Source organism: Lemur catta, chromosome 16, assembly GCF_020740605.2.
Source record: "Lemur catta isolate mLemCat1 chromosome 16, mLemCat1.pri, whole genome shotgun sequence".
In the NCBI taxonomy this organism is placed as follows: domain Eukaryota; kingdom Metazoa; phylum Chordata; class Mammalia; order Primates; family Lemuridae; genus Lemur; species Lemur catta.
The window spans coordinates 24,337,041-24,580,833 of NC_059143.1; the positions used below are offsets into that span (position 1 = coordinate 24,337,041).

Sequence of the window (243,793 nt, forward strand, 5' to 3'; positions counted from 1 at the left end):
TCCCTCCACACACACACACACACAATTCTTCAATCTCACTATGCTTCAACTATGTCATAACCTATAGGGACTTAATTCCTATATGAAGGCTGCTCTCCTTGCCTGCAGACATTCTGCTTACTCTGGCCCACTTGACTTGCAAATTCCAATTTGCCCTTCAGATTCAAAACTCAAATTCACCTTTTCATATTTCCTAAGAGAAAATCAGTAATTTCCTCTCCTCTATTCTTAACTTCATGATAGCACTTACTACATAATTTGGTGATTTATGCTTATATGTGTGCCCCAATATATCGAATACAGAATCTCTGGTAAGTATACTGGTATTAATTCAGCATGATCCACAGTTTTGCTTTACTCTTTAGTTGAACACCATCAAAATATGCTTACACAAATACTTACCAGACCCTTTAAATTCATTTTTAACTGCACAGCTAACACATGATTCTAATTTCCTTTTATATTTTTCAAAAATGTTAGATTTAAATCTAAAATAGCCTTAAGACTCCATCCTCAATCCTAGTATTCACTTCCATTCCCCTGAGGTAATTACTATTACGTCTTTTGTTCATTTTTCCAAATAATTTAACCTTTGATTAGTGGGTATGTGTGCTGGTTATAAATTATTTTATGTGAGTGTTTTTTAGGTTGGTGGTATCTTATTCTATGTAGTCTACACTATGTGATTTTTAGAATTATTTGTATTAATGCCTGTGGATTGTGTATTTTAATTCACAGACAGTATTCCATAAAATGTACATTCCATGATTGATTTAAACTTCTCTTTGAAAGACATTAACTTGGTTTTCAGTGTTTTGATAATCCAAATAATGCTGCAGTGAACATTCTCTGCCCTCAGGCACAGATACCTAGAAGTAGACTTGCAACCTCACAGGCTCTGAAAATTTATTTTCATTTGTACTTTCAAATTTCTGCCTAACATGAATAAATCAATATACATATTCATACCCTAAAAATAGCTTAGGAAAGAGCCTGTTTTCCACATTTTTACTGAAAATTTTTATTGCCAGATTTTTTTTTTTTACTTTTGCAGAGTGGAGAAAAAAAAATCTCAGTTTTGTTTTATATACCTTTTCTTGATTAGACTAATTTGAAAAGGACTGAACATTTTCATAATATTGAATATTTTGATCTTTGAATGTAGCATAGTTTTCTGTTTATTTAGATCTGTTTATATCATTGAATAAAGTTTTATCAGCTTCTTCATAAACATCTTCAATTTTTTTGGTCTGTTGCTTTCTTAACCAGGAATTTTATATTTTTGTAACTATTGTAAACGGGTTCTTATATTCTATTTTAATTTTTTTTTTTTTTACTGATGAAGAATAGGAAAAGTTGATTTTTGCATGGGGAATTTTATCCAGCCAATTTGCTAAGTTCTTCTATTAGTTCCATTGCTTTTTAGTTGATTCTCTGAAATGTTCTAGGAAGACCATCAGATAATCTCTTTTCAATCTCTGAGCTATTTTTTTTCTTTTCCTACTTTAGCTCAAACCACTAGTTTATTATTCAATAATAGTAGTTATTATAGATACTATGTACTTATTTCTGACGTCACTGGGCATGTTTCTAATATTTCATTATTAAATATGATATTTGCATCAGTTTTACCAGATGATTTTTAATTGATTAAGAAATTATTTTCTATCCTGATTGAGTTGTTATAATGAATGGATGTCAGATTTTATATATTTTTTATAAGTATCCATTAAAATAATCAAATAATTTTTCTTCTTTATTGTATTTAACAAAGATTATATATCAAATTACCTTGATATAATTTCTCATGTTGCTCCACCTTTACAATACATGAATAAACCTTCTTGGTCAGTGTTTCAGTTAGGAATTGCATTCAGCTACTAGTAAGAGAGACCTAGCTATAGTGGATTAAACACACAAAAGCTTATATTTCTGAAATAATCAGAAATCTAGACTAAAGGTGTTGCTGGCATTGGTCCAGTAACCTGAAGGTATAAAAGAGGTCTCTGTTTTCTCTTGGTTTTTCCCCACAGTCCCAAGATTACCGTTAGAGATGCAGCCATAATATCTTTGTCAGAGGCAGAAAAATGAAAAAAAGTATAGTAGGGAAAAATAATTTTCTCAGAAGTTACAACTCTCAAGTTCTTCTTGCTTTGCATTAGCCACCCAACCTCCAAGAGACTGAGAAGAATATAATTTCTAAGCTGGTCATATTAGTGACTAGATTAAAATCAGGGTCTTGTTACTAGAAAAGAGAAATGAATATTTAGTAGGTAACTGGTGGTCCTCACTGCAGTCATAATACACTGTCCTTTTAACACATTGCTTGATGTGGATATTTTATTTGTAATTTTTCATCACTGTCATTGGTACAATTAATACAACTTATTCCAATATCACCAGTTATATATACACTTAGTTTTGTGGGGTGGGGGTAGGGGGGTCGAGAGGAGTATAGCTTTATGAAATTCTATCACATGCACAGCTTTAGGTAACCACCAACACAATCAAGATACTTAATTGTGCCATCACCACAAGACTACTTCATTCTACTTCTTTTTAACCGCTCTGATTTTGGCCTCCCTATCCTAACAGCAATCACTAATCTGTTTTCCATCTCTGTAATTATGTTATTTCACAAATGTTATATGACTGGAATCATGCTGTAGATATTCTTTTGAGATTAGCTTTCTCGTTCAGCATAATCTACTTCAGGTTCATGCAAGTCATTGAATGTTTCCACAGTTTGCTCCTTTTTGTTCCTGAGTAGTATTCCATGGCACGGGTAGAACCATTCACCAGTTGAAGAACATTTGAATATTTTCTAGATTTTGGCTACTATAATAAAGCTGTTATGAATATTCATGTACAAATTTCTGTGCAAGAATAAATTTCCATTTTTTGGCATATTTGCACAAGAGTACAATTGGTGGGTCATATGGTAAGTCCAGTTTTGACTTTAAAGAGAACTATCAGACTATTTTTCGAGAGTGTCTATAACATTTTATATTCCCACCAGCAATGTATAAGAAATCTGGTTTTCCACATCATTGCTGACATTTGGTAGCATCACTAGTTTTTATTTGGATAGTCTGATAGCTGTGTGGTAATATCCAACTGTGGTTTTAATTTTCATTTATCTAGTGGCTAGTGATGTTGAACATATGTTCATGTGTGTATTTTTCACTTGCATATCCTCTTTGGCAAAATATCAGTTGAAGTTTGTTGTCCACTTTCTAATTTGATTGCTTATTTTTTAATGTTGAAATTTCAGAGGTCTTCATTTATATTCAATATACAGGCCCTTTTACAGTTATGTGATATGTAAATATTTTCCCCACTATTTGACCAGTTTTGTTATTTTCTTAATAGAGTCTTCTGCAGAGAAAGGATTTAATTTTGATGAGGTACAATTTATCCATTTTTAATTTTATTGATCATCCTTTTTGGTGTCCAGTATAAGAGCTCTGCTGTATGTCAGCAGGAATGGCTCAGTAAGGACCTTCAACAATCCTTCCTCCATAAAATCAGTGATAGTACTGGAAAAAATTTTTAAAATCTACTTTTCAGAACTCTGAAAATTAACCCGAAATAGTCAACAACCTGGAGAGAGTCTATTCAAGAATATCAGAATTTTGGTTAGAACAATGAGGTTTGTACAATTTTGAATTTTCTACTCCCATGATGCTTACATCAGCTCCATGGTAGTCTTGAAAAGCAATAGCTCTACAGTCATGGTGCAAACCAATAGCCTAGCAGCCTGCAGAGGGTAAAGAATAGGATTGGATGTCCTCAAAAGGCTAATTCCCAGATAACTGTCATTATTTCACCAATCTGGCAGTTTTCTGAGCAATCCCACTAGCAAGGCTTATCTTTATTTGACCTGACACTGAGCTAGAATTTTCCCAGAAGGTGTTGTCAAAAACAGTCAGCCACAATTGTTTAATATCCCAGCTGCCTGAGGTGGCAATAACAATTAAGATAAACAACAAGCAGATCCAAAAAAAAAGGAAAAAGCTTGGAAATGAAATGAACATAGATGATTGAAAAGCTCTGACTTATTCCTAGGAATCTGGAAGATGATGTGCACATATAGGGATGTAACCATGGCTATGAAAGACCTAAGATCACCCCAAGCTCTAACCTCTGTGTGAAACTGAAGGTCTGCACAAATATGAACTAAAGGCTAAGGTTGACTTGTAAGCTGCCTGCCTGGACATTAAAGTAATGCCCCCTTCATCACATCTCACAGAGACATTTGGCAGAATCTAGGAGACTTGTTGCTTCAGGTATTTAAAGAAAATCCTGTCACTCATTTTCTAACCATTAACTGAGCAGATTTGACTGGCTGTACCTTAAAAAAATGCAGATTTAAATGAATCTAACAAGAAACAGCAACAACAAAAACACTAATGACAAATAGCAACAATGACAAATTTATTTTAAATATCCAGTTTTCAAAAGAAATCACGAGATACATAGAAAAACAAGGAAGTATGGCCCATACTCAGAGACAAAAAGCAATTGATAGAAACTTTCCCTGAGGATACCCTGACACTAGACTTACTAGACAGAGATTTTAAATGGGCTGTTTTAAGTATTTTTAAAGAACAAAAGGAAACCATATCTGTTTTATTTCAACCATTGTGTATTCAAGGACAATAGATATTGAAGTGACAGATTTTACACAATTTTTTTCCTTCAGAGATTGCAAGTTTTTTTCTCGGTGACAAGACCATTTATTTAGCTTCCTCTTAGAGTCAAATTAAACTGATGCTATTCCTTTCTTGTAATTAGATTGATTTCTCCAGTTATGTTTCCAACATCCAATTTTTCACACACCTGCCTAGTCACTATTGGAAATGGGACAGAATAGCTGATTTTGGGGTCATTTAGTTCACCTTTGAATTCAACTCATTCAGAGCCTTAGAAGTCAATCACCACATGAGTTCATAGGACTAAGCAATTTTCCTCTGCTTTTGCCTTTTCCACTCCTGTTTTTCTTGTATAATTATGGGGGAATGGGGAGCATGTGGTGTGAAATAATTGTTGGATTGATCAATTTATTTGGGGATTTAGCACTTTCCCAGATCTTGCTATGGTTCCCCCAAACCAGTTGACTTCTCATTCCTATAGTCTCTCCATCTAAGGCATATTGATTCTCCACCTGCCTGAACTCAGACCAGGTGTTCACCTCCAGCTGTAGAACCTGCATATGAGCTCTATGCTCATCTATGAAGGGTTTGTTTTCCACCTATAAATGGCTATTGCTGTTGATTTTATTATGGGAACAAAATTGTATCACAACCATTCTACACGCTAACCAGAAAAAATTCTCAGCTTATTTATTATTTTTTGTTTTCTAATAAATATATTTGAGGTCTGTGCTTTTCTTTGAACTGTAATATCCCACAATTGTTGATATATAAGTATGTAGTTGTCATTTAGTTCTAAATATTAACAATTTGTATTTTGATGTTCTCTTTGACTCATGACTTTTTTTCTAGGTTCATTGAAAAGCATTGTTATTGGATAAGATGTTTGGCTTTCATTTTGACATTGATTTTTATATTTCATACATTTTGGCCAGGACATATAATGCATAGGTTGTTTCTTTTTTGGAAATTTGTTCACACTCATTATGACTCTGATACACACTTTTGTATTTTAAGATTCTTAAATGTTTAAAAAACAATAGCATCTATTTTCTGTGTAAATAATTCTACACTATATGTCAATTTTATCAAGTTTATTATTCATTATTAACAACATTTAGAGTTTTACTTACCTAATATCCATTAATCTACAGATTTTTAAATCTCTCAATATGACTGGATTTGTCATTTTTTTCATTGAATTTCATTAGTTTAGTTATTTTGTAAGGATCATGGCCATTATTTGAAGAGAGTTCATTTTCTCAAAAAGAAATACCTCTCCTCGATCCTTTTAATGGTTTATGCCTTAAATTCTGACTGTTGTTAATAGAATTTAACTATTTTTTTTGTTAGCATTTGCTAGAATCTTTTTTTTTCTATTTCTTTATTTTCCATAATCCTGTGTCACTTTGTTTAAGGCATTCATCTAGTAAATAAAATATAGCTAGATTTTTAAATACAAGGATCTAAGATACTTTAACCAAACTCAATTAATAGTTATTGTTAATTTATTTGAGTTTATTCTTACCACCTTATTTGGCGTTTTATATTTATAATATTCTTTTTTTTCCTTACAAAATTTCTTCCTATTTGCCTGATTACATTTTCTTTGTTCCATTTACTTTTCTACACATATAAAATTTTAAATTCTATTTCTAGAATAGTGATTTGCTTTAAACTTTAAATTTTAATATACATGCAGGGTCACATATTTTAATGGCATCTAGATTTAATCTGTTCTCAGTCTCCCTCATATACTTAGCCTGCCATCTTGAAGCCAGATGTCTTTCCCAGATATGTAAAGTTATACTTCACTGAACTTTTTGGGGAGATAGATTTTATTCACATGTCTGCAATCATTTATGCCTTTAAAATTTCTCTCCTCTGACTCTGCATTTGTTTCCAATGCTTTGCTGAGTTCATACTTCAGTTCCTGACCTAGTGAAAATGACAGTGAGATAAGAGGGAAATTTTCCACCAGCCTAGGGGGATAGGGACTCAGAGCTAAAATTATGACAATTTGAAAGAAGGAAAGAAAGTGAATTGGTGGTTTGTTTTGCACATAAGTTTTCAGGTTAAGCTAATACCTGTTATATACTTAAAATTCAGCAGGAAAATATTTCAAGAAAAATATATTTTGCCTGTGGCTAGTGTAGAGGGATGACAGTGAAATGATCTGGAAATTCTAACTCAAAACTGAGAGATTCAAGACAGTTACTAAGTACTATCATACTATGGTCCAAAAACAGGTATGGCTGGTTGCACAAAGATAAACAAAGCATATATGATATGAAGACTTTAAACAAATAATCCCACTAATAAATACATTTGTATCAGGATGCCCCACAAGAGATGAAATGTTTAAGGATTTTTTATTCTTTTCCATAGAGAGAGATACTAAAAACCATAACACAATCACTGAACAAAGCCCTTCCCTCCTTCCCTTCCCTAAAGAATGTTTAGGGATCCCAGAAGCAATGAACTGCTCAATTCAGTTGCCTGGAGAAAGTTAAAGTAATTAGACCTTTTTTGCTCTAAGGATTGAAAACAAAAAATTAACTTCTAAGGAGTGGATTCCCCAGGGAAAATGTTAAATATGTATATATAGTTGTTGTTTACTTACTTTGTAAGGATCATGATCATTATTTTGAGGAGGGTTCATTTTATCAAAAAGAAATACTTCTCTTGATCCTTTTAATGTTTTGTGTATATGTGTGTGTGTGTGTGTGTATACATATTTCTACATTCTCTACCCCTACTCCCATAACAAATGTTTGTTCATCTGCATTACTGAAGTTGTCTTTTTTCACAAGTGAAGATGATATTTGTGTATACCCTCAATAAAACTTACTAGGTATGAGGCCTTTAGAAACGTAGAGGCTTGAAAAATGGCCACATGAAAGGCTGAAAACAGAATTGAATATAGTACTATTTACAGAGTATCAAATTAGCAAATCAGTGCAATATGAAATGGTGACAGGTGGGCCATCCCTGGCATTGATAAAAGATCTGCTTTCCGGATGGGATTTATGAAAAGCTGTGAAAACAGAAATTATATATTTGTTGACATGAACAATTAATTAAACTAGTGTCATTAACAAATAATTAAACCAAGAAAACTAAAGTCAAGTTCATTAATCATTTTAAATTAATTATGACAATGATGTTAATAACAATTTTTGCATTTGCATTTGAATGAACATTTTAGAAAAGAAATGTATGTATATCAGAGACTTCAGAGTAGTGGCTCTCAAATTGTAACATGAATCAACATCTTCTTGGAAAGAGAGGCTTGTTGAAAACGTAAATTATTGAGTCTTAGCCCCCCAAATTTAAATTTATTAGTTGTGAAAAGGGCCCAGGAACCTTGATTTAACAACTCTCCCGAAATATACACATACATAGTCATTCTCTTGCTGTTTATTGGATAAATAGCACTTCAGGAACATGGCGCAGGAACTAAAACATTGACAGAATTAAAAGTCGTTGTATTGTCTATTGTGAGTTAGCATTTATTTTACTTTATATATATTTTTTATTTTAAAATAGTGATTTCATTGCCAGATAACGAGATTTAATTATACATAGATAGTAATATGAGTAAATATATAAAATGATACAAATCATTACAAAAAATAAATTAACATAATTAAGAGGAGTTCTAGATTGGAGTTCTAAATTTCTAATGAGATGCTAAAATGGCATGATAGTTTTGGTTTTTTTTTCCAAGAACAAACAGACTAACAGATAACATGATAGTTGTTCCCTCCTCTAAGAGCAACCACAGAGAAATTAGATGAGAAAAACACCAAAAAAAAGAAGAAAAGTGTAAAAGTCCCTTGAGGAGGGTGGGGGAGGTTGTTTGAAATATGTATCTGGGAGGAAGGTCAATTCCAGGACTTAGCCAGGACAGGAGGCAGCGTGGTGTTATTGTGGGAGGAGAAGTGGGGAAAGAGTAGCTAGCTGAAGTTCTACTTTTGCTTCTTCCCCACTATTGCCCTGGTATGCCACAGAGGTGATACTGAATTCTGGTGTGTCTCCAGCAGACAATTCCTGCCAGAGAAATAGTAGAGCTTTAAATCATCAAATTAGCTAACGTGCCAAAAATGGAGCCTAGTGGAGCCTCAACACATGGCACATTTGCTGAATTTTGAAGCTCTGTAAAGTGAGAAACAGATGAGCTAAAGTGAAACCCAGAGCTGAATTGTGTGTAATATCGGGAAACAAAGACATTTCAGGAGAAGAGGCTGTAGTAAATATACCAAGACCACTGAACTGATGATCTGAGGCCAATTTTACTACGGGAGCATTTTACTGATTTGGGGATGTTGGTGCTATTGCCTGAGAATCCTGGCTTAGCAGGACAGAGGATATCTGCAGAGAAAGGTGAGCTTTCAGCCAACACATGAGATTGGAGAGACAAAAGTAGAAAATTGTGGGGTCTCAAAGAAATGGCTTCCTTTAAAACATTTACATAATTCTAAATCTCTTCAGTTTCAGAAAACTGAAAAGTTAAGCCAAAAATCTCCAAAAGGAGCAAAGATTTTTATGTCATCTTGCAGTGCTGAGAGGACAAAGAGTAACTGGAGGGGCCCCAGTGAATACAAGCATATACTCATTAAAAAGTCCTAGACAGCTGGGCTCTAGTAACAAGACAAAGTAGAGGTAAACTGAGCCATATTAGAATGTGAACCTGCATTCAACCCTGTTCACCTAGCATACAAAAGTGGAAATACTCTCAGGGGGGTGATAACATCATCAGAAAGAGTCAATTAAAATTACTAGGTATGTTAAGAAACAATATGACCAAAGCTAAAAGGAAACAAATAGACAATATAAAATAATGAACTGTAATTCAGATATTGGAGTTAGTAGACAAAGACTTTAATTATAATTAATATGTTGAGGAGAATAGAGAAAAAGGTATAGAAAATACATAAAAATATTGAGAGTTTCACAGAGAATTGGAATATACAAGGAAAGACATAAACAATTGAGGTTCTAGAACTTAAAATATAATACCTGAAACTAGAAAGTTAACAGATAGGTTTAACAGTAAATCAGAAATAGCAGAAGACAGAATTAGCAAGCTAAGGCACAGCTTAATGGAAATTCAAAGTAATGAACAAAGAAAGGCCTATCAAATATGTAATTAGAGTCGATGCCAGAAGAAAAAAAACAGAGAAAATGGACCAGAGGCAATATTTGAAAAAGTCATAGCTGAGCTTCTTCAAAAATTTCTAGGAACCCCTAGAAAGATAAATAAAGTAAGGCCATCCTAGGCTTGTCACAGTAGAACCACTGGACAGCAATGACAAAGAGAAAATCTTAAAAGCAGCAGGGATCAGAGGGTGAGGGTGAAGACACATTATTTTCAATGAAGGAATAATAAGATTGAAGATGGAACACAATGGAATGACACAATTAAAGAACTGAAAAGAAAAGCTGCCAACTTAGAATTTTTTATCTAGTAAAAGTATCTTTTAGTATACTTCTGTAGATGTAATATAAAAATATTTTTTGAACAGAAATTATAAGAATGTGTTGCCCATAATCTTGCACTAAAAATATAAAGCAATTAAAATTCTAGAGCTCTGCTACATAAAGACTTGGAAGTCAGCAATCCTGTGCTTAGAGCAAGACAACATCTGAACATACTGAAAATCAATGACTTTCTTAGATCTGTCAGAGAATTGGTGTCACAGGGCAAAACCACCCTGAAATCAGGAGAATGAGATGAATATAGAGGCAAAGCTGAGATCTGCTTACCTAGAGCACAAGTCACTGGAGCCATGATCTTGTAGGAACACTTAGATGGCAATTTTGATGAATTGTTGAAGGCTCAGGGCAAACTAGTTTAAGAGTGAGAAATTCCTAAGAGGCCCACAAATGCATGAGTTTTACCTCCAGAACTCTGCCAGGTTCTCACAGAAAAGATCTTTTTAAAAAAATCCCCTCTTGTTTCCACCAGCGGAGAGGGGGGAAGTATCCATTTTAAAATACACCTAGTGCATTCTTTGTTAAAAAAAAAAAAAAGACTACCCTCCAAGGGAAAATACTTTATCAAAGTCTTATCTGACCTGGGAAAAGGGCAACTAGCTGACTGCAGCCCACTCTAGCCTTCCTGTCTCATGCAAAAGAGGAAAAACGAAAGTGAGCGATATTTGAAAGGCCACAGTTCTGGGATTCAAGCCCACTCACAGACAGATTTTAATCAAAAGATTATAGAAGTCTTTCTCTCCCCCTCACCTTACCACCACATCGACAGGGCTACAGTATAAGAATATTATATTGCAACTGAAAGAGCTGCAAGACACAGAGTTTGTTTCAAAAAGAATTCTTGGCCAGGCGCAGTGGCTCACGCCTTTAATCCTAGCCCTCTGGGAGGCCGAGGCAGGTGGATCGCTCGAGGTCAGGAGTTCGAGACCAGCCTGAGCGAGACCCTGTCTCTACTAAAAATAGAAATAAATTATCTGGACAACTAAAAACATATATAGAAAAAATTAGCCGGGCATGGTGGCGCATGCCTGTAGTCCCAGCTACTCGGGAGGCTGAGGCAGTAGGATTGCTTAAGCCCAGGAGTTTGAGGTTGCTGTGAGCTAGGCTGATGCCACGGCACTCACTCTAGCCCAGGCAACAAAGTGAGACTCTGTCTCAAAAAAAAAAAAATAAAAAAATAAAAGAGAATTCTTAGAAAATACAAAGACAACAGGAGGGCAAAAAAACAAGGCCGCCATAGAGAAATTGAAGCCGCTGGTGCCTACACCTATCACAAACATTAAACATGTCTCATTGATATGCTAAGAGAGGATTAAAATATAGAATCATATAAAATGCTTAATTAAAAACAGATAAGGAAGAAAAGAGAAGATAAACAAAGAACAATTTCAATTAACAGAAAATATTTACAAACATGGTACATATTAATCCAACTAAACCAATGATAAATTTAGATGTGAGTGGCCTAAATATTTTAAGTTAAAGACAGAAACTGTTAGAATAGGGAAGGAAGGACAAGAGCCAAGTATATGTTGCCTACAAAAGCCTGCTTTAAAGTAAAGTTGCAGATAGGCTAAAAGTAAAGGGATGGAGAGAGATATACCATGGTAACATGAATCAAAAGAAAGCTGGAACAGCTATATTAATTTCAACCAAAGCAGATTCAGCACAAAGAAAATTATTAGGAAAAATGAGAAGCATTATTTAATAACAAAAGGGGTCAATTCTTCAAGCAGACATAACAATCTTTAATGTGTATGCACCTAAAAATAGAGTATAAAAATACATGAAGCAAAAATGGATAGAATTGCAAGGAGAAATAAACAGATTCACTTTTATAGTTGAAGACTTCAACACTCCTCTATCAACAATTCCAACAGCGGAAAAATCAGCAAGGCTATAGCTGAACTGAACAGCACCATCAATCAATTGGATCTAATTGACATTTGTAGAATACTCTATGCAACAACAGTAGAATACATATTCTTCTCAAGCTCTCATGGAATATTTACTAAGATAAACTATTAATACAGTCTGGGCCACAAAACACAGCTTAGAAAGTTTTATAGAGTAGAAATTATACACAGTGTATTCTAGGACCACAATGGAATTAAACTAGAAATGAATAACAGAAAAATAGCTAGAAAATAGAAAATATATATATTGGAGATTAAATAAAACTCTTCTAAATAATACACGTGTCAAATAAATCTCAAGAGAAATTTTAAAATATTTTGAATTTGAACTAAATGACAATGAAAATAAAACTTATCAAAATTTGTGGGATGCAGCAAAAGCAATGCTTATGGAGAAATTTGTAGTATTGAATGCATATATTAGAAAAGAAAAATGTCTAAATAATCTAAGCTTTCACCTTAGAAAATTAGAGAAACTCAAGCAATTAAAGTCAAGGAAAGCACTTTAAACCAAAAGCAAGGCAAAAAGAAAAATTATAGCAAAAAATCAATGAAATTGAAAGTAGGAAATCAATAGAAATCAGTGAAACCAAAGCTGGTTCTTTGAAAATGTATATATAAACCTCTAACCAGAGTATCCAAAAATAAAAAAAAAAAAGAGAGAGAAAGAGAGAGAAAACTCACAGATAATATTTCTAAAGAAAGTTCTTCTGACAAAATGAAAATGATCCCAAAGAGCTACCTGGAAATGAGGAAAACAATGAAGATCTATGAGATGAATAAATAGGTAAATATTTATAAAAGTGTGTTATCTATACAAAATAATAATTGTAATGTGTTGTGGAATTTAAAATACATACAGAATTAACATGCATGATAATAGTAAAGCAAATGATGATAGGTAGGTAAATAGAGTTCAAGTGTTCTAGGCATCTGGCACATCAGGGAATTGGCAAAGTCAATAATTTTATGAGATGCATTAAATTACACATCTACTGTTTAGAGCTCTTTAAAATAAACACTAAATGAATAGTAAAAGAATGTATAACTAATTAAAGATGGAAAATAAAATATCTTAAGATTATTAATTCAAAGACAGACAAGAGATAGAATGAACATAAAGACATCAGTCACATGTAAAGCAAATTGCAAGATGGCAGCTATTGACCTGAGCATATTAATAATTAATTTTAAATTGAACAGATATTTGAATAAAAGAATAAGAATGTCAGAGTCAATTTTTTAATGATATGGTAATTAGAAGGGATACATTATAAATTCTATGACACAGAATGTTTAAAAGTAAAAGGATGAGAAACATTACCAGAGTCACTGGGTACATTTGATGATAAAAGAGACAATCTATCAGATAGACATAAGAATCTTAAGTCTATGTGAACACAATTACATATTTCAAAATACATCAAACAAAAACTGACATACTAAATGGTGACACAGATAAATCTACAATTATGTTATGAGATTTTAATGAACCCCCATCAATAGCTAATAGAACATAAGAAGTCATCCTTCTTAATTTGGCTTCTACCAAAAGGTAAAACTTGAAACTCTAATGAGAAGAATTTTTCCAAATGAAGGGTGATTATTTGTGATTTTCTGTAATCTGGACCTTTCTAGATTATGTGCATTCTATTCCCTTGGAAAACACAGGGTTCTATAAATTGTGATCTGATCTCCTATTCTCATTGTTTGACAGGCTATCTGATATGTCCAGGATGAAGTGTCCTCAGAGAATGAAATAATAAGGTATTTGAAGAGAACAACCATTTGTAAAGAAAAGAACATATTGCAAAGCAGTCTTTCTGAAACTGAAGCATTAAAACAAAAAGATCTAACATTTTAAGTAAATCCAAAAAAATCATATTAAAAGATAGACAAGATATTTTCAATGTGAACTAGAACAAGAACACATTAAAACAATGAACAGAAAAACTGATTTAAAAAATAAGATAATTTGCCCAATGGTTAAAGTTAAATTGATATAACTGAGAGATGAATGGAATTGGAAGACTCACTTGGTTAACTTCCCAAAGGAAGGAGTAAAATATGAAGGGAAAAATATTTTAAATTTATGAGATATAGAAAATAGAATAAAAGTAGAATAAAAATAAATTTTAAAATTTATACAGATAATAGAACCCCAAGAAGAACAGTAATAGAAATTGAGAGAAGGAAATATTTAAAAAAATAATGAAGAATCATTTTCTTGACTCAAAAACAGAAATAAGTTAGTACTTTCAGGTTGCTATAACAACAATACTGGTTTGCTTATAAACAACAAGCATTTATTTCTCACAGTTCTGGAAACTGGGACGCTTAAGATCAAGGTGCTGGCAGATTCAGTATCTGGTGAGAGCCCATTCCTCATACATGGCATCTTCTTGCTGCAACCTCTCATAGTAAAAAAAAGGGCAAACAAGCTCCCTCTGTCCTGCTTTATAAGGGCACTAATCTCATTCATGAGGGTTCCACCCTCATGACCTCATCACCTCGTAAAGTCTTCACCTCTTAATACTATAGCATTGGGGATTAGATTTCAACATATTAATTTTTGGGGACACAAATAGACCATCACAAAATAATTCCTATTACAAGGGTTTATAGATTATTAAAGGAGAAAGATTATTAGAACATACCTGGTAATTAAAGAATATATCAGAGACAATAGAAACTTCTAAAAGCTTCAGAAAGAAGGAGAAGATCAAGGAAAATGATCAGATCAATATATTTTTCAACAACATCACTGGAATCAATATGAATATGGAACAGTATTTTGAAGGTATTGAAAGAAAAAATTTGAACATAAATGCTTATGTCTAGCCAAACTAATTCAAATATTACAGCATGATAAAAAAAATTCCCATGAATTCAGAAGCTTAGTTTTTCCCCAAAAAATAGTTTTGGATAACATTTTTTCATGGCATTTTGATTTATAACATTTTTATCTTTTAATAAATCTACAGAAGATATGATGAACAGATAAAATATATCAGCAAAGCTTGTTTTCCTTAAAAACATAGTGAGATTAGAGAAAAAAAAATCTATATTACCCCAGAATTAAATTACAGATAACATCAAACTAATAAAAAAGTATGAAAAGTGTGGCAGAGGGATAAGAAAATGTAGTGAATATATCATCTTGTTAGAGATGAAATATATAGATAACAATTGAAGAGAATAAGTAAAATAAGATTTAAAACAGACAGAAAACATGGAATGACATAATATACTGAAATATTAGAATTGAATACAAATATATTAAGAAATACAATAAATGTAAATTTTCTAAACTCAAGACACATTTTCAGATTGGATTTTATAAAGAACAATCTCAAGATATGTGTTATTTTACAAGAGAAAGATTTAAAGAATAAAGGCATGAAAAGATTGAAACTTTTAGAAAAGTGAAAGCATTCTATTAGGTAAATAGTAACCAACAGAATCTGGTTTAGGTAAACTACTATCAGAAAATTGGCGTGAATGCGGAGAGATAGGAACACTCATACACTGCTGGTGAAACTGCAAACTAGTACAACCTCTGTGGAAAGGAATATGGAGATACCTCAAAGAGCTACAAGTAGAACTACCATTTGATCCAGCAATCCCATTACTGGGCATCTATGCAAAAAAAAAAAAAGACATTCTATGAAAAAGACATCTGCACTAGAATGTTTGTAGCAGCACAGTTCACAATTGCAAAGATGTGGAAACAACCCAAGTGCCCATCAATCTGTGAGTGGCTTAATAAAATGTGGTATTTATTTGTATACCATGGAGTTCTACTCAGCCACAAAAATAATGGTGATCTAGAACCTCTTGTATTATCTTGGATAGAGCTGGAGCCCATTCTACTAAGTGAAGTATCACAAGAATGGAAAAACAAGCACCACATGTACTCACCATCAAATTGATATTAACTGATCAACACTTATGTGCACATATAGTAGTAACATTCATCAGGTGTCGGACAGGTGGGAGGGGGCAGGAAGAGATGGGTATATTCACACCTAATAGGTGAGGTGCACACCATCTGGGGAATGGACATGCTTGAAGCTCTGACTTGAGTCGGGCAAAGGCAATATATGTAACCTAAACATTTGTACCTCTGTAATATGCTGAAATAAAAAATAAAAATAAATAAATAAAATAAAACAAAACAAATAAAAAGAAAAAAAAAGAAAATTGTACTAAAAGCATACTAATATATGCCAAACAAGGTATATCCTACTATCTCTCCAGATTTTTGCTTGGAGATATTTTGCATCTGTGACACAGGGAAGGGGAACCAAAGTAGGGCCTCACTAAGTGGAGAACACAGAGATGAGAATTCTGGGAAGCAGAGAAACTCGGAAATTTGCAATACTTAGTAAATGAAGTCAAGAGGACCACACAGAAAAAGCACTGCAGAAGTCCTCAAGTCTGTTCAAAGAATGATCAAGACAGTGTAAGCTGAATATTCTACAGAGCTCACGCAGAAATGGACACCTGTGCATTTCCATCAGCCATAATAAAGAATGTGTGGAGAACACCTGAAGACTTCAGAAGAGGCCCCTCAAGGGCCGTGCATTAGTAGAGGGCTAAATTATCTCCAGAGGAAAAGCTACTAGGACTGCACCATAAAAGTCTTAAAAACAACAACAAAAAAGGCAAGCTCCCATTGGAAAGATAGAAAATTTGAATAGCCCTATGTCTTCTTAAAAAACTGAATTTATAAGTAAAGCACCTGTCACAAGAAGACTCCATTCCAAGTGGCTTCAGTGGTGAATTCTATGCAGCATTTCTTAAGCAATAATACCATTTCTACACAAAATCTTTCGGAAAAGAGACCAAGGGGGAACATGTGCCAACTCACTTAATGACAAAGCATTACTCTGATACTAAAACCAGAAAACCATGTTATATAAAAAGGACAGGACACATCAATTGCCTTGATTAATAGTTAAAGAACATTTACCATAAACAATATTTTATATGGTCCTTTTATTATCAAGGGCAATGCACCATAGTATGATTCTAGATAGGTGGAGGATTTCTGTGAAATTGGGTGGTGAGGAAGGAGAATCAACATGATTTTAGGAAATTGTATACATGGAAGTTTGTGGTCAGGAAATTGATACCCTAATCCCTGATGTACTAATTTTGTAATCCTAACCTGAATTGCTAATAATATTGCACAAGTATTTGCACTGTTGACTGAATAAGGCTTACAGATTCTTCAGAAAGGAGATCTATGACTCTGTTCTGCTCTGCCTTTAACTTAGTTTACAATTGTGTTTTATTTACCTTTTATTTGAACTAGATTGTTTTTACCTACAAACATAAGCACAGAGATAATTTCTTAAAGAAATCATTATAATTTTATCTTGAAATATTTATTACAGTAGTTATTGTTAGTTCATTTAAGCATGAGGATTTTGTCTTCCATATGACTAGCCATTTATCTGATCATGTTGTTAGAATATTGTAGCATCTGCCTCCAATAAAAGTTTCATGCAAAGTACTTTTATCATAATTCCTTAAGGACAGAGGAGTGGGACTTCACCATGTCTAAAAGAATAGGTTGTTTAGTATTTTTATGCTTGCCTGCTAATAAATATTTAAATGAGGCAGTATTTGCCTGAAAATTGCTTTTATTATAAATAAAATCTAGCAGAAAGTTTGTGAGGGGAAGTCCCTAAAGCTCTCCCTTGCCTCAGATTGTTGAAGAATGCCACAATTATAGATGGCCAGACTAGCTTGGGTCAGCTCAGTTGACAGCAATACATCCTAAAAATCAGGAGTAAGAAATCTTAGTCTTTCTTTCTTCTCCCTTGTCTTCCTTCTCTTTTCTTCTCATAACAGATACAGTATTCCTATGTATTTGTGTAGATATTCCAATGTATTTAACCCCCACTATATAGGGTCTTGATGATTTTTCCAGCTCTAAACAACCTCCTAAAAATAAATATAGCATTTTAAAGATGCATGGCTGGAGCACTTCTTGGAATGCTACACTGGCTTAAAGATGTCTCAATATTTTTAAATAATTTAAATTTTAAATTTTTAGGTATTAGTAGATTCAATTTAAAGTTGTTGATTAATTACATTGACTTTTTTCCTAGTACCTCATGCATAGCGTTTCTGCTCCTTTAAAATAGAAATCAAGAAAGTTCTTTCTAGGTAAAAACACATACCACATCTTGTTCTTCTTTGAAACTGCAACTTTAGCTGCCAGCAGCAGTTCCTTGGGGGTTTTAAAAACATCAATCAGTTTCACAGCTGGAAAGAGTATTTTCTTAGAGAACAATTTTAGCTAAAAGAATAGGCTCTGTCATTTTTGAAAGCACACAATGAGTTAAATTTAAGAAATTGCAAGAAACAACTTTTCACTCACAACTGACTTTATTTGAAGAGCAAAAAGATAGAGTAGGTGAAGTAACTAAATACTTACCTAAGTTCTTTACATCCAGTTACATCTCAGGACTGCAAGTAAGTGAACAGTGGTGATGGCCACAGGCAGGCTTGGCCTGGGATATTGTCTGTCCAATCCTGCAAAAAAAAGCATTGATGTAACAGTGCTAAGACAAAAGCACTTTGTTATTTATACTTCTCCGAGTTGAAAGATTTGAGCCTCAAGTTTGAAACTTCACAAAAAAAGAAAATTTAAACTCTTAAGTGAAAGCATTACCCTTGACTTAGTTTACAAATTGTGTTTTATTTACCTTTCCCTTCAACTAGATTGTTTTTATTCACAAACATAATAAACACACAGAAATAATGTCATAAAGAGATTTCCATTATAATTTTACCTTGAAATATTTATTTTAGTTATCATTATTAGTTCATTTAGGCAGAACCATGGTAGTTTATTAATTGCATCCTTTTTCCTTTTTAAGTTATAATAAACATAATTTTTTAAAAAGGATGATTTTTTGACATATCTAATAAAGCTTGGTTTATTATAACTTTGTTTTTATCAGTATTTTAAATGGAATAATGTCCTTCTCTATGTCATTGTCACAATATTTTGATGAATGTGCAAAAGAATTAAGGGGATACCTAAGTCAATTAAGATAAATGTAAAAATGCACTATTGAATAAAGCTCATTCATTTTTTATTGATTCAGACATATAAAAGTACTGTGCTATATAACAATAACTATATAACAAGAGCTATTGCTCTTTCAAAAGTTTCTAAATCTGTGTGCAAAAATGCATTCATCTCTGACAAAAACATGAAATTATAATTTGGCAATTAACATTTAATTTCCCCCAAAGAATTATTTTAAATAAGCCACAGAGACTTCCCTCAGAAAAATCTATCAAACTTAGAAGCAAAGAAGAATGCTTTCTTTTGTAATTTTTAACTAGCTTCTATGTCTGAAAATGGCGGAAAAAAATCACCAATTATGAAAATGGATTAACGTTAATATCATTATTTGAAACCCTCATTTTGATATTTATTGTGTACATATAAATGTATAACTAATAAGAACTCAAGTATACTTTGAAAGAAAAATTTGAGGCTTTCAGTTCTTTGTTGCAGATGTTCATTCATATTATTTTGTCTTGTGCTATTTTTTCTAACTGGTTCTAGTCTTTGAAAGTGCCCATTTTGCCCAGAATTAATTTGCCAGAATTCTCTTTAAAATTCAAATGTGCTATTTTTGATATCATTTATTGAAATAGTATACTTTTTTCATTAACAACAACAACAACAAAAAAAATCAACTGAATTGGAAATAAAATATGCTGATGACAAGTAGAGAAGTCAGTGGGAAAAGGAAGGAAAAAGTGAGTCTCTTAAAGAAGGAAGGTCTCAGCTGAGGACCTGTGTAAAATGATTCTGGGCACTTCAGTTTTATCCCTCACAGATACATAATTATTATGCTTCAGGTTTTACAAATAAGGGAACTGGGGATTAAGAAGGTTAGGTGACTTGCCCCTGAGTAGTTAATAAATGCAGAGCCATGGCATGCAAATCCAGGTCCCACTGATTCCAAGGCCTCTGAAAATGGCTAAATAAACTGTTGTGATCTTTCTGCATGGTCAAGTAGAGGTTAGCCAGGACTTTCTCCAATAACAACGGTGAAGTGGCTAAAATTTTGATTTAGTGTCTCGAGGCTTTTTAATGGTTCCTCTCCTATACCATGCCCCAAATGCACGCTACCCACTCTCACTCACCCCAACAGCTGTCAAGGAATGCTTTCTCAGTCTCTCCCATTTTTCCTGCCGTGTTCTTTGTTATTCATTCATCTAACTTTTCCTTCATTCATGCATACATTCATTTGCCAAATATTTACTGTATGGTAGACACCATTTTGGTAGACACCGAGGCTATAAATGTGAACCAGAGAAACCCCATCCTTCCCTTTATGGAATTACCAGCTAATGGGATCTGAGAACAACCTTACGGAGATTCTCAAATTACACACATAATAAATATTTAAATTATAGTAACTCCTTGTTCTCCTCATCTCCATCATCAATTCCAATCAAAGTTATATATAAGAAAATAATATGAAAACTCAAAGTAAAATGTAGATCTGAGGGTTTCCTGCTACATCTTCACAAGAGTCCAGTTACCCACTAAAGCGGGGGACACATAGGAAGAGGAGCCTCTACAGTGGGACAAGAAAGGCAGTACTAATCAAAGGAGCAGAAACAGATGGTACCTGCAGAGATTATTGGTCAGAACTGAAAGATAAAGCGGACATGAGATAGCTTAGAGAGATGGACTGAGGCGAGTCCTGACTAGCAAAACTGAGCTGTGTCCCATCTATCTCTCTGTAAGACTCTAAGCCCCAGGAAAGAGGAACTGGGCCTTGGTTATTATTTATGTGTGCATCATTGCCACACCACATAGCATTCTGTCTTGCACATAGTATGCATAATATAATGCATGTTGAATGATAGAAGGAAGGAGGTGAGAAACCCATGGTATTGGCCTAATCTAATTTTAATATTAATTGCTAGTGATAATTGATAGGCAAGTTGCTAAGTACCTATAAGGACTTCTAGCTCCCACAGTAAAGGTGACTGGAGGGATCTGCTTGTGGCTTTCAAGTCTTTGGCTTACTTTCTGTGATAATCACAAAATCCATTATAATGATCTGTTTCTCCCCACAGAATCTTCTGACAACAGATTTTTTTTTCTCATACCAACAACCAGTTCTCCAACTTTCTAGACACCAGCTGGATGTTCTACAATTTAATTTACTTCTAACACTAACTACCTATAGTTAGTATCAGATCCCACAAGTCAAAGGTTCAGTCCCACAAGATTTACCCCCACTTCAGACACCAGTTATAAGTCCTAGACCACCAGCACCTCTAACCTTCTGGTTATAAATTCAGGGGCCTCCCACAACCCCCTCCTCAGGTTCAATTTTTTGCCAAAATGGCTCACAGTACTCAGGGAAATACATTTACCAATTTATTATAAAGGATATTACATAGGGTACAGGAGAACAGCCAGATAAAGAGGTACATAGGAGAAGGTTCCAGAAGGGTCCTGAGCAAAGGAGCTTCTGTCTCATGGGGTTAGGGTGCACCACTCTCCCAACATGTGAACCTCATCATCTAGCAGCTTTTATAAAGGTTTCAATATGTAGGCATGATTGATTATTAACTCAATTTCCAGCCCCTCTCTCCTCCTCTGTGGTTGGGGGGAGTAGGTCTAAATGTTCTAGACTTTGAATCAAAGCTTGTTCTTTTTAGTGACCAGCCCCCATCCTGACACTCTCTAGGGTCCCACTAGGAGTTGCCTCATTAGAACAAAAAAGGCTCCTGTCACCCAAGAAATTTAGGAGCTCTGTGTCAGGAATAAAAAATACTCCCATTGGCTCCAACACTGAGGAAATTTACAAGAGTTTCAGGAGCTCTGTGTTAGGAACTAGGGTCAAAGATCAAATATATATTCATTATGCCACATCCATGTATTAGCCAGTGCTAATATTTTTTAGGTCTGGACTAAGCACTGGAACATGAATGTCCATAATATGCAAATTTCCTGAAGCCCGTGACTGACACAGACACTCCCCTGGTTCTTTACACTGATCTCAAATGTCCCATATGCCTAGCTGGATGAATCAGCCTGATTACCCAAGGGCACACTAGCCCTGTTAGAAGTAATCCCTTAGGTATGCTCCCCTTTCCAATAGCCTTTACTACCTGGTGCCAATCCAGTGCATACCTGATTTCTGACCTTTTGATTTGGTCTCTAGTATCTATCCCCATGCATATACATTGGCCAAGATAGAATTCAGTTCTCAACATTGGGCCTCGGTACTTTCTAGGTCATGGCTTAAGCTCACCCTCTAGCTCTTCTTGCTCTTGGTTTGGAAAACCATAATGTGTAACTCAACCCCTACTGCTGGAGCCACATTTCAGCCAGTGTGGCCTGATACCCTACTCTGGCCTACTCTAACTCCTCAGGAAAAGGAAATAAATTCTCACATGACTAGGCCTTTTTTAATTCCCTGCCTATGTGGATGAACATCTTGAATCTTGAATGGACCTTGGATTCGACTTTTTTTCTCACTATGGATTAAGCTCATCCCTGCCTTTGGACTCAAATTCTCACTTGTCCATCTTGTTTCCTTTATTTCTTCAAGTTTGGCTTGAACAGTTAGATCAGTTTGAAAAACAGACATAAGACTTTGCTCAGGATTTTTTACCTTCTGATTCTTAGACTCTATGCCTTAACAGCCTATAGAGATTTCTGGAAACTAATTGATTCTCAAATTGTATAGGTTACCAAGTCAGAGTATAGTTGGCCAATAGGATTTCCTATACTTGAGAGTTGCAGACTTTTCTGATCTACCTAGAATTATTCAAGAAGACTCCAAAATCATCCAGAAAAGCATCATCTTTGTAATATCCCCCAGATCTTGAGGATTCAATCCAATTCTCCAAAGGAAATCCTAGCAAAAGATGTGGGTTGGGTTCTACTGTTTTAGAATAATATAAATATAAGGTTTTGCTCTAGAAAAGTGACTAATGAAAGGAAATAACAGAATACCTGTCCTGTCTCTTTCCTCAGATGGTACCTGTGCTTCTCAGATTTATAAAGACATATAAGAAATACCAGCAGTTATTATATCTCCTTCATGACTCTATTATTGAGTCGAATGTTGACATGAACATCTCTACACATCTTTGTTATCACTAGTCTCACTCCTGGGGTGAGGAAATGGAAAAGAATTGACTCAGTGCAGCTGCTATTTATTTCTGTGAGGCAAGTACAAATTTATCAAGGTGAAGAAAGATCTTCTAGTTACAATTGGCACCAGAACTAAGGTATCTGAATACCCACTTACTTGAAGTATTTCATCAATTAAAACATATTTTTCTAAAAGATAAAAAAAAAAACAGATGCAACTAAATTTATCTAAGGGAATCTTTTATTTTGAATTTCAGAGTATCATTGTGCCAGTGCACAAATTTACCATTTCTTCAATATATACCCATATATATGTACCTTTATTTATTTATTGCCTAAGGGGAATGTTATGTATCTTTCTCCACTGAATAAATGCATGTTTAGTTGTGTTTGTAGAAGAATAGAAGAACATTTGGGCAGAAAAAAGCAGGGTATTCAAGGGCAAGTGTGACTTTCTGACCTGAGATTTACAGCCTCCCCTTGATGCGGAGACAGTTATGCACGTAAATCTTTGTGCACTGAGAAGTGAATCTATTTCCTATGCTCTGTGTTAGGTGGGGGGAAAGTCAGCTCAGCAAGAACAGATGTGGCCATTTGCTCAGTTACCCAATGAAAACAAGTAATTACCATGGCAACTAAAAAATATCATGTGGGACATGCAGTGACCTCTAAGTCTCAGAGTGCTTTATGCTATAGGAATTGTATAATGTATACTTGCTTGTGATATAGATTTCCTTCCTATGTGAGAGTACTACAGTGTTAAAACAGTTATTTTTTTTTTCGTTCTCCCTCTAGCTTTACTTCTATCCAAAACTGAACAAACTGGAAGGAATGCACAGTCCTTGATGTTAGAACTAGAAAACATACTATTAAAAGATGTAAATAAATGGTGAACTGCCATAAAAAGATGAAAGGACTCCTACTTTCAAACAGCTCAGGGAATAAAAAGCTCAGATTTGACAGCATTTCAGCTACCCTTCAAAATAGTTGCACACTGACCTGTAGCTGTACTCTTGGTCATGTTTGTTTAATCTCTGTACCAACCACAAGTGCTTTCTGCAGGAAAAGTAACAACAAAACCGAATGAATGAATTGATTGCTGTACCTAATGGATGTGCATGTATAAGGTAGATACACTGAAGATAAAAGTAAGTAATTAAGCATTTTCAGTGTTTAGTACTTTTCTAGCTACAGGAATTTTTTGAAAGTATATGATTCAAACAAAATAATTATAGTATAATTACTCTGTTGTTTACATTCTCCATAATATGAACAGTATCAAAAACTTAACTTTCGCATGTAGGAACCTGGTATTAGTTCAGTCTTTACTAATGAATTTCTATGAACATAAGAACAGTCTTCTGGGAGTTGAAATTGGTTAACATCCATGAGTTAGATTCATTTCCGTTTGGTTTCCCTGCCACCTGCAGAGTGGAGTCCATAGGGAAAACAGCATATGTGGTTAATGTGCACACTTGCCCTTCTAACTCACTGGTTTCAAGAGACTAATTTAATTGTTGTGTTTTTACCTTCCCCTATCTTGAAGAAACTTGGTGTTATGTAAAACCTGAGGACTAACTATACAATGTCCCTCATTTCTGGAAGGAAAGGAAACATTCCAGTTATAAATACCATTAACTTTAATTCTAGAAAGTGAGACACTTCTATTTGTTCTTAGAGATGTTTACATTGCAGTTCAATGGAAACTTCCCTGAACTAGGATTAAATAGACACTGATTCTATTATAGCTGCATAAATCCATGGATACTGAGGCTTTGGTTACAACATTCTCTGGACTTTAGTTCTATTGTGTGTGAAGTAAGGAAATGACTACCTCTAAGGGCCTTTCAGCCCTAAAAATGTAACAACTTTGTAAATCTAATCTCTAATCAGTAACATGTAGTTCCAAATCCTTCAAGAACTCAAAGCTTACTAATGTTATTTATCAGAAAAGTAGGATAATTATAACATTCTCAATAAGGTTATTGTTTCAAACAAATATTTCCTAAAAGTTAAAATATTACTTCCCAACATGAATGTCAGTTGGAATTATATGTCAAGAAGGATTTGAACAAGAATTATTGATATTGTACTAATGGTCAATTAGAAACAACATTTTAATCTATACTTTTTAATAATTAAAGACAAGTTATATATATAAAACACCATAATCAATGTTAAAAGATAAGCAACATACTAAAAGATATTTGCAGCATGGTAAAGAAACATATTTTATCAAGAATATAAAAGGAATTCCTGCAGATAAGTAAGAGAAAGATAAAAGATGCAATCAAACTTGCACAAAGGATATGAGTAGGAAATCCACAAAAGAAAAAGACTGAGTATCAGAAAAAGTGTAAAATGAAGTCCATCACTATTATGTTGACAAATCTTAACTGTCTGGAATCATTATGTATTGGCTAGTAAGTAAGGAAACTGAAACTTTATTCACAGTTTGGGTGGGAGTGTACACTGGTATAATAATTTAGTTCGACACTTTAATGGGATCTAGCAAAATTGAAAAAATATATATCCTATGATCTAAAACTTTTCAAGATATTTACCCTAGTGGAAAAATAACCTCCACATGGTCATAAAATACATACATATGAAGTTTTTCTATGAAAAATTATTTATAATAGCAAAAAACCTAGTTATCAATAGAGAAATAGATTTAAAAATATAGATTAGGAGAATGGAACAGTATACAGTAAAAATTAAATAAACTAGTCCTATACATTGGGAAGGATACATTTTTTAAAAAGCCAGTTACAGAATGACTGAATAGTATGATACCATTTAAGTGCAAGTTTTAAAACACTCATAAATTGTATTTTATTTATAAATGTACACATACATATATGAAAATATAAAATAAGAACTGATAGAACCTAGATCAATTTTGTAATAATGAAGAGTAGAAGTGATGGGGATAGTGGACAATGGAATTTTTTTTTCTTTTCTTTTGGTTTTTCTGCAATAGAAATTGTAACTATACATGTAATTTTTATTTAATTATAATTTATGAAGCAAATAAGATAAATATCAGTGTTTATTAATTCCAGTATGTGCATATAGTTCTTTTTGAAATTTCTGTGCATTTTTCATTTTTAATTTTTTAAAAAACAATATTTAGAAAATATATGATAAATACACTCAAGTACTTATATATTTCAAAGTAGGTATAAGCATTTAGGAATCTAAAAATGTATTTAATCAAGGCAGTCATATTATCTATAACTAGATTCTTACGTATTTGTTGAAACTATTATTTTCTGGTCATACAAGTGACGAGAAACTAAACATACTAGCTGTTAATTTCATGTAGAACAACTTCATGTATAATCTGGGAACATAAAATCTAAAAAGTGCCAAGAAAGTATCTTAGAATTCTCAACTCCACTGACATGGGAGATGACCTATAGGATAATCTTCCATATATTTGTACATTAGATGGACATCTACAAACTGAAGAACCAAAGAATTGGTGAGCTGACAAATATTTCATATTTTTATAGCATTTCAAACTTAAAGAACTGATAGATTAGGGCACTGGCTTGTTTAACATAACTGGAGGACTCTAAGTTAACATTTAAAAGCATAATATATCACAAGTGAGTGAGACTGAAGATTTTACTGTCAGTGTGATGTATATCAGCCCAGTCCTTTATTGTAATTACTCAACCAAAGAAAGAGTGAAGTTGAATTCTGTGAACTTAAAGTAGGGCAAAAAGAATTTCCAAGGATATGTGATATTGCCACTGTCTAAGAAAAGATAGAAATATTGTGATCCAATGCAGGGTATTGAGGTATTCAAACAGCACTGCAAATTACTGTATTTCCTGGATGCTAAATTCTTCAAAATAATCTGAACAACGTCTCTTAAAGAAGCAAGGAAAAAAATACCTGTACTTTGTTAAGAATGATAAGGAGTGGATAGAAGCTCATTAGAGGATAGTTTTAAATCTTCTGGCTTTGAGAGCTTACCCTCAAACAGTAATAAACCATTGTGTAAACAAGCAAGGGGCAGGAGGAAGCCTAGCAGATTAAGTTTTCAATAGGGAAAGATTTCTATTTTCCTGTTTACCGGAAACCAGAACAAAAAATCTCATTATTTTTAATGTCAGTGTTTCTCTGAACAGGATTAGTCCATTTATAATAACTATACCTATCTAGGACAGAGCCTGTTTTCGAGTCTGGATCTTAAAAGAGTTTGCAGTTCTATCAGTTTTTGAAAAAAGAAAAAAAAAAGAGCAAATATAAGGGTTCCTTAATTGGAACCAGCCAGTGCATGAAAAAGGAACCAGGATAAAATTAGGAGAGGGATAATTGGTAGGGTTAAAACAAAAGGGGAAGTGAGAAATAAAAATCAAGTTGGGATACCGTAGAGAGAGGTAGTTTGGGAAAGAGTCCAAGCAAGAAAAAAGCAAAAGTGCAGTACCCGGGGAGAGAGAAAAGGCTGAGTAAACCTGGATTTTGCTTGACTTTATAATTAATTAGGAAAACTGGCTTCTTGTAAATGCATGCAGCGAATATTTGGGAGGAGCCCAATTCAGGCAATCACACGGTTCTTCCAAATTAATCCCAAATTCTTGGGGACTAGCAAGCTATACCACATTCTGAGGAATGGGAATGAAAGGATTTCACTGTTCATTTGAGTACCTAAAATTTAGCTTAAAAAGACCATTCACATAAAAGTGTTAAACCAGGGACTCAAACAGAAATTTCTGGAAGGGTCCGGCTCAGGTTTTATTAGCTGTGAAATAAACACCTCTCTAACACCCTTGGGATTCATATCTAGTTGTGCTGCGTTTAAAGTGGGAATTAAATGTAAGTGAAGTGATCTGAAAGCCTTAGCAAATTCGGGTAACTTTTTTCTCAATAGAATGATTTTATTCCAGAAATATTTGATCAGAGAAGTTAACAGTTGAAAGGTAGATAGCATGTAAGATTTTGATGAATATGGAGGAAAATCAGAAGGAAATTCTTTCAGATAAGGAAAGAACATCGAGAAAAATGTTGCCTATATTTCTTTCTGAAGTTTGACTCAATAAACTAATTGGGGGAAAGTAACACAAGACAAAGAAAAAACTTGCACTTTAATGATTATTGTGCTAAGACAGTACTTTTCAAACTTAAACCTGCATCAGTCTCACCTGGAGAGCTTAGGCAACCACAGATCCCTGGGTCTCCCTGCTGGAGTTTCGAATTCGGTAAGCATGGAATGGGATCAGAGAATGTGTCCCCATGTGTGGCTGCTTCTGCTCCAGGACCTCACTTTGAAATCCATTCATCTATGAAATGCACACTGTTAAACACTGCCAATTTTGTAATGAAAATTCTAAAAATTTTACCTAGATATTTTAACAGAATTTTGGTTTTTCTCTATTTGCAGTATTGCATTTTTTGGCAGTGGTGATTCCAGGAATCAGGAGGATATCTAGGCAGAAAGGGCTACAGTATCAGAAGAGAATAGTTTTCCTCCTTGAATGATATATCCCAGTATTTCCATACAAAACAGCCATCAGAGGTTGAGGGCATACTTTTTGAGAGCAGATTTATTCACCAGACCCTACAGGAAGATCATCACCAGAAAACTCTAAGGAATTGCCGTGAATTATCATCACACATGACCATCCAGGCACAGCAGGATGGAGCGATTTAAGGAGGATTCGTGAGTTTAACGAGAATAGTTCCAGTTCACACAGTTCAAGTCATAATTTTAGAAATAATGTGCCAGACTGCGCCACTGTTAGTTTTAGTAACACATGTTGAAAATATCAACTCCTGAGAGAAATCTAAATTAATCTCTATTCCAACCACTGCAATTTATTGATCTGTGTGAAAAGGAAGGGCAAGAAACATGAGACTTCAAAAATCGATGTCAAATGGCCAAGCGGTTAGAGATTTATTACATCAAAGCTATACTAAAAATGCATGTCTTAGACATGTATTATTGTTACTTGTGTATGAGTTCTTCCAACTAGTTTCTTGGTCCCTGAAGAACAGACAGAACATCTAACTTGTCTTTAATATTTTACTATGACCAGAACTAAGCTCTGATTTTGAGAGAGAATCCTATTTCTGGTATACAAGGACGATCTCTCTTACTTATACAAACTCAGAAAATCTAGATTATCTCAGAGCACTGTAGACAATCATATTTTATGTAGCACAATGTTGAAAATTCTTAGCTGACTAGATAAGCTCAGAGCTCTATTTCTGAAAGTTTTTGGGTAAAATGAGGGTGTGGCTGGAAAGTTCATCTCTGTATTTTTACATTCCTTTAGTATTAAACTGGTTATGAATTAGGTAAAAATATTATGGAACCCTGGCAAAATATAAAAGATAATCTAAATCCAAAAGTATATGCTCAATTATACCTTCTCCAAATGCTACTTTCAGACCCTTGCAGATTAATGACAACTTCCGGCAAGTGATGTTCTGGGACTGACTCACACTGGCCCGTGAGAGTCCACTGTGCACATGTCTTCCCAACTCTGCATTCACTGACAACCATATTGGAAGTTTGAAATTGGCCATGGTGAGAATGTTTACAGAGCAGAATAGGCAAATCCTGCAAATTAGGGCTTCTGGTTTTCTGGAAAGCTAATTGTCAAATATTTGCCAGCAGGATAACTGCTTTTAACTCATCACAGTTGCACAGCATGTGTTTATGGCAAGTCAGTGAATTTCTGGACTGATTGTCTAGAGTTCTCTGATTCTTACCTGTGTCCAAAAGAGTTTGTAGTATTTGATGAAAGTACATATGTACTCCAATTAATGCATTGTCGAGACCTACTCAAGCAGAGAATTTAGAAGAAATATTTTTTTAAAAAAAACTTTCCTCTGAAGCATTTATGGATTCTGCAAAGGGATGGTGAACTATCTCACTTAGTCAGGCCAATGTCAGATGTTTATTTTATGAGAGTAGCAACAATTTATCCCCAGACCACTCAATGACTAAATGTATATATAGAAAAGACTTCTTAGCAATACAAGGAAATATGATCTTATTTTATGTCTTCTAATCTCTGCCAGATCTTTTGTTTTCTAATCTTCGAAACAGAGAAAATTCTTTATCATAAAAGTTTGTTGTGAGAAATCAAGAGATTAATGTATATGAAAGTGCTGTCACCTTTAAATCACCTTTAAATCAATGTATATATGTTTACTGTGAAAAGCATCTGTTAAAAGTAGGAAAGATAACCATGTGATTCCTCTTATCTGTAAATTGCATTTTGAAAATAACACTTATAATCCTATCCTATAGGTAATATAAGTTAACCATACAGCTTTTTCTACTTTAGGATACCATTATTAAGTTTAAATAGCAAGATTATATACTATTTACATGTGGCTTAAAGAAATTAGTGAAATCATCCTGGATCAAAATAATGATAGATAAAATAAATTTACCAATATAATATTCAGGAAGATAAGACATAGAAGAAAGTGATTAATGACAGCAGCTTACATTTCACTTGAAGGATTTCAAAATACCTTGTAAACAATAAAATTATCTACACTTTGCAGTATTTATTGTGTTTATTTTCTTCCAACTTGTCTCATTTAATGAAATAAGCCACTTACTTAACTTCCTAGTGCACTTCATTAAATTAACTCTAAAATGTCTTGTTAGAGGTAATTTAGCCAAGAAAAAAAGTTCAATATTGTATTCATTAACATCCATTTACTCAAAGAGACTGTGGTGGATTACTCATAGACTTATCCAGAACACATGGTAGAACTGCAAAGGCAAAGCAATAAATTGATTAAGAGATGAGGCAAAGAAATTTGCTTTTAAAACCTGAATTATCTGGCTAATTAATATAAAATCAAGTTGTGGATATGACTTTTGCAGTCAAATGATTTTCAGTTCAATTTGCCGAAAGGACAATTTTGTGTAAGACTTGGTATTCTGAATTTATAGTTACAGTCAAATGTAATTCAAATAATGGAAGTATATGTTTTCTTTAAAACTGCCACATGGATGATTCTATATGAAAGACATGATTATGTCAAGGAAGTTTCTGAGATAAGGTTAATAATTACTTCAATATTTTAAGCTCAAGATGGCTACTATGAAGCCATCTATAGCTCTTTATATATTAGGGATACTAGCCCTTTAGCAGTGCTATAAATTGTAAATTTTTTTCCAATTTGTCATTTGTCTTCAGATGTGCATTATAGTGTTTTTGCCAAGCAAAAGTGTTGCTTTTTAAAAATATGGTAGGATTTCCAGATTGTTAAATATTACATCTATCTGGATTTTGAGTTATATTTAAAAGGCCTTTTCTACACCCAGGTTATTGAGAAACTTACACGTTTCCTTTTATTATTTGTATGCACTTTTTATATTTAGGTTTCTGATTCATTTAGAGTTTTTTTTTCATATGTATAGTGTAAGACACGAATCTTCATCTTTTTTTAAATGACTAGCCAGTTATCTCAGCACCATTTATTAAAAAGCCTATCTTTGCCTGAGTGATTTTAGTATATTTAATTTCCATCTTTATAATATATTTAATTTCCATGTTTACCTTGGTCTGTTTCTGAAAATTTGATTCTCTACTGGTCTGCTAATACTGTACTGCATTTGCTCATTTGTTTTAATATTCTGTGAGGCTATGTTACTGAGCAAGCAATGGGCTCGCTGCCCAGGATGCATAGAAGCAAGTACAATGGCATCAGCTTTTAGGGGGAAAAAGTGTTATTGGGAGTCCACTAGCAAAGACACAGGAGGGAAAACCTGTATCTGTCTTCCCAAGCTAGGGTCTTGGGGAAGGTTTTATAGGCAAAGGGTAACAAGGACTGATCTGATTGGATCAGGATATGAGATGACGCCAAGTCTAGCTTTTTAATTCAATCTCTCTTCCTTGATCTGAGCACTTAGGTGTCTTCACCAATGGGACACACATGGTTCATCTGGACATGCCCAGGTTACATGAAAAACAACTCTACATTTTATTACACAAAATTGAACCAGATTGAGTTAGTTCTGCAGTTACAGCTAGTTCCTTGTACTTTCTTGTTTTTATTGTTTTTCTAGTTATTCTTGCATGATTATTTTTCCACATTAAATTTAACATCAAGTTTTCTGGCTGCGTATAACTAATTTTTGGTGCTTTATTGAATTGTGTAAAATTTACAAATTGTTTGCAGGAGGACTGACATCTTTATGATATTGACTTAAAGAATAAGAAATGTGTTTCCTTTGTACAAAAACACATTCATGACTTTTAGGAATATTTAAAACTTTTTTTCCTATAGGTGTTGCTCATTTCCTGTTAAATTTGTTTCTAAGTATTTTATCTTAGCAAATTAAAATAGAATTTTCTCTACCATTTTAACTTTTAAGTGGTTATTTATATATATGAAGCTTACTGATTTTTGTATATCACTACTTTATTGGAGTTTTATTGAATTGTGTAAAATTCACAAATTACTTGCAGGAGGATTGACATCTTTATAATATTTGTATATCCTGCTACCTTACTCATTTTTTTAATGGTTTGACAATATCGTTGGTTATCTTAGGTTTTCTAGGTGTACTATTGTATCTTCTAATAGAGACTTTTTTTTTACTTCCTTTTTCTAATTCATTTCCTTCTAATTTATTTCTTTTATTTCAGTGCCTTGGGCAATACACCCAGTACATTGGCAAATAATAGAGAGGGAATTAGTAATATTTGCCAGAGAGAGAGAGAGAATCAATTTTGCATTCTCGAAATAAATATCACTTAAATGTGGCTCTACAGTTTATCTTCACTAATATTTTATTTACTGATTTTCAACTTTGTTTTTTTTGTTATATATTTAGTTGGTTTAATTTTTTAAAATTTATAAGTATTAAGGGGGTACAAATATTTTTGCTACATGAATACCTCATATATTGTTTAAGTCGGAGCTTTTAGTGTGCCCATCACCAAAATAGTGTTCATTGTACCTGATAAGCAAGGTTTTACTCCTCATCCCCTCATGCTTCCCCTCTTGGATTCCAATAACCTTTACATCTCTTTGTGCCTGTGTGTGCCCATCGTTTAGCTCCCAATTATTAGATAATACATGTGGTGTTTATTTTTCCATCCCTGATATACTTTGCTCAGGATAACAGCCTCCAGTTCCATCCAAGTACCTGCAAAAGACATTATTTCATTCCTTTTTATGGCTGGGTAGTACCCCATCATATATATATGTAAAACATTTTCTTAATCCACTCATGAATTGATGGGCACTTAGGTTGATTCCACATTGTTGCAAATTAGAATTGTGCTACAGAAAATATTCCAGTGCAAGCATCATTTTGATAAAATGACTTATTTTCCTTTGGGTAGATACCTAGTAGTGGATTGCGAGGGTGAATGGTAAGTCAACATTTATTACTTTGAGTAATCTTCATACTGTTTTACATAGAGATTATACTAATTTAGAGTCCCACCAACAGTGCAGGAGCAATCTTTTCTGCATTCATGCCAGCATCTATTGTTTATTGGCTTTTTAATAATGGCCTTTCTGACAGGGGTAAGGTGCTATCTTATTGTGTTTTTAATTTGCATTTCTCTGATGATTAGTGATGTTGAGCATATTTTCATGTCTGTTGGCCGTTTGTCTATCTTGTTTTGAAAATCTTCTGTTCATGTCTTTTGCCAACTATTTAATGGGCTTGTTTGTTTTTTTCTTACTAATTTGTTTGAGTTCTTTGTAGATTCTGGATATTAGTGCTTTATTGGATGTATATAGTTCATGAATATTTTCTCCCATTCTGTAGGTTGTCCATTTACCCTGTTGATTATTTTCTTTACTGTGCAAAAGCTTATTAATTTAACTAAGTTCCATTTATTTATTTTTGATGTTGCTGTATTTGCCTTTGGGTTATAAATTCTTTGCATAGGACAATGTCTAGAAGAGTTTCTTTCTATGTTTTCTTCTAGAATTTTGATGGTTTCATGTCTTACATTTAAGTCTTTTATCTATCTTGAATTGATTTTTGTATATGGTGAGAGATAGCAGTCTCATGTGGCTATCCAGTTTTCCCAGCACCATTTATTGAATAGGTCTTCCTTTACCCGGTGTATGTTGCTGTCTGCTTTGTTGAAGATTGGTTGGTTGTAGGTAGGTGGTTTTATTTCTGGGTTCTCTATTCTGTTCTATTGATCTATGTCTCTATTCTTATACCAGTACCATGCTGTTTTGTTTACTATAGGCTTGTAGTATATTTGTTCTTTTTGCTTAAGATTGCTGTGGCTATTCAAGCTCTTTTTTAGCTCCAAATAAAGCATAGAATTTTTTTTTTTTAGATCTGTGAAATATGACATTGGCATTTTGATGGGGATTGCTTTGAATCTGTGAATCAGTTGGGCAGGATGGACATTTTAATGACATTGATTCAACCAATCCATGAGTATGGGATGTTCTCCTATTTGTGTCATCTATAATTTCTTTCATCAGTGTTTTGTAGGTCTCCTTGTAGATATCTTTCATCTCCTTGGTTAAGTATATTCCTAGGTGTTTTTTTTCATAGCTATTGTAAATGATAGAGTCACTGATTTGACTCTCAGCTTGACTGTTACTAGTATATACAAATGTTATTTATTTGTGTACATTGATTTTGTAACCTGAGACTTTGCTGAATTTATTTATCAATTTTAGGAGTCTTTCAGTGGAGTCTTTAGGGTTTTCTAGATACAATATAACATCATTGGCAAACAGGGAAATTTTACTGTCTCTTTCTCAATTGGGGTATCCTTTGTTTCTTTCTCTTGTCTGATTGCTCTAACTAGGACTTCCAGTACTATGTTGAATGGAAGTGGTGACAGTGACACCCTTGTCTTGTTCCAGTTGTTAAGGGGAATGCTCTCAACTTTTCCCCATTCAGTGTGATGTTGGCTCTGGGTTTGTCATATACAGCCTTTATTATTTTGAGGAATGTTTCTTCTATACTTAGTTTGTTGAGGGTTTTTAACACAAAAGAGTGCTTGATTTTATTGAATGCTTTTTCCACATTTTTGAGATGATTGTATGGTTTTTGTTTTTAATGTTCTTTGGGTGGGCAAATCACGTTTATTGATTTGCATATGTTAAATTATCCTTGCATCCCTGGGATGAAACTCACTTAATCATGGTGAATTATCTTTTTGATGTGCTGTTGAATTCAGTTTACTAATATGTTGTGGAGAATTTTGCATCTATATTCATATGGGATATTGGTCTGTAGGTTTTTTTTTTTTTTTTTTTTTTTGATGTGTCCTTCCTGGCTTCGGTATCAAGGTGATACTGTTTCATAGAATGAATTAGGGAAAATTTCCTCCTTGATATTATGGAATAATTGCTGTAGCATAGGTGCCAGTTCTTTTTTGCAGTTCTGGTAGAATTTGGTTGTTAATCCATCTGGTCTGGGGCTTTTTGTTGTTGGGAGATTTTTTTTATTGCAGTTTCAAGCTTGCTATTCATTATTGATCTGTTTAGGATTTCTATGTCTTCCTGATTCAGGCTTAGAAGGTTGTGTGCTTCTAGAAAACTATCCATTTCCTCTGTTTTCCAGTTTGTGTGTGGAGGTTTTTGTAGTATTTGTGGAAGGTATTTTGTATTTCTACGGTATTGGTTGAAATATCTTTTTTTAAATTTCTGAATGAGTTTATTTGAGTTCCTTCTCTTCTATTTCTGGTTAATCTGGCTGGTGGTCCATCGATTTTGTTTATCTTTTCAAAGGACCAATTTTTTTGTTGTTCTTGATCCTTTGTATTGTTTCTTTTGTTTCCATTTCATTTAGTTCTGCTCTGAGCTTTGTTATTTCTTTTCTTCTGCTGGCTTTGGGTTTGGTTTGCTCTTCCTTTTCTAGTTCCTTGAGATGTGACATTAGATTATTAATTTGTGATCTTTCTGTGTTTTTGATGTAGACATTTAAGACTATGAACTTTCCCCTTAGGATCTCTTTTTATCTATCCCATTGATTTTGACAGCTTGTGGCCCCTTTGTCATTCACTTTGAGGAATCTTTTGACGTCCATCTTAATTTCATCATTGACCCAAGTATTGTTCAACAGCATGCTGTTTAATTTCCATGACTTTGTGTAGATTTGAGTGTTTCCCTTGGAATTATTTCTAGTTTTATTCCACTGTGGTCTGAGAAGATACATGCTATGATTTTGACTTTTTTTAATTTATTGAGACTTGTTTAGTGGTGTAAGATATAATCAATGTTGGAGAATGTCCCATGTGCTGGTGAGAAGAATGTGCATTTAGTAGTAAATTGGTAGAATGTTCTGTAAATGTCTGTTAGGCCCATTTTTTCTTGAGTCCATTTAAGTTCAGTGCTTATTCATTTATGTTTTGCTTTAGTGATCTGTCTGGCTCTGTCAGTAGGATCTTTAAGTCCTTGGCAATTGCTATGCTACTATTTATTTCTTTGCTTAGATCTAGTAGAATTTGCTTTATAAATCTGGGAACTCATATCTGCTAGCTTTTGGTTTCTGTTTGTGTGAATTTTTTTTTCATTACTTTGAGTTGGTATTAGTATTTGCAAGTTAGTTGTATTTCTTAGAGACAGCATATATTTGGAGTGTGTTTTTTCATACACTCAGCCATTCTATGTCTTTTAAGTTGGGCATTATTAACGTTGACATTCAGTGTTAGTATTGGTGTGTGGCATACTGTTCTGTTCATCATGTTGGATGATACCTTGTTGCTTGGCTACCAGTCACGGTGTGACAGTGTCCACTCTCCTTGCTCCCTCCTTTGCTGGCCAGGGCAATGTGGAGGTGACTACAGCAAAGCTGAGCCCTGTGTAGACCTGGTGCTCTGAACCTGAGAGCTCAGAATGTTTTCAGTTGCAGCAACCCAGGAGTGGGTGCTACCAGGTCTTTACTGTGTCCACTCTCCAGTGCAATGTCACTGAACAGACTTTAAGCAGCACCCAGATCAGTCCAGAGGTCTGTGGTTGTGGTAGGGCCCCCTTCACAGCTTGAGCTGCAGTGCCCATGGTGGGAAGTGTGGAGACCCAAGGCTCTCTCCTCCTGTCCTTCCCTATGTGTGGATACCTACCCCAGGTACCTTCCAATATTGTCAAGTGGATCTCCTCATCTCCTTCTGCACTCTTAATGTCCCCTGTAGCTTCTATGATGATTCATAATGTTCTTTCCATAAAGGCCCATCCGCAGGTAGGAATCCACCTGCAAATTTTGATCCTTTTCTTGACAGCAGCATGTGTGGGCTACTTCTAGTCTGCCATGTTAGAGAACCAATCTTGGTATAAAAATAGAAGTCTTCCTCATCTGCTGTAGACCATGAGTCATCAATACCCAATTTGCCAGAAAGCCATTTTCCAGCTTCCAGCTGTCCTGAGATCCTCCCTATGGATCTCAGTACCTGCAGGTCACAGTACAACAAGGGATGAGCCAGAGCTATCTAGAATCTTTAGAGGCAGGTGAGACACAATTGCACCAGTGGCCAGAGCAATGGTGACCTCCACCTGGTTTAATTATTAATGTTAAACTAGCTTCAAAGAAAATTTAGGGCATTTTTCTTCATTTGCCCCATATGAAACATTATGTAGCCTTGTACTTATCTGTTCTTTAGAGATTTGGTAAATTTCCTCTGGGAAACTAAATGGGCCTGATGCTTAATTGTAGAGTAGTTACTTAATAATTTTTTCTATTTCTTCTACAGAAATTGGTGTGTTTAAGCTTTCTAACTCTAATGGGCACAATTTTGGCAAAAGTTGTTTTCATATGATTAATTTCAACTAAGTTTTCAAATTTTTTTGCACAGAGATTTTCAAAGTAGCCTTTTCCAATATTTAAAAAAATATTTATTTTGTTTCAATGTTATGACCCTCATGTCATTTCTAAATTTATATATCTGTGTTTTCTCCATTGTCTTTATTAAATGTGCTAGAAGTTTGAATATTTTGTGTTTTTCAAAGAACCAGAATTTTTATTTATTAGAGCTATGAATTTTTTGGCTTTACCTCATTAATTTCTGCTTTTATCTTTATTATTTCCTGCATTGTGCTGTATTTTGAGTTACTTTGTTGTTAATTTTCTAGTTCATTTTTTATTGGAGACAATGCACTTATTTTAACCTTTTTAAAATATGATCTGTGGCTATATTCTCTTCATTTCCCATGAGGTCTGCTATGTATTGTTTGCATTGTTATTTTTCTTTAATTCTACAATATTGTTTTTTATTTCCCCTTTCACCCAGGAGTTGTTTAATAAAGCGTTTTTAAAATTTTAGAGGGAAAGTTTATTTCTCAATTCTGTCACTAACTTGTAGTTTTATTGCATGGTGATCTAAGAGTGTTGTTTTATAATATCTTTTTATTAAATTACTGATATGTATTTTATGATCTATATATAATTAATGTTGGTAAAATTTTATGTCAATTTGAGAAATTTTATTCTCTATTATCTGGCATAAAGTTTAATATATATCCATAAGATATACAAATTCATTGTGTTATGTCTTTTATATCTTGACTTACATTTTATTCTTGCATTAAAAGTGGTATGTTAAAAATCTCCTATTATTATTATTTGCATCTATTTCTTTTTCCATCTTGTGTTTTTTAAAGGTGGATGCTGTGTTATTTGAAGCATATTCATACCAGTAATATTTATGTTGTAAAATATGACGTTTAGAAGTAAAGTGTCTCCTTTTTTGTCTTGTTTTAATGGTTTTTGATTTCAATTCTACTTTAATATCAGACTCACAAACCCTGCTTTCATCTTGTTTTATTTGCTTAATACATCTTTGCTTTATTTTTAGCTTTTCTGCATCATTTTATTTTGAGTTTGTCTTTGTAAATAGTAGAGAGTCAGGTCTTGCTTTGTGAGACATGTAATCTCAGTTACTTATCTATAAATAGATATGTTTGATCTATTGATAGAATTGTTGTATTTGGTCATGAACTTTGTCATATTATTTTATAACTATGTGTACTTATCATTACTATGTGTCTTTTTTATGTGACGTGTTCTCTTTCTTTTTTTATCATTTTAAATTTATTTTAGTATTAAGAAAGGTTTCATTTTGTTCTATTAGTTGCCCTTAGTCATCTATTTTTTATATAATTTTTTTGTATCTGATCTATCAGTTAGTGATGATCTCTTCTGACTCCTACCTATTGTCTATATAAAAATCAATGAGCTCTATATTACCTCTCTCTTTCCCTCTTTCTTCTTTTCCTAGTTTTTAGTTTTCTTATTTCTATGTTGTCAAAACGTATGACCTATATACATTATTCTTCCACTCTTGTCCCACCTTTGTTTCAGTCTTTGATTTGAAACTACCTATGTTAAATGCTCACCATTAGTCTGTTTCTCATTTTCCCATAATTTCTCATAATTTTGTAAAAGGTGTGAGGTTTAAGTCAAGGTTCATTTTTTTGGCCTATGGATATCTGATTGTTCCAGAAGAATTTATTGAAAAGAATATCCTTTCTCCATTAAATTGCTTATGAATATTTGTTAAAAATTAGTTAGGTGTACTTGTTTGGGCTATTTCTTAGTTCTCTATTCTGTTGCATTGATCTGTGTATCTATCCCCCTGCCAATACCATGTAGTCTTAATCATTGTAGTTATATATTGATAATTTGTGAAAAAAAATAGATTGGTTCCTCATAATTTGTTATCTTTAAAAAATTTTGTTAGTAATTCTAGCCTTTTTGCCTTTACATGTAAATTTTAGAATAATCTTGTGTATGCCTATAAAAAATCTTGTCTTTTCTCATGTTTCCTCCCTGGGGCTATGTGAATTTTTCTTGGAGGGATGGAATTTCATTTTGATTTATCTGTAGTAATGCTCTAGGCATTACATTACATATACATTAACTTATTATAGTCTTCTTGTGTTGAAATTTTACCAGTTCAAGTGAAGTATAGAAACCTTATTTCACTTTACATCCTTTTACTCTCCCCCATTTATAACAAATTATTTCAAATAATATCTCTAAATACACTGAGAACCACCTTATACAGTATAATAATTTTTCTTTGAACTGTAAGTAATTTAGAAAACTAAAGACAGTGGAAGTCTATTGTATTTATCTATATTTTTGCTTACCGTGTTTTCTTCCCTCCTAATATTCAAAGATACCTTCTTTTATCATTTCCTTTCTGTTTAAAGAACTTTTTTTAGCCATTAATTTAGCACAGGTCTGTTTGAAACAAATTGTATTAGCTTTCCTTTATCTGAGAAGGTCTTGATTCTTATGGATTTTTGCTGGATGTAGAATTCTGGACTGACTGTTCTTTGGCAGCACTTAAAACTGTGTGTCACTCCCCTCTAGCCTCCGTGGTTCTTGATGAGAAATTTGCTGTTCATTCAAACTGGTGTTCACTTGCAAGTAATGCATCAGTTTATGGCCAATTTCAAGACTTTTTTTTTTTGTCTTTAGTTTTCAGAAGTTTAACTATATGTTTTAACGTGGATTTCTTTGGGCTTGGGGTTGACACAGCTTCTTGAATCAGTAGATTTTGGGGTATTTTGCCAAATTTGGGAGATTTTCAGTCATTATTTCTTTGAGTATTTTTTAACTCCACCCTCTTTCTTCTCTCCTTCTGAAAGTCTAGTACTGAAAGTTATATTTTTTGTTAAAGTCTCACATACCCTGAGTCTCTGTTCATCTCTTTTTTGTCTATTTTCTTTCTGTTGTTCTGATTGTGTGATTTCTGATTGTTTGATTGTGTGATTGTGTGTCCTCAAGTTCACTGTTTCTCTTCTCTGTCCTCTCTCCATTCTGCTATTGAGCCCATCCCTTGATTTTTTTCTTTCAGTTATGGCATATTTAAGTTCTAACATTTTCTTTAGGTTCTCATTTATATCTTCTATTTCTTGATGAGACTTTCTACTTTCTTTATTTATTTTAAGTGTGTTTATAATTGCTTGTGAAGCATTTTGGTGATGACTGTTTTAAAATCTTTGTTAGCTAATTCCAATATCTGTGCCATCTTAGTGTTGGCATCTGTTGATTGCATTTTATTATACAAGTCAAGATGTTTTGGGTATGAGGATTTTTAATGGATACCCACACATTTTGGATATTATGAGACCCTGGTTCTTATTTAAATCTTATGTTTTAGTAAGATTCTTCCAAGCCTCTGGTTCTTATTTAAATCTTGTGTTTTAGCTAGACTCTAACACTGCTCCTATGGGGAAGAGGGAGACTCTGCCTCTTTACTGCCAAATGGGCTGGAAGTCTGGGATTGTTTGCTCAGCTTCCTATAACGCCTAAGTGGAGGAGAGGAGGCCGGTGCTCCTTGTTACTGGACAGGGTGGGAGTTCAGGCTCCCTATGAGGATGTGGTATTACCCCTGAGCCCTGGTGGAAGTCTCAACACTCAGTTAGGCCTACCCGACACCACCCCTGCAGAGAAGGGATGAGATACCTAGTTGCCACCAGTTGGAGGTCAAGGTCCAGGTTTCCCATATGGTCTCCACTGACATTGCAAAGGTAGGGGGAACTTTTTAACACCTGGCATGGATGAAAGTCCCAGATCTCCACTCAGCCTTTTCTGACACAATTCTGGCTTGGGGTTGAGAGGGAGGAAGGGAGAGGGCTTGGGCACCTCATGATAGTCAGGTGAGCATAGAAGTCTAGGCTTCCCACATGGCCTTTGCTGCCATGAGTAGGGGTAGAGCCACATTTTTTGGGGGGTGGGTATTTGGGTGGTGTAGCACAGTAAGTGTTGTATCTTGCTTGGCTGCCCCTTTCCTGGTCCTTTGATTAGAGGGAGCAGGACTTTGGTGGGGCTTTTCTTTTCCTCGTACCCTCTGGCATTTCTCAGTCCTGTGTTTCTCTGATGTTCTGCCTGGGATATATGAGGCAAAAAACAAAATCCAGGGAACTCATTGCTGTGCTCTTCTTTGGGTCCCAAAGTTCCTAGCCAATCTGCCACCTTTTCTCCACCTTTCAAAGTCTTCTTGTTTTTATATAATGCCCAGGGTTTTTAACTGTATTTATCAGGAGGAATAGGGAAAAGTGTATCTAACCCATTTTATCTTCCCTGAATATGCAGTCTCCAGAAATATCCTCTTTACTGTGTGAATAAATTCGGCATAAGCCTAGATATAATAGTTTTTAAAATACAAATATATGAAATTAGATACACTCATTCTTTCATTCATCAAATATTGAGACCTTAAAAATAATAAAAGCTACAAATTATTAAGCACTTAGTGTATGTCAAACGCTGCTAAAAATACTTTTAAAGTAATATATTTAATCTGCAGAGGAAACCCGTAATACAGGGATTATTATTCTCATTTCATGTTTAGGGAAATTGAGGCTCACAATGGTTATACAACCTCCTTAGTTCACATAGACAGTAAATTGTGAAATTTGGTTCCAAATCCAGGAACCATATCTGAAGCACTTTCTTTTCAGTAACCCCCATGACTGGCTGTAGGAAATCATAATCTAGATATAAAGATAAGCATAAAAACTAACTTGACAGTTACACTGAAATATGAAGCTTGACTGAGTTGGTAGCTTTCACCACACTGCCAGGTGTTCACAAAAATTTTGAATAATATCTTACAAAATGTTGGTGCAATTATCTTCCATATTATCATCAATCTCTTTATTTATTTACATTCTGCAGGAATAATCACCTTCAAATTTAGAGTCAATCCTGAGTAGTGAAAGAAGTAGATAGCACAGTCTCTATTATAGCATCCACTGAGTGCTGAAATAATCAAAGTCATACTTGGACTCTGATGGCCCACCATGGATGCTTTGTTCCTTCATTCCCTCCCACTCCTCTCCCATCAGACTTCTCCATTGTAAACTAATGCCTGATTAGGTATGTCGGGCAAGCCCCACATGCACACTTGGTTCCTGATTTTAACATGCTTTAGCTCATTGCTATCATCTTCATTTCCAATTCATGAGCCTCATGGTGCAATACTCTGCTGTGGCATTGATGGCAGTTCCTGTGAATGACTATCCTTGCTCTCTCTTGCCAGACTCCTGTCCCACAGGGCTAGATCTGCTGCATTCCTGCTACTCCCGGGTAGATCTTCTGGAAGGATGCCTTCCTGAGCCCTGATGCAGGGTGAGCCTTCCTGACATAGATGTTCTTCAAGGCATATTGCCTTCTGGTGCTGAAGACGGCCTGAATCACACCCAAGTTTAAAATACGCTTTACATCTGTGGTCTCCACAAAAAGGATGCAGATGTCCCAGGGAACACATAATGTCACATTGCAGAGCTGGAAATAAATATTAAATTGTCCATATTTATAAGTTTTTCTCTTAGAAAAAGGAAAATAGAAAAATGCATATTTTCCTATTATTTAATACATAAAGTGAGGCTGGTACTTATGAATGAAGGCAATACGAAGTATTCTGAAGGAATAAAAGAAAAGAAGCTATACAACATGAAGGCCATGATAGTGATCCTCTAACTCACTGATTCAGTCTCAAGTCTTCAAGTGTGCTGTGAAGTATTGGATTCCTGGAATATACTGTTTTAAGTGGTAGAGTCTTTATAACACTTTGTAAAGAAATCAGGAGTTAAAGATGAAAACCTTTTGTACTATACAGGAGTTTGAAGATTATCCAATAGTGAAGTACTTTGAAAAGCCATCAAGCTTAAAGATGAGTTACATGCTTCTTTTTTTTTTTAATAAAAATACATTTGTTTTGACTTTACAGATTTGTTTAAATGACAATACATGGCTGTCAGCAATATACTGTCTATAGATATTAAAAAATAAAAACACATGCACTTAGTTATTCGTTAGGATGCAGATACCATTTTAACAATTGAGAAAAATAGCTGCTGTTTCAAAAGAATCTCACAATAAGAGAGAATGTTAAAAATGAATGCTTGAAAATGTTACTATTATTATACAATTTTTGTTGCTGAAATGATAAGTATTTCCACCTTAAAGAAAAGATTGTTATGTTTGGTCAATTTTTTTTTTAAAAAAAGACTTGGAAACAATATTTCCTAACCTGTTACCTTCCAAAGGAGAATTTCAGAAATCTCTTTTTTACCAATTTGCTAAAATCATTAAAATCCAGCATCTTTCAATTGGCTTTACAATGCTAATTAGCAACTGATTGACAGTGGAGAAGATGAAAATATATTAGCTGAACTTCAACAAGAACATTTGCATCGTTGGTAAATGTGGTTGAAAATGGTGTAAAATGAAAGATTTACTAGGTGCAATAAGTGCTTCCAATGTCACCTTTATCCCATTAGTTGTATGTACCTTTGTGAAGTAACTTTTCAGCTCTCCAGTCATTAGAAACAGGACTTAAAGTCAATCTAATTTAGAACAAAAGTAGCTTTAGTTCTAATTTAATTCATTAGGTAATTAACTAATTAGTTAATTTAGAATTAAATTAAACTTTCTCAAAAATGAAATATTTTTAATTACAGTGCTCTCACCAAAAACTAATATTGATTATTTGACATTTCAATGAACAAAAATATTTGGTATTGTTAATAAGCTAACTAAAAATAACTTAAATATGTTTTATTTGAGCATCGTTTATAATTGCATCTTATTTATGTTTGATAATATATACATTTGCTACTGTACTGATATAGTATGTAGTAGTAGAGTAGCACCCGTAGTAGGTTTTAATATATCATTTTAACTCTTTGGGAAGTGTGCTTAAAAAAATATTTTGCAAGACCACAGCATTAGACCTACATCTGCCTTCTAACTCCTTTCTGAGCCTAACTATACTCTAGAACTCCACATTAAGGTGAACTGGAAACAAAAAAGCAGCTACTCACCACAAACTTGCAAACTTATAGTTAAAGCTATTTACATATATTAATAAATACATAAACACACACAGAAGAACTAAAATTATATTAACAATAATTATTGAATCTAGGTGGAGAATATATGTGCTCATTGTTTAAGATACAGAGTCTTGCTCTGTCACCCAGGCTGGAGTGCAGTGGCAACATCATAGTTCACTGCAGCCTCAAACTCCTGAGCTAAAGTGATCCTCCCGCCTAGCTAGGACTACAGGTACAGGCCACCAAGACTGGCAATTTTATTTTTAAAAGTTTTTACAGAGACTTGGTCTAGCTGTGTTGCCTGGGCGGGTCTTGAACTCCTGGCCTCTCACCTGGGGCTCCCTAAGTGCTGGGATTACAGGCATACGCCTCCATGCTTGCCTGGCCTGTTTAAATATTTTTAAGGTGAAAAGTTTGAAGAATAAAACTTTTTATTCATATATCTAGTACAAAAATAATTTTACAGTATTAATATAGTTCCTAAATATTACTTATATTCAACAATAATTTTTGGGCTCCTGTTATGTGAAGACATTTATTTGAAAGGACTTTTTTTAATATTTGCCTTAATTTCTCACTTCTATCTGCTCATATATATAGAATCCCTAGTTTCAATTAGTGATAGCATGGAATCTTCACTGAGTAAGAAATGTCAAATATATATATATATGTGTGTGTGTGTATATATATATATTTGCTATAAAACAATTCTAATGCATCAGCTATTCTAGTAGGATTTATTCTTGGCAGATGCATTCCACAGCTGCTATTTATATTCATTCTATTTTAATATTTTCTTTATCAATGTGTAAAGAAGAGGCCAGACACACACAAAAATGAAAAACTCAAGAGTGTTGATGTTGCTTGAAAATAAAAAGGTACTGAATACTCTGTACCATGGGAACCATCCAGAAGACAAAAATGTACACAGATTTCCAATACATCCTTCCAAACCTTCAGTGGCATTAAAGTTGAATTTTATAGGTTTTCCCCCTTTTGCATATGTATAAACTGAGAACAGAAGCTATTCCCAGTAAGGAGGCTTCTATACATATATCAAAGGATTTTGATGACATTATAATAACCAATAGAGTCAAGCTGGGGCAGTTTATGATGATTTTAAAATCTCAAGACATTTACTTTCTGTTATAAAATATTAATAAAACAGCTGACAAGCTAACAAAATTATAAAGGAGCACATTTCAAGGAAGAAAAATTTGGTGGCATTGATTTGGACTCCGAAGTGATTCTTATGAATTCACAGTTATGGATATGCCTGCTATTACCTTTGTGTTAATTGTGTATGTAATGAAGAGATGTGACACTTCGAAAGATAGACATCAACACAATGTCTTTCACTATCCAAGGTATTTTAAAGCTATTGGGCAGGGCAGAGCCTGGGCTTGTACTGTTTTTACTTGCCTATAAATAGAAGCTACTTATTTGGCAAAATGAATCTAGATAGGTTTTTGTTGTTCTGCTATTAGGTGTTTGTCATTTATCCTTCAATCCTGCAGGAATTTCAGAGCATGGTATTTTTTATTAGGAGGAAAAGGATGAATACCTGGTGATGATCAGAAACACTTTCATCCACTGGGGGGTGCAGCAACATAAGTTGCTATAGGTACAGGCCAAGAGGCTGACTTCTTCCTAGTTATTGGGAGCTAGAAAATGCTAGAATAGTAATGCATCCAAGCAGCAGAATATTATTTTTTCTTCAGTTCTTCATGGCACTCTTTGCCCTAGTTCCATGATGAGCTGCATTATCAAAGGTGGCTTGCAATTCACTGTACATTAGGAAAGAACAACCTATTCCCAGTGTATTTAGTACTAATTTAGCTACTAATCCAGCACATATTTACCTATTTCCTGTATGTTTGTTTGCTTGTTTTGTTTTTTAATACCAACAGGGCAATAGAGACTCACAATTTTCACAATATGTCCTTTGGTGCTGAGTTTTACCAGAGTAATCTATTTAGAATATTTACTCTTTATAAGCAAAGAAGTACATCTGCAAATCAACAGGTAGAGAAAGAAGTCTGGAGAACTCCCAGCACACAGAGGTACATATGTCCAAAATATGTTTATATGAGTCCAAAGTGCTTGTCTAAGATTTAACTTCAGTATTGACCTCATTAGCATTGTCTTTTAAAAACTGAGTTAATTATATACATGTGTTAAATAATTGTGCCTCAAATGATCTTTGAAAAGGTTTCAAAGGCATTTTAATGGAAAAGGAATAGTTTTCAACAAATGGCTCTAGAACAACTGGACACTCATATACGAAAAAAAAAAAAAAATGAACCCAGACACAGACCTTACATATTTCACAAAATCTAACTCAAAGTGGATTGTATATAAAAATGTAAAATGCAAAACTAAAAAGCATAAGAAAGAAAACATGGAGAAAACCTATGTCTACGTGATCTTGAGTTGATGAGTTTGTAGCTATAACACAAAGAACACAATATGTGAAAGAAAAATTGGTAAGTGGTATTTAATTAAAATGTAAAACTTCTGCTCTGAGAAAAACCCTAATTAGGAGTCTAATAGGAGAATTGTTCCCACAGACTGGGAAACAATATTTGCAAAACACATTAACTGTTAAAGGACTTGTATTCAAAATATGCAAAGAACTCTAAAACTCAACAATAAAAAGGCAAAAAGATTTGCACAGAGAACTCACCAACTCACCAAAGAAGATATATAGGTAGCAAAATAAACATATAAAAAGGGCTCAACATCATTTGGCATTAGGGGAATGCAAATGTAAACAATAATAAGATATCACTACAGACCTATTATAATGCCTAAAATATAGAAAAACTTACAATGGAGAATAAACAAATTTCTCATGAAGAAGAATCCAAATAATTTATGTAGATACTTCTCCCCTTCTTAAGTATGACTGTATGTAGTGACCTTCTTCCAAAAAGTACAATATGGAAAGGAAGGCAGAAAAAAGAACTTTGCAGCAGAGAAACCTGACAAATACTACCTCAGCCACATGATCAAGGTCAATATCAACTGTAATAAATCAGGCTGATAGCATGTGCTCTTGATATGATATGAAAAAAATGGCACTTAACCTCTGTGGTCTTCCTCCAGAAAAACCTTAACTCCATTGTAATTATGAAAAAAAATCAGACCAATTCCAATAGTGGAACATCCTACAAAATACCTGAATATATACCTGACCAGTATTCCTCAAAACTGTCAAGCTAATCAAAAGCAGGAAAAGTCTGAGAAACTTTGATGGCCAAAATTAGTCCAAGGAGACATGATAACTATTAATATATGAATATACTATGTTTGATGAAATCCTGGAAAAGAAAAAGGACATTAGGTAAAAAACTATGGAAGCACAAATAAAGCATGGACTTGAGTTTATAACAATAATTTATAATTATAAATATTAACTAATCCATTGTGATCAATGTACTATAATAATATAAGATATTAATAATGTGAGAAACTGGATTTAAATATAGAGGAACACTTTGTATATCTTTATAATTTTTCTATAAATCTAAAACTGTTCTAGAATGCAAAATTTATTTAAAAAAACTTGTCTCAAAGTTTCTAAGGAAGTCAAGCACATATGGTGTATGTTTTTCTAAATAAGCATACATACACACAAACAAGAAGAAAACAAGAAATATTTTACAAATACATGGAGACAAAAATATATCATTAATTTAACTGACTCAATTTCTCTCTTTGTGGCATATATATTTCAACAGAGTCCTAGATCTTACAAAAGTATGTATCCTTATTATCACTATTTAACAAAAAGGGAAACTATTTTATAGCAGGAAAATATGTATATTGTTATGCCAAGGTGCAGTTTCTCAGAGTAGGTGAAAGTAAGAAACTCACATTGCCTAAAGTTTCATCTCGGTTCTGTCATTTGCAAGTTGTATCACTTTCCTCAATTCACTTAATAAATCTGCAACCTAGCTTTCTCATATGTGAAAAAGAAATAATAATAGTACACAATTCATAATATCATCGTTAGTAACAAGTAAATCAAGTGCTTATAACTATTCCAGTGGCATAATAAGTGATCAATAAAGGTTAGCTATCGTTATAATTGGCATAACCCAAGAATCATCCATTTCTATATGTGTATTATCCTTAATATGAACAAATATTTTGATACATAAAAATAAGCCAGTAAATTTTCTCCAAGTGTGGCCTTATAAATGTGAAAGCCAGAAAATTTTATATAAATCATAAAAGCATTGAAAGGGAGAGTCCAACTGTATTTTTCCCTCTTCCCCTCTCCCTTCATTTCTTTCTCTCTCACTTTTTCCTTTTCTTTTCCCTGTTCCTTTTAAATGTGGGAGTGATCATAATTACAAAAAAATGCAAGGAGAAACAGAGAGGTCACATTTGTGTGTCCTGAGATGGTTGGACTTTATTGGACAAGACTGAGAAGTATATTAATCCAGACTGGTGGTATATAATCACTTAGTCATTTCTAACTAACTGTAGTCATATTCAGATACACACTGCCTAAGCAAAATAAGTGAGTAAAACAAATGCTCTTTGTTGCTTGGAAATTCATACTTCATTCATATATTGGCTGACAAGTAATATGTACTAAGCCCTGGGTTAATCATGCTGCTACAAAAATATGATATGCATGATTCCCTTCTTTAGAAATTATCCAGTTACTGGGGAGGATGGTGAGGGTTAAATACTAAATGGAAAAGACATTTGAAGAAATAATGACTGAAACATTTCCAAATTTGGTGAAAACTGTAAATTCACAGATGCAAGAAGCTCAATGAACCCCAAGCAAAAGAAACATGAAGCACAGTATGACACAATAACATTATAATATAATAAAATTGCTCAAAACTGCTGATAAATAAAAAATTTTAAAAGCGGCCAGAGAGGAAAAAGACTCATTATGAACAGAAGAACAAAGATGAAAATAACTGTAGATTTCTCATAATAAATAATGCAAGTGAGAGGACGATGGAGGGATTTGATAGGATTATATACCAGCAACTTTACTCTCCTCCTTTTCCTTTTTGGAGATAAATTGACAAGCTGATTTTGACATTTACATGGAAATTTAATGAAACTTGAATAGCTAAAACAACTTCAAAAAGGAAAAAGTTGGAGATCTTACAATATCTGATTTCAAAATTTCTAATAAGGTACCACAGTAATCAAAACAGTATGACATTAGCATAAAGACAGCCACACATGTCAATGTAACCTAATAAAAAGGCCAGGAAAACACTCATATAATTTTGGTTGATTAATTTTTGACAAATGTGTCAAGACACTTCAGTGGAGGAAAAGGTTTTCTTTCAACAAATAATTCTGGGACAATTGGATATTCATATGCTAAAAAACAATAAACTGATACCATACCTCACATCATACACAAAATCCACACCATAATTGAAAATCAATCATATACTAAGTTGAAGAGCTCAAACTAAAACCTCTAGAAGAAAACATAAGAGAAATATGTGACGTTAGGTTAGGCAAAGATTTCTTAGATGTGACACTATAAGCATACTACACACACAAAGCAATCTGTAAATTGGGTTTCATCAAGGATGAAATCTTTGCTTTTCAAAAGATACCATTAAGAAAATTAAAAAATAAGTCATAGATTGGGAGAAAATATCTATAAATCATATATGTGATAAAAAACTTAGATGCAGAATATATGAATAACTCTTAAAAATCAATAATAAGTAGACAAATGACAAAATAAAAATGGGTAAAATTTGAATACCCAAAAATCTGATGTAATTTTTAAAACATATACTTAAAATAAGATGCAATTCAAAAATTTAAACATAGTTATTATAAGATATAGTAATTCCACTTGTAGATACTTACCAAGCAAAGAGGAAAACATATGTCCACACAAAGAATTATACACAAATGTTCATAGCAGTATTATTTATAATAGCCCCAAACTGAAAACATTTTAATTATTCTTCAACTGGTGAATAAATAAACAAAATACTGTGTATCCGTAAAGTGAAACTACAGCTTAGAAATAAAAATAAACTGTTGATGCATTCATGAGAATGGTTAAATATGAAATAGATTATGCTAAGTGAAAGATATCAGACATAAAAGACTACATATTGGATGATTCCATGTCCTAGAAGTAGAAGCTGGATGTGGCTTCAAATTGGCTTGAAGGTCATTTAGAGGGTTGTCAAAAGTTTCTAAAATTAGGTTAAGGTTACAGTTGCACAGCTTTTATATATTTACAAAAATTTAAAAAATCAAGTTATACAGTTACATTGGCTAAATTTGTGGTATGCAAATTGTATCAATTTATAAATCTGAATAAAACTGATAAACATTTTAATACATCTTAATAAATTTAATAAAGTAGAATTCAGAGAAACAGAGAAAATTAATAAACAGCCAATCACATATTACAGAAATTAAATTTGCTGTAAAAATCTTTATTACCTCTCCACACACAATTATAACTCCAGTTCTATGTAGTTTCAACAGTGAATACTACCAAACATTTGAGAAAGAAGTACTACTAATCCAATAAATATTCTTTCAATCTTTTAGCATGCCAAGAAGGAAAAAACTTTCCAACTTATTTTATGAGTTCATCAATACCATGGTATTAAGATACATCAAAGATAAAAAGGAAAGATCAATAATTAAAGATTAATATTCTGTATGAGCATAAAGTCAGAAGTCATTAACAAAATACTACAAAAATGAATACAGCAATATATAAAAGTATTCTTATAAAAAGACCAGAGGGATTCATTGTAGAAATATAAGGTTGGTTTAATATTAGAAAATCAATCAATATAACACACTACACTAAGAGAATAATAGAGAAAAATCTTATAATCATCTCAACGGATAAAAAAAAGCTATTGAAAAAATGTAAAACTTCCTCATCTGTCTTCATCAGAGGAGGAGGGAAGAACTGTGAGCTTTCTAGGAAGAAAACTTTCTCAATCAGGTAAAGGGTATCTGGGAAAATTATACAGCTAATATGATACTTAAGTGGATGCTACACGTATCTCTTTATTCCAAAGTTTGGGATGGGAACAGAGTAAGAATGTTTACTCTCATTACTTGTATTCAGAATTGTTGCAGAAGTCCTAGCCAGAACAATAAAGTAAGAAAAAGAAATAAAATGTATCATCACATCATCAGAAAAAAGATAACTTCTATTACTTGTAGCCAACACAATTGTACATATAAAAACAGTTTGAATCTACAATAACACTAATAAATGAATTTAGCCAGGTCACTGTGTATGAGATCAATAATCAAAAATCAATTTTATTTCTATACATATTAACAAAGAGTTATCCAAAAATCAAATTAAAATACTATTTCAAATAGCATAGAAAATATTAAAACAGCCATATCAAAATGGCTGATTCTTTATATGGAAATGCAAGGACCAAGAAAAACCATAACAATCCTGAGAAATAATAAGAAAGTTTCAGGATTTACATTTGTGATTTCAAGGCCACTATAAACCTACAATAATCATGACAGTTTGCTAATGGTGTAAGTATAACCAAATAGATAAATAGAATAAAATTTAAAGGCCAGAAATAGATCATACATATATGGTCAACTGATATTCAATCACAGTGCAAAGTCAATTCAATGTGTAGAAATAATAATAATGATAATAAATTATATAGACATACCTGGATAGCCTTATGAAAAAAATAACTTGAATCCCTGTCTATACACAAAATTAATTATCATTATATCACAGACGTAAATGTAAACCCTAAACCATATAGCTTCTAGAAGATAGGGGAGAATGTCTTCTTGAAGTTGGGGTTAGGCAAATATTTATTGGGTAATACTCAAAATCCCCAACTACAAAAGAAAAAAATGTGTAAATTGTACTTCATTAAATACACAAGATGCCATTACAAAAATGAATAGATGAGCTACTAGCAAGAAGAAATATTAACGGTTTATTAACAAGCCAACCCATCTGGGGTGAGTCTGAAAGTGGTGTGTCTGTGGGTGTGAGGAATGACTGGAAAGCATATAAAGAAACATTCAGGGGTCATAGGCATGTTCTGTATCTTGTTTTGGATGATAGCTACTGGGATGTATACAATTATCAAAAGTCATCAAAATGAACACTTGAGATTTGTACATTTTATTTTATGTAATTACATCTCAAGTAAAAAACAAAGAATAGAAATTAGAAAAAAAACATATTTTAGAAATTTTACCGAAGCAAAACACTTCTTGCTTGCATAGAGAATTTAGCAATAAGCCCATGAAGAGAAAGGGGATAATAGTTTCATAAAATGGAAATTAAATGATTATGGGTTAAGTAGAAATGTTATGATCTAGACATTTTGGATCACTACAGAGTTAATCACCTTTTGACCTAAAAAAGGGGTAGAGTCTCCAGAGAAAAGAATTTTCTACTAAAAAATGCACATTGATCAAAATTCTTACCAGGAACTCAATCCAGATATTGTTAAAATGCATGATTCATTATTTTGACATCTACATGTCATAACTATCTTTGATCCTTTTCCTTAGGGATACCTTGCCTAAATGTGATAGAGTGGTAGAAAGGGGGGAGTGGGTGAACAAAAATCTCTTTTCTTCTAGATCTCTGTATTCTCACACAAAAGATAAATATGCTTAGCTCCACCCCTCACCCCCAGTCTCACTGGGGCTATGAAAATCCTGGACAGATTTCAGACACTCTGGGGTCATTGTTCCTTTTTTTCTTAAATACAGTCCTGCTGCCTTTCCAAGCTGATAGGTGGGTCTCAGTGGGGGTGGCAATTCGTGTGCCACCTCCCTCCCTTTTCTCTACTCACATAAGCCAATGGACAATTGGATGGCATTTCCTTGGCCACAATGGGCTCCTAAGAGATCTTCCAGTTATTCCTGCTATTTAGCTAATCAATCATGTCACCCCATGGTTACTGGAAGCATGTTGGCTAAGATGATCAGCCGTGTCCCCTGCAATAAAACTCAACAGGAAAGCAATAAGAATTCTTCAGTTACAAAAGGAGCCCTATCTCCCCATTTCTTCAATTCATCCTTGTAAAAGTTGCAGAATAGCCTTATATTTTCCTTTCAGTTTTTGGTGCTATACACAGAATGGAGAAAAAGTTCCAAACTAGAGTCATACCTAAGGGGTATACTTTATCCACCTTACTGTACAACTTAAAATATTAGCTAGGTGCAAAATTATTGGAATAAATTACACATTAGTGATTCTTCTGAAGTTCTTTTCTGGAGATCTCCCTCATAAAAGTTATTCTTTTGGTAAACATGGAAACTGAGGGAAGCAGACTGTCAGTAACATGGCCAAGACTCCATTGAATTATAATATTTGAGACAGTAATTGTAATCAGAATTCTAATCTTCTTTGTGAACTAAGCACATTTTCCACATAAAGATGAATTTAGCAGCATGTAATTTTCCTTCTTATCCACTAAATGTAGGATTGAATTAGAGTTTACCTAGAGAAGTCTAATTTTTAGTTGTGAAAATAAGCAAAAAGCTGTCAGACTGCAATGTTGAAATTCTGATCACATTACATATGCATAAGAATATCAAGCACAGCTTTATTTACATTTCCTAAGTGTTTTGAGCTTTTTTTTTTTTCCTTTTTCATTTTGTATAAACTAATGAGTGGCACTGTTAGGGACTATGTGCATCCCTCTTTGTGTAATGGATTAAGTGTGAGTCCTGTTAAATGCTAGGCCATAAATCAGACTGTGTTCTCTATGCCTAATTAAGGGTTTAAAAGGAGAAAAGGTAAATTCTTGAATGAAGGGCTCTACTCAGAAGCAGAGTTTGTTATTGCACAAAGGAAGGAGAGAGATAAAGCAGAAAAAAAGAGCAATTTAAGAAAGTGGAAAAGAAGAAAACTATGAAAATATTTTAAGCTACTTTATTCTATTTCCCCTCATATTTAAGAACACTTTAGCTACTAAGGGTATGGATACATCATGAAAAATTTTATGTTTCAATTAGTGCTTTGAGATATAATAACAATACAAATTGATCAGAGAACTAAGAAGGAATCTCAAAATAGCTCTAATCAGTTAAAAAAGAAAGTGATATGCATTCGCAATGTAAATAAAATTGACTACAGAAAAATGTTCAAGAAAAAGAACATTTACAAGTTTTTTTTTTTTCTTTTTGGCTACACATATCTTCGTAATTAGAGTACAATGAAATCTTAAAGTGTTAAGCTGTTGTAGATTTCAAGTAAAAACAAAACAATCATGGCTAACTCACTCCTAATGGAAGAATTTTCCCAAATTTAGATAAAATTAATTTCAGATAATATTATTACAGTACCTCTGTATGTTCCTGGAGTGCTGCTAATGTTTATATTTACAGTATAAATTGACTTTAAATGGCTATAACAAGAGCCTTGAAAAGTAAAGGATTTGTAGGATTAGAATAAAAGAGACAAGGTCAAAATCCATTAGCCCTTAGGAGCATCACTTAATAATATCTGACTATACATAATTAGTAATATCAATATTTGGCTTTATTTCATTTTATTTCATATCTTCTGAACTGCTAAATGAAATACAGAAGAGAAAAAAATTGCTACTAAGAATATAATTAAAATATATCTTGATTCACCAGATTTCCATGGTATTCACAATAAAAGGTATCAATTTACTAAATTTCCAATCATTTACTTTTATTCAGTAAATATTTATTGTAGCCTAGATTAAGACAGGTAGGTAATTTGCTTAGTGCTGGAAATTGGGCACTGGACAAAGGAGACAAGGTAATCATTTCCTTGTACTTTCCAGACTAGTTAGATCCTAATTGATCATTAACCAAAGATGTTTAGGAAAAACAAGATTATTAAATGTTTTTATTTGTAGAATTCAGAGATTTCCAGCTTATGCATAATAAGCACACTTCAGAAATAAATACTCATGTTGATGGTCACCAAGACCAACTAAGACCTCTTCCATCTCCCCTGAAACCCTTGCCTCCACTCTCTCCTCTTATTATCCTTCCCCACCCCACCTTCTGCTCTGTGTTGTGCCTGCTGGTGGGCAGATGTGGGGGAGGAATGGAAGAGGTTTCCATTTATTCCTGACTTCCTCATGCCACAGGCATGTAGATGGTAGCTATGTATACAAGGGTTTTGAATGCAGAAGGAATCCCAGCTCCTTATTCCTGCCTGAAACAATTAAACTTTCCTATGTTTGGTGAACTCTTTGATTAGGATGCACGGTGAAACCTTTTATCTCCTGAGGGACAACAGAAATAACAAAGCAACTTCTGTCCTTAAGTTCTTAAGTCTCTCTTCTCTTGGTATTGAAGTCTTATATGAAATGGTCTTACAAGACCATTTTAGAGTACATCATCACTTCTATTTTGTCATATATAAATGGACATTTCTTACTGTTGGAGTTTCATATTTATTGAGTGTTCATCAATTGTTAAATGTGTTGCAACATAAAAATATAATATTACAAGAGATAAGGAAAATATACTGCAATTGATGAGGGGAGACATGCACAAAAGAAAGATTGTTGAATTCAGAACTAAAAACAGGAGTGGAAATGAAGAAAGCAGGGAAATGCAGAGAAAGTGCTATTATGTGCCAAATGAACTCTGGAACAATCCCTATCGCTGTATAATTGGGATGGGACTCAGAAAAGAGAGAATTTATAGGCAGTTCTACCTGGAGCCTGTGCTGAGCTGTCACTCCTCTCTCCTCAATTAAGGAAACGGTTCCTGAAATACATATGATCTGATATAAATTTAATGGAATGTTAGCAGTGCTTGGTAGATGTCATCTATTTGAATATTTTTCTAGTTTTTAATTGTCCTAGCTGACCTTTACTGCATTTGTGTTTGGAAAAGCTTTTCTCCATTCCTACAAATGTTAACGTTCAAATCCTATTCATTCTCCAAATCCCATCTGAAAGGACCTTTCTTTACTAAAGCCTTCTTTAATCTCCCCATCAGAGAGTTATTTCTTTTATTAATTTTCACTTAATTTTACTCATACATATCTTATGAATATCACAAAGCTGGAGCCCATTCTACTAAAGTGAAGTATCACAAGAATGGAAAAACAAGCACCCCATGTACTCACCATCAAATTGGTATTAACCGATCAACACTCAAGTGCACATATAGTAATAACATTCATCTGGTGTTGGGCAGATGGGAGGGGGAGGAGGAGATGGATATACACACACCTAATGGGTGCGGTGTGCACCGTCTGAGTCAGGTGGGGCAAAGGCAATATATGTAACCTAAACATTTGTACCCCCGTAATATGCTGAAATAAAAAAAGAGTAAATTAAAAAAGTGATATTCATATAATTTACCAAAATATAAATGATCTGTAATTAATTCATATATTCCCTCCCCTGGACACAAGCATTTATTGAGAAAATGAATGAGTCATAAGGAAAAGTACGGCTGAATGTACTTGGGTAAATGTAGAAGAAAGTAATATAAAAACAACCTCTCTGGAAAGGTGGCCTATCCTATTCTGGTGCTCTGTGAAATATGTAATGTTGCCATAGACTATTTACCAGGTCTTTAACCAGACTTACTTGCTGTGGACTATTTATATTCAGGCAACCTAATGTTGAGGTAGAATCCAAGCAAGAGTCAGTTCATAATATCGATTATTTATATTCTGCTGACTATTAGAGAATGGGTGCATAAAAATAGCATTTTTTTTTACCATCAATTTACATTTATTTAAGTGAGATGATATATTTTCTCTTCTTTAATAACCAGAAATTGGCCTTTCTGTGAATAACTGAATATGTATGTTTTCCTTTAGCTGGCTCCAAAACTTCTTATTAAGCACTATTTCCCAGAAAATAACAAATTACATGTTACGGTCTGATTGCTTAAAATAAGTATTTCTGAGTAGAAGAAGAAACATTAGAATGAAAATACTTTGAAAATATATCAATTACTTTAGCTATAAAGAGAATTCTTGAAAATAAAAGCAGATGTGAACATGATTCAAATTTAATATATTTGAAATGTAAAGTAAAAATATAATACACCTGGATGGAATTATGCAAATTGCACGAGTAAAATTTTCCCCGAGGGATAACTTCAGCATGTTCTCTAAATCCATTTTAAAAAAGAAAGAAAAAGTGGAGATAATCTTTTGATATTTCCTTAAACTCATGCATAGCTATTTCTTAGTCTAATGAATTAATAAAACAAATATTTTAAAAGAATTAGCATAAGCAGCTCTTTATGATTATGAACTGTCTGTGCTTAATTTTTAGTAATCAAACATTTTTATTACTTCAGTCATTTGACAGGGCTCTCAAAGGAATCACCTTACTATAATTGGTCTCATTCTTAGACATGTGTCTTTTCATTTGACATGTGTTCATTTCTTAGACATGAGAATTTATTTTTAAGCAGGCAGTATGGCATACTATAAACAACACGAGATTAGAGTCAAAAGACTTGGGTTCAGTTCTTAAAACCGATTTAGCAAGATGTCTTGGATACATTGTCGTGTTTTTGAGCTTAATTTCCTCATTTGTGCAGTAGAAGGAAAAATGTATGTTTAACTGCGTTGTTTTGAGGAACAAATGAGATAATGTATACAAAAACAAAAAGGACTATTCACATACCATTATTATATTTAGAAAACAATTTTAGGTAAATAATTCAATACGAGTGACCTTTTTGTTTTAGATACTCGACACACACATAATTAATGTATGGGTCAAAGCGTCATTTCTTCTTTGCTTAACAATAACTTTATTGACCTAAACTATTTACCAGAGATGTAAGAAGTTGGAAAAGTTACAATAAACTTTTAAGTCTTAACACATTTTTTTTTGTAGTTCGCTAATAAGCATAACAATCCAATTCTTCATGCATCCCAAACCTGGAAATTATAAATAATTTAAAAAATATGTAAGCTTTAGCTACGCAGTTGTTTACATATGCATAATGTTTTACTCTATAGAATGAGGAATATACACTATTTTTAAAATAATTAATGCTACAGTATGGCATTGCATTGATTCCTGGTCACAGCTCTTTGGTCTTGCATTGTTTAAGATGATGTAGGTGGCTCAACGTTGTGTTAAGTTGCGTATAGTGTTAGTTCTGCATAAGGAGAGGCTAGTTCTGTACCGTTTCAGCGAGGCTCTAGGAGTCCACCCAGCCGAACTGAAACAGGGTTGAGGTGGTTCAGCAGAGGGGAGCAGTGCGGAGTGTGTGCGAGTGTGTAAGTGTGAGCGCACAGGACGGAGGCGTCGAGTTGCGGGGCAGACTCGTACTCAAGTTCCAAAGGCCACCGTGTCCGCGATTTTCGGCCCTAGCGGGACAGGGGGAAGGGGGTACAAGGGCCTGCGGGGAGCGGGCAGCGCCCCGTGAATCTGGGGGCTGGGGCGGAGGGAGAGGGGTCTCGCGAGGGCTTCAGGGCGTGGCTGGAGTAGGGGGCGCGCGGCGAGTGTGCGCGGGTGTGCGCGCGCGAGAGGGCGAGTGTGAGCGCGGCGAGTGTGCGGCCGCGTCGCCATTCCCCGTGACGTCAGAGTGTATTGTTGTGAGCCGGGCCGAGCGGAGCATCCCCGGAGCTGTCACCGCGGCGGCCGCGGCGGCGGCGCAGCGCAAGCCCCGCACGAGCGAGCCCGTCCGGCGCCGCCCCCGCCCCCTGGCCCGAGCCCCGCCGCCGCCGCCCCCGCTCCGCCCGCCGCGCGCCGCCGCCGCCGCGCGCCCCCACCCGCCCCACCCCACCCCCTCGCTCCGTCCCTCCCACCCGCCGCCGCCGCCGCCGCCCGCGCGCCTCCCCCCGCGGAGCGAGTGCGGGTCACCGGGTCACTGGGTCATTGTCTCCGCGCCCGAACCCAGAGCACCCCGTGGAATCCCCCACGTCATCATCAGAACCATCAATGAGATGCAAACATGAAAGACAAGAGGAAGAAGAAGGACCGCACCTGGGCCGAGGCTGCCCGCCTGGTACGTACCGCCCCCACCCGCCGCCCGCGCGTCCCGCCGCTCGCCCCGCGCCGGCCCGCGGCGGCTGAGACGGCCACTTCCAGCTCGAGCCGCCGCCCGCGAGCCGGGCTCCTGCTCTTTGTTATTCTGCGGGAGTGGGCTCGCCCGGGGGCCCCTGTGTGTGTGCGTGCGCGCGCGGAGGGGCGCAGCGATTATCTCCCGGAGCCCCGCGCCCGGGACCGCCCGGGACACTTCTCCCGGCACTTCGCTCTCGGGGCTCGGCGCCGCCTGCTCCACGGGTGAATTTCCGAGCGCTCGGCGCCGCTCGACTTCCCCCTCTGCCGCTCCGGAGACCTTTGTGTGGCAATTACCACTCCCTCCCGGCCCCTCCACCCCCCGGAATTTCATCAATAACTCTGTGCACAGTCTGTGTGTATGTTCGGCGTTTGTGAGTTCAAACATTTTACACGTGCATGCACGGTGTGTGTCCTAGACGGACTTGTGGGGCGTGTGCATGTGGGCTAAGTGGTTGCGGGTCTGTGTGCCGTGTCGTGTGCATGATGTATGCACACTGATGCGTGCATATGTTTTGTGTGGATCCAGTTCGTTTGTGTTTGTAGGTATTGTGCTCTGTTCGATGTTTGTGTGTACCTTCTGTGCACGTGTGTGCAATTCGTGAGTGTGTGTGTGTCGGTGTGTGTGTGTTTGGTGAAGTTGGGTCAGTGTCATTTGTAGCGGGGGCTTATTAAGAGTGTACAGCTAGGTGTGTTTTACTGCTGGCTTCCTGGGCGGTGTTACTTGGCTGCTTTTCCTTTTATTTAACCTTTCGGAGCTTACGTTTTAATCATCGAAAGAATGTCTCTATAGAAATGCTGGTTGGCAGAGGGGCGTCGGCGTCTTTGGTTTGATGCATGTGTATGTGTGGGTTTTTCTTTTCTTTCTTTTTTCCCCCATCTTCTTCTTTTAAAGGACAGCTGTAAACGGATTTTTTTTTAATGGATATTTCTGTACAGTGTGTCTCGGGAATGCAGGGCATTACATTGGAAGCTGAGCCTTTTCAGGGTTTTGGCTGCAGAAATTAAATATTTATTCACCAACTTACTATCTGTTATAATTGGCCAAAAAAAAAGCAGACTGCATGCAGCCAGGGTCGGGGGTGGGGTGGGGTACCAGGACGTGTTATTGGGTTGACTTTGTAAAGATTGTTTTACTATAACTGTAGTCATTTTTAAAAGCATTTGAGTAAGTACATTATGCTCAAGGAGAACATTTGTCAAAAGTAATTATCTGAGTTTAGTTGAAGGGCCTTGCTCTGGTATGTCTCTGGATTCCAGCAAAGGGTTTTAGATAATTGGCCCTACTGCCCAGCAAAGAAGTGACAAAAGTCCTTTTTAATTGCGATCTAGTTATTGGTAGCTGGAGTGGTCAGGCCCCTTTACTTCATCTCTTAATTTTGTAGTGGTGTATGTTATCATTTCTCCCCTTATCTGTAATTGTGTTAATCGCTCAATCTCTCACTTTCTGTGGATGAATGGGCAGGTGATAGTGATTCTCTAATGAACTGCATCTGGGAGAGGAAAACTTAGTTGTGAGAAATATGTGAGAAGTAAGCAGTAAGTGTTAAGTAGATGCCAGATTGATGTTATCACTGAGTTTTTGCTGGAGCATAGTACATTACTTATTGTTTGCTCGGCCATTAATTCAGAATTGTGTGGGGGTGTGCAAGGCTTCTGAAAATGCATTATTCAGGCTCCTTGGAGTGGCAATCAAGTACTATTATAGAGCTTCAGTGTGTATACTTTAAACAAGTGAACAATGAGTTGATTTATAAATATTTTAAAATAATGATTCATGAATTAGCCATATCTGCCTGCACAGAATTATTTAATAAATAACATTATTGTGATGGAATTTAAAGCTAGCCATTTGTATTCAGTCAGCATATGTTGCTGTTCTCCAAAGTACTGTGCTTTATTTGATCTAAATCATTATATATCTCTATTAATATAATTTAAAATAGATTTCTAAGTCACATTTTTTTGTTAAAAGTTGAATTTTCCTCTTGCAAAGTTCATTGATGGGAAAAGACACACTAGGAGTCATCAACACAAAAGAATTAATGATAGACCAGATGTCTCTATTTTAACCAGACATATTGAACTAGTAGTTATGGTAATTTTTCAATTTGGTTCAAGTTATTTTTCCCCTGGTAGTTGTACAAATGTGTATGTGTTCAAAATGTGACAGATGAAATAAAATACTGAATAAAAAGCAAGCAATTGCACTGGAAATATAATTTTCGGAAACTTGTGATTTGTAAAAGTGACTTTGTGATAATTTTTAACTTATTTTGTGAAGAAAGGAGAAATTGACCCATTTGGGTAATAGTGACATTTTTTCATGTTCTTTTTATGATTACCTGAAAGCATATGGACTTGAACTCTCTTCCAAATTTGCATAATAAGGTATTTTTACTTTTATAATTTATAGTATTAATTTACACTCTGAAAAAAAGTATTTCTTTTTTTAAGCATTTCTGTGATATTAGGTACTATCATTCCAAATTTTACAACGTTCCTACTGATTTTGCTGTTGTTGTTAAGGACTTTTAGCCTTTTCTCCATCAAATGTTAAACCAGTTGCCTCATTTTGAAAGTAAAGATTAAGAATGAATGGAATATATGCAACTCATATATGGTACTTGCAAGATGTGAATTAGAGAGTACTTAACATTAAGAATACTGTTCCAATTCATACAGAGTATAATCATATAAAATAATGTCTCTCCTGCTGGAGGGTGTGTGTGTGTGTGCATGTGTGTGTGTGAGATTTTCTTAAAAGAGAGGACATCAGTGGAGAGGAAATGCAAAATAGATGTTTTGAACTGTGACCAAAAGCTTATGTGTAGATGTAGCTTTGCCTTCATTTAAAGAAAAATATATGTGAAAGAAGAATAAATATAATTCTTTCTAGAGTAACTAAGAATTTCCAGTCGACAATAGAAATTTGTTTTCTTTCTTTGTGAAAAAAGTATATGGTTTCCAAATCTGTAAACTCTGAGTGGCAATTTCAGGGATTTTGTTTTAGATATAGACGTAGCTATCTCACTGTACCATTTTCCTCCCAGAAGTATGTAATGCTTGTATGTGGTGGGCTTGCTTAGTTTACGAGAGAAGGAATGGTGGTATAATTTGCCTGTGTTTTCAGGAATGCAGTGATTATTAACAGGCTGCCATTTTAAAACAGTAATACCACATCTTTTTTTTTCCTTTTTTTTTTTTCTTTCTGCCCTGCCATCAGTTGCAGAAATTTCAGCCTTTAGCCTCGTCCCCTCCCCCACAGCCTTCTGCAGTTGTAGTTGTTACTTTGCGCATTGCCATTTAATATGGAGTCTGCTCCCAAACCAGATGCATTTTCATCTGTTTTATCTGCTCTTCTAAGGTTGTAGAGTCTCAGAGGATCCCACAATCACATGGAAGTATCTTCTGTCTTAATATTTGTAGACCACAATAAGAATAAAAATCAAAACCATAACTCATGTCGAGCTGGGGCTTTGACTTTAATCCTTTTGACTTTTATCTCAAGTCTTCACTCTGTTACTATAAATACAGTTTAAACCACTGTGAAAGGATCTTCATGCTTCTTTGTAAAAAAAAAAAATGGGGATTTGACAAGACTTTGTTTTACAGCACTAAGGGGTTTCTTTGTTACTGGCTTAACATAGAACATACTGTTATTTATATATTTATTCTAGGTTAATTTTTTTAACAGGCAAAAATGTTGCTTTGAGAAGTGCTTTTTGATAGTTTCATCACTTTGTTCTATAAGGAATGCTGCTGTTAAAATAATGGTTCAATGTATTAATTTGTTCTCCGAGTTTACTTCTATTTGTTTTATTCCTTACAATCTTTGTTAAGTCTCAGTGGCACCTGAAAATAAATCTTAACAATTTCAATAGCTTTGTGCTTGGTAACATGGCTGACTTATTTACTTGAAGTTTAGATATATCTGTAGTTAATGAATATCAGTTTGGTTTTTTTTTGGTTTTGGGGCTTTGTTTTGTTTTGGTTTTTGGCTTTTTTGGTAGTTCAAGGTGACCTTTGGATAAATTTTTTTTTTAATGGCAAATTTACTTCATTGTTGGAAAAAAACAGACACATATCCCTTTTTGCCACTGCAGGGTTACTGAAGGTTTTAAGTAAATTGAAATTGGGTATATCATATTGTATTAAAAATTAAGTAGAGAGAGTTTATTACTTAAAGGATATCTGCGTGAATCTTTTGCACAGTGTAGATTCTTTTGCATAATGCATTACATTCTAAATAAACTGTTAGGGTTTCTATAAAATAAAGCTGAATCTGAATGGTATTGGTAGCTGTTAAAATAGAAAACAATTCATAATTGTTAATTTACTGCTTGCCTTGCCTTTTGTCTTTGGATTTTAGAAATAAGTATACTTCCTCAGTAATGATAAGCATGGAGATAGGAGGAGAGTGTTGGTACTGCTTTTGGCATTTTCTCACTGTGTTAGTGACGCTTAGATTTTAGATTATAATCAAATATCCTTAAGAGTTAAAACAATTTTGACTTGTGATTTGAGCACCCTAAAGATGCACATGAGCATAATTGTGACACTGCTTATTGGCTTACCAGCTTGGCTAGTATGTTTTTGCAAATACAGTTTAATTTTTAATCACTAAGATTTCAGTTGGTTTGATTCAAATGATTTCTTTGATCTACACGTAGCGTCAGTTCTTTATGTCTGTATATCATCTGTTCTTTCAAATATGGAACCTAAGTTTCTATTTGGTAATTTGGAAGATAGAAAAGAGTTTAGCAATTTCTATGCCTATTTAGAAAGACGATGAGTTTCAAGTTGGGAAAAAAATGTATTTGAAATGAGTAATGTGAACTTAGACCTAGTGTTTAGGTTGTTCATTTCTTCATTTCTTGCTGACGTACAAGTGAAGTTTAAAAGTTGAGTGTCTCTTAAATCTTTTTCTTTTTTGACAAATTCTTTTGTAGTAGATGATTCCTTACATGTCAGAAATGGGCTATTTGTGCACTGTAGCATTTAGACTTGTAGAGTTGTACCTGTAAAGGCATTTTCACCACAGAAAAGCTAACTGATAAATGAATTAAATTCAACATTTAGTAACGTAAAAGTTTTAAAACTTCAGTGAAATGCATCAGAGAAGCGAAACGTGACCCCTAAACATTTTGCAGGCTTGCACATGTCAGGGATGTCCAGAACGTGCCCAGCCATTATATTGTTAATATAATGAGAATGGTTACATGGCTGGATACATTCTGGTCCTCCGATATATATGGTTCAGAGGCTGGAAAGTGTACGCAACTATGTATCCTCAAGGAGTATAAAGTTCATTAGAGGAGGAAGAAAAAGTGGAGAATGACTTGAGTAGACACCATCCGTAGGGGACACATGAATGAGATCAAGCAGGTGCTAGTTTATAGATTTACAGATGGGAGAAGTTGTGTGGTACACAGTGATTGTGGAATGCTTAGTGTATTAGGTGAGACTTGGTTTGGCCTTGAAATATGAGTAAGTTTACACAGGTGATGAGAGGAGAACATTCTAAGAAGAGAGAACTGCATGGGCAAAGGTGTGGTGTCAGGCAAGAGGATAGGTTCAACGGGTGATGAGCAGGTGAGTCTTGAAATATCAGGAGACTTAGAGTAGGCACCACGATAAGATTGAAAATTAAATTGTGATTAGATTGGAGAGGGATTTGGAAACGATTTCAAGGCAGTGAGTTGTAGCATGGGGCTGGTGAGGGAGGTGGTAGTAGAAGGGAAATTAAAGATACACCATTCTCCACACAAAGAAGCAAAAATCAAAATGAATGTCATTTATGCATTTGTACAGTGATAGAGGGTACACCAGAGGTTGGGGTGTCTCTTCATGCTTCCATTACTTGGTACTAAATAAAGAGTCTCAAAACAAAAATAAATGATACAATTTTATTCTGCCCATGTTCTTTACGAAATGAGGCAATGTTAAAAGCAGTAAATAATGTATATTACATTCGCAGAAGACATATATAGAGCATTCCATTTGTTCCTTGAAATACTCTCATGAGATCAGTAGGTAGCTGGGATTATCTCAGTAACTGTCTCTGAGGGTGGTTTCATGACACACCCAATATCATCACCCTGTCTATAAAAAAAAGCAAGGCTAGGACAAGATATATTTAATTCCCTGCTACCTCTGTGATTTTTAAAAAACAATATGGACATTTTAACTGACGTGAATTTAATTGATATGTTGCATGGAGGCGTAGGGAGAATCCAAGCCTACATCAGACTTACTCCCTGCCTTTCTGGTTGCCTGCATAATCTCTCTCATTCTTTCTCTCCCACTCTTCTCTCTCTCTTCTCTCTTTCTCTTTCTCTCCCCATTTCTGTCTCTCTGTCTCTCTCCGCGCCCCCCTCCTTCCCCAGCATCAAAATTCTGCATGAAGTTATTACTATCTTATTTGACATTTAAAATTTTTCCTTCCAAGCTTGTGAATAGCAAAGCCTGGCTCCTTCCGATAGGGCCGGGAGGAGGGGCGTCTGTCTAGAACCACTTTCAGCTATTTGCCGGCACTGAGTGCCTTGATTGTTCTGCTTTTGTTGCTGCACAGTTGGTAGCTGCTGAAATCTAACCCTGACTGAAACTTTCCCTGAAGAGCCCTTGGGGAACAAATAGAAACATTATATGATTAGCTACATTGTTTTCATTATTAAACAAATCTACATAAAAGGGTAGCAATTAACAGCTTTATCAGCCTGAACTTAGACACCTACCTCTCCTCTTCCTTCAGTATTCCCACTTGAAGTGGTAACAATGAACTGTTGCTGGTTTTAATGTCAGCAACTGACAACACTAAATTGGGAGTAGGCACTTCTCCTGGTAGATTGACATATAGCCCTCTGACACATTCTTATGTAGTTTTAAGGCAAATTCATGCCTTGGGGTTAGAGCCAAAGGGCTTGTCAGAACATTGACTTTAATAGCTAAAATATATAACTTAAATAACATCCAAGACCTTAGCTTTGGTGGAACTTTTAGAACCTGAGGAATTCTGCAAGGCAGTGCAATTTGTATTTAGTGGTCAGGCTTTGCAATTGTTAAAATTTTTCTAAATATACACATATATAATTTAACTTATGATACAATTATTTGCCATGGTTTTTTTTCCATATCTCTAGCATACATCAGTCTAGGAAAAACTAGATAATGGTTTTTAAAAATAATTCCATAATTGGTGTTTTTTGGCAAGTACGTATATTTTTTTTATGGAGAACTGTTATGCAACAGGTGATTTCTGAATAAGTCAGAAAGTCAATAATAAATCATAATTTTCTGTGAGTTATAGAAGGGGATAGGACAGGCCCTCTTCACTTTATTTAGAAGATAAATGGCATTTCTAAGATTTCATTAATTGTAATGTATTAGAACCTATTGTAATACTTCTAAAGAAACAGACTGAATCTTTTCCAGCTCAGTCAGAGAGAATCATGATATAGTGTGGCTGTCGTTTATTATTCTTAGTTTTCATGTCAAAAATAAATGACTGCATATATAATTTGTACATATATTGAAACGTTGTTGACAGCCACAGAACTAGGTCACTGTCTGGACTCAGGACTCTTTATGAGCCTCTATTGCCTGCCACCCACATGCGCATCAATAGAAAAACCCTTATTTTTTAAAAAAAATATTTATAAGAAAATCACCTTCCCTTAAAAAATGTGTTATATCTTCAAAACTTTGCAATCAGATACTGTCTTAATGTTTTCCCTAAATATTTTCTGTTTAATTTCTTGTCTCTTTTCATTCAATCCTAGAAATTCGATTAAATCTTTTTAAATCAAACTTCTTTGATATTCTCCTCATTCTCTTCTCATCACTTTTCTTACTCTTTGCTGCTCATGTGAGTGTCCCTTTCTCTTCTCAATTGCCCCTTTCTTGTTGATGTAGTTCAAGATCCTGCTTGCCCCCTTCCTCCTTATTCTCATTGTCCCCAACCCCTCCCACCCAGCCCAATGGCAGTTCTCACATGATGAGGTTGCCAGCCCTGAACTCTTGCCTGAATTTCAGATTTATATTAACAATTCTCATCATATATCTCTATGTATTGTGGACAGTTCAAATAAAATTTATCGAGTTCATTTAAACATTTATTGGATAGTTCCCACAAATGTGTCATGCATTGGGCTCACAAAGAAGAATGTGACAGCATTCTTGTCTGGGGGAGAGACTTATCTATGTGTAACTAAAGACGCAGTGTTGGTGGGGAGTGGTTCATTCTGTCTTCTAAATATATCTCACATTTAGCTGGTTCCTCCTCTTTTCATTCATTACGTTTTACCTTGTTCTGACCTTCCACATAGTTTTTGTCTCCAGTCTCTTTTCCAAATCTTACTCAAGTTACTGAAGCCGTGTTTATTTTTCTAGAATAGATCTTACTTTCTTAGCTTACTGAAGCTGTATTTATTTTTTTAGAACAGATACGATCTTACTGAATCATTCCTCTGCTTAAAATCTTTTGGGATTACCTTTAAGCTAAAGTTCAGCAGATTATGAGGAGCTCAATTCAAAATTGGCAACACTTTAAAAGTGATTAATTTTTTAAATAATATGCAGAATTTAGTATGTTATTTATTTATTGAGAGATGAGGGTCTCACTATGCTGCCTGGCTGGAGTGCAGTGGCTATTCACAGGTGCAATCATAGTGCACTACAACCTCCAACTCTTGGGCTTAAGCAAGCCTCCTGCCTCAGCCTCCCAAGTAGCTGGGACTACAGGTGCATGCCACCAACGCCCAGCAGGGTTTAGCATGTTGTATCCATTATACACCACACCAGCCTGCCCATCTTGTAGCAATTTCTACAGCTTTAGATTTATCTTCTTTTTAAATATAATGAACTAATTGTTTCAAACATTAATTAATTAGATTTATCAATGTATTTTATCAACTCTGTGCTCAACTTTATTTCTTCTATCACTCTCCCTCTTTTCTAAATTGCCTCCTTTAACAGCTTTTTTTTTAATGTGAAGGTTTCTAGGTAGTAAACGTTTTTAGTCTTTGTATGTTAAAATGTTTTTGCTTTGCCTTCATTTTTTAAAAAAACTTTTTTACTACGTAATTTTGAGATCTAGACTCACATGAAATTATAAGAATTAGAAAATAAAATGATGGTCATATCCTTTCCCTGCCATCCATACCCTCTCCTGAAATCCATCCTATCCTCATGAATCTGAATAGTCAAGATTGTCTATAAAAGTGGTCAAAGCGGCCCTTTTAAAGCATTATCCCCCAAGAGTATGAGTTACAATTCAAAAAGAGATCTCTTCACAAAGCTCAGCACATACTACAAAAAAAACTGAGATCACATATTGCCCTTACCTTTGGATGATAATTTAGCTAGATATAAAAGCCTCAGTTGACAATTATTTTATCCTTAGTACTTTGGAAATGTTTCTTCATTATGCTTATGCATCAGTGATTGTAACACCTGGTCTACTGTGAGTTTAATTGTTATTTTTTAAAAGGTAGTATACTTTTTGTATCTGACGATTGTTACATGTTTCTTTATCCTTGGAATTCTACAGTTTTAATACTCTGTCATTATGTGTATGTGTCTTTATTCTACTTAATATTTAGAGTATACTTAATTGTGGGCTTTTTATGATTTAAAATGTGAATCATGCTGTGATATAAAACTTATTGCATTGTATCCCCACTAGACCATGACTTTTTAAAAGTCTTGTAAGCATCTCCTCAACATCTAGTATCCCTAGGATATCTAGCTTATGGATTATAAGTGATGTAGTGAGAGCCAATAATTATTGAGTACTTAAATGCCTGATGTGGAACTACACTTGTTACATGCATTATATTGTTTAATCCTATGAGCAAACCTAGGAGACATTTTATAGTATTATCTACATTTTTCAAATGAAGAAATTGAGATTTCGATTGTTAGCTGAGTTTCTCCTAGTTGCAAGTGAAACAAATTTAACTCAAACTAGTTTAAGGAAAAAGGCTCACATAACTGAGAAAGCCAAGAATGGTCTTCAGCTGTAGGTGGATATAAAGACCTAGAGAATGTCATCAAGCTATTTGCTTTCTCTCCATCTTCTGTGTTTGTTTTTTCTTGGTTTCATACTGCAGGCAGGATTCTAGCCATGTCTTAGACAAGGTGAGATGGCACCACGGACCTGCATCCTCCATGCTTAGCCACACCAGCCTAAAGAGAATTTCAATCTCTTTTGCTTTCTCTTTCCCTCTTCCTCTCCTCACCCCATCATTTTGTTTTTTAAATGCCAATCCCAGGGAAGACTTTACTTTGTCTTTGCTTGGCTGATATGCCCATTTCTGCATCCACAGCAATGGCCAGGATCAGGTAACATGACTGATTGCCACTTAAGGATCACATGGAGGAGAGGAAAATTACACAAAAGCACCAATAAAAGGCAGATAGAAAGTATGCTGGGAAAACAAATTCAAAATGTCGTTGCCTTTGCTATGTAGAGGGTGAATTAGCTTGCTCAGCTAGTCAGTGGTGGAGGAATGGTTCAAATCTTGTCTGCCTGACTTTGGTGCTCTAGACCTTAAGTGTTCTAATGTAGGTGCTTTCTCATTTATTATTTCTGGTATTCTTTTTATGATATTTGTTTTACACTAAAAACATATTGAAGCCAAGGCAGCCATTGCAAAGATCCTAAATATTTCTTTGCTCTGTTTCTACTAAAACCTACTTTCCTGATTTAGGGGCTAGAAGTTACCATGGATGATTTCTGTTCTATTTTCCCCCACAGACTAGTTTCTTTAGAGTTATATATGAATAGTCTATATATAATATTTATAACATAGTTTAACACAATTCAGGATCTGAGTACTATTTAGGTCTTAACACTAAAATATGTATTTCTGCGTGAAGCTTCCAGGTACTTTCTGGATGCAAGCAACTATTTTTATTCACTGTCTAAAATGCCAAGTTTTCTTCCCTGAGTTAATCATGACCCTTAGAGGATATTAACTTAGCAAAACAAAACAAAATTTTCTTCTCCCTGGAGTGAATCCACAGTCATTTCTCTGGCTATTGAGATAAGGTCAGCATCAGAGAATGCCTCCTTATTTCATGTAGGAATCTATGGACGTCACAGTCCTATTGCTACCATCTCCTATTTATTCCTCTGACAGCATTTCTCCTCTTCCAGAGCCCAAGTGTCAAATATAGTGCTTTAGAAATTTTTTTCCTCTCCTTCTCCCTCTTTAAAAAAATTTTTTTCCTCTCCTTTGTGGAAGCTGAAAGGTGGATGGTGCTGAGAGTTGATGTATTTTCTTGCTCAGCCCTGGGCAGAGTTGCTGTGTGTAAAGAGAAAAACACATTTAGTCCAGATCCACCAGGCTCTTTAATGAGATAATGAGAAAAAGAAATACAGATACTATTCAGTATAAACAAAAATGTTATCTTCTTATTTTTATCCTTTCTCCAATGTTTATGTCTGTCTTGTCACTTTTTGCCAATGCTGTCTCCCAAACCAAGTTCCAGTGGCTAAATGAGAATAGATGGACTTTTCCAGTAGGGAAAAGAAAAATCAATGCATAAATACAGATATTACATTTGCTTTTAATCTTCTAATGACTCAACTTTTTCATTTTCAGAATTCACTATTTACCTACCTCAGCTGCATAGTAGAAAATGCATTCATGAGAGTTAAATATATTTTTTCATTTGTTAAAAGTTTTAGTGGAGAATGAGGCCCTTTCTTAGTCAAGTCTACCCACTTTACATTTTCATAACATTTTATCTCTTATCCTGTAGGTGCTAGGTGCTAGTGGTAGGCAGTTTTAGGGGAAAGAGCAACTCTAGCACATGAAAGGAATCATTCTGAAAATGAATGGTGGACAAACAAATAGGACTTTAATAAAATTTAGCATTTTGTTATAATTTTTTTGATGTGTGTTTATACATCCATCTTTATGTTGGATACAGCCTACAGAGAAAAAAATGTCTTCTAAGTTATTTTTTAAAAAATCTCTCTCTTTAATACATGGGTGACTAGATATTTCCTTGTAATCAGCAGGTTGGTGCATGATTCTTTCACTTTACCTTCTTAGGGACAATGAGGTAGGATGGCACTTTTTTGCTGCCTTGAAGTTAGACATGACCATGTGAATTGTTCTGTTACCTCTGACCTGCAGCTTTTAAGAGCCAGTGTTTGATTCACCTTATGTCTTAACTGGTTGTGTTGATCACAGAAGCTGGTGACAAAGTGGAATTTCAGTTAACCTGGTTCTTGGCTGGACATGTAGATGTGAGTGAGAAATGAGCATTTGTTTCAATCCACTGAGATTTGGGGGTTGATTCTTACTGTTGCCTATCCCTGCCTATCCTGACAGATACAGTCCTTCTAGCAAGACAGGTATTTTCATTCCAGGCCACTCTTTACTTTTGTTTATGAGATGCTAAATGTATAATTACATGCTTCAGAGGTAGGTTAGGCAAACAAGGTTAAGTTCGCCTTTTTTTCCTTCTCTCTTACGTTAAATTGATTCATAAAAATCTTTCTCCCCAGTATTTATGCTTTCATATTTTAAAACAGTGGACAATAAAAGAAGTTTCATGGCAAGGAAAATTCTTTTGTATTCCCTCTTAAGATAATTCTGTTTATATTTTTGCCTTATCAAAATTGCTTCTCCTCCTGTCTACTGAGGAGGAAAGTTTTCTAACCAGAAAGAGTAGAACAATTGTTGTTAACAAGAAATTGAATTACAAGATAGCTGAAGAGATAGAAAAAGGGAACCTGGACATTTTAAATGAGTTCAGGTTCCCAAGCTGAGACAAATTGTGTTTCATTGAAAAGGTATGGCCAGATTTCCACACCACTGAGAAGAGGAAAGCAGACACTGTAATAATACTTCTTTCTTTCTTCCTTTCTTTTCTTTCTTTTCTCCCTCCCCCCTCTTTTTTTTTTTTTTGGCCTAGGGGAATGCTGGTAGAGCAGCCCCCCCCCACTAGCAGATTATATTTCCCCCTCTGTCTGTCTCAGAGATCCTCATCTATGTTTCCCATCCACGGAGGGCTCAGTTACCCTCGGGCTCTTTCCCACCAGTTTCCGCTCTTCTCTAGATATGGTATACAGAAACTCCTGGCAGCTGACAGACTCCCCATTGAGCCCTACCCCTTCATGTCAGAAAAGGGAAAAAAAAAGAAAAGAAAACTGGTCTTGAAAGCCTGCAGACTTTCATACCACAAGGAATGTGTTGACCATATGAATCTTAAACCAGATGAACAGCGTTTGTCCAGCCGTTCAGCTCATCGATATTCAGCCATATCTGCTCCATGCTGTGAACCAAACACTCAAAACCAGGAGGCTTCCTTGTATTTTCTCCCAATCCCTTTCTCTAATATGGGATGAAGTTATAAATGCACACTCCCTTACATTGTAAATTGTAATTTTTATTACGTCATAATTTATCTGCAGGAGACATTGATTTTCACTGTATATTCCTTACCTTCAAAAATGCCAGCCATTGTATGGGAGTGCAGCCACTTAAATATAATTATTAAAGGTGGAAGGCCACTTCTAAATTGCTAAGGTCACAAAACAGAACCTTATCTTCCTATTTTCATTACCTATAATGTGGAGCTGGTATGTTTTACGGATAAGATTTATATCCCCTTGCTCCAGAATACATACAGATTAGCCAGATGTTTGTTTACATGTGTGTTCTCTAAACCTGATGGCAGGCATAGTTGTCTTGTAAACACGAATGCAAGGGTAGTTGAAAGCACTCTTAAAACTTTTTCTGTAGATAGCTTGCATTGGGAGGATTGATTCCTTGTGGGCCTAACATCTATCTGTAGTTGAGTAAATGTAAGAGAACAACATCTGGGCTAATTTATCTTCAGGCATAATTTAATAATGCTGAATGGCAACCTCTGGAAAAAATCTAAGTAAGACTTTATGTGCGTGCTAACTTAGAGTTGGCTAATAGGTATAACTCTTACTTTTTATTCCTTTTTACAAAGGGATAGATATTTTGATCACATCAAATTTAATCATTTTTCTTCATTCTGAGATCAAAATGTAGTATTATAGTATAATGAGCTCCCAGCCTGGTTGCAAGTGGAGCTCATCTTGTAAAATCAGAGCTGAGGAAGCCTAGGAAGCAATAGGGACTATTTGATTTCATAAAGAATCTTCTATTGGCAAAGGTAAGTTTTAATAAGTTTGCTTCCTTAAAGAGACGTGGACCTTATTTCATACCAAAAAATATTGGCTGGTTGACACCATTGATGCCTGCTTTCTGCCCTCATAAACATGGCATTGATTCCTCTAGCACATAGTTTAAGAAGCAGTACTAGAAAGGTAGGATGTAGAGGGTCGGGAAACTTGGCTAACATCAGGGTGATAGTACATCAAGAAACAAGTAAAAATAATTGCCTCAAGAACTTATTTAGCATAAATCGTGATGCAGGTATTTCAATTATTATGCAGATAATTTAACCATAATTACTTGACTACAGTAAATCAGGATGGGGGATCTTTGACCTAGTATAAACAATTATGGTAGATTTTTATGCATGACTCAAACTGGAAATGGGATGCACATATCACATAGCCTGCTGGCCTGTGGAGGACATGGGGGTCATGTCTCTGAAATCTTAGGACACCTGCTTCATATTTTTAAAATGTTAGTCCTTTTTCTGAAGCCTCGGAATCAGGAATTCCTTCAGCTATCTCTCATCAAATTAAGTTCTAGGTAAAGACCTTTTACTACTAGAATTATTTATAGCTTTGCCTTGTGGGCTCCTAATGTTATAAAATTGTTTAATTTTTTTAGATATTACCTCTGGTTGGATCTCAGTGCATATTTAACCCCCAAAGGGGTACACTCTACTTCCTCAAAATTTTAGTTCATTAAGAATTTGGGTTGCCAGTGATGAAGAAGAACAAATTAACATCTGACTTAGAAGCATTTATTATATATCCTGTACCTTTTAAACAAATATCCTGTGAAAGGAACCAATTATGGGCTTAATAATTAGTATAATAAACACATTGGTTATAGACGTTTGGTCATCTAACCAATTTAATGAAAAGGGGAATTTATTGGAAGACTTGTAAGCCATAAGCCATTTATGGGAGAGTAGCAGGTCCTAAGTAATACCTGGAAAGAATGAATGAAAGTATTAAATATCAAGGGCTCTCTTGTGTCTACTTCTCTCTACACAGTAGCCTTATTTTCTGACCTGGTTTACATGACTAGGAATGGGGCTTCCAGCAAATTTCAGGGTCTCGTCACATGGTGTCATTACTGGAAAGCAATCAAGAATGTGACTTTTTTAGTTTTACGCTTATGTATCCTGGAGAACATCAATAATTGGCCTTCCTTGTGTACTCGACCCCAGCCATCCCTCCTTCCCATCCGTCATAGTCAGCTCTTCAGTAGCTATAAAAATAGACAGCTCCCATTCAAACCGATATGGGAGAGAGTATTCTTCAGAAGAGGGTAAGGAATTGTGCACATAAACCAATAAATTGAATATATGAGTACTTCCTAGTCATTTATTCATCTTGTTTTTATTCTTTAGGCAAATACTTTTAAATTAAGCACCTACGTGTGCTAGGCACTGGAAGTACAGCAGCAAACACACAGAAAAAACCAAGATGATAACACTTCCATGAAATCTAAATTATAACACCATCATTAGAAATAGCGTAGATAGGGGTCATTTCTATGTAGACTAGATTGGCTTTTTGAATGAATATGAAAGAAGATATATGGCTTAATCTCCTTCCTTTTAAGTCTGTTTCTAAGTAAATTAGATGCTTGTAAGCCTCCCCCACTATAGTAAACCAGAGAATGAGTGTCTCCAGAGATGATGATGGCATGTTTTATTGTATTTCATTTTGGTATGTGTGTGTGCTTGGTAAATATTTGTTAAATCAATGAATTATTGAAAAGGTGATGCTGTTGTCCAACGATAGTCAGGAGAAAAGAATTACTATTAACTGTGACAAAATAAGCATCATTGACTTTGTCATTCTTCAACATTTAAGTGGGCAGAATCAAATAATTCCATATAACAAAGTCATTTTATATAATTATCTAAAGATATATTTTCCAACTAATTCCTTCTGGCAGATACATCTGGATGCTGTGTCATTTCAGACTAGTTTGTGAAAATAACATTGACGAATTTTTCTGACTCAGATTGAATAATGAGTAATGTTTGCTTTGGAAAAAATTCAGTCTTCCTATATTTTATTTTTCTCCACTGTGCTTTATGGTATAAGGCATATTACTTTTTCTGTTGTTTGAGTGTTCAGTTTTGTTTTGTTTTGGAGCTTATTTTTAAGTTAGCAATCAATTATATAACATATAATATATACATGTCATATAAAATATATAATATATAGAGATTGCATAAATACATAATTTAAAGATGAAAGCAATTTATGCTTCTGAATACAAAAGCATATAAAAGTATGAAGTTTTCTCCTTTAACATTTATTTTTCTACCACTCTCCAGGGTAACCATTAACTCTTTGTCTATTTTTATATGGTCTGGATGTAGATGGGGCTTTAGGGATATGTGTCTGTGTGTATATATATACACACACATAACACACACTTGAAGATATGCTTCCTCTACGTCTATTTTTATTCAACATGCTTATTTTTACTTATCACTTTCTCATGGATATCCTTCCATGTCAGTATATATTTTCTTATCCCTTACCTTATTCTTTGTAATGGCTGTGTATTATTTTATGGTATGTGTGTGCCTTCATTTATTTAACCTCTTAGACTCTGTCTTATTTTTGTTGTTGTAATTTCATATAATGCCTCATTGAACATGCAGGGTGGGCTATGGATTTCTGCAAGAAAAATATCTAAAGGTAGATGAGGTTCAATATTGGGACTGCTTGCCTTTGATATTTTAATAGTACTGCTAAATTACCCTGCATGTAAGTTCGCACCGTTTGATACAAGATAGTATATTGTGATGGTGGGCATGGGTTTGAATCCCAGCTCTGCTTTTTACCTACAAATAGCTTGGTATAAGTGAATTAATATATTGGTGCTTCAGTTTTCTCATCTACAAAAAAATACTATCTACTCAAACAGGTGATTGTGAAATTAAATGTGTTAACATAAGTCAAGTTCTTAGCAAAATGTCTAGCCTATTTCGATTACAAAATGCTTTCTAGCATTATGTATTAGCTGTTGTTATTAACACCAGCACCTTGTAAGGATTCCAAACATATAGAAATTTGGAGTCTTGACTGGTTGCTGCCTCAGAATGTTACCCTGCTGAGAATGCTGGCTTTGACCGTGTATAGCCATGACATCCATTTCCATATGGACATGAGTTAAGTAGTCACATGTAGGCAAATATGCACATTAAACACCTTAATTTTCATAATAGCATATTAACTCTGCCATGTGCAAATCTGGTTTTCAGAGTTATTATATATCTATCAATAGTATTAAAATACAAACAATCTCCAACTTTTAGAATATATGATCTTGATTCAATCATATCACATCTTGAGAAGATTATCTCCTGGGATTATTTTGCCTAATATTCAGAATTATATTTTTTTGTGATGTTTAGATGCTAATGGCAGATTCCACAACAAAATTTATACACGTTCTGTGTTTGCTTTTGTGAAGGGTTGTTGAGGATATTGTCCACTAATTCCCAGTGCCTCCGTATGAATTTCCATACGAGACAGTTCTCTTAGTTTAGAAGTTGGAAAACCTTTATCTTCTCTGACAAACTCATGTTTCTTTTACTCTGCTAATGGAAGTTAACCAGTGTCTGCCTCTACGTTTTAACTGCCAAGAAATTATGACAGTGTTCTAGATCAGAGTCACAGCAACTATATCATTAGGATTGATTTCTCATTTTTGAAACTTTTTGTTGTATTTATCTCTTTTAAACTAGTGAAGGTTTTTCTTAAAGAAAAGTAACAGAGAGCTGTCATATGGACTGTGGATGGGATAAGAAATAATGAAATATGGGCTCAATGACAAGACACTGAAAGAATCTGCAGGTGTGATCAGGACATGCTGCTGATGACCATGGGAATAACCACAGAAAGGAAGAGAGTAATTGTCCAGATGGCCTGGGTTCGAATCTTGGTTTTGTCACTTTCTAGCTGTGTAACCTTGGGAAAATTAAATTAACTTTGTGCCTCAGTTACTTCATCTGTCATCTATAAAATGAGAGCAATAAAAGGCTGCGTGTGATAGGGCTATTTTTTATGAGGATTAAATGTGCTCATATGCATGTTAGAATAATGCTTGATGCAGAATAAGTAGTATGTGTTTGTTGTTATTTGTTATTTTTTGAAATTATTGAGCTTTATCTCAACCTTCAATAAAATTCTAGAATGTATTATTTTGTGACTATGAGCATTTAGAAGTGGAAGTAAAGATTTCTGGAAGGCATGGATTCTCTAAGTTAATTCATGTCAAATTAAATTAATTTATATTTTATGGGAATATTAGACTTACACATCATGAAGATGCACCTATTGGAGCTAAGTTTCAGCCAGTCATTTAACTTAAGTCTATTGTAAAACTCTTTTAGAAGTGATGGGCAATTATGAACTGAGTGATAGTATAATTAAATGAATTTGTATCAGACTGAACATCTATAGGCAAAGTGCATTGATTGAGTAATCAGTATCAATCTGAAAGGAAATCCTAGCGGCAGCCTCAGTGGTTTGTTTTCCATTGCCTTGTTTAGCTCTGTCATGAATAACCTAGAAGAATACATCAGAATCATGCTTGTCAAATATATGAATATCACAAAATAAAAAGGGAAACTGAACTATCAGACAACACAATAGTGATTACAAAACAACTTTATAAGCCTGAGTAAAAACTTACAACTAAAATGATGAAATTTACCTGAGATCAGAGTGTCCTTTTTTCAGTTTTTTTGGGGAGGGGTGCAGGGGGAACGTAGAAACCTGAGGGAGGAGATTTATGGGATGCATTTAGCTGTTACCTAGGATAATGAGATATTTGGGGCTAATAAAATTTCAGAGCCTCAAAAATTAGATTGAACACTAGTACATTAAATAAAGATATATTTATGCTTGGCAAGTTTGGAAAATACATCACAGAAATGTGGTTGTAATTTCAAAAGCAAATGTGGAAAGATCTGGAAGTTTTAATCGAGTGACAGTGTGAGGTAGCTGAAAAAGAGCAAGTATTGTATTAGGTTGTATTGATGTAATTATAGGAGATAGAAAAAGGGATTTAATAGTTTCCTTATTTTTTAATCTAAAAATATTAAGGGGTACAAATGTTTTTGTTACATGAACACACTGTATAATGCTTATTAAGTCGGGGCGTTTTATGTCCATCACCAGGACAGGGTTCAATATACCTGATAGGTAAATTTTTATCCCTAACTTCCTTCCCAAACTTTCCCCTTCTTGGTTTCCGATGTCCTTTAGGTTTCTATGTCCCTGTGTATACCTATCATTTAGCTCCCACTTAGTGAGAACATACTGTGTTTGTTTTTCGATTCCTGAGATATTTCACTTAGGATAATGGTCTCTAGTTCCATCCAAGTTGCTGTAAAATACATTATTTCATTCCTTTTTATGGCCAGGTAATACTTTCTGGTATATATACACCACATTTTCTTTATTCATTCATGACTTGATGAGCACTTAGACTGATTCTGTATCGTTGCGGTTGTGAATTGTGCTACAATAAATGTTCAAGTGCAGGTGTCTTTTTGGTAAAATGATTTCTTTTCCTTTGGGTAGATAACCAGTACTGGGATTGCTGGTTTGAATGATAGGTCTATTTTTAGCTCCTTGAGGAATCTCCATACTGTTTTCCATAGAGGTTGTACTATTTTGCAATCTCACCAACAGTTTATAAACATTCCTTTTCCATTGCGTCCATGCCAGTATCTATTGTCTTTTGACTTTTTAATAATGGCCATTGTGACAGGGGCCAGGTGATATCTCGTTTTGGTTTTAATTTGCATTTCCCTGATGATAAGTGATGTTGAACATTTTTTCAGATGTTCGTTGGCCATTTGTCCATCTCATTTTGGAAAACATCTGTTCATGTCTTTGCCTACTGTTTTATGGGGTGGTTTGGTTTTTATTTATTTTTCTTGCTGAGTTGTTTGAGTTCTTTGTAGATTCTGGATATTAGTTCTGTGTCATATATATAGTTTGTGAATATTTTCTCTCATTCTGTAGGTTGACTGTTGATTATTTCCTTTGTTGTGCAGAAGCTTTTTAATTAAGTTAAGTCCCATTTATTTATTTTTGCTATTGCTGTATATGTCTTTGGGGTCTTAATCATAAATTCTTTGCCTCAGCCTATGTCTGGAAGAGTTTTTCCTATATTTTCTTCTAGAATTTTTCTGATTTCATGCCTTACATTTAAGTCTTTAATCCATCTTGAATTAATTTTTGTATATGGTGAGAGATTGGGATCCTGTTTCATTCTTCTTCATATGGCTGTCCAATTTTTCCCATGCCATTTATTGAATAGGGCTTCCTTTCCCCAGTGTGTGTTGTTGTCTCCTTCATCAAAGATTAGTTGAATGTAGCTTTAAGCTTTTATTTCTGGGTCCTCTATTCTGTTCCATTGGTCTATGTGTCTACTTTTATACCAGTACCATGCTGTTTTGATTACTGTAGCCTTGTAGTATAATTTGAGGTCGGGTTATGTGATGCCTCCAGATTTGTTCTTTTCACATAAGATTGCTTTGGCTATACACTTGGTTCCAAATGAAGCTTAGGATTATTTTTCTAGATCTGTGAAATAAGACATTGATATTTTAATGGAAATTGCATTGAATCTGTAAATCATTCTGGGAAGTATGGACATCATAATGATGTTGATTCTTTTAATCTATGAGCATGGAATGTTTTACCATTTTTTGTGTCATCTATAATTTCTTTCATCGGTGTTTTGTAGTTTTCCTTGCAGAGATCTATCACCTCCTTGTTAAGTATATTCCTAAGTATTTTATTTTTTCCATAGCTATTATAAATGTTATTAAGTTCTTGATTTGACTCTCAGCTTGACTATTATTGGTATATAGAAATGTTACTGATTTGTGTACATTGATTTTGTAATCTGAAAATTTGCTGAATTTATTTATCAATTCTAGGAGTCTTTTGATGGAGTCTGTAGGGTTTTCTAGATACAAGATCATATCATCAGCAAACAGGGATAGTTTTATCTCCTCTTTCCCAATTTGGATGCCCTTTATTTCTTTCTCTTCCCTGATTGCTCTGGCTATGACTTCTAGTACTATGTTGAATAGAATTGGTGACAGTGGGCATCCTTATCTTGTTCCAGTTCTTAGTGGGAGGATGCTTTCAACTTTTCCCCATTTGGTATGATATTGCCTGTGGGTTTATCATATATGGCTTTTATAATTTTCAAGAATGTTCCTTCTATGCTTAGTTTGTTGAGGGTTTTTAACACAAAAGGGTGTTTCATTTAATTGAATGCATTTTCTGCATCTATTGAAATGATCATATGGTCATTGTTTTTGCTTCTGTTTATGTGGTGAATCACATTTATTGATTTGTGTGTATTGAACCATCTTTGCATCTTTGGGATGAAACCCATTTGATCATGGTGAATTATCTTTTTGATGTGCTGTTGAATTTGGTTTGCTAGAATGTGTTTGAGGATTTTTGCATCTATGTTTGTAAGGGATATTGGTCTGTAGTTATTTTTGTGGTGTCCTTCCCTGGCTTTGGTATCAAGGTGGTACTGGCTTCATAGAATGAGTTACGGAGGATTCTCTCCTTCTTGATGTTATAGAATAATTTTTGTAGGTTAGGTGCCAGTTCTTTGTAGGTCTGGTAGAATTCATCTGTGAAGCTGTCTGGTCTGGGGCTTTTTATTTTGTTGGGAGAATTTTTATTGCTGTTTTAATCTCACTGCTCATTATTGGTCTCTTCAGGATTTCCTTTCTTCCTGATTCAGGCTTGGGAGATTGTGTGTTTCTAGGAAATTATCCATTTCCTTTGTTTTTCAGTTTGTGTACCTACATAGAGGTTTTCATAGTGTTCACAGATGATATTTTGTGTTTCTGTGGTATTGCTTGTATTTCTCTTTTTGTATTTCTGGTTGAGGTTATTTGAGTCCTTTCTTTTCTATTTATGGTTAATCTGCCTAGTGGTCTATTAATTTTGTTTATCTTTTCAACAAACCAACTTTTGTTTCGTTGATCCTTTGTGGTTTTTTTTTTTTGTCTGTTTTCATTTCATTTAGTTCTACTCTGAGCTTTTTTATTTCTTCCCTTCTGCTAGCTTTCAGTTTGGTTTGTTCTTCTTTCTCTAGTTTCTTGAGGTGTGACATTAGGTTTTTACCTTGTGATCTTTCTGTCTTTTTAATGTAAGCATTTAAGGCTATGAACTTTCCCCTTAGCACTGCTTTTCTGTATCTTGTATATTAATATTTTGAAAGCTTATGTCCCTTTTGTTATTTTGTTGGAAGAATATTTTGATTTCCATCTTAATTTCATTGTTGGCCCAAGAATTGTTTAGCAGGTTGTTTAATTTCTATGACTTTGTGTGGATTTGAGGGTTTCTCTTGAAATTAATTTCTAGTTTTATTTGAATTTCACTGTGGTCTGAGAAGATACATGGTATGACTTTTTTTTCAGAAAACCTTTATGATTTATTCTTACTTCCCATGGTATGATTTTGATTGTTCTGAATTTGCTGAGACTTGTTTTTTGCCTAAGATATGATCAATCTTGGAAAATGTCCCATATGTTGATGAGACGAATGTATTATATATCTGTAGTTTTTAGGTAGAGTGTTCTGTAAATGTCTAAGTCTATTTGTTCTACAGTCCCTCTTAAGTCCAGTGTTCTCTGTTGATTTTCTACTTCAGCGATCTGTCCAGTTTTGTCAGTGGTACAGTGGGATGTTGAAGTCCCCAGTGATTATTATGCTACTCTCTATTTATTTGCTTAGCTCTAGTAGAATTTATTTTATGAATCTGGGAGATCCAATAATAGGTGCATATATATTTAGGATTGTTATGTCTTCTTGCTGAATTGTTTCTTTATCATTATATAATAACCATCTTTGTCTTTTTTTTTTTTACCATCTTTGATTTAAAGCCAATTTTATATGATGTGAGAATGACCACATAGGTTCAGGCATAATGGTAGCCTGCTGCAGTGGGCAGCTCATGGCTCGTGAGTCCATATCAGAGCATCGTATCGTGGGGACATGGTCCACCAGGTGGCATTCATACCTCTGGGGACTAGACTGCTGAACTCCTGGGGCTCTCTCCCCACACAGTTCCACTAAGGCTATTACCATGGGACATCTTTAGTGGCATTGGCACCTGCTCTATTCAAATTCCCCAGTGGAGGTGGAGGTACTCTGCTCCCAGTCATGGTGTGTGCTAGAGTGTCTATTCTCCCTGTTCCCTCCCTGCTCAGCAGGGGTTAGGTGGAGGCAGTTGCAGCAAACTTTATACCCATATAGCCCAGGTGCTCTGGACCTGAGAGCTCAGAATGGCATCAGTTGCAGTGACCTGGGAATGGAAACCAGAGAGTCCCTGGTGAGCCTGCTCTCTGGTGCAGTGTCACTGCACAGTCTTCAAGCAGTTTCCTGATCAGTGTGGAGGCCTGTAGTGGTGGTGGAGGCCCCCTCACAGTTTGGGTTGCAGTGTCTATGGAGGGAGTGTGGAGGCCCCCTCACAGTTTGGGTTGCAGTGTCTATGGAGGGAGTGTGGAGCCCCAGGTTTGTCCCTTCCCAAGGATGCCTCCATCAGGTACCTTCCAATCTTGGTGAGTGGATCTCATTGTCTCTCTCTCCGTCACTCGGAGTGTCTCATTACTTCTCTGATGACTTACAGTGCTCTTTCCAAGAAGGTCCATCTGTAGGTGGGCAACTACTTGCAACTTTTGATCATCTCCTTCAGAGCAACATGTGTGTCTGCCATCTTAACTCCTCGCCCCCGTATTTTGTTTTGGTGAAACTACAGTTGAAATATTTATCAGTAGTTTTAGCTTCCTTGATTTTGATGAGTATAATTCTTAAAGATATGTTGTGTTTTAAAAGTGATATTGCAAAACTCAATAATATTCGAAGAAGGGTGATTTGTGTGATAGTGTCTACAAACTATCATATATAAGATTGATGGAAAAAACGTGAGGATACATTAGCCTGGAAACAAAGGGAGATTTGGTCCCTAATAGCGTTTAAGAACATGTGGCAACATATCATTTGAATACCTTATTGGATCCTATTTTGTAAATTTATATAACACAATTGCGCTTTGAGCTTACATGTTAGGACAATGCTTGTAATTTAATGTTAAGTGATTGCTATATTCAAAGACAAAGACTAAGATAGAAATGAAAAAATTGATAGAAATGAAAGGAAAAGAGAATTTTTACTTAATGTGCAGAATAGACTTTGTAATAATTAGTAGACTTTGAATAGGATAGATTGCCTACAGATTTTGGTGTTAGGTGGATTTCTTTGTTTTTCATTAAAGAAAAGTTTTACCTTTTAAAACAGTTTTCATATGTCATCATCATTTTAACAATTTTTTTCTTTTACTGTTTTAGAACATTGTATAAATTCTGGCTATCTCTCACTTTGCTTTCTTTCAGTGTAGAAAACGAATGTCAGGTATTTCATCAGATTACAAACTTACTAAGGTACAAAACTGTTGCCAAAATCCCACAGGAAATTAGAATTCACCTCTCAATTGCCTGCAATTTTATCTGCAAATTCATATAATAACCGCTCTGTTTAAAACTGTTTTAGACACCCTAAAACCATTTCTCTCAGCTGTGCTCAGGTTTTATGACCCTGGGCAACTAAAGTAATTTTGCTGTAAAACAGAATTTTCTTCTGATGGATATGCTATGATTCTATATATATCGTAGTTGTTTGAAAGTTTGTCTTTATATATTGTTGGAAGTAAGTTTTTACTGTTGATATTCTGTACTTTTACTTGATTTGTGACAAGTATAACAGGATAATTGCTCCTTTAGCATGCTGTTCTTCCTAGATGTAGAAAGAGTACTTATAAGCATACCATGATGAAACTAGGCACCGTGTGGCACAGGCTTACCTGTGAATCTATAGTGGGATAAGTTTGGAAGTGGTCATGCAACAAGGGCTGGGAATATGTGGGTAACTTGATTTGTAACAAATGGTGTAGTTTACTCAAGGAATCTCAAAAAGTACATTTAATGTCTATTATTTTCTTATAGCTCTCTTTTTCTATTGAAAAGATCTGTGTTTCCAGGCTATGCTTAAAGGCGGTTTATTTTTTTTTTCAGCCAATACTATTAGCTACTGTTTATTGACATTCATTGCTGTAGGCAGTCATTTGGCTTATTATATTGGAATAATAAGTGCTTTACATTCATTATCTCATTTAGTCCTCACATTTTTATGAATGAGAAAGGGAAGACACTAAGACTCAGAGGGGTTAAATATCTTACCTAATATTAGACAGCTAGTGAGCAGGGGTTCCTATTTCATCTAACTCCAAAGCTCATAAACTTCATTGTTATTCTATAGAAAGTTCCAAATACAGAGCAACTCAAGCCATCTCCCCAAATTAACTTGACCTTTATTTATTGAAGCCTATTTAGTAGTGCTACAATCTGAACATATAGACATGAATAAGGATCATGCCCCTTGATCTCATGAGGCTTGCAGTGTAGCAGCAAGAATATCATTAAACAGATAACACTAATTAATGACAATTTGACAGGTGCTACCAAGGGAAGGTACAGCTGAAACCATTATCTGAGAGTTCATGAAAATGTCTGATTGTTCTTAGATGGAAGATTGCTGAAGTGGAGTGTTTGAAATAGACACTGTGTGTTATCTTGACTATAGGCTCTCAGTTTCTATACAATCCCTGACCTCATGAGGAGGAGCAGTTTCACTTAGTAGAAAGAGCAAACTTCAGTGTCAGATGGGCTAGTCCTATCCCTCACGAGCTGCAAGATCTCAGGGGCACATTATCTTCTCAGAGGCTGTTGCTTCTGAGCAAAGTAGGGCTGATTCTCAGGGCTGTTGTGATACTTCCCATGTCTTTTAAGTCATGCTTTCATAAATACTGCTACAGAATATATTGTTGCCATAAAATGCATTCAAATAGAATAGAATATTGTATCATCATTAGCCCTTTAACTAGTAACCACATGTGCTAAGAGAACTACTTAATTGAGCCGTGAATACTGGGCTGTTGTGAACTGCTGCCACTTTTTACATAATTCATCAAAGTCTACAGTGATCTACATTCATGTCTCATTAAAATGAGATGGATTTTTGAGGTTTCTCAAGAATAATGGAAATAAGATATGATAAATATGTGGATTCTAGAGTTTATTGTAATAATGGAAAGTTCTTAAAGGGTTTAGCACATAGGAATTGTCTCATAAATATTAGCTGTTCTTTTTATATTTAGACTGTGTCATGAACGATATCATTATACATACAAATCATGTTCATTTACTTACTGGCTTTATGGCCTTGGGCCAATTAATTTAACTTTGTACATCTCAGAGAATGTTAATAATACCACCTCTATGTATCTCACTGAGTTGTTGCGAGGATCGAATAATATATTTTGTGTGAAAGCAAATGAAATAATGTATGTTGTGTAAAAGCCCTCTGTAATTGTGGGGAGCTGTATAATGGTTTATTGTTGTCATAACCCCATAATTGTTTATCTAAGACACGAGAGGCCCTAAGCATCTAAGCACTTCAGTGAACTGCCAGTATGGATTAAGTGAAGATTACACATTAATGTCAGAAAAAGGGAAAAAGCCTGGTCATTGATACCCATTTAGGATTCCACAAATGTAAACATATATCATTGAAATGATTGTTAAATTGTAAAGATAATTTTTTTATTTTGCAATAAAATAAGCTTTCTCAGAAAGTTTTATTTAGGGCCTGAAGGGTCAAAAGTTTAGCCTTTAAATGAATGCTAGTCTAATGTGTTTATCTTAGAGATACATAAAATGAGTTTTCTGTTTGAGAGGCACCAAGGAATTCTTGAGACAGCCTTGAAATGTTTGCACCAGTGTTCCTGGACCAGAAAAGTACTTAAAGACCAAAACTAAAACATAGAAAAATGCATTCTTGACATGGCCTGTGCCCTAAATGATTTGACAAATCATCTCTCACTTCCCTTTAACTACATTGCTGTCCTTTTTTGCAGTTTTTTTTTTTTTTTTTCCTCATCCTACTGGGGCAAGTAGGAGTCTGGGGGAGGAAATTTCTGGGATGAGATGGTCTCGCCTCAAAGTTGCATGAATCTAGATGTCTTTGCAATAGGCTCTGATGTAGTTAATCCCATAAGTAAAGAAGATGAAATTCAACGGTATATTTGCCAGTTCTGCACATCTGTTCACCTCCTGTGAAAAACAGAAGATCCATCACTAGAAAGGCAGCGGTTGTATGTACGCTTTGTGTCCCTAGCCATGGAGAGTCCTATTTTGGGGGAGCAATGTTGAATTTGAAACCTTTCATGGAGTAGAGCCTTTCAGAAGAAAGAAAGTAGCTGAGAATGGAAAGGACTTCAGTGCATAAGAGATACAGGACAACTCTTACAGAGTGAGAGGGAAGTGAGAACAATTTGTTTTACAAAGAAAGGACATTTTATGTAAAGATTGAGCACTGTGACAGACTCTGATTTGTGTAGAAGAGCCAGTGGTTTGTAATTACAGTCTACTCGTGGCAGTGCTAGCTCTAATAATTTGAGCTTGAGAAATTCTTAGTGAAACTCGACAGTTCTAGGGACCTGGTTTTGAGGAAATGAATTATAATGTAGCTCAAATTTTCAGCAAAAATTTTTTGAAATGGACTAGGAAAGATCGGTTTTTAGCCAAAGTAAATAATGTAGGAAAGAGAAATAAAACATAGAACTATTAAAAAGGAGACCCAATTCACATTATTTATAGAAAATATGATGCTATACTCTGTACTGTTAAGACTATTGAGAATTCAATTAGCTGTTCATATAGGTAATAATTATCCAAATTCAGTAGCTTTCCTATGTATTAGCAATAAAATGTGAGAATATTATATGAAAAATTTTATTTATAGTTGTAACTGAAAATATAAAACAATTAACAAAAAGCTTTTTATAAGTTATAAAACAAGTGGAATAATGTGTGTAAGTTCCTTCAAAATTTAATTAGATGTTTCATTGAATTCCAATCTCAATTTCCTCTGGAATAATAAAGAAGTGAATAATTAGAAACTTAAGAAGGAACAATGAGAGCAGTGTTTGTTCAGAGAGTGGAGTGTACTATAATGTTACAGAATCAAAACAGTGTAGTTGTCACTGCAATTGACAGAAAAATCTGTGGGATTTAGTGGGACCCTTGGATGAGCCCCAAAGATAGTGATTTGCAAATTATTCTGGAGACCCTTAAGATTCCCACAAGTGCCTTTAGCCATTAGAGGGAATGAGTGTGGGGGCTTTGAGCTCTCTCATCTCCAGCTCTACAAGAGCAGCTCTGCTTCTGTGAGTTTCATATGTTGAGTTCCCACATTTACATGTAGGGTTCACATTTTGAAGTTTTCATTGCCCTGGTATTCATATGTGGTAGAAGAGACCTTACTAACCATGTGTGGCTTATGAAACAGATTACATTGGGGAAAGTGTCTTGCTATTGGGATGTGGGGGCTTAAGTTAATATTTCATCTTGATACAAACATAAATTCCAGGTGAATTAAAAAATAAAAATAAACGATACTTGAAAGAAACACTTGTAGGTATTTGCATGCTCTCTGAATAAAAGGAAGTTCTAAACATTGAAGCAGGCCAGTGGGAAAGACTGAGGGAGAGTTGCTTGAGTAAAAATAGAGGACTTTGCATAACTCATTAACACATCGAAAACAAAAGCAGCAACAGGGCCAAGCAGTGCCTTGTGACCAAACGATTGCTGGGACCGTGGGCAGTTACTCCATCTGAGGTTTGGGCTGGTAGCTCAGATGCCATTGTACTCTGAGTGCGGCTTGTCCCACTCTAGTGTTTTAGAGTGTGGCTGCCTGTGAGTCTGATTCATGTCTCTGCCATGTGTCACATTATTTTGATGGCATCAATGATTTGTTCTGTGAAGGTAATTTCTCCCTATCTTTTTGTTCTATTAATATTTTCACAGCTAGTTCAGAAAAGCTCATTCACACCCAGCAACCTCTCTTCCTCTGTCTCCATCCTCTGTCTCGCAGGAACGGAGGGTGGCTTCTGGTGGTGTATTCATTCCCTTCCTGCCTCTCCTCCACTTCATGATGTAATTCTTGGCACTTTTACTTCCTTTGTAGAGTAGGATGTGATGTCATAGAGAAGGGAACAGGGCTATCCAAATTCTCTCAGTTGCTGGGAGGAGCTGCCCAGGTGTGCTGAGGGGCCTGTACTCAGGAAGAGAAACAGGGAATCCTCCACAGTGAGTAACCCCATTTTCGAGTGCACCCAAATTTCTGTTAAAATGTTGTCCAGTACACTGGAGTTTCCTCTTCGGCCCTTTCCATAATAAATTTAATCAGTTTGCCTTTAGACATTCCCAGTTCAGCTCAATTTTCCTCCATCCTCTCTCTCCTGCTCTCTTCCCCCTTTCCACCATCCTGTGCCTCTCCTCCCTGTTTCCCTCTTCCTTGCTTGCTTACTGCGTGTTGTGTCTGTTGACCTTCTGCCTGTGTCTTTTATGAGAGCCCCATGCCTCTCTTGCGGGCCGATGCCTACCCTCTACAGCCCATGTGACCACAGCATCTCTTTTCAGTAATTCATAATTATGCACTGTTCTACTTACAGCTCTTCTTATTTTTAAAGTTCTGTCCACTTTTTGTTTTCATGTCTATCTCTTCCTCCCTTTCTCTATGATCTAATCTTTCCCTCTTCTTCAGCTCTATTATGCAGTTTCCTTATTGCCTTTTCCCAACATTTTACACTTTACTCCTCTTCCTTATGCAGCTCTGCCCATGTTTGTTTCCCCTTTCCCAGTTTTCATTGTCCTCCCTCCTCCATGAGGACCATTTTCCTTCTTTGCTGTTGGCATAATTGTTGCCATACCCTCATTCCAGTGTGGCTTATATTCCCATATTCTTTAAGGAACTTACCCACTATGAGTAAGGGATGGATCCGGATTCAGAAACCTGGGGAAATTGGGAGCTGGAAAGGGGAGAATAGGAAAGTTGCCTAAAGGTCAGGAGGGGCGGGCTGTGTGTAACTCATTGGAGGATTTGATGGACAGAGCCTTCATCAGGAAATTAGTTGACAATTGGTCATTGACAGTAGAAGAGATCACAGTTATTTTCAACAGATTTGGAAGCTATTCAATTTTAATGTTTTAGGATGACCCTGTTAATTCTTCATAATTATTCTTCTAGTAAATAATCATAAACTAGAACTCTTAAAGATACTTCTTTAAGTTGCGTCCTGTGTAGCACCTTTAATTAGTTGTCCTTTACCCCAGAGGAGGCCCTTGTGAGGATGTGTGTAGACTTGTTCTTTGTATACAGATGTGGTCCCTGTAGTCCATGTTGATGAGCTATGTGGGCACTGCTGCTTATTGCTTCCACCACATGGAGTTAATTCCCTGAGAAAAGAAAGGAGCCTGATTTCCAGGGCTGATGGCATAAGGCCTTTGGAAATAATCAACTACGTCCCATGTATTTCCCCAACCTTTAAAAGAAGCCCCTTCCCGAAAGTATAAGTAGAGTAGAAGGGGAGACAAAGAAAATGGGACAGAGTTTATAAAACTGAGATGGGCCGAATGGGAAGAGGAAAGGGTTTACTTGAAATTAACTGGAAAAGGCAAAGGAAAGGAAACTGAGCTGAACTGGAAAACACACTGTAGTGAGTTACTTGGGCTCCTGTACGCTGCCTTCAACATTTTAGCCATGAATCCAGTGAGGCTGTTTCTGACCAGCACTCTGTTCTCTGCTTTTGTATTCAGGCTACATGTTTCCAGGATCTGGAAACTTAGGAAACATTTTAACAGCCTGAAAACATGTCTTTAATCATAAAATATTAGCAATTTTTTAAATAGAGGAAATTATATACATTTATGGACTTAAACTTGTTTTCATTAGAGTTCTCTTTTTTCTTTTTCTTTTGGTGTGTATGCCTTTGGGAATATTTTCTTTTCTTTTCTTTCTTTCTTTCTTTCTTTTCTTTTTTTAAGAATGACCCCTATATGTTGCAGAAATTGCCAGTTTAAATGTCCAGAAAAAAAAATTACATTCTCCCTTTAGACACCAGAGCTTTGTGGTGGGAACTTACTTTAACATAAAAGCCCCTTCCACTTTAAGCAAAAATTGCATGTTTTACACACGTTTTCATTTTGTATGCTTCCATGCAATAATCTAGGAATCTTTGTTTTTATTTTTCAGGCACTAGAAAAACACCCCAACTCACCAATGACAGCAAAGCAGATATTGGAAGTCATTCAGAAAGAAGGGTTAAAAGAAACAAGGTCAGTATTCATATTTAAAACATTTCTTGTTTTCATTGATTAATAATTGTCTTTAGTTGCAAAGCAATAGGTGTATCTAGATTTTTATACTGTAGTTGATTGTGAATTAAGTAACTACCTGAAAATTCCTTCGTGATTGCAGAATAGTTGGATGACTTAAGATTTCCTTGGAAGTGCCTGTTGCCTTAATAGATTACATTAGATGGATTGACATAGAAGGTACTTTGTTAACAAAAAGCAGCACTGTGTGCCTTAGCCCCTCATTGAAATTATTCCTGTTTCTCTTTCTTGTAAGAGGAGATTGTGTTTCTGAAAGTGAGTAGTGAAAGAGAAACATTTTTACAGGCTTAATAGACAGATCCCAGGATATAAAGATGAACTCACTCTGATAAAAATCAAAGTGCCAATAAATGTGGTTGAAATGTTAGTCCTCTTATATTTAAGAACTCCACTTGGAATGTCCTTTATCAGCTGTTGAGCCTAAAATTTACCCTTTTAAAATGTGCAATTCAGTGATGTATATTATATTCACAAAGTTGTGCATAATCACCACTATCTAACTTTAGAAAACTTTCATCATCCTCAAATGAAACCCTGTACCCATCAGCAGTCACTCTCCATTCCCCAGCATCCCTGCCTCAGGCGACCACTAATCTACTTTCTGTCTCTATGGATTTGCTACTCTGGACATTTAATATAAGTGGCATCATACAATATGTAGCCTTTTGTGACTGACTTCTTTCACTTAGCATAATGTGTTAAAAGTTCATTTCTGTTGTAGCATATATCAGGATTTCATTCCTTTTTGTTGCCAGATAATATTTCATTGTGTGATACACATTTTGTTTATTCATGATGATCCTTTATTTTTATTTTATGTATTAATTTTACAGTTTTGGCTGTAGCCAGCAGTTTAGGGTCATTTGGATTAGATTACTCACGGAGGAAAGAGGTTTGTTGCAGGATAAAATAGCTATGATGTTGTCCTGTGTGTATGTAACCAGCCGTACTACAGAGAATGGACTTTTGTGTGTGAGTTGTCTGTCTGCAAACCATTGAGCATATAGTGGTTACAACTTAGTTAAATTAAACCTACGAAGATACCTTTTGAATGTTTTGATTGATGTTGATACAGAACTGCTGAGAGAAAGAAATATCCTCCTGAGACCAACTTTTCCTAAAAAATAGATTTCACCTATGACTCCTATAACTTTAAAGTGTGGGTAACATCAATCTCTAGCTCTTTAAAATGTATCTTTTGCAAGTTATAGCCATAGACATCACAATTTAGTGGGATTTAGGACACCTATGCTCAAATTTTCATATTTATTTTGGGGATTTTTTTCTGCCTGCTCTGAAAAAAATAGCCTGAGATAATGTAACTACACTGTGTTTGCAATAATTCTTCTCCCATGAGGTGGAGGCAACAATGGAGAGGTTAGTTGCTAACAGTACCTAACAGCTGTGTTTAAAGAGATCCTGTTCTCAGCCAGATGTCAGCGTGAGGAGTTTGGGAACAATATGGGAAAACCTGGAAGTTAATTTTCTCCTTGCCACCTGTCAATAACCTTGAAAATATTTATGTCATTTAGAAATCACTGAAAATGTTTGTGCCACAGCTAGTAAGAAAAGAGGGGTTGAAAAATCTAATATAAGCTCCTGTCCAATATGGGCTTTGTGCCAGAAGAATCTGCCAACATAGTCATAAAAAGCATCTCCTAAGAGTAGACATTTGAAATTTGTTCATTAAGATATTCTCCACAGAAGTGACTCCGCTGCTATCAGTTTGTTTGTACCTTGAGAGATAAAATTCCTGTACCATGGCACATAACAGCATTTTAATTACACTTATTATCATAGCAGCATTATTTCAAATTTTTCAAAATGCCGGTCCTCCTAGAATGGTATATTAAAGGGCTTTAAGCAGATGTAGTTAGCAAAAACAAACAGCAAACTGCAAAACAAAACAACTTCTTTAAAGAGTGATTACAAAACATTAAAATGGGAACTATAACATTCCATTCGTCTAAGTGCACCTCCTCTCTTCCCACCCGATCGCACCATTACTGTGTCCTTCTGTAAAGCAAAAAATGTGCCTTGTTACAAATACTGATGAACCAGTAGAGTATTAGTGAAAGTGCCTGAAAGCAGTTTCCAAGTTGAATAGGAAAGGAAAAAGGCAAAGGCAAAGACCACAGTTCTTTTTAAGTTCTCTTCTGTAAAATCAGCTCTGCATTGAGTGGTCTCAGATTATGCATTTTGTAGTCTCATTTTTTTTCATTCTATTTCTTTAAATTTCTCCCCTCCTGTTAATGGTAACCCATTACTTACAGCCCATGTATCTCTGCCCACTCTTCACTTGTTTCCTAGTTCTAGTTTGCTTAGTAGAATCACCTCTAAAATAAACATATATATATATATAGTGAATTGGGAGTTGTCCTATATGTTATGTATAATGTTTTAAGGAGAAAATACTGACAATTTATTTTCTCTACTTAATGTACTGTTTTGCTACTTCCAAAGTTCTTAAATTATTTCCAAATATTTAAGGTAGCTGAGTAAATGAGGTGTAACTGTGTGTATTTTTCTTAAAGTTAGAAATTCCACCATCATAAGGTCAAACATAGCTGATTAATTTCCAGGCATTTATTAATGATGTGTTTTTCAAGAAATGCAGGTTGGTAATGAGCCTGATTAAATACAGGGATGTATAACTGTGAAATCACTTAATGTGGCCATTAGCCCTCTGGTGGTCTCCCTGTGGATGAGAGAGAGAAAGAGAGAGGTAATGTTAAGTCCTCCTCCAAACAGTCCATCGCTGTACCTAGCATCTCTAAAAACGAGAAGATAGGCCATCATCATTACAACCTGGACTTAAAGTAGGGCCATTTGTTTCAAGTGCTATGGGGATCCTTCATTCTCTGTGTGCCAGGCAGGTCTGCTGTAGCATTTACCTTGCTGTACTCCAGTGTTATCCTTGTATGTCTTCCCTGCCTGTCTCTGAGCAACATAAGGTAGAGTACCTAACATTGCTGGCACTCAGCAGATACTCAGTAAATAGTTGTTGAATCGATAATCTTCTTTCTCAAGATGTTATTTTGCTGGTGCTTAGTGACAACTTTGGCTTGTATTCAGAGTTAGAAGCTTCTTTTTAGCATTGCACGTTGTATTATCCATCCTTTTCAATAGTTGTTTTTCATTACATCAAAAGAAATCTAACAATTTTGCATGCTTGTAGTCCTCAGCATATTATCTGTGAACAATCCATGTCATTGTGCTGTTGCTTGTTTTCAAACACTGTAAAAGCCACTGGTTTAAACTTGTAACTTATAGCAACAGCAACAACAAGAAACTACACCAATAATTTTGGCAAAGCTAATGTGGGTATTTGAGTATGTTCAGTATATGTGATATTATTTCTTTATTTGAGATTAAATTATTCACATTTTACAGTATCTTTTTTCCTTTCAAGTGACACTTTAAATTACATACTTTTCACGTAGACATGATAAAAAGAGGTTAACTTTACTACATAACGTTTTGTGTATTATCTTTGTTATTGATGAAATGAATAGAGTATGATTAAATTCTATTTGGAAAAGCCAGAATGAAATAAATACTTTCCATGTGGTTTTAAGATATATGAATAGAATAAATTGTCAGAAGGACATGTGGTTTTTGTTGAAAAAATTAATAATGTGATCATAACATGACTATTTTAGACCTAGTTTTTTTATGAAAATGCATTTGGTAAGGTTTACTTCCCTTATATGTAATAGGATAGAAGATTTTATCAATATAATTTTTTTCTGGTCCATCTATGTTCTTTACTGATTCTGAGTGTTTTCAGGCTTCTGTTCCTTTGTGTTTTATTGGCTGTCAACAATTAATCAGTCATAGTTGTTCAGAAGTTTTTCAGATGATCAGAATCTTATAATCAATCAAATAGCCATGTTGCTTGCATTGAGGGGATTGAAATGTGCATATTCCAATCTGCTGCTTTTGTGGATGGATATTTGATATTCCTGTTTGGACTTCTTAGCTAAACATTCCCACTTCCTCAGGGAGCTAGGGTGCTGCTGTAGAATATGTTCTTGTCTGCAGTAAGTAAAAATATTTTTGTAGAAAAAGAGAAGTAACTCCAGTTACACTGTTGCTTTGGATGATTTTGGGGGTTGTCCCAATTCTGCTTTTCTGTTTTTGATTTGCTTGTTCAGAAGTTAACATTCTTTTACAAAGAGGACTGTGGGGTTTTTTGATGCCTGAGGATGTGTTTTTTTTCCTGCCATGTCTCATGTAATTTTTAAAGTGATGCCTACAAAGAAATGTGTGCTCTGTTGCAGTGACATGTCCAGAGGCTGCAAGGTCATGGAGTGAGGCTTGCCTCAATTACGTAGCAAGAGCAAAACAACCATTCATTAGTGAGGACTAATTTTTTATGTGCTGGACATTATCATTACAAGATACCTATAATTAATGTAGCATGGACTGCGATATAGTTTTTATATTCTTTGCTAATAGGTAAATAGTATCTAATGGGGAGAAGTGGCCATAAATTTTTTAAAAAACATGCACACTATCACACAGAGCAGTAAAAAAATCTGTTGAGTTGGGGGCAAGGCGATATTTATGAGGTACATTTTTACAATATTGTAGATGCTTTACTTTATAAAAGTCAATGTTAGATTTCATCAGCTCTTTACAAAGCGAGCAGCCTATAATTACACATCCCAGTAGGGACATTAAACAAAAAAGTTTTATAAACATTATTATGTTTAGTGTCACGCAGATTATGGACTTATTTTAGATTTTGTGAGGTAGAACATTCACTTGACAACCCAAGATTTTGTAATTATTCTAGTATCAATGAGAATTTTTTATTTCCACTGATAATTCTTAGAATAAATTTGTTTTTACCTCCTTGGTTAAGGCTTTTTATGTTTTCTGTTTTGCAGTCTCTGTCATGAGATGCCAAAATTAGGATCACCACTTTGTACTGTGGTTTATTAAAAATGTTGCATTTCTTGAGGGGGAAAAATGTCAGAAATTCTATTACTGTGTATAGTGACGAACAATAAAATTTCTTGGCATTGCTCTTGGTGAGATTTATGTTGCTAATTAGTGCTATAGGAGATGATTCTTTCTTGCTGCCGCAATGTTTTGTCTAGAGATAAGAAAAAAGGCAAATAATTTCTGTTGCAAAATCAATTCTTATCTCCAGATTCCATGTTGGCATCCTCCCTTTAATACTGAAATGGTGATCTCGTTTGTTTGTGTTGGGCATTTTAGAATTATAGTGTTAGCTCACAGTGTCATCCCTGCCATTTGTTAACATCTAATTCTCTCATTGTGTAAATGGTGAGCACAGTCAGCTACTTAGAGAGGGATGTATGAGACAATGGTGTTACTAAACAAAAACACAGGGCAATTTGCATGTATTTATGTGTGTCTACATGTGTATAAGCAAGCTTCTAGAATAATCTAGTTCTTAGTTGACATAAAATTTTACTTGTCATCATTACTCAGATTAGAAATCTCAATCAGTGCCATTCTTAACTCTCTTCTTCTCCCATACTGTCATGGCCAGATGGCTCTGGGTGGTGTTAGTTCTACTTGCTAAGCACATCTTTCTTTCTCTGTAACCCACTTTTTGCCATTCTTAAGCACTTATCATTTCTTACCTGGATTATTGCACTATTTTTTTTATCTGGTCATCTTACCCTCAGTCTTCCCACTTTACAAATCTAGTTTTTCCTCAAATGTCCACTGCCATTTATAGTAGCATTTCTTAACATGATAATTCATAATCCAGGTATTATTCGAGGATATTGCAGGTTTGGTTCCACCACTGTAAGAGGGAATATTGCAGTATAGCAAGTCACACGAATTTTTGGTTTCCTAGTGCATATGTAAGTTATGTCTACACTATACTGTAGTCTAGTAAGTGTGAAATAACATCATGTCTTAAAAACAATGTATATACCTTAATTAAAAATATTTTATTTCCAGAAAATGCTAGCAATCATTTGAGCCCTCAAGGAATGTTAATGTTTTTGCTGGTGGAGGGTCTTGCCTTGATGTTGATGGTTGCTGACTGAGCAGCGTGGTTTTTGCTAAAGGTTGGGGTGCCTGAAGCAATTTCGTAAAAGAAGAAAACAGTAAAGTTTGCTGCATTGATTAACTCTTCCTTTTACAAAAGATTTCTCTGTAGCACATAATGCAATTTGATAGCATTTTATCGACAGTAGAACTTCTTTCCAAATTGGAATCAGTGCTCTCAAACTCTGCTGCTGCTTTATCAAGTAGGTTTATGTAATATTCTAAATCCTTTGTTTTCAGTTCAGCAATGTTCACAGCACCTTCATCAGGAGCAGATATCATCTCAAGAGGGCACTTTCTTTTTATATCCATAAGAAGCAACTCCTCGTCTCTGAAAATTTTATTATGAGACTGCAGCAATTCAGTCACATCTTCATGTCCCACTTCTAATGCTCTTGCTGTTTCCACCACAACTGCAGGTACTTCCTCCACTGAAGTCTTGAACCCCTCAAAATTATTCATGAGGAGTGGAATCAACTTCTTCCAAACCCTGTTAGAATTGCTATTTAGACCTCCTCCCATGGATCATGAATGTTCTTAATGGCCTCTAGAACAGTGAATTCTTTCCAGAGGTTTTCAGTTTTCTTTGTTCAGTTCCATCAGAGGAATCACTATCTATGGCAACTATAGCCTTAGAAAATGTATTTCCTAAATAATAAGACTGAAAAGTCGATATTACAATTTGATCCATGGACTACAGAATAGATGTTGTGTTAGCAGGTTTGAAAATAACTTTAATCTCCTGCTACATTTCCAAGGGAACTTTTAGATGACTAGGTGCATTATCAATGAGCAGTAATATTTTGAAAGGAATCTTTTTCCTGAGCAGTAGATCTCAACCGTGGGCTTAAAATATTCAGTAAACCATGGTATAAACAGATGTGCTATCATCTAGTCTTTGTTGTTTTATTTATAGAGCACAGGCAGAGTAGACTTAGCATAATTGTCAAGGGCTCTAGGATTTTTGGAATGATAAATGAACATTGGCTTCAACTTAATGGCACCACCTACATTAGCTCCTAACAGGAAAGCCAGTGTGTCATTTGAAGCTTTGAAGACAGACATTGACTTCTCTGTAGCTCTAAAAGTCCTAGATGGCACCTTCTTCCAATATAAGGTTGTTTTGTCTACACTGAAAATCTGTTGCTTAGTGGGGCCATGTTCATCAGTTGTCTTAGCTAGATCTGAATAACTTGCTACTGCTTCTGCATCAGCACTTGCTGCTTCACCTTGCACCTTTATGTTTGAGAGGTGGCTTCTTTCCTTAAACCTCAGGAGCAAACCTCTGCTTGCATTCAACTTTTCTTCTGCAGCTTCCTCACCTGTCTCAGACTTTATAGAATTAAAGAGAGTTGGGGCCTTGCTCTAGATGGCTTAAGGTAATGTGGCTGGTTTGATCTTCCATCCAGACTGCTAAAACTTTCTCCATATTAACAATAAGGCTGTTTTGCTTTCTTATCATGCGTGTGTTCACTGGAGTAGCAATTTTAATTTCCTTCAAGAACTTTTCCTTTGCATTCACAGCTTTGGCTATTTGGTACAAGCTGCCTAGCTTTCAGCCCATCTTGGTTTTTTTATGCCTTCCTTGCTAAACTTAATCATTTCTACCTTTTGATTTAAAGTCAGAGATGTGCAAGTTTTTATTCATTTAAAAACTTATGGGGTATTTTAGGGTTATTAATCGACCTAATTTTAATATTATTATGTCTCAGGGAATAGGGAGGCCTGAGGAAAGGGAGAGAGGTGGGGGAGTGGCTGGTGAGTGGAACAGTTTATTGATTACGTTTACAGTTTTATATGGGTATGGTTCATGGCCCTTCAAAATAATTACAATAATAACATCAAAGATTACTGATCACCCTAACAGATTTAATAATAATGAATAAGTTTGAAATATTGTTAGATTTGTGAAAGTGTAGCACAGAGAACCAAAGTGAGCACATATCGTTGGAAAAATGGCACCAGTAGACTTTCTTGAAGCAGGTTTGCCACAGACATTCAATTTGTGAAAAGAAATGTAGTGCAATAAAGTGAAACCCAATAAAATAAGGGACACCTGTATCCTGGAGACTGTATCACATATAGTCAGTGATGGATCGAAAGCTACAGTCAGTTTTATATTTGGTGATAATTAAATGAAATCAGGTATAGTACTTTTTTATAGCTAAAAGGTATCTGGATATATCCATGATATTCTGATAATGTACGGCTTATAAGTGATAGAAGCATACATTATACCTAATATTTAGATAATGTAGGGCTATTAAGTGATAGAAGCATACATTATACCTAATATTTGAATTTCTAATCTGGTCATTTTATTTATATATATAAAACATATATATATGTATACACACATATGTGCTTTCCCCAAAAATATACCATTTAAAATGTGTATTAACATTGTATGTTTTCTGTACATAATAAATTAGTTTTATATTAAATGGTATAACATTAAGTTATAATCATAATTTGTACATTAATATCACTAATTGTTTAACAAATAACTTTGTAATCTGTCATAAATTAATCTTTTTTAACTTAAAATTACTTTTTTATGTAGTGACAAAATAATTGAATTAATTCTTGAGGGAGGTAAGATTATATATTACTGCGGACAATTTCCTGAGTTAGGAAATCATTATGTGAGACATGACCCCCCAGGATTAGGTTCCAACTCCTCAGCACAACCCTAATCAACCTGGGCTTGGGCAGCTGTAAAGCTGTTATAGTCAAGCATCTGATAACTAATGCTTCAGTTGACTATTTGCCATTTGTTATGAAATTTCCTCCATTAGTATTTTCATGATTTGAAAAGTGGAAATAAAATCCCACAAGAAATTCATGAACTGTGCCGTGTGTGTGTGTGTGTGTGTGTGTGTGTGTGTGTGTGTGCGCGTGCGCGCACTCACATTCACTTCTGGTGTTGATATAAGACTGGATTGCTGAGTGGGGAGGAAGTGCTTTTCAGACAAAATGCCTCACAGTAATAAGTTTGGAACAGGACTCTGCCTGGCTTCTAGATCGAATTCAACTTAATAGTGATGATCTTAGTCTGCTTGGGTGACCATAACAAAATACCATAGAGTGGGTGGCTTAAACAACAGAAATTTATTTCCTCACAGTTCTGGAAGGTAGAATTTCCAGACCAACATCTGGCAGGGTCAGTTTCTGGTGAGGGCTTTCTTTCTGGCTTGTAGCCAACCTCCTTCTTGCTGTGTCTTCACATGCCCTTTTCTCCATGTGTCTGTACTGAGAGATGGTGAGCTTTCTGTTATTTCTTCTTATAAGGACACTAATCCTGTTGGGTGCAGGCCCCATCCTCATTAAACCCGAATCACTTCCATAGAGGCCTCATTTCCCAGTACCTATGAGGGTTAAGGCTTCAACCTAGGGATTTTAGGGGAACACAAAAAGTCATCCATAACAGTGATTCAGAATTTGGAACATCTCTAGAACTCATGGCACATCACGTAAATATTCCTAGAATTTTGAGTATTCATTTTGGCAGGTATTCATAGCAATATGCTTAACACAATGCAATGCTTTCATTTTTGCATACTGCTAATATGTGTTTTCATATATTATTCCTAACATATAAACCAATGAAATACTTAGCTTAAGAAGTTTTATGTTCGAATAAAATGCATATATTCACATAACATAAATTGATTTGGATTTTATTTGAGGCCTTTGGTAAAAATAGCTGTGGTGACTGCATATAAGCCTCAAGGCATCGATAACCACTAAGCTGTGCAATTATAGCTATGAAATGGCCATTTCTTAATATATCTTTTTATTCTGTCAAGCTTTCTTTCTTCATTCTTCCAAATAATTGAACAAAAAGGTAATTTAGGTGATTTCAGCTTTATCAAGATCTAGGTATAATTTACTTCAGAAACATTGAACACTCTATAAATATTTCATTGCAGAAATAGAACCAGAAGTGGATATAAAATTACATTGTGTGTCAGTCTTTCTAAGTATCCTATGCAGGTGAAAATCTTGAGGGAGAAAAAGGGATTTCACTGGGGTGATTTTATTTAATTTTTTTCTAAGTGGTGCTTTTCTCTTCATCTCTTATTTCATTGCTTGCACTCTTAATTGCCACACGCCTAAATGATTTTAGTTTTGCTTCATTGTTTTGAACTTGACAACATAATTCAAATGCAAAAAAGTTGATATGCTGACATGGGGACTTCTTTTTATAGTTAATTTGTTTTCAGAAGGAATAAAAAATATGATAGCTTGTTGAGCAAGGTTTTCTAAAAGCTATAGAACATAGTTCCTAAAAATAAATCTTAGTTCTTTTAGAACAATGAAGACTGTGTGTCCTATGCCCTCTCTCACACCCAAGCAAAGTCAAATTGATAATTGTTGACTGGGGTTCTCTCTGAAATTTAGGTGATTATTAACATTTTTTGTAAGATAAGACCTGTTAGTGTGAGATTTTGTATACAGTCTCCAGTCCATAAGTAATCATCACCGGGGCAGGTTCTCAGTACTGTGTGTATACCCAGAGCGCTTAGTAGTCAAATTATTAGAGAGGCATTAGAGAAATTAAAATAATGTTGTGGAAATAATGGCCATCACTATCAGAAGGTACTCAGTTAAATACCTGCTAAGTGCCCACTCAGTGCTTACTGTGTAAGATCGTGGGGCTCTGTGCAAGGTTTTATGGCATGCAGTCATTCCATTAGCATTTACTAAGCACATGTTGTGTTCTTGAGATTGTAGAAGTTGTTGGGGTTAATAGCTGAATAAAATGTAGTCCCTGCTTTTGAGGATTTATAGTGTGATTCCAGACCATTTTTTTTTCTGTGTTTTCTAATGAGATCTTTTAGCATCTTCTCTGTGAAGCACATCTAAAGCCTAGTGTGTGATTTGTTTTTTTTAATTTTAAACTTGAGAATTTCTAAATTCGCTCTTGAATTCTTCGTGTATATGATATTTCAACATGTCAAAAGTGCTGTATTTCCATCACAAATATAAGGTCATTAAGGTAAGAAACTTGTATCTCTGCATCCATTAATTTTCTTGGCATAGTGCCAAGATACCATGTTTATGTAATAGGTCAAACAAATTATTAAGTAGGAGGTTGATGATAAAAATAATACCTAACATTTATTGAGCCTTTATATTAGGCCTAATGCTAAGAATTTTACATGAATTATCTTTTTAATAAAGCTTTCAGGTAGGTAGATGTTACAGTATTTCCCATTTATGGATAAAGAAACAGAGGCACATGAGGTTCAGTAACTTGAGGAAGTTCACCCAGCTAGCAAATGATAAACCTGGGATTTGATGTCTGACTTACAGCCAATTGCTCTTAACCTTTGTAAACACTTGTAGTCTGAGTCTAGTAACATTTTGATTTAAAAATATTAATTATAAGATTCTTTTGAGTAGGTACGCCCCTATTCCCTTTAGCAGATTTTTCTGGCTTATTGTTGATGTCTTATATGTATTACCAAGATGAAAGTCTACCGTGTAGATAGGTGTGTTAAGACTCTTTCAGTAATAGCCTAGTCATAAATAGGATTTAAGGGTGAAAAAACATTTCCATAAGTCTCTTGGATTTGGAGGATGCAAAGCCTCAAACCAACTGTTTTGCTTGTCCAACATGAGGAGGATGATTTTGAGTAATGATTTGGGTTTATGGACAGAAGCAAAACATATTTTAAATGTAACTTTTACTGTTTGTTTCAGAAGATAATGTGAAGGCAGGAAACATACTGTGGGTAATGGAAGAACTAAGAACTTTGTGGGACTATCACTGTTTTCTTGTTGATTTTGGACTTACAGATTCAAATTCTTGTTTTTGAGAGACTTGCTAATTGTGACCAAATATTAATAATAATTACTAATGAAATATAGATAATCCAAAAGGCGATTTTAGAGGATGGCAGTTTCTCTACACTGTGGAAACAAATGAGTGAGAATGGATGAGATTATCTAAACCATGTGTAGGTGGAGGTAGAGAGAGGCTAAGTTATTAACATTGTTTTCTTTTAAGAGATAGGTCTAGACTGAGGTCCCTAATCCCTGGGCCATGGCCCATCACTGGCCCTTGGCCTGTTAGGAAATGGGCCGTGAATCACCCCCTGAGCTCTGCACCGTACCCCCACCCCACAACACCTCCCCCATCCCCAGTCCATGGAAAAATTGTCTTCCATGAAACTGGTCCCTGGTGCCAAAAAGGTTGGGGACCACTAGGGAAAGAAAAGGAGGCCCAAATGAACAAGTGAGTATAGTTTTAGAAGTAGTATCACTGCATCCTTTAGGAAATTTTCTTAAGCAGAGAATAATCAGATGATTTATGGTTCTATACAGCCTATATGATGACCACTTGTCCACCTACCCTCCTATCACCCATTTACTATACTCCCACTGGGAAATATAAAAACATTATCCTTGCCTTTTTATTTTTATTTTCATTTTTTTTTTATTTTTACAGAAGACATGTGCACAATTGCCAGGCAGAGCATATTCTCTTTCAGGCCACGATGGCTATCTTGAATTCATAACTTAGTTCTTCTCTAGCATATGTGCACGAAGTGCAACAATTTGTATAGTGATTATTACTTAATTTGTTTCTTAATTTGTGTTCATTGAAGGTTACCTGCTGGTTATTAGAAATAGAAAAATGGCATTCATGAAGATTTAATGGAACAGTTTATTGCTAGTGGGATAGCCTAAAAATGGCTCAAATCTTAATTTCTTGAGTGTTAGGATTAGTAAAGCTCACTTTGGAATTCCCCTCACACCCCCACCGCAAGAAGGAGAGTGTTTTATCAGTAATACAGGAAGTACTATTTGGAATTACCAAAAACTGTTTTTACTGCTTACTTGTAAAAAATTCAGCCTTCATATTGGAAATTTTTACTTGATTTTTAAGATGAGAATTTATTTGATTTCTTATTTTTAGATACCATTCTTTTATCATATTATCAAAAATGTCAGCCAATTGTAACTTTTAGTTTTCAAAGCTTTATAAATTACTCTGTCTAATCGGTACAGTCTTCTCTCCTTTTCTCCTAAGAAAGCAATGAGGGACTGTGAAATAGTCTCTGAAGCATTTTAAGTAACTTGAAGCAGATAATCATTTAAAATTTTAAATCCTGTTTTCCCCTTACCCAACTTCCAACCACCTAGTTTCCTAAGCAGTTTCTAGCCTTGATTAAAAGTATGCCTTTGTGACCAAAGAGTAGGGGGCTAAATAATTCTTAATAGCTGCAGAATTATGTCCTTTGGTATAAAGAGAAGGTCAGGACTAGTTTCCACAAGGGGCCAATTACTGTCGCCCAACTTTAAACCATGCTTTTGAGAATTGCTCTGAGAACAAGCTTCCTCTTAAAACTAGATCATTTCAGAGCAGTCTCTACTACGACGTTAGGATGCAAGCTGCAGAGTGAATGACATTTAACTCAGAATTATAACATTTTGTTTCTGGGAAGGAATTTGCAGACCATATATTCTTAGACTTCTGTTTTATATCAGTAAACCAAGGTTTAGAAAAGTAATGTGAGTTGTTCACAAAAAATAGAGTTAGTGAATATTTGACTCATCTTTAAACTTAGAAGAGGCTGATCATTTCAGAATTTGAGAGGAATATACCAAAGTAAAAAAAAGCACATACAAAAGTAAGCAAAGGTCAGAATGTATAAAGAAAAAAAGATAAATGCTCAGTTCTAAAGTGCTATTGAAAGGAAAATGGCTTTCAACTGTTTTTGCAGGAGCGATGGGTTTACATTGATCCAGTCACCCTCTGTGACCTGACCTGATTTGCCTCGAGTAGTACACATTTGTAAAACTGTTGGCCGGAGTTGGGGGTGCAAGTGAGAGTGTGCTGTAATTTCTACTTTAAGTAGTGGTATAAAATTCTTGATTTTGGTCTCATTGGCTCCTTGTTGCCATCAAGACCTAGCCCAGAGGAGGACTATGAGAAGAACAGGAAGGGGCTGTGCCTGCTTTGCATTCTTGCTGTGGCCCATGGAGAGAGCCACTGAGCTCAGTAGGCATTGGGGGCTAACGAAAACCTTGCAGGAAGACGTCATTTTAGTGAAAATTCTTATTCCAGTTATCCTTTGGAAAGCATATAACATGAGGGTGGGATGTGTAAGGCAAGGACCAATAGATTTGTCTGCAGACAGTTTGAATGAAAGGGCTCATGCAGCACCTATTCTCTTCTTGTCAGATTTCCCAGTGGACTAACAGCCCACTCTGTTTCTTCATTCACATTATAATAATAACTTTATGTTTACTTACTAAAGTTTCCTTCTGTTCTCTATAAAAATGGTATCAATTAAATATTTAAATATAATCACAGAGAAATTGAGCAGTCTGAAAAGTCCAATGGGTAAATGAAAATATTGTTGATTAATGTGAACTTACAATAAAAAATCAAGTTTTCACTTATTGATTATTTTTCTGGCATTAGTAACTCATTTTAATTTTCTTTATGCATGGATCTTTAGTGTAGTAATGCAGGATGGAATATATGTAATGATTATTTTACTGATTAAATGAGGTTAAAGCCAATACAGTTTGGAGCTATGAAATACTTTTTGTAATTAATTCATTATGTGTTGTCTTCTCCATCATTTATAAAATTATAACATTGATCCCTGACCTTTCTACTGTTTAGGGTTATTACACAGATTAAAATTTTAAAATAGATTTGAAAGCCTGTTACCACTGTATGTTGCTGATTTCATTAAAACCTTCATAATTAATTTAAATATGTTCAGATATTTTCCTAGGTTTTGAGAATTGAAATCCAAGAAATTACTTTTGATTGCTATTTGCTTTATAGCATAACCTATTATATAAACTAATATGTAAGTTTGTATGGGTATTATGGGATCCCAAAATAAGTGTTGTAATCAAATAGAAGTTCGTTTCTCATGTCACCGTCTGAAGGTAGGTAGTCCCAGGAGTGGTAAGATAGCTTTGCTGCAGCAGGATATCCAAGAAACCACGTCCTTCTGCCTGGTTGCTTTGCTGTCTCTACGATGTTGTTCTCATTCCAATTGTCTGAGATGGCTTGCAGCTGGGCCATAGTCCCTTTAAAGACGTGTTCTGGAAGTCGAGTGCATCAGAGCACCTCATGTCCCATTGGCCAGACGCATGCCTGCCCTGAGCTGAAAGGAAAGCTGGGGAATACAGTCTTTACTGCAGGAGGCGTGTTCCCAGCTGTCAAAAGTAGGGAGCTTACTTAGCTGTAGGGAAGGGTCCTTACTGGGAAACAACTGTCAGCCTCCGCCATCTCTATTTTTTCATTAAATCTCATGCTTGGGCTTGATTTGTTTTAAATGTGTATTATTATTTCTTACATTTGAAAAAAGATCACCTATATTATGTTATATACACATTTCTTACATTTTCAAGTTTCTCTGAATCTGCTCAGACTGTAATGACCTTCACCAATTCTTGCCTTTCACTGCTACCTTCAAGGCCCAATTTAAATGTCATATACTTTTACCTCTTCATGAAGAATTCGTTAACTCCTTTAGCTTCAATTCCTCATTTTATCCTTGCTATTCCATTTTAACATAGTAAGTGTGTTCCTTCGTAGTAGTATCTAATAAACTCTCTCAAATTTTCTCTTGTTGTAATAGGACTGCAATTTCCTTAATGGTAGAGTTCATGTCTCATTGATCTTTCTTTTCCCCTTGGTGCCCTTGATATACTAGACTCATGATATTTTCTGATTGAGTGAATAGAAATTTGAATTCTAGCACTATTTCTGCTTCTAACATAATGTATTATCCTGGATAAGTCACTCAGTCTTTTTTTGTTTGTCCTTCCTATAAACTACAGGAAATTATGTCTTTATTTGCAAAATAAGGCTGCTATAAAATAATCTGAAAAAACTTGGAAAATGTCCTATCAGTTGTAATATATTTGGTTTATGTCACTATTTGCTGCTTTGTTAGAAATTTGAAAGTTAATCAAGATTAAATGAAGTCCAGTTTGTATATTAAGATATTTAACAATGGTACTTTGGCACACTAGTACCAAACGTTTCTTATTTCCATAAGAAATTTATAATATTTTCTAATATTTATTTTTTATCTAATATTTTATCAGAAGTTAGAATAGGGAGTCTAGTTCATGTTCTTAATTCAGATTCTATGACAAGATTTAAAATTACAGAGCCTGAGTTGTTTTTAATATGACATAGGCCAATAACTAATGTTTGGACTATGGAATTAGGGATTTTCTCCATGTATAATATAACAATAGTTCGCTCTCATACGTAGGCCACTTTAGTCTTCAGATGCAGGACATTTATGTAGAATTCCTTCTGCTTTCCCACCTTCCAAACTTTTATGTGTTAACATGTAGTAGTATCCTGATGGTATTCCTGCTAATTATCTAATTGGTATAGTTTTGGGAAAAAAGATGTGTCTTAAAGTTCTATGTATTTGCACTGTCACCCAAATTTTGTTTGAAATTTGATTACAAAGCTTCAAATGCTCAAAATACAAGTTTGGAGAATAAGCTTTAGTGAACAAAACCACTTTGCTATCTCTTAGGAGATGTACATTTAAGTATGTAGGAAATAATTGATTCTTTGGAAAATCTGCGTCACTATTTGCGTACTCCTGTCATTGAGATTCTCATAGTTTTTTTATGGAACATTCATAGTATGCTTGGAGTTTTCCATTATACTGAAATAGTTTTGTTGTCTAATTAACTATAGCATAGGATATATTTTAGTTGTGAGTAGTGATCTGATTTCCAAGATTCTTGTAAATTACATATCCACTAACGCCTTAGCTTTGGTTGGTTATTATCATCACTACCACCCTAATTCCTGTTTATCATTTAAGATTGTCACCTCCCCTGGGAAACCTTCCCCAAAGAAATATGGTTCCTTCTTTTGTATTCCATGAGAAGTAAAAAATGCATCATTATCATAGTTTTGTTTAACTATCTTTCTCTAAACTAAACTGTGAATTCCAAGATAAATAGTGGCATACCTTACTCAAGTTTGCATATCCTATGTGGTTCCTAGATAATAGTGGGCATGTTTATTTGACTGAACATACATTACTTATAGACATCTTTAACTGATACCTGTAAAAGAGTTGGTTTGAGAAGATTCTTGTACTAACATTACTGTGGTCACAACCTCAAGTTATGTGACGAGAGGTCAATATGTCAAACATAACTTAAATTTAAGAAGGAAAAATAATTTGTATTACTAAGCAACCAAGTGGACTATCCCTTTCAAAATAATATTTTCTGAATTTTTTGCCTAGGTGAGTCATTCATGCTTTCATCATCCTTAGCGAGAGACTTGTCATTTTCATGAGCTGTAGTGAAGTACATGGAGAGTGTCCAGAAAAACGTAATGAGTATTATGTTTCATATAAATCTCAGGTCCACATCTTTCTGAAAGGTTTCTAGATATTTGACATCAACAGAATAATTGACTCAGGAACCAAAGAATATACTGAACAGGTAGGGGAGGCAATATATCATCAGATGGATGTTTCCAAGCTTTTTTGTTTTAATATAGACTGAAAGTAACTGACAAGGAATGGATCTGGCCAGTAGCACAAAGGAAATGGAAATGAGAAGACAGAATTCTATTAACTCTAAACGAAATTATATATGACAAGCAATTTTATAGATAGCTGTTTGATGTAACAGTAAGTTAGGGTAAGTACACAGCCAATAATGTTGCAGGGATTGAACCCATTTAATTTTATTTTAGACACATTCTGGAAATAGAGAAACTTGGTAAAATTTTGTGGTTGGGATTAAAAGTTTTAGTCGTCAGTATTGTATTTGTTTAGGTGAAAGGGACAAGCAAAAAGGAAATAGTGTTCAATCTTGTAATAAAGGGCCCAAGAAAATGAAAAATAGTGAATTCTCTGGTTAAACTTTAAATACTCTATGTAATGTCCATCACTGTATTACTAAAAAGCCTATTCATTAAGGAATGAGAAGGAAAATTGATTATTTTTTTAGTTGACTTGAATTCTTTTTGCTTTTTATGTGTAATAGCCCTTAGGGTCCATGGATCATATTTTATTTATTTTTGTTTTTATTTTTCTTACCATTGGAAGTTGTTGTTCCTGGCCCTGTCTCCAGGATAAGCAAATGCAGTTAGTCCAGAGCTCTTTGATCATGGGAGAGTCCGATAATGCAGTCCAAATGATGATAGGATTATGAAAGTGGTATCCACACAGTGGGTGTCAGGAGGAGGCAAGGCACTTTTGCTAATACCAAATAGAGCTTCGAGAGTTAATCTGGCATTGCTGTTCTATCTGCTGAAAAATCCAAGGCTTTTATTTTCCTTTTTAAATATCAGAATAGTTTGATCCTATCCACTAAGTTTAGAAGATTAGCCCTGGAAACCAACATTGTGTTTTCTTTCTTCCCTTCAGGACAAAGTATGTTCCATGTGGGACCATCTCAACTACCTTACCAGGCAGCACCAGGTCTTCATAAGCTTTAAGTTAACTTTCTACTATGGAAAGGATCTTTCCTTGAATGTTCATGTTTTTACTTTGAGAAGGCAATATATAGGATGGGTTAAGCAGCTGTAAATAAATATGACAAAGTAGAAGAGTGGTTTATGGGAGTTTTACCATATATACACATATATAATATTTTCCAGTCTGGTTTCAGACCCCGGCATGGCTTGGAGACAGCGTTGGTGTGTATGAAGGATCTTCCTCCAATGAAGGATTTGGGACAACTTTCCATGATGATTATATTAGAGCCTCAGCTGCTTTCGTGTTGGTCATGAGGTGATGCTGAACCGAATGCTTGAACTAGCAGGAGTGGCTGGGATTGCATTGGAGTGGTTCCGTTCATTCCTTCCGGGTAGGTACCAGCTAGTGACGTTGGGTGAAAATGGACATCGAGGGTCTTCCCGTATGGAACCTCATAGCAGTCACTTATTCCCCTGTTTGTTTAGTGGGCATGAGAGGACAGACAACTGGACACCTGAAGGCCAGGCAGTGCGATTTGAATGACTGGGTAGAAAGTTATGAGAGTGATTCCCAGACTGATGTCGCTCACATACGTTATTTCTGTTTTGTCAGCGTGACAGTGCAGCCTAGAACGGAAACCGAGAAAGTGTGACTTGTTGGAAAGTGAAAATTTGGGAGGCTCTGGTGTGCTTTCTAATTTCTCTGTCTGAATTACAGTTTGTGTAAACTGTGGCCATATTTTAACCACAAATTTATCTAAATGTGAAAATTCGATTGTAATATTAGATAGAAATGTTTTATTTTCCTTTCTGGTTTATATCCAGAGCCTTCTTCCCTGGGAACATTGACTGCATCTCCATGATCTTTCTTGCTGAAGCTGTGGTCTGTTTGTTCACCCTTTTGCTTGGGGCTCTTTTAAAGCAAAGTAGCCTGACTGCATTAATAAATATTCCTGAGGTTGATGGCTGATTTTTCCCAGTGAAGGTTTTGTTTTATCTTCACTGAAAGCACTTAATTATTCTGACTCTGTTTTACTGAGAATCAAATTGCGTTGCAGTTTTAAGGAATTTTTCAGCATAAATACTGCCTCTTCTTTGCCTTAAACTGCTCAAGCATTTTAAGTTTTTGCAAGGAATATACTAAAGTTTCGTCATTTTTGAACACGTTCCTTAGACATTTTGTGCTTCTTCTGGGTGATTATTTATTTATATAACATGATTTTAGTATTTTTCTTTAGAGTATGAAAAGCCTTTTGAGTTTTGAACATAGAGGAAGTTTATTGGATCTAAGAGTAGAATCCAGGTAAAGAACTGAAAAGAAAATGCAGATGTATGTATCTGTAAATATCATTAGAACTGTCTGTTGAATGTCATTTTGGCAAAAGGGCAGAAAACTAACATTTATGCTGTAACTGATCAGTGTCAGGCATTGAGCCAAGCATTATCTATTTTTTAGTTCATTTATTCTTTATGGTAACATTGAGAAGTGGGTGCTGTTTCTTCCTTTTCCAGATGAGGAAATTGGTGCTGAGAGTTAGGTATCTCACCTAACTTCACATAATTGTAAATGGAAGATCTGGTGGTTGAACCTGGGTTTGGCTGATTCCAGAGCTCAGTCTTTCCATCACAGTGGGCCACAGGCAAACATTTAGACTTGAAATGGGGGGCGGGGGGAGTCCTCAGAGAAAAGAAAAGAAGAAAAAAAAATGCCTCTTAGGAGACATGCACAAACCAAGGAGGAAATGAGAGACATAGGAATGTACTAGGATAATATTTATTTTGAAAACTTCTAGAGTTTTCTTAAAACTCAGTTTGACAAGCCAAGTGACAAAGTGAACAATTCTAAGATCATTTAATGAACCGGTTTAGAATTTTGGATTTTATATCTTTGCCCTGACATTTGCTTTTTCTCTGTACTGAAAATGAAGTCATGATACCCTGCATTGGATCCTAGGAAACTACCACAAGGATCTGTACTTGGAAGTCAATAGAGTAGTTAGTAATGATCCAAGAAAAGACAGCAGTTGAAGACAAATACCAGGTGTTTATTGTTTATAACAGCTTTTTTTGTTTTTAATGTATCTGAACAACTTTTTAATGTGGAATCTTGGCTTACCACTGCTTTCACATATAACATGGTGCATATGATAGAGATGTGGTGGATTTTTGTGTTCTGCTTAAAGAGTAATTTGTCTAGATTTTAGTAGTCGTTGTTTTCATCTTTGGATGAAGTTTGGATCCATATTAGTAGTTTTTATCTTGATAAGTTGCTGTTTTGTATCATAATAATAGATTTATTTCAGGTATAGGCAGAGAGAATGTTATTTCTGTACTTGTAAACTGACCTTTCACAATAGAAAAGTTAAAACTATTATTGTTATCCTGACATGATATGCTATTGTTAATAATGTTGCTGTTACCCTAGAAAATAATCCGCCCTCCAAAAGAAAAAGAGTTGAAGCTCTTAATTGTAATGATTTTCAATGTCAATGCTATATATTATCTACTATCAGCTCATGAAGTAACATTCATAATTGAATTCAGCACCTTAAGATTTCCTGGCTTCGTTTGAGTGAAATACTGATTTAATGAAATTTGGTGGCAGATGTATCAAGGAACTATTTCCTGAAAGCTTTAAGTGGCAATGTCAAAGTTCAGGAATATTAACTCAAGTTAAATGAGTGGGTTGGGGTCGTGCTTACTTAAATAAGATATTTGTCAAATGGCCAGAAGCTGTGATATTCCAAGTTATGTTTTTAGAAAGATTGCAAAATGAAGGGAGACAAAAGAATATGTCTGCTATTGTTATGTAAACATAGACAGCTCTCTATAATTTTAGCACCAGTTTAAGCAGTTTGTGTTTAGTTGGTTGATTGAATAGGACCCCAGGTTTAAAGTAATTTTTCTTTAACTGTTACCTTGGCTCACCAATTCTCCTCTTTCTACCCCAATTATATTTACATATTGTTCTGCCTTTTCATTATTGGAGTTGTTCTCTGGAGAGTCTCTGTGTACCTGCTTGGAACGTCGATATTGCTGTCAAATAATGCACAAGAAATCTTGTTTTGTCTAAAGATACATTTCTCCTCATGGGTCATCAAAATGCACAGTTTTTTCCTGAAGGAGGATATTTATTTCTATAAAACAGAAGTAATACATATATAACCTATTAGTAGCATTACTTGTGGAATTTATTAATATATATATGTGTATAATTTTATAGTTTTCAAAAACTATTAGCCTGAATCATCATTATTTATTTTCTTTAAACATTTGCATTGATCCTGTCCATCCTGACATTTATTTTACTGCTTTTTCTGTATGGAAGAGTATTAATATTGACTTGTAGCAAACACACACATTTCTGCAACTCCTGCTGCCAACTTACATCTCTCATGAATCATATTTCCCTGAGGGTGAAATTAAAACAAGAACGAGGTATATTAAATTTCTTTTAGGCCTGCTGGATTCTTAAGATGTATTTTTAAGTGTCGCATACTAAATTTGGGGAAGGGAAGGATGCTTGAATTTACTGCTTTTTGTATTTATACTTCCTTTCCAGAGCATATTGTTTCCATAAGAGATCTTACTTTGAAATTAGGCCTTTTGTAAAGTAAAGCTTGTTTTACTTTATAATTCTCTCTAAATCTTACAGATATATTTCCTGCCATTCTAAATAACTATGATGTTTGAATTTTACAGAACTTAGACTGTATAACAGAGCTATACAAAGCTATGTTTTTTTTTCCTAGAAGGCTATGTTTATTAAATATATTTATATGGTAACACTTGTAATCAAAGTAGAAGACCATAGCTGAACAAATACCTTCAGAATATAAGTGGATAAAGACAGAGGAGGACGATAGAGAAAAGAGAAAAGCTAAATTAAATTGGCATTTGTCTTGTAGTATAAATGCCAATCTTAACAGTAGTGGTCTGTTTAGTTATTTTAAGACATTTCCTTTATCAAACATTTAAAGGTAAAATTTTTTCCATAGCCAGCAAAAACTCTGAGCTGAATTCTTTTGACATTCTGCTGATCAAGGAATTTCAGATGAGTAGTACCAGAGTCTTTTGCAGAAAAGGGGTAGGAGGATAAATCAAAAATGAAGTAATAGACAAGGGAACTCTGTTCTTATTGAATCATAGAAGGCCGTTACAAATAATAAATTTTTCTTGTAATGTGCTAGTTATAGTTTATGTTGAGGAAGATAAAGACATGATTGAAAATGCATATATGAAAAGGTTATATCATTGCAAAAATATTAAAAAAATTCAAATCTAACACTTAAACCCACCTTTGACCGGGAAATAACTTTTCACAGTTAGAAGCTGTGAAGTAAACCACAAAGAAAAGGATGATCGTAATTGGCTATATAACATTTGATATGTCTTTATATCAAAAACAAAACATTGAGTAACCATTAACCATGGTGAAAATATTTTTAGTTAATATACTAGAGATATTATTTAGAAATATTATTAAAACAATAAGAAAAAATAATGACCCAGCATCATGGCCAAAGGACATGTAAAACTAAGGGATAAACAAATGTGTGGGTAAGCATTCAGTCCTACTAATAATCATAAAGATGCACATTAAAGAAATCTTTGGGGATTGTTTTAGTCTATGCATTTCAACCTGACTCCAGGTGATGCTTCCCTGTTTATATACTACTGATGAGAGAGGAAACAGAACAACTCATTGAAAAGCCAGGTAGCATTATTCACAAAAGGTCATTAAATCACTTTTGTGAATTAATAATGCAACTTCTGCAGACCTATCTTAAAAGACTATTCTTGATTATAAGAAAAAGATACTATATACACTAGGATGTTCACATCTGTACTATTTCTATTGTAAGTGAAGGACATAATTTAAATGTTCACTGGTGATATCAGTGGTTCTCAAACTTGGTTGTACGTTAGAATCGTTTGGAAAGGTTTAAGAAAATGCTTATGATTGGGCCCCACCCAGAGATTTTTATTTAATAGGGGTGGAATTGGCCCTGAAATTTGCATTTTTAAAGTTTTTCCTGAAATGTTAATATACAGCCAGGATGAAGACCATCAACTTGAAACAAGTTGATAGAATATTTTTCACGATTTCATATGATATTTGTGATAGTTTTGTGGCATTATGAAAAAGGATATAATATGAAACAAAATAGTGTTATTCAATATTTAGGTAAATTATAACTTTAAAATAGAAAAAAAAAAAAACCCAGAAAATAGCCTAGAAGAAAATTTACAAAATGCTCAGAGTTCTTTTAAGGAGTTGGGATTTTGAGAGATTTTTCTCATCTTTTCTTCAATTGGCAGATATTAGTAATATTCTTGTATTACATGTTAAAAGAAAAAGCAATATTTAAAGGAAGAGTTACTGTGGGCAAGATTCTCTAGATAACTTTCTATTTATAGGTTATGTCTACCTGTGAATACAGAGATTTATTCTGGCTTCTAAAACAATCACGTGTTGATATTAGAGTACGCATCATAACATTATAATGAAATCCTTATAGAATTTTTTTCCCTTCTTCTATCTCAGAAATATTTTCTCATGTAGTTTTCTGAAGTTTGGAATATAATAAATTTAAGTCAGTCATTTTTCTCTTCTTTTATTACTCTGCAACTGTGCCCATCAGTTGTCACCATTCTGAATATCATCTCTATATTGATGGTTCCCTAATACTTATCTCAGACTCCATCATTAACTCTGTGGTGTGTGTATGTGTCTGAATTTTGGATGCATACTTTTAAATTAGTAATTCCAGAACCAAAATCATCCTATTGTTTCCAAACCCACCTCTTCTATCTCTGTTGCCCATCTTAATTAATTATGCCACCATTCACCTCTACACTCCTTCTTCCCCCTTATCTCACACATCTTGGCACTGTCTTTGTCCTGCTGTTTTTATGTATGTATGCATACATATATGTATGTATGTATGTATGTCTTCCCATATATTTCTTGATACTTTCTCCACATCTCTGCCCACCATCAATGTGAAGCTTGGTCCATCTACCCTGCAGGCCAATACTACAGTCTTCTCATTGGTCTATTTTCTACTGGGTGTATCTAAATTTAAATCTATCCTTGTATTAACAGAGGGACAAGACCACATTGCTTGTTCCACTCCTCTGGGTTCTCCATCATCTCCTTCATGAAGTGCAAGCTGCTAGCCATGACATTTAAACTATGGCACTGAATGTCACGCACCATGAAGTGGTCTATACCTTCCCTCTGGAATCTGATTCCTACCCTACTCTCCCTCCTATCTACCACCCTGGAAATGCCAGCTGATCATGTTCCTGCACACTGCATTCAGTTTCCATTTGTGCTTCCATTGCACTGCTTCCTCTGCTTGGAATGGCCTTTCACTGTCATCCCTGATTGGATTAGCAAAATTTTAAAGGTTAATGCTACCCACCATTGACTAGTTACTTTCATTGGAAGGTAATGTGGAAGTAGCTACCAAAATTTTCAAAGCATTCTAACAATTCACTTTTTGAAATCTATTCTAGACAGATTGTTGTACGTATATAAGGAGAACTACATACAAAACTCTTCATTGCAGTACTATTTTAGTGGGTAAAATTAGATGCAACCAAGGGTTCTGTAATAAGCAAATACTTAAATTATTATGCAATATATTTATAGACTCTTAAGAGCATTATATTACCATTAAAAACACTCAGAATTATATAGAATATTAAGAGCAAAAATGTTCTCATTTTGTATTGAAGATAAAAGTACTAAACCATAGAGTTGAATATATGTCTATATGTGAATGTGAATGTAAATGCAAAAAGATCTAGAAGAAAAGCATGATATTAATAAATATTTAATAATCATTACTTTTTAAGCAGTGGATGGGAACAAGGGAAGTTCAGAGGGACATTTACTTTTAAATGGGTGTAATGATGTACCTTTACAATTTCCATGTAATGGTATTTATTTATTTGCTTCCATAAAAATGTTTAAACATTAATGTAAGTTGAATCAAGGGGAGAGTCAGAATTAAAAGCCAAATTGTGGGTAAAAGAACAATAACAATAATAATTTTTTTCTCTTTTGAAAAATTTTGAAAATACAGCAAAGAACCCATATACTAAAAAACACTAGCTAAAACTAACAGTTGTAGATACAGTGTCGTAGTTGTTTCAGATTTCTTTTAAATGACATCTAACCAAAAAACTGATGTTCTTTTGATTTTTTTCTCTTTCTTTTCAGGGATAACTAGAGTCATAGATTTATTGTGTGTTATTGTAGTTCAGAATTTTATACTTTTACTATGAATCTGTAAATAAAAGTATATCTATGTCTTTAGCTATAACCTATTGAATATTTAGGTTATTTACAGTTTTTTTGTCTATAACAAATAATATCTCTTTGTGAAAATATGTGAGTTTTTCCTAAGGCTTATACCAAAAAGTGGGATTGCTGATCTGTAGAGCATGCACACTGTTAAAACTAGATATTGCCAAATATATTTCCAAATTGATTATATCAATTTATATTCTCTAGAGTATTTCATAATTCCCACTTCTGGACATCCTCAGCCAACACTTGGAATTGTCAGGCTTCAAATTGTGTTCTGCTCTGTAAATTGTGAAATGTTAACTTTTCAACAAAGCCTCTCAATGTCTTCTGAGTCTCCAAGTCTGGCAGGGCTCTATGAGGGGTGTAGAAAGAATCATTAATAAAGTCGGAGTCCTCAAGGAACTAGTTGCCATCAAGTAATGTGGTGTTAGACTACACAGAACTAAATGCTGCAATAGTAGCATAGGCTGTAATGGCTATCAAGGTGCAGGGAAGATCATTATGGACTACAGAGGTAATTAGTACCTTTTAGTAAGTGAAGGCAATAGGATCTGGAGGAGAACAGACAGCATTAAGGATAAGGAAAGCATACAGACAGGCAGTGTGATTAGAATGAACTTTAAAAAGTTAATAGTCTAACTATTACTATTAATAATTGCCCTTAAAACCTTAATAAGAAAGGGATTAGTAGAGCCTTAAAACACACCTATTTTAAACTCAGCATTTTACATATAAGGAAATTGAGGCCTAAAAAAATAAAATCAGCTTATACAAGTCACTTACACTCTTTAGTAGTCAGGTGTCAAAAATGAAATTAGCAGGGGATTTTTTTTTTTTTTTTTTTGAGACAGAGTGTCACTTTGTTCCCCGGGCTAGAGTGAGTGCCGTGGCGTCAGCCTAGCTCACAGCAACCTCAAACTCCTGGGCGTAAGCAATCCTACTGCCTCAGCCTCCCGAGTAGCTGGGACTACAGGCATGCGCCACCATACCCGGCTAATTTTTTCTATGTATATTTTTAGTTGTCCAGATCATTTATTTCTATTTTTTTAGTAGAGACGGGGTCTCACTCAGGCTGGTCTTGAACTCGTGACCTCGAGCGATCCACCCGCCTCGGCCTCCCGGAGGGCTAGGATTACAGGCGTGAGCCACCGCGCCCGGCCTAGCAGGGGATTTATTAGCTTATTGAACTTTGGCATCCAACAGGTTGATCCTCAACATGACTAGATACTGCAGGTTTGAAGTGATATCGGTTTTCTTCCTCTTTTCTTTCCATGTTTTGCTCTGCCTTTCTCTGGTTAGCTTTATTCTCAGCAGGCTGTGTCCTTATGGAGGCAGAGATAGGCACCAGTCAATCTTTATGTCTGTGTGGCTGGTGTCCCTACTGAAAATAATGCATGCTCTTTCCCTCTATTTCTGTATCAGTGCTTTAAAAGGTGCTAGAACTTCCACCATTTGACCAATTGCTGTGATCAGAAAGATGCTTTAGTCTGGCCGACCTTCCTGGCAGGGAAATTAAGACCATTTTATTGATTCCTAAAAGAAAAGAATATTTGCAGGGCATGCAAATATAGGATGGCCCTGTTTGATATGTAGAGTGTTTGATGGACATAATGGTGGCCATGAGTTTAAAAATAGTATTGGTAGTATTCATTGAAGGTGCTTTATGTCCACACATCCATGATTGTAACAGCTTTTATAGCAGTAATTAAATTTATTTCAACAAACACCTTTTGAGCACATCGGGATTGCTTGTCAGGCAATATAAAGATGAATAAATATATGTCTATTCCCTATTGAATTTCTAAACTTGTGGAGGTAGTAAGGGCAGGAATGTTAGAGGTGTAAATGATTTTCAAAGAAAAGAAATTATGAGAAATATGCAAAGTGTTACGATTGTTCTAGAGGAATGGGGATAGCCTGTGGTCACAAAAGGCTTCCCCATCTCCTTTAAAAATTTCATTTTGAGTGGCAAAAAGGAGCATGATAGGACTGGGAGATGATTCAGGGAATGGGGTTTCATATGAGCCAAAGCAGTGAGATGGGAAACCATACAGGCTTGGTGAGTTGGATTGGATTATAGGAGAGTAGTCTGAGATTTGGAGATGATGAAGATGAGGTAGGTGCTAACTATATTGTAGAACGACCCTGTCAGCCTGAGCAAATTTATGCTTGAAAACCACTGATTTAAAAAAAGAAAAAAAAAAAAAAAGCAGTGAATGGTTTGGCCTTAAGAGGTAGTCTGAGCAATGTTTTTTGTTTTTGTATTTAAATAAGAAAATTGTCTGGCACCAGTGTGTAGGATGAACAGGAGCTGGGAGCTGTTGAAGGCAGTGAAGGATATAGAATTGTCCTCTTGTGTATGAGGTAAAGATCACTTGAAGTAGGCTGTAAAGAAGTAAAAATGCAAATTGAGAGATGAGCATTGTTGAGGCTTTGTGGAGGCAGAGTAGTTGGAATAGTCTGAGAAATGCTTCAGTCATGAGCAGTGAGGAGGAGGATTGTACTCATCACTGAGTGAGCAGGGAGCAGCAGGGAGAACCACATGGGGGAGATGAGTAAGATTTTCGTGTTAGCTGTGTCATCTGTCAGGTAATATCATACAGGTTGAATATCCTTTATCCAAAATGCTTGGGACCAGAAGTGTTTCAGATTTTGCATTTCAGATTTTTTTTAGATTTTGGAATATTTGCACTATCCCAGTTGAGCACCTGAAATCCAAAAATTTGAGATCCACAATGCTTCAGTGAGCATTTACTTTGATTGTCACATTGGCACTCAAGAGTTTCAGAGTTTGGAGCATTTCAGATTTTGGATTTTTTGCTTGGATATGCTCCAAACTGTATTACAAACATGTAGTTATTTTCAATTATATAGAGGTTCTGTTTGTATATTTTCCAATGCTGTTTAATGTTTCTGGATATATTTTCCAATGTTATATATTTACACAGGGGAAAATAATCATCACATTCTATTATTTTTCTACAGAAAAACAAATATTTTGCATACCTTTAAAATATTTTTTTAAGATTTGGCTAATAAAATTAAACATTCCTGATAGTGATGACTTCTAGATACTTTTTTCCTGGTGATTCTAATTATATAAATATAGTATAGAATGTCCCCAAGTATGATTTTGGGCATATCATAATAGGAGAGGTTGCTAAATATTATGATGGAGAGGACTCCTTTATTATATATGGTTAGCAAACATGGAGGTAAGCAGGATTTTTCAGTCTTTAATATATATATAGTTAATGTATTTGGTGAGTTGATAAGAGGAGAATACAACATGTGTTTCATAAACAAATTTGACAGTTTTTTTGGAGCACCACTGTGACTAATACTGCATAGAACAGATTTTAGAAATAGTACAGTATTAGCTGTTGCTAATAATATGGGAGAGTATGAGTAGCTACAAGTGAAATATAGAAATTTACATTTTTTAATGAAACTAACTTGTACCAGATTTAATTATAATACCTCTTCTTTAATGTATGAAATTTACTATTTTATTTTGGAAGATATATTTTTGGCCTAATTGGAAATACTCTATTTGAGTTTGTAGTATAAAGTCCTGAAGAGCCATGGCAACCCAAGTGGCCATGAGTTGACTGCCTCTGCGTTAGAGCTGATGATATAATCTATCCACACATGATCACATCTCAATTATCTCCTTGGAATAAACTAAGTAGAACATTTAAATTCCAAATGGTTTTCATCTTGTCTGTAACATGCCTCAAGGCGGCCTTTCTCCTACGTCTGCTGTCATTTCATATGTATTCAGAAAATTCAGTTTAGTTCAACCTTTGTTTCTATTATGTGTAATGCAATGTCAGAGTGCAAATTTATTTGAAGATTAGCTTGACATGCATAGTGTGCTCAATAAATGTTTGTTCAGTGAATGGATCGTGTTTCTCTTTAATGATCCAATTCTACAAAGAGTCATCTCAGTTATGGACCTGAATTCTCTACCATATTTTTCTCTAAGTTCCTTCTTCCTTAGTTTTCATGGGTGGCATTACTTGAGGAACATAACCATCAATGTCACCTTTGGCGGCCCCGTTCTTTATTTATAATATTTGAAATCTACCCTGGGGAAAGTCATTGCTGTCATCACTCGAAGGTGAGACAACCACCTCACCTTCCAGTGAAGATGGAGCCAACCATCTTTTTATTTAGCATCATCTGACTTTTTAAAATATATTTCCTTCAAGTGCTAACATTTTTTTGCTGTTGTTTGAGGTAGATTAAGTGGAGGAGGTGATTCTGTGGCAAGAGAATGTGGGAAAGTGGAAAGAGCATGGGCTTTGGAATCAGATTAAAATCTGGATTTCAGCTGTATCACTTAGTTATTTGACTTCAGTAAGATTCTTAATCTTTGAGCCTCAGTCACATCTGGAAAACTGGGAATCACACTTACATTTAATGGTGGCTATAAGGAATATAGTTGTGAAAGTCCAGGCACATTATAGATGCACAATAAATGATAACTATAGTAATAGGTGTCTGTTGCTATCCTTCTCCTCCCTGTACACTTACTAAGTTATCACTTATTTTCAGTATTATTCACATGTGAAAAACTACGGACTGGGCTTGTATACATGTCTATGTCTTTATTTATATTAGAAGTTAAACAAAATCTTACCTGAACCAATTTTTTAAAACAAGCTATAAAATATTGATTTCTTTCCATTTGCCGTTCTTTTTCCCTCTAGATGTTAGTTAGTTTGAGCGGTGGTTGTAGTAGTAATAATAATAATAGCTCACAAGTTTTGAACACTTATAACATGCCAGACATAGTTCTCAGTACTTTGTATGTTTTAACTCATTTAATCTTAAGAATAATGCTCTATGACACAGTGACTTTTATTATTCACATTTTGTAGTTGAGGAACCTGAGGCCTAGAGAGATTAAGTCCAGTATGACACAGCTAGTAAATGGTCCAGCCCCAGTTGAGCTCAGGCCGACTGGCTCCAGAGCCCACAGTTTTTCTCAGTGTATTCTACCGCCTTCCTTAATGTGGCAGTGGTAATACAGCAGGCTGTCACATGCATAGTTATAGAGGAATAATTGCCAACATTTAGTTGTACATGTGGCATGTTCTTTACTGGATGCCTATAATTAAAGATAACCACCTCACCTCTTATTTTAGTTGAAGGTCTTTAAAAATTACAGTATAGATTATGTCTTTTGGTTTACACATTCATATTAGGCTATTTCCTAATTTCCTTATAGATCCTGTTTTAAAATAATACTAAGCAAACTTTTATCCTTGTATTAATGTTTTAGAATTTTTGCCTCTTAAAACAAAAGGCCAGTCTAGTGGGTATGGCTGTATGAATCACTGTAGTCTGTCTAATAGTGTCTAGTAGTCTCTGTAAAGTTCATGAAAGGTCTAAATTGAAGTGTCTGTTTATATTCTAAGAAGAATATCTTTCACATATAATTCAAGCCAATCAAAGACACATGCTGAGGTTTTGAGAATTAAATTGCACAACATACATTATTTGATACATTTTTTTGCCTCGTATTCCCACCTGATAAGAGTACCAGGACTACATTTTTATCTTTGCCTTAGAGGCATGTTGAATATTGAAAACCACGTATATATCTTCGCATAGAAATTTACAAAATATCTTCTTTTTAAATATGACCTATCTCTAATTTGAGTTGATGGGTTATTCCTAGTTACATTTTTATATTTTTCTAAATTTTGATCTTTGTTATTCCTCCTATGTCAGTGTTCATTAAAAACCCACATTCCTCATATGTCCTCAGTGCTCATTAAAATCTTTCCTTGGTGATCTTCTTAAAGGGACCATGAAGTTTGGGGCACGGTTCATCAAAATCAAATTTCAGGGTTACTATAAGTTATTTTTTATGCTGGGATTATTCAGGTAACATATATAATTACATACATATGTCACATACAGAAATACATTTTTCAGATAACATATATAAAGGACTTTAGTTTTTAAGGTTTTATTTTCAGTCATTTTAGTTTCTTACTAGCAGTAATATTTTTCAAAAGTAAAAAGTGAGTTTGACCTTGATTTTTCTAGGGTAGTTTTTAATCATCTAAGTTACTGAATTGTCAACTGATGTGCTTTGTGTTACTGTGTGTGTTTAAGAGTCATCCTTATTCACTTGGTAAAAATAGTTTATTCTTCTCTGCTAGTAGGGACATGTTCATTAAATATATAAATAGACAGATCTAACAGTACATTATTCATTTTATAACATTTTATAACATTTTTTTGTGAAATGTAACACATACAGATTTTAGTGCACAAATCCTAAATTGAAACAATTTAATTTTCACAAAGTGAGCAGGAAGATCTTGTATCAAGAACTAAAACATTACCTGTACCCATAGGCCCACATAATTTACTCTTGAAAATATATTCTGTGTAATTAAGATATTTTCTCAAAGCTTACACTTGAAACCCTTGAAAGAAGGTATTATTCTTTCTTTGAAAAGAGAGTAAACATATAATTGTTTCTGTTAATTTATATTAATAGCACTTAGCACACTGTCTAGTAAGGGTGGTAAATAATTTCTTAATGAATTTGTAGAGTTTGTAGACTTACATTGTGCAGGACTAATGTTTTGATATTCCCATGGTTTTAAAATGAGATTTAAAGCTGTTTACAGGAAATCACTTCCATCTAAAATTGTTACTAAGAATAGATATTATTACTATTTTAATATGCTAAAATAGTTTAAGCTTTGGATTACTTAAATACTGTAAAGCATTATTATTTTATATATAAAGGAACAGATGCCTACAAGTATATTTTCTTTGTTATGTCTGTAAATAGTCTTCCAGTCACATCCCCCAGGTATTCTTCCTGGTTTTTAAAATTATTTAAATAGGTAGGCTATCCATTCCCTTCACTAAGTAGTCACTATTAGTAAAGTTTGATGTGTTTCATCAGCAATATGATCATATAAAGCAATGGGTTTTCTATATTTCACACCGCACTGGGCTCTGTGAAGCGTCTCTGGGGGTTCTTTGATGTCTAGACAGTTTAAATTATGCCTACTCCCCTGCCTCCAAATTCCACCCCTGTTCTGCTTCAGGGGTTGTGGGAAACGAAAACAAACCAGAAGGGTTCCATAGCCCTACAGTCTAGGGAAAAAAACAAACAAGTAGAATAAGCTGTATATCCACCCTGGCAGGTGTATAGGAAAGGGCCCAATTATAAGAGATGGAGAAAAAGGAAAAAAAATGGGGGCAAATATTGTCTGCGTATTTATTTATGATTATATTTATTATATGCAAATGCGTGTGCATTATGAACAAAATGAAACTTTATAGAATTATTAGGGAAGAAAGTTAAAGTCATCTCTTCCCCGAGTACCCAGTTCTTTCCTCTCCACCTCCCCATAGGCAGCCAAATCTATGGCTTTGGTGGGTTTCCTGTATACTGTCTTATTTATTGAAATGCTAATATAACAAATTGTGTTTTAAGTTGGAAAACTAACTGTCTTTTCTTCCTTTCTTTTTGTTTTTCCTTTTATAAATCGGGATATCATGGTTTTTCCAATTCATCTTGTTAGAAAGTAAGTAACTTTTGAAATTTCAGAAATTTTTTTTATTAAAACATTGATGCTTTATTGCTTCATATACATATTCTATTACAGGATTTTTAGCTTTTAATTCTGATTGGTGATTAACCTTTGTGTTAACTGTGAAATAAAAGTTTTTTGGAATAAAGTAAAAATAATAAATGTTACATAGGTGTTCGTGCTATCTAAGAATACACACTTTTAAAGCATGTCTGCCTCAGTTTTTATACCTATAGTTAATCATTATGTTTAATAGATATGTATGTGTGTGTGTATGTAAATGTGTCATGTATTTACTAATTCTGTTTTTTTCTTAATATAAAAATATATAAATCAGACTTTTATTTATTCCTGGTCAATAGCAGTTAAGACATATTTCTTCAGGAAAAGTGGTCTGAGATTTTATGGAATTGTTGAGAATAATAGTAATAAATAAATGGCATGAAAGATTTTAAAAATACATTTTCCTGTCTATATCTTGCATTGGATGAATCAGTTACCTTTTACTAAGCATTTATCTCTTTTGATGCTGATTTTTTATTGTTTTTAAATAAAATGGACCAGGATAGTGTTTTTTTCCATGAAGAAATGTAAATGATATGCTTAAAATTAAGTGACTAATCAGTGGTTGACTTAAGTTGTAAAATTTGAATTTTGCAAAATATTTTTTAATTCTTCTAAAATGTAACTGTTGCATAAATTTGAAATACAACAAATTTTGGTTTGAAAAAAATTATAAATTACAATAGCTGAGATTTTTAGAGATGTAATTGTGAATTACGTTTTAAAATTTTTCATAATCTTGAGATTATTAAATTAAAAAAGTATAATTTAATATATTCATACTTAATAGAGCTCTTCATTTGTATGAAACTGTGTGCTTATCACATGTTTGCAGCAAGTATAGTATTAAATTGCTATTTAATAGCCAATTTATCTTCTACAATTATCTTAAGTTTACTTATACCTTAGAAAGAAACTGTAAATTATGGTCATGTCATATTTGTTCTGTATTTCTTAGTTGCCTTTAAATCTGTGTTATTCTTCAGTATTCTAAATCTGAGTTCTTAGAATTGTGTACATTTTAGGACCTTAGCAATTGAGAGCAGAAAGAATATTGTAGAGTTTCATGTTAGGTGGACAATTTTATTAAGTTATATTTTTAAAAGTCTACATTGTGTCATTTTTATGTATTGGATTCTATTTTACTTATGGTGTTAACATCTTCTTGCCAAGTCTCTATGAAAAGTCTGTATTTCTGACAGTTTCACTAAATTAAAACTCCAAAGATCTGGCATAATCATTCCCAGCTTCAAATTTTCTGTGCTTTTGTCTGAAGATTGTAATGTAAAAATATATACTTGCAGTGCTCAGTAAAACATGTATTGCATTATTTATCTGGAATTTATTCATGGAGACACATTTCTGGGGAGATGAATATATTTTATTTTATAGGTATGCCTGGGCCTACTTTAAATATAAGCAACAATCTTTTGTGAAGGAAAATAATGAAATGAGGTCTGTAAGCTTGTAGGAGCTTCATGAGAAAAGATATTACATAAGCACACAGCATTATTACTATGTGTACTTTAGTGTTACAACGACATTGTTCTATGACCAAATTTATATTAAGGACTCTTGTTTCTTGTCAAACCCAATGGAATAATATTTATGTGTTGGCAAAGAGAAGCTGCTTCCTAAAATAATAACGGTTATTCATATTATAATACTTATAAACCTTTATAACCATGATGCATATATATGCTGACTTGCTGTTAAATGTGTTCTGGCAATTCAGCAAATTTGACTTTTTTGTTTTACTGGTGAATTTTCATAGTTAGTAAGCGATTTGGTAACCTTGGTTTTTAGAAAACTTTTAATTTAGTAGCACAAATTATGATTTTATCCCCCACATTCAAAGTTTGAAAGCTTAATATCTTAAAGGCCCTATTGTCCCATAATATTTTGGACTAAATACCTATAATTCCTAAGAGGCATGTGGGATGAGGTAGAGCTTCTAATAAAAATTAGTTTGACAAAATATTGATCTTTTGGCATATTAGGAAGTAAAATGTGTATGGAAATATGGTTAAATGAAAGCAATCATTATAGCTCTAAATCCTAGCTTGCTAAACATTAGTTTGCAAGCAAAACACAAAAAGTGTTTTAACATATACCCCAGGAAATGCCTATGTATTATGTATTTCATAAGCATTTTTCCAAATATATGAATACATTCCAATAATGTTTATACATATGTGCTTTAGTATTTTTAATCATTAGTTTAATGCTGTTTGATTTCTTTAAAAAATGATTTCATAATTCAGCCACTAGCATCTTTGTCACAGAACATAATTATTAGCTGGGCAGAATTCCCAAGCACATATTTCTTTATTTGACATATCTAATTGAGAAAAGGATGTCCTTGTAGAGGTTGTATCTGAGATATAAATACAGATATACATTCTTATTTGGCCATGTAAGAAATGCAGTCCTGTGAGTAACTTAAATAGTTATAATTTCAAATCAGTTCTTCCCTGGTTTATTATTCTTTTGTTGCTTTTCAGCCTATGAGATGGAGCTGCCCTTGAACTTGATTTTTTTTTTTTTGATCATTCAAGTGCAACCATCAAGTTGTCAGTAATATTTAAAAACTGAGACTTCATGGTGTTATTTGTAAAATAACACCACATAAATGTTTGGTTTTTGGTTTCTTTAAAATATAGTATTGGTTGCTTTATGAATAAAAGCATAATTTCAAGTTAGGAGACTTTTTGCCTTAAGCCTATAAAACAGATGCATCTGATTAACTTTGGTGAAACTGGACTGGCCCTTTATTGTAATGTAGATGTTTTCGAGGTTGGGAGGATATTTTTAAAAGGCATGCAAAAAAAAAAAAAAAAAAAAAAGACTTTTTTTTTTTTTCTTTTTTGAGAGACTCAGAGAACAGTTTTGCCATAGAAGCTGCACCTCAGACTGCTTCATTTTTGCACACTTTTTATTTTCTAGTGGAACCTCTCCATTAGCCTGTCTGAATGCAATGCTTCACACTAACACTCGAATAGGGGATGGAACATTCTTCAAAATCCCTGGAAAGTCAGGCCTCTATGCTCTCAAAGTAAGTTGTATTGTTCTGCATATTATGCCTGTTAAGTTATTACTGTATCATGCATTTTTTCAGACATGTGAAGGTAAACAAAATGAGATTTGGGTGAAGGGTAGAAGACTGACCCTTATGTCTTCTAAATATTTTCAGATGTCTTAAAAATGATTTCATATTAAGAATAAACAATGACATTTTTCTTTAAGGAAAGAATATCTGTGGTTTTATTCCATACATATGGTAATGAAAAATAGTTGTGGCTTCCTTATAATTCTTGATTCTTTAAAATTTATGGGGAGGGGTGTCATGGATCATCAGTCAGGAGTTTAAGATGATCACAATTGCCATAAACTCTTTGGCTTAATGACCATCAGTTGACATACAGGATTCACACCTGTATGCGTTCCTGTCTTTTATAGAAATAAGAAATGTATTCATTCTTCTTGAAAACTTACTGATTTAAGTCAAGTATTTAATTTTAAAACACGTTGATCTCAAGAAAGTTTTACAAATATGCACACTTGTTATATGAGAATAGAGAAATAACATTGAAGGCTTTAGGTAACTGTTTTAATTATTTTACTTTGTAATTTCAGTAATTTTAGGGGGTACAACTGTGAATTATTTTAGTGGCATTCCCATTTCCTTCTAGAATGGAAAATGCCATCTGAAGTGCAGAATTCCAAAGGACAAAAGCTTTTGATCTACAAATGGTTGTGTAACTTGGAATAAGTAAATTCAGTTATTATTTCTTATAAATTAAAAATAAGTCACTGCTTTACTAAATAATGGATTATATTTACAGCTCATTAATTACTTTTGAGATTCTTGTAAATGTTAAAAGTTATACCTGGCAAAGAAAGCAGGGATTCTTCCTCAGCTATTAAGCATCAGGCTCTTGTCCCAGTGTGTGTTTCAGAAAATAACACAGGTTAATAAAAACAAACAAACAAACAAACAAAAAAAACTTGTATTTTGTTCTGTTCCTTTTTTGCCACGTGGGGTAGCTGATTAAGTTAACTGATTAAAATTCTGAGTTGTTAAGCCGTTTCTTTACATAAGGAAGGATGCAGAATTGAAAAAAAATGGAAACAACATATGTCAAAAGGAAATGTTTTCATTTTGCTATCAGTTTTAAAAGGTTATTCAAATAAACAACAGTGGCAATGGCCTTTTCCGGTTTTTTTTTTTTTAAGCAGTGATTTTACATTAATTAAATCAGCATTGAAATTCCAAGTTACTAATAACTGTGATAATACTTTAGGATATTAAAAGTATTTTGAATGTTTTTAGTTGCTAGTACATCTCCATAAACCATCTTTTTGAAAATAATATAGAAAGAGGAGTCGTCATGCCCAGTGGATGGCACGTTGGATTTAGTCTGTGAGTCTGAATTGGAGGGTACAGAAATGGCCGAGGCAAATGCCAATGGAGAGGAAAATGGAGGTAAGCATGAGAAACCCGTGTTCTCTTAAAAGTGATATAGAATGCCAATAATTCACTAATTAAATGCCCCACCATTATAGATACAATTTTCTTCTTGCCGCTTACTAAGATTTATCATCGAACACTTTTGACTCAAATAGATCAGCATCTAAGAAAAGTATACAGTTTTTGCCTTTTTGTTTTTTAACAGTGTGTATTTCCCTGAATAATTTTCTTGAATGTTACCAGTATCACTGTATTTCTCCTGCAAGGTGAGAGGGTTACTCGGGAAGTATCTACTGGATTTATTCTTCTGGGAGGACTGAGTATGCCAATGTTTTATTTCTGATTGTGCTGATTTTTCCGGTGATCACAAGTACTTTTATAATAGCTTTGTTCCTTGGTTTGTCCTTTGTAAATTAAGCTTAGTATTATCATTCCTCACAGAAAAATGAGGACCAAATAAGAGGTTTTCTTGTTACAGACTTTTGAAAAGTGAGTGACCCTTCCACAATTCTAACGGGAGGGCATGTTTCACTTCTGAATTCTATCCATGCGAATTCATTTTTATCTTTCTCAAGACAATTATATTATTATTCTGTTGGTGTATATAATTCTGTACTGCAATTTTGGCAAATCTGTGTCCCACAATAGCTGCTGTGCCTTCTTCTACTCTACCCACTAGTCCCACAAATGGACCCAGATCATGATTTGGGAGGAAGACTATGTAATTAAAGTCTCTGTCAGCGGACTCATAGGAGTGAGTAAATTATCTTTAAACAAACCTTAAAGGATCCTTGCAGATATATTGTATTTTAGTAATAAGCCAAAGTCATTCATTTTATTAATGGCGATGGGAGTCCCTTTGTGTGCTCTCTGCTTGCTGACTGAACACTCCTGCCCTGTACACTTGCGTGCTTTCTGTAGGCCCCGTAAGACTGATGCTGCTTCCGTTCCTATCTGATCCGCAGCAGAGGTTGTGTATTTACTATTGGAAACACAGATTCTTGTCTTAGTAAAATGACTGCAGACTGCTTTATAGACTGTTTTTTACCAACTTTCATTTGACTCAATGTACCTATTCCTATGCCTTTTGAAAACTCAGCCCCCATTGTTATGGTAATGATATGAATCTTGGCAGGTCCTTGTGGTTAGAAAGAGGACAAGGCAGAGATGCACAGCAATTTCTGACTTTCTAGAAGTGCTGGTGAATGGGGCATACTCTTCCCTTTCAGTAGCATGAAGGAGAATTCCTGTTGAGCTGCCTGCTTGCTGGAGGACTCATCTGCTTGCTCTCCCAGCAAATATATTGAGCTTCTACTATGTGCCAAGTACTGTTCTTGACATTGCAGTTGCAGCAATGAGAAACAAAAACAAATCTCTCATGGAGCTTATGTTCTCTGAGAGACAGACAATAAGCAAAGTAAATATGTAAAATGTACAGCTTGTTCAGTGGTGACAAGTGGTATGGGGTAAAATAAATGAGAGAATAAGAGTAGGGGACAGGGATATGTTTGAAAAAAGACCTGAGAGGAGTGAGAGAGCAGGCATTTAAGGCAAGAGAATTCTAGGTAGTGGGAACAGCAATTACAAAGGCCTTGAAGCAGGAGAAGTTCCTAAAATGTTCCCAAAACAGCAAGAGGCTGGCATAGCTGTGAGGCCAGAGTGAACAAGGGAGATCTAAGATACAAAGCCAGAGAAGGTACAAAGGCCAGATTATATAGTGCCTTGATAGTGGCTTTTGTTTTGAGTGAGATATTAAAGCATTGCAGAGTTTTGAGCTAGAGAGACCAACAATTTCACTTACATTTTCGTAGGATCACTAAGTACAAGAAAAATATGAGAACAAGGACAGAAACAGGGAGACCAGTTAGAAAGTTATTATCTTAATCTAGAGGAGAGGTGATGGTGATTTGAATAAATGGAGTCGCAGTGGATGTGATGAAGAGTGACTGGATTCTGATGCATTTGAAGGTTGATCCAACAGGAGCCACTGGCAGATAAATGTGGATGGGAGGTAACGAACGGAGTTGGAGATGACTCCAAAGTTTGAGTGTGAGCAAGCAGAAGAATAGCATTGTCCTTAGCTGGGACAGAAGAATATGTAAGAGCAACAGCTTCGGGTCAGAGGGTTGTTGATCAGGAATTCAGTTTTGGACATATTGAGTATAAGATCCTTTTCAACATCTCGGTAGAAATGTTAAGTAATTGAACTTATCTGTCTGAAATTCATGGGAAAAATCTTGCTGGAGATGTACATTTGGAAGTGATCAGTTTATAGATTATCTTTAAAGACATGAAACTGGATGAGATCACCAAGGAATTGAAGGTAAATAGAAAAGAGAAGAGGCCGAAAGACTGGGGACACTTAGGGACACTTGAATTTTAACAGGTTGGAGAGATTGTAGAAAACAGCAAATGAGACTGAGGATAAATGGACATGATAGCATGTCTTCTAAGAAAGTGTTTCTGGGGATGAAGTGACTCAAATGTTCCAATGCTTTTGATATGTGAAGTTATGATGAAGATTAAGAAATTACCACTACCTGTAGTCCCAGGTACTTGGGAGGCTGAGGCAGAAGGATCACTTGAGCCCAGGAGTTTGAGGTTGCTGTGAACTACAATGGTGCCACTGTACTCTAGCCCTGGGTGACAGAATGAGACTCTGTGTCAATAAAAACAAGAAAAAGAAAGGAGGGAGGATGGAAGGAAAGGAAGGAAGGAAAGAAGGAAGGAAGGAAGGAAGGAAGGAAGGAAGGAAGGAAGGAAGGAAGGAAGGAGAAGAGAGGAGAGAGAAAAAAAGAAAAAAAAGAAAGGAAAGGAAGGAAGGAAAGAATGAAGGAAGGGAGGAAGGAAGGGAGGGAGGGAGGGAGGAAAGGAAAGAAAGAAAAGAAAGAAAGAAATTACCACTGGATTTACCTTTGTGAGGGCATTGATCAACTTGACAATGACAACTTTTGTGAATTGGTAAGATCACAGCCTAAACAGGTTCGAGAGAATGGGAGGAGAGAAATTGGAGACCACAAGTGTAGACAGTTCTTTCAAGGAGTTTTGAGGTAAAGGGGAGGAGTGAAATGGAAAAATATCTAGAAAGGAAAGAATGAAAAGAAAGTTTTTTTTTAAGTATAAAATATAATAATTGTTTACTAATGGGAAAATTCCAGTTGATAATTGATAATGTGAGAGGGTACACTATTTTCTTGTGCTTGATTAGATGAGGGGAAATGGAACGTATTCAACATATGAAGAGATTGGCATTAGCAAGGGATGTAGACAGGTACCCTAAAGGAGGCAGTAGGAAAAGTCAAAGTATTAATATTTCAGCAAAAGTGAAGGTAGGTGAGTCCATGTGGAAGGGGCTCATAGAAGTTTGCTTTTTATTGCTTTATTTTTCTCAGTAGTTTCCTATTTCACTGAGGGTGAGGATAGGGGAGGTGGTTTTGTAGATTTAAGGAGAAGATGTAAAATGTTTTTCTTAGAGAATCTGATAGCATTAAGGACACTCTCAGGGTTATTAATCCTGACTGTAATATGAGAACAGCCAGATGGTTGTATATTTTGCTCCAGACACGTTCAGGACTGCTGTACAAGTACAGAGTAGATGTACGGTTAGATTTGACTGGAGTTGGGGCTTTGCCAAATGTGAATGATAAAGCAAGAGGAGTTGGGGGTGTATGAAATGGAGTAATTAAGGTGCACATCCATAGCATTTGAGTTGGATGTGGAGGCAAGTGAAGACACAATTGTGTAAGGGGTGGTATAAAGAAGGAAGTCTCATTGGTGTGGAAAGATTGTTTGATTTGGTGTCCTAAAGAAAATGAACTGGAAGCATAGCCGATGTGAGAGTGGAATACATGAAATTGAATTTAGCGTACTGTTATGGAATGTATTTCCTAAGATGAGAGGAAAGAAGGGAGTTAGGTTTAAGGCTATCATGAGTGATTAGGCCATGTGTGTACTCTTCAGAATTTTCTGGATGAGTGGCCCACCCATGGCTGAAATTTATCACCCCTCTGTTTGGCCAGCCTAGTGCTGTTTGTTGGGGCTGGCTCTACCTGGAGGAAAGATTGCCTTTTCTTATTTGCATAAAGCTGTTGTAAAGGCTGGTGGTGGCCACTGGCATAAGATATTAGAGAATCATCTGAATGGATATTGAAACAGACAATTATGATAGAGGTAGCATGGACAAGATGTGATGTTAATATTTAGGAGCTAAAATCGTCAAAAAATGAAGGAGAGTAAGGGTAAGGACAGTAAGAAGGAGTAGTTGGTAGTATAGTCTAATGACATGAGCTATGACATTAGAGACAACAAAGGAGCCAGAGAGGGAGAGTGGTCTTGGAAGGAACAATGAGGTGAATATAGGTCACCTATTTCCTTTTGAGGCCCAGTGTACCATAGGTGTGGAAAAGAAAAAGGCCACCACCTGAGATCATTCCAGGAAAACTAGTGTTCATAGGAGACAGCCAAGGTTTGTACATCAAAATGTGAAGGGAGTGTTCAGAGAAAAGATGGAGGTTGCGGGAAATTTTGCTAATGACTAATCCTGAGTTCCAGAGGAAACAGTGGGAGAGTTTTAGTAGTTGGGAAAGGGCAGGAGATGGCAGGAGAGCATTCAGCCAATAATTAAACCAAAGCAGGGGTAAGCAAACTCCCCTAATTTGAAATGTGAATAGGTACCTCACAAAATAACACATACCCACACATATCCAGCTAATGAGACCAAAATTAGATTTCCTGGCCTTTCCTTTGAAGTTGCATTTGGGAAATTGCTTTGTGGAATCACTGAAAGAATGATAAATAGCTTATTTCCTTGAGTATTCCTTGACTTGCTCACTTTTGCATCTTACTGCAAACCACAGTTGCTTCTTGTAGGACAAGTATATTTCCTATCCTGTGTAAGTACCATATACCTCTGTGTATAGCCCATCAATCTAGCCTCAGGATGCATTTTCTAACCTAGATATTGAAAATATATTGAGTTCATTATTTTATTTTTTTACCAGTGAGGAAACAAACTCCAAGTCTTAAGCCCAGGTGTATGTGACACCAACGGCCAGGCTCTAATCACTCGGACACCCTGCATAGAAACTACAGGAAGCACTTTTTAACCTGTGGTCATTGGTACTGTTTGCCTTTCCAACATTAGTCCAAATCCATTCTGATCATAAACTTAAGATTTTGACAAAGAGGAAACCCTGGCTTGTCTAAATGAATGTTGAGATATCATATGATTTCTTACAATTCAGTAATAAATTCCAGGAAACTGAACTGCTTTAGGTGATTTCCTTGCTTACTATGTTTCTAATACATATTTGAACCAAAAGTTAGAATGGACATACTTTCCACACTTCTTACAGCTGTACAAATATGCTTTGAAAATCTGGTCAGAAAGAGAAGGTGGAGTATATGTTTGAATATGTGTGAGGGAGCAAGAGGGGTGTGGGGAGAGAAAGGTAGCAGGAGGGGAGCAAGGGGAGGAGGGCACCATCTGTTTCTCTGTCTTTATTCCCCTCCCCCTCTTCTAGTCCTCCTTTGAGATGAAAGAGTGGGGAGTATTGAGGTGAGTCATAGTCATCAGTTCACAAGATACCCTTGATACATGGAAAGAGTAAGTCTCTGCTACCAGAGTTATTTCAAATTAATAAAGATTGACATTGGCTGCACTATTAAGAGAGTAAGTAGAGAACTATTTGAGAAGAAAGCATTTTGCAAAAACTGGTAAAAAAGAAATCTTAGCTTGATTCCAGTCCTTAACATTTGAGTCCTTAGGCAGAGTTAAGATAATGGTAGTAATGCTTTAGTCCTCTTCTTGGAACCAACTGGCCAAGGAAACATTCTTTTAAAATAAGAGTTGCTTTGCCAAGATATTTTAAGTTTTGCTGAAAAATTTTACAATGTGGGAAACATGGGCCATTATTGATAGTGGAATTTACAAGCACAGAATGATGGTTATATGTGTTTCTTTGACTTCTGAACAGTTTCTCAAGTTATTAAGAATTCTCTGGACTTGAGAAAGTAAATTGTTCAGATTTTACAAGCTAAGCTTTAGAGTGATTTAGGTGAATCACTTGATATATCTGTGTTGACAACCCATGACCATTTATGCCTATATAAGTATAAATCTATGTCACCCAAAGAAAATATTATGAATTTTATGGTCTATTTTAGTCAGAGATTTATGGGTATGTTTGTGTCTGAGTTGTTTTCTGAGCATAATACATTGGTATATCATGAGTTTCCTCACACATATTAAGTTGACTTACAATGTGTTGCCGGTCTGCAGAGCCCATACATATTTTATATGAAATGATACCATCAGTAGACGGTCTTCACCCTCTTCATCCTCTATCTGTAAATTGTTATTAGGAAGAAAAAAAATATGTTTCTCTTTTTGTGGTCCTAATATATTTCATCTTTAAAATAAACAGCAACCATCCTATTTATATTTTTAAAATGAGGAAACCAGAGAATGTACAGTTTTCATCCACAGAGATCAAAAAAGGTTCTGCTTGCTATTAACCCTAATGGTTTTCAGGGAGGAAGCAGCTCTCTGGCAAGGGAATTAGTATTTTAAAAGTCTGTGTTGAGGAAAAAAAAAATATAAAGAGAACATGTGTCCTATGTTTTAGACCTTAGATCCCAGGGTAAATAATGATTCCAACATTTGAGGAATTTTATATGGTCCTTTTTCATTATTCTTTATGGCCAGTTTTATAAGTGGGTTTCTGATTGTGTGATTCTTGGCAGAGTTATGTTAACTTAATGAAACATTATTCAGCTCCCTCTTTGTTTTCCCTGGCTCAGAGGCCACAGTTGGAGGGGTCTTTTATCAAAAGTGGAAAGTACTTTAAGGTGGCCTGAAGTGTGTGGATAGGATCTCGATGAAGACATCAGTTATGCAGAGATGAGGAGCTTTGTGGAGAAAGTGAGGAGGATACTAATAAAGGTTCAGGCACCACGAGGAGTAGTCACACTGACAATTTATCAGGCTATTTTATACAAGGGGAAGGGAGAGGAAAATGAGGGCGATGGTGGAGTTGTGAAGGGAGTGTTTTCAGTAACTTTTGAAGATATTGCCCACCACCTTGGTGTCTCCTTCCTCATGGTATTACCTGTCTTGTTTTGCTGGAGATTTTTCAGTAGCTTGTCTGTGAATGTTCTGGTATGATTTTCCATAGGATAGTACGTATCTGCATCTTCGTGTTCAGGAGGTGGAGGGATAGGAAGGTGTTGATAGGCTTCAGAGTGTTCATGGAGGAAGACAACATGGCATGACCAGCTTCTACCTGGCAGCCATTCCTAAGAATCTTGCAGGTGAGAAAAGGAAACTCCTTCAGTGTCTATACCAGGTCCCCTGATTTGGGGGTGGGTTAAGCCAATTTGTCTGTCATCCAACATCTTCACATTTTAGTCACCTGCTTTGTTAGCTCATGGAGACACCTGCTCTATGTTGGTGGCCTAGAGAAACTTAAGTATGTGAAATTATGTTGTTTTAGTTACATATGGAGGAAAATGCAAAGGAAAGAGAATAAATACTCTTCACAGTCAGAAATGACCATTGGCAGGATATAAAACTTCCTCTGCCCACTCTTTCTCATTTTTCCTTCTTTCATCCCAGCCCACAGAGTACACAATTCATGAGAAGCAAAAGGGCTTTCAAATGATCATGCAGTCCTGGGTAGCATCTCATGTCAGTGTTTTACTTAAACCAGTCAATTCAGTAAGATGTTATTCTACTAATAAAATAGATATCCAGAGGAATAGAAATCTCACAGTCACCCTTATATTTGTCCCTCTGTATTTTTGATAACCTTTATAGTGAAGAATCTTTTTGTTTTGTTGAAATCTTTTGTGCTTTTAATTAAACTATTTCCTCATTTTTTTCCCTCTTTGATGATGGGGAACAGCTGGTTACCCCTTCATCTTCTCCAAATGACTTATCCAAACTCTTTCAAACATTACTTATTGGTACTACTTTTCATTTCTTTTATCCATTAGGGACCTCTCTTTCTTACATATTTCTCCTTGAACTGTGAACTTTGTTCTTGTATAAATGGATTTTGGCCAGCTTTGAGAGTGCAGAGATATGAAGGAAAAAAAGTTTTAAGTGCAGATAAAATGACCCATTTAAGTGTACTTTCTCCTCTTTCCTTCTGTTATGAGTGAAATATTTCATAATACAGAGATGAAGATTGGGAAGAGAGTAGGATCTCACAGTAAAAACAAACTCCCTCTCAAATAGAAACAAAATTAAAGGTAAGTCCCCCATTACTCATCTTAACTAGCCAATTTTCTGTTTAATTTTTATAATCTATGATTGTACATGTGAACAAAGCACTCATGTTCTTCAAGGGAAAGTGCTTTTTCATTGATGCCAGATAATCCACTCTCTCTTTTGTCTTTAAAGTGACAGTGTGTAACCATTTCTCAAACAGCCACCTGGGTATCTAACCTAACTCCCCTTTGTTTTATCCTGGAGTTAATATTTTATATGTTGAAGTATAAAGTAATTAGTAAGGATGCCCATGAAAAAAACACTTACCCTTGGCCCATGCCAACCTCTTGCTGACATCCTTCCTGTCTACTTTCTTTCTGTTTCTCATTTTCTAGGTTGATTGCTTTATTTCTGTGCAGCTCTTTCAGGAACCTGATGCAGCATGGGAGATCACAGGTGTTATGCCAGTGTAAAATAAATAGACTTTAACGTTTTCTCCCCCCCCCCCCCACAAGCAGCATAGTGTGTTATTACTCTCCATCACTCTGAGAGAGAAATCCTTACTGGTTCTATGGTAGAAGGAGGTTGATGGTTAAAGGTTGGTAACTGTAGGATGTGCTTTTCCTGCTAAATATATTTATTATTGGTTTGAGTTTTCTCTCTTTTCCTCTGTGTTTGAAGAGATGTTTTATGGATATCTAGAGATATTAATATAACTAAATTGGCCGGGCTAGAAAATTGAGTACTTGTCGAGGGATTCCTTTAGGTACATCTTCAGTGTGTGAAAATGTTCTTCCTAGTTACCTATGGAACTTAAGTGTCCTATCCAGTGCAAACCAAAGTGTGTATGTGAACCACTTGTAGACATCATAATGAAGTTGTGGTATATCCAGTTCTGTGCCATGTGAACATCATTTGCAGCATCTTATATCACCCCCCAAAATCAGTAAGGTGTCCAGCATGATTCCGTCTTGTAAAAACATGTTCTTACAAATTACTATCTGATTCACCATTCCTCTTGGTTCATTTTGTGCTTTTTTTTTCTTTTGGAAACCTCTTCTGAATAAGAAGACTTCATTCAGCTAATGAAGCAGGTTATAAAATAGAGTAAATATTTCAGTTGCACTAGGTATATTTTATTCATAGAAGATATTCTAAATATTATCAAGAGTGTCAGTACTTCCAATGTTTAATTCCTTGTTCTATGAACGTTTCTTAGGGGGAAAAAAGCCTATTTCCATTATTTTATTGCTAGTATTGCTCTATTTAATGGCTTGCTTTTCTTGGCATCTCATATTGTTGGAATGTTTTAATGCAATAAGAAAATTTGCTTAAACCCAAATACCCATACCTATCGGGGCACAAGGAATGTTTTTAAAGAGGGCAGCTCTCCTTTGACAGAATCCAAAAAGGATTAAACAATTATCTTTTTATTTTTTTCCTGAAAGAAATGGAGTCCAGCAAAGATTTAATTGGGGTTAAAAGGGTTTCTCTGGATTTATTTAAATCTTTTATTTTTCTATTTTCAATTTTTGGCATGCATTTTGTAGCTGGATATATTCAGAATATCTAATATACACAATTTCAAATGTAAGTACTGCACGTAAAGCACATTACTATCCAAACATAAGCTTTTTTGATTATTTGCCATTTGGAGCTAGTTTTAAATATTATTGATCTTTCAAAACAAATATTAGTTATCACTGTTAAGTTTTCTAGGCATGGTTTTCTCTAGGTGTAATTAATGGTTCTATACCATTGTTATTTGAAAAAAAAATTTTTTTTAAGTCCTATGGCCTCAAAATTAGGTCTTGGATTCTGTTTACTGATGTTCCCTCTGAATCTTATACAGTGATTGGTGTGAGGAAAAGTGCTCAATGAAGGTCGTGTGACTGAATGAATGATTGATAAATAAGCAAATAATCTTATTCGAAGACCCAAACCTCTTTTAAAATGTTACTGCATTCTAACAGGGGACCACAGTTTTATTCTTAATATACAAAAATGTATTCTTTGATTTAAATTTTTTATTCATAAAAACTTTTTTAAGCTTGTAGTATATGTCAGGATCATTCATACAGATATCTGTTGTGATTTGAGAGCATCTAGTTTGATTGTTCAGAAAGTTGAAAGGAAATGTTTGGAGGGAGAACTGATATAAATGAAATTGGCCAAAGAATACTCCCCTCCTTGTTTTTATTAGACCTTGGAACACCAGTTTTGTCAGAGAGCTTGTTACTTATTGGGTAGCTCAGTGGGACACATGGCAGTTAGTAGTACAAAATACCTGTGTTGCAGTGACTGTGTAATGTACAGATCCTGGTCTGTGTTGTGGTTCTGCACCGACACAGCTTCTGCCATTTTTACGTAAGCATTGTGATTTCTAATTTTGACTTTTAAATTTTATTTTTATTTCCCATGCAAAACCATAAAACTGTGACTTTCCTCTTAAAATAAAGCAATGAGTAAGGCTAGCAAAGGGAAATACATCTGTAATTAGTGGCAGGTCACGCAACTTCCCACCGACTTGCGTAGGAAGGTCTGTGGTTTGGTTTTCATATTTTTCCCTCATTGACCTTAGAATAATTGAAAAAATAATTTATGAAGGCTCTATTTTCAAATTTAAAACAATTTATTTTTAGAGATGCTTTTCCATAAAAAAAAAAAGCAGCTTGGTTGAATTCTGCTTTCATGAATTCTTATTAAAAAATCAGAATTGAAAGTTAACTTCAAAAATTCCTTAGATAAACTAAATTTTTGAATTGGATTTTCATTAAAAGTAATAAACATTTATAGAGTGACTGTTCTGTGCCCATCTTTACATGTCAGTCAGCCCCAGAGTTAGTTCCTGAGCCTGTGGCAGCTGAGGCAGACATAAGCACCAGAATGGCAGGGACTGTCATAAATTCACATATGTTCCAAGGAAGCATGGATTGGGGAGCAGAAAGTCTACCTCAGAGATTGGGACAGTCAGGGAAGCTTTGGGGGAATGTGTTTAGTGCTTGGTCTGCCAAGATGAGTTTGCCAGGCAGAGTGATAGGGAAGGATATTTGAAGGAGGAGGGACAGTAAGAGCAAGTGGATGTGTTTGGGAAACACTGAGGGGCCTCGAGATTGGCTGGATCAGGGAAGGTGGTAGCTGAGGAGGCAGGTAAGATGTGAGACTAGAAACAGAGACAGACCGTGTTTGCATTCTGATTTCTCCCTCCCTTGTATCTTAGGTAATAGGTGAAAGTTAGAATTGTGGGTGTCCAGAATTGTGGGTGTCCCCTTGTATGCCTGTCAGTGGATTAGTAATTCGATTAGGAGGGAATACCACCCACATCTTCTCTCTAAAACTCAACTTTAAAAACAGGAGCTCTAACCCACATTTTCTAGTTCAATAGTGTTTTCAAGTGGAATAGTAAATAAAAAGGAGGAGAAAGAGAGACAACTTGGAGACACTAAGAGACTGAAATCCACAGTTTTGATGGAACACAGTCACCAGTTTTCTGGCCTTCAAGGCTGTCTCATGGTTACTTATACTCTTCCACTTCCCTTTGCTCCCAGATCTTCTAAATAGAATATTTTGAGGGGGCATATGCAGATGTGAGTGAGAGCAGAGGTAGGTGAGAGGCAGATTTAAAACCCCCAGATTAGCTTCTCACTATGTTTTGGGTTTGCCAAATTTTGACAGGCAAACAAAATATAGACAGAAATAGCACTTTGACACCTTTTTTAACAAATGTTGAACAATAAAAATTCTAGGGAGAACTAGTCATCTCATTTTTGTTTCCCCATTTTCAGTGTGTCCACTTCTGAAAAGGGCAGACTCTCTATTGAGATTTCGAGGTATAAAGTTCTGGCATAAGTATTGTGATCATGCCAGTGCACACTTAGAAAAAACAGCTCCCATTTTGTTCTGAATGCCAAGAAGATATCACTTTCTAAGCTGCATGTCAGTGTTTGATATTTATTGGATAAAACATCTGTCCTAATTTCTTCAGTTTCTTGGCTCCTGTTGTAATTTTACATGCAGGGGATTTAACCTGATCCTTTCTTTAGCATTAATTTTTCTTGGGCTTATATTTCAGAGGCCAAACCCAGTCACTTAGATAAGTATTCAGGCAACTGTTTAAAATGAGCCCTTCATTATTTATTTATCACATCTATTATTAAGAAAGCTTCAAGAATAAGTAAAAGCAAAAATGTTGGTTTTGTTAGAATATGAATCTGCATGAACTTGCACAATTCAACCGTGCAGCGAGTGCCTGTTCTTAGATTCAGCCATCTTTATGTCGTATGCGTGGAAAAAGACTGAATAAAAGCAAATCAGATCCCATAGAAAAGGTCCATATTTGTCAGTACTTAAAAACTGTGTATAGGCACACTGCTTAGAGCCTGTGGATGAATTTTTTTCTTCCTTGATTTTTTTTTCCTTAAAAATAATGCTTTCAATTCCAAAAGAGCAATTGCTTATATATTTTATTTTCTATTACATTTGATTTTCTTTAAGGTTCTATAGTTATTGTAGCAGAAGTAAATAATTAGTGCAAATGGTTTATCTAGAGAGAGAAGTAAGCATCAGGACCAAGTTCCAGAGAGATCATGGAGAAAAATGACTACCTAATACAGGGTTACTCATGATGCATTACTTGGGTCTAGATTGGAGTCGAAGATTAAACAAATGAATTTGCGTAAAGGAAGGTGAATAATTCTGAGAATGAACTTCATACTGTTCCTTAATGCTGTTTCAACTCTGTTGTCCTGTCCTCCCTCCGAGGTTCTGAGCTCTAAATGGAACAGAATGTTTCTTTTGCAAACAGCATATGTGAACACATGTGAATCTTTATCAACACAGTGCAATAAACCAAAATATACAGCATGTATGCTGATACTGATAGGTATCCCAGTATCTGATGGTTTCCTAGGTCAGAGAAAAATAGCAAATAGTGAGCTAAATAGCTGTTATCTTCAGGAAGGACAGCTGATTATGTAATGCTTCTTGTAAAAATCAGAAAATAAAAGAGATGCCAGGCTTCAATTATATATCCACTGGGTCAGAATTTGTTATTATTTAATCCTGCTGTGTTGAAGTTTGCCTTTGAAAGACTTATGAATGATAGCATTTTCTAAGCGAATTGGTAGTGCATTTGAATTTAGATGTCCAGTATGCAGCAGCATTCTCATATTTTCCGTAAATTTCCTAATATCCATGGACTGTGTTTGAGTCTCCTTTTAACCTAACGAATCAGTTAGTTTCCAATTTTTATAGGCGGAAATGCCACTCTAAGAATGTGAAAGTAGTAAAACATATTTGCTAAGGCACACTTGACTTTGGCTGGGCTTACATTAGGTCTGTTCAGTTGGGGATCGTATGTCCCACCCGCCACCTTTCTGTCACCTCCCAAGTTTGTCACACTTCATAGGGACTGCATGTAGAACATCAAAAAGTCCATGTGTATAGTCAGTATACACAATAGATTTATCTTTAGAACATAAACTGATTATTATTTCTAATATTTCTTGGTAAGTAAGCTTTGGTGAAGTGTTACAAATTACTTTAGTGATAGTTTCAAGGGGAGAAGCCTAGGAAACATAGTTTATGCGAACAATGTTATAAAATATTTCTTAACTAGAACAGTTAAACTGACTTAAGGGAAAAATGTCAAATTGTATCAAGTAAAAAAAAAGTCACCTGATCTTTAATTCAAAACCTCTCTCACTATATTCATCTGCAAATCTTTTTGCTACTTAGTAATATTTCCTGGGCATGTCATTCTCACTTACAATTCTCAATTTTTTGTCATGTCAGGGGCCGAGTGACTTGTCCTCCCCCACCCCATTAACTTCTTGTTTTAGTATCTCTACCGTGATGCAACTAAATTAGGCTTCTGTAGAAATAGAATTTTCTGTGTCAGATCTTGATTTTTGAGGCCAAATATTTTAAGTGGAAAAATCATGGTCTCTGGAACCAGACTGGGCTGGCCCTTAGATCCCAGCTCTCCAGTTTCATTGGCTGTGTGACCACGTGCAAGTTATTTAGCCTTTCTGAGCTCTAGTTTTCTCCCTCCAATAGGGAGACAATACCTTTTTATCTTGCAAGAAAGCTGCAAGGATTAAATGAGGCCACATATGGGAAGTGCCTGGTATCAATAACTAGCAATTATTTTATTTTCCTTGACTTGTTCATTGGGCTTTCTGATTACTTTCTATATTAAAACAAAAATTGATTAACTCTTTTTTCCCCAAAATTCTCTCTCATGAGCCACATGTTCATTTCTAGGCAAGATACGCTGGAGCCTATCGAAAGCAACCTGAGTGTTTTCAATGCTGTGCGGATGCATCCATTTTTGACTGCAATAATTTTAACCCCTCTCCTTTCCTTTCAAATTCAGGTCAGAATTCTCCCGAGTTAACAATTACAAAAAAAAAAAAAAATTCTTGAATTAGCGTTAACCCTGATCCCCTTAAAAAGTCATGTTTTGAGCCCTTACAATATGTTCTTGAGTTATTTTCTTCCATCTAGCTTCCTCTTGCCTCATGCTTTTGACATATGCCTCCATTCTGCCACTAATCATAGTGCTTCCTCACTCTGATTTTCCGAATAACTCCTCCCCTGGAATACACAGAAAAGGCCCTACATCTGTGCTCCTGCCCAAACCACTTCAGTGTTAAAGCCTTTCAGTTTGATGAGGACTCAGAAGTCTGTTACTTTGAGGAGAACTGAAGGCAGGGTTCTAGCTCCAGCATGGGTTTCACAGAGCAGAAATTATCTGTGGGCTCTCCTTGGTCACCCAAGTCAGTGAGACATTGATTCCCCTAAAAAGCAGCCTTTTAGAGTAAAATGTCTTGTATGGAATAGAAAACAGGAAAACCTGACTCTGATACAAATGGGAAAATTATATTGTAATCTGTGGAGAGCACCATTTTCTTGAAAATAATTGTGTTGAGTTGTCAACAAGCATCTCAGATTTCATTTTTCCTTCTCCATGCTATGTAACTCAGCCCCAGAGGAGAAGATAAACATGTCCCAGTGGGTCCTTCATGTTATAGAGGGAGGGCTGTTAAATAGAAGAATCATAATACCTGTGAGGCTGGGTAGATTTAAAATAATTTCATTAATTTAGATTGTTTCTTCAGAATACTGTGCATTGCCCATTCTCCATATTCAGATCCAGATAATATCTACCAACTTACAACTCTTGAGGCAGGTATTATGCTATTTTTATGTCCATACAATAGTTTCATAATGTAGAAATTACCATCAATTAATATGTAAGGACATCGAAGCCTAAAAAGATTAAATGGAACTGTGGCCACAGTTATTAAATGACTCCTTCTCTTCAAATCTAGATACTCTTCTTTTTACTGTGCTATTTTGCTTTATTTTAGGTGTCCATTTTCAGTTGGAGAAATACTCCAAGTGAGTAATTAAAGTGGATATAAAAAAAGGAATTCAAATTAGTAATATCATTATCTCTCTCTGTTTCTAGTTTGTTCGAAGCAGGTAACTGATGAAGCATCTTCCACTCGAGATTCAAGCCTTACTAACACAGCCGTGCAAAGCAAGTTAGTGTCTTCCTTTCAGCAACACACCAAAAAGGCTCTTAAACAGGTAAGATAGAGCCATTTGTTTTTTTTCCTTCAGTTCTTCCTACTTAAAGTCATCTGTGTTCTGCTAATCAAGTAAAGTAAATGAGAACCTAGCAATCAGAAAGCAATAGAGATCGTCCTGAATTCAACGACATCCATAATATTCAATTCACTAATTTTCATCTATCCTAAAAATTATGAGAAGCTTCACTGAGAAATTTGATGTAAAATAGAAGAGAGAACATGTACCTGGAAACACATATAAATTTGTATTAAGATTTTTTTGCACGTGTGTGTGATTTATCGGGTCACACTGTACCTATGAACCCAATCTATTGGGTTCATAAGTGCACTGTATATTTTTAAAGTCATGTCTCCCTTTATGGTTTCATTGTGTTTATCTGATTGTTGGTGAAAAATATAAATGATAATTTCTTTCTTGTTACCGAGATGCATTGTTACAAATAAGAATAATAGCGAGCGTAGCTTACTCATATCTAGAATATCCATCGCTGAGTGTTGTTTGGTGCTGAATGGAAGTTAGCTTTGCAGTGTCTTCCCAGTATCACATAAACAGTACTGACCTGTGTGGTCTTGCCCTGAGATGGTGGTGGGAAGTAATGGTTATAAGGTTGGGCTCTGGTGCTGACAGCCCCTGGTTTGAATCCTTCCTACTCACTGTGTGACTCTGGGAAAGGCATTTCTCCACTCTGAATCTCCAATTCCTTATATAGAAAACATGGAAAATAATAGTATTTCGCATGTGGGATTGATCTGAGTATCAACTGAGATGATACAATGAAAACACATGGTAGCATGAATGGCTCGTAATAAACAATAAATAAATGATAGCTACTGCTGCTATAGCAGCAAATGCTGAATTGTGCAAAGAAGAAATGGAAGAGAGATTATGGTTAGATGGAGCTATTGCATGATGGCGACATTGCATCGGTAAATGGAAGGCTCTCATACTTAACCCTGAATTCATAATTTTTCCTTCTTTAACTGCTTTCTTCTTGCATGTTTCATTTTGATTCTTTTGAAACAAACCGCCTCCAACCACCCCTTGATGGCCCTTACCAGGCCTGGGAATAGACATCTGGTGATATATTTATAACAAGGAAAAGAGAAACTGTGTTTTCTAAAATAGAGTTAATTTTTTTAAGTTCCGTCAACCACTAAAGCTTCTTAATATTCACTTTCAATCTTCTAGACTTAGAACATCTCCACCACCTCCAACAAAGAATCGTAGGAAATTTAACACTTTTCTACTGAATTATATTACCTTTCTATTCCACATTAATTATTGAAATTGTAGCATTTCCATTCATTGATATTGTATTTAAGGTAATAACACTATTTCATCCTGCATAGGTCAGTTAATCTTTGGGGAACTTGCCCTCTGTATTGTTGCTTTTGTGTAATCTTTTAGATGCCACAGAACAAACCTGAAATAATTGTTGACAATTCCTTTTTAATTGATGAATTAAAAAATGGATGTAGGTAGGGAAACCTGGGCAAAGCCTTGTTCAGGTGGCAAAATACATGTAGGTAATGAATACTAACCAGGATAGAGCAAAAGGTACAAAACTGGACACTTGTAGCTGTGGCATTTAATAAACATAAATGGGATCATAAATGAAACTCATACTTCTGAGGTTCAGTGATTTGGAAAATGTGCACACTATGAAATCTTCCTGTATATAAATGGAAAGATAAAGACTCAAGTCTTTGTATTTTTATGTGTCATTATTTTTTACTTTCTTCATTTTGGTTTTGTATTATTTGAACATGTTTTACGATTACTAAAACATGACACAACTTGAAGTTACTGCTTTTTTGTGTGGTTTTTTGTTTTTGTGGAGCTTGTGTTCACGGGAAGTGCTACCTGCTTGTTGAGGGTCTAAGCCTTATTTCAAGAAACCTCGTCTATAAGTTTCTTAGTGTCCAGAAAGAGTTATTTATTCACTTCCTAAAACTTTCATTTTATAACCAAGTAGCAAATTAGTTACCAGGAGAATATGGCTCAATGTATAGCAGATATGCTAATGTTTGATTAATAATCAAATTCTTATTGGAAATACATTTAGAAGAAAAGCTGCTCTTGCAGAATTTTGCCCAGATTCCTTGTAATTGCTGAATTTCTTAAGACAGCATTTCAACAATTGACTGAACATGCAGCATTTTAAATTGTAGCAACCTCAGCAAATCTGCAGCTTTCTTTTCTTTTGGATAGTTGAATGGCTATGACCAGGTGGAATTATTTGTAAGTGTATTTTTTATATATGTGTGAACGTGTGAGTTCAGTTGTATATGCTCTGTGTTTGCAAATATATGTTTTGTGGATATGTATACACATACAAGTCATGATCATACAAACCTAGGCCCAGCTGAATGACTCTAAAAATAATTGCATTAGCTGATATTTACCTTTTCTTTATTTCTTCTGCTCTTCATTTTATATGTACTATACCTTTTAATTGTCACGCAAATGTTTTAAAGTATGTACTCATAACCCCATTTTTCAAATGAAGTAACTAAGGCCCAAAGAAGGTAGATAACTTGCCCAAGATCACCCAGTGAGTAAATCTTGGAGATGACATTTGAATCCAGGATCATAGTTTCAGATTCTACCCTCTTAACTAATACCACCTTTAACCTATAGTATATAATTGAATAAATTAATTTTTGATGTTATCCAAGGGAATTTACATGCTTGTAAAGTGTAAATTATTTTTTATAGCATACAGAAAGCAGTATAGAACAGTTATTAAGATTACCATTTCTAAGCACAGACTGCTTATATTTGGTACCAGCCCACATTAATGGCACACACTCAAATACATAAGGCATTATTATTTTATTAGAAATATACTCTGATTAAGTGGGGCTTTTAATAGTCCAAGTATACATTGGCCACTGAAGGTACTTAGGAATAAGTAAGTAAATAAACAAAATCAAAACTCCAAAAACTCAACAGCTTAATAATCATAAGTATAGTGAAAAATAATAGTTTAAAACAAAACCCCTTGCAAAATAGGCCAGACATAATTTCCAAGGGCTGAAGCCTTCCACACTGTACCCCCACCTAAAGCGTGTTCCTACAGACAGTAGATTCTTTGACTTCGCAGCACTATTGATTGCAGTATAATTAGAAGCTAGACAGTATGGAAGCTGTAATGCCCCTTGGATATTGACATAGAATATTTTCTTGGCTCCCAAAGGTTTGGGTTCCTTTTACTTTCTAATAATCAAAACGTTAGTTACCATCGTATGTTGGGTGTAATTGCATGAATAATATATTATTTCAGTAGGTTTTTTTTTTTTCCCTGAATAAGCATATTTAGAAGCCTCCGGAGAGCAGCAGATTGCTGATTGTTACCTTGTTCCTGTCTTCTTTTTACCTTGATATTTTGGTTATCATGATTCTAAAAAATGTGAAATGATTAGATTTTGAATTTTTAGGAAGTATAATTAAATTTTAAATTTTGGAAATTTGAGACAATGAAAGAAAATGAAAAATTAAAGAAGGATGAGTTCTGTTATGGCAAGCATCATGGTGGTGTTATATATTGTTTCTGTTGGTTTGTTTGACTTTCTTCATTATTTAGGGTGGTATAATTTATTCATAAAGTTGCAGATCTTTTTTCTTTTTGATATTTCAGAGAAGATATATTCTTGGTATTTTGCTTTAGCTTTATATGTTTGACCAATACTGTGAAATTCCAAAGGTTATATTACATGATAGCAGTTTCTGAACATGGGCATTGACATTTAGTGTACTAGCAACACTACAAGTTGTTGGTTTCTGATGCAGCCAGCTGTTTCCTGTGTGTGTATTTCTCATTATTTAAGTTTTAGCATTTACAGCATGTGATATTTTAAGATTTTCATTGGAAGACTTATTGCATTCAGTGCATTCTTAAGTTACATTGTTGATGTTGCTTATCTGTTGAAATAAAGCGGGCGTTACTTGCTTAAAATTCCTAGTTAACACAAAGGCCTCTGATTTTAAGTTTTATTTTTTCATTACAGTAGAAATGAGAACTAATCCATATTTTTAGAATTATCTGAGAAGCTTTCTGCCTAAAGAATGAAATGTTTATCTAAAGGTTTTTTTCTCTTTTTACAAGAAAGTATTGCAACATGTCTCTAGAGAAAAGCATGCTCAGTCAGCATCTTTTGATTTCTTTCCTTTCACTTAAAGCCAAAATTGAATAGATGTGAGTGTGATATGATCTTTACTTTTCCTAGACTGGCTTAGCTCTATTATGTTTGTTTCCTTTAAAAAATAGGTGTATTTCTAGGTTTAAGTCTGTAAATTTCTTTCATATTGAGTAGTACCTGGAAGTATTAAACTTGGTAAGTCCAATTGTTCTCCTTCTTACATCATCAGAGATTTTGAAATTGTACTCTGTGTGGTTCAGGCAGTAGAACGTTATGCATGTGACCAGATTGAAGGTGCGTCCCTTCATAATAGACTAGACTTACACTCGCCATCTGCTTGTTTATGTAGGTCTGGCGATGCTTCTTTCTGAATTTGAGATGACAAGACTTAAAGCTGATCTATGAGGTAGTCCATTAGTATTCCAAAGTACAGCTAGGACTTGGGACAGTTAGAGGTGCCTCGTTGATATCATCCCCCTGAAATGAATTTAGACTAAAATAGTAAGACTGATTAGATAATATCAATGTCAGAATAAAACTCTGGTATAGACTAATCAACAGGGCTACTGCTAGCTAATTAAGACTCTGGTGTGGCATAGAAAAATCAGCACCCCCCTCAAGTTGTCAACAAAAAAGAATATCCTCTCCTTTAGGGTACAGGGCACACCCTCCACAGCCACCTAAATTAGCTCTCCTAGCCCCATTTCCTGAATATATTGCGTGAACTTATATTTTCCAGGCTGTGAAATATCCAGATTTAATTACTACAAGTTAAATTACAAATAGCTTCTATTATATACATAATATAAAATAAGAATTTTCTTAGAATTTTAGTAAAAGCTGAAAGCTGAGACCAGAAGGATGCAAGTATACTCCGTTTTGAAGAGAGATGCTAGACACAGCCCACAGGTCTCACAGAAAAGAAGACCAGATGGTTGACTGATCATCCCCCAACAGATATATAAAAAATAAGATTAATTATATTTACACCCCCAATATATATATAAACCTTGTGGTCTTGTATTTTGAAGGATTAGGAGACCTGGAGAATTCTGAAGGCACAGGGATGGCCATAATGTCTAGGCAGAAATAAAAGTATCAAGTTACACTTTGTACAGTAAGACAGGGATGCTGAGTGTACTTGTGGCCCCGAGTAGGTGCTGTACTGTTAACCAGGCATGGGGGATTTGTAAAGACCTTGCCCAGGAAAGCTGCCCGTTTAGGTGAGAGGAGGCCAGGTATGTGGGGCTCATGCTTAGGGGAAGCCCGGAGGTCAGCCATAGAATACATTGTCCATGTTAGGGTAGAGTATAGTTTCAAAGGTCTCTCCCCACAGGCCTCTGAAGCCTCCACTAATGCAGGCCATAAAAATCTAGCAGTTGGCCTTCTGCCTCCCAGAAAGTTGTGATGACATGACGATGCCAACACTGGTTAAGACAACTTGGCCCTATTCTTCTCACTCATCAGTCTCAATCTTAATCCTGGGGAAGCCAGGGGAAAGAGGGGGAAAGAGAGCAGAGATGAAGGAAGACTACGATCATGAATACCTTCTCCAGTGACATTTCTGATGTGAGGCATAAGCATGGCCTGGGGAGGTGGAAAGGGAAGCTTTTCCAACCTGAAAATGACACTGTACAAATACTCAAAGGTGACCCAAGAAGCCGGGCGTTCTACATAAAATTTTGTCCAGAAATGAGAAAGGAAAATTGGTCAGAGCATATATTACTGTAATATTAGAAGAACAAAGTTATTTATCGATTGTTCCCTGCTGATTTCTGCCTTTTAAATAAAACACTTACATATATTAAAGAGAGATAAATGAGGGACTTTCTATTTTTAATAAACTTATTTCTGAAAATTTTTATCTTCACTCGGTAAATATTTACTGAGAATCTAATATATTCCAGGTATTCTTCTAGGCACTGGAGCATATATGTCAATGAACAAAACAGACAAAAATCCCTGTCTTTTTAGAGCCTACTTGGGGAAGGGAGGAGATAATGACATTACACAGTATACTGGAAGGCAGTAAGTCCATGAAAAAAAAAAAATAAAGCAGAGTGGAGAATACAGTGGGGGCAGTAATACAAAGTCTCCCCTTATCAAGGAGGATACATTCTAAGACCACCAGTGGATGCCTGAAACCACAGATAGTATGAACCCATAATATACTGTGTTTTTTTCTATACATGTACACATGTGATAAAGTCTAATTTATAAATCTCTTACCGTGAAATTTATGATCTTACAGTAAGAGATTAATGACAATAAGTAATAATAAAATAGAACAATCAACAGAATACTTTAATAGAAGTTATGTGGATGTGGTGTCTCTCTCAAAATATCTTAATAGTTTTGGACTATTAAGTAACTGAAACTGCAGAAAACAAAACCACAGGTGAAGGGGGACCACTGTGTCTGAGCAAGGACCTGAAGTATATGAAGAAACGAACCATCCAGCTGTCTGAGGGAAGAGCGTATCAAGCAGAGAAGAGTGAAGGGCAGGAGTGTGTGTGGAGTGTTAAGAAAGAGATAGCTCAGAATGATCAGAATTAAGAAACAGGGCTAAGGTGTGGGGTAGAATGCATTTCATGCAGTGAAGCTTTGTAAATATTAGCTGAACAAGTGAGTACAGACAAACCGCAGTAATTTGTTGGAAAACACCCACCATGTGGTTCATCTGTGCTGTGCCTCTTCCATATCTTTGGTATCAAGGTGCTAGCATGGTGACTTCAAGCTCTGGGAAGGAACTGGGGTAGTAGGGCTGCCTTTGCGTTGAACCTAGGTCCCCTGTTCTTTATAAACCCTTGGCCACCATTTTGGGGAAGTTCTTTGACGTCTCTGTAAACTTTTTGTTCCTTTTTTTCCAACCACATCGCTTTTTTTTTTTTTTTTTTTTTTAATATTCCTGTAACCACCTAAGCTCCCTCAGATAGGAATCTTGTTACTATTGTTTTTACTTACTAGGGACCTGACAACTTCCACACGACTGGTTTCTTCTTGTCATTTAGATCTCATCGTCTTTGTCACCTTCAGAGAGAAACCTTTTCTGACGTCCCACTCTATGTTGGTCCCTCCTGCCCCAGTTACTCTACCTCATCTTCCTGGCATAATTTCCTTAGCACTTGTGTGTGTGTGAAACTGTTACGTTTATTTTATGTATTTCCTTGTTAGTCCTTCACAAAAATATAAAATAATTAAACCTTTCATCACATTCACGGCTGTAAATCAGCAGTGCTTGGACTGTAGTGTAACTGGGTAAGTTCTCAAAAATGCATTTGTTGTAGAATGTGTAAATTACATAAATATAAAAAGTGACATTTATGGAATATTTACTATGTGCTGTAAACTGTGATAAATATTATTCTGCAGATTTTTCTATTTAAAGCGTCTTGCCGGCATTATTTTCTCTGTTGTACAGGGACATTTGCTGTCTTTCTTTGAGTCTACAGCCCCTTAAACATTGCACCTCACTGCTGTTAGGACAGTTCTGCAGTAGCTCCAGTTCCTCTGTGGCTTAGCACAGCAGAAGAGAGATTTTAATACCCACATTGGGCAATGGTCAGACTGACTTATTTGGCTGGCGGCACGGGAGGCATGGTATTAAGTAGATCTCAAAGATGGGTGCCCTCATGCTGTATTTGTCCCACAGTCATCTTTCCTTTGTCTGGCACATTGTTTAAAAACAGAAAGACTCATCTAAGAATTTAGATTTGATACTTCTCTTAAGTAGCAATTGCCCCCTCCAATGGGGTATGTATGTTCCTGTACCGTGCAGTCTCCCCTGTTTATGTTTTACCTCCAGCCAACCTGGAGAACTAGAGTTACATAACTCCTTCCCCCGAAAATTGAAGAGCTAGCCCCCGCTGTACTTGTGGCATGCATGCCCTACCGCAAGAGACCCGGAGTCACCACACAGCCTGCCGCATGGACAGAAGTGCCAGAGTTTCTTTTGTTACAGTAAACCCAGCCATCCCAAGCATCTCAACTGAGTCAACATTGTTTCTTCTCCCTCCATCAACATTCTGATCTGCTTGGGAGGGGGTCCCCAGTGTCCAGAGTCAAATAAATCCTACTTTCTGGAAAGTGAATTGGAATTTTCAAGGCAGCCACAGACACAGTTTAAAATGCCTGTGCATCGAGGAAGTTGAAATCAAGATGACTCACCATTCTGATGACTAAACTCTGATGTGCCTGAGTGTGTCTAGCAGCCTGTTGCTTTACCACTGTTACTAGTGTCATGGGAAACAAAGACTTTCCATTTTTTGCTTATTTGCTCCTAGAAGTGTTATTTGGGAACAAATCTAATGCTTATTTTTTAGCAGTAAAACAACAAAAAATACATTTTTAATACACTTAAAACATTTTTTTTTAATAACGTGGGCATTTAGTTTTGGTCACCTAAAGGCACATAGTGTTGTGAGTCAATACTTTTAGAACCATTGTACTGAGAAATACTCAAATTTTTCTGAGTAGTAAATACATAATCAGAAAAAATCATTCAAACTTTATATTGGTTAGCTTTCTTTATCCTTGCCTTGATGCCATCTTGATTCTTTAAAATTCAAAACCACTGCGGATTTTTATTCTTACATTATTTTATCATAGTTTCTTTCTGTCTGATAACTAATTTTTGTGTAGTAGAGTCTTCTCAGCTCTAGAAATGGAGGTGAAAATTTTTGTTACTTTATTATTTACCACAAATGCTCTAAAAAGGCATGCCAGTTTTAACTTTATAATTCCAACTTCTAGGCCTCTAGTTAATCTTTTTTCTTCCTAACCAGTGTGTTTTTTTTTAAATAAACTTGCTAACCACACACAAACACACACACACACACACACACACACAAATGTAAAATGACTATTTTTAAAATATTTTTCCAAGGGATGTAGTTGAAATCTATGCTGTAAAGGCTCCTAAAAATGGATCACTCTTTGTACAGGCTTTATTGTTTCATGAAGTCTTAACTAGTGGGCAGAGATAGACTTAATTGTAATTTAAAGCACTGTGTTGCCTTGTTCTGTTTTATTATTGGATTGATAGCTTAATGTCTATAAAGTGATTTGAGTTCTTATACAAGGCTAGAGAGATTATTCATTGCTTTGTAAAATTTATGTGCAATTATGTATACACCTTGAAGAGAGAGTAAATGTCTTAAATATTTTATAGCATTTAAGCTCTCATTAAATATATTAACAGCAGACTAAAGGTGAGAAGGATGGCATCTTGTTAATCTTTGTATCTCTTGCCCCTCCCCGCATGTGTGGTACTTTACAAAAGCTCAATAAATGGAAGAATCGAAGGGAAAATGTCTGGTGTTATCATTAGCAACCATATCATTTGTAATAGATTTCCCAAGGCTTTATGTTCTCATCTGGCTTTAAGTCTTATCTGAATATTCCTTTTTTCAGTGAGATAGTATTTAATTTTTCACTTCTGTAATTATTTGTTTGCTAAATCTTATGGTCAACAAGTTGGGGATTCAGTTAATACCCTTTGCAAATAATATGACATCGTTTTTTGACAGCAAGGGGAAATACAGTCAGTGCAGTATTTCAGGAGATCCTGACAACTCTTGGTTGAAGAACATTAATCAAGTAACTGGGATGTTGTAAAATTGGTAGAAATTACACAGAAACCAGGAATAAAAAGGTTTGAGGCTGTCTGAAGCCAGCCTTTTAACCTTTTGAACAGTTTTAGCATTCCTGCGACTGTGAATTTAATGGCTCTTCAGTTTCGTCTGCTTAAGACCTTTTTTTATTACAGGTAATTTTCGGCATAAAGCATCAGCTAGATAAGCTGTATTTCAAAAATTTTAGAAGTCTTTTATTATATTATCATCACCATGGTCGATTCATTTATGAAACACAAAGCACTCCCATTTGGAGAGATTTATTCTCATATCAATTTTTTCCTGGATTTGCCAGAACCCCGTCATGTTCGTGTTCTGAAGGTTAATGCCCAAAGTCAAGCAGACAGAAGCCAAGTGCTGCAAGGTTTCCAAGATTAGGACTGATTCCCTTCACAGAAATAAATGATTCCTGCCATGTTCAGTGATTTTGTGCAGTGCTCCCCATGGCTGAGTGAGTGCATCAATACTGTAGTCCTTACATGCTGTACATACTGATGACACTCAGAGTTAACTTGATTGACTGAGCAGTGCGCTGGAGAGGATGCACCTGCGAGAGAAGTGCAGACACATATATTTTTATTCCTGGTTTTGAAACATTTATTTTACGTTTATTTTACTTGGGAGTCATGATTTCCAATTCCATGGGCTCTCAAGCCACATTGCTAAGGTAGAACAAGCCGTTAATTGCTGCTTTGTTGTTAGAATTATACCGAAAATGGTTTCAGGGTTAAACCCTTTGCCCAAAGCCTGATTTTATGCTTTTGAGGGAAAATCACATGCAGGTAACTATTAAGAATCCTGAGAAACTAGGGGTTCTGTAGAATTGAAATCTCTTTAGAGGTTCTGTCTAGTGATGGGCAAATGAATCATATAATTCAGTTATGAGACGTCATTTTGGCTATATTTTTATGTTATATTTTATCATCATGTTTTGTAGGCTTTGAGGCAACAGCAGAAAAGAAGAAATGGAGTCTCAATGATGGTAAACAAGACTGTTCCTCGTGTTGTTTTGACACCATTAAAGGTGTCTGATGAGCAGTCGGATTCACCTTCAGGTAAAGAGCTGAAATATTGTATGCTTGGCCAGTTTTTTCCCGGAGGAGACTTCCTCACTGAGAAAGATGTCATGAAATTTTGTTTTCTGAAACTGAATAATATTTCCACTTGAGGTTTGGTTTAATTTTTTTTTATGCTTTGACTCTTTCAGTGAGTCAAAAATATAGAATATTTCCCAGTTTAAAAAAAAAAAAAAAGGCTCCGGCTCACTCGTCATCATCAAATAACTTCGTCTGCTAATGTCAATAGGTATAAGAAAATGTGTAATGATACGAAGTGGATTTTGTTGTTCTTGTTGCTTTAGCTTTTTTTAATGGTGGACCACACGCTGATGTATGATACCATCAAGAGTAGTTCTTCCGTGAGTGTGAATTTGTTTTTTCAGTATTGTGCTGCAAAATCAGGAATTGTTTATTAGTTTTTGTGTTCTGGCAACATTCTTCTCACCCCAGTGAAGCCCTGACCTTTTCTTCTAATTTACCTTCTGTCACTTTATCAGCTAGGTACCATTCTATTTCTTATAGATCAGTGTTTGCATTTTTTATTCCTATTTCAACATAAAGTTAATTCACAAAGGTATAGTTCCCCCTGCCCCCACTTCGAGATTCTCTTCATCTTTCTGTCTCTGTCTTGTATTGTCTCGAAATGACTTAGTATTGTTCAGGCTTATTCGTGTAGTTTTACAAAAGATCTGACTCTGTTTCTTTTAAAAGCTATCAGATCAGTGAACATGTGTTTGACCCCACTATTAGGCCATCTGTTCTTGCTTTTTGTTGTGTTTGATTGATTTATTGGGCTTCTCTTTTTAGGGGAATCAGATTGTGGCCAAAGGTAGTATATTAACTCTTAGAGAAAGAGATTATATCTACAGTTCTTAAAACAATTTTAGATTTTTCTTTTCGAGGACAGCTAGAGGAAGATAATGACATAATAACTATTTCCTTTTTTAGGATCCGAATCTAAAAATGGTGAAGCAGACAGTTCAGATAAAGAAATGAAACATGGGCAAAAATCTCCCACTGGAAAACAAACAAGTCAGCACTTAAAACGATTAAAAAAGTCTGGTTTAGGTGAGTGTTTAATAGACTGTGACATTTAACATTTTAGAGATTTATGTCTTTTCAAATAAATTATGAAAAATTCTCAGAACTTTTATTTTTAGTGATTAAACAAGGAAATCAAAATATCCTTCCATTTATCTTAACCAAAAAGGGTGCTAAATAAGGAAACTTTACAGTTATATTGAATGGTCTTAAGCTTATTACTAAATTTTGTTAATGATATTATTGGATGAAGCTAAGGATAAAGATAAGAGAGTTAAAATGATATGTGTTCAAATAATTATCTGCCCAGTCATGGTTCTGTCTAATGTACAGTGTTTTATTTATGCAACCGAGTTTCACTTTATTGTGATATACTGTGTTGGGGGGAAAATGCAACGTTTATAAAGGGTTCGTTGAACTGGATAGTACATTGTCACTGGGGTCTGCTGCAGTAAAACTGCTCTGCCTTGCTTTTTGCCTGTGCTACTTGAAATATTCAGTAGCGCCTGTCTGAAAAATAGTGTCAAGTTGCTGAGAAATGTGGGAGACACAGTCCATGGGTCTTGCAAGTCAGCACCAGGTTTTATTCTGTATACTTCCTTCCTGATCACTTTTCATCAGGAACCCAACAGCTGCATTCAGGGAAAAAGGACAAGAATTAAAAAGGCAAAAAGAAACATATCCTGAACTGAGCATTATAATTGTCAACTACCCCTGCTTTGTTGACTGACCTGGACCTAATGGCTTCATTTCTCTCTCTTAGTTGTTTCACCTGTGAATAAGGGTGGGCTCATGATAATAATCTGAATCATTATAATATGTTGTGAAATGGCTGGTAGGGACTACGAAGTTCTGCCACTTTGGGGGAAATTTAGGATAATTCTTATTTACAGAGTTTCTCTGTAAAATTCATGCAAGATTTTAACTGATTCATTTATTTAGTTTTTAGTAAAGCTTTATCATTTGCCTACTGTATACCAGCCATTTTGCTAAATCCTGGGAACATCCTTTCAATGAAAAACCTTTAAATAGAATTTGTAATCCTCAGATAAGAGACCTCTGGTGAAATAGAATTTATTTTTGATTTGAATTCTTTAAATATAGCACAGTTACCTATTCTATAATATATTATTTTCAAGGATAAATTATTTTACAGTTATCATCTAGCCCAAAATATATGTGTGTGTGTTTGTGTATAACCACACTTACATACACACTGAGATGTTTTTTCCTAGTACTCTGGGTGTTGTAAAGTATTTTAAGATAAGTAGCTTCTGAAATAGAAAACCATATAGTGGGAGAGTGATATGTAAAGAATATACTAAAAATATGTATATCCAAAACAGTGCCGCATTATCATACACTATGTGATTTAAACATGTGACCTTTAGCTAACAACAGTCTCCTACCAACTTCAGTAAAGTTAATGCCATATAATGAGTGTAAGAACATTTAAGGCACAGGGCCTGCCCACTTACTTACTCAGCTAATTTAAGGACTGCAAGTCAACAAGCCCCTGTACTATGTTACCGGATCCCCTCAGGGGCTCGAGTCTTTAGCCAGGATCTCTAGTATTTTGATGGTTGTTACCTTGAAGTCCACACTCAAGAAGACAATCAGAATTTTTTTTTCTGTTTTTTAGATTAAGAGTCAATTGAAAAATACAAAGGCTGATATAGAAGTCTGCTCTTAGGAAGTCCTGCATACCACTAAACATCTTCTATATTAAAAAAATAGTGCTGCCAGAGGATTTCTGCTGATTTGTTAGCAAATTACAAGGGTAATGAAGGAGACCACCATGATCTTTTGAACCCACTTTGTTTTTAGACTACAAAGAAGTAGAAATATTGAAGCAATGGAGAAATGAAATCATATTTCCTGCCCATATTTAATGGAATGGTCTAGGTATTTTGATACCAGAGATCTCATTTAATTCTTATTTCAATTTTGTACAATAGAATGATTTCCATTTTACAGCTGAAGACAATGAGGTCCAGAGGGGTTAAGGAAGTTGCCTGAAAATGACACAGCTAAGATACAAACCAAGGCATATGTAACTCCAAAGTCCAAACCATTCATCCTGGGTAGAATCGGAATGCCAAATCATCTAGCCTGTGTTTTAGACCTGTAGGCACCGCTGAGAAGAAATAGCATTATAGGACGTCATTAGTCTACCGCAGGTGTTAAAGTGCAGGTATACAGTTACCCATGGAAGGAGAGCCAGCAGGTCTAAGCTTTCCTGCCCGATCCTGTATCAGACAGGAGAAGAAGGTGAGATTTAAAAATAAGTCAATTGAGGTAAAAATCTGTCAAAAATAAACTGCAGGTGATTACTGGAAAGGAACTGTGACTGACTGACCTATCAAGCTGCTGAACAGAATGACTTATTTTGTGCAGGTGAAGTCAGTATTACTTTTTTAAGCTTCCAATATATGCCCAGCAGTAGGAAATGAAAAATGAAAAGAAGAGCCTGCAATATAACCATCTCCAGACAATACTCATGTGTTTTTTAGACAGTGATGTTTTTGATGTCCTATTAGAATAGAATGATATTTAGTACTCTCTGAGGCATATTTATGCACATTCTCCTCCCTCTTTTTGTCATTGAGTTGTTAACTCCTTGAGAACAGTGAGCTTCCTATAGTTCTTACTGCTGTACTCATTATATCCCTCCTGTTTAGTAGGTTCTGAATAAGGAATGAATGAATGAATGAATGATTATAATTAACTGAACATGCTAGTAAGTTTGTCTGGATGAATGATGCATCTTATAGGTTTCAGCATGGTAGTGAAGCTACTTCTATCTCCTTGAATAAAAATCATCCTGTATTTTTGGGGAAGGTCATTCTTTGTGTATCCATGTGTAGCTGCAAGAGCAATGCAGAGGTTGATCCCACCTCACTCCCCTTAGCCAGCCAGGTGGAGAGAACCTGTTTTCCCTCTCCTGTTTTTCCCACTCGAGTCAGACATCTACTTCATACACTCTGAGAAATGTGATTTTAACCTTCTTTGCCTTATCTAGGTAAGGGTAGCTGTATATAAGTCCTAACCTATTAAAATCATTCTGAATTAAAACAAATGTCATAAGTCTTTTCTAATTTAAATTGATAATTCTGAAACAAAGTCTAGTCAAAATCAGATGTCAGGGTATAAGTCTAAATTTTTATTTTCATTGTGATATTTCCCTAACAGGATAAAAAAATACTTCTAATTGTCCCCTAAGTACTTCCTCTGGATCTCTTGCAATTACTTAGTTTGTCACATTGCAGGATATTCACCCAGTTCAAAGTATAGGTTTTACTTGGGTCTTGGAATCTTAATGAGTGTGGCTCAGTGTGTCTTAAGCTATACTCCAGTGTTTCCTGAGGACTCTGTAGGGGAGCAGGCACCACAGACCCGCTCAGCCCTTCCTGCCAGCTCCCCTGGAGAGGGTGAGGAGCACACAGTAAAGGAACATAATAATAATGAGCTTTGCAATTCCTCGGTCATCTTAGTTCTGATGGTAATCTTAATGTTCTCATGAGAAATCCATCACTCAGCATGGGAAGCCACCACCATTGATGTAGGGGGTTTTTTTTGTTTTGTTTTGTTTTGTTTGTTTGCTCTTGGCCAGGGTTATGTATGAAAACTATGAGAATGTTTCTCCGAGTAGCTTGCTGATTAAATAGACTTGGTAACAAGGGGTGAGTGAGAGCAGTTGAAAAAAATGATGGTCTAATAGTACATATTTCTTTGATGTTGTAGCAACACAAAGCGAACAAACAAAACCTTGTCAGTCCCTTTCCTATGTCTAAATCAAGCATGGCAGCAAACACTATTCTGATATGCATAAAAACAAATGCTAACAGTGTCTACAGGGACTCCTTTGTTATTATAGGCCTGGAAAATTAGTATAACACTAATTGTTAGACTACCAAGTAACCAGGCAGTAGATATCAAGGTAGGGGCCAGCTGCAAATGTGGTTTAAAGTATGTTTTTCTTGCCTAATCAGTTGTTTTAATACCCTCTCTCCTTGTCTTAGCAAAGGATAAAACTCATTGAAAACCTCCCCCATAGAATTTTCTGAGACAACCCTAGTAAATTTTCATCTCAGTGGCTTCATGGCACTTACAACATGAATTTGTAAACACTTTTAAAAATTCTTTAATAATACATTCCTATCACTTGTTTTGTATTTCTTGGTATCTCACATTTTCCCCTAACTAAAATATAAGTTGCTTGAATTCAAGGTCATTGACCTAACCGTGTCTTTAATTGTACTTCTTCCCACCTAGCCTTGCAGTAGGAGTTTAAAAAGTGGTTGCTAAACAACTTTAAGCTTCTAATGGTTGTCTCTGAGGGGGTTTGAATAAATGTCCTTTGGGGCCCAATTCCTGGGATTCATTCCAATGTATTTTATTGGGTTTAATCTTTCTGTAGTAAAAAATTACAACTTGGTTGTTGTTTTTTTGTTTGTTTGTTTTTTCTGCATATTACGGGGGTGTAAATGTTTAGGTTACATATATTGCCTTTGCCCCACTCGAGTCAGAGCTTCAAGTGTATCCACCCCACAGATGGTGCACACTGCACCCATAATGTGAATATACCCATCCCCACCCCCCCCACCTGCCCAACACCGGATGAATGTTACTACTGTATGTGCGCATAAGTGTTGGTTAGCTAGTACCAATTTGATGGTGAGTACATGTAGTACTTACTTTTCCATTCTTGTGATACCTCACTTAGTAGAATGGGCTCTATCCAGATAATGCAAGAGGTGCTAGATCACCATTGTTTTTTGTGGCTGAGTAGAACTCCATGGTGTACATATACCACATTTTATTAACCCACTCATGTATTGATGGGCACTTGGGTTGTTTCCATATCTTTGCAATTGTGAATTGTGCTGCTATAAACATTCTAGTGCAGATGTCCTTTTTACAGAATGCCTTTTTTTTTTTCCTTTGGGTAGATATCCAGTAATGAGATTGCTGGATCAAATGGTAGTTCTGCTTATAGCTTTCTGAGGTATTTCCATATTACTTTCTACAGAGGTTGTACTAGTTTGCAGTCCCACCAGCAGTGTATGAGTGTTCCTATCTCTCTGCATCCACGCCAACATTAATTGTTTTGGGACTTTTTGATAAAGGCCTTTCTCACTGGAGTTAAGTGATATTTCATTGTGGTTTTGATTTGCTTTTCTCTGATGATTAGAGATGTTGAGCATTTTTTCACTTGTTTTTTGGCCATTAGTCTATCTTCTTTTGAAAACTTTCTGTTCATGTCCATTGCCCACTTTTTGATGGAGTTGTTTGATTTTTTTCTTGCTGATTTTCCTGAGTTCTATATAAATTCTAGTTACCAGCCCTTTATCAGATGTGTAGCATGTAAATATTTTCTCCCATTCTGTAGGTTTTTTGTTTGCTCTTGTGATAGTTTCCTTGGCTGTGCGGAAATTTTTTAATTTGATCAGGTCTCATTTATTTAATTTTGTTGTTGCTGTGATTGCCTTTGGGGTCTTCTTCATAAATTCTTTGCCTAGGTCAATGTCTGATACTCTTGAAATACATCAGTGCAGAAAAATAAAAATAAAATTTGAATAATAACCCCACATCCTTTCATCCTAAAAAATTATTCCCAGTGTTTTATAAACATTATTTGAAAATCTCTTACTACATATCTTTGGCCATAGGTCATCTTAGAAAACCTGTTATACCATTGTAATCAAAAGTTCTAAATTTAATTAATTTACAGCAAATAATAAAAAGTAAAATAAAAAAAAATTGTTAGTGTCACAAGATGTATTCATATCTAAAAGTTTTCTTGAAAGATATTAAAAATATGATAAACTGAAATAGGAGTGATTATCTTTTTAACTACTCATTTTAACTTTGGAAAATATAAATAGTGAAATAATTACACTAATAGTTCCTCTTACCTCCATGTTTTTGTTATACCATTTCCTAGGCATCAAAGTTGGTAACATTTATATTCCATTTGCTTAACCATAATCCCTATAGTTCTTTAACCCTGGTACTATATTTTGATGGATTCAGTGATCTGTGATTGACTTTTTATACAATTTCATCTTTTATGAAGGCTACATTGATCTGTGTTTTATGTGATTAGATTTTGTTCTCAGATTTCCCCCCCCCCTTACACTTTACTCTTTGAAAGCCTATTTTTCTTCTCTGAAGATTCTTTTAGAATCATTCCTGTCTAATTTCTTTGAGATTGTGAGGAATTCTAGTTTTGAACTCTTTCTGTGTTTGGGCAGTTCCTCTTGTTTGCCTGGTCTGCCTTTCTACATATGCTCCTTCCCACTGTGTTAGTGTGTCTGTGTGTGCAAATTTTACACGTAATTCCTGTGTGGGCTCCCCTCTGGGAAATACGAATCTTGAAGGCAACAGACTACTCACTGATCAACAAGTACTCCAGAATCCGCAGCCTTCACTCATGTTGGTGATCTTAGAACTCAGTCTGGCCAGCATAATAGAGAATTTCCCTGACCCTGTTTGGACACATTCCTCGTGATTTTTATCATGCGATCAGCCTCATGTCTTCTTGTGTAACACAGATTCTGTGGCAATTTGGTAATTGTTGCTTCTTTTCTCTCCTTTGCCCTACCTGAGCTACCTCAGACCCTGTAGGCTAAGTGTCTGGGAATTAGACACTAAAATGACTACATTTTTTTTCTTCTCTGGGTACTGTAGAGAGATATGAGGTACCAGCTTTAATGAGATAAGACAATCATATATAATTGGATTGTTCTTAAGCCAATTAAGAGTACATATGTAAGGATAATTAAAATGGAATTCAATATCCTTTGTGGCTACAGATTTAGTTCGTCTTCCCTGTCTTTGTTCCAAAGTTATAAAACATATTTTTGCTTAGGTGGACATCTTTGGTTTGTCATACAAGACTATGTGCCTATCTGAAGCTGCTTTTTTCAATGATCTTCTTAAAGGTTTTCAACTAAACTAAATAGTAGCAACTTAAGTCCTGTCGCTCACATTGCTCCTAGCATATGTTTCAAAAGTAGGGAAAAAAAACAGTTTTATATTTTTCTCAAATTCCCAGCATCTCCCCCTAATCAGAATCACTCTTAACAAATGACCTCAACTTCTTTACATGACAATATTTAGGCCATATAATAAGGATTAAGCAAATTTATTTTATTTATCAAACAAATTTATTTATTCCATATTTTTTAAAACATTTTTACCCAAGGTTTTGCCTTTGCCCCTACGGCTAAGAAGAGAAGCTTCTTCCTAATTCTTCTCTCCCTGTGGTCTAAGTTTTATATCGAGAAATATTTCAAACATAAAATAGTACAGATGCTAATAAAACAGATGCCTCTATATAGATATCCATCACCTTATATACTTTTATGTGTTTATAAGTAAGACTGGCCAGTAAATTTTCTCTCTCGTACTGTTCTTTTTTTGTCCTTATTTTGGAATAAAGGTTATATTAACTTTATGAAGTAGATTGAAGAGCTATCTATCTTGACCTATTTCCTGGAAGGTATAAAATGAAGTAGTGGGGACGTTCCAGAGAATAGGGTAAGAAAGAAAGTCCCCTACCCCACATAAAATTCACCTTTAGAGCTATTTATAATTTGTGCTTTGTTTGTGGGGGGTGGGGGGTTGTTGGGGGGGGATTGTCTACTGATCAGTTTTTTTTAAGTTTTTACAGATTTATTCAGGTTTTTTTAAGTTAAATTAAAAATTATAAACTTAAAATACTTTATCTGTCAAGATATTGCCAAAAGTGATAGTATTATATTATGCTTTGAAAAATCTAGTTTTAATTATAGTCAACTGTCTTTTAAATCTGTACCACATCTAGTATTATGTCCTTTCCTTTCATTCCTGTTCATGTTTATTTATACCATCTCTTGCCAGAAATGTCTATTTTATTAGTTTATTAAAAAAGCAGTTTTTTAGTTGTTGATGGTCATCATTGTTCTTTTCTATTTAATGAATGTTTGCTCTTTTTCTTATAGTTTTTCCTTCCTTCTTGAGTTTTTACTCTTTATTAACCTCATGATTTATACATTTAACCGTGAATTTTCAATCTTTTTTTCAATCTCTAATATATGCAATTTATCGTTAAAGCCAATTGAGCAGCATTTTACAAACATTGGCATTATCATTTAGAATCCAAATATTTTGTGATTTCCATTACAAATGTTTTGTCTCTAACTTGTGAAGCACTCACAAGTGTGCTTTTTAATGTCCAAATCCATAATGGATGTGTGGGAGATTGGAGAGGTGCTATCTTTGTATTATGATACCTAATTTAATTCCTTTCTGGACAGAGAGATGAGTTTTTATGTTATTGTTCAGTATTTGTTGAGACTTACTGGTCAGGTGTGTGTGTGTGTGTGTGTGTGTGTGTGTGTGTGTGTGTGTTTTCCCTTTTCCTTATTGTTTCTTGCCTGTTATTGGAAAAAAAAATTACTTTCTCTAACGGCTCAATACAGGGCCCTGTGTTATATTCATTGGGTCAAAATTGGTTACTGAGTTATTAAAGTCCTCTGTAATCTTAAGACAGTTTTTTGTCTGATCTGTCAGTTTTTTTGTAATATATGTTAATACTCCTAGCATTGTATGATGTTTTTAAATTCTCTCAATTTTATATTTTTGAGACTATGCTATTTAAATAGATGTAGGTTCAAGGTAATTATATATTCCCCATGAATTATTTCTTATACACCTAAGGAATGACCTTCCTCATCCCCAACAATGTTTTTACCTTTGTTTATCTTGTCTGATGTTAATATTGTGGTATTGTTTTTGCTGTTTTTGTTTTGAATCTCTGGTTAGTAGTTCTTAGTTTACCTAGTAATTATTATCATTTCCAAGTATATCTCTTATAAACAGCATATAAATCGATTGTATTACTTTTTAAATCTAATAAGAAAATTCAGTCACATTTATCATGATTGAGTTGGATTTAGTTTTTGTATTTTTGACTTTTTTCCCTTTTATGCTTTTCATGTGATTGATTGGGTTTTCCTTCCACTTCCATCTCTTTATTTGGAAACTGTAATTCTTTTTCTTTTCTTCCAATACCTTTGGAGTTTTAACAAAATAGCTATAAAGTTTTAACAAAATGAAGAACAATTCGTGTCTCTCATATTCCCCCCGAATGCCAGGGTTTTATAGTGCTCTCATTTCAATTAAGTCTTCCCATTTTGCATGCAGTTATTGTCAAGTATTTTATTTTATTTCCACTTTATTTTAATACCTCATTAGTTATTAGTATTATTTTTTACAGTTAATGTTTGTTTGGAGTTACTCATCTCTGTTAGTCTTCTAATTTATCATTTTTTCTGTAACCCTCTCATTTTTTCCTTGTTATAATTTCTTTATTTGTTAAGAACATCTACTAGTAGTTAATCTCAGCAAGATCCTCTAAGGGATAGAGTTTCAATTTTGGATACCAAAAGTGTTCTTATCATTTCCATCCTTGCCATTGTTGAGAGACCTAGTTATGAATTAAATTCTAAACTGACAATTTCTCATGGCCCTTTGAAGATATTCCACTGTCATCTTTATTTATTATTTATTGATGTTATTTCTGTCCATCTTGTTGTCATACCTTGGAGATAAATCTATCTTTTGTTCAAAATGGTTTTAAGATGTTCTTTTTATTTTTGATGTTTGGAGATTTCAACACACCAGATGGGAGAATGGATATTTATCTTTCTTGAGATTTTCTGTGTAGCTTTAGCTGGGAACTCTTATCATTATTTCACTTCTAAAAAATATTTCCACAATTAGGCTATTTAAATATTGCCATTTTTCTATCCTCTGCGGAATTTTTGATCTGAAACTCCTATAAATATGCATTTTGACTGCTTATTACATTCCATATATTTCTTTCCTGTCCTATTTTGAGTCGTTATTACACTGAACTCTAGATATTTTCCTCATGTCTATATTTTAATCATTTAATAATTCTTTCCTCGGCTGTGCCCACTGAATAATTTTTTTGATTTCTAAAAATTAAATTTTCATTTTTAGAAGTTCTGTTTCTATTTAAAAATCTGAGTATTATTTTATAATAGTTTCCTATTTTTTCATAATTTTTAAAATTTATTCTTTTGTCTTTAATTATTTAAAATAAAGTGGACAAACTTTTTCTGTCAAGGGCCTGAGAGTAAATACTGTAGGTTTTTCAGGCCCTGTGATTTCTGTCACAGCTCTTCAACTCTGCATTCTAGTGCAAAAACAGATCTAGGCAATATATAAACAATTGTGCACAGCAATGTTCCTGTAAAATGTTATTTACAGGCATTGCACTGTTTATAGCTCATGGGCCATAATTTGCTGACCCCTGATTTGAAACATGTGATTTATAAATACATCAAACTGGTTCTCTCAGCTCAAGTGACTGAGGATGATAATTCTGCTGTTTAATGCATCAGGTGACTGTTCCTTATGGTGTCTTATTTTCTAGTGGGTCATGATTTTGAGTTGTGAACTCTACATTCAGCCTTCTATTGGAAGCCAGGGTGCCTTGAGTTGTGGAATTAGTCTTCAAAGCATATTGCATTTCAGATCTTGCAGCTAATAGTTTTATAAAGAGTTGCTTTTTAAATTGTCACCCCCAGAAATACCCTGAATAGGGATCTTCTGAAATAATCCAGTGCTCAGTGCACTGCCTGACACATGAGGAACACACAGCTATTATTGCTATCATTATCTCCATTGAAATCAACAGCACTATTGTTATTGTTATCATTGATCCTAGGTCTTATAGAACTTACATAAATTGCAGTTGTTACCATTTATGCTTTCAAAGTTTTGAAAATTCTTATTAAATGGAAATTCATAATTGAAATTTTTTATAGGGACCTGATGGTACTTTGAGTTAAAAATATAGAAGATATTGAGTGAATCATACATTATGAAAATTAAAGATATCTAAAGCCAAACAATAACAAAAGAAGCTTTGGGGATTTCTCTTTTGCAATATCACCTTTAAAAGGGATAGAATCAAACATGTTATTGAATATATATGTTTTCTGTGTGTGTGCATGTGTGCTTATACATGCATTTGCCTCAATCTATGGTAAATTCATGCCTCTTGCTTGTTCATCACAGGACACTTGAAATGGACCAAAGCTGAGGACATTGACATAGAAACCCCAGGATCTATTCTCGTCAACACTAACTTGAGGGCATTAATAAATAAACATACATTTGCTTCCTTACCTCAGCATTTTCAACAATACCTCCTGCTTTTGCTCCCAGAAGTGGATAGGCAGGTAAGTAGAAGTTTTAGACATTTGATATCAGTTCCAAGTTATATTATTATGAAGTGGCAGGTCTATTAGTGAAGATGACTAATATATGGATGTAGTATATTTATATAATTTATTTAGGGATATGTATTTATTGGTATCATTGGTTTATTTGTTTCGTCTGCTAAAAAAGAACCATTTATTCTCAATAGTGAGCCAATTCAAATTTTAAATGTAGTACGTTGTGGTAGAATGAAAACTACAGACTACCCACATTGGAAAGGGAAAACAAAGAAATCAAGCATTCCACTATCAAATAAATCTTTGGAGTAGCTGCTCCTTTGCCCAGATGGAATATTGAAATGCAGCAATAAAAAGCCAGGGTCTCTAAGAAATTCAACTATTTCCAAAAGATATTTAAAATTTATATTTGTTGTTGCTTTCTGAGAGTCTATCATGAATATGATTGCCTATAAATAATCACCTTTTATCGTTTTTATTTTAGTATAACTGGAAATGCTTTAAGTGTATTTTTGTATTTTGAAAAGCTTCTAAAATAAGGAAATACAAATATAGACCCATAATTGCAGACATCAATCATTTTCTAAAGCTACTTTCTTAGGAAAGAAAAGGAAAAATATTACATAAACTTTTAATAAATTTTATAAAAATTATTAAATGGTATCTAGGAAACAATCCTTTATGATACTTATTTCAGTAAATTCTAACACTGTATATTATTTCCAACTGATGGAATTACTATGTGTGCATTTATGAACTTGTACCTTGAAATAGTAGATACATCCATGAATTGAAGTGGACAAGAATCATTCAAGATTTTTATATTACTTTGAATGTTTTCTTAGCTTTTTATTTGATTCTGTTTTCTCCTAACTTAACCATCTCCTTTCATACATATTTAAATATGATAAACAACAATTTGTAACAGTTCCTATGTATCTCTTTGGTGGTGATTATTGTGCAAATTTAGAAAAATATTATTTTGATTTTAGGTATATTTTCATTTCACTGGGAATTTACCTTCATTCTATAAAAATTTACTTATTTCCTCTGAATGTATGGTATATTTTAGGTGCTTTGGGATAACAGAAATACAGTAAGTGGCCTAGTGAATGAATGATTAAATATACTCTAGTTGGATACATAAACTGTATTTGTAAATAACCAACATATGAGGTAGAACCAGGTAAGCTTAGGGGGGAAAAGTACAAAGTATATTGTACTTTTATATGCAGAAGGGAAAAATCAGAGACAAATTTCAAATTCTTGAATTGGACCTCGAGATATATGTAGAATTTGAATTAAATGGATGGAAAAGTACTAAGTGAGAGGTCGAAGGGTACAAAATCAAAAACTAATTTGGTGGGAATCTGGATCGTAAGAAGAACGGTAAAAATGATTCTAGAAAGATGGATGGGAAGTTGATTTTGGAATATTCCTTGAGTGTGAAGCTGAAGAGTCTGAACAGCGCGCTCCCTGTGTCTGCAATACAAACCCACAGAGGGCTTTTGAGCAGAGCTGTAATGTAATAAGACTGTTGCTTTTTAAGGAAATTATTCTGGCAGTACTGAAAGGGAATGATAGGGATGGGAAACGTGAAAGTGGAAAGAATAGTTAGAAAGTAATTTTAGTTGTTCTCAGAAGGCGTATGAGGGTTTGAATTGGGGGGATGGCATTGGAATTAAGGAGGAGGAGAAAAATGCAGACATTATCATCATCCTCATCATCCTAGTGTTCCTCCCCATCTTCCTCCTTCTTCAGGAGTAGCAATTTTACATTTTGTCAAATAACACTTGAAACAAGGTATAGGGAGGAGCCATTGATGACTCTCAGTTACAAGCTTGTGTGACTGAGAATAGAATTCAGGTGTTAAAACTTTTGTGGGGGAGAGATTGATTTATTAGCTTATACAGCTGTTTCCTCTGCTTCAACATATGTGTAGTTTGTCTTGTTTACAATTGTCTCCAGCTCCAGGAATAAGGTTTAGCATATACAGTATACTCAATAAATGTTTTGGGGATGAAGAAGTAACAAATTGTCGTAGATTTAGTGAAGTATCTGGTAAACCTGGAAGCCAGAGTCTAAGCCCAATATTTTATTCAACCTGTAGCAGCTTCTGTTACTCAGTTTTTTCTAGTCACTGGGAGAAATATAAAGGAATAAGGCACAATACCTGTCCTGAAGTAACATTTTATTGGGAAATTATTTATTTTTACAAGAAATATTTATTGAGCATATATTGTATGCTGTATGCTTTGTTAAATACAGAGGCTACAAGAATGAATCTTGTGGAGGAATAACAGAGAAGAGAAAGACAACCTCCTGCTGAAATACAGTACACTGCTTACTACTAGCAGAAGTTTAATAACTGCATAGGTCTATACCAGTTAATTTAGTATTTAGTATAAGTATAAATTTAGTATAAGACCAGGCAGAGTCACATAAATGTCATAATAGAAGTATAAAGAAAGTCCTCTGAAGGCATAGAGGATGAAGAAATTTAATATGAATGGAGGATTACAGAAGATTTAATGATAGAGAGGATACTTAAGTTGAACCTTAAAGGAATAGTAGGTGTTTCTTAAGTACAGCCAGAGGAAATTGAATTTCACAAGGGAAGGGCATGTCATCTACTAAAACTTGTTGCTTGTATGTTCCAGCAGATTCAGTGTTTCCATAAGACTGAAACAGCCTAAAAGGGGAAAATTGGTCTACTCTGCTGAAGGGGAGCAGGGTTACAAGCTTGATGACCTGGTTGCAGGCTAAGCTCTTTGAACTTTTTCTGAAATCATTGGGTACCATCAAAGAGTTTTCAAATGAGAAATGGCAGGCATAGAATAATTTAAACAAATATCTTAGTGCCTGGACTTAGGGTAGGGGAAGAAGATCCAAAGGATAAATAAAATACAGTCGTTGTTTTCTGTTGGGAGCCAATAGCCCTGTGAATGATGGATGGGACAGCAGAACGATACAACACAGGGAGACTGATTAAGAGACAATTGCAGTAGTTGAGATATGAAGTAAAGGTCTGACCTTGGGAACTGGCCTTGGAAATGGAAAAAAAAAAAAAAGAATGAATTCCAGACATATTTTCAACCCAGAATGACTAAGGATAAATGACAGATTGCCTATGTGTTGGGGTTGCTAAAGGTCTGCAAGGCAATGCGAGATTTTATCTAGGGTGACTTGGGAGGACAGAGAGGCTCCGTAGGTCTGTCAGCATTTGATACAAGACATTTGGAGTCAGCACCCGCTGTCTGGTTGAGATGGGCTCAATCCACTCGCCTAGAGGAAAGGGACGGGCAACTTGAGGCAACAAGCTATCAGAACTGCTGCTGTTTCACTCTAGCTCGTACGTATCCAAATAAGAACGAACACTGTTTCCTGGGCCAGAATGATAGAGAAGGCGTGGGAATGTGAATCTGTTTATGTAGATTTTTCTGAGCCACTGGAAGGTCCTACAGTTATGTGAAATACCCAAGAATTTAACTTGTGTGAAGGCTTGTCTTCACATAATTCTACAACATTTGAAACTCCCAGCTTTCTTGTTTCCCTCCTTTGACTGCCCCAGGTTTGTACTTGCTTTCCAGCATGAAACAGTCCTGTGAGTCCATGTTCTGGACTCACATGAAACTGGAATTCACTCCATTATTACATCCTTAAAATATGGGAAGCTTCGCTTTCCATCTTATCTTGCCAGTCCCAGCAGTATTAGGCCAACCTGTCTGGGTGTTTTACTTTCCTATATTTGTACTTTTTGTACTTTTATACTTTTTTTAGAGGTCTGTTTATCTTAGATATTTTTTACTTTCTCCTGCTTGTTTTATAACATTATGACATCTAGCTTTATATTTAATTTTACTCTTCACACATTGTACTGCAAGTAACAGAAAGTCCAACTCAAACTGACTTAAACATAAAGGGGATTTATTGGCTCAGTTAATTAGAAGATAAAGGTTTGGTTTGGCTTTTGGTTGTTGGTCCTGGGATTCAGTTATTATCAAAGACCTATTTAATTAATATTTAAATAATTAATTTAAAAAATCTTCTCCCTTCTCTTTGATACTATTCTAAACCCAAATCCCTTTGTGATAGTATGGCTACCTGAATCAAGAAATGAGTCCTTGAGAAGCTGGGTATGATGGTATGTGCCTTTAGTCCCAGCAACTCCAGAGGATCACTTGAACCTAGTAGTTCAAAGCCAGCCTGGGCAATACAGCAAGACCCTCATCTCTTAAAAATAAAAAAAGAAATGGAAACTTGCCTCTTGGTTCACATGCATTGGAAGAATACTTCTGTACCAGTGTTTCAAACAAAGGACCTAAGATTCACACTAATAACACTACTTAGATTACGTGACCATTTCCTAACATATTAACTGTCATGTGAGTTGTATTTAACTCATGCTAATTTTGAAGCCTCGTGAAGCATAAATAACTCACATGTCTCATCACCGTGGGAGCCATGAGAACTCGTTTTCAAGTTGCTTATAACTCATGCACAAAAAACAATAAAAAATAACAAATTTTCCAATTTTTCAAATTTTACAAATTGAATTAGAAAGGATTGTTTTGTTTTTAAAGTTTTTATTCTATTTTCCTAATAAAACACTATGACCCCAAGGAAAAATTTTTTATTTTTAGTGTGGCAGTCAATATGTTAAACAATGACTCTAGCCAAGGAAATGATATATGCAAATTGACCTAAGCCAACTAGGCTTACCCTTGGAACTGAGTGCATTCACTGTATCCTAAATTAAATGGTGCACTCATGGTGGAGGTCAGAGATACAGTAAAATATGGTTTTTAGGAAGTTTTATTATGGGATATACTATGGCAGGGCTGATCCTTGGTAGGCAGTTAGCAGTGCCCGCTGAAATGGCACAGGAATTGAGTCTGGTTTTTAACATGTTGATTTGAGATGCTTCTACTATATGAAATGTCCAGGAAATGATTATTCAGGTTTTGATGCTGGAAAAAATGGAATTAGCAATAAAAATGTATATAGATTATTGTGTCAGCTATGGGATTTGATGAGATTGGGAGCCGTAGTCATCCCAGAGGTATATATTTGTGAAACAGTGTGAATAAGAAAAAGTATGGAAAAGAGCCGGGGACTAGACAGAAAATAGCAAATCCATGAGAGATCGTCAGTGTGGAGATCATACACAGGCAACCGTGGCAAATGGACATTGAAAGACTAAGTAGAGATTTTTTTGGAGGGACAGGATATCTTTTCTTTGTCCCTCCAAACTCACCCTTCAACCTTCTTCACTCTGCTTTGCTCCTGAAGAAGGCTAATCTGTAGGGACTGCTGCATCAGAAGCACCCGTAACCTCTGCTGCCTTTTTTTTTTTTCTTTAATTTTGAAATAATCATAAACTTTTGGAAAATGTGAAGGTACATTTCAGTATGAGTTTCCAGCCTCATGATCTAGTCTCCCCACCCTACCCCAATATATTGTGACTTTAAGGGTATATTTTCTACAAGCAAAGACATATTCTCTTACATAAGCACAGTATAACCAGTCAAAATCAGGAGATTAACAGTGATGATTATCATGCAATTCTTAGATTCAAGTTTAGTCAGTTGTCCCAGTAATATCACTTTTAGCAACAGGAACTGTTTTGCACTGAGTTGTCATGTCTCCTTAGTCTTCTCCTTCTGGAACAGTTCTTTCATCTCTCCTCGATTTTTGTGAGTTTGACAGTTTTGAAGATTATAAGCCAATTTCAGTTTGCATGATGTTTCCTTCTGCTCAGATTCAGATTATGTACCCGTGGAAGGAATACAATAAATGATGCTGTCCTTCTTGCATCCTATTATGGCACATACAACTTAGATTTGTTCCAATACTGATGCTGTTCACTTGATCATATGATTAAAGTGTACCTGCTGAGCTTCTCCAGTGTAAACTTGCTCCTTCCTTCTTTGTAATTAAATAGTATTTTACAAAGAAGTTCTTCTTTCATTTGTTTTTGTTTTTCCCTTTTCCAAGACAGGGTCTCCCTCTGTTACCTAGGCTAGAGTGCAGTGATATCATCCTACCTCACTGCAACCTCAGACTCCTGGGCTTGAACGATCCACCTGTCTCAGCCCTCAGGCTCCTGAGTAACTAGGACTATAGGCACTGGCCACCACGCTCAGCTAATTTTTCTATTTTTTTTTTTTTTTTTGAAGAGACAGGGTCTTGTGCTTGCTGAGGCTGGTCTTGAACTCCTGGCCTCAAGCAATCCTCCTGCCTTGGCCTCCCAAAGTGCTAAGATTACAGATATGAGCCACTGTGCCTGGCCTAGTATTTTGTGAAGCTCTTTTAAACTGAATAAATATCTTTTCCTTTCCAAACTTCAATTTATTTATTTATCTCTGTATGGCCTCTTTGTTTCCTATTTTTTTCAAAAGGTTATTATGCTTACATTGTTCCACATTTGCTCAGTAGGAGCCCATTAAAGCTGGTTCCTGTGCCGTCTGATACATGTCTCCATCATTCTTTGAGCACTTCCTTATTTTGAAATACATCAAGGCGTTCTGATCTCATACTTTCCCTGCCCTAGCCCAGGAATGACCCCTTTTTTCCAAGAAGCTATGGTTCTCTTTAATGGAGGGATGGCGTTTAGAAATCCAGCTCTCATGAAAGGTGTGCTCTTTGCTGTTAGGATGTTGCTGCTTCCAGATCTAGGGCAGATCTCAGAAAAATACACTTACAATATGCATGAATACATACACACACGTGTGTGTGTGTGTATGTGTGTGTGAACACCTTACTTCTGTCTTAGAGACAAGGAACATCACATAGAAGACAGAGTGTGAGCCTATTTACAATATGTGCAAACAAAACATAGTTTCTATCTACATTTATTTCTGTATGTATCTCTCTGTCTTGTAAGCCATGAATTCATACTGATACCTCTAATCCTAATGTAATACCCCATGGTTCATTCCAGTTTTCTCTCTCTCCATAGCTGTCTCACACTTCTCTGCCAGGGAGAAACTGGCTTCTCTTACTTTTAATAGATGTAGATATTTGATTATGTCCTTGTAGGTAGCCAATCTTCCGTCTTGGCCACCATACCTCTCCAGCATGGATGGTCTGCTCCCCACACACAGGCTCTGGCTCTGGCTCTCGATGACAAGCCACCCACCCACCTCGTCTGGATGTCCTCCCCGTCCTGCTTGACTTCTGACACTGCACGTCAGCCCACTCCTCTGTGTAGGTGCCACCTCACCATGCTGAGACTCTGACACTTCTCTCCAGGCGTCCCTTCCCCTCCACACTGATACCTACCTCACCCCACTAGTCTCCGTGATCCCACTCTGAGCCATCAGAGGTCACTGCCCCTCTATACACGGGGGCCTACGTTGCTTTAAGCTCTAGGCCTGAATTGTTCAGAAGGGGGAAGAGAAGGCTGTCTGGATTCTGATTGGGTTCAGCTGTTGAGAAGCCTCAAGAGAGGGGATTCAACAGAGGAGGAAGATTGAGACTGAGCCCACACGCTCCCCATGTGATCAGCGTAGGCCCGGTCCATTGACCAGCTCTGATCACTGGATCCTCTCCAGACAGTGCTCTGTCTGAGGTCTGGTACCATCTTCCGTCCCTCACACTTCAGGTCAAATCCTACCTCTACTTACTAGCTCTAGCTTGCTACACTATCTGCTGTGGCTTTGCTGCACCTTGGCCATACCTTTATAGATCATCACTTTAATCTCCTCTTCTTAAATGGTCCTAACTTGAGTGACCCATCTGTGCCTGCTGGGACTATTGGTGATAGACTGAAGTGGAATAATGTCAATGTAGGCAAATTATAGTGGTTTGGAATGGGAATAGGGGATATAATCCATTCATTCAGGTTTATTTAATACCTATTATGCACCAGACTCTGCTAAGCACTCATATTACAAACACTAAGTCACAGTTCCTATCCTGAGAGAGGTAAAAGCCTATAGTTACAGAACTATGCTGTGATGGTAGCATATGCATTATGCTATGGAACATAGAGGAGGTTATTATATCCTGTTCGTGAGAAGTAGAGAAGTTTAAAAGGGGTGTCATTTGGACTGGGTCTGGAAAGATGCAGAAGTTTACCAGGTAAAGAAATGTGGAGGGCATTCCAATAGAGGACACAATGTCTGCCAATAATTATACTGGTTACTTATAATGCTAGGCCTTTTATAAAACATATATTTTCACTAATCCTTACAATAATGCTCCAAATGGTATTATCGTTAATCTCACTTTCTATGTGGAAACTGAGGATCAGGGAGAATAAAGGACTCCCCAAACTTTTTGCAGGTAAAACCATGGGAGTCAGAATTGGAACACAGGTTTTCCCAACTCCAGGCTGGTGCTTTTTCTCCTGCATAGTAGTGTTCCTTATCCCCAAGACACGGAGGCAGAAAAGTGTATGATGTCTATCAACCTGTAATTTGAGATGGCCGGGATAAAGGTAAATTTGAAGCTAGAAAGATAGGTTGGAGAAAACATTTTTAAAAAAGGTCTCACACGTCAGTAGGCAATATAGAGCAAACCAAGATTTTACACTGCAGCATGACATGGCAGGATTTATGTTTTAGAAAAAGAGCTCTGGTGAAGGACTAAAGCCTGGAACAGGAAGGGAAGATTCCCTGACTGTCTACTTTGCTGTGGGTTAGCCACACTGTCTGCCTTTCTGTCCCTCAGGCCCACACCCTTTCTCTCTTAGCTTCTGTGCTTGCTAACAGCTCTGCCTGGTGCTGTTCTGACATCCTTTGGTAAGACCAGCTCCTCCTCTTCCGGCAGGTCTCCGTGTTAGATCCTCACAAGGGCTTCCCTTTCTTCCCCTCCCTTCTAAAGTACCTTCGTTAGCTGTCCCTGGTTATATTTTTCTCTTTATTTCCTTTATGGCACTTATTGTGGTCTATATTTAACTTGTTTATGTATTTGTCTTCCTCATTTGAACGAAGACCTCGAGACAGTGCTTTGATTTCTTCTACTCACTGTACCTGGCATGTAGTAAGTGCTTAGTAAATGTTGACCAAATGAATAGTCTGGGAAGTCATTTATAAAGCTAATCTAACTTGTCTGATAAACATGAGAACTTTAGCCAAAGACATTATAGAATGAAAAAGAAAGGCCGAATTTATGAGATAATGGATTAGTTTGCTAGGGCTACAATAACAAAATTCCACAGACTAGGTGGTTTAAACAGCAGAACTTTTTCCTCACAGGCTGGAAGTTTAAGGTCAAGGTGCCAGCAGGTTGGATTCTCCTGAAGCCTCTGTCCTTGGCCTATGGGATTAGAACACTCCCCTTATGATTTCATTTAACCTTAATTCTCTCTTTAAAAAGCCTTTCTCAAAACACAGTCACATTGGAGTTAGAGCTTCAATATATGACTTTGTGTGGGGCGGGGGGGGGGGGGGCGGCGCACAATTCAGTCTGTATTAGGCATTTTGGAAATAAAATCATCAGGACTTGGTAATTGGATTTGGGGGAGAAGGAGATTTTGAATACATGCTTTTTGAGTATTATGTTTATTGTGCATTTGAGAATAGCAGAAGATTTGTAACTTTTTAAAGCTAGAGTAGATTTATGATTTTGGCTTAAAAATAGAGGCAGTTAATTGGACAAATTGAAGGTAGAAGAGAGAGGATTTGATTTATTAACCAAAGTTTTAGAAAACATAAGAAGCAGTGTGCTATACTGGAGAAGACGCTTGTTTAAGAAAAACACTGGGGAAAAAAGTACTGATTTTTGAGATCAGAGGCAAGCAGGAAAGAAGGCCTAAAAAATAATTAAATTTGGAAAATACAATAGAAAGTGAGGGTGTCAGCTGGATAGTGGTGTATTTGCTCAGAGACTGGATGGTTAGGGGTTTCAAATCTTTGGAAAGCAGTGTGACAGATTGTCATAGAGATTCGTCTTGGTGAAAAAAGTGACCTCTGAGCAGCACTGAGGGCCAGTTTGAGGTTAGATGGCAGTGGACAGAGTGGGTCTACTTGTGTGTTTTTCACCCCAGCAGTGCTAAATATTTATGCATTTAGCTTGGTAACAGCTGTGCCAGAAGTTAGATGATTTTGGCAGGGTCAGAGATTTACAAAGGCTCAAATTAAAAGAGTTGAGGGATTTTAGGGGACTCATGAGATGCTCGTTGATTGATGAGATGTGGTTGATTATGGGGCTCAGGCTCCATAGGGAGGAAAGTAAGGTCAGAGAAGCTGGACTAAGGTTTCAGGGAGAGGAAAACGTGGGTTGGAAGGAAGGAAGATATATTGTTGAATGAAGTGTTATATAGAGTCTCAGAGTAACACACTTTGGATATGATCAGGTTTAGGGAAACATATGGGGTTCAAAAGTCATCTTTTGGCCACAGCATTTTGGTTCACAGATCAAATACAAAGAAATCAAGAGGTCAGAGCAGCAGTGGTCAGTGCTAGCAAATAGGTAGAACTATAGCTAGTTCTGCCTTCAGTCTCCAAATGGGAGTATTGGCTTATTATGTTCAGTGCTTGGGTCTTGTAGCCAGACATGCCTTTGTGCATAGCTCTTTACAGTATATGCTTGGAGAATTTTTAGAACCTCCTTGATTATATAATCAAGGAGCCAATTGCTCCTTTCTTTAAGAATTTGTACTTTATAAACTATGTCTACACAGAACAATTTGGTAACCTTTTGAAAATATATGGCAGCTGGTGTAATAAATGTCAACTAAAGTGGAACCCTATTTAAAGTTTTTATTACACTTTCAAATTGAACCTCACTGATGAATAGATTGTTGTCATTTCTGTCATCGGTATCATTTTTAAGTGATGTTCTTCTCTACCTCCATTTGGTGGTATCAGGACTAACAAGACTGTCTCTGCAAATATTTGTAAGATCATTCCCCAACTGCTCCTAAATAAATTATGCCTACTATTTTTTGTCCAAATGGTGATTGCAGCATTTCAATCCATTCTTACTAATCTCTCAATTTTGTTCTGCATTCCTCTCTGTGTGTCTATGGTCTGTTAAATGACTAGCCACTGAAGGATATGTACTGTATAGGCTCTTTAAAACCCTATCTGGCTTTATGCTCCTCAGGTTTTGCACTCTCTGGCAATAATGCACATAATTTTAACTGTGGAGAATGTCATTAAACCAAAATGGAACATTTACACAGTCCCTTTTGCAGAGAATTTTGGACTAGGAAAATGAATGTGTGTATCAGACATTTTACAGCACAGGAGATTGTGATTTATTGATTTCTGATGGCTCTGTTGGCATCAGTGTATATATTTAAAGTCACGCAGCCTTTATAAATGCAAATGGGAAAGGGCTCTCCGTCTTTTTCCTCCGTGGAAATAGCTCATACATTTTCAATAACTCAGGCTCCTCTTAGAGATTGCTGTATCTACTGTATATATTGATTTAAAAATTATACTGTTATTTTATTCCACAAATAGCATATATAATGAAATGTCAATTTACCTAAAAGATTATAAAATTCAAAAGTATTAAAGATATGAAAAATACTTGTATCTTAAGCCTTTAGGTAAAAGTAAGTGTGTACTTGAGATGTAATTATTTTAATGGAACTGACACTTTGGCTTTTTCCCTGAATCTGAAAGCGTATCTTAAAGTCCTTAGAAAATCCATTATTCCTTCTTGCCTGAGTCACTTACTGGTGACAGTAAATCACACATAGCCAAAGATATTCTTGCAGACCATGCCTGGATATTTCCATTCTCACCATTTGGGCTTTATGAAGGCTATGGAGGTATATATGTATTATTTAATAATATGAAAATCACTTATGGAGGAAAGTAATTTCATCTGTATATTATTCATTTCTTAGCTAACTGATAGTTAACATCAAATCCTGTTTGTCAGTATCTGCTTCAGTGTATGTCAAATAAACTATAGACTAGATTGAATTACAGATTTGCAAGTAATTGCATATAATGGGCAATCCAACAAATGGAGCTTATTTTAGTCCCTTGAATAAGGTGCTGATGGAGGAACACAAACTCATTTAACCTGGAGAACATACTATTCTGTGCATTAAATCACTTTCTTCCTCTTTTATTAACATACAGGGTACTGAGTGGCAACTTCAGGGCCTTGAAAGGTATCTTTGGCCACGTATGACCCACTATCACTAGCATATCAGATTACTAAATATTTAATACTGATATCCAATATTTATGTAATTACCCTTTTGTTATATAACTTATTTAATAATGTATGTGTGTGTAATTCTTAGCTGTCAGTTTATATAGGAATAGTGAATGAGGAACTTTAAGCTTGCTAAATCATAAGTATGAAAAAGAGATTACTAGAGTTTGAAGAAGGAAACTATGAATGTGGTAGATTGCACATTAGTGCCTATCATTGTAACAAGGAACATTCTAATGACAAGGTCACCATTTATCGTAATGAACAGGTATCATACAGTGACTCGCCCATAAGTCAGGGTCAAGGGTAGAAGGAAGAAAACTGTTTTCACTTATGAAATCACCTTTAGAACTCCTAGTAGTTATTAAACGCTGATTAGAAAATATAGTTACCCGAGACAATACTTTGATTCCATTTTTAAAATGTATTAAAGTTTATTGTAAAGGAATAAAGAGTCAGTTATAAGCAGGAAATCAACAGTGTGGGAACATTTGAACCTCTGGATTAAGGTGGCAGTATAAATAAGCATATTAAGCCTCTTCACTGCTTCTCATTTGCCATTAAAGTTACACTGGCTTTTCCCCATCAATGTATTTCTTTATCAGTCCTGGAACCTAGGGGAAGAATGCCATCCAGATGCCAAAAGCTTTGAGGAAATTCTGCAGGAGATAATGAAGGTGGGACTAGACTCACCAGAGAGATGACGGATGAGAATGACCGCCTTGGAAGGAGACTGTGGGCTCTTGTCTGAAGGGACTACAGATTCAGCTGTCTAAAGCCAGCTCTGAGTAACAGAGGCCGGAGGCAAGGGTAGAACAGTCAGGAGGGGCAAATCTCAAACTACTCTTGCTTTCTGGGAATTTTCACCAGGATTTAGTTTCTATAACAACAGGATCCCATTGCAGAAAATGTTTCTGGGCTGTGCTTGCTGTGGGGTTGCCTTGTGTTCTATGCCCAAAGGCTGGTTGTTTTGGTAACTGAAAGGAGGCCCAGACTGACTGACACATCACTAAACATATGGGTGAGATGTTCTTTGTTAGAGAATCAATTCCTACTCCTCACAAGTGCCAAACCCCTACTTGGGCTAGGATCAGCTGGGGCAAACATGTACTTTTTCCTGATTGTTCGTCTGAGCCTGAAAGATTTGTACAAGGTCCAACAGAGTTTCTGACAGATATCATCTCAATATCTATTATTGACCTAACACCCACTGACCTTGCTGTCTCAGAATGAAAAGACAGAAATCAATAACTAGACATAGAAAATATTTGGCAGTTCAAAAAAGAGAACCATTGTGATAATTCAGAGAATAAGATGCTCCATGTTACTGTTACTGAAGTAGGATGAAAATGATTTTGACAGTGTCTCTTAATAAACTGAAGGTGATTCAAAAGAATTATTATTATTTTTTTCCATTTAATATGACTACTGCTTTATTTTTTTATTTTTATTTTTTTTTTTATTTCAGCTCTTCATGGGGGTACAAAGGCTCAGGTTATATACATTGTCCGTGTCCCGCCCATCCCCCCGAGTCAGAGCCTCAGGCGTGTCCATTCTCCAGACAGTGCACCTGGCATTCACCATGTAGTCATACCTTATTTTATAAATATCAATTGAAGTTTTACGGTGGGCTATGCGACATGCTGGATATTATGTTACATGGATTGTCGGGAGTCCTTCATTAAGCCTTCATTAAGCTTACAGTCTAGCAGGAGCAACAATGTTAGAAGTAGTGAATGTGCATGAAACTCCCTGAGGTTATAGTTTTGAAAAAGACAGCTTCTGAGCTGGTACATGTGTGTAAGTTTGATGCACTTAAATTATTTAGAAACAGTTTGATGCTTTGGAATCTTAACATATGTTAGACAGAACCAGACTAGTGCTCTTTGTCTGTGGTGAATTCTTCCCACCACTGAGGCATGTGGTTTTCAAGTCTGGCTAGTGAGAACAGGCAGTGACTGGTTCTGGCCCCATATGAGCACAAGTCACTCATTTCAAGTGGTTCTTACAAAACTTCTGGTAATTTTCTTGCATTCATTATCTGATCACTCTGATAAATATTCAGCTGAAGAACTTCTGAATTTTCTCTTTGTGATATTCTATCTTATTTGGTTCTCTTCCTGTGAACTATAACCACCTGTTTCCCCTGACTCACCTTCAGTCTTTTAGCCCAATAGATTGATAGTGGTACCATATTCTGAGATTGATAAAACTGGAAGAACATGTAATGTGGTTTGAATGTATGTGTCCCTCCAAAATTTATGTGTTGGGACTTGAACTCCAAGCTGATGATATTAAGGGGGGGGTGGCTCTTTTGGGAATGTGATTAAATTATGCAGATTTCACCTTCATGAATGGGATTAATACCCTTACAAAAGAGGTAAGCTCTTCAGAGAGCTGTCTGATCCTTCCAGCTCTTCTGCCAAATGAGGACACAGGAGCAAGATGCCATCTTGGAAGCAGACAGTAGCCCTCACCAGACACCAAATCTTCTGGTTCCTTAATCTTGGGCTTCCCAGCCTTCAGAACTGCAAGATAATAAATTTATGTTTCTTTTATAAATTACCCAGTCTCAGATATTTTATTATAGCAGCACAAATGGATAAGACAGCATGTTTTCCATTTTGAACATGTAGGATCTGAGGTATATTTAAGAAATCTATTTGGAAATCATGAATAAGAATTTGGCTATATAGGATTGGAGGTTAAACTGTAGTTCTAAGATGGAATTAAAAAGAATTTGGGACCACTGATATATGCATGTTAATTAACACCATGCATATAATTATTAAGTTGTTAAGTATGAAATGTCCAATTTCCATAAGTACTAAGTTTGATAGTTGATATCTCTGACATTTCACTTTGACACTTCTTGTTTTATTTTTATTGTGAAAATACATCCTCAGTCTTTCAAATGTATGGGTTAGCTTGTGACTATCCTTCAAATTTTTTTTTAGAGCAATTTTTATGAAACTATGGATAACTCAAAAATTTGTGTTATTTTTGAATGTGAGTTCTTTTGTGGAACTGATGCTATGCAGACAGCTTGAAATATCAGCAAAGTGTTTGGAAAGGATGTAGTAATGAACACACAGTGCATCCATGATTTGAGAAGTTCCATTCTGGTGATTTTAATCTTGAAAATGAGCCATGTGGGTGACCTGAGACCAAGGTGGATGACGATGAGCTGAAAGCTGTAGTGGAAGTGAATCAATTTCAACCTATGTGTGAATTAGCAGCAAGGTTTGGTGTTACTATTCCAATAATATTGGACCATTTGAAACAAATGGGCAAGGTAAAGAAGCTGGACAGATGGGTACTACATGAATTAAATGAACATCAGAAGAAAAATCATCTTGAAGCTTGCCTTTCTTTGTTGTCATGACATAAAGGTGAACCGTTTCTACACCGTATTGTTACATATGATGAAAAATGGATTCTTTTTGGCAGTTGCAAGTGATTGGCATGAAAGTTGGATGAAGATGAAGTGCTGAAACAGAGTCCAATACTGAATATTCATCAGAAAAAGCTAATGGTGTCTGTTTGGTCATGCAGCACTGGTATTATCCACTACAGCTTCATGAAACTTGGTCAATTGATTATAGCAGATGTCTACTGCAACCAATTGGATAAAATGATGAGGATGCTTGCGATTAAACAGCCAAGACTGGTCAATAGAAACAGGCCAATCCTCTTGCAAGACCACATGTTGCATGAACAATAATGCTCAAACTATGGAAGCTAGACTTGGAAATTTCCTGTTATCCACCATATTCACCAGACCTGCACTAACTGATTACCACTTCTTCCAGGCTTTGGACCACCTCTTGGGAAGAAAAATACTCAATTCTCAACAGGCTGTGGAAAACACCTTTCTCGATTTCATGGCTGCTCAATCTCCAGCCTTCACTACTGGCATAAACAAGTTACCATTAAGATGGCAAAACTGTGTTGATAGTTTAGACGCATACTTGATTAATTCTACTGCTTCTTGTTTGAGATATAATAAACTAAACTTTTGATTCAAAATTGGGCATTTCACATTTAATAACCTAATACTATAAGCTATAGAATAGAGTGAGAAGAGGGCTTAAGACAAGAGTGTGAGATTTCCGCATTTTAATGGCTGAATCAGAGAGAATGAAGTTGCAAAGGAGACTGAAAAGTAATCATCAGTGAAGTGAGGTAGACAAAAATCAAGAGGGTATCATTGGAGCCAAGGAAAGTGAGTATTTGAGGAGGATATGATTTACTTTATACTTACATGAAGTATTGAGTAAGATGAGGATTGAGAGTTATCAATCAGATTTCACATGTGCAGTCCACTGATGATCTTGACAAACACAATTTTGGTGGCATTCTAGGAGTGAAAAATGAGTTTGGAGTGTCTTCAAAAGAGAATGGAAGGACAGTGTTTACACAGAACTCTTTAATATTCCCCTGCATGTCCAGGGGAACAAAGAAATGCAGCAGTAGATCTTGGAATTTCTTGATGAGTATATCGAGGCCACTGTTCATTTTTAAATTGTTAGTATCAATGGGGTCTTTTCTTCCATAATATAGTTGTGTTTTGTGTATATGATAGCTATTTTTCTTGGACATTTTACTGAATTTTTGATAATTTTTAATTGTTTTTCATTTTATGCTTGAGTTTTTCAGATAATTGTGTCACTTCTAAGAATGGTAATTTTATGTCCATTCTAATTAGTATACTTTTTGATAACCATTTCATTTATTGATAGGGAAGAAATCCAGATTGGAGTTGAATGAGATGTGAGTTGAAGAAAGGAAGCAGAGAATACAGACATATCTTTTAAAGAATTTGGCTATAAAGTGGAATAGGCATATGGGCAACTGGAACAGCATAAGTTAAGGAGAGAGGTGGGGTTTTCTTTGGTTTATTTTCTCATGTGAAAGAGGATTTAGTATGTTTAGAGATCAAAGGGATAGAGGTCCCTTTGAGGGGGAACCATTAAATTATTGAGATAAAAATAGAAATTGGTAGCTTATTGCAATGATTTCTAAAAGGCAGGGGGAACAGGTAGTGACCAAAGTACTGGTGGAGATATTTTTCTTAGAAGGAGGCAGAGGACTACTTCTAGAAAAACTGGAAGGGAGGAAGAAAGTGGATAAATAAAATGGATCTGAAAGTTGTTAGTGGAATGTCTAGGGAGTTCAGGTCTGATCAACACAGGTTCTTTTTTCCCCAGAAGAGTAGATGTCAAGATCATGTACTGACAGTGATGGTAGGATGTGAGGACAGGGAGGAAGGTAAAAAGCTTGCAGAGAAGAGAACGGAGTTTGGAATAGTGACTGAAGAGTGAGAAAGTGAGTTTGCTGAAAAGTACATTAGGCTAGCTGGGGAGTGATGAGGGGCCCAGAGCTGAAGACTTAATTACCAAACCTGTCTTCTTAAAAGGGTGAATTTTTCCAAAAGTGCTGGCAGTAGAATGGAAAGGTTCACCCTGGACTAGGTTTTAGTCACATGTGTGTATCCAAATGACAAAACAAACAAACAAAAAAGCGAGGCTCTTGTGAACATGATGGACCAGAAAATCTAAACTTGGAAAGGAGGAGAATGAAGAAAAAAGAGCTGACTGGGTGAAAGTAAAGGGATAAGTGGACAGCAGGTCATGAGTTCAAGAATGATAAGACTAGGGGTAGGTAGCATGCAAGCTGGGGGAAGTGAGGGAGGTCAGAGACCATAATATGGTATAGGAATAAAAGTTATACTGATCGAGCAGTTTGGGGGATTTTTCCCAGGTTTCCCCGGAAGATCTACCATCTTTTGTCTTTTTTTAAAAGTTGTTAATAGCTCCACACAAAAAAATTGATTTTTTCTTTGTGATTTGGGGTTTTTAGTCTAGTTTTAGAAAATACGTCCTACATTAGTATTATACAAATATGCTCCAAAATATTCTAATCTTTTTTTCATATTTTTACATTTTTCCTTTTAGAGTTTTAGAAGTGTGAGTTCTGAGATTTGGCTTTTCTTTTTAAAGATGGTTTTGTCTATTCTGGGTCCCTGAATTTCCATAAGAATTTTAAGATAAGCATGTCAATTTTTATCAGTATATCAATGGGAATTTTGACAGAAATTGCTTTGAATCTGTAGATCACTCTGGAGGTTATTTCCATTGCTTAACAATCCGAAGCCCTCTGATCTGTCAGCATGAGATGTCTTCCCATTTATTTAGATCTTTAATTTTCTTCAACAATGTTTTTCTAGTTTTCAGAGTGTAAGTTTTACATTTCTTTTGTTAAATTTTGTACTGTTTTATTCTTTTGAATGTTACTGTAAATGGATTTTTTTTTTTTCATTTTAATTTTGGGTTGATGAGGAGTCAGCTGTTACTGTGGTTCTCCTGACAAGTCATTTTCATCTTGCTGCTTTCAAAATTTTCTCCTAGGCTTTCCACATTTTTACTGTGATGTGTCTGGGTGTGGATCTCTTTGCATTTATCTTAATGATTGTCGAATGTCTTCAATTTGTAGGTTGGTTTTCATCAAATTTGGAAAGTCAGCCATTATTTCTTTCACTATTTTCCTCCTCCTTTCTGTCTCTTTCTTCTCTTTCTATCACTTCTACTACCCATGCATTGATATACTTAATTGTGTCCCACATTTCTCTGAGGCCCTATTCATTTTTTTCATTTGTTCTTCTGTCTCTGTTCTGTGGAATGTATCATCTCTATCACTCCATCTTCAAGTTTGTTGATTCTTTCATCTGCCAATTCAAGTTTCCTGAGCCTTTCTAATGAAATTTTCATTTTAGCTATTTTACTTCTCAACATAGAATTTCCACTTGGCTCTTTTTCATAGGCACTATCTCTTTTTGATATTCTCTGTTTGGTGGAACATTGTCATCAAACCTTCCTTAATTTATTTAAGCAAGTTTTCCTTTAGTCATTTAAGTATATTTAAAATGGATGCTCTGGAACCTTCTTCTGTTAAATCCAATATTAGGGCCTCTCATAAGCAATTTTCTTGCCTGATTGTTTTCTGGACTAGGAGTCATTCTTTCTTGTTTCTTTGCATCTCTCTCTGTCTCTTTTTTTTTTTTGAAAAGTGGGTATTTTAGGTTATGTGTTTTTAGACACGGGGTGTCACTATGTTGCTTAAGCTGGAGTGAAGTGGCCACTCACAGGCAGAATCATAGCATGCTACAGCCTCACACTCCTGGGCTGGAGTGGTCCTTTTGCCTCAGACTCCTGAGTAGCTGGAACTACAAGTCTGTACCCCAGCACTACTCAGCTTAGGTTTTGTCTCCTAGAATCTCTATATACTGCTACCCACCTTGTTTAGAGCTTGTTTTTGTTGTTGTTTTCTTATTAACTTGTTTAGAGGCATGGCTGGATTATTTTAGTGAAGCTGATTTTCCTGCAGCGTGAAGGGGCCCAGCCTTAGCCATGAGCAGAGTCACCCTGGAACTTCCCGTTTTTCTGATCTCTCTGTTAAACCACTATAAATAGCTAAGTAAAATGTAGTAATTACTTAAAGTAGTTTTCCTCTAAAGAGGAGAGTATTTCTTTTGTGTCTTTATTTTGTAATTATTTACCATCATTTTAGGAGTTTGTTTATATTTGCTTTGGGGAATGGGATAATTAATTTATGTAAGGTTTTCAGTTGTCACAGTACAATTACCTTTGCCATTCATAAACATTGTGAAACTGTTTCTAAGTGCTGTAATTCCTTAGTAAGCAACAGGGATAAAATTTTGGAGTAGATATAATGACTGTGCTCCAGATTTTACAGTCTCTCCTTTGGCATCACACCCAGACTGTAGGTTCTAGTAATTGCTGCCTGATTGCTTTATTGTTTTCAACAATGCCCTGGGGCATAAATTGTTCCACAGCCTGATCCAATTAAATCAGGATCTCTCTGTAGCGTAGTCAATCTTGAACCTCAGCTCCAGAGCCGAGGACAGACTTGACATTCCTGCTTTAGTGGCAGGGAACTGGGTGGGATGGTAGCCTCCGGTCATCTCAGCATGCTTCCCCTGGAATGAAACCTCCACCCTGTGGGTGAGCCGGAGTGAGGGCCCCAGTGTTCTTGGCCTGCCACACATGGGATAAAGCAACCACTCTAGAATGGTCACTGGGTGGAGGAAAGGAGCCCCTGCCCTCTTGTGTGTACTTGCCAGGAATTTAGCCTCTGCAGCTCAGAGCTGGAGGGAGTGAGAGATGCTGTTGGCCTGCCTCTTCCATTGAGTTACTATATCCTCTGACTGAGAGTTGAGAGGAGATGGACCCCTGCCTCTTGGACACAACTGTTTGGAGAGGAGTTTCCCTCACATGAACCTACTGGATGGAAAAAGTAGGCCAGAGATGAGTGATGTCATCTCCTGCAGTGGTTTTCAAGATTTAGCAGATTTTTGGAATAACTGTGTCTTCATTTGCTACATCTCCTTAGGGCAAATACCAGAGATTTTAAATGGTTATTTTTTTTAAATAATTTTCACCATGATGGTTGTTGGCCTGGGGAACAGGTTCACAGAGCTCCCGACACCACCATTCTGGAAGTGGAACTCCCCTCCCTTTAGATTTATAATGCAACTTTTATAGATAGTAATAAATTATGGTTGAAATTTGTTTTTCTCTTCTATATTACCAAGTATGCCAAAGCCATTTGTTAAATAAACCACCGTTTTCCCGAGTGACATATTAACAGTGCGTGCATATTTGAATATGTGCTATGATGTAGTAGGTACTCCATAACTATTTTTTGAATGAAATTCAGATTAACATATTATTCCTATGAGTAAAAACACCTCACAAAAACTGCTTTATATTCTCCCTATCATCATAGATTACATTTCACATTCAGACTTCAAAAAGAAATGTTGCAATTTTTCTAAGCTTTTTTATATTACAAAAGCCTCTAAAGAGAAGATTATATTAAAGTATAGATTATCTGAAAAATAACACAGGGAGCTTGACAGCTTTCATTGTTAATACCTATATTAATATAGCAATTGTTTAAAGTACTTTTTCTCAAAGAAGGAGAACATTTCTTTTGATTGTACTTTTATAATTATTTACCATAATTTTATGGGGTTTATATTTACTTTGGAGGATATGATAATTTATATTAGGCTTTCAGAGATCACAAAAAGTTACATTTTGTTACTTATAAATATTAAGCCTGTTTATCAATGCTGTGTTTCTTTGATAGGCATTGGGGATAAAATTAATGAGTAGATATAGTGCCTAAGCTCAAGGATTTTACAATCTAGAAGGAGCCAGATCTGCAAACTTAGAAAATGGTGTGATGTTTTAAAACAGAAGCATGCTATTGTTAAGTGTGAGGTCAGAGGTGTTGATGAAACTTAGAAAGTGTTTTTCTTGCCTAGAGTAGTTTTGCATCAAGCCTTTGCAGATTTGTTTTTATTCAATCATATTTTATTGCCAAAATTTTGATTATTTAAATCTGGTGGGGTTTTCTTTGTTTGTTTTTTTGTTTTTACATTAGAGATATCATTAAATAAATGGTGAGTGATAAACAGAAAGGCTGCATTGATAGAGAGTTGAGGAAATGCTTCAGGCAGTTCAATTTCTCTACTTTCTTTAATCTCCTCTTGGGATAGTTTCCAGAATGTTACTTTCTGTACTCTGTGTTCTCATTTAAATTTTTCTTCTAATGTTTTATCCATTGAGAAATTGCATTGAAAGAAAGGGAAAAAGCCAGGAAAAATCTGTTAAACTAGATTGAATAAGCTATTACTAATACTCAGATATTATGTGAACTGTTTAAAAGCTTAGGTATATTTATTATGTTAACATATTTCAATATTTCAGTACACCTTTGATTCTTAAGAAATTAGGAATATTTTTGTATTCTGGATATGTTAAAATATGCACGCATAAAATTTATAGAAGACAAAAGAACATTATAGCAAAATGAAGCTAACATTTATTAGGTTTTCCGTATCTGCTGTGGATATAGTTCACGGGAAGAAAAAGTATTAGGATGCCATCCCACCAACTTTACGTAAACCCATACCTAAAATTTGAGAATATGCTGCTATTTTTTTATTTAACTGAAAATATTTTCCTTATGCCAAATGTGTATGACAACTTTGCTAAATTTTAAAACATGGTCAATTAACTACTGTAAGTTTTTAATTTACATAAAATGGGCCATTTTCAGCAGCAAAGTCAAGTTTGAACTCTAGATTTGTTTTAGCATACACCAAACTGCAGTTAATTGCAGAAAAATGTTAGACCTACATTATATTAATCAAGCCCCCAGATTTACCCTGGCCATTTCTGATTTTATAAATGCCACATCTTCCTCAATCATTGTATTTATCTTTCTTATTCTACAGGTGAGCCATTAATTAGAATAAGGGAATAAGAAAAGGAAAAAAATAATCACTCTTTTATTTTTGTGTAAAAGGTTTATTGAAATATAATACACATACAGCTAAGTGCGCAGCCGATAGTTGTACACCTTGATGATTTTCAAAAAGAAGAGAACATACTTTACCACTCGTTAATACCCACACAAAGAAACCCACTGTCCTGACTTCTATCACTATCAACTAGTTTTGTCTGTTTTTGAACTTTATATACATGGAATCATTCAGTATGTATTCTATAGTAACTAGCTAAATATGTTTGTGAGATTCATACATTTTGTTGTGTGTAGTAGTAGTTTATTCTCATTGCTGTGTAGTTTTCCATTAAATGACAATATCATAATTTCTGCTCCTTAATCTGGTTGCTGATAACATAGAAGTATTTATTTTGTGAAAATGAATCCACCTGTATGTTATGACTTGTTCACTTTGTATTTATCTATCTCTATATATACATGTTACACTTCAGCTATAATATGCTACACTTGCAAAAATTAAAGAAAATAACTATTCCTCTGCTTCTAATTTGGCTCTGCAGTGGACAGTCTGTTCTGTCACAAATGCCACTAGAGTTACTTTGCCCCCACTTGCCACCTCGCTTTCTAATCACTTCCACTCCCACCACTACCCCCAGCTCATTGTCAGGAGGTGATGGTGAGTCTGACTTAAAAGCTGAGTCAGGGCCATTGATCTAGACGAAGTGTGTGATTTTCCCCTCCATTTGTACCTTGTTTCATTGGCACCTCCGTAAAGTCAGCCAGAAAACTGTTATTAGCAATAGTTTAAGAAATTGTAACCACCGTTAAAATGTCTTGACTAGAAAGAATTGTTCATAATTCACTTATATTTTCCATTTGAGGTTTCTCTTTCAGTTGATCATGGGTCACTAGGAAAGTGGTGCTGTGAGCTTCTGAATATGCTCAAAGACAGAAAATGTAGACCATCCTTCCTGTCTTATTAAAGTCATATCTGTATAATCACCTTTTTAAATAGGATGGATTCCTACCAATATAAATTTTCCTTGAATTTTTCTGCTTTATTTGATTATTTAATTAATTTCCTAGTTATTTAGATATACTTCTATTGCTAAAGGTTTAACAGATATCACTTTCTCTTTTTTTTCCAACATGAGAAAAGTGCATACATCAAATTTTTGTCTTTAAACATATAGTTGAAATGTATGGATTTTCATTTTACTTGACCATATTAAACTGAATTATTTCTTTATTGAATATTTTTTTACTGCTTTTTCTTTTATTGTTTTTCGGAAAAAAAGAATTTACAAAACCTTTATTCTGTTAAAATGGTTTAAACTTTTTATGATAAAATAAATTTGTATACAAAATGCTGTTAAGTCTTATGCATGTCATTATACTCTTTTCTCTAAGGTTTTTATTTCTTAAATGTTCTTCTATTTTGACTGATTTATTATTTCATTTAGATTTTCCATTTAGTTTCCTGTATTTTAGCCCAACAGAGCAATTTTGTCATTTTAGAATGAATGTAGGTATCGTGGTTGTTCTTGATTTCTAAATAAAGTAAATTACATCTTATGTTATAAGCAGATGTTTATAATTGTGTTATTGCCATAATTTCTCTCTTCCTTTTGGGGAAATAGATTATTTTTTATGTCTAATGTCCATGACATTCACATTTGTTTCCTCTTTTTTTTTTTTGCCTTTATATGCAAATGTGATGAATATTCTTCTCATTCAATTTTATATTTGATTTTGTGCCATATGCCTCAAACGCGCTTTCAAAATGTACACGACCTTCTCCCCCGATTGTTTGTAATATTTATATTGACTGCATTTTATTCCTGTTTATGAGGTAAGAGCCATATCATGGATGATTTGAATTCCCAAATGACTAAGTGTTAACTTGTCAGTATATGGTTATTATTTAATTAAATGGAAACATTTTTCAGTTATTATGATAATGAATCATGTCACTGGTAACTGATTTTTAAACAGCTTGGAATTTTAAAAGCCATTCCTCCCTTTATCATTTGAATAAAATTAGATGGTTGACTTGATTGTTTGCTCACGGAGCCTGTGTGTCCTGTGGGTGAGAGCATATGGTGTGATCAGATCACTCTGTGTCTGGGAGGGACTGTGGGGATCCCTTGCAGAGCCAGCGCTGCATTGTCACAGCTATCACTTCCCTACTCGTTTCTCCCAGGGCTCACACACTCACATTGAGCTATTCGTGTATGTATCACTCAGCAATACAAAACTCTGTCAAAAAGATTAAAATGCTGAACATTCCTGCAGTTGCAGGAAAAAAATGGCAATACAGTTATAAAATATGCAATCTTTATTTTCTTCCATTTTCATACTATCTGAAACTAACTAGTTCTACATACTCCTCAAGTTTCTGGTTTATGGACAATAGATTATTCTTTAGGTACTATTATTTGCTTGCTAAAATGAGATACAGAATTAAAGGGAAAATGGATAATGTTTTGGCAAACATTTGAGAACTGTTGTTGATCCTACAGTTGGTAATAGTTTGCTAACATTCTTCTCATACTCTTTAAATGTACTTGTTCATTGTGGTTATTCATAAAGTATGATTTGGGCTCTTTGTCTTCTACCTCATATATTTATTGCAATGTGTTTGCTTTAGAAATATACCTTTTATTAATGACAGAGAATATGGATGATGGTATTTTAATGGTTTCTCTCATTTTAAAGAATTGTATTATAGTTTTAGAGTCTAAATGATTGTTGCTCTTGGTATTTATGTTGACACAGTTAAATAAGCTTTGACATTCATTGAGATTACTTACTTTACTTACAGGCCTGAACATAGAGATGAGATATGAAAGAATTGAGGTTATTGGGGAAGGAGCCAGTCATTTAATCTATTTCATATGTCAGACTGCTCTCCTGTTTCACCTGTCGATTACAATACTGGCTGACAAAATGAGTTTCCCTGTGATTGCTCCAAAACAGAAGCTTCTCTGATGTTTTTAAAGCTAGTTTTCCTAAGAGGCTTTTTAGCCCCCAATTAGTATAAAACATTTAGCTCACAGTACCAAGAAAGGCTTCAAGGATCCATGATACTCCTGAAATTTTGGGGGGCATTTTGCATGTGTGCATATTCATATGTTTGTGTGTATGTATGCATTTGTTTCTTAGCTTGTTTTCATAGTGCATTAGTCAAGGTAGAGGCTGTGTTGTTGTAACAAAAAAGCCCCAGAAAAGGGTGGCTTAGGCATGACAGTAGTTTTTTCTCTCACACAACATTCCATAGTAGACAGTATACCCATGGTGGTTTGGCAGTTTTACCCCTAGAGTTGTGCAGTACTTCCCTTCCTTCTATTTCACCTGCTGCCAGCCTGTTGCCCTCATTCCCAGTGGTTGAAGCTGCCTCATCCACGTTCTAGCCAAAGGGTTGTGGAGGGCAAGTTTGCAGAAGTAATGCCCAAGTCACACACATCACACATGCTCATGTTCCTTTGTTGAGAACTGAACACACGGCCACAAATAACTGTAAGCGTGTCAGGGAAATGGCATCTCTACTGCTGCTCAAACTCGGGGGAGGTGTTTGTTACTATACAAGAATGAGGGGGAGAATGGATACTGGGAGACAATCAGCAGTCTGCCATGTAGAGTTTTCATCCATCGTCTTCATCAAATAAACAAAAAGACATTGAGAACTCAAAACATTTGAAAGTGCTGTCGTAGAGGAAAAGCCACCTAAAGCAGCGACCTTATTTTTACGTGTATATTTTGTAAAGCCCTTTTACTGTCTAGAAATAAGTCACAGAAAATATAACCTTCCTACATACATATTCTTAAAATAGATAAATAACATTTTGTTATATATAAAATGTGTTTTATTATATATATGTTATATATTATATAAAAGAAATAAAAGGAAATTCCTAATAATCAAACCCTGTGTGTTCTAGCATGTCAGTGGTCAGGCACAGTAGGGAGTAGGCCACCTGGACAGCTGCACGTGGACATCCGGTGACCATGATTGCCAGAGCTGCAGTTGGAGACTGATACACATATAGTAGGATATTGGTGGAAATACCACAAGTGGGTGTTAACTGCAGTAATGTAATTTTCCATGAGCAACTTTTATAAAAGTTCTGAACACAGCAAAGTGCAATGTTCTCTCAAAATACAGGTTAGGTGCATTCTTAGAAAGAATATTCAGTATACCACGGCTGTCTGGAAAGTATCCAGCCATGGATATGTGGATACAATGGCTGGATATTTTCAGGACAGCTCTCATATATTAAGACCCAGGCAAAACTATCGTGTTCCTTTCTATTCTCAGATCATTATAGCAGGTGTTTGACTTGCATATGTGTCAAGTGAGTCATTTGTGAGGCATACGAGGTGTAGGAAAATCCTCCCCTGGAGGTGGCTGTATGCATGTGTCAGGGCCCCTGTATCTTTCCTCCTCACCCACAAAAGGCCAGAATTGTCACCTTACACGTGGAGAGCACACCCGCCCTGGCTACATATACACCCAGTATACGCACACATATTACAAGTGGTGTTTCTTATTTTTAGAAAGATTTTGTCATCATTGCCTCTTCCAGTTTTGTTTTGTTTTGTTTTGTTTAGAGATGGAGTCTCTGTCACTCAGGCTGGAGTGCAGAGAATGATCATAGCTTTGCAGCCTTAAACTTTTGGGCTCAAGCAGTCCTCCTGCCTTAGCCTCCCAAGTGGCTGATACTACAGGTGTGCACCACCATGCCCAGCTCTTTTTTTTTATTTAAAACTTTTTTTTTTTCCTTAGAGAAGGGATCTCACTATGTTGCCCAGGCTGGTCTCAAACTCTTGGTGTGAAGAGATCCTCCCACCTCAGCCTCTCGAGTTGTGGGGATTATAGGTGTGATCCATTGCATTCAGCTCTCTTTCAATTCTTCCATAAGAACTATACATTCACACTCTCTGTTGTTTTGCATTTCAGCAATGTTTGTCACATTTTAGTGCAACATGACTTCAAGGGTTCACATTACATTTAGTATAGGCAGCTCACAGGGCCCTCAACTCACACCACTCATTGAGTAGCTCTCAGTTCCTTCCTAACTCCCTTTCACCCTGTTTCTATCCACTATCGCTTCTTTGGACCTAGTCACTATCACCGTTTTTTTTCCTTTGTTCTACGCATGTCATTGAACATTGAATCTGGAAGAAACATGAGAGATCTTCCATTGTAATCACTTTCATATGGTTACAGTAACTTGCCCCCAAACATATGGTTAGTGCTAACTCTAAAGCAGGCAGGGAGTATTCCTTATTGCTCCCATATTTCCCTGGAGAAGCAAGCATCCTTTTGATCCTGTCCAGGTTTCCCCAACTCTGCTTTAGACCACTGATTTCCTGGCTTGGTGGTATTCTCTGGACCTGTGGGGTGCACATCTCCCAGCCCTCCTTATGCATCCCCCATCTTCCTCATCCTGGTCTTTCCCTCAGTGTGGCCCAGGATGAATTCAGACTAGGAGAACTTAAGTCAGCTCCACTCTATCTGTCCCTGTTTGCTTAAATTGGCTTATTAGTGTCATCTTAAATTGTGTGTGTGTGTGTGTGTGTGTGTGTGTGTGCAGGAACTTTTTCAAGCCCCTGGTCCATTTTTGGCAAACTGGCTTACTTACAATTAATAATTGGTAAAGTTAGCTAACTGGGAAAAAGCTGAGGGTATTGCTTTGAAGTACATGGAGAGTGAACAAAGGTATAGGTTCTTCTACCTGGTAGAAGGCCCCTCTCATCCCTCAGTACACCATCATCAGTAACTGTCCCAGGAAAATAGACAGGAAGGTCAAGCAAGGTCTCTGTGTTTTACTTACTTTATTCTTTTTTCCAAAAGGGTCATTGTGTCCGAGCTTTGGGGCTGAATATCATAACTGGCTTGTGCACACGTGGTTGTGTTAATTTATCCTGGGTCTACGTGACCTTACTGAGACCGCTTCATCTCCCTATTCTTTCAGGATTTTTGTCCTTTTGCCTGCTTCCAAATGAGCCAAGTTCTCTAAAAACTCAAAAAATTCATTCTTTGCACTCTGAAACCAATCTGGCATGTACAGCTCTACCATATACATTAGCATATAAAAAAGTAGGCCTACACATTCTGTCCCAATGCTATCTCTTTGCTTGTCACATTAGCCTTTTTAAATGTCATTTATGCATTTTGCACATTCAGCTTAGCCTTCTGTTATCCCTTAAGCCATGATAATTGGAAGGAAGAATGATTTTGCTGTAGGGAGTGAGTCCAATGTTGATTTGTAATTATTGAAAACCTCAATGTGATCCATATCTAAAACATCATCTTTGTGTGACTAATATTTTTGTCATTAGTGATGTTTCTATTTTTATCTTTAGTATTAGGAAGGATAATATTTTTAAATCAAATATCTACAGAAAATCCAAGGTGTTAAAACTTGTTTTTATTATTTATGATCTCTTTATATTTAAAAAGTACTGAGAAACATATAAAAATGATATTTTTGAGACATAGGTAAAGAGACAAGTGGCAGGCAATAAAGAGAAGGGATAGAATATGTTCTGTATGTCAGAAATGTCCCTGAGTGAGGGCCCTGCATTTGAGCACACACTTATTTCAGAGGTTCCAGAGAGCAAAGGTGAAGGACAAACACAAAAAGTCTCATTGACTTCATTTTTTACTAAAAGGAATCATTGGTTTTTGTGTCAGAAACTCCCAGCAACACTTGAATAATGTTGTAATGGCAATTTTGTAAACATGGCAAGGACCTTGTTCATAAAGGCCATTTCTTACTCTTGCCTTTAACAATAACTTGACAGTTTATTAAGCTGAAGTTTGTGAAGATGTGTCAATTTATAGCTAGAGGGATAAAGTAGATTCTAGGTCTATAATTCTCTAGTGCTGTGCCCTGCCGTAGCTTAGATGCTGTAAGACATTTCTTAGAGTGAACACAATCTGTAGAATACCAGACTTGTAGAATATTCTATGGAGAGCAGTTTTCTGAGCTTTCAGGAGTTTATGAAATGCTTTACTCATTTACATAGTAAAAGTCCCAGAGCTCTGCAGTGAAGAAAACTGTTGAACTTTGCATAAATAGTGTTTCTCAAACTTAATTGATCATAAAATCCTTTATTAGGAATGTCTCATGGATTGCTATTGCAGTCTCTATTTTGGGAAATGAGGAAGTGAAAGAATGAAAGTTGGACCGGCTGCTAATTGTGATATACGTATTTCAAAAGTCAGACGACAAACAAGCATTTTCTATTACTAGTGAAAGGAGAGTTGTGTGTTTTAGAATTTTCATTTCGGTGCTTGGTGTTGGTGTAATTTAGGTGGCATGTTTGGCATTTGGTTATGAAAATGTAAAGGTTGATTTAGAGTCTTTATGAAACTCTACCTTTATAGTTCTATAGGTTGAACTGTTAGCTTGTTATTAGTTTGCAGTCCAACTTTTTTCATGGTCTTTGGCATTCTTTGAAATTGGAATTTCTTTCTCCAATGAACTGTACAATATCTTCAAAGTGAAAAATGTGTAATAGATTACTCAGTGTAATACTTTCTGGTTATGTTAGTTTGGCCTTGCCTAGATTGCAAGAAATAGAAATCTGCTGGGGAAAAATTCTTAAGTAATAAGGTGGGAGTGTTGAACATACATTGACCTGTGTGCTTTTGCTATACAATTCTAGGGTATCTTTGTTCCCCTCATGATATCTCTTTTGGTATTCCAGACCCTGTCCCTTCTCCCTACACATGGAGGAAATGATTAATTGATTGTCTTAAGTCATAGAATAGCTCTCTGGCACAGCTTTGGCTCCAACATTGACCTCTAGGCCAATCTTCTATGGTCTGGGTAGTAGGACAAATTTTGCTCAAGGGTAAGGAGCTGATTTCTCAGTAGAGTAACAGTGGTAGTAGAGATCAGGTGACCGGCTGGCACTAAGGTGACACGACACTAGACTCTCAGGCTATGATATATCCCGCTTCAAAGCAGATAGTTACTTCCAAATGTTGCTTCTTAGATATCATAATATTGGTGTTCCATTTTAAGGACATACTTGAAAATTCTGAGATTTGAAAGGTCACAAAGTAAGTACTTAGTATTATTATATATTAATTTTAAAAAATTGTACTCATGTTGTTAGGTAGCATGTTGGATTCTTTACATTTATGATTTCTAATGAATTTAACAGCTTTGCAAGTATGCTTACGTTCTCCATTTGAATAATGAGACAGTGACTCAGAGGTGTCAGAAACTGGAGCATCTTCAGGCAGCTATGAAGACATAGTAGACCAATTTTCTGACTTTAAATCAAGCTCTCTTTCCACTGTGACACATAGGTTACTTATTTAAGGAGACTAATATGGAATGTCTTGAATATATCAAAAGACTGTCGCCCTCCCCCATGGAGGATACTAGAGGAACTGGGATATACATGAAATTTAAATCATACCAGATTTAGTGGAAGGAATTGTACCTCCCATTTTCTGGCTTATGCAAAGCTGTTTGATTTAATTTAAGGAGATACATTGTCTACACTATGTAATGTTGTATTACAGTAACATAACTGTAGTGTTGATTACCCCTAGGCAAAAGCTAAAATCCATTGTCCACTTTCTCTCTGTTACTTTGTATCAAAGATAGTAACTAAAAGTAGCTCCTGTTATCTGTATGTTCCTTATAAAATCCGTGTTTATACACCCCAACAAAAGTATCAAAAAACTGTGTGGGGTGGGTTACATAGTGATACAACTAAACTACAACAAAATTAATTCATTCAACATTTATTAAGCTCCTGCACATTAGGATATGCAAATCCCCACCCTCATGAGATTATAACCTACTCTTTCTCATCTATCTTCTCTAGTAATGCTACTTGAAGTTCTATATTCTCTCCCCAGACACACTTAAACACACCTGGGTTGTCCGCAGATAATTTTGTCTTGCAGCTGGTAAAGAAAGGAGAAAGAATCAAATGAGTTTTCTTCACTTTACTTGTATCAGTTTTCTATGCTGTGTAACAAATGATCACAAATTTAGTGGCTTAAAGTCACACACATTTATTATCTCCATGGGTCAGGAGTGAGTGAGTTAGTTTAGTTTCCTTGGTTGGGAATCTGCGCACAGCTTAGATGATCCCTTGGTTCAGGATCCTAGCAGGGTGAAATCAAGGTGTTGGTAACTTCATTCTCATCTGCAGAGTGGGGTGCCCCTCCAAGCTCATTGAGGTTGTGGGCAGAATTCAGTGCCATGGTTGGTTGTTTCTTCAAAGTCAGCAAGAGAATATTTCTGCCCCTGTTGGCTAAAATGACTTCTTATGTAACAAAACAAAATTAAGGCAGTGATAGCTCATCACCTTTCCAATTTTCTGTTGGCTAGAAGCACATCACAGGTTTTTCCCCTACTCGAGGGGATCATACAAGTGTGTGACTCACTGGGAGCAACCTAAAGTGTGTCTGTCACACCCCGTATTACTAATCATAATTATACCTAAACTTTTTGAAAATGTTCTCTAAACCAGCACTCTTCAATGCATTTTACATATATTTGCTCATTTAATCCTCACAAAAATGAAGTAAGTAGTTTGTTATTTGTTGTTTACAAATGAACCATAAAGAAATGGATCTTTGTCAGCTAAGAACATCCATCCAAAAATAAAAATAAACAGGCAAAAACAACAACAATCTTGATGCCACATATTCCTTCTGCTGCTGTACTCTCATGTGATTTCCCTTCACAAGGTTCCTAACGTCCCTTTTCAGAATTCTAGTGGCTTTTCCTTATCTCCTCACCCCAGGGGTCGCTGCACCCATCCTTTATATGCATCTCTCCCTAGAAATGAGTGCCTTGGAGAGGCCTGCCTACATACACATGCACCCAGAGTTTTCCTTCATTGAACTTTTTTTTTTCTTTATGGGCCTTAACAAAATTTATAATTATAACTTTATAGGTCAGAGACCATGTCTTTTTTGTTGTTGTTTATTGTATTCCCAACACCTAGCACAAAAACTTTTTCAGTGGAAGAATGAATGCCTGCATGTTAGTTAAAGAAAGCCACATGGTGTAATGGGAAAGGTATCATTTGGGGATGTCAAATCACTTCACTGCTTACCTACAGCTATGGTATGAATGTTTGGTCCCCCGCCAACCCCCATAATTCACATGTTGAATCCTAATGTCCATGGTGATGGTGTACGAAGATGGAGCCTTTTGGAGGTGATTAGGTCAGAACCTTCATGAGTGGGAATAGTGCCCACATAGCAAACTCCAGAGAGCTAGCTAACCCTTTCCACCCTGTGAGGACACAGCAAGAAGGCACTATCTGTGAATCAGGAAACAGGCCCTCACCAGATACTAAATTTGCTAGTACTTTGATCTTGAACTTCCCAGTCTCCAGAACTGTGAGAAATAAATTTCCATTGTTTATGAGCTGCTCATCCTATGGTATTTTGTTACTGTAGCCCAGACAGACTAGGACACCTAAATTTAGTATTATTGTTGGCACTCAATTAATGATAGGTATTATTAGTTATAGTTTTTATTCAGCAAAAAGTAGTTTGAGGCCATTGCTAAAGAGGAAGAGAGGAGGAAACAGGGCATAAATATTAACAGGCTAGAAAGGGGGAATTAAAGGCAAACCAGAGACCTAGGTCTGGGAGTTTTCCTTGCATCCTTTCCTTCTCTGGGTAGTTCTGATGCTATTAGAATAGACTTTTTACCCTTTTCTGTACCACTCTAGGTGCTAGGCTTTTGTAGCAGCAGAAGCTCTCCATTTCACAGTTCCTGGCACATAGTAGATACTTACAAAATGTTTATTAAAGAAATGAATGACTAATAGATAGTCACTTAAACACAGCTGTTCAGTGTATTACAAATGGAAAGAGTGATTCATTGATTCCCACTACATTAAAACATAACCTTCTTTTATCTATACAAGAACATGAGTTCAGTTTCACTAAATAAACATTAGCATTCTGTTTCATGGTTGGGAACATTGGGAGTTTGCTTCCTACGTCCCCACCAAGGGAACATTGATGAAAATACAGTTATAAGAGAGATTATCATTTAAGACACACACACATTATCATATTTGCTAAAACTCATTCAAATTTTATTGTCTGCCTTTGGGTCATTTTGAAAACATCACTTCTCATAGAGGCCTAACGGAATGTCCCAAGGTACGGCCAAGGGTTGTTCACAGATTTGTTATGAAGTGGGTGTACTGTGAACATCAAAACGCACTGCTTTAATTTGGGAAAATCTGATTAAAGCTTGATGTGTCAATGGCTTTATTTTTGCCTTTAGATGTCTTTATTTTATTTATTTTCACTGAATTTCACCACAGGCTCTGTCTCCTCTGAGCAGGCTGCTAAAGCGTTGGAGAAATTATAGCACTTTAAACAGCAAGTCCTCCCTTTGGAATTTGAAAACAATGGCTCTTAGGAAAAGTGTCAGAATGTTAAAGTATAGAATAAGGTCATTGTAAAATAGCGTTTTTTTGTTTTTGTCTTTTTTTTTTACTAATTTTGTATGGAACCTTAATGGAAATCCCCTAAGCACAGTAGTTGAAACTCGATAATTAAACTCCTTTAAGGATAAATATTAAGGTTCTTCTTTCTTCATTTGCTTCTAACATTGTATGTATATCTCACACATAGATTTTCTTATTATATATGCTGAAATCCTTAGCAGCAATTATGAGAAAAACTTTATTTCTCTTATAACAAGGAAATTCCTTTTTTCTATTAATGGGGCCAGAGAAGTTGCTTGTCAGTATGTCTTGTTCTAAAGAATGGCCTGCCCAAAATCTGACTGAACATCTCTGCAGACAGGTCATCTGGGAGTGGGAGAACAGTTCCCATGGGATGGGCAAGACATTCCATTCCAAAGGAGACCATTGTCTTAGCAAAATGGTTGGATTGCTTACAAATTGGGTTTGCAGAGGAAAAAGAAAAAATATTTGTGTGCATATATATGCATATATGTGTGTGTATTGTATCATGTATGTGTGTATATGTATATATACATATCACAAAAGCAGCAAGTAATACAAAGAAAAGGAATTAGCTCAGAGGAAGATTTCTATTGTAAAATCTGCTTTAAAATTCTATCATAACAATGATGCCACAAAAAGCTTTCTACTTTTCCATCTAAATATTATTTTTTCAATAATAATTTCTCTCTGAAATTTTGTTTACTGTTGATTGATTTTGTGCACATTTTTAAAAATTAGGTGGAGGAAGGATGAAAATGATACCAGCATACCTTATTTTATTGTGCTTCACAAATACTGTATTTTTTACAAATTGAAGGTTTGTGGCAACCATGCATCAAGCAAGTCTGTTGGCACCATGTTTTCAACAGCACGTGCCCATTTTGTATCTCTGTATCACATTTGATAATTTTCCCAATATTTTAAAACTTTTTGTCATTATATCTGGTGGTGATACATGATCAGTGATCTTGGATGATACTATTATAATTGTTTTGGGGCACCATGAACCATGCCCAAATAAGATGGCAAACTTAATCTACAAACATTTTGTATGTTCAGAATGCTCTACCAACCAGCCATTCCCCTATCTCTCTCCCTCTCCTCAGGCCTCTCTGTTTCCTGGGATACAACAATATTGTGTCCAATAGATAATAGCAATAGGCCAATTAATAACCCCATAATGGCCTCTAAGTGTTCAAGTGAAAGGAAGAGTCACATATCTTTCACTTTAAATCAGAAGCTAGAAATGATTAAGCTTAGGGAATAAGGCATGTTGAAAGCCAAGAAAGGCTGAAAGTTAGGCCTCTTGCACCAGTTAGCCAAGTTGTGAATGCAAAGGGAAAGTTCTTGAAGGAAATTAAAAGTGTTACTCCAGTGAACACATGAATGTTAAGAAAGTGAAAGAGCATTATTGCTGATATGGAGGAAATTTTAGTGGTCCAGCTAGAAGACCAAACCAGCCACAGAATTCCCTTATGCCAAAGCCTAATCCAGAGAAATGCTATAACTATCTTCAATTCTGCAAAGGCTAGGTGATGTGAGGAAGCCATAGAAGCAAAGTAGGAACCTAGCAGAGGTTCCTCCAGGAGGTTTAAGGAAAGAAGCCATCTCCAGACATAAAAGTACAAGTTGAAACAGCAAGTGCTAATGTAGAAACTGCAGCAAGTTAGCCAGAAGATTTAGCTAAAACAATTGATGAAGGTCGCTACACTAAACAACGGACTGTCAGTACAGAGGAAACAGCCTCATGTCAGAAGATGCCCTCTTTTTAAATTTCAGAATATTATGGGGGTACAGACATTTTGGTTACATGTATTACTTTTTTTTTTTTTTTGAGACAGAGTGTCACTCTGTTGCCCGGGCTAGAGTGAGTGCCGTGGTGTCAGCCTAGCTCACAGCAACCTCAAACTCCTGGGCTTAAGCGATCCTCCTGCCTCAGCCTCCAGAGTTGCTGGGACTACAGGCATGTGCCACCATGCCCGGCTAATTTTTTTCTATATATATATTTTTAGCTGTCCATATAGTTTCTTTCTATTTTTTAGTAGAGACGGGGTCTCGCTCTTGCTCAGGCTGGTCTCGAACTCCTGAGCTCACACAATCCGCCCGCCTCGGCCTCCCAAGTGCTAGGATTACAGGCTTGAGCCACCGCGCCCGGCCCTGGTTACATGTATTACTTTTGCACCCCTCAAGCCAGAGCTACAAGCATGCCCATCCCCTGGACAGCACACTTTGCACCCATTAGTTGTGACTTTACGCATCCCTTCCACCCCTCTCCCACCTGCTCGGCACCCAGTGAATATTACTTCCATGTGAGCACCTATATTGATCAGTTAGTACCAATTTGATGGCGAGTACATGCGGTGCTTGTTTTTCCATTCTTGTGATACCTCACTTAGTAAAATGGGCTCCAGCTCTATCCAGCATAATACAACAGGTGCTAGTTCACCATTGTTTTTTAGAGCTGAGTAGTACTCCATGGTATACATATACCACATTTTACTAATCCATTTCTGGACTTTCATAGCTAGAGAGATGTCATGCCTGGCTTCAAAGAATAGGCTGACTCTCTTGTTAGGGGCTAATGCAGCTGGTGACTTTAAGTTAAAGCCAATGGTCATTTACCATTTGAAAATCCTAAATAATTATGCTAAATCTACTGTGCCTGTGCTCTATAAATGGAACAGCAAAGCCCAGATGATAGTGTATCTGTTTACAGCATGGTTTACTGAATATTTTAAGCCCACTATTAAGACCTACTGCTCAAAAAGAAAAGATTCCTTTCAAAATATTACTGTTCATTTACAATGCAGAGTCCTGATGGAGATGTACAGGAGGTTAATGTTTTTTTCATACCTGCTAACACGAAACCTATTCTCCAGCCCATGGATTAGGGAGTAATTTTGACTTTCAAGTCTTATTGTCTAAGCAATACATTTCCTAAGGCTATAGCTGCCATTGATAGTGACTCCTCTGATAGATTGGGACAAAGTAAATTGGAAATATATTGAAACATATTCACCATTCTAGATGCCATTATGAATATTCATGATTCACTGGAGGAGGTCAAAATAGCAATATTAACAGGGGTTTGGAAGAAGTTAATTCCAGCCCTCATGGATGACATTGAGAGGGTCAAGACTTCAGTGAAGGAAGTAACTGCATTTGTGGTGGAAGTAGCGAGAGAACTAGAATGGAGCAGTGGCACCTGAAGATGTGACTGAATCACTGCAATCTCATGATAAAACTTGAACGGATGAGGCATTGCTTCTTATGAATGAGGAAAGAGATTGGTTTCTTTGGGTGGAATCTACTTCTGATGAAGATGTGAACATTGTTGAAATGACAGCAAAGGATTTAGAATATTATATAAACCTAGTTTTTAAAGCAGTAGCAGGGTTTGAGAGGACTGGCTGCAGTTAAAGAAGTTCTATGAGTAAAATGCTTTCAAACAGTAGCACATGCTGCAGAAAAATCTTTTAGGAAAGGGTCAGTTGATCCAGCGAACTTCATTTTTGTCTTATTTTAAGAAATTATCACAGCTGGCACACCTTCAGCGACCACCAGCCTTATCAGTCAGCAGCCCTCAACATCAAGGCAAGACCCTCCACTCACTGAAAGCTCAGATGATCATTAGCATTTTTCAGTAATAAAGTATTTTTAATTGAGTTTTGTACATTGATGTTTTTAGACATAATTCTGTTGAACACTTAATGAAAGTGTAGTGTTAGCATAACTTTCATATTCACTAGGAAACCAAACATTTTGTGTAACTTGCTTTATTGTGATATTGGCTTTGTTGTGATGGTTTGGAATCAAACTTGCTATGTCCCTGAGGTATGCCTATATAAATTTTTTTTTTTTGCTTTAATACTCATATGACTGAGAATAATCTTGATTACAACTTCATAATGGAAACCTCTCATTTTTAAAAAATAAGTTGTTACACATATTTTGATTTTTTGAAAGGAATAGCAAATAATTGCTTCCTACAATGGCTTTGAACTTGAGGTTGTTCAGGCTTATAGACTAAAGCTTATTGCATCATCTTTTGCAATTTTTGACTATTTCCTTTATTTATTTTTGATTATTTGATTCTTACAATTTCCTGGAAATTATCTTGTGTTTAGATCTTAGAAATTTTCATTCACTTGTCAAAAGGGATTTAGTTTCTAGCATGGGCAAATTCATTGTCCTATATTTATCTCATTTGACTGTTTCTGACAATGATGCTTTTATAACTCTTAATGCATCAATTCCCAAACTGTATTCTGGGGAATACTTGTTCCATGAGATATTGATAGGTTGTTCTGTGAGAGGATTACAAGGTTTAAAAGTTTGGGAAAATACTGTATGATCTAGTCTCTAGGGTTAAAAATAAATTTTAGCATCTTAGATAACACAGTAAAAGAAACTAATCATATTTAGTATGTGCAGGCTATATTTATTGGATGGAAGAATAAATTTCCTTTTAGATGGATTTACCTATTAAAATACCTATTTTGCAAAGCACAGTTTGGGGACTATTATCTTACTGCAATTTTGGAAATACTTTTAAATTTATTTGCAAAATTGTCTTTAGTATATCGTTGATACTACTTCTTTAGTGATATTATCTCTTAGCAGCTTTCTTTCATTTTAACACCTATCTTCATGTTATTTTAAAGAATAACATTTTCCCCTGTGGATAAAACTTGAATGTATATATAGAGTCTTCTGAGCCATCTGAATTACATTTACTGATAAGGAAAAAATTAAAATTTACCTTTTGAAGAGAATCAATACCCTGGCATTAATTCATACTGGGGTATAGACTACAAGGGCACTGGATGTTTGATCATGCAAGGTATAAGTGTCTCAATGATAACAGTTTATATAGTTCATATGCTCATTACTCTTTTGATAATATATTAGACTACTGATTTTTGTCTCACTATCTAGGTTGTCTTTGCTCTAAAGATCCTATTGATTTTTTTATTGGCCACAACAGCTAACATAATGTACTGCACACAGTGTTGACCTAAGTAATTCGAAATGGCTTGATAGATATTAGCACATGCACGGTACAGCTCATTTTCTGAAAACACTTTCTTCCCTTGCGTTTTTGATGCCACTTGCTCTGATTTTCTTCCCGCCTCTGGCTGCTTTTGCTTATTCTACTTCTCCTCCTCATTCCTTCTATGTTAGTATTCCTCGGGGCTCTGCTTTAAGCCACCTTCTCTCTTGGTAAATATTCCTTGGATGTGTTCATCCATACTCATGCTTTCAACTACACTATCTTTGCTAATAATTCCTAAATTTTTTCCAATTTCTCCTTTATCATTTGAGTTTCTTGTCCTTATTCTCAATTATTGACTAGACATCTTTACTTGGATGTTTTCAAGATACCCTTAAATCAACATATTCAAGGTCATCATTTATTTGTCCTAAATACTGTTCCTCCTTATGCCCTTTCCTGTTCCAATGTCTGGTGCCAGCCTCTACCCGATTATCTGGCCTTATACCTGGGAACCATGTTTCACATCTTTATCAAATTCACCCCCACACACGCATGCTCACTCAGAGTCATCAATTCTGGTTCCTACACTTCTCTTGAATATTCTTCTTCTTTACTCCCACTGCCTAAACAATCTTAGGGCTTTTCATGATCGGTTCCCTGGATTTTTCTGGATGCTTCTTGATGCTGTGCTAGTCTCACCTTTGTCCAGGGTATCCTCTGCTATACTGTAGCAGGAGTGATATGTCTAAGATGTCTACTGGGAATTATAATCAGCATCTCAACCTTATGTGGTGCAAAACCAAACCTCTTCCTCCCATAGTCTTCTCCATTTAAAAAAAAAATTGCAATTTCATACTTTTCATTGCCAATGCCAAAGTCTTTAGTGGCATCTTTTCCTGCTCCCTTTCATACCACACATCCAATCCATCATCATAATCTCCTGGCTCAACCTTCAGAATATAATCAGAGTCCAACCATTTCAAACCACCTCCAGTGCTGTAACCCTAGTCCAAGCTACCATGGGTTTTTTCCTGGATCATTGTAATCTCTACATACCAGTGTTCGTGCTAAGTCTTTATCTGCTGAAGCAGTGGTGTCCGGTACAGTGACCGCTACCCACCTGGGACTGTTGAGCTTAGAAATATGGCTGATCTGAATGGAGATGCACTGTAAAACAATACACTAGATATTGAAGAATTAGTATTCAAAGAGAATGTAAAATATCTCATCAACAATATTTTATATTGATTACATATTGAGATAATATTTTGGAGAGTTTAGATTAAATAAAATATTGGAATCAATTCACATGTTTGTTTTCTCTTTTTCAACATGTTTACTAGAAAAATTAAAATCACATATGTGACTCCAACCTACATTGCTATTAGACAGTGCTGCTCTAAAGTCTTTTCTAAACACAGCAGTCAGAGCTATTCTTTCGAAATGTCTGATCCTATCATTCATCAGGCCAAAACCCCCCAAAGGCTTTCCAGCTACTTCAGGGGAGAAGCCAGTCTGCAGTGAGCTACCAGGCTGAGCACAATCCTGTCCCTGTGTCTCCTCTTCCTCCCACTCTCTGCTCTCCAGCTCTGAGGCCTCCTTACAAGCCCCACTGGAGGGCCTCTGCCTTTACGTTCCCTTGGCTTAGCTACTTCCCCAGACAGCTGTATGGCCCACTTTCCCACCTCTCCCTGTCTGCCCCACTGTCCCTTATTAATAGTGAGTGTTAGAGGCCCATCCTGACACCCTGTCTAAAACAGCAGCCTGGTGACCTACACATACTCAACGTGAATCTCTTGATCACGTTTTGAGTTTTCGTTGAATGACTCCTCATTGTCTGCCGAGTAAAATCCAAGTTGCTCAGTATTTCTAGGCACACTATTATTATTTAGACATTTTCTAACTCCAGAACATTTCTCACTATTCCTCTAAACCACCCTCATGCCATGCTGTTAGACTCATTTGCAAGAAACACAAAATAGGAAAAAAAAAGTGATAATATAGTAGAGGTTTAAAGGATTATTATTAAATGTAAATATATTCTGCACTGAATTAACATTCATCAAACTTCAAACATTGGATGTTATGCAAGTAGCAACATTTATTTAACCCCTTGAATTATACTTGACATCCATCCCATAAAATGCATGTTAACATAATTAATATTATACCAAAGGCAAATGATATACTTACCAACAAAGAGTATAACCTGTGTAAAAGGATCTCTATGTGAATAAATTTCCCTTTATTAGTATTTATTTTCCTCTGGAACAATGATTACTATGAGAGTTTTTCTCTTCCTAATTAAAAAGGAAATATAACTTAACAATAGTTTAGTTAGACACCTCATTATAAGAGAGTTAGCTGATTTTTTGGAATGAACATTTCTATTGTGGCTAATCAGAAAAACAAGAATTTATAGCTCAGTAGTTAAAAAAAAAAAAACCTTCAGAAATGTTTATTGTTCCAGTTCATTAAAATGTTATATCCTTGGACAGTATTTCTTAGAGGCCATAAAATTAATAGTGTATTTTAAAAGTTTTATTGGCATTTATTTCCTAAATCTAATTTAGCCCTAGTGTTTAATTGTGCTGTCTCATATAGCCTGGGAATCTGGCAGTTAAAATTACTCTTATGCTTTAAAAGAAAAACATTTTCCTTCAGGGCTAACTTTCATATTCTTGAATGTATTTATGTCACACTGTCTTGTGTTTTCATGTGCTGAAATCTTGAGAATCTGTCAGAGCTAATCTGGATCTAGTATTCCTTTGTGTCTTAAAATTATGCAGAAATTCCGATTAGTAACTAACCATGCCCCTGGCCTGGCAAGATATATTCAACTAAAATTCTGTATATCAGCTACCGGGGTTAAATTTTAAATCTTTTACTGCACGAAGCAAGGGTAGTACAATAAACTTTTATTGAATACCTGCAAGATACTGAGCATTGCATGGACTACAGAAGTTTCTAAGGCACCATCGTATCCTCAAATGTAGAATAATTCTAACCCTTACCACTGTGCCTTCTATAAATGTGCTCTATAGTATAATAAATAAACTCTTCTACTTCTTCAAAGAACTTGCCTTCCACCTACTAGTCCCAAATAAAATCTGTCTATGCAATGAGATTACCTCTTTCCTTTTGATCTTCTTATATGGAGTTGCTTTTTTTTCCCATGGGCTCCTGAACCACAGGATATGTATTGGGAGTCAATATTTGCAGAAAAACTTCGGACTTCTTAGAGGCATGTCATTCAGATGACTCTCTGTCCTCATGCTTATTGACTTGCTAGACCTCCTGGATAACCTCCCTGAAGAGCTGTACTCAAGGTTGACCATCATTTTCCTCCATCCCATCTCCTGCAGTTTTAGTGTTTCCTGAATTGTTTTCCAAATGCCTTTACCTCATCAATCCTGAAGACCTTCACCCAGTCTTGACTGTCCCAGATTTGTTTTTAGTTTATTAACGTTATCTTTTACTGAGGTGTTCCAATACCCTTTCTAGTGATGTCCTTGTATTTTTCTTTCTCTCTCTGTTCCGTCCTTTACACAGCTATTAAAGTCATCTTTTTTAGGCCGGGCATGGTGGCTCATGCCCGTAATCCTAGCACTCTGAGAGGCCGAGGGGGGAGAATCGCTTGAGCTCAGGAGTTTCAGACCAGCCTGAGCAGGAGTGAGACCCCGTCTCTACTACAAACAGAAAAATTAGCTGGGTGTGGTGGCTCATGTCTGCAGGGCACCTCAAAGGTCTTTATGCTTCAAGCCCATCAGGTGGGATTTTGGCATGGTTATGTAAATGCACATCACAGCCATGCTGAGTCCAGGTGGGTGGAAGGGCCCAAGGACCAGCATCTGCTCTGTGTAGAATACATTCAGAATATAAGGACAGGCTTTTTTTTCTTTCTTTATTGCCATTGTATTGCCAACACCCACACAAGTGCCAGGCACACAGGTTCATATGAGTGACTTAATAAGTATCTGTTGAATAAAGATGAAATAACTGAGCATGAGTAAATAATAATAAATGAATGAAATCTTGCCTGAAATTTTTTCTAGTTTTCAATAATTTCAAATATTGAGTATTTTAGTGTGGTTACTGGTGTCTTCTGCAATGAATTTCAGGATCTCATATCTGTGGCCTCCCTACAGATGCCATGATGTTGACAATCAGCGTCCCTCATATTTTGTTCTCAATGTCTCTCTTTTCTGGGTTTGATTAGCCATTTACTAAGATTGTATAATACTTACTTTTATCTTCAGCATTCTCCTTTGCTCCTGAATGATGCTTTAGCTAACACATTCGTGAAGGTATTATTTGAGTTAAATTTTAAAAGAGTGTTAGTATTTCAATGGGGGAAGAGGGAGTGTAGAAAAGATGATAAACAAACAAAAGCATAAGGAAAAGAAATCTCTGAGTGTGTTTTTAGGTAATTGTAGGTAATTAGAGCTTAAGACATGTGAATTTTATGTATGAGAGTAAGAGGAAATCTTTGAAAGCATAATTGGGGCTACAGTTTGCTAAGCCTTTCCATACCAGGCTAAAGCATCCTCATGCTTTCACGAACCCATCCAGTTTCTGATTGTTCGTGATGTCCTGCCTCTACAGTTAAGCTCATGCTCTTTAACAGTGTACTAAATGTGTTGATCTCTGACCATTCTGTGCAAATCCTCATTTCTCATCATGCTGCACCAGTTCCATCTCTTGCATGAGGTTCTTCCTAAACGTTCATGTCCACAAAGATATATTCCCCAAGATTTTACACTTTGCACTTCTCAATTCCCACTCACCTAATGTTTGGAATTATTTCACTTTTTATGTTTTGCATCTTCACTCCCAGACTACATAAGAAGACAAAGTCAACACTCTAATTCTTTCTGTCTCCTACATCAGCAAGCAGAATGCATGCAGTTTTCATCCTAGAGATTCATCTTTTGTTGAGTCCCTTTCCTCTCTTCCTCCTGCCTCCTCTCTCTCTGTCTCTCTCACATGCTCTTTCTTTCTCCTCACCCCTTTCCTCTCCCTCCCCCTCACACACACATATACACCTCCCAGCACCACTCAGTTTTTGTTTCTTTCCCGTATACTTTTGCTTTGAATTATTCCTGATGGAATCTTGTATTTGTCGGCTTATTTCCTAGATGGGAAGTGATGGAATTTTACGCCTCAGTACTTCAGCTCTAAATAATGAATTCTTTGCATATGCAGCACAAGGGTGGAAACAGCGACTGGCAGAAGGTAAATTTCTGGTTTTTATTATTATGCGATATACTGTACTGAGCTTTGCAGCTTTCTCTGATTTCCAAGTCTTTTTTCCCCACTGAAATACACTTTAATTTGGTAAAAACTCATATCCCATTCCAAATGACTTCAGTAATTTTTTGTTATAGTTTGCATTTCTGATGTCAGATATTTTTGAAGAAAGCATAATTTTATCTTGGACATAATAAAAATTTTGATATAGCAAGATTTTTTTTGAAATGGCTATTTTAATTGCATTGTTTGATCTATTATCTATTCTCTTAAGTGTCCTGGAGCCTAAAGAAACTTCTTTTAATACTTTCTTCCCCTGAAATAACCACTTCATCTTATCCTTCCTTTAGTGTCCAAGCTTTTTGAAAGACTAAAACATACTCGGTGCTACCACATTTTTCCTCTTTACATGCTCAAACTGTTATAGTCAGGGGTGGCCCCACTATACACAGCTGAAATATCCTTCCTAGAGAAAGAATACTAATGGTTTTCTACTGACAAAGTCCAGTTTTTCTCATCTCAGTTCTTTATTTCAAGTTCTGCCAACATCTCATTTGTTTTTTACCCCATCCAATTTGAGACCATCTCCCTTGGACATTCAAAACAGATTTTTAATCATTTTCTGGGGCTGCATTTCTGACAGCACTTTCTCAGCTTCTGTCAGGAGCTCCCAATCTTCCATCTGACGGTAAGTGTTGATGTCTCCAGCATTTTGTTTTCTAATCGTACATATTCTCTAAGCAGCCCCGGTCACCATCTTGGTTCCAGCTATTGCCCATATGTCAAGAATTTCCAAATCTGGCTCTCGCCCCCGTCTCCAGGGTTCTGTTTCCAGATCTTACTCGCTGATAACGGGCACCTGAAAACCAAAATGCCCAATATTAAACCCACTAGCTTGCCTTCATACGTATTTCTCCTTCTGCTTTCTCTCTTCTGTAATGTAACCTTTGTCCTCATAGTTCCCTAGTTTAAAACCTTACTGATGTCCTTGACTCTCTTCCCTTTCTCCAGGACTATCTGGTCATGAACTTGATTCCTCTTCAGCATTCCGCTGCTAGTGGCCAAGTCGTAACCTCCACCCCTTATCTGTGCTGTCTGCAGCCTCCTAGCTGGAGTCCTCCAATTTCTTCACCCTGTGGTCAGACCTACCTTCCTAGGCTGCTCATGTGGCCATATTTCTCCCTCACCGAGTGCCGTCAGAGCCTCCCTCTCTTTCTTGTAGGAAAATGAAGAACTCTCTTTAAAACATGCATTGGGTGATTGGGCTCAGCTTTCCTTTCCCATTTTATTTCTTCATATGTTCTGCTTATAACTGACCACTTGAAAGAACATAAATATACATCCTCATTTCTCTGTGCCTTGTGATTAATCACTTTATATAAAGCCTGATCATCCTCCACAAGCTCTCTCAAGAATCAGCTTCTATATGTGGTCCTCCTTAATCATCTTAGGCAGAATTAAGTGCTTTCCTTTTTATACTTTCACTACGTTTATTCTTATGGCCTGTGTAGGGCTTTTGACATTATATTATAGTCAGCTAAGTGCCTCTGTTTCCACCAGACTGATTTCCTTGAGGACAGTGGATATCCATGCTTATTTGCAGCCCCTAGCATGCAATATATTTGCTAAATGCTTTAGAGTGTATATGTAAAGAAATGACTATTTGAATGATGTTCATAAAAAGAGAAGCTGTAGAAATGTCATCATTATTCATCCTTTTACTTTTCAACATCCAGAAAAGTTTACTCAAAGGGATTACATTTTCTTTCTTAACTGCCCAAAGACTTGACCACTTTTACTCAATATATTAGCATTTTCTTTCCAGGAGAATTTACCCCAGAAATGCAGTTGCGGATAAGGCAAGAAATTGAGAAAGAAAAGAAAACAGAACCGTGGAAAGAAAAATTCTTTGAGAGGTTTTATGGAGAAAAGTAAGTACTAGAGTATTTTTTCTCGTTTCTCTTAGAAGGAAATGAAAATGTAATTCTCTGCTTCACATAGCACACTCATATGCTGTAAAACTTAATAAACCTGCGATAAAAGGCAATAGTCCCTCGGTGTAAGAAATTGCAGATAAAATTATAGTGGCATATCAGCACTTAAATGTTTTAAAAAATGCATTTTCAGTGGTTTATAACTTGTTCATGAAAATTTATTTCAGGCTGAAAATAGCACATGAAATCCTATAGAAGTCATTTTAGTTTTCTTAATTTTAGTAAAATTCTCATTTTCAAATATTTTCAGTAATGAATATAGATAAGTAGTTTTAGGTGCATGTTCTCACACTTTTCCAAAAATATTGACTGTACATATATATTTTAATCTGCGTTTAGTCCTTTTTTTAGGGAGAGCCTGAGGTATTATCCTTCACTTTACCTTCTTCAAGTGTAATCTCTTTTTAATTTATTGTTTGTGTGTATGTGTATGTGTGTTTCTTTTTTAAGTGATATTAGCCACATGAAAGTGTGACAGTAACTGAACTAACATGAAAGCAGTTTCATCTTTGCCTGACATTTAGCAGAGATGTAGTCTACTTGGGCAAAATTAGTGTCTCTTAGACAATCAGATCCCTAAGAAAGGAGAGGTTTAGGAGCTAAATATTAACAATAACTTCAGATCCTCCTCAGTAGAGGAGTTTGGGCTTTAACTTACACATAACACAATTAATGCTTGAAAGTTGTTACTTTGCTTAAAAGACACAGAAGTCATTGCAGATAACTTAACCTATGTCATACATGTCACAAGTCTCACATGGCAGCTCTCCATGAAAAGAAATCAGGTGATTAACAGACTGCTTGCAGCAGACACCCAGAATACACCAGCCTTGGTGAATTGTCCTACCTGGCAGTATTCCTGAGTAGGCAGGCCTGTTTTTATTAATAATTGCTGTGCCAGGATTCCTGGATGCATGTACATATTTAAGTAAAACTAAATAGAGATAATGACTTTTCTAAAAAATTAAAAGCATGGCAGGCTACTTATATGTCTTCACATATAATCCCCATCTATGTTACTCAAGTCTTGTTGCTTCACAATCCTCACTGGAGATTTTGAAAATACATTCAGATTCCCTAGACCCTCCCCAAACATACTGACTGAGGATCCCCAGGAGTTGGGCCCAGGATTTATTATTTTTAGAAGCTCTCCAGGTCATGCTGGTGCCCAGCAGGATTAGGAACCCTGGGGGACAAGATTGAAGACCACATAGAGCCTTCCCTCTCCTTTGTCTGTGAAAGGAAATGTTGGGGGTACTCTTCCCAGGAATGGCAGAAACGTAACTGAGCGAGTTACCTCCAAAGCATTGGTTCTTAATTTTGGTTGAGTAATGGACCCATACTTTTATTAACTCAGCATATTTATCCAACATCTCCTCTGTGCCAGATGCTTCTCTGAATGCCAGGGGTGCAGTCCTCTGTAGGGCTTCCTAGGCTCTACCCTCAGAGAGCCTCCATTCTAGGAACTTACGTTGCAGAGAGTTTTCCTTCATTCAGAAATAACCGTCGCACACACTCTGGCTCTGATATGTTTTTAAGAGCTTTGCAAATGTTACTTCGTTTAATCCTCCCAATAATTCTAGAAGGGGGATGCCATTTTTATTAATTTTTTTTAAAAGATTAGGAAACTGAAAGAAAGTGAAGCTAAGTAATGTTCCCAGGTTTATAACACTGAGCTTAAGTAACTTGTTCAGGGTCTTAATCATGCAAATCCTTCTCAGAAAATTTCATGCACATGTGTAATTTTTTTGCATGAAATTCGGGGGCTTCACAGACTCCCATGGATATCAGATTTAGGGCCCATGCCCTGGAGGGTGACAGCTACGGTACTATGAGTAAACGTGACCCCTCATCACCATCACCAAGCTCTGAATACAAGAAATTCTTCTATGTGACCCTTTTCTTGCTGTAGTTTATCAATAACTTCTGTCCCCTCACATCACAGGACTTGTCTTTTGTTGTTTTCTGTCTTTAAATATATTCCAAATAGCAGATGTATTTTGCCCTTCTCTTTTTGTTACTCCTAGGTTACCTATATTCCCCCAGTCTTTGAGGAATTTTCCCTAGCACCAGAGAGTTTTCAGGTGACTGACACCTGTGCCTTATCATTGCTCTTAAGTTTTTTCAAAAATTTTGCCCAACATTTAAACTTGTCTCCAATTAAGATCTGATTTAGTTTTCTATTTGTTTTTGATATTTCTTATGATTCTTATTTGCTTAATTGCTTAATCTGTTTATAAGTATTCTATATTTGTTTTACTTGGCAATAATATATTATATATATATATATATATATATATATATATGCATGCTAAGCATTATATGGCTTGATCTGTGAATCTGTGGTTTAGATTTCTTGAAGTTAGGGATTTTCTTTGCATACCATGGGGTGTGCTATGAACACCTTCCTTCCATGCCTTTTGGCATCTTAAAGCTATTTTCCCATGAAAACAATGAAATGTTGACATAGGCATGTTTTATACAGTGCTGTTTTATATGTGTGTACATACATATAAAACAGCACTGTATAAAACATGCCTGTGTCACTGTATAGAAACATGCCTGTGTATATATATATACACACACACATGCATATATACTTACCTATATATATATTTAATAATTAACTATTAATCAATTAGCAGAAATTTGGCTGTCAGTACATAGACTTCTGTATGTTATAAACCTAACCTAGTATCGGTGATATCTCTGCTTGACCTAGTCACAAGGGACCTTATTTCTAGCTGGCTATTTTACTTGAAATTTATCTGTAATGTAGTTGTTTTGCTCCTCTGAGTATAATATAGTTATAAATAGTAGCTTTTGAGCCCATCTTAGGATATGTTGAAAGGAAAGAGATTAATTATGAAGGCAAAATCTTCTGTCTTCTTTTCAGAGACTTGTGAACTTAAGAAGGCAATGATCAGATACTCAAAAACATGTATTCAGCTATATTTCCCTCTTATTTTGAGGATTTTATTTAAGTTAAAGGTTAAAGTGGATTTCGCTGAGGTGTTTTTTTCCATCAGTATTTATTACAGCTGTATTTCTTCACTCAAATGTGTTTCTTTCTCTGGAAATGTTCTTCTGCTTATCTTTGTCATTCCCTGTACCCTGGATTTAACTTCATTTAGAACAGCATATTTCTTTCCCATCTGATGCTGACCTTATAACTTAATATGACAGAAAATAGTGATTTACAGTAACTTGATTGTAATTCTGATTAGCTTTGCCTTAAAACCTGAACACCAGGCTAGATTATTACTTGACTTTTTTTCTTATTTTTACTATCTTGAATGGAATATCTTTACAGGAAGAGATCTACATGAAAGAATTTAAAAGTCTTGCTTCACAGAAATGTAAGCTGGTAGAATAACTTTGATGACCTAGACTATGTTTTGTTATTCTTCAATGAAATTTCCATATTGTTTTAGGGTAGACTTTTAGATGCTAAGATAAGATGATTAACACTTTTTAAATTAAAGAGAACCAATCTTTGGAATTCATTTTAATTTCAGAATTTGACGAATTTCATTCATCTTCCATTGATCTTAATTATTTAGTTCTGTTACATCCTCTGAAGACTACTTCATTTTCTATTATAAGAACATCTTTCTTCTCCTTGATTTTTTTGCTTTTCCGCTAATATTTTCTAATATTTGTTGTACATAATTTTCTTACTCCTTTTCTAACACTTGGCAAGGATCATGTCTCCTTGTTTACAAAATAAAAATCTATACCCTTCTTAACCAGAAGGAGAGTTTTTTGTTGTGTTTATAAAAGCAGCATAAAAACTACACCATTATAAAGTAGTTTATATAAATTAATCATGTTAGTGATTATAAGATTAATTTGATGCGTTTACTTCTATTGAATACTACATTTGTAAGAGAACCAAGCTGTACCTTTTGTGGCTGAGCAATAATGTAACGTCTCTAATTTCTGTTCAGGTTGGGCATGTCAAGAGAGGAATCTATGAAGCTCACTTCTAGACCAAACAACGATCGAGCTGAAAGTAGTTCCTCATGTGGGACCTCTGGCCTTCCAGGTTCTTCTGCACAGACTGCCTTGGAAGAACAACAACCAAAAAGCATGAAAAGTCCAGCTTCTCCAGAGCCTGTTTTCTGTGCCACTCTTTGTCCTATGATAGAGGTTCCAGCTAAAGATGTGATGGCAGAATCAGAATCAGAGGATATCTTGATCCCTGAAGAATCTATAATTCAGGAGGAAATTGCAGAAGAGGTAGAGACTAGTATCTATGAATGCCAGGATGAAAATCATAAATTTTCTGAGGAGTCTGAAAGTCCAACCAACTCTCACGAAGAGCCCCATATTGCAACTACTGAAGATAACTTGGAATCTTGTGTTATGATGAATGAGGTGTTAGAAACCTTACCTCATATTGAAGTTAAGATAGAAGAGAAATCAGAATCTCCCCAGGAAGAAATGTCAGTTGTTATTGATCATTTAGAAGTCTGTGATGCTCTTGTTCCTTCCACTTCATCTGTGACTCATGTCAGTGACACAGAACATAAGGAGCCAGAAACTGCAATAGAGACCAAAACTCCAAAAATAAAAACAGGGTCATCTTTTCTAGAAGGCCAATTTCCAAATGAAGGAATTTCTGTAGATATGGAGCTACAGAGTGATCCTGAAGAACAGCTTTCTGAAAATGCTTGCATCTCTGAAACTTCCTTCTCTTCTGAGAGCCCAGAGGGAGTCTGTACCAGCCTGCCATCCCCAGGAGGGGAAACCCAGTCCACGTCAGAAGAATCATGTACTCCAGCCTCCCTTGAAACGACGTTTTGTTCTGAGGTGTCCAGCACTGAAAATGCAGACAAATATAATCAGAGGAATTCCACTGATGAAAACCTTCATGCATCTTTGATGTCAGAAATATCTCCAATATCCACTTCCCCTGAAATATCAGAACCATCTCTTCTGTCCAACTTACCATTAACATCTGAAGCATCGCCAGTATCCAACTTACCTTTAACATCAGAAACATCACCAATGTCTGACCTACCTTTGACATCAGAAACCTCTTCAGTGTCTTCCATGCTTCTCGCCTCTGAGACCACTTTTGCATCCAGTTTGGCACTTCCTTCAGAAACATCTCCAATTTCTAATTCTTCCATGAATAACAGAATGGTGTATCAACAAAGAAAGTCACCGTCTGTATCTGAAGAACCACTCTCCCCACAGAAAGATGAACCTTCTGCCCCAGCCAAACCCCTGGGAGAGAATCTTACCTCCCAGCAAAAGACTCTATCCAATACTCCTGAACCCATCATAATGAGTTCTTCTTCCATTGCTCCTGAAGCATTTCCATGTGAAGAATTGCACAATAAGACCCTGAGTCAGCAGCCTTGTAAATCACATGTTGACAATGAGAAGTCCTACTCTGCATCAATTCCAGAACTTCCTTCTACTGAAATGATAAAAGTTAAAAATCATAGTGTCCTTCAAAGAACAGAAAAGAAAATAGTATCCTCACCGTTGGAATTATCTGTTTTTTCTGAAGACACAGAGAGTAAGGGAAATGAGCTTCCATCAGCCAAATTACAGGAAAAGCAATATGTCTCAGCAGTGGATAAGGCTTCATTTTCAGAAGGCTCTAGAAATAAAACACATAAGCAAGGGAGCACACAGAGTCGGTTGGAGACCTTACCTACTTCCAAGTTGTCAGAGCCCTCCAAGTCACCCGATGGGATAAGAAATGAAAGCAGAGATTCAGAACTATCCAAAAGGAAAACTGCAGAGCAGCACAGTTTTGGAATCTGTAAGGAAAAGAGAGCCAGGATAGAAGATGATCAGTCAACCCGGAACATAGCATCTAGCAGCCCACCTGAGAAAGAACAGCCTCCAAGAGAGGAGCCCAGGGTTCCTCCTCTTAAGGTAGGGTACTTAAAAAAAAAAAAAAAAAGAGGAATTCCATAGATAGGCTTTTCCTATTTAGAAAATTAATTTTTCAAGAAGAAACTAGGTTTTCCTCCTTCCAGGTTTTATGCAGCAATTTATTATCTAATCCACCCAGCTACCAATCTAATAGTAAATGATCCTATTTATGACCATGTATTGAACTCATACAAGAAGTTCAGACACATGCATATATTTAGACCTCAGCATTTAAGGAAACAGACTCAAGAGAGAGAACAGGGTGTGGAAAATCATGCAGGCCACTAAGACCCTGGGGCTTAAGGGTATTATTCCACGGCATAGGTCAAAGATGTACATAAACTTGGGAAAATGTGGAAAATTATTCAGTATTCTGTGAAAATTCAGTAGGACTAGGGAAAGAAGTAGTCAGTCAGAGGCCAGCATTAAGGAGATGAAGTACATATTATCCCTTCATTCATTTTCCAACAAAGATTGAACACCACCATTGCCTAGCAGAGAGGACATAGATATGGTAGAGCCTCATTCAGTATTTCTTGAATAAATCATTAAAATGTCCTTATGAACCCTCAGGGAGAATGCTGTATATATAGATATACAAATCTCATTTTTTTTTTATTTCCAAGATAATAAAGAAGCCTTTAACGTCACAAAATAATAAAGCCTTGTTGACAGATGTTTCTATTTATATCCTTTCTTTTCATCCCAGGTAAATTTTAACTCTCAGAAAACAAGCCTTTTATATAAATTGGCTCTACCTAAGTAAACTGAAAATTAAAGTTAATTCAAAAGAAACCCTTTGTGTAATTAGAGAAAACCCTACCCTCTTTCGTTTATACTTATTTTATGCCTTTATCTGAGCCCATTTATATTGTGGTATAATAGGATTGGTCTAGAATTATAAACATCTCAAGCTTTTAAAAAATCTTTTTATTTTTCTCTGTTCCATCTACTTTTTTTATGTGACTCATGAGCTCCACAGGTTGAATTAATTTTAAGAATATGATGATAGTTACTCTAATAAAGCAGTTCTATTAAATAAGATGCTAGAGATGTAAAAGATGAACATGAACTCCAATTAAAAACTCACTATGCATTTTAATTTCTGAAGTAATAGAATAATATAAATATCCCTTTCATGGGAAATATTTTTAAAGACATTAGTCTGATTTTTTTTTGTCAGAAGCTTATTTTCAAAGTGATATGCACTTCATTTAAAAAGAGAGATAAATAAATACTACAAGCATATTTGATGTTCATTCAGTTTTAAGCTCTTGCTTAAGGATATTTAAGTTTAATTTTTTAATATGTTGAATTTTCTAGACTAAGGGAAATATTTAAAAGGGAAAATTAAATACTCTCCCCAAATTCATCCTTTTTTGGCCTTTGTATTAGAAGAGAGACTTCACAAGCAGTTTTAAAATGAGAAATGAGATAGCGCAGGGAGATAGTTCCATCCATCAAAGTTCCAAAGCATAATTCTAAAGTGATATGTATGATCTTGTAGGATGTGTCAATTTAATGTAAATATACATATGTTAGCAAAATAGAGATAAGTGTTCTAGGAAAAGCTTTTTCTGAAGGGTAAAAAAAAGGAAGCAGAATACATATAAACAGCACTGAACTGGGAGCCCAAGGACTGTGTTATTCACTGGTTATATGACGCAGGGCAGTCTGCCTCCTTAGGCTTAGTTGTTTTACTATATATTGAGGGACTCCAGCTAGAGCCATTCTACCTCTACAAATCTATGACTCTTAGAATGCTCTTAGTGACTGGAGCATCACAGCATTGCTATGGGATGCCAGTTGTTAGGTCTTGTGCCTCATCAATTTGATGATGAGTTTGTGAGTCTCTTAATTGGCATGAGTAGGTGAACAATATATGTATAAAATTCAGCAGATTGTGGGTTACCAATATCAAAAGAAACTGCCCAACCCATACTTTCGTTTAGAAGCAGAAAATCAGAGTTGCTCTTTCTCTTATGCAAATGTAATGGTAATACAGTCCCTTTGGAAAACAGAGCACTCTCACAAATATAGTCTTATTCCATCTTTAAAACAGCTCTTTGAAGGAAATAGACCAGAAATAACTAGTCTCATTTTACAACTGAGTTTACCAACTTCTCCTGTGTTCTTATTATATATGTATAAGGCAGCATGCAAGGTGGCATGGGAGTACATAAAAACCACTGAGTTCCTGGTTCAGAGAGGTTATTGGAGAAGCAGGTACAAAGTGATTTGCCTAGGATCACACAGTTCCTTTGCGTAAATTCAGAATGAGAATTCTGACTAGTTACCAACTTCTTGGTCAAGGCATTTTTCTTTAGGTCAAATTAAGACAGATAAACTCAAATAGATTTGAGGTTCTAGTTTTTCTTGCCAACAAGGAAGATAATTTAAAAACTAAATATCTCAAGTTTTTTTTTTAGCTAACCTCATTTTAAGAAGCATGGATTTTGTTTCCATTTATGTGAGGCATTTAAGAAGATGTTTCATTTCCATGCCAAATGAAGTCACAATTGATGATTTTTTTTGTAGATTAAAAACTTGATTTTCACATTCATGCTACATGTCTTGTTGCTTTATATCCTAAAGGCCCATCCAGGGATTTAGGTGTAGTTCATTCTACATCATGAGAGAATCTAGCTAGTCTTTTCTCTTGCATTGTCACATTCCACATGCCTCCTCTGTGATCATGTATGAAGCATGTTATTTTTCTCTTCTCTCCCTCTTTTAGATCCAGCTTTCCAAAATTGGGCCACCTTTTATAATCAAGAGCCAACCAGTCTCCAAACCAGAGTCTCGAGCATCCGCTAGTACATCCGTCAGTGGGGGCAGGAACACAGGAGCCAGGACTCTTGCAGATATCAAGGCCCGGGCTCAGCAAGCTCGGGCCCAGCGAGAGGCTGCTGCCGCTGCTGCTGTAGCTGCTGCAGCGAGCATCGTCTCTGGAGCCATTGGGAGCCCAGGAGAAGGTGGAAAGGCGAGAACCCTGGCACACATCAAAGAGCAGACAAAAGCTAAGCTCTTTGCAAAACATCAAGCCCGAGCCCACCTCTTCCAGACCTCTAAAGAGACCCGATTGCCTCTGCTCAGCTCAAAGGAAGGGCCTCCAAACTTAGAAGTTTCTTGTACCCCTGAAACAAAAATGGAAGGTTCAATGGGTGTCATTATTGTCAATCCAAACTGCAGATCTCCTAGCAACAAGTCTGCACACCTCCGGGAGACCTCCACTGTATTACAGCAGTCTCTTAACCCAACTAAACTTCCAGAAACTGCCACTGACTTATCTGTGCATAGTTCTGACGAAAACATACCTGTGTCACATTTATCTGAGAAAATTGTTTCATCTACCTCTTCAGAAAATAGCAGTGTGCCCATGCTTTTTAATAAAAATTCTGTCCCTGTATCTGTTTGCAGCACTGCTATGTCGGGAACAATTAAAGAACATCCCTTTGTGAGTTCTGTTGATAAATCCTCTGTTCTAATGTCTGTTGACAGTGCAAACACTACGATCTCTGCTTGTAATATAAGCATGTTAAAAACCATCCAGGGAACTGACACTCCGTGCATAGCCATTATACCAAAATGTATTGAAAGCACTCCCATGCCGGCCACTACCGAGGGCTCTAGTGTATCGAGCTCCATGGATGATAAGCAGTTACTAATACCAAGCAGTAACGCTGGTAACTTAGTCTCCAGTCAGTACACCTCCGTGCCAACTCCCTCCATTGGAAATAGTTTGCCAAACCATCTTTCCACTAGCTCTGTCTTGATTCCCCCAACGGGAATTAACAACAGATTTCCTTCCGAGAAGATAGCCATGCCTGGGAGTGAAGAACAGGCCACTGTATCCATGGACACCACTGTGAGAGCAGCCCTCAGCTGCAGTGATTCTGTCGCGGTCACAGACTCTCTGGTTGCACACCCACCTGTCACAATGTTTACTGGAAACATGCTAACAATAAACTCCTATGATAGTCCTCCCAAGTTAAGTGCTGAAAGCTTGGACAAAAATTCAGGGCCTCGAAACAGGACAGACAATTCTGGGAAACCTCAGCGACCACCAGGGGGCTTCGCACCAGCAGCCATAAACAGATCAATTCCCTGCAAAGTCATAGTGGACCACAGCGCCACGCTGACCTCCAGCTTGTCTCTGACTGTCTCCATTGAAAGTGCAGAAGCCAGCGTGGACCTCCAGGGCAGGTCAGTGAGGACAGAGGCATCCATACAACCCATGGCCTGTCCTCAGGTGTCTGTTATCAGCAGGCCTGAGCCCGTTGCAAATGAAGGCCTAGATCACGGTTCTAGTTTCATTGCCGCATCTACAACGAAACAAGATTGTAAAACATTGCAAGCCACCTGCACAAGCCTCCGAGAATTGCCCCTTGTCGTTCCAGATAAATTAAATGAGGCGACTGCTCCTAGTCACAGCTTTGCTGAGCAGGCACGTGGCCCAGCTACTTTCAAAAGTGAAGCAGACACAACCTGTAGCAATCAATACAACCCAGGTAACAGGATTTGCTGGACTGAGGACGCGATGAGGAGCACAGGACAGCCTCTGGTTAGTCACTCGGGTGCAAATAAACAAAAAGAATATCTAGAACAGAGCTGTCCGAAGGCCATCAAAACTGAACATGCCAGCTACTTGAACGTGTCGGAACTTCACCCCAGGAATCTCATAACAAATGTCACTCTTCCTGTGAAATCCGAACTCCATGAAGTGGACAAGGGCTTTAGAATGGAGACTGAAGACTTCCCTGGCCCTGAGCTGCCGCCTCCGGCTGCAGAGGTAGCCTCCAGTGTACAACAAACACAGAATGTGAAAGCTTCCACCTCGAGTCCCATGGAAGAGGCTATGTCCTTGGCTACAGACACCCTGAAAAGAGTCCCTAGCACGGGGAGCTCAAGCTGTCGACTGTCATCGGTGGAGGCTAACAATCCACTGGTGACACAGTTACTACAGGGCAACCTGCCTTTGGAAAAAGTGTTGCCACAGCCCAGACTGGGAGCCAAGCTTGAGATCAGCCGGCTGCCTTTGCCTCTTCAAACTACCTCAGCGGGTAAAACAGCCCCGGAGAGGAACGCTGTGGAAATGCCGTCCAGCTCTCCAAATCCAGATGGCAAGGGATACCTGGCAGGGACTCTGGCACCACTACAGATGAGAAAGCGAGAAAACCACCCCAAAAAGAGAGTCGCCCGGACTGTGGGGGAGCACACGCAAGTTAAATGTGAACCAGGGAAACTGATGGTGGAGGCGGACGTGAAAGGGGTGCCTTGTGTCATCAGCGGCGGCGTGAATCAGCTGGGACACGGCCAGCCCTTGAAGCAAGAGTGGCTGAGCAAGCACGCCCTGCAGAACAGGGTCGTTCCCAGCCCCGAGGTCAAACAGCAGAAGCGGCTGCTGCCCTCGTGTAGCTTCCAGCAGAGCCTGTTTCACGTGGACAAGAATGGCGGCTTCCACCCCGACGCCGGGGCCTCGCACAGACCGCAGTTGTACCAAATGCCTGTGGCCGCCAGGGGCCCCCTGCCCAGCGCGGCTCTGCTGCAGGCCTCTCCCAAGCCCCCGGGGGGATGCAGCGCGTTTGCCTTCAGTAGGCGCCTGGAACAGAAGGGACTGGGAGAGGCGAGTCTTCCCGCGGCACCTCACCCGCTGAGGTTAGCCACCATGTTATCCCCCAACGTGCCCGTGAAAGACGGCGACGAGGTGGGCGGCACCACGCATGCCATGCCCAACAAAGCGCTGGTGCACCCCCCGCCGCCCCCGCCGCCCCCGCCGCCCTTGGCCTTGCCCCCGCCTCCCCCACCGCCACCTCCGCTACCTCCACCTCTCCCCAACGCAGAAGTCCCCGCCGATCAAAAACAACCGCCAGTTACCATGGAAACCACTAAGCGACTTAGTTGGCCACAGTCCACGGGCATATGTAGCAATATAAAATCGGAACCTCTTTCTTTTGAGGAAGGTTTAAGCAGCAGCTGTGAACTGGGCATGAAACAAGTTTCCTATGACCAGAATGAAATGAAAGAACAGTTAAAAGCGTTTGCGCTAAAAAATGCAGATTTTTCTTCCTATTTGCTTTCTGAGCCACAAAAGCCTTTCACCCAATTAGCTGCTCAGAAAATGCAGGTGCAGCAACAACAGCAGCTCTGTGGAAATTACCCAACCATACACTTCGGTAGCACGAGCTTCAAAAGGGCAGCATCTGCAATTGAAAAGTCCATTGGGATTTTGGGAAGTGGCTCCAACCCCGCCACGGGCCTGCCTGGTCCGAATGCTCAGATGCCCATTCAGAACTTTGCCGACAGCAGCAACGCGGACGAATTGGAACTGAAATGCTCTTGCCGGCTGAAAGCCATGATTGTGTGCAAAGGCTGTGGGGCCTTCTGCCATGACGACTGCATAGGTCCTTCAAAACTCTGTGTAGCATGCCTAGTTGTACGATAAAAGCTGAGTGAAAGATGCAGTATCCCTTTTCCACACGGAAAAGCCAGACAGCATCGGCAGCAGCAAATTGAAAAACACGGTCGTTTATATCATGCTAATTTATTTTGCTTTGGAACAGATTATCTTTTCTCTATGGGATTATTGTTTTCTTGCATTTCTCTCGTAAAGGGAAGGATGCCTCCCGACTGGATGGCTAAGTGGCATATCTTTTATGTATTTAGTTGCCATCCCCAGCTTTGGAAAATTTCTGTCTGTGTGTACACAGGTCACTTCTCCATTCTTTTTTTTTTTTTTTTTTTTATTCTTTTAACCCAGGTGTAGATAGGAAAAGGCCATTTTTCATTACTTAAGGACCAGGAATGCAGATGTAGAAAGAAGTTGATAAAAGTGATTGAAGGTGGTTATGCATTTTTCCGTAGATTAGCCATTACAGCAAGGGCTTTTACAGTTGGCTTTCCTGGACTTGACCACAACTATTAAATCACATTTGGACAGGGGAATCTGATTTAAATGTGTGATTCCTTGTATTTATTCATATCCCAAAAGTTATATTAAACGAGGTATGCCATTAATGAAATCCACTGTCCTGATTATTCTCTTTCTTCCATTTTTGCTCTTTCTCAGAGACTGTGCAGAAGATCTAGATCTGCCTTGGATTTTGTACACATATCGTAGTGAAATGTGTCCTGCTCCTGAGGTGGCAGCACAGGCCTCATGCCCAGGAATCTGGTTGTAGCCGTTTGACACCTGGTAATGTGAGATCAGTTGGCAACAGAGTTATAGACCAGAGGGTTTTGGAGCTTCAAGTGTGGCTTTTAAGAGCAAGTTTGAAACCAATGTCCTAAAATTAAAAGCAAAAGAATAAAATGCTCTATATGCACATATAAATGGGTTGATAGTGTAAATATTAGTCCATTATTTCACTCTAATACAATTACTAGATATTAAAATTGGGGGAAAAATAATATAGTCCTTTATTGGTGACACCCATGCATTCTGGCTGCTGACCTTGCAAAGGTCAGACACCTCTTTTTAAAAGTGTCGTTGATGACAAAAGGGACTACCCAAGGCTGAAAAGTTGACATTTTTCAGAACAATTTTTTTTCTCATGATTCACTACCTGTGTATTTGACTCTGAAATAATCCTTATTTTCAAGAATTGTTCTAGGTATGACATAGTTTGTTTTCTCCCTCAGGTGAATTCAATCCATTCTTCGTATTTGAGGGAACTGCTTTTGAAAAAGGGATACTGCATCTTACAATTATCTTCAGTGTTTATCCAGTAAAGTCTGAATGTTGAGTATTTGAGCTACCATTCCATACACTTTGGCCACTCTCATGCCGGAGAACAGCTGTAGTTCAGAAGGCTCTGTTCCCAAAAGCAAATTCAAAAGCACATGCACATTGTGGGAAGATAAAAGAAAACAAAAACCACGTCCATTTAACTTCCGATTACAGAGCACAAAATGTGGAGTGCCATTAACCCATTGATTGATTGTGGCTGTAGAATTAAAAAAAAAAAAAAGAAAACACGGGGGGAAATCATCTGTATCCAGGGTAAGAGTGACAGATATTTTCACATGGGATCATCCTAATCCAAGTAAACTTTTTGACATTCCTTTAAAATACGTCTTAAAAGTTGACTGGAATGAGCAGAAATTACATTCCTGAAAGAAAACGAACACTTGTGGTTTTTTATAATAACTACGGTATATGTTTTTTTCCCTCCATATTTATTATTGTGATGTTGCCAAATTTCTTTAGGTGATAGAGACATCATTTTGGATAACAAATTGCTGATAGTGAAAGGTACTTTATCTTCATAGGAAAAAAGCAAAGAAAGGCCTGCCGCTGTGGCCCCGATTCAGTGCTTCAGAACTGTCGCTCGTGTTTTTCACAGTAAAATTAACAACTGAGAAAGTTAGCAATGCACTTAACCAGCCCTTCCCAAAGAATGCAGCGTAAGTTCCAGCATCATACCAGGCTGTCCTGGAGTGGCATCCTTATCAGTGGTGTCTTTGTGGTCCGCTTGGCTGTGGTATCTTGATTCTGAAGATCATGCTCTTAGTCTCACAGTGGGGCACCTCTATGATACAGACACTTGCATGCCAATTCCTTCTTCCAAATCCACTCACCGCTATACCAGTGTCAGATACTGTCTACACCAGCAGATTGAAAACTACCACATCAGTAACTGACACAGTGTTGAAAGAAACTGCAGTCTACAAAACCTTTGCACTCTGTATGTAAGGTACAATTGAGGCCGAGGGGAGACTGAGCTCATTATCAGTTCTGTCTTTGTTGAATACTGCCTGCAAGTTGCTTACTGGGAATAAAGAGAAGTGTCCTTCTGTATGTTTTGCTTTTTCCCATAATAGGTTTGGAGAATCAGTTGTTGATAGTGCATGGATTCTATCATCCAGGTCCAAAGAACATCATTTTTCTGTGCCCTTGCTCTTTTTCGCCCCAGTTCAAATTCCTGGTGTTCTAATATCATTTATATAACTGAAAAATTAATATCTTTTGGCCAAAAAATAATGGCAAGGAAGAAGAGAAATTCTGAAGTAAAATGTGGATCAGATATTCTATAGGTGTCCATTTAATAAAATACAAAAGCCAGTATATTTGAATTAGGTGAGTAGGTTCTTAGTTTCCAGATTTCTACATGTGTCTGCCTATGTGCAAATGGAGTATGTTATTTACTACATGGTTATTGTGGTGTAATGTGCAAATTTTAGTGTGTGCATTATCCTGATGACTGGACACTATTTTATCCCTATCAGGAATAGAACTTGCACATGTAACATGCAATTTTTGTTTTTTATCACAAAGGATGTATTTCCCTAAGTAGCACTTTTGGAGCAGGGGAAGGAAGAAAACTGCTATTCCCTAAACCCCCTCCTATATGATATGCATATGCCTGAGGTGTATAAAGACATTTAGGTAGTTAATGGGCATGTTAATAAGAGCATTTTGATGCAAATTCATTTTCAAAATGAAAATATTTTTTCTTCCCCAAAGTGAGAATAGCAGAAATGTTGGTGAACTGAGCACCATAGTTATATATGATATTTCCCTGCAAAGGTCTAGTTTGGGGAAAAAACTTGAAAACAAGCCTATGAGGTTGAGCCTGGTTGCTATAAAGACTTTAGGGTGGTATGTGTTTTGGGGATGAGCTATAGGAGGTTTAGTTGACTTCTGGACCTTGGATATTCTTACTCAGTTCAAAATAAACACGAAAACAAGCCGGTGCATATGGTGCTTCCCGAGGCAGTCAAGAGTAAGAATACAGGTTGCTGCAGCCTCATTTCCTTTTCAAACACTCGACTCGCACAATTTGAAAAGAGGCAGTTATTGTGGCCTCTGGTTTCCCAGTCCCTCCGTGAAGGTCAAGTCCCAGGTTTTAGAAGCTGAAGCCAAGCTTAGGGGTCGCATGGTCTCTATGGTGTTGAGGCCCAGCACAGCGATAGCTGCCTGGTGGGAGTGACCCCTCTGAGCGTGCAGAGCCCGGAGAAAATGTCCATCTGTGTTCCCAGAGAACAATGTGAAGAGTCCTAGAACGGGAACTCGTCAGACTGTCAGGGGCCTATGTAGCCAAAATGTCACTGAATAGAAAAATCCTGTCGTCTTCAGTCCTCATGCTTTGTCACTGTAAAGCAAACAAAAAGCATTTTTACTATAATTTAAAGGAGCTGCTTTTTTATAGCACATACTATTTCGCTTTGTACTATATTTGATAGTTGCAGAATAATTTAGACTGTAGAAAAAAACTCTGTTGTATTTGTACTGTTCATGAATGTTTCAAAGAAAGTGCTTTACTTGGTTGCCATAATTTTCTTGTACTGCTGTATTCCCCTCGCTTCATGGAAACCTAATCTGATTCATATTTTCAGTAGTTTTTTTTTTTTTTTTTAATGTGTGTGTGTATTTTTTTCTTTTTTTGGTCAGTATTCTGAATGTTTACATCTGTTTGACATTAGCCATTTAATGCCTTTTTTAAAAGGCGGTATTACTCCTACAGTGTAACAGCAAAATGTGAAATCAACCCAAACATAACATGCATGACAAACACAGATTGGGGGCAAAGGCCCTGAACATACATAGACGTTTTATATCAGCATACAGAAAAGTAAAATCCTCCTTCAGTCCTCTACCAAAGAATATATTATTCCCACAGGAAAAACTCAGAAAAGGTGTGTAAAATCCTCAGAAGGAGGAGCAGTTGATTCAGTAAGACTGCTACAATTTAATACTGTTACGCTTGCTTTGATACCTGACTAAATGTGACTGAGTGCAACGAGCATTTAAAAAATTTTTAGACAGTGTTTGTTTAGAATTCAGGGATCATGCATTCTTTAATGGTGCTGTTTGTTTTTTATTTCTTTTCTACAAAGAAAACAAGTGTTGCCTACAAAAGTGACTGCTCACAATACCATAAGTTAAATGAAATGAAATGTTTGTCTCTTCATGTTTCTCTGTTTTTTTTTTTCCCTTTCTCAAAGTAACAACTTGGGTTTCAATATTAAAATATTCTGGAGAAAATAAAGGAATCAAACATGAAATCATTGTCATTTCACATTTTTTAATGAAATGAAGTATTTTATATATGTAAGATGTACTAATAGTACATGAAAAAATTAAGAAAAAAATTATAGGGAAAGTTTAAAGTGTATACTGTTAAATTACACTTCTTTTTGGTCTGATAAATTATCAAGATATGGTTGTAACTATTAAAATAGTAAAAACTAAAAGTGAAACTTCAGATATTAATGGTATCTGCAATGCTTATTTAAAATTTATTTGGACCTTCTTGTTTTCATTAAGATTTTTTTAATTCTTTATACCAAATAGTGTTCGGGTCAGACTAATTGTTAATACCACATTTAATTTTAACTTTGAATAGTACAGAAAGTGATAAAAGAGTTGTTCTGGTTAATTTTTTAAAATCCTACATTGAAATATCATAGCTACAGTTACTTGAATAAAATGCTGTGAACTATTAGAATAAAACTGCGTCAGTTATATTTACATAAGTTAAAGAAATATTCATGTCTTTTCAGTAAGATGAATCAGAAAGCATGAAATATAATTGGCTGTTAAATGAGTTCAGCTGTTTTCATCTACACGGAAAATGTTGTCTTTAGCCACCAGATGGCGAAAGAGGATATTTACTTTTGGAGGAAAATAAAAAGAATAAAACATGCTTCTTTCTCCTCCAAAAACTAAAATAATAAAAGCCTAACTTATTCAAGTAAGTCAGAGGATGGATATTTCTAAGTTGCATTATTTTTACTACAATGATGTTCCTTTTTTGTTCCACTGTTTTTATTTTCTATTAACATATTTACAAAATGCTTTTAAATTTTTATTTAGAATTGCAGGGTTTTTTTTTTTATTTTCATTTCATTACTACACAGGCATTATCTAGTCCCAAGTGCATTAGATAAAACTGAACATCCAGCATTCTCTAAGCTGACATTTATGGAAACTGATCTGAATGCTTTATATGTTTTAATTCATTTATTCTCATGAAATGAGTACAATTATACAATTTTTATATAAGTATCCCATTATTTTTAATACATTAATGTGGCATAATTTGAGTCATAATCTCTCATAGTATCTAAAGTATTAATTTGTATCCATCATATCCCTTACCTAAGAACAAGTGATTTATCCAGTGATTTGTCAGTTTTCACATACTTTATTGTCATCAAAGATAATTATGTTATTTAGAAGGAACCTAGCCAGGAGCATAGTTGAAACAATTCGTGGCTGCTTTCTGCAGAAGACAATTCAACATAAATCCTAGAAAGTGTTTCCCACTCCATAAAATTATTTAAAGTCTTTGGTTATAGATCACCTAGACTTAATATTTCAAGTCAGAGTACACACAATTATTCACAGTGATCTGCAAAAATGAAAAGTTTAAATCAAATGTCACAGTCAATCTGGAAGTCTAAACTGGGCAATAAACCAAGTCTTCCCTATGGAAACTTTTATTCAAGTTTCCAGTGTCATTGATTACCATATACTCTTCATTACTTAAAATCATCTGATTTACAAAACAAGGCTGAATTGTTTACCACTTTAAAATAATCAGTTTTAAGTTTTGCAGCTATAGTAAATATTCCATTGTGATATCTGGCTATAAGAAAATCTGGTATTAAAAATATTTAGCAATCTTGTAAGACATTGGCAAATCCAGACAGATGGTAGACAAATCGAAAAACAGGACCCTATTACAATAAATCAGTGAAGATTGAATGTTAGTTTCATGAACGAAGGAGTTCTCGGAATCTGCTTTTATCAACAGTTAGGATGTGTATTTAATACATTCATTGCATTTATGGGAAAGTTTGTTTCTGAGGTACTTACTGTTGTTAAGCTAAAATTACTTTCCACAATCTCATTTTTTAATTTTTATTTTTAATTATAAATTCACAAATTATATGTATTTTTAGAGTCAAAAGTGATATGAATTATGAATACAATGTGGAATAATTAAATCAAGCTAGTTAATATATCTATCACTTCAAATACTTTTTTGGTGAGAACGTTTGCAATTCTTAGCAATTTTGAAATGTACATTACTATATTCACCATGCTGTGCAATGTATCTCAAAGTTAAAAAACCTTGTTTCTCCTCATTGAGGCTTTGTACTCTTTGACCATCATCTCCCCATATATATGTATTTATATAAGGAAATCATTCAGAGGTGGTTCAAAGGTGAGCTTTAACACAAACACAATCAAATGTCTAGGAGTTTCCTCTTTTTGCTTTTTCCAAGTAGATTGTCCACTGGATGCTCCTCATAAATAACAACTTGGCCAAAGACTGGGAGCATTAGTTGCTTTAAAACAAATCTCAGACACTTGCAGTTGCATAAGATCCATCTCATCTTCTGGGGCCTCATCACAAAGTCTTTATTACTTTTATAGAAAATTTGTAAATGAAAAATAGGTTTCACCTTTGTTGCCAACTTATATCTCTGGTTCCAAATTATTTTATTTCAGAAAAACACTGTGTACAGGATCCTTAGTCTTCAATGAAGAAGGAATACAGAGGTACTTCAGAGGGGTACAGAACTATGGTTCTTTTTTCCTTGATTTGTGTGGCTTTCAATATCCAATTCTGGGATGTTATCGCATCTTTCAGATGTATGAAAGAATGACTGGCCTCAGTAACTGTAGGAAACATATGAGCTTTTTCTGAGTTTTCTCTCCCACGTAAAAGTTACAGCATTTATGTATGTCCATTTATATGGAAATGAAACATTTCTTACTGTAATAGAAACTTCATTTGCTAATCAAGTTAAATCTCAAAATGAGGTTTGAAAGGCTTGGTATATGAATAGGAACAGTTGTCTACGATGGCTTCTAAGTGGAAGCCACTGTCACACTTTACACCCTTCTTCCTTTAATCGTTGGCTCAGTGTAGGGTTTTTTTAGCACATGCCTTTACATCTTTACATCTTCAGGAAGGCAAATAAAATCTATGGGAAATTACTGGGTATCTTAAAAAGAAACATTCAACAAATTAAAAAGCTTTTAAAAACTACATTCAGAGTAGGAGTCTATGGATACATTGTTACCTTTAATCTAAAAATACCTAATCTCACTGCCAGAGGGCCAGTTCAGAGCAGACCGTACACTTTTTGACTATCAGAAAGACACTGTGACATTGGTAGGAGGCAGTTTCTTTTTTCCTTCATATTTTGATATTGGAAAGGTTCTTTGGTGGCAAGTTTTCTGTCCAAAAAGCTTTGTTTGGCAAAAACTTGGAATAATGAAGGATACCATTCCCTACAATCCCAGTTTTATAATTGTGACTCAGTAATAAATATCATTACCTAAAAAAATGAAGCTAAAGACAACTTCATGATCTGAATATGGAGATTTTACAAGTTCCCTTCATATAGATAAAATTTTAAGAGTTTTAACTATAAAACCAGATATGGCAAGTTCCCAGGATTGTTTCAAAAAGGCAGATTGTCTTTCTAAAAAATAATAGTAATTGATAATATTAGGGAAATGGTAAGTACCGAGTGCTGCAAAGCATTTTACAAATATTATCACATTTATTCCTAGAAAAACTCTATAAAGTCAATATTGCTTTACTACCTATGTAATAAATAAGAAATCTGAGGCTTAGAAAGTTTAAAGAATACTGAGCTAAGATTGGGGGTATAAAGATTTTTCAGAAACCAAAGCCCATTCTGTTATTTGCCACAAGATGCAATGGCTGCTACACAGATTCTGCTAAGTACTGGGCCCTGAACCTTAAAAAAATTATAGCCTAGTGGGAAAGACAATAAAATAATTTTAATTTAATTTGACAAGAGTGTAACCAAAACATGTGCAAGGTGGAGTGAGCAAGAGAGCAGCCAAGGGAATGAAATACTTTAGGACTGTCACTGGCTGAGAATGAGCCCTACGGAAGGGCATCTGTCTCCCTCCCCTGGCATGGTGTAAAGGCAGTCTCATGGGACAGAAGAGCACGTTCTTCCCCGTCAGCATCCCAACCATTTCCCTGGAACAGGGTTCATCAATAAAGACACTATTTTCTGATAATGATCTCTTTGAAGTATATGACTGTCAACTAAAAAAAAAGAAATCAAGCTTTTAAAAAATTAAAGTTAGTTTTATTCAGAAGTCTTACTGAGGACTATAAACTGAGGACTACAGCCTGGGAACAGTCTTTCAGAGAGGTTCTGCAGACTGCTCCAAAACAGTGTTTTAGTTTATAAATAGGTAGTGTAGGTTCAGTACATGCAAAATCACATCAAAGTTTGGGTGCAAGCGTACATCTGGCTATAGATTGTAGAGGTGTAAACAGTAACCCTGTCAGGTGTTATCTTATGTGTAGGAAAATGTCAGGGCTGGGGTCATTTATCTTTCAAGGAATATAGTGTCTCAGGCAAGAGATGTAAGAACTATGTGCTCTATCCTATTTTGTCTTCAAAGCATTCTTCCAGAGAGCTGCGTGTTGTCACAAAGTCAGGGGCTTTGTGAAATTATTCTAGCAAGCCGAAATGAGCAAACATGACTTCTTATGCTTGCTATTTAATGCTTTGTCTCACAGGTAGGTCCTTTACATAGTTCAGAGCTCTGTCCCCAAGCCCTTCTTTCATGAATCTAGGAATATGTTCAGATGTTGGTAATGTTAATAATTGATTTTGTAAAAGTTAACAACATATCAAAATGATGTTTGTGGTGCCTTATGTCCTTGGTGGTCATGGACTTTTTAATACTTAAAAAAAATCAATATAATACATATTCTTGTATGTAAAAGTCAAATAGAGACTGTAGCAAAAAAACAAATTGCAATGCCCCTTATATAAACTTCAGTGTGAGCAATTGATTTTTTTAAGGAGAAGACATTGCTTCTGGCTATTCATAATATTTATTAGGGTGGGAATAAGAAAACAAAGAGCTAGTCTTGCACATGCAAGTTGCAAGTTTGGATTGAAGTCAAAGAACTTACAAAATGTCTAGTACATTTAAGAAATAAACGTTTCCCACCCTGCTGGCGATAACAGAAGGGAGATGTTTTGGTCACTGGGGAGTATGAAAAAGCATAGAAGAGTCAGCGAACAGATAACACCAAAATATGTAGTACCAGAGATGAACTTCACCTGTATCAATATTTTTCCAAGCAAGCCTTGCCTGTTTAAGTGAATCCTACAGCTCTATTAATTCCACACTGGTAACTGCAGACACAAGCAATGGACGTTACTACACAGAGAAGCCTAAGTCTGTGGCACCCAGTGATCCACACTGCATTGTCTGTCATCCTGCCACAGCTGTGAGAGCACGACTTTGGGTTATTCATATTCCTGCCCAGTGTCTGACTCATTATCTCCCCTACAGGATGAAGCCATCTTTTATCACCTCTTGCTTGCAGATATTTCCATTAAAGCCATCTGGCAACCTAATATTTTAAGTATTTCAACAAGAATTTGTTTGAAAATATTGTGAAACTAAGACATTCCTTTATAAGTTTAGATTTAGTGAGAAATTACATTTTCCTATTTTCTAAAAGAGACACTTTCCCTTTCTCTTTAAGGACAATGTGTCATCTCACTTAATATGAGGAGGTGGCCCTCGACACTTGGCCCTTGATACTTGTAACGGGGGAATTCTAAAGACTAAGGCACTTTCAGTGCCAAAATTCATCCAACATTCTTCTTATTTTAATCACCACCTCTATGCTAGGTGCTCTATAACATGGAATAAAAGGTTTTGCTGGTGACTCGATTTTTTAAGAAAAATGAAGTTATTGACATTTTTTTTAGTATGTTGTACTTCAGCATTGAACCATGAAACATTGTCATAAGATGGATAGAATTTTCTCAGAAAATGCCATTCAAACTTACCTTTCCAGTAGATCCTATTTCCCAGAACAGCTTGGGTGTAGATGGGGCAGGGGTGGTGGTGGGGGGGGGGAAGAATTGAGGGATGCAGATTTTGGAAAGATGTCTCCTTTGAAGTTATATTTAATTTCCAAACTCAAAATTGAGGGATGCAGAGTTTTGGAAAGATAAGTCTCCTTTGAAGTTATATTTTTAATTTCCAAACTACTTTATCAGAGTCAAAATATTTAGCAATATAGTATAGGAAGCAAAATCATTTTCTGTATCTTCTATTAGATAAATTATACTTTATAATATAAAATAAAAAATTAAAAGAAAAAACTCCCATGTGTGGAGAATGGTTTGTCCTCAAATTTGGCTCATCTGGCAAAAACAGCACAGATGGTCTAGCTTGCTTCAGGATTGTGGTTTCGTGCCATGCATGATTCGCCAGAGAAGGTAAATCAGCATCTGCTCATTTCATTTTGTGTTCACTATTGTCATAATGGGTAGTAATATGCATTAACATTCTTCTGTTGCTAGACCTTAGCAAGCAAATGAATGTTATTTCCTAGCTAAATTAGAGATTATTTTTCCTATAGTTTTACATTCAAATTAATGAGGGGATGCTAAAAATACATAAAACCACCTTTGCCAGCTTAATAAGATTTGAGAACTCTTCACTTGGAAAGCTCTTTGGCTAAGACCTAGTAAGTAATTTCTTTGTTGAATATCAAACTAATTTATCAGAAAGAAAAAAAATAGATTCTGTAATTGGTTATTCTTACACATGGTTGTTTATTAAAATATGGTCACAGGGGATGTTTCTGTTTACTTTATGACTATGAGGATGGATTCTAAAATGTACTTTCACACATAGATTTGACCTGTTTTTATGTTTTGCAGTTGGCTCTTATAAATATTTTCAAGAATGGATGATAACTTTAATAATTGCAAATCTGATTTCCTGACCCACAGTTCAGCAAACAGATTTATGCAAATCTGATGAAGTTAGTTTCTGCATGGAAAGCAAAGGTCTGTCTGGACTATGCACAATAGAGATTCCTATATTCCTTTTTTTTTTTTTTTATTTCAGCTCATCATGGGGCCTATATTCCTTTTTGATCATTCCCTGAGTTATATTTTGTACTTATAGAAAGCTATCATTCATTTATAATGAGCCTCATATATGTCACTGGACTAAAAGTATTGAGGAAAAGGGGTATTATCTCATATCTTTTGGTATCTCTAGCAGCTTCCATCATGTATAACACAGCATAGTTCATTCATGCACACAACAAATGCATACATTGTGGCTTTCTCTTTGCTAGGCTCTGTCATAGATGCTATGGGTACCACAATGAACAAACAGTCAAAAATACCTGAGCTTTCATTCCAGTGGAGGAAGACAGGTAAGAAGGCGATAAATATACATAATAACATATATAGTATGTTTGAAAGTTGAAAGTGCTACCAAAAAAATAAAGCATAGTAAGTACATAGGGAATATTGGGGCTGTGGAGGTTGTAAATGTATATAGGGCTCCCAGAGAAGGCCTCACTGGGATGGTGCTATGAACTGAATTTTTCCCTCCATTCATAGGCTGAAGCCCGAAGCCCTGATGTAACTGTGTCTAGAAATATGGCCTATAAGGAGGTAATTAAGCTTAAATAAGGTCATAAGGGCGGGGTTCCAATCCAATAAAACTGGTATTCTTATAAGAGAAAAAAGAGTCACTGTCTCTCTCTCTGTCCACATGAGCGCAGAGGAAAAGTCATGTTAAGATGAAGCAAGAAGGTGGCCGTCTGCAAGCCAGGGAGAGAGACCTCATCTGAAACCAACTCTACTAGCATCTTGATCTTAAATTTCCAGCCTTCAAAACAGTGAGTAAATAAATTTCTATTGTTTAAGCCACCAGTCCATGGTACTCTGTTGTGGCAGCCCATGCAGACTCAGACAGAGGTAATATTTGAATAGAGAATCAAAGAAGGGGGTGAAAGTTGTGAGAGCATGGAAAGGCCTTCTGGGAAGAGGCAAAAGCAAATGTAGGACCCTGGATCTCAGTGTGCTATCGTAGGTAATTTACATAAAATTATCTCTCATTCTCAGAATGTTCTGCTAGAAAGAGGAGGCTTTTACACAAAGCAAAATAATGAACTTTCCAGGCCTTCCATTTACCAAGGTTCTTGCATGACTGACAGGATTTGCTCTTTCCAGAGGCACAACTTAAGAAGAAAGTGTAGCTTTTCCAGTAAATGATTGAAATTAAATATTTTTCCTGAGCCCATGTCATTAGACTTCTAATAAGAAGTTGTATTATTTATCACCAAGCAAGATATTAAAAGAGCCTTATGTGTCACTTCATCTCAGGCTTTGCTAGGTCTAAAGCCAACCTCTGAGAACTAAGAAGGTGGTATTCTCATTGTCAGATGAGGAAAGTAAGAGTCAAACATATTAAATCAACTGGAAAGAACCCACTTTCCTCAAAAGTCATGCCCTTTATAAACCCCTATAGTTACAGGTAAATGTGAGTGTATGAAGTGCTCCAGAATTAGCTTCTCTGCCACAGACCCTTCTAGGTATGAGTAACTGTAAATTTTAAGGAAACTGTCAGCAGAGGTATGTTTTTGTTTAGTGGAATATTTTATTACATTGTTTCAAATCCTCTGAACAATGTATGCATGACCATCTGACCTGTAATTGACAATTAGAGCATCTAAAATGCAAAGGCCTAAAAAAATCCAAAAAACAAATAAATCCAAGGTTTGCCCTTCAATAAACTCGATAATCTATAACAGCATCAGCTCTTAAATAATCTCTTATTTCTCTTACTGGAGATGAGAAGAACCAGTAACCACACAATAACTATATTGAACCAGGAAGAAACTTCATCCACCTACCTATAGCTCTACCTTTTTGCATATAGCCTGACAGAGTACTAGAGTTGAATGAACACAGGTTATTGCACCAGATAAACTTGTCTGAATTCAGATTTTTATATGTACAATGAAACCTGGGTTGCTTTACTTAACCATCTCACCATCTGAGCTTATACCTGGCAAGATTGTTGTGAGGGATACAATACATGTATACTGCTTAGCATAATGTTTATTGTATATTATGCTCACAATTTATGATCTCTGGTATTCAAAAAGACATATTCTTCCCCACAGTATCTTTAAAACCTGCATGTTAAAGTTGGAAATGAACTCTTCATAAACACCGGTATTCCTATGGCATTACCCTAACCTTAGGACATATCATCATTTTCACTAAATAAAGGAAGAAATGGAGACAAATGAAAGGTAAATGTTCTTCCAGGTTTGTGGATTTTCCATCAATGTTATTGTTGGGGTCCTCTGACTCTATAGTTTTATTCAGAGTGCCAATGGTTTTGAAACCTGAATGTGCATTGAAATAGATTATGTAGTGTGTTGAGATACAGAATTCTGGGCCTTACCTTTGAGATTCTGATGTAGGACCCACCCTAAGTGATTCTAACCAGAAAGTTCTGATCAGAAAGCTAACAAACACATTGTACCAGAATGTTTCTTTATATAAAATATTAATTTATCACTTAAAATTGGAAGGCTGAAAACCAGCAGCTACCTAGCATTCAAAATTCACAACCATTGTTTGTAAGAGTAAATATTAGGAACATGGGCAAATATTTAACAAAAGAAAACTGGCTATAGAAGTTAGTCTAGCCGGGTGCGGTGGCTCACGCCTGTAATCCTAGCACTCTGGGAGGCCGAGGCGGGTGGATCGCTCGAGGTCAGGACTTCTAGACCAGCCTGAGCAAGAGCGAGACCCCGTCTCTACTAAAAATAGAAAGAAATTAGCTGGCCAACTAAACTATATATAGAAAAAATTAGCTGGGCATGGTGGCGCATGCCTGTAGTCCCAGCTACTCGGGAGGCTGAGGCAGTAGGATTGCTTAAGCCCAGGAGTTTGAGGTTGCTGTGAGCTGGGCTGACGCCACGGCACTCACTCTAGCCAGGGCAACAAAGTGACACTCTGTCTCAAAAAAAAAAAAAAAAAAGTTAGTCTAGCTATATGAGTGAATATTATGCAATCACTAAATATAATATAAAAAATATTTAATGACACGAGAGGTAATTTGTAGTATATTCAGTAAAAAATGGCAGTTTAAAATGGTACGTAAAAAATAATCTAATTATTATTGAAAAAACAACTACACATCAAAAAAGACAATGTATGTATTAGCAAGTGACTATTAATAGTTAATTGTAGGTTAGGAATTTTGAGTAATTTTTTTGTCTTTTCTGAATTCTTCAACATTTCTTCTTTAAATATATGTGACTTCTATTAACAGATCTATAAAGCTACTAAAAGTAATGGCAACTTGTAATTATTAGAAAAACAACTTATGCCAATACAAAGTCATTCTGAGTAGTAATAAAAATTATATTATTAATATAATCATAGATTAGGTTGTGAAATGTATTGTTTTAAATGTTTTCTCAGAGTTGAATATGCTAGCTTATAATAGAGAGGTTAATTAGATGAATATTATCTATCAAAAGACATTTTGGTTAAAATGATGCTGTCTTTTAGTATGGTAAACAAGAAGAGATAGTATAAAACCATAACATAGTCATGTAGTGTATTTATCAAATTTCTGCTGCCACCCAGTGGCTGCTCAATCTGTTTTACGTATATGGTTCATCTAGCTAACTGACCAGTAAAGTTGCTCACGAAGAACACATTTTGTAGGTGAAATCAGCCTGCTCTGAAGAAGCAGTGATTTTCTAGGTCTGGGAGTGACCAGTTAAAGCTGACCAAGTAAGAGAAAAATCTTTCAACAGAACAGCACTAAGATGTTTTGAGTCCATATGAGTACCCTGCCAACACACCCTATTTGTTACACAACTTCTGGAATCTTTTTCTTGCTATAACAGAGTCCTTGTTAAGCTAATGTTTGATGAAGCCTGTGCAAGGGACCATTGCCACACAGCAGCAATCGCCAAGAAACACCTGCTCGCTGAATTGGATCCAGTTCCCTTGAACTCTCAGAGAAGAGAAAAGCTGAGGATGGATGAAGCCAAATTATACTTGGACATCCCTGAGGATCAGCAAGACAGGACAGCCGGCGGCTGTGCAGGGGGAATATCCCTGCCCCAAAAGGGTCTGTCAGATCTGCTAATGGCTGAAGCAAGGCCCCCAGAATATGACTTAAGTGCAAATATGTAAAAGCATGAAGGAAAATTAAGAAAGAATATATCTGAACAAGTTACAATTCCAGCACTAAGAAATTTTAGAAAACAAATCACATCTGGAAAACCAAAAGAGGTGTGGAAAGAACAAATATGTAAGTCAGTGTTTGCATAAGTTTGCAAAAGCCTTGAAATAAGAATGGAGAGATACACACCAAAATATTGTCATTGGTTACGTGATATCGGAGGGATAAAGGAGCAAACTACCTTCCTGCCCGCTATCTTTGGAATTGTTACAGAGCATACACAACAATAAATGCCATTTTTAAAGCCTATGAAATATTTATTGTAAGATAGAAGAAAAATATAATAAACACTGGGCTAGTGACTCCTTCTCAAATTTTGGAGGGTAGGAGGAAAGGAAAACAACCTGGAATCGTCTTCAGGGCTCTAAAAATGTCACTTTTCCCAAAGGAGACATGAATATAAGAAAGGGTACATATAGGTTGAAATTCCTCAACACAAAGCAAGGCAATTTGGGGCCCAAAAAGCAACCGGGTCAAACAAATGTAAAATAGAGATATCTTTTGATTGAAAGGGCAACTCACGAAGTTGAAGCCAATACTAAATCAAGTTTTTGAAAGGGCAATGCCAAAAAGTAATTTAGGAGCTAAAGGAAAATGAACAAAAATGCATTTGTATGAAATACTGGCAAATTTCAAATTCTGGTTGAGCCACAGTGACCTACAGTGGTTTCTCTGAATAGGGAAGACTGGAAAACTCTTCAGTAATTGCAAAAAATCATACTCATAACTGGTGCCTTATGGGTTATTAATTCTAAAGGAGGGAAGTGGGTTTTGGAGGATTTGGAGAGCAGGTCAAAGAAAGGTCAGTTGTAAAGATTTGGGTCTTAGGGTTTTTCTTTTCTACACAGATCTTTCTTTCACCTAGCCTGTCATTTTAAGCTTAATGGAGTAGACATAATTTTCACTTGATTGATTGATTGATTTTTGCCACAGGGCTCTTGCCTTTATGTCTCTCTTTTGGTTTGGCTTTCTCCGTCAGCTTTTGACTTTGGATGGCTGTGACCTGAAAGGCAAATGGACATCTGTTTTGTATTTCTCTCTTCTTGGGGAATTAGCTCCTTACAAACCTAGAAAGGTAAACTTTTGATGGCCATCTATGGACCAATTTGGAAACATAGTGATTTATATTGTCTTAAATTAAGAATATGTAAAATGACTTGGCATGTTTAAATTATATTCTTGAACTATTTTTAAATCAATCAAAATTTGTCTTTGTAGTTTCGAAACAGTAATAGTTAA

General features: G+C 35.8%; 1 protein-coding gene across 1 annotated transcript; it reads left to right on the top strand.

Annotated features, from left to right (window-relative positions):
- Window positions 1-91,397: 91,397 nt before the first annotated feature.
- On the top strand, window positions 91,398-227,765 carry ASXL3 (ASXL transcriptional regulator 3). The gene is made up of 11 exons (XM_045527209.1): window positions 91,398-91,474; window positions 127,935-128,043; window positions 129,366-129,474; window positions 145,146-145,267; window positions 155,983-156,100; window positions 157,052-157,171; window positions 168,242-168,405; window positions 212,488-212,584; window positions 214,425-214,530; window positions 218,544-220,491; window positions 223,229-227,765. The coding sequence occupies exons 1-11, from the start codon at window positions 91,419-91,421 to the stop codon at window positions 226,934-226,936; spliced, it is 6,657 nt and encodes a 2,218-aa protein (XP_045383165.1). The 5' UTR covers window positions 91,398-91,418; the 3' UTR covers window positions 226,937-227,765.
- Window positions 227,766-243,793: the final 16,028 nt, after the last annotated feature.

Coding starts and splice junctions, on each gene's coding strand:
- ASXL3 (XM_045527209.1), top strand. CDS start 91,419: ATGACAGCAAAGCAGATATTGGAAGTCATTCAGAAAGAAGGGTTAAAA. Junction 129,475..145,145: donor CAATGGAGAGGAAAATGGAG/GTAAGCATGAGA, acceptor CTCTGTTTCTAG/TTTGTTCGAAGCAGGTAACT. Junction 212,585..214,424: donor GAAACAGCGACTGGCAGAAG/GTAAATTTCTGG, acceptor TTTTCTTTCCAG/GAGAATTTACCCCAGAAATG.